The 256,140-nt window shown below is 47.8% G+C and overlaps 5 protein-coding genes and 1 non-coding gene across 16 annotated transcripts; 2 read left to right on the forward strand and 4 right to left on the reverse strand.

Moving 5' to 3' along the window:
• Nucleotides 1-4,503: 4,503 nt before the first annotated feature.
• KIF9 (kinesin family member 9) lies at nt 4,504-55,613 on the reverse strand. Of its 8 annotated transcripts, none has more exons than XM_055134894.1 (22): nt 55,282-55,613; nt 47,676-47,773; nt 46,736-46,790; nt 44,297-44,462; nt 42,541-42,647; nt 39,060-39,284; nt 36,838-36,921; nt 36,659-36,751; nt 35,044-35,191; nt 33,295-33,359; nt 27,605-27,682; nt 22,061-22,129; nt 21,276-21,380; nt 19,055-19,110; nt 18,108-18,198; nt 17,534-17,664; nt 16,028-16,219; nt 14,431-14,645; nt 12,859-13,035; nt 12,445-12,560; nt 12,003-12,107; nt 4,504-4,810 (listed from the first exon to the last, which is right to left on the reverse strand). In XM_055134894.1, the coding sequence occupies exons 2-22, from the start codon at nt 47,690-47,692 to the stop codon at nt 4,760-4,762; spliced, it is 2,346 nt and encodes a 781-aa protein (XP_054990869.1). In that variant the 5' UTR covers nt 47,693-47,773; nt 55,282-55,613; the 3' UTR covers nt 4,504-4,759. The 8 variants fall into 8 exon arrangements, with proteins under 8 accessions (XP_054990869.1, XP_054990866.1, XP_054990863.1 ...); XM_055134891.1 differs by lacking the exon at nt 46,736-46,790 and adding an exon at nt 54,126-54,347 and having other exon boundaries at nt 55,282-55,609; XM_055134888.1 differs by lacking the exon at nt 46,736-46,790 and adding an exon at nt 54,108-54,347 and having other exon boundaries at nt 55,282-55,606.
• Nucleotides 55,614-55,624: 11 nt separating this feature from the next.
• Nucleotides 55,625-105,219, forward strand: KLHL18 (kelch like family member 18). Of its 3 annotated transcripts, none has more exons than XM_055134896.1 (10): nt 55,625-55,888; nt 76,568-76,698; nt 80,296-80,436; nt 86,327-86,525; nt 89,205-89,365; nt 93,451-93,587; nt 94,996-95,233; nt 98,990-99,094; nt 101,159-101,270; nt 101,956-105,219. In XM_055134896.1, exons 1-10 carry the CDS (start codon nt 55,760-55,762, stop codon nt 102,340-102,342), a joined length of 1,740 nt encoding a protein of 579 aa, XP_054990871.1. In that variant the 5' UTR covers nt 55,625-55,759; the 3' UTR covers nt 102,343-105,219. The 3 variants fall into 3 exon arrangements, with proteins under 3 accessions (XP_054990871.1, XP_004614563.1, XP_054990872.1); XM_004614506.2 differs by having other exon boundaries at nt 95,011-95,233; XM_055134897.1 differs by lacking the exon at nt 101,159-101,270 and having other exon boundaries at nt 101,956-102,264.
• Nucleotides 65,171-65,274, reverse strand: LOC129404737 (small nucleolar RNA U13). Its single transcript, XR_008630094.1, has one exon. It is a non-coding gene; the product is annotated as a small nucleolar RNA U13 (small nucleolar RNA).
• Nucleotides 105,220-118,290: 13,071 nt separating the features above from the next.
• LOC101547517 (15 kDa protein B-like) lies at nt 118,291-122,039 on the reverse strand. Its single transcript, XM_055134071.1, has 4 exons — nt 121,863-122,039; nt 120,950-121,051; nt 119,205-119,300; nt 118,291-118,435 (listed from the first exon to the last, which is right to left on the reverse strand). Exons 1-4 carry the CDS (start codon nt 122,037-122,039, stop codon nt 118,307-118,309), a joined length of 504 nt encoding a protein of 167 aa, XP_054990046.1. The 3' UTR covers nt 118,291-118,306.
• An 8,237-nt stretch (nt 122,040-130,276) lies between these two features.
• On the forward strand, nt 130,277-154,884 carry PTPN23 (protein tyrosine phosphatase non-receptor type 23). Its single transcript, XM_004614504.2, has 25 exons — nt 130,277-130,430; nt 140,806-140,880; nt 146,353-146,480; nt 146,697-146,773; nt 147,323-147,372; nt 147,510-147,641; nt 147,814-147,894; nt 148,000-148,131; nt 148,211-148,258; nt 148,631-148,687; nt 148,786-148,844; nt 148,984-149,063; nt 149,341-149,455; nt 149,547-149,612; nt 149,970-150,115; nt 150,307-150,618; nt 150,697-150,851; nt 150,936-151,087; nt 151,174-151,353; nt 151,430-153,191; nt 153,267-153,451; nt 153,548-153,652; nt 153,734-153,872; nt 153,964-154,077; nt 154,157-154,884. Exons 1-25 carry the CDS (start codon nt 130,347-130,349, stop codon nt 154,634-154,636), a joined length of 4,914 nt encoding a protein of 1,637 aa, XP_004614561.2. The 5' UTR covers nt 130,277-130,346; the 3' UTR covers nt 154,637-154,884.
• A 528-nt stretch (nt 154,885-155,412) lies between these two features.
• SCAP (SREBF chaperone) lies at nt 155,413-218,463 on the reverse strand. Of its 2 annotated transcripts, none has more exons than XM_055136029.1 (23): nt 218,302-218,463; nt 191,635-191,854; nt 171,294-171,423; nt 166,317-166,474; nt 165,545-165,765; nt 165,312-165,417; nt 164,129-164,301; nt 163,661-163,787; nt 162,064-162,176; nt 160,956-161,050; nt 160,173-160,271; nt 159,875-160,093; nt 158,787-159,163; nt 158,273-158,461; nt 157,996-158,197; nt 157,799-157,914; nt 157,176-157,701; nt 157,021-157,106; nt 156,630-156,712; nt 156,365-156,522; nt 156,166-156,246; nt 155,865-156,071; nt 155,413-155,784 (listed from the first exon to the last, which is right to left on the reverse strand). In XM_055136029.1, the coding sequence occupies exons 2-23, from the start codon at nt 191,754-191,756 to the stop codon at nt 155,539-155,541; spliced, it is 3,834 nt and encodes a 1,277-aa protein (XP_054992004.1). In that variant the 5' UTR covers nt 191,757-191,854; nt 218,302-218,463; the 3' UTR covers nt 155,413-155,538. The 2 variants fall into 2 exon arrangements, with proteins under 2 accessions (XP_054992004.1, XP_054992005.1); XM_055136030.1 differs by having other exon boundaries at nt 157,176-157,698; nt 218,302-218,461.
• Between the last annotated feature and the right edge of the window lie 37,677 nt (nt 218,464-256,140).

Genomic DNA, 256,140 nt, shown 5'->3' on the forward strand with positions numbered 1-256,140 from the left:
AGCCAGCGCCTTTTCTCTGGGCTTTATTTTAACTTTTAGAACAACAACGTTTCATTTCTAGAAATTCTGCTTTTAAAATAAATCTAGTTTGGGGCCAGAGCAATAGTATGGGAGTAGGGCATTTGCCTTGCACATGGCTGACCCAGGTTCCATCCCCAGTATCCCATATGGTTCCCCGAGCAATGCCAGGAGTAATTCCTGAGTACAGAGCCAGGAGTATCCCTGAGCATTGCCAGATATGACCCAAAAAGAAAAACAAAATCTAGTTTGATAGCTTATTCTACATTTATCTCGAAGGCATACATATTTTGTTGTATAAGCTTTATTCAATATTTGTTATCTGTAGTTCTTAGAAGTTATTCATGCTTTCACTGGGTCTTCAAGCTAGGTATGTGTCTGTACATGTGTGTGTATAATCTTTGGAGTTCATGTTTACTGAGGTTTTGTGAGACTGCTATGTGGGTAAAGGATCTGCATAGTAGTTTTTAAATTTTTCATTTCAGAGATTGGGGTTGTAACTAAGTAACATAGCATAAGACCTGACTGAGTAAGGCCCTCTGTTCAATTTATAGCACTACAATAAATTAAGAGGGGGAAATATAAATTCTAGTGTTTCAGCCTGTACTTTTAAAAATGCTAATTTCTCAGCCTGGTCGTTCCTGAACTACACTTAGTGCAATTTCACTGTATCACTGTCATCCCGTTGTTCATCAATTTACTCGAGCGGGCACCATAATGTCTCTATTACACTCAGCCCTGAGATTTTAGCAGCCTCTCCTTACTCGTCTTTCCCAACGATTGGAGGCTCTTTCAGGATCAGGGGAATGAGACCTATCATTAACTATTTTTGGCATATCGAATATGCCACGGGTAGCTTGCCAGGCTCTGCCGTGAGGGCGGGATACTCTCGGTAGCTGCTGGGCTCTCCGAGAGGTGTGTATATATCTTTTACTGTATTGGGGATATTAATACACCATGGGGAGCTTGCAAGGCTCTCCCGTGCAGGAAATAGACTCTTGGTAACTTGTCAGATTCTCCAAGAGGGAGAACAAGGCTATTAGTGTAATTTAGAAACACAAATATGGGCTGGAGAGATAATACAGCAGTAAGGCACTGCCCTGCATGTTGCTAACCTGGGTTCCATCCCTGAAACTCCATATGACCCCCAAAGCCTGCCAGGAGTGATACCTGAGTACACAGCCCTGAACATAGCTGGATGTGGCCCCCAAACAAAATGATACCAAAAAAATAAGATCATAAATCACAAATTCTCAGAGGACCTATTTCTCTTTAGGGCTGGAGCAATAGAACAGCAGGTAATACACTTGCCTTGCATGCAACTGACCCAAGTTCAATCCCCAGCACCACTTATGGTCCCCTCCTCCCACCCCCCAGCCCTGCCAGGAGTAGTCCCTGATCACAGAGCCAGGAGTAAGCCCTGAGTACAGTAGGTGGGCAGGGTGACCCAAAACCAAACCAAAACAAATAATCTATTTCCCTTTATCCCTGGGCAAAGTTTTTTTCCCCCATTATCATGGGGGAAACATTTATTAGCTCACCTCTTCATCAAGGATGAAACCACTTTACTCAGAAGGTCCAATTTCCAAGTTCTTCTGGGGCATAGTCTAAGATATTCTTTCCCAAGGTGGGCATTTACCACTCCCAGAGGGGTACTAGAATAATGCTGGGGGTGGGGTTGTAGCCATGGCACAATTGGGGCTCACTTTGTTCACTTAAAGGTGGATTTCTAGGAGAGTGCTGAGTATATATTTATGAAAAGGGGATGGTAGGCCAATACATTTTGGAACCTCTACTCTGCTCTTAAACCTTATTTATTTATTTTGGTTTTTGGAGCAACCTGGCAATGCTCAGAGATTACTCCTAGTTCTACATTCAGGAATTACTTCTGGTGGTGCTTGGGAAACCATATGGGATGCTGGGGATTGAATCCCGGTCAACAATGTGCAAGGCAAACTCCCTACCTGCTGTACATCTCTGGCGCTGATCTTATTTCTTGTACTTAAGTAAACACTGACACTCAAGAATAGCAATCCACTCACACACACCCCCCACCCCCTATCAGCCACAGCTTATTAACCTGGTCTCAGCCCCTGGCAGTTCCCTGTCCTTCCTGAGAATTCAAAGTTATCCCTTAGCCAGCATCTGTTTGTCTCAGGAGTGAGTGTCTGCAGGTTTTCTGTCAAAGGAGCTGGAAGTTCCTTCAGGCGATCTTTTTCCCCTTCAGGTGAGGTTGATGGTTAGATGAGTGCCGAGGAAACCCTTCTAGAACAACAGGCCCCGAGTGATCACACTGTCCTCCAACTCCCTGTGGTGTTGGAAACAACTGGTCTGTGTGGATCTGATGTGGAAGGAGACCCTTAAGTCCAATGCTGGCGTATTCTTCTGGCTCTGCCCACCCTGATGATTGATGAATCCTTGTATCAGAGATAACAAAATTGACCAAAGAGGTCTAATGGAATGAAAAATGAGCTAGAGACAAAGGTGACTGACCAGCTGCCATCCCAGCTAGCTAGCTCACTGGCCAGTGAGCTCTTAGGACTAGCTGTCACACCTGAGAGCCATGCCACTCCAGCAAGAGATAGGGAAAGGAAGGGAGAAGGATTTGTATTGTTATGAATGGCTACTTCCTGCAATTCAACAAGGCAGTGCACCCCTGTTTGCTACATCCTGTTTTCTTGCAAAGGTCTCTGAACCCAAAACAAGTCCTGCTAACAGGTGGGGCAGCCAAAATGGGAGAAACCAGACATGTTGCCTAATGCCTCCACTAGTACCAAGACCTGAGAGTTTGGCCACCACCAAAGGAAATATGGAGACACCAGTTCTGGTCAGTAACAGACCCCTGTATGTTCTTTAGGGAAATAAGGTTGGGGCGAGTGGAATTCAAAACTGCTTTGGCGGGGCGGGGTGATAGAACAGCAGGTAAGACACTGTAATTACCTTTTAGCAGACAGGGCGTTTGCCTTGCACGCGGTCAACCTGGGTTGATTCCCAGAATCCCATATGGTCCCCTGAGCACTGTCAGGAGTAATTCCTGAGTACAGAGCCAGGAGTAACCCCTGTGCATCGCTAGGTGTGACCCCAAAAAGCAGAAAAGAAAAACAACAACAAACAAAATCTGCTCTGGCATAGTAAGAATCTCTAAAAGCTCTTTCACTGGGCCAAAGAGATAGCTCAAAGGACTTGAGTGCAGGAAGTCCAGTACCCCATGGTCCCAAGTACCACTGGGTGGGGCCAGCAACTTGTCTAGAGTAGATTCTGAGCCCCACTGAGCCCCAAATCTGCATTTTTTAAAGAAAGTACCATTTCTGGGGCTGGAGCAATAGCACAGAGGGTAGGGCATTTTGCCTTGCACGCGGCCGACCCGGGTTCAATTCCCAGCATTCCATATGGTCCCCTGAGCACCGCCAGGGGTGGTTCCTGAGTGCAGAGCCAGGAGTAACCCCTGTGCATCACCAGTGTGACCCAAAAAGAAAAAAAGAAGAAAAGCACCATTTCTGACCATCATGTATTAAGTCAGTGAAAATGAATGGGGCAAAAGAGGCGAGTGGGCAGAGCCCTGAAGGAAAGTCCTTCCCATGGCGTTCTGAGTAGATGACAACTAGTTCAATCTGACATGCTGTCAAGTAAAGCACTCTCCTTGCCTAATAATATCCTCCAGTGGGGCACTTACTCATAAAACGACACAGGAAGGGCTTGAGTGATAGTACATGGGTAGGGAGCTTGCCTTGCACGCAGCTGACCCCAGTTCAATCCCCGGCACCTCATGTGGTCCCCTGAGCCAGCCAGGAGTGATTCCTAAGTGCAGGCCAATAGTAAGTCCTGAGTACCACCAAGTGTGACTCCAAAACAAAACAAAAACCCTCAAAAAAAAGCTTCATAGGAGGTCTGCTCTCATTTTTTAGTTGCTTCTTTAATTTGAGCTAAAATTCTGCCTGTCAGGGGCTGGGGTTGTAGCTCGTGCAAGAGGCCCGGGGTTTGTATCACCACCTTGTCCAAATTAAATCTACCTCTCAGCTATTTCCATGTAGAATGAATCGTCTCCCGGCTGCTGAAGCAGGAAGACCTCCAGCCTTCATGCACTCAAGAATACAGAGAAGGTGCCACAGGAGAACCAGTGGTCTGAGGGATCTGTGAGAACCGGGGCAGCGCTTGTACCCACTCACGCCAAAGACAGACTCGCTGGGGCGAAGGCCCTGCCCCAAAAAGCTGGAACAAGCTGTTTTTTCCTTTTCTTGTGGAGACTCAGTTCTGACCCAACCTGCACATTAGGAAGACATCCTCTTGGACAGGAAATAACAATAAAGCTCTTGGGTAAGTACTAAAGAGCCCAAACCAGAGGGGCCAGAGCGATAGTACAACAGGTAAGGTGCATGCTTTGTGCCAACCCATGTTCAATCCCCCACATCCCATTGTGGTTCCCAGAGCACCACCAGGAGTGAGCCCTGAGTGCAGAGCCAGAGAACAGCCCAGACCACCTCTGGGTATGGCCCAAAAACCAAAACAATTTTTTTTAAAATAATAAAAGTCCAAACTAGAAAATTGTGTTTATCTTGTCCTTGCATATAAGACAGTGAATTCAAGCAAGAGCGTTCTGTGAAGAGGAAGCAGGATGTTCCGCCTGGTTGGATGGCCACTGTTCTCTCGGCTGGGCTGGGCCTTGGGACAGTTGCCGGAGCGCTGGGCAGGCAGGTGAACGGAGCAGGCAGGACTTGCAGTGGTCTTGTCCTTTGAGGAGTCCCTATTTTCTATGTCCCTGCTGGAAGTTCATAATGGCTTTCAAGTAATTGTGCTGGACAGATGAAAGGGGAGAAAACAGGAATTAATTCAGGGGGACAGACCTAACAGGGATTCAGCAGCCACATCACATATATTCACACTGCGTTGCTTTCTCTCACCAGCCCTAATTCCATGAGAAATATGTTCCATTCAGTCGCTTTCATTCTTTCTAAAGGAGGTGTGAAAAGCTATTTTAAAATGGTGTGGCAGGCATGTTTAAAAGGAAGCATGTATGTTTCAAGGGCTCACTTGAAATTTTTCTCACAAGAATTACATTCAAGAAGAAAACAAGAGGGTTCTGTCTCCAGTGGGGGTGGGGATCCTGGTACTCTGAAGGGCCCACCCTCTGCAAATCAATAAGATATTCACAAATCCTGCCCTTTTCTGTACATCCAGGCTCTCAGCAAGCAAGTAGAAAAAGTGAACTGAAACCAAGAAAATTAACAAGAAAATTCTAAAAACAGATTAGGGTATAAGATAAACCCTCGATTTCCCACACAAAGTGAGAACGGAAACTTCAGCTCCCACATTAAGCTTTAATTCTTTTTTGCCCCACTTCTTTTTAAACATTTTTTTTAAAAATTCCACAGTGCTAAGCATATTTTTAAATTTTTTGACATTTTAAATTAAAAAAATTTTTATAAGGTTGTTCACAATAATTTATTACATTCAATATTCTAACACCAAAGCCACTACATTACACATTACCACTACCATTATTTCAGTTTTTCTCACCACCACCACCCTAGCCTGTCCCAAAGGCAGATCCTAAATAATTTATTTTGTATTGCTTGTTAAGAGTAATCCACTAACGATAAGCATATTTTTAAAATTGAATCATAGTGAGATAGTTACAAAGTTGTTCATGATTGAGTTTCAGTCATATAATGTTCCAACACCCTTGTCTTCACCAGAGTACGTTTCGCACCACCAATATTCCCAGTTTCCCTCCCACCACCACCCCTCGCCCCACTTTAAAAGTGATTAAAATATACATGACAAAATTCGTCATCTAAACTATTTTAAAGCATGAACCTGGGTGGTATTAAAATATATTCACAGGGTGCAGTCCTCACTATCCATAAATCTTTTCATTTTGTGAAGCAAAAACTCTAAGCCCATCAAACAATAATTCTCCATCCCTTCACTCCCAAGCTCCTGACAACCTCCATCCAACTTTGTCACTGATTTTGACTACTCTTAGTAGTGTTCAGGGAATGATAGTCTTTTTGTGACTGGCTTCATTTATTATTTATTTAGGGGGCTACACCTGGCAGTGCTCAAGGCTTTCTCCTGACTCTGGAATCCCTTCTGTTGGGGCTCAAGGGGATTGAACCCAGGCCAGCTGCGTCTAAGGCAGTCACACCCACTGTACTATCTCTCTAGCCCCTGGGCTTCTTTCATTTATTGGATATGCCATTTTACATTACCACCAACAGTTCACAAGGATCAAATTACTCCACATCCTTGTAGCTTTAGGTTTGTTTGTTTTTTGATAGTCAATCATCCTAATGGGTACCTCTCATTGTAGTATTTTGCTTGCTTTTTTTTTAAATGCTGCTAGGACTCAAACCCAGGAATTCATACATACAAGGCAAGCATTCTACCTCTGAGATGCAGGCCCCATCCCTCAGTGTAGTTTATTTTATTTTATTTTTGTTTGGGGGACCACATCTGGCTGTGCTAAGGGGTCACTCCTGGAGAGGCTTAAGAAACTCTGGCGTGTTGAGATTGAACCCAGGGACTGAAAGCCAAGGACTGAATCGAGAATTCCCCAAATGATTAATGATATACAGCATCTTTTCATATGCTTATTATCCATTTGTATATATGGATAATAAGCATATAAAGATGAAAAAAAGACACTGCCATAGCCATGCTGCCGGACCCCGCACCAGGCTGCTTCATTCAGGGTGCCCTGGAGGGCGTTGGGTGCGGCCCCTCTCCACCCCAAGGGACCCAGCTCCAACAGCCGAAAAACTCCAGAACTCAGCCACCATTCTCATGGCTGCTTTCCACATGCCGATATTCATGCACGAGTAAACCTATCCCTGGACCTCGCAGCTGCATTTGAAGCCACGCAATATCTAATACCTCACACCATTCATAGTCCAATAGTAGAGTATCACATTTGATGTAATTCAATGTAGAAGGCAGCCAACCTTAGAGGGAAATATATTTTTACATATATGTATATCTCACATCATCATCATCATCATCATCCCATTGATCGTCGAATTTCTCGAGCGGTCTCAGTAACGTCTCCATTTGTCCTAGCCCTGAGATTTTAGAAGTCTCTCTTTACTCATCCTTCCCAAGGATGCCGCATTGGAGGTTCTTTCAGGGTCAGAGGAATGAGACCCAGCATTGTTACTGGTTTTGGCATATGAATACACCTTGGGGAGTTTGCGAGGCTCTCCCATGTGGGCAGGAAACTCTCGGTAGCTTGCCAGGTTCTCCCAGAGGGAGAAGTAGACTATAAGATATATAAGCACACAAGGCTCAACCCTTAACAACATATTAGCAATCTCTTATAGAAGGGCTTAATGGTCCTAGGGTGAAATACAACAATCTTCACACACTGTCCTCTAAAGAAAGATTTTTGGAGCATTTTCAGCAGTTTATTCATAACAAACAATACAAAATAAATTATTTTGGTTCTGCTTTGGGGCAGGGGCAGGGTTCGGGATGGAAACATCCAAAATATGGTGGTGGGAAGGTATAATGGTGGTGGGATTTGTGTTCAAATATTAAATGTAATCAAATACTGTTAACTACTTTATCACTGTATCATCACTGTCATCCCGTTGCTCATCGATTTGCTTGAGCAGGCACCAGTAACGTCTCCATTGAGAGACTTGTTATTGTTTTTTGGCATACCGAATATGCGGGTAGTTTGCCAGGCTATGCCGTGCAGGTGGGATACTCTTAGTAGCTTATTGGGCTCTCCGAGAGGGATGGAGGAACTGAACCCAGGTCAGCCGCGTGCAAGGCAAATGCCCTACTTTTTATAAAGAACTACTTTATTTATTTATTTATTTATTTATTTATTTATTTATTTATTGCTTTTTGGGTCACACCCGGACACCCGGCGATGCACAGGGGTTACTCCTGGCTCTGCACTCAGGAATCACCCCTGGCGATGCTCAGGGGACCATATGGGATGCTGGGATTCGAACTCGGGTTGGCCGAGTGCAAGGCAAACGCCCTACCCGCTGTGCTATTCCTCCAGCCCCTTAAAGAACTACTTTATAAAAAAAACAAACCTACTTTTTTATAAAGTAGTTCTGCGTGAACTACTTTATAAAAATAAAATTGAATTAAAAAATGAGCATATGAAAAAGAGAAATGCCTCAGTCTTTTTTTTTTTGTTTTTGTTTTTTGGGACACCCTTGGCTATGCACAGGGGTTATTCCTGGCTTTGCACTCAGGAATTGCTCCTGGCGATGCTCGAGGGACCATATGGGATGCTGGGAATTGAACCTAGGTTGGCTGCATGCAAGGCAAATGCCCCACCTGTAGGGAGCCATTTTACAGAGCGTGGCTCTTATCGTCTAGTCAAGCGGAGGCTGCTTGGGATTCCTGTGATCTTATCATTTCGCCATTTGTCTCTCGCTAGCCAACGCCCATGCCTGATCGGCATTCTACTACTGTTCCTATGGGGGTCCAAGCATGCATACTATACCACCCCCTTCCAGCAGAGAGGTATAAGTATTGTAACTGCAGTAGAATAAACTCTCTCTCTCTCCTCCTCCTCCTCCTCCTCCTTCTAGCTCTGCGTCTGTTCATTTGGCTGCGTCCCCTCCTTAGTCCCAGGAAGGGTCCTCCCTGCTGGACAGGACGGGACCCCCACACCCAACCACCGTGCTATCACTCCAGCCCCTCCTCTTAATGTCTTTTGTCCACTTTTGAACTGAGTTGTTTGGTTTTGGTTGTTTAGAAGTTCTCTTTATATTCTATTTGTTTGTTTGGTTGGTTTTTTGGGGGGGCACATTTGTGCTGAGATACTGATAATCCTGAATCTTGTGCTCAAAAATCATTTCTAGGCCACTCAGGGCACCACATGGGATGCTGCAGATCAAACTAGTATTGGCAGAGTGCAAGCCAAGTGCCCTACCTGCTGTACTATTGCTCCAACCCCAAATTCTCTCTATATTCTAGATATTAATTCCAAATCAAATGAATATGGGGGGAGGGGGAAATACACACCCAGCGGCACTCAGGGCTTACTCCTGGCAGTGCTTGGGATACTCATATGTGGTTTGGATGGTTGGTTTGCAATGCCAGGAATGGAACCCAGGTCTTCACACATGCAAACATGCAAGGTAAGTGCTCTACTGCTGAGCTAGGTCCCAGCCTCACACAATGAATTAGGACAATCGGCTAGTCTTGGCTGACAGCAGTTCTATCCTAGCAATGCACAGGAGCTACTAGCATCACACCATCCCCTTCATCATATGAGACTAGAGTAATCCCCAAGCACTGCTGAGTGGGGCTCCAAATTTCAAGATAAAAAAATCACCTGTGAGGGGGCTGGAGTGATAAGCACGGCGGGTAGGACATTTGCCTTGCACATGGCCAACCAGGAGTAATTCCTGAGTTCATGAGACAGGAGTAACTCCTGTGCATCACTGGGTGTGACCCAAAAAGAAAAAAAAAAGCCTGTGAGCACAGAGAGGGGTACAGCGCACAGGTTGTCTGTTTTTCTAGCTCCCTGCAGGCCTCTGAAGAGTGAAGACCTCTGCTCTAGCCCAGACCACTGTCCGGGGGCCGGGAATGTAGCTCAATAGGAGAGCATATGCTGCACATGTATGTGGTCTGGAACTTGGCCCCTGGTACCAAACTAAACCAATAACTAGAAGCATTAAAAATCTGCTGGCTGGGGCTAGAGCGATAGCACAGCAGGTAGGGCATTTGCCTTGCATGCAGCCGACCCGGGTTCAATTCCCAGCATCCCATATGGTCCCCTGAGCACCGCCAGGAGTAATTCCTGAGTGTAGAGCCAGGAGTGATGCCTGTGCAGAGCCAGGTGTGACCCAAAAAGAAAAAAAAATCTGCTGGCTAAGAGATGCTTCCATATCCTGCACCAGGCTGAGTTGTCCGGTGCACCTGGAGTGGAGCAGGTGAGCCAGCACCTGCCCAGAGCCCGAGCAGCCAAAAACCTCCACACTCCGCAACCACTGGCATGCTCACAGCTGGACCCCACTGCTTAGGACGAGCCTCATCCAGAAATTAATCTGATGAAAAACTCAGGTATGCAGGTTTTGTGACTGAAATCTCCAGGCTCTCATGGAGTCAGGATGGACTTCCTCCCCCAATCTCCCTGTTCTTCAAGTAGTCATGCCACAAACTGCCTCTGGCACCAAATAGGCTCATTAACTAGCTATGATCCAGAGACTCATATATAAATCTCAAAAGAGATGAAAAAGTTAGAGATTTTTCCAGACCCCGGGCCAGGATGAGTTTTCTGGGGCACCCAAAGTCACCATCCAGTTAAAAATGTAACTCCTACTGTATTACCCCATTCAAAAAATTTAAATTCCTGGAGTCTGCGGTTGCATTTGCAGCCATGCAACATCTCAAACTACATCACTTATAAACCAGGAGTAGCACATCACAGTTAGGTGGGATGTAAAGTAGAAGGCAAACAATCTCAATGAACAAGATATAAACACACAAGGCTTAATGGGTAACAACATGTTAGTAATCTCTTACAGCCCCCATGGTGAGATGCAATAATCTTCACACACTTTCTTTTTTGTTTGTTTGTTTTGCTTTTTGGGTCACTCCCAGCAATGCTCAGGGGTTACTCCTGGCTCTGCACTCAGGAATTACTCCTGGCAGTGCTTGGGGGACCATATTGCATGCTGGGGATTGAACCCGGGTTGGCCGTGTTTAAGGCAAAGCCCCACCCGCTGTACTATCACTCCAGCCCTACACACTTTCTTCTAAGAAACAGTTTTTGATTGTGTTTAGAAAATTATTTGTGACAAGCAATATAAAATATAATTGGGCCTGCTATAGGGGCGGCTTGAGGGGTGGTTGGGAAAATTGGAACTACTGGTAGTGGGAAGGTGCAATGCTGGTAGAATTTGTGTTGGAATATTGACTGTAACAAATCATCTTAAACAACTTTATTTAAAAATAAAACAAAAACATATAAGAACAAATAAAATAAAATACCTGCTGGTCCATGAGGACCAAGGCGGTCTAGAGTTATTTGGGCTTCTTGTGGGCTTCTCTGTGCCCTGTCACCTATGCAGGCCAGGCTCTGCCCGGAAGGTCCTCCCCAAAGGGCAGTGGCCTTTGGGGAGCATCACTGGCCCCTCCTGGGCTGTGAACTTCACTGGGGCTGGCTTAGCATTGGATTGGGTCCAACCCAGGAGCAGGGTGCTGGCTCATGCAGAAGTTGCCCCTGACTCAGGTGACTGGATAGCTCTGGGCAGGCACTGTGGCCTCTGCCTCTAAAAATATGTGTGGCGGCTGCTGCCGAGATGTGATCTCGGGGGCCGCATGCGTGTGCGGCCCCTCCGCAGCTGCACGAGCGTGAATCCAGACCCAGCTAAACCACTTTCGACATGGGCAGCTACTTGCAGAATGTCTCCAGCCTGAGAACTAAGCCGAGACCCCATGCCCGCCCAGGAGGGGAAAGGTATTTCTCTCTCTCGCCTCTCCCTTCCCGGGGATGAAGGGCGTGGGGACCGCCATATTATGATGACCACAGATGGGGTTTACAAGCTTGCAATGATCCAACATCCGGAAGAAATCTCCCTGGACTTAGTTGTTAAAGTACAGAAATCCAAAACCGTGCGGCCGCGCGACCTCATTTCTCTTCACAACAGGTCTGACTCTAGTGGGGTGCTCCTAACAATAATGGTGAGGTTAGTGTTGAAATATTGAATGTAACCAAAGTAAATAGAAAGTAAAGTGAAAATTATCTATTACAAGGCGGGGTAGGGGGTTTCGGGGCTGGGCGGGATGGGAGGTGTACTGTGGTTTTTTTTTTGGTGGTGGGATATGGGCACTGGTGAAGGGATGGTTGTTTCAGCATTGTATGACTAAGACTTAAGCCTGAAAGCATTGTAATTTTCCACATGGTGATTCAATAAAATAAAATTCTTATTTAAAAAAAAATAATAAAAATGTGTGTGGCAAGTGTGAGGTTGGGGTACAGGAAGGTCTCTGGTCTTCCCCACCCAAGTTACCTTATGTTCTGTCTTGAGTTTGGCATTGTAGAAGGAGGCAGAATCTGGGCCCTCAGGGAGCACTGCCTGCTGAAGCTGGCTGAACCGGTCCTGGTCATCTTCTCCCTGGGGAAGCAAGCTCAGCTCAGTCCTTTGGTCCGGCACTGTCCAGATCTACCCCAGCAGGGCCTGCAGTGGGCATCATGGCAGCCCCTTTGCTGAGTTTCCAAACCAGAAGAGCTCATGTGTGCCCGCCACACTTGCTAGAGTCATCAGACACCCTTTAACTGCCAGCTGGGCAGGGCGAACCACCCCGCAGGGAGGCTGCAGTCAGCAATGGGCCATGTCACGTCCTTGAGACAGAGAGACCTAAACCTGCCTTCCTGTGCCAGCAGTGGGAGAGGCCAGTGCTCACTACTCCATGCTCGGTTATCAGGCCCACCCCTCTCTTTGTGCCACTCACCAGAGACACAACTCTGCTCAGAGGCACCATGCCTGGTCGGATGTTGCCACCGGGCCGAAGGGCCATCTGTATGTCCTCTGGGATGAAGAAGGACTCGTTGTACCAGATGTCAAATTCTGCAAGAGAAGACAGACAGTACTGTGAGGTGTGGGGAAGCAGGTGAAGGTCAGTGCGTGTGGCTGCCTGCTTTAAGCCTGTCACAGGCTCGCCCTCAGCTCCACTTCCAGACCCAGAGTCTCATATGGTTCCCATCTCCATCCCCCATCCAGTCTTCTGGAAACCTCACACTCGGAGGCCCTGCCTGGCCCAGCGTCCACTGGAAAGAAGCAATGAAGCCATGTCTTGAACCCAGGCTCGGCCTTGCCATGTGCCTCCCAAGACCTCAGTGCCAGCCAACCTTCCCCAAGGGTGCACCTGTGAGCAGGCGATGGCGACACTGGTCCACCAGGTGCTGGCAGTACTGGATCTCAGCCCTGAGGTCGCGCAGGTCCTGGTATTCCTCCCGGTACTGCTTCTTCAGATCTTTCAGCTTCAGGATCAGCAGGAACTCCTCCTCATCAATGATCATCACCCCCTTGTTCTCGTACTCACCTGCAGGGGGAATGAAGAGTTTGGGGGAGATGGGCCCCTAAGTCAGAACTCATCCCAGAAAGAGGGGACAGTACAAGCGATGCATGAAGACAGGAGACCAGGGGAAGGGCTGGGCATGTGGGGGCATGAGAGCATAAGGCGGCTTGACTACCAGCAGACACCTCATGAGGACAGGGGACTTGGGTCACATGTGCCACCCCGGCACTTTTAGGCCAAGGTGAGGATAGAGAGGACTCAGGGTCTATGCTTATTTTGATCTCAAACCCCATCAATAACTCTTTTAGGTGAATGTTCCTTGCTTTGGTAAATGATAGAACAAACTTGCATCACTAGCTAGAAGTACAAGACACATGCGCAAGGTCCTTTATTAATAACAGTGGTTAAAAAGGAGAGAGAGAACAAAAGGGAATGGCCTGCCACAGAGGCGGAGTGGGGGGAAGGGGTTGGGGATGGTGGGAAGGATACTGGGATCACTGGTGGTGGAGAATGGGCACTGGTGGAGGGATGGGTACTCGATCAGTGTATGACTGAAACGCAAACACGAAAGTTTGTAGGTATGTAACTCTACCTCACGGAGATTCGCTATTAAAAATTTTTAAAGTAAATAAAAATAAAAAATAATAACAGTGGGTAATCCACCTATCTTTCTTTCATTTTCATGTTTGTTTTATTTAGCTTATGGACCACACCCAGTAATACTCTGAGGCTCTGCGCTCAGGAGTGTCTGGTAGTGCTCTGCTGACCATGCAATGTTGGGTGTCGAATCCAGGCTTCCTGCATGTAAGATGTGTGGTTCAGCCCATCCAGCTATCTCTCCAGCCCACAAACCTGGTCAGGACTTGAGAGATAGTCCAGCGGGCTGGGTACTTGCCTTGTACATGGCTGCTCTGGATCCCTGGTACCCAATATGGTCCCCTGAGCACCGGTAGGAGCAATATGTGAATGCAGGAGTAGGCCTTGAGCACAGCCAAGTGTGAGCCCACAACAAATTAAGGGATAAGAAGAGGCAAGCATCATCCCAATACAGAGCCCCCTGCTCTTGGAGCTGGAGGGTCCACTGAGTCAAGGGTTGCCAGGCCAGCTGGGGGTCAGTTTCAGCCTAATGTATGGCTGGGAGACTAAATTCTTGGTCCTCTGTCCCATAGTCTCATCTCTCACCTGGGTCTCTTGACCCACCAGACTCAGTCTAGACCATGCTAGGACCCTGCTTTTCTATGTCTGAGATCATACAATGTGGTGTCTGACAGGGAAGCCTTCGGCTCCTCAGGGTTGACCAGAGCCAAGTGATGACCCAGAAACAAAGGCTCCAACCCAGTATTCCCTACTGGCCTCTCCCAGCGTGGTCAAGAGGACCCAGATCCCACGGCACCCAGGTCAATCTGTCGTCACGTTTACCTTGCTTCTCCCGTAGTGACTTCTGGAAATTGAGCGCCTCTTTGGTCACGTCAATCTCCCTCTTGATGGCATTGATGCGTTGTGTGGTCTCACTGGCCCTCTTCCTCCGCTCATTCAGGATGGATTTGTTTTCCTTAAAGATTCGGTTGATCTCACTACCTCGTTCATTCTTGAAGTCCTCAAAGGCTGCAGGCTTGGAGGGTGGGGTGCTGGGCCTGCAGATGGGGGAGGGCGAAGGAGAAACGGGGCTGTCTTGGAGCCACAAGGACCTTATTTCTGTTCCTCAGGGCTGCAGGGGGTGGAGACCCAACTACTGAGGTGCCACCCACTCCAGATGAGAGATAAATCATGCAGAAAAGATTCCCTCAGTAACCCAGTGCACAGAACCAATGAGGAATAATGCGGGAAACAGGAAAATTTATGAAAAGCAGAAAACAACACCAGGGATGTAGTTCAGTGCTTGAGTACCTGCCATGCATGCATGGGAGCCTAGGTTAGAATCCTGACACCAAAGCACTGAGTGAAAAAAAACACATCAGAAGCTGCTGAACAACCCCCCCACACACACACCCACACACAAAAAACCTCAAGACTTATTAGCAACTACACTTCAAGAATTTCCTTGACACGTTTTTAAAATGTCTGAAGTCACAAAGCATATATAATTTTATCTCTTTTTACACAGAAGCTTTTTTTTTTTTAAAAAAAAAGCTCTTAAAAATCATTTGGGGTGTTTATTATACACCTGTTTCAACTTCTCTGAATGTTTTGAAATGTTCATAGACTGGAGAAAAAATTCCTCATGCCTAAACTTGAATTACTGGGCAGAGATAATTCACTAAGTCCCTTTTCTTCCTAATGGAGGCTATTGGAGGTACTTTCAAAAAAAAGATGGTTTGGGACTCTTTTTTCTTTTAGGGGGGCACATCCAGTGGTACTCAGAGCTTACTCCTGGATCTGTACTCTGGGATCACTCCTGGTGGTGCTCAGGGACCACGTGGGATGATGGGGATCGAAGCTGGGTTGGCCATGTACAAGGCAAACACCCTAATGTCTAAATGACTATGTATAATGGATCATGCACCATGGCTAGCTCCTAAGGGGGGGAACCTCAAGTAGAGATGTCATCACGTTCCTCCTTTTTGTGTTTTGGGGCTGGGGGCTCAGGGGTTGCCCCAGGCACTGCATGTGGTACCATGTAGCCCAGGATTCCCACACAAAAAGCATGGCCCCCTCCCCAGCCCCCAGCTCCGTGTTCCTTCCCTTATTTTGGACTGTGCTCCTAGCCTCTGCCGGCTATCTGCTAGTGCTCTTCTACCTGCAGCAGCTCTTCACAGGCTGAGGATCATACTCTTGGTTTTTGTTTTGTTTTGGGGGGCCATACCCCACAGTATAAAGGGCTACTCCCAGTTCTATGCTTGGGGGTTGCTCCGAGTGGAGCTGGGGGACCATCGTGTGATCCCAGGGATTAAACTCAGGCTCCAGCATGGAAAACATGCGCTTGAGACCACAGAGCTGTCTCTCGTTAGCTCTCAGCCCCGAAAATCACAGTAAGGTTGGAGTCAGTCTGGTGCAGGAGCTAATGTGAGATGGCCACCTGGGTGGGCGTTGTTCCTCTTTTGGGGAGTCCAAGGGAAGGGGCTCAAAGCTGGAGGTATCCCGGTCCTTCAGGAACATGTCTTTGACATCTGTGTCCTTCGAAGATGGGGTCAGCTGCGTCTTGGAGAGGGAAATATCTAGGTCCTTGCCGCTCACAGGGCTGCTGGCACCATCCTTTCTTGGCAAGGAGCTGGGAGGAGAAACAAAGAGACCTGAGTGCAGGTGGTGGGCAGGGAAATGCCCGAGCCATGGAGAGGCATCTCCTTTCCCACCCTCTGCCCCTGAAGCCCACCCTACTCAGCTCCCACCCTAATCACACGCCCACCTAGGAAGGCCAGGAGCCCCACCCGAAGCTCTGTAGATGGGGCTGGAGAGAACATTCTTGCTTCCTACAGCCTCAGCAGGAGACGCCTGGCAATCTCCAGATGGAGGGAGAGCAGGTGGGCTCTAGGGTGGGTCCCAGGTTGGAAGGAGCACCCCCGTGGATGCTGTCAGTCACACAGGCATCCCTGAGAGGGAGACGCAGGGCATTCCCCAGAAGGGTGTACCCAGCCCAGTGGTAAGGTACGACAGGTCTCTGCTCTCACCCGCACCGGCTCACAGGAGAGACGCTCCTCCCCACTCTGCCCCCTAGACCTACTTGACGGCAGCAGGCTCCCCCATTCTGGGCAGGCTGCACCGCAGCCCTTTCCTCTTCCTAGGGCGGCCTCTATGACCTCGCTGATGGCAGGACAGAGCGGGCTGGGTGGCGTGGCACTTTCTGCTGCCCAACCCTGTGCCAAACACAGCAATTTCCCACAGCCATCTCTGTCCTGTTCCAAGTGAGAATAACCATGCAATAGCAGCAGCATCCCCTTATTAGTGGGGGTTTCCACAGAGAAGGGCTGGAGTCGCTCACAAAGCCCAACAGCTAGGGTGCCGTTACTGTTTCCACATGAGGGGCATAAGGGTGAGGAAACGGGCCCACCAACCATGAAGGGATCCTCTGAGTGAAAGGAGGGCGGAGCGGGAGGGCCTGTGTACTTTGCCCTCTATGACTGACTGACCAGACGAGAGTGGCTCATGAAGGGAAACTTGACCCGTTTCCCACCCTGCTCTGGGGTGAACTGGGGATTCACAGTGACGTGTGACATTCCTTCTGTGGGCTGCAGAGGGAACCTAGTGAGAAGGTGTTTCCACAGAAAGAGCCAGAGGGCAAGGCCCAGCCCTGCTTCTCCCTTGGCGCCAACACTCTACCAACGGGCTGGCCTTGGCAGTGACTGCCCCTCCCCAGGCCTCAGTGTCCTTATCATCAGGTGGATGCATTTACTCTAACCTCCTGGTGTAGGGGAGAATGGGTGGCAGCCTCAGCCTGGACCCCACAGATGTCACAGGCGGTGACCACACAGACACCTGCTGTGACCACTCAACAGCACAGATGTGCGGGGAGTGAGGGACAGAACTCCTGGCCTCCCTTTGGTCAGTCACGCAGGCCAGCACAGGCAGAGCTGGGAAGGTCACTCACGTGAGCTGCTCTTTGACTGACTTCTTCAATTTGGATTTCTTCCCAGGTTTGCTGAAAGGGAGGACCCCGAGTCCAAAGTTCTGCCCGTCAGGCTCTCCCACTAGGTGGCCGTCAGCGTCCACTAGTCCTGCCTAGAAAGAGAGGCCGGCCACAGAATGATGGGTTAGATGAAAGGCTGGGGGCCCACATGTGTATGAGGCAAAGGACTCATTGGGCACGTTCATGCCACATACTGAGATAAGGCTGTTGCCAACTTTAGGCTGTCACTAACAGACACTTTCTGCCCACTTTCTACCTCAACGCCTCTTACCCGCCTAGGGTCTTATTCCATAATCTCAAGATCTTCAAGCCTCTTTCCAACCTAACTACAGGAATTGGTTTTATTATTAGTCACAACTCCAGCTTATGGAAACCTATTTGAATTGACATGGGTCACCCCATGCTCATCCTGGTGTCACTTTTATCTCTTGCCACTTGATCTGCTTGGATACAGAATATTTGCTGCCTCCCAGAAGGGGGTATGCGGGGGAAAGGGAAAAATCTAAAGTGGGTGCTGTCAGCCAGAAGTACTTACCTTCTGGACAGCAGAAATGGTTGCAAAGTCATTCTTGTCTATCAGGGTGTACTTCCTGCGCAGAGCAGCTTCTATTTCTTGTTCCTGTTGGCTTGGGACAGAGAGATTGAGAATAGTTTGCACCTGCAGCCATGCTGAACCCACCAGGGCAAGAATCAAACACTGGAACTGGGAGTCATTCAAGAGTGACCCCTCATAGGAGCCTCACCCTCATCGTGCACCAGACCAGCCAAAACAAGCTCACACACTGGGGCTAGAGTGACAATGTAGTGGGTAGGGTGTTTGCCTTGCACACAGCCCACCTGAGTTTGAACCCTAGTATCCCATATGGCCCCCTGAGAACTACCAGGTTGATTCTTGCATGCAGAGCTAGGAGTAACTCCTGAGCACCGCTGGATGTGGTCACAAAACAAAAACAAGCACACACACACACACACGACATGGACCCACTGTGCAGTCAAAAGTCAAGAAATCTGAAGGGCTGTCGACATTCTTATGTGCTGGCTTCAAAAACAATCTTTATCAAGGGCTGTTGAATTGTCCCAGACCCCTTCTGTGATATCACCCAGGAGTCACTGAAGCCACAAAGATCTCCTAAGTAGAATGGGGGAGAAGCAAGAGGGAAGGGGGAAGGACGGGGCTGGGGGAAGGATGTATGCATGATGGCTTATACTCGCCGCAAGAAGGGCTGGCATGAGGAAACTCCACCAGGGCCCACTTCCTCTCTGAGCCACGGGGGATGGGGCTGTGTGCTTCACTTTCTCAGGGGGCAAAGAAGGGCAGGAGGATCTGAGTGTCAAGGGTAGAGGCAGTCAGGGGCTATAGGGATCTACGGAGGACTCTGGTCAGCTGGTGCCTCTCACACTAGGAGACGGGGCTATGTGCTTGGCATTCAGATTACAGAAAGCACAAATGGATGACTGCCATCACCTCAGAACCTGCCTTACCTCAGAATCACCCGGAACTGGTTAAACACCTCCTGGATCTGTCTGAGGCTGATTACCTAGAGAGGAGAGAGCAAGCAGAGAGAACTCAGGCACCATCAGACTGAAACTGAGTCTAATACTGGGGAACCCCAGAACCCTTGGGTAGCACGTGGACATCTGTCTCAAGAAGGTAACATCTGGGGGCTAGAGCGATAGCATAGCGGGTAGGGCGTTTGCCTTGCACGTGGCTGACCCAGGTTCGATTCCCAGCATCCCATATGGTCCCCTGAGCACTGTCAGGGATAATTCCTGAGTGCAGAGCCAGGAGTAACCCCTGTGCATCGCCGGGTGTGACCCAAAAAGAAAATAAAAAAGAAAAAGGTGAAATCTGCAGACAGCCTCTCAGCAAAGATGCAAGCATGCCCTGCTCAAGAACTGAGAAACACTCCATTAATGGTTTTAAAACTAGTTAATGAGGCTATGGAAATCACCTTTTCAGGTCAGAGTGATAGCATAGCAGATAAGACACTTGCCTTGCATGCAACTGACCCAGGTTCGATCCCTGGCATCTCACATAATATTTTAAGCACTGCTAAGAATGATTCCTGAGTGCAGAGCCAGAAGTAACCCCTGAGCACTGCCAGGTGTGTACCCTCCTACTCCCCAAAAAAGAAAAAATATTACCTTTTCTTATGGGGGGGCCACACCTAAAGACACTTAGGGGCTACTCCTGGCTCTGTGCTTAGGGATCACTCCTAGCAATAAGTAGACAACCATATGGTGCTAGGGATGGGACTGGATCAGCCCTATGTAAGGCACAAACCTGAACCTCTGTGCCTCTTTCCAGCCCCTAAGTCACCTTTTCTATACAATTAAAATGACTGTAGCTCTTGGACTGGAGAGGGAGAGGACAGGGATTCAGGTACTTGCCTTACATGGTTGACACTGGTTTGATCCTTGGCACCACGAACACCATTAGAAATGAAACCTGAGCACAGCCAGGTATGACCCCAAAACAAACTGAGCACAGCAATGTGTGACCCCCAAAACCAACCAAACAAAACAGATTTTAGTTCTTTTTTTTTTCTTTTTGGGTCACACCTGGCAATGCACAGGGGTTACTCCTGGCTCATGCACTCAGGAATTACTCCTAGCGGTGCTCAGGGGATCATATGGGATGCTGGGAATTGAATCCGAGTTGGCCGTGTGCAAGGCAAATGTCCTACTCACTGTGCTATTGCTCCAGCCCCAAGAGTTTAGTTCTTTAAAATACTATGAAAAATAGGGGCCAGAGTGATAGTACAGTGGGTAGTACACTGGTCTTACACGCAGATGACCCAGGTTCCATCCCTGGTATCCAATATGGTCCCCTGAGCACTGCCAGGAGTAATTCCTGAGTGAAAAGCCAAGAGTAACCCCTGAGCATCGCTGAGTGGGGCCCCAAACCAAAAGTAAATAAAAAATACTACGAAAAAATTATAATATATATATTTTTTGGTCCTCGGTTCTCTCCCCAAAGGTTCTGATGTTAGCCTTCCTGAACAGGTACAGATCTGTACATATGTAAGCTAGAGGAAGGCCTCCCACCTGTCTCTGGGTCCTACAGACTACAAGATTTACCCTTGGGAGCCCCATTACAGCAATGGGGCACCGCTACTGGGAAAATCACCTTCAGTTATTCCGGGTCTGCATGGAATGATAGCAACAGGTGGAGAGGAGGAGGAGGGTGGCAGGAGTGAGGCCCCAACCCCTGGATCTCCCAGATTGGTGGGGGGGCCCTGGCAACTCCAGATATGGAGACCACCTCTCCCCATGAAGGCCTCTTCCTGCACGGCTGCTGTCTCCTCCTCCCCGACACGGGCCAGCCACCGTGGCAATCATCCTCCCTCGGCCTGGCCCAGCCAGCACCTGAGCTGATGAGCTCATCTAATGCCAGCCTGGTTTCCGGTCCTCGCCACACAGCTGAGGCCACTGAAATACACGAGGCGGAGCGAGTAGCTCAGGCTTCTGAAGGCGGTCATCCATGCAGAGGGCACCCGCAGCCCTGCAGTCCTGAATGGGGAAGCTGAAGCCTTGGTGGGCTAAAGGGCCCCTGGGGCTAGACGTTCAAGTAACCCCCCGCCCCCGCCGGCCCAACTCCCCACTCCCCGTGCCCACTCGGTCTGAGGTCAGCACAGGAAGAAGAGGATGTGCCCAGGGCAGGGAGACCCAGCTGGTGGGAATCAGAGGAAGGGGTACTTACGTCGATTTCCTCCAGCGTTCCCTCCAGGTATCTCCGCACCTGTGAGTTGATCTCTGCAATCTGGATTTCATCCATGGGGTCGTAGCTCACAAGGGTCCGGTTGGCCTGGGAGGAGGATGAGAATATGCCGACAAGCTCCAGGCACCTAAGCCTGGATGGGCACCGCAGGGCCATTCTGAGGAGTTGGGTGGGGAGACTGTGCACAAGTGCCAGTCACCCCAGGCAGCTGCTCCCTTTGCCATTCAGTCCTGGCAGAGAGGGCCCGCCTTGCGGTCGGGCTCCTGGGGTCCTCGAGGAACCACTGGGTAGGGGAATATGGCAGGTGCTGCCCGATGGGGTCCTGCACCTCTCAGCAGAGGTGCTGCTGGCTGAATCTCCAGACTGTAGGGCGCAGGCCCTGAGCGGGAGGGCCCGTGCACCCGGGACAGTGGCTCAGGCTACCCCCACTCACTGCCCTCATGACTCCCTCTGCCCTCCCACCCCAGCTCAACCTGGCCCTCCCCTCGGCCCATCTGCAGACGACCGCCCACATCCTTCTGCTCCTTCGGTTGCCCTGCCCCCAGGCATGCCCGACCCCCGGCACTCTGCTCCAATCTGCTCTACTCGTGGTCTCTTCTTGGCTCTCTCTTATCTAACTCCACAGTCACCCAGATCCTCTGCTCCCCTGCCCCCACCATCCCACTCCTTGCTCTGACCCCTCTGTCCTCCTTTCCCTGGTCCTTCAGGTTCTTCTGCCCTGTCCCAGTCCCTCGAGCTTCTGGCTCTGCCCCTGCCCCGTGACTTACCAGGCTGTCATGGATGGCTAGTTCCTGCTTGAGCAGTGCCAGCTCCTTCTCCAGATTCTTGACCATCCGCTGCCAGGGAAGCATAGGGGAAGGGGAGCGGAAGACAATCAGAGAGGCCACCCTGCCTCTTCCTCTAGGCCACAGTCGTCCACCCTGTGGCCAGACAGCTGCAAGTCAGGGGGTGTGAGCTCAAGCACAAGGGTGATTCTTTCCCCACTGCTGGCATTTTTGTTACATGGGGTGAATCTAGGTTCTGAGGGAGCCTTCGTACAGCAGAGGAATGGTGAATAGTCAGCACAGGCACCATGGGGTCATCTGCAAACCCCCAGGAGCAGAGGATATTTCCACACCTCCAGGGCAAAGGGCCTCCTAGTTCGGAGCATCCCTCCATGCCTCCAGGATGTGTCCTCTGCCTGGTGCCTGCCACCTCCATCCTTTCCAGTCACCTCATACATACAAGTGTCACCATTTCCCATCAATAACCATATTTGCCACCTTGGGGCTAGAGCAATAGCACAGCGGGTAGGGCGTTTGTCTTGCACGCAGCCGACCCAGGTTCGATTCCCAGCATCCCATATGGTCCCTTGAGCACCACCAGGAGTAATTCCGGAGTGCAAAGCCAAGAGTAACACCTGTGCATTGCCAGGTGTGACCCAAAGAGAAAAAAAAAAATTTGCTACCTCGAATTCTCTGCTGCTGCCCACTGCTGCAGGAATGTCTTACTCTTGACCTGTATCCTTATGGGGACTGGAGGATGGCACAGTGATCTATGAGGCTCTACTAAGCTGCCTGATCCCAAGGACAGTAGCTTCCCTACTGCTCTATTCCAGCTCACTTCCACCAAAAGAGCACATTGCCTGCCTCTACGCTGCCTGTACTTTATCCTGGACATTGCCATGGCTCACTCCTCTAGAACCTTCAAGTCTTTGTTCATAAGTTCCTAAATTTGGGTCACCCCCAATAACCCTGCACAAAATTGCAATCCCCTCCTAGCCCCCCATTTTATTTTGTGTTTTGGGCCATTCCGGTGGTGTTCAGGGCTTACTTCTGGCTCTGTGCTCAGGGGATCACTCTTATCAGTGCTTAAGGGAACCATATGTGATGCCAGTGAGTAATTCCTGAATGCAGAGCCAGGAGTAACCCCTGAGCATCGCTGGGTGTGTGACCCAAAAAGCAAAAAAAAAAAAAAGGAAGGATCTAGAACTTAAGAATGAATTATATTTATGATTTCTTTCATACTCTTCCAGCAGAATGTCAACTCTATAAGGACCGAGATTAGTGTTTCTGTTTGTAACTAAGTCCTTCAAACAATAAATGCTCCCTAAGATTTAGGTGAATGGAAACATGCTGCCTTTATGGGAGCATAATTGACTTTCTTTCTGTTTAGTTTTGGGACATACCAGTGGTACTCAGGACTTATTCCTGGGTCTGAGCTCAGGGATCATTCCCGATGAGGCTCATGGGACTGAACTTAGGTCAGGACTGATGAGGCTCAGGGGACTGAACCTAGGTCAGATGTGTGCAAGGCAAGTACCCTACTCACTGTACCATCTCTCCAGCCCTCGGAAGCAAAATTGTTAAGTCATCGCTGTGGAAGTGCACTGCATCTAAGAGAACAAGAATCATCGTCTTGGAAGGTTTCCTGTTAGTTACCAAAGATAGCCACTGGAGGGAGCTCTTAAGCTGGATTCGGCATTGGTGACCAAAGTTGTGGCCAGTCCATATGAAGGGGTGACAGAGCTGTCAGCCTGGCGTTTCTGGGTGTTTGAGGATACAAAGCCTGAATACAGGAAACGTGCAGGGTTCAAGTCCTTGCTCAACCCCTCTATACTCCACGATGGTTTTCTTTGGTGAACTTCCTTTTTTTTTTTTTTTTTTTCCATTTTTGGGTCACACCAGAGCAATGTTCAGAGATTACTCCTGGCTCTGCACTCAGAGCCCTGGCTGGGCTTCAGGGACCATATGGTGCCAGGGATCAAACTCATGTTGGCCACACACAAGGCAAGCATCTTACCCATTGTGCTAGTGCTCTGGGCCCACACTATCTTCGTTTCTGTGGCTCACAGCTTATACATCATCTCACAGAGTTTGAGTGATGGAGCGGGAGGTCACAAGGGTTTAGTGTCCACCTTTTTAGTTCACAGATGAATAAAAGACCTGAGAGTCTGCATCTGAGCAACTCAGCATGGAGACTGGAGGGCCAGGGGTCGGGAATGTGGTCTCTGGCCTCGCAGTCAGCCCCAACAGCCCAGAAAACCTCTCAAAGTTATCTCATTCAAGCTCACAGTGCTAGCTCTGGATTCCTCTCTCCATAATTCACTTAGCTGTTCTCCTACTAAGGAAGGCTATTTTCTATGTTCCTAACTTTTCAAAATTATAATAAGTACCATGGGCACAACCTTTTTTTTTTTTTTGCTTTTTTGGTCACACTTGGCGATGCACAGGGGTTACTCCTGGCTCATGCACTCAGAAATTACTCCTGGCAGTGCTCAGGGGACCATATGGAATGCTGGGAATCGAACCCAGGTCAGCTGCATGCAAGGCAAATGCCCTACCTGCTGTGCTATCGCTCCAGCCCCGGACACCAACCTTCTTTATTTTGATTTTATTGTTTGTTTAGGGGCCATGTCCAGCAGTGCTCAGGACTTACTCCTGACTCTGAGCTCAGGGGTCACCTTGGTGGGACTCAGGGGACCACATGGGATGCCAAGGGTTGAGCCTGGCTTGACCACAGGAAAGGCAAATGCCCTACCTGTTGTAGTACTGCTCCGGCCACAGGCAACAATCTTCTTTAAGAGTTGTTACACATATACTAGGGAACTCCCCTAGACTGGAGGTATTTACCAACCTGCTGATCTGAACAGCCAGCCATACGAGGTGACATTTACAGAGCATTTATTCCACAACCTCATTGTGCTAAAAGGTTTCTGCCCATCATCCACAAAGCCTCTTTTGAGAGTAGATGCATCTACTCCCCTGACTTACAAATGCAGAAAATGAGGCTTCGACAGGGTAAGGATCTTGCTGAGCCTCTACAACTGATAAGGGAAAAAACCTCATTCTCAACTAATCCAATCCAGACACTGGGGCTCTGAACTATTATGCCAAGTGGTTTCAGAGAGTGGCCCCTGCCAGAGACAGCAGTCTCTGGAGCGTGTCAGAAATGTGAACCCCCAGGCCTCATCCCAGTGGAAACTAGGTCTCTGGAAAAGGGCTCTGTGATCCGCAGCTCCCTACGCCTTGTAGGCAATTTTGCTGCCCAACCAGGAATAAGAAGCGCTGTCTCAGCGGACTCCCTCCTCAGCCTGGAAACCATGGCTCCAGCCCACACCACAACAGGGACCACTGTTTTCCACCTGGATTTGGAATCTGGTTGGTCATTAGTTTAAGGCACATATATGCTCCTGCCTCCAATAACTATGATTCCACATGCATTTTGATTTGTTTCTCCTTTTTTTTTTTTTTTTTTTTAACTCTCAGGGTTTACGTGTAGGGTTCAGTTTAGGTTTAGGATTAGAATTACTGGGCCAGGGGTCTGGAGAGATAGTACGATGTTTAGGACACTTCCCTTGAATATAGTTGATCTTGGTTCAATTCCTGATGCTACTTATGGTCCCTGAGTATCACCAGGAGCACAAAGCCAGGTAGAAGCCCTTAGCATAGCTGGGAGTGTTTCCCATTCGTCCTACCATGTCCTCCACCCCAGCAAAAATAAATGAATTACTGAATTAGTGATATACTTCAGAAACAGAGTACTTGTCCAGCATCTAAAAAAATCCAGGGGCTAGCGAGATAGCACAGCGGATAGGGCATTTGCCTTGCACGCAGCCAACCTAGGTTCAATCCCCAGCATCCCATATGGTCCCCTGAGCACCACCAGGAGTAATTCCTGAATGCAAAGCCAGGAGTAACCCCTGTGCATAGCCAGGTGTGACCCAAAAAGCAAATAAATAAATAAATAAAAATAAAAAAATCCAAATTACTGGATAATGTGTTTGTTGCTTGGTTTTGGATTTTGTTTGCAAGTGGTGGCAGGGACTATTCATGGTTTTGAGTTTTGGGGTCACTCACGGCAATGCTCAGAAGGCTATGAAGTACTAGGAATTAAATCTAGGATGCCTACTTACAAAGCATGAGCTTCAGCCCTGTGAGCTATCTCCTCAGGCCTTGGTGAATGTGTTTTTACTTTCATTTTTATTTTATCATTGTGACAGCCTCCTCCAGCACCACCTGGGGAAGTGGCATGGAGTGCCAGGGCTGGAACCCAGGCCTCATACATGCAAGGCACGTGCTTTGCTCAAGTGGTAGCTTAAACTACATTCCCAGCCCTTAATGAAACGAGTTTTCACTTATTAGATGTTGTCAGAATATTTTCTCCAAAGTGGTTGTGTCAATTACCTACCAGTCAAAAGTAGATAAATGGTCCCATTTCTAAATGTCCACCCCTTTATTTTGCTTTGTCAGAAAATATCTAGATTGTGCCAGTTTGAGTTCTGAAGTCCACTAAGGCTTTTTTTTTTTTTTTTTTTGCTTTTTCGGTCACACCCAGCGATGCACAGGGGTTACTCCTGGAATTACTCAGGAATTACTCAAGGCAAATGCCCTACCTGCTGTGCTATTACTCCAGCCCCAGGATTTTTCGTTTTGTTTTTAAACTTTGCCTCAGTTTTTATAATTATTTCCAAAACTGATTTATATGAAGTTGTCTGTTTCTCCTCTAACCCCCACTTAAATTTTATAAATCATATCTTCTGCAGAGCATTATACAATCAGAAAAGCTGAATTCAAGTTCTCTTTTTTTTTTTCCTTTAAACAAATGAGTCTGGAAAAAATGGGAAGGTGTGGCTTCATGCTAGACTGATCCAGATGCTTTCATTGGCCTCAGCAGAGTAGTACTACCAATTTCTGTGCAAAGAGATTCTGGGAAATTCCTGCATTTTCCTATTTTCAATTTCCTATTTTCTGCGCCCAATAGACATGAAGATATTCTATTGGGCGCAGAAACAGGAAAATGACTCGGGACATGGCAACGTGGTGGGAAAACACGCGAATCCAGCTCTGGTCTGACAGCAGAGAAAGCAGACTGGCCTCAGCAGTTGGCTGTCGGTAGCCAAAGCTTTAATATCCACTTCCCTGAGCATTCCCTCTGACTAGGCAGCTCTGCCCTCTGGGAGGGATCATTCAGCCTGCTGGGGCGGTGGGTGGTGACACATCACCTGAATTCAGAGAGGAAGGAGCTGCACAGGGATCAGTTCTGGAACAGTAAGCTCTGAGGGGCTCTCACGTAGATGTTCAGGGTACTCAGAGGCCCTAAGCCCATGCACGAGCAGGGTGGTGGCCTGACCCAGCCCTTTCACCTCACCTTTGTGTGGCCCCAAAGGATTCACCAGACTGAAGACTCTGGCCTGATTCAGAGTGGAAAAGACCTTTGATTGAGGCAGGAAGAGAAACCTGATGAGTGTGACCCAGCGCGCTCGCGCGCGCGCACACACATACACACACACACACCACACACACATACACACACACCCTGCCCACAAGTACCTCAGCATTATACTTCTCGTTGATGGCCGGCTCAGTGGTGACTAACTTCATTCTGCTGGCGAAGCGTAGTGAAGACAGCTGAAAAAACAGACCAGCCAGACATCAGGCCGCTCTCTACACGAGGAAGACCCCCAAAGAACAGGCTTCTCAGAGTCTCTGACAGTGCAGCAGCCCCCAGGGACACCCATTACGGGCGTTTAGCAGTGAGGCTGTGGGGTGAGAGCAGCAGGGAGCTGACAGAGCAGATCGCAGCCTGCCTATCCCCTGGCCCATTTCTTCATTCAAACCTCACCAACTTTGGGGCCAGAAAGATAGTACGGTGGATACAGCACTCACCCTGCACAAAGCTGACGTGGGTTCAATCCTCAGCACCCCATGTGATGCCCTGAGCTCCGAGAGTGGAGCTGCGTATTGCCAGGCTCTACCTCTAGGTCTTTGGTCAATCAACCTCCCTGCCTCAAGGGCCCTTTCCTCTCCTCCTAAACCCATCCCCAAACCCATCTTCCACTTTCCCTTCAAAGTCCAGCTTCTTCTCTGAGCTGGACCCTGCCTGCGGCCTCAGTTGGGCAGACTGAGGCCACAGGTGCCCTCCCTATTGTGTATGAAGAACCTACACAGGATTTAGGCCAATAAGGCTTCACTGTTCCCTCCAAGCACGGGCCGCTACTGGTCTAGCCCTCAGAATCAGCTGCCTTCAGAATCAGGAACCCACTACCACTCAGCCTTGAGGCTAGATCAGGACAGGATGGGGTGCTGAGCCCCTGCTCTCTCAGCCCTGCTCAGCCGTGCTGATGGCTCTCCTGCCCCACCTTGCGTGTGTGTGGACCAGCTGGGACTGGACTGCCCATCAGTGGAAGGGCCTCGGCTTGCTGGGTGAGATAGTGGCTAGATAGACTAGTGCCCGACCCTGCCTTCCACAGTCCTTGCTACAGGTTAAGCTCTGCTCTAAGCCCTACAGCAAGTACTTATACGTTATTAATGCCATCACAAGCCATTAAGAGGTATTCATGTGGTCAGCCTCACTGGAGATGAGGACGTGGACACAAAGAGGTGAAGAAACACACCCAAGGCCACAGAGAACAGATCAGAGGTAGTGCAGGAATCCAGCCCGGTCATTCCGGTTCCTGGGCTACGCTCATATCTGCCGAAAGAAAAGATGGCCTGTGTGGAGAGAGAGGGAGGGCACGGGCACAGCTGCAGCAGTGGTCTGTCTGGACCCAGGGAGAGAATGGGTATTCCAATGGTGGGAATCATGCCCCCAGTGGGAAGAAAGGTGAGTGGCAGGAAAACGCCTAGTGGGGACTGAGGTACACTAAGTAAATGATAAATAATCAGAGGTGCCACAAGAGGAGAGCCAGTGGATGCTGGTAGTGGAACAGAGAAAAGCTGTGGGGTCCACAGCAATAATACAGTAGGCAGGGGGATCTCCTGGCATGCAACCAACCTGGGTTTGATCTCCAGCATCCTATATGCTTCCCCAAGCATCAATAGGAATAATTCCTAAGTGCAGAGCCAGGAGTAACCCCTGAAAATTGCTGGGTGTGACCCAAAAAGCAAAAAGCAAGAGATGGGCTGTGAATGCCTGAGATCACAGTGCCAGCCAGAGGTGGGTACACAGGAAATGAATGAGGAAGCAGCTAGAGTCCAGTGGGGAACCTTGGCTACTTTGTGGCAAAGGCACAAATCAAACTCAGGAGAGTCTCCTGGTGGGGAAGAGAGAGAATGTGGGACAGAGAAAGACTGTGAGAGTGTGTTTGTCATTCACACACAGACATGCATTCTTGACCTCTACATCAGCATCAGTATGAGTTCATCAGTCAGTTCCTTATGAGTAGAGATATTTGAAACTAGGTTAAAGGCGTCCACAAGGAGAGATGAGTCACCACACAGAGACGGGCTCCAGCGTGGACAGGGTCTCCTGAGTCCATGCAGTGACATCTGGGGTCTTGTCTGAATTCCTCTGAAGGAACAGTTAGCCAGGGAAAGAATAGCTCGAGGGCCATGAGGCAGACACCTGAGTAGTGCCAACATATTCTGCTGCACCCATGTGACAGTGGGGTGTGGGGGTTGAAAGGCAGGGCCCATACCTCACTCACTGGGAGCACTGAAACAGGGAAGGAGACTTGCAGGGGAGGGACAAACAGGGCCCTTCCTTAGGCTTCTGTTCTGGTGACTAAGAGCCACTGACCACCCATGCAGGCTTGGACAGGCCTCAGAACTTCTCTGTAAAGTCAGGGAGCATTGCCTGCAGGGCCACTGGGAGATGTAGCGACACACATCGCATGCCTTCTGCCACCCTTTGAAAGAGGCTCTTTCACTCCAGCTGGGGGTAGCTTTTCCATGGCATGAAAGCAGCCGCGTCTGCTCTAGAAAGAGCCGCAGGTGGGGCTCAGACTCCTCTATGTGGCAACTCCCACGCACACAGGTGGGGCTGCCCCAGGGCAGCGCTGGGCAAGGCAGGCACAGCTTACAAGTTTTAAACCATTTGGAGATGAGCATCATTAGCTTCCACGCTCCCAGTATGCTCTGGTCCCACTAGACCACTCCAGTAGCAACTCTGGGCTCTGCGGGCGCAGGCCTGGGTGGAGACCCCAAGCAGTATGGAGCAGAGACCCCTGGAGATAGCAGGTCCCAGCAGGATTGCTTCCTGCTCAGTGATTCTCTTGGTGGCAGGGATCAGAAGGGACGGAGCTTCCCTGGTCTTAGAGGACATCGTTCTTAACAAGGCAGCCAAGAGACCCAATTTCATATGGTTCCTCTTGGGGTTCACTCATGCCTTGTTATGCTCTGAGACCAATATTTTCCTGCAGCCTTCCTCTGGGAATGCTGTCTGAACGTCAGCTGGCGCTCCTCTCCCTGGCCTCCCCCCTGCCTAGGGCCCTGGGCATGCAGCCAGAGCGCTCCCTCTGGAAGCTGGGACCGTTCCGAGTGTTCGAGGCAGGAGGCCCTGCAGGAGCCTCCGGCCCGCAGTGCCATGGGTTCCTGGAAATGACTGGTTCCACCTGAGAGCTTCTTCAGAAGTTGGAAGCTTGGGGCTGGAGCGATAGCACAGCGGGTAGGGCATTTGCCTTGCACGCGGCCAAACCGGGTTGGATTCCCAGCATCCCATATGGTCCCCTGAGCACCGCCAGGAGTGATTCCTGGGTGCAGAGCCAGAAGTAACCCCTGAGCATCGCCAGGTGTGACCCAAAAAGCAAAAAGAAGTTGGAAGCTTGCTCTGGTCAGAAATCATGAAGACTACATACCTTCGGAGAGGAGACCTTTCCCAGCCCGTGATCTGGGTGGAGGGAGGGAGCCCCAGTCTGGGCTCTTCCGTGTGGGCTCACCTGGTCCCTCCCATGTGAGCTCACCTTGCCCTAAAACAGGACCCTATTCTGGCCTCTGGTTCTCAAGCGTCTGCCCTCCTCGGTCGCCTGTGTTGTTTATTTCCCCAGTTTTGGGGCCACACCTGGTGGTGCTCAGTGGCAGTGCTCAGGGAACCATATGTGGTGCTGGGGATTGAACCTGGGTTGACCACATGTAAGGCAACTGCCTTATCTGTTGCACTATCTCTCCAGCCCTCCACCCCCCCTCGAACCCCCCCAACTTTCGGGTTTTTTTCAGATCACCTGACTCTGCTACTGTGTTCATCTTTCTGACTCACAACTCTGGCCATAGTCCTCCCTGCACAAGTGACAGCTCCAGACCCCTCTGGAATAGTCAAGGTCTCGACCTGGCTGGCACAACGCTACTCTCCCACTGTCACCCAGTGCCAGCCATTCCTTCTTCCTCTCTCCTGCAGCAACCAGAGTTCCTGCCACGGGCTACCTCCAGGCCTACCACTCTGACTGCTGGGGACATCTCCATCCCCCCATTTCATTCTTTTTGTCCCAGCCAGCTCCATGTCTGTAAGATGATATTACTTTGTCCTCTCCCCCCTTGCCACGAGGAGCTTGTCCCGGTTTTTCCCGGAGTTGAGGCTTACCACAGTCTCACCCATCAAGGTGTTCCCGAATCTCTCCCATCCCTTTGTTTAGCTGTAATCACTTCTCTACGCTCTCTTCCCCAAAAATAATTAATCAGCTTCTCCCCCTAATCTGACTCTGCTAATTTGTAAGGTCAGACCTTCCTAGGATACTGAACTTATATTATAAGTTAATATTACCTTTCTCCTCTCCTTATGCCTTTTGAATAATTTACTTTAAAGCAATGTCCTTTTTGTATAGACACAAGAAGACAATATTATGCTTTTGTAACTTGGGACTTAATTGGCTTCAAATATTATTCATTCTGGGCATCTGCTTTCTCCACTTAAGCCTCAGTTGCCCTCAGTTCCTAGCACCCCAAAAGCAGGGTCCCGACGAGGGACAGGACGGATCCAGGGCAAGCGGTGAGTTATGTGCTACCCTGGCATCAAGATGGGCCTGGCCAAAGTGCCTAATTCTTAACTATAAGTTAAGAGCTTGATCATAGACAAATGCTGTCATGATCCAAAAGTAATGACGAGACTAGGACCCTGCTAGGGATAGGAAAGACTGATCTGGCCTGAGCACTGTAGTCTGAGACCGAGATGGCCCCAGGAGAGCAATTCTATAAGCTTTAATGCATTTCTTATTGTGTCCATACAAAATGATTAATATTATGAATGCTTATATGTTTGCTGGATGAGGAGAGGAGAAACACACTCAGGGACTCCGCCCTTGGGTGGATCCTCCTGCTGAAAGAGAATCAGTCCTAGGAGAAGCATCCCCTGAGGGAAAAGAACTTTACTTCTATTGATTGTGACCACACCTATGTGTACACACCAAACCCCTCATGCTGGGGGGATTTAACTAGGCTGTAAGAGTGGGTTGGGGGCCAGATCCACAGATCCAGAGAGGGATCCAGAGCCGGGAGAGAAGCAGAGGGCAAGAATGAAATAAACTGATCAAGCAACCAGTTTGGCCTTCTTCCTTCTGTCGCCTGCCCTTGACCAAAAGCCACACACAGTGGTTCCAGAGCACTGAACTCAGGCAGTGAGACAGAGCTGCCTGGAGAGCCTGAGAGTGCACACGCCCTTCAGCATGCCTTAGTTTTTCACATGTGTCCACCGTCTTCACCCCAGCTTCGGGAAATGTTTCTCCTTTCCCAGATGGAGTGCTCCATCTGGGCCCCTCAGATTACTGAGTGCCATCTTTGAGAACTCTGAGGGTCAAGGCCACATATGACTCATTTCCACCATTCTCACCCTCCCCACCCCCCACTACCCACCTCGACCCAAGCCTTGTCCATGTACATGTATAACATCCCTCTGCTCATTCTGACCTATTACCACAGCCTGGAAACCATGGATGCTTTGAAGGTTTTTGAACGCGGCTGATTATAAAGCAGAAAATCCACTGTCTTCTCAATCCCACGTTCACCAGAGCAGCCTCCAGTGAGTCAGGGATGCTGTCCCCACAGGTTCTCAGTTTCCTCTCTTCCTCCCCACACCATGCCTGCCTCCTGCCCTGCCTCTTCCTTAATACAGCTCTGACTCCCAGGACTTGGTATTTATTTAGTTGCATTCTGGCTGCCCCCTTACACCCCCAACATTTATTTTCTCAGACCCTTCCACTCTTGACAATCTATATGGCTTATGTGCCAGGTTTGCCAACCCAGGACTAGTCGTACTAAAATCCTGGCCCACTACGGGGGACACCAACTTGGTCTTGTTGACAGTCTTGACATACCGTCTCCTCCAACTGGGCAGCTTCTCCATAGATGTTTGTCACCAGGACCATATTGCAATTTCCCCCTGCAGGAAGCACAACACAGAAGTAACCCTGAGCCTGGTGAGTTTCTGCCAAGAGATTCCTTTGATGCTGGTAGGGTTTGCTATGGGTTAAGTATGCATGCTATGCCATCAGATTCATGAGTCCTAAACTCCAGTGGAATGCTACTTGGAGGTAGGGATTATTAGCTTTGAATGATGTCATGAGGATGGACTCCCCTGGATGGGATTAGTTAGCCCTTAAGAAGAAAGGAAAGAAGAAACTTAAGAGATGGCTCTCAAGATGGGAGATGCATGCTGAAAGTAGATAATGGACCAAACATGATGACCTCTCAGTGTCTGTGTTGCAAGCCATAATGCCCAAAAGGACAGAGTATGGGGAATATTATCTGCCAGGGAGCTAGGGGGAGGGTGGGAAAGGGGGGGTATACTGGGGATATTGGTTGTGGGGAGTGTGCACTGGTGGAGGAATGGGTGTTTGATCATTTTGTGATTGTAACCCAAACATGAAAGCTTGTAACTATCTCACAGTGATGCAATAAACTTAAAAAAAAAAAAAAAAAGAGATGGCTCAAAGGACTGAACACAAGCTTTGCATACCAGAGGCCCTGGTTCAAAGCAGGCATCACATGGTGTCCCAAACGCTCCTCAAGCAATGAGCCAAAGGTATGCCCCAAGTATTGCTGAGTAGGACCCAAAACAAAACAAAACAGTAAAAGCTGAAAAAAGATAGAGAGAGAAAGAGTTCTCTCTTCCATGTGATAATGCAATGAAAAGACAGTCACTGGGAGCCCAGCAAGAGAACTCTTTCCCAAAATTGTCCCCACCAACCTTAGTCTAGCACTTCAAACCTCCACAATGGTGAGAAAAGAATGTCTGTTGTTACAGCCACCCAGCCTGGGGTATTTTGTTATAGAAGCCTGAGCTGAATAGGACAGAGTCAAAGCTGACATTCCCAGGTCTGGATGAGGCTGGGAGGAAAGAAGACAAAGGCAAAAGAGAGAGATGTCCCTGAGAGGAGCCTGGGGAACAGGAGAAGAGGGAGGCAGCAAGGCGGGGCAGCTGGCCGAGGGGAGATGTGGGCCAGAGTCTTGCTCACAGTGGAACTCCACCTATGGTCAGACTCAGTGACAACCTCATCAGGCCCAACTTGAAAGCCAAAGAACACATGACAAAAAACCATACCCCCTGTTCCTTTGTTGGGGAGAAAAGACATGGGAGAAAGCCTCCTCTTACCCAGAGGCTCTAAAATCTTTTTTATTTTTATTTTTTGCCTTCCCAGCTATAGTTCTGGGGCCATTCCTGGAGAAACCTGGCCTGGCAGCATTTGAGTGATGGTCAGGGGCTCAGGCCCTGGGAGTCATCAGGGATACAACTGGCAGTGCTCAGGGGCCACAAAGACAATACTTGACTGTACTGGGGAGTGGAACGCAGCGCTGGGGATCAAACTCAAGGTCTCAAATATCCATGGCACATACTCCAGCCTTTTACCTCCTGAAGGCCTGAAGACAAAGGATGAAGCAAAGGCTCTGAGAAGCGAACAGTCCAGCTCATTGTGAAAGAGGAGGGCGCTATGTCGGGTTCAGCCTTTCAGCTGTGAACAGGCTTGGGCAGCCCAGGCCAGCAGGAGGGAGTACCTGCATTCTCACCAGGGGCAGCTGAGCTTGTCCCTCCTCCCTGAGCACCAGCCACACAGCCACACCCTCACCTAATGAGTCCTTCAGGGCGTGGGTGAGCTTGCACTGCCGGAAGGGGATGTGGTCCCGCCTCTGATCCCCGAGGGCAATGATGGCCTGCTCCAGGAATGACAGGGACTTGTTGATGTAGGTGGCTTCCTTCTGGACGCGGCCCTCAGACTGCAAACCAAAGGTCAGTTTCACTTTGGGCAAGGGGAGAGGCGGCTCCACTCAGAATGCTACAGTGCGCTGGGGAACTCCTTCTAAGAACTAGACTCTTCAACTTTACTCCATCTTGGTCTCCGAGTAGGGACATGAAGAGTCCCAGGAATGCTTAGGCAAAAATTCAAGTGAATATGCATATTTAATGCAAATGCTCATAAGAACACTCACTTAAGACTCACTCATAGGAAGGGTCAGACTGACAGCACAATGGGTAGGGTGCTTTCTTTGCATATGACCGACCAGGTTCAATCCCCCCCATCCCATATGGTCCCCCATACACTACCAGGAGTGGTTCCTGAGTGCAGGGCCAGGTGTAACACCTGAGAATTGCCAGGTGTGGACCAAAAAGAAATATGTGTGCACGGGCATGTGTATGTGTGTGTGTGTGTGTAGTATATTCACAGGAAAATGAATACACATAGGAAAATTGTACCAAACACATAGGGAAAAGTATTCATACAAAGATAAACACTCTGGGGCTGCAGCGATAGCACAGCAGGTAGGGCATTTGCCTTGCACGCGGCCGACCCGGGTTCAATCCCCGGCTTCCCATATGGTCCCCCAAGCACTGCCAGGAGCAATTCCTGAGTGCAAAGCCAGGAGTAACCCCTGAGCATCGCTGGGTGTGACCCAAAAAGCAAAAAATAAATAAATAAATAAATAAATAAATAAATAAACACTCAAATAGGAATGCTCATATGAGTATTCTTATAAATAAATATATGTATGTACTCATGAAAATTTATTTGAAATGAACTGTTCATGTAAATACTCATGTGAATATTCAGACTTGCAGGAAAAGTGCCACCACTAGCATGGAACATTTATGGTGCACTTTCTGAGCACCAGGCACCTTGCTAAGAGTATAGCAGCCATCACCCCATTTTATATTCACAGAATACTGTTGAGGATGAGGCTTTCTCTATGCAGCATCTATCCTGCCTTCAGGGCCCAGCTCCCTGCCCCTCTGCAGCTGCCTCATGACTCCACTCATCAACTCCCAGTGAGGGATGAGTTTGTGGACAAAGGCACAGGGAACTATGCCTGAGTCTTTGTCTTTTTGGGGGTCACAGCTAGCTATACTCAGGGGTTACTCCTGGATCTGCACTTAGGAATTACCTTGGCAGTACTCAGGGGACCATATTTGATGTTGGGGATCTAACCTGGGTCGACCGAGTGCAAGGCAAGTGCCCTACCCACTGTACTATACTATCACTCCAGCCCAGGGGAAATCTATGCCTGAAACAAGGGTGATGATTGACTGTTTGAGAAGGCACTTTCCTTTTTTAAATTTCTTTTACTTATTTACTTATTTTTCCCAGTGCCAAGGATCAATTCCCAGGCCTCACACACGCAAGGTAACTGCTCTACTGTCGAGCTGCATCTATGATCGAGAAGGAACCTTCTGCTCCCCTCACTTACCCCAGACTTTCCCAGCCTCTCTGAGCCTGCCAGGTCCACCAAGTTAATTTTGGAGGTGATGTACTTTTCATCCGATAAGGTCCGTGAATGGGCCTGTGAAACATCCAAACAGAGATCCGACTGTCACAGGGAGACGATCCTAAGGACGAAGGCCCCTAGTTCAAAAAGCTTGCAATTACCTCCACATAGATGGTAAAGATGCAGTGTGACCTGGAAGAGTTTTTGTTCATTGTATGGGAGGCGATAATCCTGTTGGTCTCTCCCTGGAGAAGTGGGAAAAATGTAGATAACATTTTGAAAACTTAAATAGCAAGACTTTGGGTGATATTTCAAGTATACCATCAGTTACACAAGTGAGCTCACAGCACTGCAAATCAGCCAGGCTTCTGGGCAAACCTCCTTTATGATCTAGCAGAAAGAAAAAATAACTGGAGTTCAGGCTCATACTTTCAACCTACTACAAAGGGATGTGAGTAGGCATAACTTTCTGAAGCGTAGGGTGACATAAAAAAAATAAGAATCCTGGGGCCAGAGAGATGATAGCACAGCAGGTAGGGCGTTTGCCTTGCATGCAGCCAACCTGGGTTGGATCACTGGCATCCAGCATGGTCCCTTGAGCACCAGCAGGAGAATAATTCTGATTGCAGAGCCAGGAGTAACCTCTGAGCATTTCCGGGTATGACTCAAAAAGAAGAGAAAAAAAGAAAAAGAATCCTGGGCCAGGAGATGGATTGAAGTACTAGTTGCATATGCTTTGCAAGCTGGAGGTCTGGGTCCAATCCCTGGCACTGCATGGCCCCCAAGACCTGTGGGAGGAGGGAATAAGCGTCCTAGGCATGGCCCAAACACCATTTAAAAAGCAACAAAACCAAACAACCAAACAAAAAGAATCTTAAAATTACTGATGAGGGGCCATAGAAAAGTGGGTAAGGAACTTGCTTTGCACACACATGACTTGGGTTTGATCCCCAACACCCCATATGATGCCCTGACACTATTAGGAATAATTCCTAAGGTTTTTTATTTTCTTTTTGGTTCACACGCAGCGATGCACAGGGTTCACTCCTGGCTCATGCACTCAGGAATCACCCCTGGCGGTGCTCAGAGGACCATATGGGATGCTGGGATTCAAACCTGGGTTGGCTGCGTGCAAGGCAAACGCCCTATCCGCTGTGCTATCACTCCAACCCCAAATTCCTAAGTTTTTGGTGTGACCCAATAACTGAAAAAAAAATTCAATATCCATGATATTTTTGTGTGTGTGTTGAAGGGCCCACACCCAGTGATGTTTTGGTGCTTTGGGGCTCCTTCTGGCTCTGTACTGGAGGTCACTCCCTCACATGCTTGGAGGACCATGTGGTGCCAAGGATCAAATCAGTTCAGCTGCATGCAAGGCAGACGCCTTAATCTTTGTACTATCACTCTGGTCTAATCTGCATGATTTTTACTTATTTATTTATCTTTTCCTTTTTGGGTCACACCCAGCTATGCTCAGGGGTTACTCCTGGCTCTGCACTCAGGAATTACTCCTGGCAGTGCTCGGGGGACCATATGGGATGCTGGGAATCGAACCTGGGTTGGCCGTGTGCAAGGCAAACACCCTACCTGCTGTGCTATTGCCTTGGCCCCTGTATGACTTTTAAAAGAATAAGATACATTGGAGATTTTAAAAAATAGATTCATAAGCTCTCTTCTAATATATTAATGCCTAGATTTAATGATAAGTGGGCGGGGGGGAGAGATGTAATTTCAAACATATAAGAAAAAAATGCACAAAAAATAGAAACTTAAAAAATACACTTTTGTTGCAAAAAAAGAATTTTTATTCCAATTTTCTTTCTTGCTGTGAGTTGAGTGTGTGTGTGAGGGGGAGATGGGGGTCACTCCTGGTGGTGCTGAGGTGAAGGCAGGGCCATTCTTTTTTTTTTTCTTCTTGGGTCACACCCGGCGATTCACAGGGGTTATTCCTGGCTCATGCACTCAGGAATTATTCCTGGCAGTGCATGGGGGACCAAATGGGATGCTGGGAATCAAACCTGGGTCAGCTTTGTGCAAGGCAAACACCCTACCCGCTCTGCTATCACTGCAGTCCCAGCAGGGCCATTCTTGGTGGTGCTGTGAGTGGGGAGGGTAGGGGGTCATGCAGTCTGGAGGTCAAACTGAGGCAATGTGCATGTGAGGCATGTATTCTGCTGCTTGATTCACACCCCAACCCCTTATTTCTATAACTCTTTCAGTACTATCTGAAGTTGCTACATGACCATACAGTAATTTTTATTCTGGTTGTCAAAGCAAATAAAAAATGAATAAATAAGAAGGATGGAGAAGAAGGATGGGACAGACAGAGGAACTAGGAATAAGGAAAGGAAGGCAGAAAGGAACACAGACTCAATCATCTCACCTCAAAAAGAAGACTGAATGCATCCTCTTCCTGACTCGTGAGGTGCACGGACAAGCCCTTAATGAAGACCCCTTGTGGGTTTTCAACAATGGTCATTGGTGTGACTGAGGGTCCAACATAGGGCAGAGTGGACAAGAGATCAAACAGGCTCTCATTATAGATTTCCAGGTAGGAAACACGCACAGTGATGGCATGTGTGGGGCGTTCTTCGATCATCCGAAAAACCTGGATGGAAGATAAATAACTTTCACAGAGAGCAAAATGCCACTGATCAGCTAGTGTTCGAGGGGCTCTGGCCTCAGAAAGAGATAGCAAGATGTACATTCTGGCAGGTGTGATGAAGTCATCAATGATTATTTTGTTCATGGTACAATTATTATTTATGGTATGTAGACAGAATGATAATACAGAGGGAAAGGCAATTGCCTTGCACATGGATGACCTAGTTCAATCCCTGGCACCCCATGTTGTCTGAATGATCCTTGAGTACAGAGCCGGGAGTAAGCCCTGAGCACCACCAGGTGTGAATCAAAACCAAAAACCAAAACCCACAAAAAATAATCATGAGCAACTTGTAGTTTTCTGATGCTAGGCTTACAGATCAGCTGTGTGTATGTGTATGTGTGTGTGTGGGGGGTACTCTCAGCAGTGCTCAGGGCTTTCTCCTGGCTCTGCCAGAGCTCGGGGAACCACATGAGATGACAGGGACTGAACCTGGTGTTGGCTGCGTGCAAGGCAAGCACTTCACTCACTCTGCTATGGCTCTGGTCTTGGATCAGCTATTCTTTTTTTTTTTTTTTTTTTTTTTTGCTTTTTGGGTCACACCCAGCCATGCACAGGGGTTACTCCTGGTTCTACACTCAGGAATTACCCCTGGCGGTGCTCAGGGGACCATATGGGATGCTGGGATTCGAACCTGGGTCAGCCTGGGTCAGCCTGGGTCGGCCGCGTGCAAGGCAAGCGCCCTACCCGCTGTGCTATTGCTCCAGCCCCCTGGATCAGCTATTCTTAAACAGTCCCAAGATGCAGAGGCATGGTGAATGAAAAGGACGCTGGAGGGGTCTCTTAGGGGTCTCACCCTAATAAAATTTCTTTCAAACCAATTATTTCATTTTATGGGATTTCATAAGATTACAGCATAACAGGGTCAATACAAAAGTTTTATGCAATAAAATTATGTCTGTAGTCACTCAGACTAAGTAGCTACTAAGGGCAGAAATCAAATCAGAACTCAGTCTTCTGAGTTAGAAGCGGGTAGTTTTAGAACAGTTTCCCCTCCATAATTTCCTTTTCTTGCTTTTGACTGGGGGGAAGGACGCTCTCAAACAGTGGTCATCAGGCTGCGGAGGCCACTCACAGTGGTATCTGACCTACTTGTGTTTGTGCTGCCGAGCCTTGACAGTGCTAGTGCCACACTGCTGTCACTGGCTGGCAGGTCCTATGGTGCTGGGGAATGAATCTGGGACCTTGCTTCAGCTCTACAGCCCTTCATGCTATCTTCTCAGCCTATTTTGTAATGTTCTTATCTGTTACATAGATGGGCTGGATGATCCTTGAGGTAGCACTTAGCTTTAACAGTCTAGCTCAGTTTGTCCTGAAGCAGGAAGCTGGAACAACCCAAGGGGGAACGGTAAGTAATTTCATGCAATCAGTCCCTTTAAAAAGGTAGATTTCCAGGGAGGTATGATTTTTTTTTTTTTCTGGGCAGGAGGTGATAGGCCAAGTAAGTGTGAGGATTCTGGTCTAGATCTGCACTGACATGTCTACTATCCACAGGTGACTGCTAAGCACTTAAATGTGGCTCAGGCAAATGAGGAACTGGATTTTAAGTGTTAATAAGTTTTAATTAGTTTCTGTATAAAATCTGGTACTAAATTCAATTATTGGTAAGCTTATTTATTTTGGCTCTTGGGCAACACCTGGCAGTGCTCAGAGGACTATTTGGAACTGGGGCTAGGTCCCAGATTTCTAGCATACAAAGCACACACTCAGTCCGCTCAGCTCTCTCTTTAGCTCCAGGTAAATTTTTTTGTGAGGGAGAGGCACACCTGGCAGTGTTTGGGGTTTATTCCTGTCTCTGAGGTCAGGGATCACTCCTGGCAGTTCTTGGGGGACTACATGGGGTGCCAGGTTACCTCAAACCCAGCGAGGTAACATGCAAGGCAAATGCCCTCCCCACTGTACTATTTCTCTGGCCCCTTCAGGTAAACTTTTAAGTATCTTTGGAGCAACTGAAATAAATCAATCTACTTTTTTAACTGAAAATTTTAAATTTACTTTAACTTATTTTGGTTTTGGAGTAAGAAACCAACAGCGATGAATGGAGATGACTCCAAGCAGTGCTCAGTGAAGCACATGGTGCCAGGGACCAAACACAGAGCTCTCACATGCGGAGTGTTTGCTCCAGTCTTTTGAGTCATCTCCCCAGACCTCAACTGTAAATTTTATGAAATATAAATAGATAAAATATGGGGGGGGGCTGGAGCAATAGTTCAGTGGGTAGGGCACCTGCCTTGCATACAGTTGACCTGAAATCAATTCCTGATACCCTACATGGTGACCAAGACCTACTGGGAGTGGTTCCTAAGCACAGAACCAGGAGTAAGCACTGAGAACCATCAGGTCTGGCCTAAAAAGAAAAAACTAAATAAAAAATTAAAATATATTTATTTCTCAAGATTGGAAATAGGGTACAGTGGGTAAGGCACTTGAATTGTATGTGGTTTGCCAGGGATTGCCAGGTGAATTCAGGTTTGATCCCTACCACATATGGTCCACAAGCCCACCAGGAGTGATCCCTGAGCACAGAGTCAGGAGTAAGCTCGGAGCAGGGCCGGGTGTGCCCCAAAACAGACAAAAAAGACTTTTAGGGAAAAGCCCTGTGCTTCCTATATCCAAACAAAGGCAGGCCCTTCTGTGTGTCTTCAGTCACACTTCCCTGGGACTTTTCAGTCCTGCCTGTGTCATTCTTGGCTTCTTCCCTCAGCTCCTTGGAGATGACCAGTGAGGAAGTGCTTCACAGGCCCATGTGCTCCTCATTAAATCATCAAATTAGGAAGGAACATGAGTAGGCTCCCCAAATCCTCAATTACAGGGTCAGAGGCCATCGAAGCAGTAGGAAGCCCATTAGCCTGTCTGAGTCCCCTCTCAGAAATGAGGAAACAGGCTCAGCACAGGTGTGGATCCATCTCAATCCTGACCTCCGTTCCTCCGTTTCCTGCGTGCTCTCTCTCTCACACACATACACACGTCCTCTCTCTCTCTCTCTCTCTCTCTCTCTCTCTCTCTCTCTCTCTCTCTCTCTCTCTCTGTAAGTCTGTCTCTCTCTCACACACGCATACACACATGTCCTCTCTCCCCTCCAGAATGCAACTCCTTTGAAGCCAGTATCCCATACTCTCTAGCAGCTTGCCTGGAGAAGGCCACATCAACAGTAGAGAGGAGACCTGTGTGGTAACCCACCCACTAGCCCACTCTCTACCTGCTGTAGAGCACGAGGGAGGATCCCTCGGTGCTTGTAATTCTCAGTAGCTCCCGTCATGGTGTATGTCTTGCCAGCTCCTGTCTGCCCATAACACATGATGGTGCCTGCAAACATTTCAAAACACATCTTGCTGACATTCAGGAAAACAGCTCCAAGGATAGCTCTCCCATCCCCTGGCATGCCCTGTGTGAGCTAGAGTCCTGGCTTGAAGGTGGCTGTTTGGGAACTGCCAAGGACATTAGGAATTCCTGCCATGGAGAGTGCATGGGCAGGGACACAGGGACACAAACAGTGAGATCACAGACTGCTGCTCTGCATCTGTGCTCCTTTATAAACAGAGTATCTGTCCTTCCACCTTCTGAGAAGAACAGGAAATCATAGGGAAGAGACACTGGGAATTTTCCCAGAAAGATTAGGAGGGAGTAGGAACTCTAGCTCCTGTTAAGCAATTACTAAGCTCTCCAAGGAAAGAGGTAAGAAAGGCTTTCACAGTCCCAAGGAATGGATAAGAATGGGAAGGGCATTTCTATTAGTGGTGAAAGTCTTTGTTGACTGCCACGTTCCCATAGGAAAGGATGCTGGTTTGTCCCATGCCCCTTCCAGAAATGAATCATTTTATAATCAGGGCCCTATCAGGTCCCGTTACCTTCTCTGGGAACTTGGACCTGAGCCTCTCACATCTTAAAAGTCTACCATCACTTGTAGGCTCTCGGACCTGAAACACACTGATCTGCAGCTCCAGTTTCCTTCTGCTCATCCTCAGGCCTGGGTTGCCAGAGACAAAATACCTTCAGGTTGCCAGGGAATGCTGGGTCATGGAAAAGTGTTTTCCCTCCAATGATAATGCTCTAGGTCCTGAGATTACTACATTTATACACAAGGGGCCCTAATTTGACTTCTGAGCTAAGAGTCAGAAATAGTATCTCTTAACCCAATATGAGTCATTTCATCTGGGTCTCAGAGACCATTTATAGTTTGATAGTACCAAGGATCCAAGTTCCTTAACCCACTCTGGGACTTAATTATCTTCCAGGTTATAGTTCTTTAGGGTGGACCACTGCTACATATTAGCACAAGAAACTTCACAGCACTTGGGCATCTACACTCAACAAACTTTTAAACACAAGGCCTTAAATTTGCAAACAGGGAACATTCTATCAGCAGTCTCAAGGTGGGCAAAGTCAATAAACTGACATAATCTTTCCAAGATTTAAATCTTTTGAAGACTTTTAAACAGTCTTAGACTGAATTGCTTGCAAACACTTCCCAATTAAGCTGCTTTCAACTGGTTAAATAAAATTCTACTCGCTACATATGTATATAGTTTCTGAATATGTACTCATTCCTCCATATGAAATTATATGGACAGTGCTGATATAATGAAGGGAAATAGCTTTTTGCAGGCAGCCAAGAGAAAAAAATTTCAGACTCCTTCAAGTTCATTTTAAGGATATTATCTTAAAAAATTAGTACTTAGGAGAGCTGAAAAAGGATATTTGGATCTTCATGACCTATCGAGCTCTGGGGTCATTTAATCTTCCTATGAAGCTAGGATCCTAGGACAGGGAACCAAGCTATATTCATCATGTCACCAAGAAAATAGTAACATAAGAACATGGAGACAAATAAGTCAACAAGTATTAGTAAGTGAGGTTATAATTTATTTTATTCACCATAAAATACTTGTGCCTCTTCCTCCAGGAAGGGCTGTGCAGGTTCTTATGTAAGGCAAATGGTTAATGAACTAAATTACCATTATAGCCATTGAGTGCCTGAGAAACCACATCCTTTGCAACCGTCTCATATACCACGTCCTGGGAGGCATCATGGAGCACTCCATCCAGCTTAAACGACCAGTCTGTCTGCTGGTTATTGACAACTCCTCTTCGAGAATCTTTCTTTAAGTGAATATCAATGCTCTTTGGGGGAGGGAAGGTGGGAGGGAGGAGTAGAAGAAAGAAGGAAAAAAATGTTAGGAAATTGGTGTTAGGGGCTGGAATGATAGTATAGTAGGTAGGGCTTTTGCCTTGCATGCGGCCAACCTGGTTTAACCCAACATCCCATATGGTGATCTGAGCACTTCGAGGAATAATTCCTGAGCACAGAGCCAGAAGTAACCCCTGAGCATCACACAGTGTGGCTCAAAAAACAAACAAACAAAAAGGGAATTGGTGTTAAAAAAAATCATGGACACTGAAGGACTGACCTGGATAAAATAGGAGAAAGTGAATTTTAGGAAGAACAGAAAGTCCATGTATAAGCTGAAGTTCTGAAGACTTACTAGGCCAGGAAGTCAAACAACCTTTCCAGCAGAAGGGTCAGTGGGGAGACGGACATACTTACTAGCTTTAGTACATCTCAGCCTAGTTTGCAAGGTTCTGTTTTTTCTCCCAGCTATGATAAAGGTTGAGTAAATTTATATGAAATAAGCTTTAGACATATTCCAGCACTGGGAGGCCTTGAAGCAGGCTAAAGAGAAAGTGAGCTTGGTGATGGATGTCTGAGTCTGAGCCCAGACCTGGGAACTGAAGGTGAGTCTGCCCTCAGTAGTCAAGCACCTGCTTCCAGACACAATGTGCCAATGTGAGGACTAAATTATCACCATGTAAGCAGCTCTGGTCCTCTCTCAGTCATTCAGTGGTATAGAGCAAACCAAAGGGGCCCACTTTTTAAATTTAGTCCAGGGAGAGTATGTGTGGGGTGGGTCCCTATCTCCTGCCAGGGCGTAGGAGACAGAGTAGTAGAGATCAAACCCAGAGCTCTTATATACAAGACTTGTGTTCAAGACCTTTGAGCCATGGTCCCAGCCCCTTTGTTTCTGGGCCACACCTCACAGTGCTCAGAAGCTACATCCAGCTTGGTGCTTAGGGGACCATTAGGTGGCAGGGACTGAATCTCGATCTCCCACATACAGAGCATGTGCTCAGCTCTCTGTCTATGTCTCCAGCCCTCTCCAGCCCTTTTGGGTTTTTTCTTCTTTGGGGGCTGGTGCAAGGGATCAAATCTAGGACCTAAGACATACAAGGCATTATATTCTATGACTGAGTCATATCTCCAGCATAAGATTAAAATATATTAATAATATATTGGAATTATGCACGATTATGTGTAACAGTTAAAATTTTTCCTTGACCTGTTAGGTCAAGTATTCTACCACTGGTCTAGATCCCCAGCCTGTCAGCATATTTGGGGGGTCTGGTGCCACGCCTGGTGGTACTCAGAGTTTACTCCTGGCTCCATGCTCAGAGATCACTCTTGGGACACTGTATGTAGTGCCAGGAGCTAAACCAGGGTTAACTGCATGCCAGGCAATCACTTCAACCTCTGTACCATCTCTCCAGTCCCTTGTCAGAAGATTTTTAGATGCAAAGACTTAAGAAAACTTTTTTAGGGTTTAGATTCCTCCAAGAAAGCACTGTGACAACTGATTTCCACTGGTTTGGAAAGTTGGGGTTAGATAAATAGTATATCCAATCTTCACAATGGAGAATTTGGATATAAACAGACTCCCACTGGAATCTTATGTTGGCTGCCCTTGTCCAAGAGCCAATGCACAGATCTAAGTCCAGAGAGACAGGCTTGTTCATCCACACATCAAATAACTCTGCTTAGTGTTTGTGGATCCTCTGTCCAGAGGAGCATTCGCAGGGTTGCATGTGCTCTTTCTTATGACTGCAAGGATTTTTTTGATCCTTGAGAAGTTTATTCTGGAATTCTTCCTTTATAGCAAACCTTACTGCAGCCTTGCGTAGACCCACATATAAATGTACACTTGCTGAATAAGAACTCAACACAGGAGAGCTGCCCTAAATTTGTCACAGGCTCCAGATGGGTCTTCAGAACAGTGGTAAGAGCAAGGGAATGGACAATCTTCCTAGCTTTCTCAGTGAGAGATTCTCCCTTGGCTTTGGTAAAACTTAACAGTTAAGGGGCCAGGGGCTGGATCAATAGTACAGCGGGTAGTGCATTTGCCTTGCACGAGGCCAACCCAGGTTCAATTCCCAGTATCCTATATGGTCCCCTGAGTACTGCCAGGAGTAATTCCTGAGTGCAAAGTCAGGAGTAACCCCTGTGCATCGCCAGGTGTGACTCAAAAAGAAAAAAAAAAAAAAACAAAGTTTTATTTCCACATAAGTTAAGGGGTCAGAGTGATAGTACAGTGGGGAGGGCATTTGTCTTGTATGTAGCCAACCTGGGTTGATGGTCGGCATCCGACATGGTCCTCTGAGTACTTCCGGGAGTGATTCCTGAGTGAGAGCCAGGAGTAACCCCTGAGCATCACCAGGTACGACCCAAAAAGCAAACAAACAAACAAACAGAAAAACCTAATAGTTAAAAATAGGAGTTTGGGAGCCTCGGGGAGAGCTCTGGAGCTCAGGCCTGGAGCACCAGCCCTGCAGGAGTTAAAGTGGTCCTTGTGCTGCTGCTGCACTGAGCAAGATTCTGGAAGCTCTACTATCTGAGATTCCCAGTGTAGCAAGTGATACTCCAGGGAGCTCAAGAATGGTCCTCAAGAATGGGACTCCTGGAGGGGCCGGAGTGATAGCACAGCGGGTAGGGCGTTTGCCTTGCACGCGGCCGACCCGGGTTCAATCCCCGGCATCCCATATGGTCCCCCAAGCACTGCCAGAAGTAATTCCTGAGTGCAAAGCCAGGAGTAACCCCTGAGCATTGCTGGGTGTGACCCCCCCCAAAAAAAAAGCAAAAAAAGAATGGGACTCCTGGAGAGCAATATAACTAACTAAAGGAACACTATGACCAGGTATATATGGGACTCCTGGTCATTACAACAACGATGAAGGATGTTCATCCAGGAAGGGGATGTTGGGTCTTTGGGGGTCAGGGAAACAGGTCAGAGCATGCAGCAACCCCAAGTTCCAATCTACAGCCTGGCATTGAGCCCCCACTGTCCTACTGGAAGTGGCTCCCAAACGAAAACCAAAATATGGCAAAGGATCTTTCCTTAATAGCACTGTGAAGTAACAGTTTGGACCTGATGGATTTTAGGGTTCATCTAAAATTTTATCAATGTTGTAAAGGTTTGGTCCTTAAAAAGAGTACAAATGGGGATTACACTGTAGTGAGCTGGGACAGAGGGGCTGAGGCAGGGCATGACAAAAAAGTACACTTACTTTGTTATCATCTCCATATCTGATCATTTCATGAGCAAAGTCATCAGTGGGTTTGACACGGACAAAGGCATGAACTTTCTTCCTAGTACCCATCCTACCTGAAAAGCAAAAGACAGTAAAACTTTTCATGGTCATCATCAAATGACAAGAGAGAAGGTGTCACTCATTAAGACTGGAAAAGAGTGTGCCAGAGAGACAGTACAGTAGACCAGGCCTTGCAGGCAGCCAACATGGGCTCCTGATAGCACATGTGGTCCCCTGAGCCCTTCAAGGAGTACACAGTCAGGAGTAAGCCCTGAGCACCACCAAGTATGGCGCAAAAAAAACAGAGCAAAAAAAAAAAAAAGATTATAAAACAGTGAAGTGTGGTCCACTGTGCATTTCAGAGCCTACCCATAAAACCCTGCTTTCAACAAGTACCTAAACATTCTTTCTACACCATTTCCCACCAATAACCCTAACAGACTGAAATACCAACAAAACCAATGCACCTGTTGGGGGGTTCTAGGAATGTTCTATATTAAGTACACTTAGACTTGGCCTCATTCATTATATTTTCCTCCAAACTTCTTACTATAAAATTGTATTTAAATGAATTTTCTTCTCTTCATTTACAAATATTGCTTCAGATGAAGCATCTCTGCTTCTACCTCCATTAGATGCACTTAGATCAGAAATATTCCCTAGCAATATACTTGAACCTCTTTTTTTCTCTCTTGTGGTACTAAGGGTCGAACCCAGGGCCTCACACATACAAGGCAAGTGCTCTACTGCTGAGTTACAGGTCCTGAGCATTATATTTAATCTAGCCCATAATCAAATAGTTTTTCTTCTCTGGCCTTCCACTGGGAGAAAAATCACAAGACAGTTTCCTATATCTTCTTCCTTTACTAAAACCTTTTAGGTTAGACAGACACTTACATCTACTCCTTCACTTGCATTCTCATGATAATTACCATACGTAATTTTGTTTATCTGGGGCCAGACCTGGTGGTTCTCAGGAGATACTTTCTGGCTCAGTGCTCAGGGGACTATGCGGTGCCAGGGACTGAACCTGGGCATCTCTTATGCAAAGCACGTGCTCCCGTCCTTGAGTCATCTCCCCTGCCCTATAATGTTAAAATTAATCTTTGATGTGGCTTCATATTTTATGGTTTTGGGGTTATTTTAGTTTGGAGGTCACACCTGGTGGTGCTCAGGGGTTATTCCTTTTCTTTTCTGGGGGGGGGGGATAGACTCAGCTATTCTCTCAGACTGCTCAGGTGTCAATCCTGAGCTAGTTGCACTTGAGGAACCACACGGAGTGCTGGGGATGATCACAAGGAAAGTGCCCTACCTACTGTACTCTCTCTCTAGCCCTTCAGGAGTTACTTCTAGCTCTGTGCTCACAAGCCACTCCTGGCAATGCTTAGAAAGCAGTATGTGAAGCTAGGGATTAAACTAGAGTCAACTGAATGCAAGGCAAATGCCTTAACCCTTATACTATCTCTCCAACCCCATGATGTGGCTTCATAGTATAGAATGAAAATTCATAGATAAGAAAGGGGGTAGATTTAAGTGAATTGCCTTCCTCTTAGGTAGAGCTATCTAGTAATGGAAAAGATTTTCTCAAACAAGGACAATAAATACTACCAACAGTCAAGCAAAGTCAAGGACAACTAGCAGGGGTTGGAGAGATGGTACAGTTTTTAAGAGATAGAAGGTTCTTGCACTCATGCTTGCAGTTGACCTTGGTTCCATTCAGGGCACTACATATGGTCCCCCGAGCACTACCAGGAGTCTTACCAAGGCACAAAATCAGGAATAGTCCAAAGCACTCCTAAGAGTGGTTCTAATTCCCCTACTCTCAACCTTCCCCTGACTTCAACACCCAAAAGAAACCACAACAAGCAGAGATTTTACAAAACAGACTAGTACATTTTGGGGAGCAGGGAGCTCACTGATTTATAAAATCTTGTCTAAAGTCGCTGTCATCCCCTTGCTCATCGATTTGTTCGAGCAGGCACCAGTAACGTCTTCTCATTGAGAGACTTATTGTTACTGTTTTTGGCATATCCAATATGCACAGGTAGCTTGCCAGGCTCTGCCATGTGGGCTCGATACTCTCGGTAGCTTGCCAGGCTCTCCGAGAGAGGCAGAGGAATCGAACTCGGGTCAGCCACGTGAAATGCGAACATCCAGCTGCTGTGCTATCGCTCCAGCCCCTTGTCTAAAGTATCACATAAAAATCTAAATTTGGAATTATATAACTTTCCAATGGTGACTAAGAAACTTGTTTCATTGAATATTGGCCTCATTGGTCAAATCATAACGCTGTTCATCTGTATAAAAATATTTAATATTGGGGCTGGAGTGACAGCACAGTGGGGAAGGTATTTGCCTTGCACGTGGCCAACCTGGGTTTGATTCCCAGCATCCCATACGGTCCCCAAGCACCGCCAGGAGTAATTCCTGAGTGTATGAGCCAGGAGTAACCACTGTGGATTGCTGGGTGTGACCCAAAAAGCCAAAAAAATATCAATATATATTTAATGTGAACTAGACAGCAAATTTTGACTCTAGCATTGATAGCATGAGATGCAAAGAGGGTTATTAAATAGAATAACCCTCTGCTTTTTTCACTCCTCTTAATTCATTACAATAGATTAAATATTAAGAGAAAATGTCAAGAGCTCTAAAGGAAGCCAAGTAAATTCCATTTGCAATAATCAATTGTGCTAAATCTAGTGAAGCAAGAGAAAAAAATTAAAATCTATAAAAATATACTATGTTGGGGCTGGAGCGATAGCACAGCAGGGAGCGCATTTGCCTTACACGCGGCTGACCTGGGTTCGATCCCCAGCATCCCATATTCCTGATTCCTGATTCCTGAGTGCAGAGCCAGGAATAACCCCTGAGCATCACCGGGTGTGACCCAGAAAAAAAAACTATATATATATGTATATATACTATGTAACTTCTGAGCAAGAGAACTTGATACAATTTAAAATTGTTTAAAGATGAAAACTTCTAATTTTTCATATATATTTTCTAAAATCAATCGTTCATTTCCCCCTCTCTTCCCTCTTATTTTCTTTTGCAATTTGAATATTATCAAGTAGTTTAAGTCCATAAATTTCAGTAATTTCATTTCTACAAAACTATGAAAATAAAGAATGTTAAAAATCCTGGTAAGGACTGGAGTGACAATACAGCAGGCAGGGAGCTTTGCCTTACAAGTGGCCAGCCCACGAAGTTCAATCCCTGGCACTACTTATGGTCCCTGAGCCCCACAAGGAATGATCCCTGAAGGCAGAGTCAAGAGTGCCCCTAAAACTAACAAAACACAAAAACGATGTCTGCATGACACACTCTGAGTATAGGACAAAAGCTGCATTCATATTTTTTTTTCTCTCCTGGTCAGGCCTGAACCAGTGCAATAAGAAAATGAGGCATTTGCCCTAAAATAACCTGTATTCTATTGGAGCAGGAGAGAAAAGTTGAAGCTAAAGGTAACTTCTAGAACTCAAAATAGATAACCACCAAGTGATTTGGTGTTTTGTTTTGTTTTTTTTTAAAGGAATCTAGGGGCCAGAGAGATAGCACAGCAGGTAAGGCTCTAGCCTTGTATGCGGCCAACCAGATTTCAATCCTGAGCATCTCATATGATCCCCTGAGCACCGCCAGGAATGGTTCCTGAGTGCAGAGACAGGAATAACACCCGAGTATTGCCAGGTATGGCCTCAAAATAAAACAAAATACAAAAAGAATTATGGAACTATAAAGCAGAGGAAACTGATTTAATTTCCTCTCCAAATTGGAAAATAGCAATATCGAGTTATTAAGGGAAAAATAGCTTACTCATGCAAATGTCAAGCATTCTAGCAAGTAAACTGATAGAGGGTTTATTATTTGTGTGTTGTGGGGTGGGGGAACAGAGTTGGCAGGGTTCCAACCCAAGGTTTCATACATACAAACCATACACTCTACTACTGAGCAATATCCCAGCCCAAAGTTCAGTTATCAAACAAACAAACAAAAAACAAACCCAAAAAACTAATTTTTAAAACCTATGCATACAAAAGGAGTCATGTACAATAGATTTCTAATTATGGCTAATTATTTCACTTTTTTTTCTTTTTGGGTCATGCCCGGCGATGCTCAGGAGTTATTCCTGGCTCTGCACTCAGGAATCACTCCTGGCGGTGCTCCGGGGGCCATATGGGATGCTGGGGATCGAACCCGGGTTGGCCGCATGCAAGGCAAACGGCTTTCCCCGCTGTGCTATAGCTCTGGCCTCTATTTCACAATTTTTTAGGAGGATCTCTTTGCAGTGCCCAGGGTGGACTGGGGACAATTCCTGGCTATTCTTGGCCAACTGGGCTGGTAGTTCAACAGCCCAGTTGAACTGAGGATGTGATGCTGGGGATTACCTGAACCACCTGGGCAATGCTCGGGGGCTTTGAGGGATGCGGCTGGCAATGCTCCAAAGAATACACGGTGCCAGGGGTCAGCTGCATATAGAGCATATTCCCTAACTGCTGCACAATCTCTCTTTTGTGGGTAGGGAGGTGACTTACCCCACTATTTTATCTTCTGGCTCCCCATTCCACCTTTTAAAAAAGCACACCACGTGCCCATGTCACCTGCCAGAGGCCCTGGGTTTCAGTCCTGGCACACCCAAAAAAATACCACATCTTGGGGGCTGGAGTGATAGCACAGGGGGTAGGGTGTTTGCCTTGCACGAGGCCGACCCGGGTTCAAGTCCCAGCATCCCATATGGTCCCCTGAGCACCGCCAGGGGTAATTCCTGAGGACAGAGCCAGGAGTAACCCCTAAGCATTGCCGGGTGTGACCCAAAAAGCAAAAAAATAAAAAATAAAAAAAAATACCACATCTTTATAGATCAAGTTAAATGGGGTTTAAACAAATAAAACTGTTCTTTCAGTTCACAATTTCAATGAGATGGATAAAATAAAACTATAACTTGTTTATTTAGCAAAATAAAACTAGCCTTCAGCTGTCAAATCTGATAAGCAAACATGTTCCTTTTATATTTTCCCATTGTAGAATGTGAATGTATGCCCACTCCCTACGTCCATAGTTAAGGAAGTCTCTCCAGCTAGAGATTATTCAGACCTTCTAATTTTTAGAGGCTGGGGCCATACAGCAGGAATGATGGTTTACTTGCAAATGTCTGTTTGGCATTCAATCCCCAACACCCTGTATGGTCCCCTATGTACCCCGAGTAATTCCTGGGTACAGAGTCAGGATTAATCCCTGAGCACAACCAGTTGTGGGAGGAAGGAGAAGGAGGAGAAAGAGGAGAAAGAAGATGGAAAAAAAAGAAGAAGAGGAAGAGGTGGAGGAGGAAGAGGAAGGGGAGGGAAGAGAGGGAGGATAGGAAGGAGAAAGGGGGAGGAGGAGGAGAAGAAGAAAGAAGATGAAGGAAGGAGGAGGAAGGAGGATGAGGGGAGGAGGGGGAAGGAAGCAGGGGAGGAAGAGGAAGAAGAAGAGGAGGAGGAGAAGACAAAGATGACAACAACGGAGAAGATGAAGATGAAGAAGCTGTGCTCAGAATTACTCCAGGCTCTGAGCTCTGTGATCATGGTTGAAGGCCTTGGGGGATCATATGCTGTACTCGGGATCAAACCTGTGTTTGATTACAAAGTAAGCAAGTACTCTCACTCTGGCTCCACAGGGCTAAAATTTTTGTCTGCCAAGTGTCCTAGAAATAAAAATGACAAAAATAGCTCAAATCTATAGTTCATTTTCACTCAAGCAACACTTATCCTTAGGCTCCAAAGCTCGGGGAGTCACTCCCCAGCATCAGTCAGAAGCCCTATCTGCCTCCCCAGGTCAGGTAAGATGTTGCTCAGGGGCTGGAGAGATAGGAAGGTACATGGCTTGCATGCACTTGGCCCTGGTTTAATCCCCAGCCCACAGGGTCCCCAGAGCATCTCTGGATATCTCCCTGGAGATCCCTAAGTACCCTGGGGTGGCTTGGGTAATTCCTGGCAATGCAGGGCCTGAGTTGCACTGCATCAAGCCCTTAAATCGAATCACCAGCCTGTTTGGCCATTCAAGAATAGCCTAGAGGTGCCCCCCCCAGTGTGCCTCCCCACACCCTTGAAAAATAAGAAGAAATAAAAGATCCGGTACTGGCTAAATGTTCCTAAGAAGGATCATGAAGTAGGGAAGTTTTGGGGCATGTTCTCAGGCTCCCCTCCACCAGCCGCCACCCACAGACCAGCTGTAAGTTTCTCTTCCCCTCTGAGCCTGCTCCTGTCTCTGATTTCCAGAGGGGCCCACATGCACATGCACATGCAGTTTCTCTCCAAGCGCTTCCCAAACCCCTCCCAAAGTTCACATCCCTGGCTCCATGCATGCCAGGGATCAGATCCATGCCAAGCAAGCCAGACACTTGGGGCCTCCATGCCACTTTGCACTTACTGAAATAATGCTTGTTACCATTCTTACGCCGCATCATTAGAGTGGGTTTCAGCTCCCAAATTAAATTACACGCTGCTTGAGGGACAGGAATGTGGTTTTTATGTCTTTTGAATCCCCCCTCGGTGTGCAGAACAGTGCCCAGCACAGAGCAGATGCTCAGGAAGCGGTTGGTGGTGATGGTCATGGCTGAAAGTCAGAGGGTGGCTGAATGTCCACATGTGGGTCCATCTTCTGTCACTACTGAGAGAGTCCCAAGGAGCATATGATGACTTCCCCTTCACACCTACCTCCAAATCCCTGATCCCACAAGCCCTTCCAGGAGAGTGCTTGGTTTGGTGGCAGTACTGGTAAAAAAGTTAGGTGGTTCACTCACCCCACCTTCCCTTTTAGGACAATATTCCTCTCTCAGGGCCTTTTTATCTTTTGGGTCCCAACCCAGCAATGCACAGGGGTTACTCCTGGCGGTGCTTGGGAGACCATATGGGATACCAAGGATGGAGCCCTGGTCAGCGGCGTGCAAAGCAAACGAAACGCCCTACTCGCTGGAATCTCACTCTGGCCCCCAAAGAGAGAAAGTCTCTGATTTAGCTGCAGGCACAGGTGGGTGCCTAGAGTACTTTCGGGGTTCCAACGCGGAACCCTCAAAGTCAACCAGAGCTGCAGCAGCCTGGCGTGGCTTGGGGCTAAACAAAACTCAGATCAGGCATAACTGCCCTTTTCCCTTTCTCTTGCCAACATGCCAGACCCTTGTCTACAGGGCCCAGGAGGCAATAGGTCTTGAAATCGTTTCTGAATCGTATTCTGAAGTGGTTTACCCCAGTTGCAAAACCGAAGACTCAGATGAGCGATCCTCTCGTTCCTTCAGTTCGAAAGCAGGAGAAAGCAAAAGAATCCAGAAGACCGCTGCCCCCCACCCTCGCGCTCCCCGTGGCTCAAGAGCTACGGAGAACCGTCATGGGACCAGGGATCATTAGGTCCGAAGACTTTAGACGGCTGTCAGGCAGAAAGGGGGCCCCACGATGCTGCGCCCTTCTCCGCCCGGGTTTCACAGACAGAAGGAACCAAGGGACTCTTAATGAATCCGGATTCGGATCCCAGAAGCTGCCGTGCACCGGGCACACCCCCCTCTCCGACCTCTCTTCTCCCAACCCAGCCACGCGAGGCCCTTCCTCACCGCTCCCGAGGCAGCCGCTCTCTCGGAGCTACAACAGCGGCTGCCGCAGCTGCAGAAACCCGGCGCGCTCGGCTGCCAGGCTGTGTACAGAGTCGCCATGGCAACGGGCCGCTTCCGGAGATCCCGGAAGTGCCCAGGTGGTGGCGGAAGGAAACTCCTAGGTCCTCTGTGGAGAGGCGAGGAAGCTCGGGGCGGACTCGCGAAGCCGGGAGATGGGAACGATTCCTTCAGGAGGCCTGTGGAAACTGCAGACACGAGGTGCCCAGAGCGGGCAGTGCGAGGGCGGGAAGACAGCCCCACGGGTGGCCCGCGGGCCGGCCAGGCTTCCGGCGCGGCGGGGCCCGTGACTACGGCGGCCGCGCAGGCCCAAGCGGCTCCGGCCCTGCCCTCCGCGCTGCGGCCGGCGCCCGCCCTCGCCCCGCCCTGCTGAGTTTGGAGCCGGCGGGCGAGGCCTGCGCAGTCGCGGCGGCCGGGGAAGATGGTGGAGGACGGTGCGGAGGAGCTGGAGGACCTGGTGCATTTCTCCGTGTCCGAGTTGCCTAGTCGCGGCTACGGCGTCATGGAAGAGATCCGGCGGCAGGGCAAGCTGTGCGACGTGACCCTCAAGGTGGGGCCGGGCGGGCGGCGCGAGGGTCCGAGGGGGAGCGCCGCCGGATGGAGAGGAAAGAGGGGCGGGTGGGTAGGAGCACGGACGTGCAGCGGGCTGGGGAGAGGAGGCTGGAAGGAGAGCAAGTCGGCAAGACCCCGACGGGGTCGGGGCTGAGTGGGCACCCGGGGGGCAGCCTCTCCGCCCTGAGGTGTGCCCCGCCGCGGCCCTGGGAGTTGGAGGAATCGGGGTGCCCGCCCCCCTCCCCCCCACGTTCTGGACTTATCCGCCTCTGCATGCCGAGGGGCCCCACGGAAGCCTCCCCTCTCGCCCTCATGGACCTGGTCTTTGTGCCGCTGCGAGTTAGCTGTGCGCCCGGAGAGGCGCCGGCTTCCCCAACCTCGGAGTCATTGCTTGCCCTTGATTGTGCGGTGGCTATCTCGCCGCCGAGGCGCGTTTTAAATCGGATCTGGAGCTCTCTTGAGATGGGCAGTTCTTCCGCGGCCAGGCCAGTGCACACCCCCGTCCCCGCACAGTTCAGGTCCCGGCGGCGGGGAGCGAGCTCTCCCTCACCTGTTCTTGCTCCGTGCTAGGCACGCCCAGCCCCGCTGCTGCGTCCCGCATTCTTTCCTGCGCGGCTGAGCTGCTCTGGGGTCGGCTGGGGAGATGCTCCTGCGAGCCCCGCGGCCGCGCAGCCTCTTGAGAGGACCCTCCCCACCCCCCCACACCCTTTAAGACCCGAGCAACAACTAAATCTAAAACGATGTAGTCTTTTAACTTCTGTTCAACAGAGTTATAGAAGCGACTTCTGCATAATTTGAGTCAGACGTCTGCAGACTGTAGTGTAGAACGGTCAAGAGCGCAGCTTTGGAGATAGAAGGATTTTTGAGTCCCTTCCTAGTTGTAGCCTTTAAGTGTCGCTTTTCCAGTATGAAAATGATTGCAAGTGATCCCTTACTCCCCTTATTAGCAGGGTGGAGGATTAAATAAGAAAATCTGCGGTATTCTTTGCATAATGTCTGGCACTCCGGACACCGGAAGGAGTTTTGTTTTCCAGAAGAGAAGTGGCCGAGATGGGGAGGGAAATTTTGAGAAATGAGCTGAATTAAAGAAGGCAGAGAAAGAAAATATAAATGAGAAGTTTTTCTTCATGGTCATTCATGATACCCTGTAGCATAGAAATGTTAAGGATCTCCCCCCCCCCATTAAAATGCGTTTTTTTCACTCTCTCTCTCAAGGATGTATTAGAACTAGTTTCTACCTAGAACATCCATCTAACCCTCTGTATTCATTTCAGAGATCTGGGGTATAAAGACCTTTACACACTGGAGCTGGACTGGTCTCTGGAGCATCTGTGAAATTGTTCCCTAGCTATTCTGTAGAATCTGAGGGGTGGCCCAATGGCATTGTAATGATGGAGAATGGGGAGGGATGGGTGGAAGGGCAGACCCCTCATATCACTGTCCTTCAGTGCTGCTCTGAAAAATGTTTTTTGAGTCTCTTTTCTAAATTTCTGGTGGATTTGGACAGTTTTTCAAATAAGCTCAAAAAGCTGTTTGGAAGCTTTATTGACATGGGTCTGCCTGAAGGGCATTGGTTCTCAAACTTCCGAGTACATTAGCATCACTTGGCAGCCTTGTTCAACTATTGATTGTTGGGCCTCGCTCCAGGATTTCTTACTCAGTAGGTTTGGCCTGGGCCCAAGAATTCTCATTTCTGACAGGTCCCTAATGCTGCTGAACTTGGTTTGGGGCTGCATGCTGAGAGCCACTGTTGAAAGTGGATGGGCCTGGCCTTTTAGTAGGATCTGTTTCGAGTTCCAGGTTCTCCCATCAGACTTCTGAGGGCTGAGGTGGAATAAACCTGGACTTACCTTTCAGAGGCCCCCTGGAAGGAGGGGACTGGGGTTTTTGTTTCCGTGTGCCAACTTTCCTTTCATTCCACTAAATGTTGCCACATTCTTGTCTCTAGTGGTACCCTGATTACCTGAGTGGAGTCTAATCCATCCTCTCCAGTGAATAAACCTTTAGTCTTTTTTGGGGGGCAGTGATAGAAAAGAGGCTTGCCTGAGGGAGGAGACCTGTACTACTTGTTTTTAGCCCTTACACTTTAGAGCAGAGCTCACTTTTTTTTTGCACCTGGAGACAGGCACTGTTCTGCATACTGGTTCATGGAGCAGTGGTTATAACCAAGGAGGTAGACCAGTGGTTTTCAGCTTTTCTATACCTGCAGACCAGCACTGGGTCTTACGGTTCTTGAATAATACTGCCTTGCAGGAAATCTGTCTCTAATAATTGGGCTATAGGGGTGGGGGATTCTGCAGGGCTTGCCAACTCGGTGCTTAGTATTCTTCATCCAAATCAGTTACTTCTCAGTTCAATTACTTTCCTGCTTTCACCTTCCAAATTTGGTAAGATATCTAATCTAATCTCTTTCAACTTCATTTTCCTTGCTATTTCTCAAGTGTCAGTCAGAGAGATAATATAATACAGATGGGGCCAAACTGTCTGGGTTTAAATTCTAGCTCTAGCATCAGTTGTGAAAAGTTGGGCGATGCAGATTGTTACCTGTAAAATGGGGATCATCACCTACATAAAAGGAATGTTGAAGATAACCTTAGGTAATACACTTAATCATGGAATAAATTCTCAATTAGTCAATATATATAGAGATAATCATGAGATGTCTAGAGGTAGTAGAGTAAAAGACTTTATGTTAAACATTCCCTTTTGAATTTGTTGTAGCTTCTGATGAATTCTGGATTGTTTTAAATTTTTTTTTTGGGGGGGAGGGTTATTTTGTTTGTTTTTTGTCTGAGGCTGCACCTTTTGTGCTCAGGGCATGCTCCTGGTTCTCTGCTCAGGGTTTACTCCTGATGTGCTCGGGGACCCTGTGGGTGCCAGGGTTCGAACTCAGATCTGCCATGTGCAAGGCAAGCACTTTACATGCTGTACTGTCTCTCCGCTCCAGTTCTGGATGGTTTTATCTAGACATAATGTTTACTGCCTTAAGGGTTTGCAAGCCATTGCTTTATTTTTCAGTAGTCTTCATTTTATTGGTGAGGACCCAAGACCGGAAAAGGAAGGGATTTGTTCAAGATCAAAATAGAATTTCAGAAAAATTTGCATGCTTACATATGGGTACAAAATTTTGCATTCACTCTTGAGCACAATCTCCATGAAGCCCATCTTTGGCACTTGGGTTGTGAATCCAGCAGAAAAGTGCATTGTCTTTCTTGGACAATTTTTTTTGTTTGCACTATCTCTGGCAATGCTTAGGACTTACTTCCAGCTCTTTGATCAGGGATCATTTCTGGCATCATCAAGCTCTCATTCATCTACTTGGGTCCAAGTTTAACTGCTTTAATTCATAACGTAACTTGAAGAAAAATTGCAAAACCTTATGGGGTGACCTTATGTGGTGCCAGATATTCAACCCAGGATAGCTGCATGCAAGGCAGGTGTTTAACCTGGTACTACCACAGGTAATCGAGCCTAAATTGGCCTAATCATTTTATCTTAAATATTAGCATAGTAGGCAAAATCTCTTGATAACCTATTGTATGAGACATGGTTGACATCCACCAAGTCTTTCCAATAATCAATCTCTTCTTTCATTTGATTTGTCAAAGCCCAGTGATCATGGGGCTGGAGGGATAGTTCAGTGGGTAGGAAACTTGCTTTGCCTGTGATTGACCCAGATTCGATCCTCAGCATCCCAAAGGGTCCTCCAAGCCTGCCAGGAGTGATTCCTGAGTGCAGAGGCAGGAGAAACTCCTGAGCCCTGTTGGTTGTGGCACCAAGACAAAAGAAGCCCAATGCTCAGGCGGCATCTGTCAATCATCTGGGAGGAGCAAGTAGGGCAAAGTTCTTAAAGTCAGTGAGCAATCTTCATGAACAATCTAATTCATGAGATCTGGATTCATCTGATTTACATATTCCTATTCTTCCTTTACCTCAAGTTCTCATTATCTGTTTCTTTCATTTGTAAGAGCTGAATGGGGCTACCAAACCTGCATACTTTGTACTAACTCATCAGTGTAGGAGAGGCACCTTTCCCTTATAGCGCTCTCTCTCTCTCTCTCTCTCTCTCTCTCTCTCTCTCTCTCTCTCTCTCTCTCTCTCTCTCTCTCTCTCTCTCTCTCACACACACACACACACACACACACGGTTTTGTAACCATTAATACATGGTTCTTCAATGATCTCCTGGCATAAATCTTTCCAGAATTTTCCCAAGACCCCTGCTCTTTCGACCCAGATCTCAAGAGTGTAGCCTCCAGAAGGATATGTCTTTTCCCTGTGAAAGGCAGAATACTGTAATATTTTCTTATTTTCCTTTCCCCCTCGTGTTGTCAGAGATTGAACTCAGCCTCAACACATGCAAAGCAAGTGTACTACTACCTCCTCCAGTATTAGAATAATTTGTTTTATTAGAAATATATAAAATTATTAGAATAATTTACACAACTGGAATTAGAATTCATAGGCAATTAGAACTAGAATAATTCACACGCACTGGCTTTCAGAACCAGCTATTGGAATCTGGAATCTTGCTTAATTTTGTTGTCATGCTGATTTTATGATGAAAGAGTAGGCGGGGAAGGACCTACTCAGGAAGTTAAGGACCTGTTGATGCATGCCATTTTTATGTTAGGTGTAGTGACTTATATAGCTCTAATTATAGATCTAGAGAGATCATATTTAAAAGAGCCATTGAGGACATCTGTCAAAGCCATTCATTTTACAGATGAAAAAACCCTGAGGCTTAGAGATATTAAGGGATATGCCCAAGGCACAAAGCTATATTATCTGAGATCCAACACAGCTGTTCTAGAAGCGACGACGCTTTGATATCCTGTGCGATTAACTCCCCTAGCCTGTTGATGGTTTGAAGCACTCAACATCTCCAGAGTCAGATTAGCAAACCAGAGGTGATGCAAACCAGTAGGGATGCAGCACCACTGGGTGGTTTTAGGAGAGAAGACAGAGGTAGCCATTTACTGCTGCTCTTCTGAACATGTGAATTCTTGAGTCTTTTGGATCTTGAAATGTGTGTTGTATGGGAAAATTTGTACTTCTGAATATCCTTTGTTCCTAGTTCCTAGGAGTTTCTTTGTTCCAAGGTACTCCGCTTAAGCGGAGCCCCTGTCCGCTTATGCGCCAACTGCCTGTCTGGCTCCTATGCTTATATACCCGGTGGGGCCTAAAGCATGCAGAGTATGCACTCCGGCCCTTTGAGGATCTCCCTGGCTCCTGAGGTCTTCCTTCCTTCCTTCCTTCCTTCCTTCCTTCCTTCCTTCCTTCCTTCCTTCCTTCCTTCCTTCCTCCCTCCCTTCTTTCCTCCCTCCCTTCTTTCCTTCCTCCCTTCCTCCCTTCCTCCCTTCCTCCCTTCCTCCCTTCCTCCCTTCCTCTCTTTCTCCCTTCCTATTATAGCAGGATTTGATGGAGGCACCTGTCACACAGGTGCAGGAAAATTTTCTGCTGACCTTTTTTCTGGGGAGGTGTGTTCATTTTCATCTTGCCCTCTATAATGAGCAATTAGAACCTCTTCAGAGCACATGTGTATGTATCTCAATATACACTTGTATTATAACTCTATATTCATTAGAAAGTCAGTTTTGCATTCTTTGTTCAAGTTATGTTCTGAGTTAAAGCAGTTAAATTTGGACCAAGTAGATGAATGAGAGAGCTCGATGCTGCCTGGCATGTGGGTGAGGAAAAGAGCATTGGATATAGCTTGGGAAAAATCAGTCGCTAGAAGAACAGCATTCATGGGATTCACCTTAAGGCTTCTGGAGCTTGGCCAGCTGGGTGTATTTTTAAAGCCTGTCTTAGGGTCAGGGAGATAGCACGGAGGGCTGGATCACATGCCTGAGATGAATAGGGCTTCGTGTTTGATCCTTGGGTGTAGCTCTGGTAACCCCAGCACAACTTGAAAGCCTCTTCCCCAACCCCCTGCTCCCCCACCCCCCAAAAAAAGCCTGTGGGGATGCTTCTTACTGAAGGCAGTTCCTTTGCTTGCTTTCTTGCTCCTTCCCTTCCCTTCCCTTTCCCTTTCCCTTTTCTTCCTTTCTTTTTTCTTTTTTAGTTTTTGGTTCAACTTATAGACTGATAGAAAATGATACCACTTTGATTTTCTAAAGAGGCGTTCCTTGCCCCTCCTAAATTGCAAGCATGGTAGTTGCATCCCCATTTGTGATTTATAGAGTGGTGGTTCTCTCTTGCATCTTTGGTGTGGAACCAGCCAGCTTCCCCACAGTTAACTTAGAAAGGCCTTTTCCATCTAAACAGCTCATCGCTTGCTTCCAGCTGGGAAGAAGAGAGGGTGACCCAAAATGTGTGAACCAGTTGGCAAGCATTCCCCCGTAAAGAGCCAGATAGTAAATATTTTAGGATTTGCGGGTCATACAGTTTCAGTTGCAGCTACTCAGCTCTGATGTTGTAGCCCCAAAGCAGCTGTACACAGTACAGTACAAATGGGTATGGCCATGTTCCAGCCAAACTTCATTTACAAAAACAAGTGTGGGCCAAATCTGCTGGTTATGGAAGCGCACTTCTCTGTTGTATCCTGATTACAACCTTTGTGATCCTCAAGGCTTTTGGAGTAGGTTATGATCTCTTTATTGTCCCTCATAGTAATTCACTAGTTTCAGAACTCTAGGAACTGGAAGCATCTCTTGTTAAAGAGAACAGATGAACCAGAAGTGAAGAATTTCATCTTTTGAACTTATTGCAGGTGATCAAGAGACTTGGGTAGTTTGTAACTGATTAGCTCAGGAAGGAAAAAGACTGTCAAATTTTGCATTTCATCTTTAAAGTCTTGCTGGACTGGGAAGTTGATGAATTTCCAAAGCTATGAACAAAAGACACAGTGCTCCTTTCTGTCTTGGTTGGGGCTGAGCTTGCTTAGCTGCTTGAAGAATGGCAGACCAGAAGAGACTGGGACGGCTCTTTGTTCTGGTGCGCCTCACCATGGTTCAGGGCCATGAGCAAAGTAGAGAATTGGCAGCTGAATGATGGCCCAGTTTGTCTGGGGGAATGGGTATGTCAGGTTAGTAATGTTCTAGAGAATTCTCTCTGGGAAGTCAGATAAGTTCTGGAAATGGATGGTACAACTAGCACAACAGTGCGAATGTACCGAGTCGCTCAACTGCACCGAAAAATAGGCAGTTTCATGTTGTGTGTGTTTTACCTCATGCTTCTAGTTGGGCAAGTGAGATTGCCTATAACAATGGCTCTGGGGGCTGGAGTGAGAGTACAGTGGGTAGGGTATTTGCCTTGCACACGACCAATCAGGTTCCATACACAGCATCTCCTAAAATCCCCTGAGCCCTGCCAGGAATGATCCCTGAGCACAGAGCCAGGAGTGAAATGAGCACTACTGGCCCCCAAAACAAACAACAACCACAACAAAACTAGTGGTTTTTAACCTTTTTATGCCTTTGGACTAGTCCGTGAAACATCGGTTCAAACTACTGGCTCATAGCATTTTGTAACTGTAGACACACTAAGAACAGAATTTGTCTCCAAATCTACTGAACAGAAACATTTGCTATTGAAGAGTAATAGTTTCTATCCTTTAACTGTTATAGTTTTCTGCTTCACTGTTATAAGCAAATCATAGGAGCTAGAGAGCTAGTGCAGGAGGTAAGGCAGTTTTCATGGCTGCAGAAACTGATCCTAGTTCAAATCCCGGGCACCACATAGAGTCCTGAGCACCCCCAATTTCACTCCTGAGCAAGAGCCAGGAGTAGCCCCTGTGCCTCAGTACCACCATATGTGTCCCAGCCCTTCACGCCTACCCCATACCCCCACCTCCAAAAGCCAAATTGTATTACCTCAGCACTTTAGATAATCAGTGATCTTAAGGGATGGTGTAGTAGCTCAGTGACAGAATAGATGGTTCACATGTATGATTCTCAACACCAAAACCGTTACCTGCAAGGAGTCATCTCCTCTAAGAGGTACTTACTTAGTTGGTGCACACACTGCATGCTTATTTGTACTGTGCTGATGGGTAAATCTAAGTGTCATGTAATCTTGACTGAGCTATACCAAGAGCCAGCAGAATACATCGTGTCTTCTGAGGAGAGGCATGCTGGCATAGTACACAAACTAAAAATTAGTTTCATAGATTTATTTCCACCCCTCATTTTGCTCAGAAATACTACATCTGTATTTCCATTTGTCCTGGTGATCTTCATATTTGTTATGATCACTAAAATGAATCCACTTTCCTTCCTTTCTTCCTTTTAATTTATTTTAGTTTTGGTTTTTGGGCCATGCCTGGTGGTGTTGAGGGGCTATTCCTAGCTCAGGTGAGGCTCCTGGGCATGGTTGGGGAACCTTCTGTGATGCCAGGGAGTTAGACCAGCGTTGGCTGCATGTATGGCAAGTACCTTCCCTCCTGTCCTGCTCTCGTCCTCTTTTCCTTCTAAACCGGTTCTTCTTTTGTCCCCTTTGTGAAAAGAACACGCTTTCCATCTAGTTTTGGAGGACTGAAACTCTGGAATGGTTTTGGCTTATTTTTCTTTTTTTATGTATCTTGTGCAATTTCTCACAATAATTTTATATTTATAATATAAATTCTATGAAGAAAGGGACTGTGGCTGAAATATTTACTGAGGTGTTTTTAGTAATAAGTATTTAGCCCACTCTTAATCTAGATCTTTTTCAGTTTTTACCTAATTCGGTGTTTCTGTAACTTCAATGGCAAGCTGAGATAGTTTTTTTTGTTTGTTTGTTTTGTTTTTGGGGTGGGGGCTTATTTGGACTATACTTGGCAGTGTTCAGGTACCAAGCGGTGCTGGAGCTTGAACTCCCCTTTGAGGCATCTCCATGGCTCATGAGGTCTTCCTTCCTTCCTTCCTTCCTTCCTTCCTTCCTTCCTTCCTTCCTTCCTTCCTTCCTTCCTTCCTTCCTTCCTTCCTTCCTTCCTTCTTTCCTTCCTTCCTTCCTTCCTTCCTTCCCTCCCTCCCTCCCTCCCTCCCTCCCTCCTTCCTTCCTTCCTTCCTTCCTTCCTTCCTTCCTTCCTTCCTTCATGGGTAGCAGCGTTGCACTGTAGCACTGTTGTCCCATTGTTCATCGATTTGTTCGAGTGGGCACCAGTAACGTCTCCATTGTGAGACTTGTTGTTACTGTTTTTGGCATATTGAATATGCCACAGGTAGCTTGCCAGGCTCTGCCATGCGGGCTGGATACTCTCAGTAGCTTACTGGGCTCTCCGAGAGGGATGGAGGAATCAAACCTGGGTTGGCCGCATGTAAGGCAAACGCCCTACCCACTGTGCTATTGCTCCAGCCCATTAGGTGGGTAATATGCTAATATCATAGCAGGATTTGATGGAGGCACCTGTCACACAGGTGCATGAAAATGATGTCATCTTGCTTATGAATCATAAAAGAGACCCATGAAATAATTTTTTTAATTGAATCACCATGAGAAACACAGTTACAAAGTTGTTCACGGTCAGGTTTCAGTCATACAATGTCCCAACACTTGTCCCTTCACCAGTGTACATTTTCCACCACCAGCGTCCTTGGTTTCCCTCCTGCCTCTGCACCCCACATCCAGCCTGCTTCTGTGACAGGCACTTTTCTTTCTCTTGCTCATTCATTTTCTCTTTTTCCTTTTGGATGTTATGGCTTGCAACACAGGTACTGAAAGGTTATCATGTTTTTCTCTTTATCTACTTTTCGCACTCAATTCTTGTCTAGAGGTTTCATTTCTTGAGACAATAGCCTAAATTTTTGAGGATTTTCTTTTTCCTTTTTGTCACACCCAGTGATGCTCAGGAGTTATTCCTGCTTCTGCACTCAGGACTTACTCCTGGTGGTGCTCAGGGGACCTTATGGGATGTAAGGAATTGAACCCAGGTTGGCCACGTGCAAGGCAAATACCCTATCCACTGGACTATTGCTCTGGCCCCACAGCCTAAATTTTTTTTTTCTTTTTTTCTTTTTGGGTCACACCTGGCGATGCACAAGGGTTACTCCTGGGTCATACACTCAGAAATTACTCCTGGCAGTGCTCAGGGGACCATATGGGATGCTGGGAATCCAACCCGGGTTGCCCGAGTGCAAGGCAAACGCCCTACCCGCTGTGCTATCGCTCCAGCCCCAGCACAGCGTAAATTTTTGGCAGGTTAATTCTCGGTGAACTCAGACCAGAGATGGTGGAGTCTGACTGGAGGCATGACCGTGATTTTGGCATATGGAAGTGAGAGGCTGCCAGGGCTCTGTTCGGGTGGGCACTAGGCTGACCTGCCCCCATCTGGGGTGCCTCAGACATCTCAGCCATAAGGGGGCATCCGAATACTTTTGGTGGCTGGTTAATCTCCATGAAAAATTCTTACAAATCCTTTTGGGAATGAGTGATCTTTGCACTCGTCATGGAATTGTCTTTCTTCAGGCTCAGCTTAGATTATGCTGTTCTCTGGATGAGTGGCTTTCCCTTTCATCCCATTGATGTTGTACTTAGCATGTAGGTCAGGGTCTTCCGTGTGCCAAGCACTGCTGTAAGGGCAGAAGCTGCAGCAGTGAGCAGAGCCGGCCAAACTTCTGTGAGTGTGAGCTGATGTTCTAGTGGCAGAGGACGTGACAGATACTAGACAAATGAATAGATAAGAAATGTCCGGGATAAGGACTATGAAGAAAAATAGGGCAGGGCCAGGGCCCTGAGAGTCCTATTTTTGTTAGAGTGACCAGAGCTAGCTCCTCTAAGTAGCTGATCTGAAGGAAGTCGCCTGTGAGTGTATCTGAGGGAGGAGTGTTTCCGTGGGGGTAGTCTCCGCACACACCACTGAGGCAGGAGCAGATTTGTATATTGGGGAAACAGCAAGAAGCTGTTATGAGAGTGCGAAAGAGAAGAGTGGAAGGGTTTTTATTAAGTTATTTTTGGTTTTTTGGCTTATTCCTGACTTTATGCTCAAGGATCACTTCTGGCAGGCTTGGGGGCCCATATGGGTGCCAGGGACCAAACTTGGGTTGGCTGCAGGCAAGGCAAGTGCCCTACCCTGTACTATCACTTTAACCCCAATAGTTCTTTGACTTGGCTCGATAACATTTCGTAAATGAATGAATGGAAATGGACAGGAAGTACTCATTTATGAGGAAAGAATTGGGAGAGCACAAAAAGAAAGATGGGATTTTCCATAGCTCATGAGGAGAACACTACTTTCCACTTATACTCTGCCCTTCCGCTGAGAAGTTCAAGCTTATAGCCAGGACCAGAGAGAGCAATTATCACTTGTTTTTGAAGGAAATCTATTCTGCAGTAAATCTATTCGCAGTAAAGACAGGAGATTAGAAACTTGCCAGGGGACCAGGAAGTAGAGTGAAGCCACTCAGCTCTTTGTAGTTTTAAAAAGTGTTCCTCCCCACACCCTGTATGAATCAGCATGGTAGCTGGGCAGAGCCAGAGGGCAGTGGGACTGCAGTAGCAGCAGGTGGTAGCTGGTTTTCACTAGGATTAGGAGAAGGACTGCTGACTTAAGGAATCTCTGATTATTCTAAGATGCTCACGGAAATCCGTCCCTGCCATCTGTGAGATGAAGCGGGGGATGCTTAAGGATGTCCCATTGGGTTGACTTTTCGAGGACAGTCAGCTGTGTTCTTCATATTCAAGGTCCTCCAACCTTGGCCCGTCTCTCCCTTTCTCCCCTAGGTTTCTGACTTCTGGCCATCTCTTATGTCCTCTGTTCGCCAGCAGCTGAGTCCTACCTGGGTGTCACAGCTCCCTCTTGTATTTTCTCAAGCAGGGAAGAAGTAACCAAATACTCCCTCCTTTTGCGCCTAACGCACTTGACATTTGTGTCTGTTCGACCTTGTCCTGTGGTCAGTCTCTTTGCCAACCTGTGTGCTTCTATTTGACAGACTCCAGGTGTTTTCAGGCTTCTGCCCTATCTTGTCACAATGTGTATGCAGTTCTGTTTGAGAAAGCCATCTCTCTGAAGACAGTTTGCTCAGATCCCCTCATTGGCATTAAATCTCTCCCTCTTCCATTGTACTTTGACCCTTTTGCACTCACTCTTTCCATTGTAGCAGGACCATCAGCACTGCCAGGAGACTTCTTCCTGCTACTCTTAAAACTGAACAGAGCATAAATGTGTTTGAATGTTTTTCCCTTCCTCTGGATGTTGAACCCCTGAAACATGTGACCCATCTAAGATATAGCACAGTCTTGGCATGTTTCAAGTGCTCCATAGTGCTTGCTTTACAGGGCCCTGAGATTATGTTTGAGATGTTCCTTCAGTCAGCATTTTATTAAAGCACATTTAATTGTGCGTGATGCTCTACTGGCTGCATGAAGGGCGGTGCTCTGAGTGGGAGTGAGCCCCTGTCTTTGGCATTTAACTGTCAGTAAGGAAATGGGTACCTGTCAATTATAAGACAAGGCACAGTGTGATAAATTCTGCAACTGCAAAGGTATCACCAGAGGACTAAAGGAATACCAAAGGGATGACATTTCTAGTTCAGAGTGTTTGCGACAGTTTCATGAGAGTATGTGATTGGTGCTTTACAGGAAGAATAGAACTTGAGCAAGAACTGTGGAAAGAGGCATTCCAGTTCTCCAAGGATTGAACTTGGGTCAGGCATGCACAAGGCAAACACTTTACCCACTCTAGCTCCTAGATAGAATGCGTTAAAATTATGTTATCAGTGTCCCAGATTGAACCCAGTGGGTTTTATTATACTTAACTCTGCTTCCCATCCGTATGAGTTTGTAGGACTCATTTTGATTTATAGTAGGCTGGATGAACATCTTTCCACTCCAGATTCTGGACTGCTGGACTGGAGAACCAGCTTTCAAGAAGAAAACACACCATCTCTCCTTTTCTTTCTGTTATTATGTTGTAAACACTCCAACAAGGCAACTGTAGTGTGACCTGTTTACTTTCCTGTTCAACTGGGAGTCAAGCCCTCTACAAATTGTTACGATAATTTACCATCTTTTTCTTCTACCAGCTGAATCTTCACATTAGAGAGTAAGAGTAACACTCCTAATACTTCCCTGCCTTTAAGTTTTACTTTATTTATTTTTGCTGATTTGTGCTTTTAAGTTCTGGGTCAAGGACCTTACCTTCCTCTAGGTCTCCATGAGTCCTTAGCCACTCTACCTTCACATCTGGGACAACAAGCCTAGTTGCCACTTGCTGCTGCTCAGCCCCTTGTCACTCTGCCCTTGAAGCTTCTAACTCCACTGGCTCTGGCTTCTCTCCACTGGTCTCTGTTGGTCTTTGTTGTCATTTTCTTTTCACAATCACTCAGCTCTGCCTGTCTGCTTATGCACCACCTATCTGTCTGCCTCCTATGCTTATATAAAATACCCATTCTATATAAAATACCCATTCCCATCCTGACTGGCTATAACCCTGTAAGGGATGTTTAAAATGACTGACCATTCAGGAGGCCAGAGCAGTAGTACAGTGGGCTCAGGAGCTTGCCTTATATACAGCCTACCTGGCTTCCATCCCCAGCATCCCATATGGTCCCCTGTGCGAGGCCAGAAGTAATTCCTTAGTCCAGAGCAAGGTATAATCCCTGAGCACAGCCAGGTGTGGCCCCCCAAAAACAAAATAAATAAATTAAAATAAAGTGACCATTCGGTTGTCTTGATTATCCAGCATCCCCTCCATTTAGCCAGTAGCATATTTGTTACCATCAGTGATCCTGCATCAACTCATCATTATCTCCAAAGCCCACAGTTTACTTTTTGTCACTTTTGTTTGGTGCTATGGATTGAATCCAGGGCCTCATCCATGCAGAGCTCGCGCTCTACCTACCACCTAGTCACTTCTGTTGTTTTGGTGCTTATATGTTCTATGTTTTTGTTCTTTTTTTCTTTTTGGGTCACACCTGGCCATGCACAGGAGTTACTCCTGGCTCTGAACTCAGGAATCACTCCTGGTGGTGCTCAGGGGACCATATGGGATGCTGGGAATCGAACCCCGGTCAGCCGCGTGCAAGGCAAATGCCCTCCCCGCTGTGCTGTTGCTTTAACCCCTGTTCTATGGTTTTTGACAAATGACCATTATAGGATCAGAGTAGTTCTACTCCCCTACTCCTGGCTCTGTGCTCAGGAGTCACTCCTGAAGTTGCTCAAGGACCAAATGTGTTGCAGGGGATCAAAATTAACCCCTGGTGGTTAACTGGTGTTGCTCAGGGGACCATATGGAATGCCAAGGATTGAACCTGGGTCGGCTGTGTGCAAGACAAACACCTTACCCATAAGGTGTGATTTATCTTTAATTCCACAAAATGCAAACAGTTGTTAATAATTCAGCAAAGTTTGTGAGAAAAACAGAGAAAGTTAGCTGTGATTGTGGGCCTTGAGAGAAGGGTGTCTTAGCTGCTTAAATATCTCAACATCTTTCTAGAGAATGCATTTACCTCCCTCTTCATAACATTTGTTCCTGTGACTCTAAAGCATGTATTTCCATAACGAGGCAGACAGTCAGTATTTTTGGCTTTGAAGCATTTTGGGCTGTCATAGCTGCTCACTTTAGACATTGTATGGAAGAGCCTGTATTTCAGTAGTATTCATATGGACCCTGAAGCCTGTAGTTAATGCAGTTTCCACATGTCATGAAGTATTATTAGTTGCCTTTGGAGATTTTCTACTATTTGAAAGTATAGAATCTACAGCTTTGCTTTTGGATTGTATATGAAGAAGAGGCAGGTCAAATTTTTCCCCACAAAGCTTATACAAACTATAAGCTTTGCTGACCTCTTTCTGAAGGTCTTAAAAGTGATATCTGTAAGTTACATATTTTATATAAATAAAAATGAGCTAATTTGATAGGATGGAGAAATAGTACAGTGGGAAAGACACTTGCTTTGCACGCAGCCAACTTGGGTTCAATTCCTGACACCCACATGCTTCCCTGAGCCCACAAGGACTAATTTCTGACTGTGGAGCTAGGAGAATCCCGTGAGCACCATCAGGTGTGCTCCAAACCCTGTGCCTCAACCAAAAAAGACCTAATTTGAGACACTTACTTGACAAGCATTTCCATAGCACTTTATATTAGCACACACGTAGCCTTACAGATGTTTGCTAATTTTAATCTGTAGCCTGGCAAGCTACCTGTGGCGTATTTGATATGCCAAAAACAGTAACCAGTCTCACAATAGTGACGTTACTGGTGCCCGCTTGAGCAAATCGATGAGCAACGGGATGACAGTGACAGTGATCCTGGAGATAGTGCTATTTACCCCATTTTGTAGATGCATAAATTGAGAAACAGATTAAGTAACTAGTTCAAGGTCATATAACTAGTAAGCAGCAATTAATTTAGCTCCAGAATACTGGTTCTTATCAACCATAATGTCTATCATATTATTAAAAAATTTGTAATTACTGATTTATAAAGGAGTTTTAGTGCTGAAAATGTGTTAGAGGACTCATCATACCTTGCATGACTCACCCCCACCCTGCTTCTAGCAGCCCCAACAGGTATGGCTCCAACGCAGCAGTCTTTTTTTTTTTTTTTTTTTTTTTTTTTTTTTTTGTGGAGAAGAGCTTGGGCAACATGTGGCTATACTCAGGGGCCACTCCTTTTTTGGGGGGTGGTGGGGAGGAGCTGAGGGAGACTGGAGAACCACACGCATCGATGCTCATGGGTTATTCCTGGCTCTGTGCTCAGGAATTAATCCTGATGGTGCTGGGGCGGGGGCAGGGTGGTTCTTACAGTGTGGAATGCCAGGGCTTGAACTCAGGTCGGCCATGTGCAAGGCAAATGCCCTATCCATTGTACTAACTCTCCTCCATCAGGAGACACAGGTTTGATCCCTAGTACTGCATGGTCTCTTGAGCACCACCTGGAGCATCCCCAAGCACTGAACTGGGAGTAGCTCCCAGCACCATTGCTGTGTCTCAAAAGCAAAGAAAATTATTTTCTTAAACTTTATTTGGGGATAAAAAAAACTTTATTTGGAGTGGGGGTTGGGACACACCTGCTCTGGGCTCAAGGGTCACTCTTCGAATGTTCAGGGAACCCTGTTAAGTCCTGGGGATCGAACCAGGGTGAACACATGGAAGGCAAGTACCCTGTACTACATCTCTGTCCCCTCCAGCACCCATCTTTTTCCCCCCCATAATAATCCATATCTACTTTGACTCTATTTTTGACTTTGACCCTATTTTGACTTTGACTCTATTTTTGATCCTATTCTTGTACACCAGCTTCATAGCCTTTGTGGTACAACTTTATACCTCAGTAAGATTAAGAATTAGTATTGTGGGGCTGGAGCAATAGCACAGCGGGTAGGGTGTTTGCCTTGCACGCGGCCGACCTGGGTTCAATTCCCAGCATCCCATATGGTCCCCTGAGCACTGCCAGGAGTAATTCCTGAGTGCAGAGCCAGGAGTAACCCCTGTGCATCGCCGGGTGTGACCCAAAAGGCCAAAAAAAAAAAAAAAGAATTAGTATTGATCATGTCATATATTTTCAACGTCTCTTTATAAACATTTATAAAGTTAAAAGCTTAACTTTAAACTCACCATCTCAAAGGTATTCTATCAAAGGGATTGGGCACTTTACTGGTCACTTACTGTTCTATTTATGCTCATTGTGAGCTCCTTGGAGGTTAACTATGAAAATGTTTTGACAGTGCCAAGATGTTTTCCATCAGAGAAAAATCTAGTCTGGGTGTGTCTTTTGCTTTCTTTGGAAGCACCCATCTCAGATTACTCCTAGCTCAGATTTTGCCCCTCTGCTTTGCTTGCTTGAGTAAGCAGCTGTTGGAATCTTGAGCCCCACCTGCCTGTGTTAGGGAACAGAATTTGTGTTGCAATGCTTCACTGTCCCTTTTGAGCCAAAGACAACACTAGGGAAGGACCAGGAATGGAAAATTTCCCATTTTCCTAGGAAGCTGTGTATGTATCTGTGCTTCCATGTGTATTCAGGTGAATCAGATCAGGTGGATGATGAGATGCTAAGAACTTCCGGTTCCTTTTGCTTAGTTATAGTCTCCACTAACCAGGAGGAAACTCAGAGTCTCTTGTCTAGGGTTCCACTGTGAATGGATTCCCATACCAGACTGGTGCCTGTGAACAGTCTCAAATGATAGTGTCTTATTGGTGAGAAACATAAGCTGTCTCCCTGTCTCCCTGTGACTTACAGAGTTGCCCCGTCCATATGATAGCTTTCCTAGGATTTGAAGACAATTAGTGTCTCCCTTATTTGATTTTTTTCCCCAAATCAGCTCTGCTTTGTACTCGGAACATGTATCTTCCACATCCTTCGCCATCTTGATCTCTCTCTTCTAGATGAATTTTGTTTGCCCAGTTCACTGAATAGAAAGCTGTAAGTTTGCTCTCATATCCCTGTTTAGCTGAGCGTTGTTTTAGGGTGGGAGTTGGGGGTGAGGGGATGAGAGTGGGGCGCTCTTAAGCACTGCTTGGGGGCTTGAGTGTGTTCTGGCAGTTCAGGACCCAACATTGCTGGGGGCCTCCAGGGCTACACTGGAAGTGTGGGGGCTTAGGGGCATGCAGTAGCCGGGATTGAACTCGGGACTTCATGCATGACAGTCATGTGCCCTGGCCTTTTGTGCTGACTCCCCAGCCCATAACAGAGCTTTACAGAAAATTCAGTTCATGCCCATGAAGTTTGTTCCTTTTCCTTCTGTTTCTTTTCTCAGCGAAAAGTGCATTACAGTTTTACATAGCAAACTGAACTTATCATTAAACCTTTGTTCCCTCCCATTAAGATAATAATAGGAGGGAGAAGAGATATTGGCAAATGAGAGGTCAGTAGAATGTTGGGGTGGGGAAGTATGTGTAATGGGATTATTGGGCTTAAAGGAACTGAAAGCTCCTGCTTGGGGGAGAAACTAAGAAGAAAGAGGATTTGTAATGCAGAACACTGGAGTGCTCCAGAATGAGAGAAACCAAATGCTGAAAACAGGAAGATAATTAAAAGTCTGTGTGAAAGCTATTAGATGCCTTTCCTTATTCTCTCAAGGAGTCTTAGTCTTGGTGAGCTAGATACTGTGAGCTAGATACTGTGAGCTCAGGCATACCAACCCTTGGAGAGGGAATGGACAATGGAGCAAGATTGAAAATAAGGGCTTTAAACAGAATTCAAATTAGTGAATGGTCAGACCACCTTCCACTCACCCAGTTTTCTGGCTGTTTTGATGCAGACATTTCCCTGTGAGATCGTGGAAGATCCTTCTCTGAGAATTAGCTGCAGAGAAAAAGTTCTGTACTTTTTCTAGGTGTACTCCATAAAATGGAAGTTTCTTGCCCAATGTGAAGTCCACAAGTTGGCAAACCTAGCCCTCATATAAAGAATAATTCAAATGGGGCAGAATAAACTTGGGAATAGTAAAAGCAGAGAGAAGGAAAAATTTAACCATTATATCTCGAGACGTGTGTTAGAACATTGCATTCATGGAAGGGGACTGAGAGTTTTGTTGTTGTTTTGACTTTTTGGGTCATACACATGATGCTCAGGGATTATTCCTGGCTCTGCACTCAGGAATTACTACTGGTGGTGCTCAGTTGACCATATGACATGGTCCACCTGGGTCAGTCATGTGCAAGGCAAACGCCTTACCCACTGTACTATCACTATGGCCCCAATTTTTTTTAATTGTTTTGGGGACCACACATGGTGGTGCTTGGAAGTCATATGGTGCTGAGGATGGAACCCAGGGCCTTACATGTGCCAGGTATGTGCTCTACCACTTCAGCCACATCCCTGGCACCCAAGATTTGCTTTCTCTAAAAGAGGAACCTTTAGAGACTCAATGGATTAATGTGGCTCAATCTCTGTGTTTCGTCTCTGGTACCTTTGCTGGGTATAGCCTTGGGAGCCTCCCAAGCATTCCTTAGACACTGGAGACCCACTGGTGATTCTGTCCAGGGACTGTTGCAAGGGCCTGAAGATATGATGCTGTTCGAGCCCTGTGGTGCCCAGATTATCTGAGCCACCTGGGGATGCTCAGGAGCCTCTCAAGCCACAGTCCATGGCACTCAGGGGCTCTAGGACTGCAGCAGGTGACACTTTGGAGGCTGTGTGGTGCTGGGGGCTAAAACCAGGTCTGGGGCATGTGAAGATGTGCCCTAGCTGCTGTCCTATCTGCTGGGATACCCCACGCCCCACCACCAAATTTTTCTAAAGAAAATCTTCAAAAAATAGGAAAGGTTATTTATAGACATTGTGGTGACTATATTGTAATGTATTCTCATATCACATCAATATGTTATATCATTGAGACTAATATAGTATTATCTTTCAGTCAAAAGTAAGAAAGAATTGTGAAGGTGAAGGTTTTTTACATTATTTATTTATTTGCTTTTGTTTTTGTTTTTTGATTCTCACTTTATTTATTCATTTTATTTATTTATTTTGCTTTTGGGTCACACCTGGCAATGCACAGGGATTCCTCCTGGCTTTGCACTCAGGAATTACTCCTGGCGGTGCTCAGGGGACCATATGGGATGCTGGGAATTGAACCCGGGTCAGCCACGTGCAAGGCAAATGCCCTACCCGCTGTACTGCTCTACGATCCTCCAGCCCTGTTTTTGTTTTTTGGTGGCCACACCCGACTGTGCTCAGGGTTTACTCAGGGGACCATGTGGGCTACTGGGGATCAAACCCTGATGGGCCATATACATAACGAGTGCCTTATCCACTATACTATCTCAGGGGCCCCAAAACCTGACTGCTTTTATCACTTGAGCCAGTAACGGGACAGGGAGACAGTTTTCAAAGCTCAGAGTTGAGCATCAGGTCGTGAGATGTTCTGACTTGGCACTGTGTGAGGGAAAGAAACTGTTTTGTGGAAATATTTATATGTCTTGGAGCTATAAATGGCAAAGCTTGTAAAAGAGAATGTCCTTTTGGCAGAGAGTTGGAAAGCACTTTCTAGAGCTCCTCGGGTTACTGCTGTGTCTGTGAGGTTTGATACAAATTGATGAAAGTCTCCTGCAAGCCTGGGGCTGAGCCTGAGGGGCGCACAACACAGACCTCCCACACCCACAGCCTCCCTCTCCCTGTTGGCTGCTTCCAGGACCTTTTCCTAAGGGGGGACTCTGGCCCCTGTTGGCTACCTTAGTCTGATTGGTACCCAGTCATTTCCCAACATTTGGACCTGTTCTGTCCTTGATCCTCACATGAGCCCCCTCTGCAAGTCTAGTCTTGTCTTCATTCCTTCCTGCTACTATATACTTACTCTTCTTGAGGAACCTTCCAGTAGGTGCTCCAGGGCTCTCAGTATTTCTTCCACCTGTCTTCTGATAAAACTGGAGTTGGGATGCCCTTAAAGGAATCAGGTGTTTCTAGAGGGGGTGTAGTGAAAACTGAAAGCTGTAAGTGTAAGTAAAAATGATACTGGGATCATTGGTGGAGGAGAATGGGCACTGGTGGAGGGATGGGTAAACTATCACTGTATGAGTGAAATACAAACACAAAAGTTCATAAGTTTGTAACTCGACATCACAGTGCTTCTCTAATTTTTTTTAAATAATGATGGCTTGGTGCCTCCAGTCGCCAAATATTGTCAGCCATTTCAGTGCTACTGTAACTGAGCTTACTGAAGTTAACTGCTTCAAGGTTTCCTGTGTCTCAGCTGTCCTCTACTAGGATACCTTCCAGATGGTCCAGGGGCTAAGTGGTGGAAGGGAGCAGGTTGGGATTTTATGTTTATATTCTTCAGTATCTTTCCTTTTTTTTCCCACTTTGCCTACAGATCGGGGACCACAAATTCAGTGCTCACCGGATCGTCTTAGCAGCCTCAATCCCATACTTCCATGCTATGTTTACAAATGACATGATGGAGTGCAAGCAGGATGAGATTGTAATGCAAGGAATGGACCCAAGGTACAAAATTCTTTCACTGGGATTTTACCAGCTGCTTTCCAGGTACAGCATCAGCCTGTGCTCGGTGCTGTCTGTCTCTGGGCCTGCGGCAGGACCAGTGTCTCACACAGCTCTTGGACACAGTAGGCAAGTAATAAACAAGTCAAAATTGCAGCTGGACAGACTGGAGAGACTGTCTAGCTGTCTTACTTTGCACATGGCTGACCCAGATTTGATCCCTGCCACCACATACGGTCCTCTGAGATCTGCCAGGAATGATCCCTGAGAACAAAGCCAGGAGTAAGCCCTGAAGCCCTGAGCACAGCCAGACGTGGCTCCCCCAAAAAACAAAACAAAAATGAAAAACCAGGTGCTGGAGCGATAGCACAGCAGGTAAGGCGTTTACCTTGCATGCGGCTGACCCGGGTTTGATTCCCAGCATCCCATATGGTCCCCTGAGCACCACCAGGAGTGATTCCTGAGTGCATGAGCCAGGGGTAACCCCTGTGCATCGCCAGGTGTGACCCAGAAAGCAAAAAAAAAAGAAAAAGAAAAAGAAAAACCAGACCAGATCTGGAGACCTGAGACAGTTAAGGAGTTCCGTGTGGGTTTGCTGTTGTTTTTTTTGTTTGTTTTGTTTGCTTTGTTTTTAGTATTGGGGCCATACCCAGCAGGGCTCAGGGCTTACTTTGGGCCTAAGTACTGTGTTCCGGGATCACGCCTGGCAGGATCAGGGAACTTTATGGGATACTAGGAGTCGAACCTAGGTTATCCATGTGCAAGGCAAACACCCTCATCACTGTATCATCACGTTAGCCCCAAAATGAGAAGTTTTGATGCTATTTTTACTACTGTTAGAGTAATACACTTAATAGGAACTGGAGCCCAACTTGACTTCTTTAAACTAAGAATGGATTTGAAGGTGATGGTGTGTAATTCTGTACAATTTCTGGGCTAGCCATTTTATTTTATTTTTATTTATTTATTTATTTTGCTTTTTGGGTCACACCTGGCGATGCACAGGGGTTACTTCTGGCTCTGCACTCAGGAATTACCCCTGGCCATGCTCAGGGGACCATATGGGATGCTGGGATTTGAACCCGGGTCGGCCGAGTGCAAGGCAAACGCCCTACCCGCTGTGCTATCTCTCCAGCCCCTGGGCTAGCCATTTTAATTGACAAACTTATTTTCAAGTAAGTATCTTAATTTATCACCCTTCTCATTCTAGAATAGTGTTGCCCTTTTGGATCTGCTACAATGATGGAGATATTCTCTCTGTACTGTACAAAATGGTAGGAATTAGCTACATGTAACTATTGAGTACTTGAAATGTAGCTACTAGGACTAAAGTCTAAGGACTATTAATTTTAATTTAATTTAGATAATCTAATGTTACTATGTGGACAAGATAAGTGCCAAATACATTGTTATTTGAATGATGGGAAAATTTGAGTCCAGAGAGATGAAACCCCTGGATATTCCATTTAAGCATCTTTTAGTGTCCAGAAAACCCCTCCAAACAAAGAATCGTTAGCCCAAAATGTCATTAATGACAAGGTTGAAAATTCTACTCTAGTTGGATTTTAGGTCATGATACAGAACAAGATCTCTGAAGTCACATCAGTTAGGCACTGATTTTTAATTATCTTCTCACCTAGAGTCACTACCAGATCCTCTTCATGGAAATGCTTTCCTGATTCTCTATGATGACAATATAACCATACTCCCTAGTATGACATTTTGAATATTGAAAGGAAAAAGACTTGTTTATTTGACTTAAATGTTTTTTGCTACAAGCCTGTGAACTGAGGTTGTGTGTTTATAATCGAAGCTGTAGCCAGGGTGCCACTGCTCACCTCCTTTGTGCCTGGCATTTTTCTGGGTGTGGGAATGCAGTAGTAATCAGGACACACAGGCTGACTCAGGGCAGTGTTATTCTTGGGGGAGGAGAGATAATAAAGAGGCCAGTGACTCTGAAACATCACCCAGTGATCTGTCACGTGTTACTTACCTTCATAATTTCATAATGGTGAAAACTGAGGGGAAGAACTGAAGAGACTGTTGACCGCCCCCCCCCCCCCCGCCATCTGGGCCATTGGAGGTGATCAGCTCACAGAGAGGAGTCTGTGTCCATTGTGATTATGTCCAGTCTTTGTCCACTACAAGGTGGACATTCCAGGTCAGCTCCCTGTGAGGAGAGCCACAGGGGCTGGCTTCCGGGGACAGCTGCACCCTCTCTTCTCTGAAGTTTCAGGAGCCACACTGATCACCATGCACAGTCTGGGTGCTTCACTGAATGGCGACCAGCTGAGCCCCTGAGATGTTTGCTGCAGTGGGCACTGGGTCATGACAAGTGTGAAGACAGAAGGCACCTCTTCTCCTAGGGCCAGCTTTCTAATAGTGGCGATCTGGCAGAGAAGAAACCCACGCATAGTAGAGCGGGGAAGAGAGAGTCCCATGTGGAAACTAGAGCAGAGTAGAGGCGAGTGGCTGATGGTGGAGGGCCCTTCAACTTCAGAGTGATGAGAGAAGGCTGCAGCAAAGAGGTTTCATTTGAGCCAAGACATTAATGAAAGTGAGAGAGTGAGATGTCTTGGAGAGCAGTTCTTCACGCAGAGCGGGCAGCCAGTGCTCAGGCCCTAAGGGGAGAGCGCATTCAGTATTTTGGAATGGAATGAAGTGGCCTAAGAGCAGGAGGTAATGGTATCACTCAGAGTCAGGCTGCTTCCAAGCCCATAGATAGTATATAATCCGCCCCCCACCACCACCCCTGGCCACACCCAGCAATGCTCAGAGGTTGCTCCTGGCTCTGCACTCAGGAATTACTCCTTGTGGTGCCTGATGGACCATATGGGATGCTGGGGATTGAACCCAGATCAGCTGCAAACAAGGCAAGCCCCTACCTGCTACACTGTCTCTGCCCTGATTTTTTTCTTACTGTAAATTGGAAGCCAAGAAAAACAATGGAAATAATGTTCTGGAAATTTATCCCAAGAAAATAATAAAAAATATTACTTATGATGGCAGTTAAACAGTAATAGCTGTTATCGCTCCTCAGATAAAAAACATAGGGGCTAGAGAGAGAGTTTGGCAAGCTGGAGTTCTTGCCTTACATACTGGAGGCCCTAGTTGGATCTCCAGCCCCAAAGCACTGACCTGGGTATGGTCAAAAGAGAAAAAGAAAAAAACTATGGCAAGTTTACAAGTTGAAATGCTACATAGCAGCCACTGAAAGTGATAACTATGAAGACAATAGAGCTATATGGGAAGGGGCATGTTAAGTTTTATGTGATCGTATCTATATAGTTGATGCATTCAGGTTTATAGGGATTAAAAGTTAGCCTAGCAAAATGACCAACATTCACTCATTCAGTGATTGCTTTCTCCTTTTAGAATTTTCTGTAATAAAGTTACTTGGGTATTCAGTTGACCAAATGGAATGAGTCTGTGACTATGGGGAAGTCATTATTCCACCCACATATATTCTCCAAAAAGCATGAATGAGTCTTTAAAGTAGAGCCCACCCATTCCCCAGGCAGTAAAGTCAGCTCACTTAGAGCCTTAGTCTCCTGTGAGTTCAAACCCAACTCTGAAGAGCATCTTTCCTTTTTCTCCTAGTGCCCTGGAGGCTCTGATCAACTTTGCCTACAATGGCCACCTTGCCATTGACCAGCAGAATGTCCAGTCATTGCTGATGGGTGCAAGCTTCCTGCAGCTACAGAGCATCAAAGACGCCTGCTGCACATTCCTCCGAGAACGGTGAGGCGGTGTGGTGTGTGATGAGAGGTCCTGACCAGTGGTGGCAAGGGTGATCTGCTGCTAGCTTGCTACGTCTCTGGACCATTTTGAGTTTTAGAAAGGAAGTGAGCTGGGAAGGATACTCGATGGAAATGACCTTTCTTGAAATCCAGTATTGTGCCCAGTTCTTTGGGATGAACCTTTAAAAAAACATGATTTGCTGGTCTCTGTCTAAACCCTTCCTTGACCTGATATGTATCTTTTGATCTCTTTCCAGTCTGACCAGACCCTAATTTGGCTGACTTCTGAAACAAACCCCTCTGTTGAGTGCTTCCTAACTATTCTGTAGTCATCTTTGTTTAGATCTTAACTCTCTCCTTGAATTTGTTGACCTCCGTTTTTCTTCAGCTCTCTTAGAAGCCACCTAAAACTTACCCTCTGGAATTCTGTGTCTGTTTCAAACGCTTGGTAGAACATTGTATGCTCTGTCAGAGAACCATGGATATGACTTCTACCATTCTAGTATTCACCACTGAACTGTGATGACCGAGCAAATAAGACTCTTTCTCCATCTCAAGTAGCACAACTTGTAGTAATAAGGCAGAAGCCATCTTTTAATCACGTTAGAGGTTCAGGATGAGTAGTAGGTCTAGGCTCCCCGTGAGAGGGAGAAATCAGACTAGCATCCCTCTGTCCATGGTGCCCTCCGATGCTTAGCCTCTCTCTGGTCACAAGACACCTGACCTAAAAACCAGCCAGCATTCTTCCTGCCTCAGATGTGCCCTCCTAAGCCTCATCCCCTCTGAGATCTGACCTCCTTGTCTCCCATTCCTACTCCACCAGTCTCATCCACTCAGCAGCTCTGGAGCCCGCCTGCCACTTCCTGCCTATGTGGTGGTTGTGGACATCTCCGAGTGCTGCTGTGTGTGCACCCAGTTGTAATAGCAGTGGTGGTGGTAGTATCTCCACATGGTTCATCCTCTGCTGAGCACAGTGAGCAGTTCCATGGTGATGTGGGTTTGTGGGTGGAGGCCATGCAGTGAGGGCACATGCATCTGTAGAGCCAGGTTTGACCCTGCCGCTAGAGGGTGCCTGTGGAGTTGAGGCGCAGGACACTCACCATCTCTCCTATTTAGAGTTGAGCTTCTTTGTTTTGTTTTGTTTGGGGGCCATACCTGGTGATGGTCAGGGGCTACTCCTGGCTTTATACTCAATAATTACTCCTATCCGTGCACAGGAGACCAGATCTGGGATACTGGGAATCAAACCTGGGTCGGTCGTGTGCTAGGCAAATATCTTATCCCACTGTACTATCACTCAGGTCTCATATTTGAGCTTCTTAAAGACACAGACTGAACTTCATCTCTGTCTGTGACTGTTACCATAAAACTTGGAGAGAGAAATTTAGCAGGCGTTATGAACTGGATGTAGTTAGCCACTCCTACCACCGGGACAACAGCTCCACCTAGGGGCTTTTAATGTTATCACTGATGACCTGGATCCAGGCTGACCTAAAAGAGATTTTTGGGGGCTGGAGCCTAGTTTAGGGTTTGCCTTGCATGCAGCCGACCCGTGTTTGATTACCAGCATCCCATATGGTATCCTAAGCACCTCCAAGAGTTATTTCTGAGTACAAAGCCAGGAATAACCTCTGAGCATCATCAGGTGTGACCCAAAAAGCAAATAAAAAGGTGATTTTCAGATATAGACAGTTCTTATTTTAGGAAAAGGTACTGAAGCCAAAAGTCTGATTTTTGAGTCAGTCTTTGATGTTTTCTTCATTCAGTTCAGCGGTACTGAAGCCAAAAGTCTGATTTTTGAGTCAGTCTTTGATGTTTTCTTCATTCAGTTCGGCATAACTCCTTCAGAAGCTTAAGTCCATATCCTGTTCCTATCTTTATTCCCTGCCAGAGACTTGTATTATTCGTGTTTCCCTCTTAAAAAGCTATCATAACTGCTTCTGTTCTCCTCCTTGAACCTGGCTACAAAGTACGATGGATTCTCCCACTTCCCATCTTATAGGCCCTTGAAAAGACAAGAACGAGGGCCCTTTCGTCTCAAGGTTCAATTACTGATGTCCCGAGAGAAATCACTGTGACAGATAGTGGAAAAGACTTAGTACCCCGGAGAAGCTGGGGCCCTATTATCACTCTTAGAGTAGTGCTGCTGAGGTAGCTCTGCTAGAGCTCCAACCTGCTGATTTCCCCCCTAGCACCCATGCCTAGAAGGATGCCGAGTGCTGTGAAGATCCCTGCCGAGTGCCAGGGACCCAGCTAAGGGCCTTGCACATCCCAAACTGTGCCACTTGAATTATAAACTCTGGACTTTGTTTTTCTTTGCAGTTGGGGTTGATTTTTTTTTCCAGGACCCTTTTCCCAGCAGTCTTCAGGTATATGAGCCTTTTCGTTTTCAGGTGGATGCTAGAACAGTCTCTCTTCCAGAAAGGCTTCTCTCCCTGGCATGCACTAGACCTGGGTTCAGCCCCTGGCACTGTGGGGAAAACAAATTCTCACAAAGCAATTGTCAAAACTGTTCTCTTCGGTAATAGCAAATGATATCCTAATTTACTTAATTCAAGGAACTGCCTTAATTCAGCTTAATTTAAATTACTTAATTTGAGTAGCAATTCAAATCGCAGTGTACTTCCAGTAACAGCTTCCCACTCCTGATAAAGCACTCTGTATTATATGGCCTCCATGCTCAACAGTTTGCAGGGAAGGAGACTATAGAGTAGTTAATGAAAATTCTGTCTCGCTTTATTATTTGAGTTTATTTCCCTGATGTCCCTTCTACCCCTTTCCTTCTGTTCTCTCTACTCCTCCTGCACCTCCAGATGCCTCACTAACACTCTCTCCCCAGTCCCATCCTACTGGATGTGAAAGCCTTGTTTTGAGCATTCAGGGTGTGTTTTGTTTTGCTTTTTGAGCTACATCTAGAAGTATACAGGAGTTACTCCTGGCTCTGAACTCAGGAATAACTCCTGGTGGTACTCAGGGGACCATGTAAGATGCCAGGTTTGAACTTCGGTTGGCCACATGCAAGGCAAGTCCCCTACATGCTGTACTATGGCTCTGGCCCCAGGGTGTTTTTTTTTTTTTATGTTCAACATTATGCTAAACCAAGTCTAAAGACAGGCAACGATCAGGTACAGAAATGCTGAAGTGAGAGGGATTTCCCCCCTATTTTTCTTCTTTTTTCCCCCATGGTATTTTCATCCCTTTTTTTTTTTTTTTGGTAGTGAGGGGCACACCTGGCAGTCCTCAGGGCATATTCTGGCTCTGCTCTCGGGGATCACTCCTTGTGGGCCTGAACGATATAGGATGCCAGGGATCAAACCCAGGTCAGCCACATGCAAGGCAAATGCCCTACCTGCTATCCTATCACTCTGGCCCCAGAATTTTCTGTCTTTTTCTTGATATCAGAGTAGCAGGGATAAGTGAAACACATGAGGCATTCAGAGAAAGTTTGTCCTGTCTACCACAAAGTATACAATGCTTTTACAAGTCTTGTTCATTCATAGTAAATGCTCCAGGAGGGAGGTGTAATTTGACAAATGACTCAGCTAACCTTCAGACCAATGATTGCTTCTGGCCATGCTGCCACCTTGGTGTTGTTCAGTGTCCACGTTTCCTTGGTCTTTGGAAATCTATGTAGATTTCCACAGCAGTGGGCAGAGCCCGTTGAGGCTGGAATGAAGCAACATCTGTGAAGAATCAAGACCAGTGTAAAACTAGGCTGCAGAAATGCTTTGCTCTTTCAGTCCCTGGGTCTGCTGCCACAGGACAGTGGTGAATCTTGATCACTTAGTACAACTCATGCCCATAACCTTAAATTAACATGGCAGAAAGAGAGAAAGCATTCTAAATGAGAAGTAAACCTGGGCAGCTTTAATATGGTAAATACTACCTCTGTCCACAGATGATCAGTCAGAATGAGAACAGGCTCATCCCTCTCACTCAATTTCCAGAGCCATGTTGGGCTCATTTGGAATTTTCTCAGATGCCATATTAGTAAGAGCCACAAGGAACGTTGAAATAGCACCTTCTTACCAGATGCCACCCTGGGTGCTTTTCCCTCCATTCTTTAATAATGGTCACAGCACTAGTTGGTGGGTAGCTGCTTTCAGCTGTAGGCACATGACCAGGATTTTCACATGGTTTTCCTGATCCTGCTGAGTGCAGGGCAGCCTTGGGCCCGTAGGAGTATCTGCACAAATGACTTGGGTTCAATCTCAGTAGACCACTGAAAGGATGTGAGCATGTTTTCTGGGTTTTTGTTGTTCTTATTGTTAGTTTTTTTGCTTTGTTTCTTGTTTGGGATCCACATTAAGTGTTGCTCAGGGGTTACTCCTAACTCTGCACTCAGGAATTAACTCCTGGTGATACTCTTGGATTGAATCTAGTTTGGCCGCATGCAAGACAAATATCCTACCTGCCGGACTGTTGCTCCAGCCCCACATTTTCCAGTTTTTCTGAGCCTCTGTTTTCCAGCTAAAATAAAAGCAATGACTACTTTATAGCATTGCTAAAAAGAAATCAGTGAATGTGTATAAAAAGTACTTGACTCACTAATAATAGTATTGACGGTTAGGCCCATAGAGCCTCATTCTGATTTAAAAAAAAAAGAAGAAGAAGGGGGCTCTTTGTTTTGTCCTGTTCTGCCTTTTCTCATCTAGTGCCAGCACATCTCTAAAACACAAGTGGTGATGGTCAGAATGAGCAGATTTGACTGCCTTGGGCACCTGGCCACCAGTGTGCCTTGAATGTTGGCAAAGTGGATATTGTTGCCATCAGTGGCATTGCCCTCGGTGATCACTTTATGAATGGTCAGTGGTGCTAAATTTGGTCTCAGCAACAAGGTGGTGCATGTCTAAGAGCAAATGCCACCACGGCCACTGCTGCAGCAACAACACAGGAAAAAGGACCTGCAGCTGCTGGGGCATCCATTCCCCATCACCTAACATGTTGAGAATCCCCTGAGACAGTTTGCATCCAAGACCCCCTGAAGAAGGGGAGGGACTCGGAGAGCCCTGCTTTGTCTTGTACTGTGTGTAATGTATCCTGAGACGCTTGGGGTTGCTGGGGAGTGGGGAGGTTGTTTTAATTTTTAGTTACAGAAATAAGCATTAAGGGTTCTGATGTTGGAGAGCTCCCTGCTCATAGTTTGAGTTCTCACTCTACAACTCAGCACTGCCCGCTCGGTGTCCAGAAGTGACTCTCAAGTGAAATTTCAGCGGCTGGCTATGGCGGTGGCTCAGTGGGCAAGCACTTGCTTTGCATATGTGAGGCCCAAGGTTCGATCCCCACCACCACTCAAAATTATATTTATTTATTTATTTAGTTGTTGTTGTTGTTGTTGTTGTTGTTTTTTGGGTCACACCTGGCGATGCACAGGGGTTACTCCTGGCTCCGCACTCAGGAATTACTCCTGGCGGTGCTCAGGGGACCATATGGGATGCTGGGATTTGAACCTGGGTTGGCCGCGTGCAAGGCAAACGCCCTACCCGCTGTGCTATCACTCCAGCCCCCACCACTCAAAATTTTAAAAGATAAATAATGTTAGAAGCTGAAGGAGAGCAAACGGGTTTTCCTGTTTTCTCTCGATTGCTGCTTCCCAGGACTTGCCAAGTAGCACATTGTACCTTAATGCATGGAGCACTGGGCCCAAGTGACTAGAACCTTTGAGAAGAATCTGCTGTATTTTATACCTTTACAAGTTGAGTTCCAAAGAGTGCACTAATGCCACACAGGTTCATCAAAGCTGAGGACAAAGCTTAGTGTTTTGTTTTGTTTTGTTTTTCCCTCCTTCCAGTTCTCTGTCTACTCAGAATCACCTGATAGTTCAACTATTCAAAATTTCTTTTTTCCCCTAACTTTTCTCTTTTCATCTTTTTTTTTTTAAATGCCAAAAGGCTTCACCCCAAAAACTGCCTAGGTGTTCGCCAGTTTGCGGAGACAATGATGTGTGCTGTGCTGTATGACGCGGCCAACAGCTTCATCCACCAGCACTTTGTGGAGGTGTCCATGTCGGAAGAGTTCCTGGCGCTGCCCTTGGAAGACGTGCTTGAGCTGGTGTCTCGGGATGAGCTGAACGTCAGATCAGAGGAGCAGGTCTGTCGAGCCCAGGGGTGGGCAGCGGGCAACCCAGTGTCAGTTGCTCCTTCCGATCTTCTCTTTCTGTTGTGTTTTCACAAGTAAAGCTCATGACCTGTGTGCCCCTGTTTGTTATGGGTTTGCTTATGAAAAACAATTTTCATGAAAATTTGTTTAACTTGGGAGGGGCTTCCCATGCTCCAGGACTACTCCTGACTCTCTGGGGGACCAGCTGGTGCCGGGATCAAACCCAGGCCTTGTGCATGCAAAGCTCCCACTCCACCCCACTGAGCATGCTCTAAGTCAACTATTCAGTTATTTTTATTCCCTCAGCATCCCTCATAATTGGATGTTAGGATTTTTGCCTTTTACCTATTGGTAGAAACAATGCTGCCATGTTTATTTTTATTTCCAAATAAATACAGAAAACTTTCCTGACAGTCTTATTCTGAGAGCCACCAGAGCACTGGGGCCGTGGGGGTGGGGATGGGCATTTAAAAAGGAAAATCCAGGGGCTGGAGTGATAGCACAGCGGGTAGGGCGTTTGCCTTGCACGCGGCCGACCCGGGTTCGAATCCCAGCATCCCATATGGTCCCCTGAGCACCGCCAGGGGTGATTCCTGAGTGCATGAGCCAGGAATGACCCCTGTGCATCGCCAGGTGTGACCCAAAAAGCAAAAAAAAAAAAAAAAAAAAAGGAAAATCCAGAGAAGATTGACTTTAAGGTGGAGAGAAATGATACGGTGGGAATTGTCTAGAGGAGAGTGGGGAAGAAGTGGCAGTGCAGGAGGAAGGGAAGAGTAGTTGCTGAATGCACAGGGGCACATATTTGACGGGAGCAAAGGCTGTCCAAACCTGCCAGCCTCGAGAGGGAGAGCTTGGTGCAGGGAGGGGCGGGGTGGGAGACCCCACAGGTACTGTTTCCTCAACTTAGAGTGAGGATAAGAAAATGGTGTTGGGAGAACCACAAGAAGAGGTGTGAGCAATTCTTCTCGGAGAGGAGGGAGTGAATGGACAAAGCTAGGGAGAGGAAGGAGCAGGCAGGGATGTAGGTATCAGTGTCAGACTGCTCGCATTTTTCTGCCTCCACACGGTGTGGTGGAGGTGCAGAGTGGAGGTGAGTTGGTTTAAAGAGCTAGGCTTGGGCGGGTTAGAGATGGGATTCAGGGGAGGGGATTAAGGGAGCCAGGAGCATGGCTTGTGGACCCCTCAAGGCACCCATGCAGGAGGAGAGGTGAGGAACCAGGCCTGAGATATGGCGGGGGCCTGGGAGAGGAACTGGGGTAGGGTGTAGGGCAGCTGTCAGAGGTTATTACTATTTAGTTATTACTGTTTAGCTAATGATCTAAAGTACCTCTTTATTTACTTAGGTTTGGCGGCCACACCCAGCCATGCTCTGGCTACTCCCAGGGCTGAGCTGGGGTGGAGTGGGTGGGGATTTTGCTCCTGGCTGGGCTGAGGGGAAGGAACCTTGCAGTGCAGACATTGAGCCTGGGGCCTCCACGCGCACAGGTGGGGGCTCTAGTCCTTTGAGCCTGAATTACCCCATGGCAAAGAAGCTTGTGCAAGGGCCTCTGAGGATAAGGAAGATGACTTCCCGAGGTGTTCAGAAAAGCCTAAATGAGTCTGTAGGGTGTTGGTAGCAGGAGAGAAGGGAAGGATCACCCTTTTTCATTTAGTTTTGGAAAGGGGGTCCCCACAGTGTTTTGGAGTTCAAGGTCACCCAGCAGGACTCCCGCTCAGTGGTGCTGGCCCTCCGGGGCTATACCCAGCTGTGGCCGTGTGGTGCAGACTCAGCAGGCATATGTTCTGCCATTCTAGCAGCATCCCTGGCCCTCAGGGCCATCCATTTTGCTTAACCAAAGTGTGCTTTGAGTTGTTCTGAAGATGGTGAGTCGTGCCACCTGGAGCAGGTGCTGGCAAGGGGCATTGTGAGGGGTCTTGCGAGGGGCGGAGAAAGTTTGGCTCTGGAAACACCACTATCGATAGGCAGCAGCTTCAGGGGGCCGCGAAGTCTAACCAAAGGCCGTGGCCAAGCCGATACTCGAAATTCAGAGTCCTGGTCTATCCTGAAACTGCTTCGGCAGGAAGAGCCCTGAGCTCCAGGAGAAGAATCCTTGAGCCCCAGTAACCCTGGGCGTAGTCGCAGGGGCCCTGTGACATGAGAAAAGGGGCTCATTTTGAGAGCAAAGCCTTGTGCTTTGTTTCTCTACCTGGGGCGTCTCGCATTCACTGCAGTGATAAAGAGAGATGTCCTGTGGCTGGAGCCGTTAGTGAAGGAGCCTTGGTGGACATGGACTGGGAGCCAGGCCTTAAAGGAGTGGGAAGTAGAGAGAGAGAGAGAGTCCGTCGGGGAGGAGGGGAAAGGAGCACCAGGACAGAACTTAAACAGACAGTTGCTGTGCAGAAAGGAAGAAGGAACCACTGGTGAGTTCTCATTAGGAAGCCAGGAGAACTAAGAAGCTGTGAAGAAATGACCTCACCTCTCTCCAGGTGGGTCCGGAGACCTGACTGAATGGAATAGCTGGGGAAATGGAGAGAAGACAGCAAATTCAGGAGACACGGGGGAGGAAAATTCATAAGTCCAAGGAACTCTCTCAGTGTAGGGTGTCAATGTGCTGAGATGGTGGGTTTGGGGATGTGCAGCCTTTGGGTTGCAGGAATTGCTCCCAGAGCTTTTGCTCTTGATCACGGCAGGTCTTTGAAGCTGCTTTGGCCTGGGTTCGATATGACCGGGACCAAAGAGGGCCCTGCCTTCCGGAGCTGCTTTCCAATATCCGCCTGCCCCTCTGCCGGCCGCAGTTCCTGGCTGACCGAGTACAACAGGAGGACTTGGTGCGTTGCTGCCACAAATGCAGGTGAGTGAATGTGAAGTCAATGGGCCCCCTTGGGTGGCTTATGTGAGGCGGGGAGGAGAGAGAGGGCCACTTTCTCCCAATCTGCACCTGGTACCCGAGACCCAGCTGGGAAGACTAGGACTGGTAAAGTCTGAAATTGATGTCTGTGGGCCCCACAGGTGACTTATGTGAAGCGGGGAGGAGAGAGATGTCACTTTCTCCTCATCCGCCTCTGCCATCTGGGACCCAGGGTTACTGGGTTCTTTCTTGTCTTGCCTCGCAGAAAGGAATTTCAGGGGTAGACAAGCAATGAAGTAAATAGATTTTATTTGGAGGGTTTTTGAGGGGGAGAGAGAGTGAGAGAGAGAGGAAGGGAGGGAAAGTGAGAGTGTGTAAGTGAGAAAGAGAACTTCGGCTTCTCAAAAAGGTGGAGGAGCTCCTGCACACACCCCAGCATTGGATATAAAGCATAAAAGTACACATCTCAAGAGGGGAGATTTGGGTACCACATGTGCTCAGCCACATGGGCACAAGCAGCACATGAGCTCAGGTAGAATATGCATTCCCTTCCTTTGCTCAACTGGCTTTTATAGGGTTTTTCCAAACCACCCCCATGCGGGGCTTTCTAGCTAGATAAGAGTCTGTTGCAAGGGTTTTTTCCAAGGAGGTAGAGTTGGGAGTGGTCTTCTTTGAAACTCCTTTTCTTTTTTTTTTTTTTTTTTTTTTTGCTTCTTGGGTCACACCTGGCAATGCACAGGGGTTACTTCTGGCTATGCACTCAGGAATTACTCCTGGTGGTGCTCAGGGGACTATATGGGATTCTGGGAATCCAATTGTGTTGGTCCATGTAAGGCAAACGCCCTACCCGCTGTGCTATCACTCCAGCCCTGAAACTCCTTTTCTTGACCTTTGTTCCTGCTGTCTCTTCCTCTTGAGGGTGGGTCCAGTCTTCTCTGGTTTGGGCTAGCTGAGGGTTAATCAGATTAAAGGGAAGAATTAAAAGAAGGAAACTGAGGGTTCTCCAGTAATTTCCTTCAGGCCCTTTCTGTAGGGAGGGGCTCAGTCTCCTCAGGGTGTGCTGCTGGAGAAAGTCTTAACAGATCTTGCGTTCTGTGTCCATAAGGTGGGTCAGACTTAAGACTGGTGACTTTAAATTTCATTACCACGGTGGGGAGGGGAATGGGGCCCTTCCCTAGTCTACCTGCTAACATCAAATGGGCGTGTACAGAGTGCCGCAGATGACTGGGTAGAGAAGACAACTGGGCCACTTAAGTCATCTGTTCCGATCAGAGGAGAAAGGATCTGGAGCAGTCTGTCCTAATTTATGGCCCGCGTGTTGATCTGCTTCTGTCTAGAACTGGAAGAACCCAATTACTACCCCTTGACAGATGAAAAGTGAGGCATCAAGGCAAAAGTGGCTTCCCCCTCTAAGCTTTTGAGGATTTTTCCCCAGCATCTCCATTCATTGGGCTATTGGGCTAAAAACTTGTGTTATTATAGCACACTCTGACCCTGTCCATACTGATAGCTGCAATAACTTCCTAGGGCTCATTGCCTTCTTGTCATATTTGGGTTTATATTTATGAGTCATATCTGGAGGTTTTGGTTTATGAGCCATATCTGGAGGTCCCAGTGATGTTGGTGGGCCCCACGGGTGACTTTCGTGAAGCGGGGAGGAGAAAGACGGTCACTTTCTCTCCTACCGCCTCAAACACCCGGGACCCACGGTAACTGGGTTCTTGTCTCGCTCGCGGAAAAGAATTTCAGGAGTAGACAAGCAGTGAAGTAAATAGATTTTATTCAGAGGTTTCTGAGGGAGGGAGGAAGGGATAAGTGGAAAAGAAGAACCAGTAGGAGTAACGCGCTCAAGAGAGAACGCGGGCTTCTCCAAGGGTGGAGGAAGCTCTACACACATCCTAGCACTGGACACGAAAGCATGAAAGTACACATCTCAAGGGGGGAGATGCGGGCGACACATGTGCTCGGCCACATGGCACAAGCAGCACATGGGCTCAGGCAGCATATGCGCGCCCTTCCTTTGTTCAAGGTGTCTTTTATAGGGTTTCTGCAACCTGCCCCCACGTGGGGGCTTCTTTCCAGGTAAAAGTCCGTTGCTAAGGTTACCAGGGAGGCTGGGTCTTCCTTAGGCTGGATCACATTATAATCAGATTAAGGGAGAGGTTGACAGAATTGAGGAACTTCATGGGGAGGGGTCCAACCTCCTCAGGGTCTGCTGAAGGTCTTATCAGGTCTGTTTTCTGTATCCACAAGGTGGGTCAGTCTCAGGATTCTCCTTCCTAGAGGCTTTGTTAATCTGTTTCATTGCCAAGGGCCTTTCCCTATCTACCTACCTACATCACCAGGGGTCACTCTCAACCTGTGGTGCTTGGGAGACCATTCATTGTCAGGGATCAAACCCAGGACCCTTACGTGCAAAGTCTACACCCTTTGAACTCTCTCCCTGGCCCTTCTTGCCCTCTTCAATAAGCATTAGTCAGTGTACTGGCCCCGAGTGGGTTTGCCCATTTACAGTGATGGATAAGTGGGGGGCACATTCACCATTCACCAGCCTGTAAACTTGAAAGAAATCAAAGATGACATGGTACAATGGAGCCACCAAAACAGCTCAGAAAAATGACAGCCCTCAGGGCTGAAGCCATAGTACAGCAGACAGGGTGCTCATTTGCTTGCAGCCAACCTGGGTTCGATCCCTGGCACTTTATATGGCCCCCTGAGCCTGCCAGAAGCAGTACTTGAGTGCAAAGCCAGCAGTTAGCTCTGAACACTGCAAGGTGTGACTCAAAAATGAAAATAAACCGGAAAAAAAAAATGACAGCCCTCTGAAAGATTCATTATCAAAGCAGAGCTTGACCTGGGCAACAGAGCAGACATGGCCCACGTGGAAGGACACACACCTAGCACATGTGATGCCCTGAGTTTAATCCCCAGCACTGCCTGGCCCCCTGAGTACCACTGGGGATAGATCTTGTGGCTTTGTGCATTGCAAGTAGATCAGTAAAAGAAGACTATTCACTGCTCTCAAATTTCTTGTCATATTCACACATAGTTTGGCAGGGAGTTGGTGCCTGGGTGCAAACAGTGCAAACTTGTGTGTTAGGAAGGGGTGGAGGTATTATGAGGACCCTGTGATAAACAGTCTCAGGAGTGCTGTTGAAGAATTGTACCTTTTTGCTATCGTCAGTGGGTAGATACTGAAGGTTCTTAAAGAACTTGGACTATTCTAGGGAGGGGGCTGGGCAGGAGGCAGGATCCTCTGTCTGTTGGTTTCTACTGCCACATTCTGGGCATGCGATAGTTAATTGCAGGATATGAGCCATCAGGATGGAAAGGAAGAGCTGGTCGGATGGCGGATGGCGTCAGGATGTAGGCTGTTTGAATCTCCCCTAGGTCAGCTGTTTTAGCCAACTCCCTGTTTTCCTCCCGCCAGGCATCTGTCTTTCAGAAAGTGCTTGATCTCTGGGACTGCAGCGATAGTACTGTGGGTAGGGTGTTTGCCTCGCACACGGCCAGACTGGGCTTAATCCCCGGCATCTCATGTAGTCCCCCGAGTGCTGCCATGAGTGATCCCTGAGCACAGAGCCGATTGTAGGCCCTGAGCATTGCCGGATATGGCCCAAAAAAACAAAGGAAAAGACCTCCCCCCAAAGAGAAATGCATATGGTGGGGAGGTAGAGAGATAGTACAGCGGGTAGGGATCTTGCTGTGTACCTGGCTGACCCAAGTTTGATCTCTGGCTCCCTAGGTAGTCCCCGAGCCCTGTCAGGCATGATCCCTGAGCACAGAGCCAGAAGGAAGCCCTGAGCACTGCTGTGTGTGGCCCAAAAGCCAACAAAAGAAATGCAAATGTGGGGCACAGCGGGTAGGGCATTTGCCTTGCATGCGGCCGGACCCAGGTTCTATTCCCAGCATCCCATATGGTCCCCCAGCACTGCCAGGAGTGATTCCTGAGTGCAGAGCCAGGAAAACCCCTGTGCACTGCTGTGTGTGACCCAAAAAGCAAAAAAAAAAGAAAGAAAGAAATGCAAATGTGTGCCCCTATGGGGGAAGACACCCTCTTTGTCTTAATGTCTTGCATCTTATTCCAGAGACCTGGTGGATGAAGCAAAAGACTATCACCTCATGCCCGAGCGCCGGCCGCACCTGCCAGCTTTCAGAACTCGGCCTCGCTGCTGCACGTCCATCACTGGGCTGATCTATGCTGTGGGGGGCCTCAACTCAGCAGGTACCTTGCAACTCCGCTTTGCAGCACCCTGACTTGACTCTGTGGATCAAGAGCAGCAAGCAACCCAGGCTAGCCCTGCTCCTCTCTCCTTTCCTTCCCTGTCACCACCCTTCCCTCTTCCCGGTATGTCACTGCTCCACAGTGACAGAGTCAGCTCTTCATGTCATTGAATCAGAATATCAATGCCAAGGAGGCCTGGCAGAGTCCCCGAGGCCTCGGCTCCTTACCCTGCAGCGAGGAAATCCCAGAGCACTATGTTCACATGGGTGTTTTGGCAGAACAAGGACTCAGGCCCCAATTCCTGAGCCAGCACTCTCTTCCCTTGTCCCACACCGTCTGGCATTTCCTATGGCCTGGACAGGATGCAGTCAGTGACCTGGTTCTCTTACCAGCTAATCACATTGAGTCATAGGGAACTGTGAGCTTGGCTCTGAGAATACCCCCACTAGGAGGGCTCTCCAGAGATGGAGGGGCCGCTGCTTCTGCACCTTCTTCCTCCTGAGAAGCACACACGTGCTTTACAGTCAGCGTTATGGCAGTTCTTGCATTAGACAGCATCCACCTGGGCACCGCTGCAGGGAAGCAGAGGAGCAGCAGGGAGGGCAGCAGGGACGCCTGCCTACTTGGCACGGGGGAGAGGCCCAAGGTGCCGCCATGGCTGCTGGGAAGGCCAGGCCTTTCCATAGCATTAGTCTAGGTTTGTGGGGGCGAGGAGCTGTTGGAGTGTTGTTCAGTTTTTCATTTGAAAGTTAGTATTAGGGTGGGTCTGAACTTGCTGCCTCTTAACTTCAAGCAACTCAGAAAAGTGAAATCCTCCTTCAACTAATAGTTGTAGGCAGATGGCAAGGACCTTTAGTGCCTTAAAGCAGAGTCAAACAGGCAGGGGGGTTATCTGCAATCATAACTACTGTTTATTGAGCACTTGGTATATTCTCAAGCTGTTAGGTGCTTTGCCTATCATATCGATTTAATCTTCCGGCAGCTTCTCCATAATTCTCCATTTCACATGTGAGAACAGAAGGCGTAGAGAGAAAGCCACTGGCCATCTAGGGAGCGAAAGGTCAGCATTGGGACGTATGTCCTTTCCTCTGGGCAAGCCTCCTTGCCAGAGGAAGGCTTCAGGGAGACTGTGTATGCCCCCTGAAGAAAGACCCTTCATCTCTGGCTTGAAGCACGTGGAGTATCTTGTTAGAACTTGAAATTGGCCTCTGCAGAAATGTCTCCTGTCTGATTCTGATCGTCCTTTAGGAGTAAGGTTTGAGGTTATCTTGGCCGAAATTGCTTAGCGGGCCCTTCTGACGAACAGGGCGGGGAAGAACCACTAGAGTCAGGAGCATCTGGCGTCTTGTTAGTGATGCCCATCAGCTGCGATCTAAACAAGCGGTCTCATTTGTTTTAATTTGAGTAGCAAATTTTTATGCAGGTGATTCCCTGAATGTGGTGGAAGTGTTTGACCCCGTCGCCAATCGCTGGGAGAAGTGCCATCCCATGACGACAGCCCGCAGCCGCGTCGGAGTGGCTGTGGTGGACGGGCTGCTCTATGCCATCGGCGGCTATGACGGCCAACTCCGGCTGAGCACTGTGGAGGTCTACAACCCAGAGACGGACGCATGGACCAGAGTGGGAAGCATGAATAGCAAGAGAAGGTATTCTGGAAGCCATTGGTGCAGCACGAGCACATACATGAGCCTCTGGGGAGCACCATGCTAGACAAGCAGGGGCACACAATAAAGTAAAACAGCTTTGGCCTAGGAATTTCCTGCAAGCCAGGCCAGCCACTGCCGGCACCTCCTGGGAGCAAGCCCCCATCTACTTAAACGTTAAATGCCTGCCTTGTCTTTGAGGAACCTGGGGAGTCAAGACATGGACATGTGGAAGTTGTATTATTATTTTAATTGCCAGATAAGGACTGGAAATGTGTATTATGGAAGATTCAAGGAGGGAAAGAAACTGGATTGGACCATCTGGAAGATTTCAGGGAAGAGGTGGGATTAAAGTTGAAACTTGGGAAATAAGAAAGATTTAACTTGATTAGTGATAAAAGGAAATCCAGGGAATTTTTCCTTGATATTTCCTTTCCCATCCCCCTCCCCCACTCCAGTCCCCAAGAACTGCGCAGGAGTAGATGAATCATAGTGACCAAGTTTTTTACTTGAAGTCATCACACATTCTCCCAGGCGTGAGCACATAGGTCATTGGAAGTAACCAAGTTTGTATGTCACTTGACACAGACTAGGTACTTGTTTCCTCCATCATTTGCCTGCTCCTGTTTCCTGAATAAGAAATGGAATGGGCCTAGGACCTTCAAATTTAGCTTCCGTAATGCTAAAGTGACAGGTGGCAGTTTTGCCTCCGTCAGATATGAGTGGAATTGTGGCACATGGTTGGGTGGTGGGAGCGTGGGGTAGTGGGGCCAACAATTCTCAAGGATGTAACTTGTTAAGTTCTTCCACTCTTCTGCCCTTGGTGCGACCTCATGATATCTTGACTCTGATGTTTATCTTTTCGAGACTGAGAAGAGAAAGAGGGGCTTGGGATAGAAGTCAGTGGTAAAGCATTTGCCTCATATACGTTAGGCCCTGGTTTTCATCCCTGGTACAGGCACATACACACACACACATACACTCTCTCTCTCTCTCTCTCTCTCTCTCTCTCTGTCTCTCTCTCTCTCTCTCTCTCTCTCTCTCTCTCTCTCTCTCACATAAGGTTTTTTTTTGTTTGAAAGGGGCACTAGACCAGTTGTTCTTCAAGGGCTTCCAGCTTTATAATTCTGTGTGGTCTAAGTATTTGCCTCACAGGCCACTTTGTCTGGCCATGCTTAGGTTTCATTACTGATCAGGTGATATGGCAGGAAAAGGAATGAAGTAATTTCACATGTGGTGAGGAAGAAGAGTCTGTGGAAGAACTTTGCTATGTCAAAGTGTCATGATCGCGACAAGGGTGCTCCGCACTCAGCATTCTTAATTAAGCCTGCAGCCTTGAGCTGGGAGGTGTCTGTCTTTGAAACAATAAAACAAGATCCATAAAGGGTCCAAGCAGGTTTTTTTGGGAAGAAAATAATCTGCTTTTGAGATCTGTTCCTCTCATGGATCTTTTTTCCCACCATCTCATCTCCACCTCAGATGCTTCCCTGTCCTGTTGTGTAGAGACTGTGCAGCTTTCTGGGGCCTCGGGTGACTCATTGCTCCACGTCCCCAGCCTCATATGCCTTTGACTGCCATCAGTTGCTTTTCCTTGTATTTGTGCTCTGGGCCGGAGGAAAGTCTTCTGGGCATTCATTTCTTTTCCTTGCTGTGATTAATGCCCTGTTATTACTAGTATAGGCCTGGTTCTGTGCCATCCCTTTTAAATTACAGACTGCTTTAAAATGTTCCTAATCACTTTTCTCCTGACATCCTATGTGATTTTCTGTTCTATTAGTTAGTGACAGCCTCCTTCCTGCCATCATTTTTTCCCTTCTAGTCATCTAGGCTGCTTCCATGGGTCATTCTAGTTCACACTGATCCATAGTTTAAACTCTTCTTTCTTTGCTTTTATCTCTATGACTTATTTGATAGTTAATCTCACTGTTTTGTTTTTTGTTTTTTTTTGTTTTTTTTTTTTGCTTTTTAGGTCACACCTGGCAATGCACAGGGGTTACTCCTGGCTCTGCACTCAGGAATCACCCCTGGCGGTGCTCAGGGGACCATATGGGATGCTGGGAATCGAACCCGAGTCGCCCGCTTGCAAGGCAAACGCCCTACCCGCTGTGCTATTGCTCCAGCCCCTAATCTCACTGTTTTGTGGCAGCTATTATTCTTTCTCCTATCATTGGACCCATTTCTTTTTTGTTTGGGGGCCACACATGCTCAGGGATTACTCTTGGCATTGCACTCAAAGATTACTCCTGGCTGGGGCTGGAGTGATAGCATAGCGGGTAGGGCGTTTGCCTTGCACGCGGCCGACCCGGGTTCGGTTCCCAGCATCACATATGGTCCCCTGAGCACCGCCAGGAGTAATTCCTGAATGTAGAACCAGGAGTAACCCCTGTGCACCGCCAGGTGTGACCCAAAAAGAAAAAAAAAAAAATATTACTCTTGGCTGTGCTTGGGGGACCCTTTTGGGATGCTGGAGATCCAACCCTGGTCAGCTGCATGCAAGGAGAGCGACTGTCACACTATCACTTTGGGCCCCTCTTGTATTATTTCTTGGGTTCACTTCTCAAATAATATGTCTGGTGAAGTCACGATCTTGCCGCAGTCCTTGCCATGGCCAGTCCTTTTTAGGTTCGTTTAGGAAGGGTCAGTTACAGTGTGCCTCCCAGGGTCATTGTGTGATCAGTTTGACTCACTGTGTACATTTGAAGAGTGGTGATGAGGCCAGCATCCTTTATTTTCCTGCTTATTTGACACCCAGATTTGTTTTTAATCTCTAGCATCAAGTTTGAAAACAGCAAATCAGACAACTAGGCACTTGTGTTCGTTTCTCAAGAGGCTTTGTGGAGGATTAGATGATCACACCAGACTCGTGGATCTTGGATATTAGAAGAGCCTGTGAACAGTGGGGGAGTCAGGCTGGGCTTGTCTTATTAAAATTGCAGCATGCTTCTCTTTAGACAGTTTTTGAAAGGTGGACCCAGCTTCCTTGGGCTGCACCTACTTGCCTGTATAGTTGGTTATGGAGATATTTTCATGCGGGGTGTGGTGAGGATAGGAACTGGCTGGAGATCTGACACTTGTAAGAAGTGCACCATGAACAGGAGCTGTTCAGCACCCACTTAAACAGAGTAAGGGCTATGCATAACGAAAAGATTAGTTGCAAGAAAAAATTAACCCAGTAACTGCGTTGGGAGCCTGTTATGTACAGTGTTGAGCTAAAGTGTTGAGCTGGCACTGATGAAGACCAGGAGTTCTCCACTTGCCCAGCAGTACCTCTGGGTATCAGATCATGGCACTGTAGAGTTCTAAGCACTAAACCCGGTGCCCTCGGAGGGCACATGAGGGCACGTGCCATATAAATGTGCTGTGGAAACTTGGTAAATGATGGAGAGAGTGCGTGGATGAATGGGTAGGCCAGGTGCCGTGATAGAGAAGCTGCCCCAGGAGGGGCTCCCAGAGACTCATTCCGCTGAGAGAGTTTTGAGGAGAGAAAAATTTGGCCTGAGCCTTAGCAGTGAGTTAGACCTGAGCATGGGAAGGTGGAGGAACGTTTCTGTTCTCACAGGGATTGAGAAGAGATGACAAGGTACCGCTGGGCAGTGGGTGGGAAGCCAGAACCCCCACAGGGCAGCTTCTTGCCCTGCAAGTTGATACGTTTGCTGAGTCACAGACCCTGGGGCTTAGGTCTGTTCTGAGGAGAGGCCGTTGATTTCTTCGTGAGCATGAGAGGCTGCGCATCTGGACTGACCGCTCTGTCCATTTCAGTGCCATGGGGACAGTCGTGCTGGACGGGCAGATCTATGTCTGTGGGGGCTACGATGGCAACTCGTCTCTCAACTCCGTGGAGACCTACTCACCTGAGACAGACAAGTAAGGATTTGGCTCCCTGGGGCACCCTGAGCTCCCTCAAAAACTCACACTCACCTTCTAGACTCAGAATACCATAATCAGTATTTACTAACCCGGGCTTTGTGAATGATTGAATAATTGAAAAACAACTAATCCACATGGATGCTTAGGAACTTTCATATAATGGTCTGTACTTTCTAACTAATCAACCCAGTTTTGGTAAAGGCAGCGGTGGGGGATTGGGCCATACCTGGTGATGCTCAGGGGTTAATCCTGGCTCTGTACTCAGATATTACTCCTGACAGTGCTCAGGAAACCATATAGGATGCTGGGGATTGAATCCAGGTTAGCAGCCTGCAAGGCAAACAACAAACAGCCTGTACTATCTTTTCAGCCCCAATCATCTCATTTTATTGAAAAAACAAAGGGTGAGGGGGGAGAGAGAGAAGAGAGAGGAAGCAGAGAGAGAGGGAGCAGAGAGAGAGAGGAGAGAGATGGAGCAGAGAGAGAGAGCGAAGGAGCATTTCTTATTTATTTAGCTTTTTTGGGTCACACCCAGCAATGCATAAGGGTTACTCCTGGCTCTGCACTCAGGAATTACTCCTGAGTAATTACTCCTGAGGAATTAATCCTGGCGGTGCTTGGGAAAGCATATGGGATACTGGGAATCGAACCTGGGTCAGCTGTGTACAAGGCAAACTCCCTATCTGCTGTGCTATCACTCCAGCCCCAGAGAGTAAGCATTTCTTATAGTAGATCAGATATGATTTGGAAAAAAGTATAGATCTAGCCATATAAGCTTAGAAAACACTGGTGTATATAATACCACTAGAGTCCTTCTCTTTCCTTAATTCGGGACTGAAAATAAGAGGTGAAGGGACTTGCTGACCTCCTTTCATATGCCATCTGTCTTCATGTTAGAGGATTCGTTTGTGAAACACTCATTGAAAACCACTGGCAGGCTCAACTCAAATTTGTCATTTTGGTATTTGAATCTTTAACAAAATTAAGCCCATTAGTTTAAATAGATTTATTAGAATTCTTCTAAACCAATATTCCCTGCACTCAGCTAACTTCCTGTGTCTCCGGCAGAGTAATCTAAGATCCGTAAATAGCACTCAGCCTCAGGGCTTCCGTGATCATCCTGCCTTGGGGCCTGCTGTCTCAAGCCATTGGGTACTGTGGGGCGCCTTGATTGCCTCACAGTTGTGAAGGATGTCTTCCCAGGCAGGGAGACCCATTATGGAGAGAGAATGAGAGATGTGCAGGAGGAAGATTCGGAGATAAATAAGTGCACCTCATGATGGAGAAACAGCTGAGGGGTGGGACAGGACAGTAAAGGAAGTAGAACCAAGTAGAGAACCATAGTAAAGAACTTGGGACAGTACCTTCAAGGAAATAGGAGCTGGGGGGGTGGGGGATGGGGGTGGTGAGGGTGTACATTCAGGGGAGGGATGGGACCAGTCTAAGCACCAGACCTTGTAAGGAGGCTGCTGCAGCGATACAAGTATGAAGCCATAGTATAGCAGTGGTGTGGGGAGGGGACAAGCAATGACTAGGAGACTGTCTAAAGGGAACTTAGGGCCGAGAAGTAGGACAGGGACCAGGGGTCTTGCCTTGCACAAGGCTGACCCAGGTTCAGTCCACAGCATCCTATATGGTTCCCCCCAAGCATCACCAGGGGTGATCCCAGAACACAGAGCCAGAAGAAACCCCCTAAGCATTGCCGGGCACGGCCCCAAAACCAAATAAATAGAGGGAACTTGGTTACCACAGGCATGTGGAGGATAAGGAAAGCTTAAACATGCCAAGCTTTATAAATAAAGCACAACTACCAGACAACTGGTGATCCCAAGAATGATGCCAGAAGACGGGAGGAACCTATGCGTAAAAGACTGTGCTTGGAACTTGCTGGCTCTGAGTGCCAGCAGACAAGAGCAGTTCTCAAAGGCGGTGGGGAGGGATGCACAGAGATGGGGAGTTGTCCAGGCTCAGCCAACTGCTCAGCCAACCCCTCTGAGCAGCCTTGGGAGGACAGGAACACCGAATCTCACGGTCCCCTCCTACTTTGGCTCTTTCCTGAAGGTGGACAGTGGTGACCCCGATGAGCTCAAATCGCAGTGCTGCTGGGGTTACAGTATTTGAGGGCAGGATATATGTGTCAGGCGGCCACGACGGTTTGCAGATCTTCAACAGTGTAAGTCTGGGCTCTTCCTGGGCTAAGGGCACACACTCCTTCCACCTCTGAGAGTCGCTTTAGAAAGGCAGCTCTTTGAGCAGGTGTCAGCCGTGCCCTCACTGGGTGCGGCAGCATTGAGAGGGGTCATGTCCGAAATGCTCCTGGGCACCGAGGAGGGGCAGAGGATAGTCCTGTCACCCTGCCCAGTTCTCCGAATGCAGCCTGAGACCTGTGTGGTCTCAGCCCCCAATCAGTTACTCAAGGGGTAAATTTGCGCAGTTGCATTCTTCTGGAATGTGGTTTGAAATTGCCTTTCTTATGAATAAGCCCTTAAGGGCCATTAAGTGGCATTTCCTTTGACCCAGGCCATACTTTGCATGGCATTCAGCCCCTCCCCCCCAAACACACACCCCATTCTGGCCCTCCATAATGGCGCTCCTTCAGGCAACTCCTTCGGACGTTGCTTGAGATGGGAACATAAAAAGGTCAGGTTAGCCAGTGGCTTCCGCTGTCCCTTGAACCCTGGAGCAGGTGCACTGTGCAGGAATCTGGGCATCAGAGCTAGAGCCAGAATAGACTCCCGGCAGATCTCGTTCCTTTGGAGTTTCTCACCTCAGACTGCTGGGCCCTGGGAAGTCACCATCACCGTGGACTGAGCCCGGACGCTGACCATCCCGCCCCTCTGCCACTCTCCCCCTTACAGGTGGAGCACTACAACCACCACACGGCCACCTGGCACCCCGCAGCACCCATGCTCAACAAGCGCTGTCGGCACGGGGCCGCCGCCCTGGGAAGCAAGATGTTTGTGTGCGGGGGCTATGACGGCTCCGGCTTCCTCAGCATTGCCGAGATGTACAGCTCCGTGACTGACCAGTGGTGCCTGATCGTCCCCATGCACACGCGCCGGAGCCGGGTCTCCCTGGTGGCCAGCTGTGGGCGCCTCTATGCCGTGGGGGGTTACGATGGACAATCCAACCTCAGCTCCGTGGAGATGTATGACCCAGAGACGGACCGCTGGACATTTATGGCCCCCATGGCATGTCATGAGGGCGGGGTTGGGGTCGGCTGCATCCCTCTCCTCACCATCTAAGGCCAAGAGGGAGGATGCGGTGGGGCAGGGATCTGGTACAAACAGGCACTTTCTCCCAGGCACGGTCCCTCGTCGAGGGGCAATACATGAGGAGAGGGGTGGAAAGGCGAGCTCACCTGAGGTCGAGCTTTCCAGGTGCTCAAGTTTTCCCTCACTGTGCTGCTCTGGTGACCTTCACACCCGAGGTCCTCAAGAAGTACAGCATGGGACAGAAGCCCCTCAGGGTCCCACAGCTGGCAACACAGGACAGCTTTGCTGGTCTACACCTCCACAGGCTCCATCCAAGTCCAGCTCCCACCGTCGCTGCGCAGAGAGCCTTCCATCCACCTGATGCCGCTCCTCGCCTGCTCTCACCAGCCCCGCTGTGCCCAGCGTGTGGGCAGCAGGGTGACTGCAGGGGCCTAGCCCCAGGGGGAGACTGGGGTGTGGCCGGGACAGGCAGGACAGGCCCGGTGCCCCCCTGCCTGTGAGAATGCAGCCACAGCTGTGGGCTGGCTGCCTCCAACTCCTCTTGCCATCTCCTGACTCCCATGGCAGGAAAAACAGGGACAACCTGCTTTTTCTTTGTTTTATTTGGGGGTTTCAGTGAGGTCTGTTTCATTTGATTCAGGAGTAGCAGAAGATGGAATAAGATACTTGAAAGATATAGAAGGGAATTTCCACAAAGAAACACTTGAAAGAAACTGGAAAGAAAGAGATGCTTTTATAAACGAATTTTTTTTTTTTTGGGCAAGAAGAAAACATAAAGGACACTAACAGCAAATAAATACCTGTTCAAATGAAAAGCCACCCCACATGAAAAAGGGCAGATTTTGCCCCTCCATTCGGATCCAAGGGTCCTAAGGCCTTGCGTGGCACTTGGGGTCTCCTCTGAACCCCGGTGTGTCTGGGATCAGTGCCCTTCATTTAGTCCTGCAGCAAGGTGCTCACGGGGTTTGTCTTCACACCCGCCATCAGAGGACTTTTTAATCACAGGCTTCGCCAGTCGACCGAAACTGCCACTCTTCTAGGTGGGAGCTGCCCACCATCCCCACAGGCTCCAGGTATCCCTGTGGCTGCCCCCCACTGCCACCATGACACCCGTTCACACACACACACACACACACCAATACACCCATCCATCCATCCATCCATCCATCCATTCTCATTTCTTACTTGACCAGCAGGAAGTAGCCAGTCTGGCCAGAATGTCACTTGCCTGTCTGCCATTCTTGGATAGCTTTCCTCCTGGTGATACTTCCGGAGCACACTGACCATTTGTACCTCTAGAGCCTAACCAGGGACATGGTCCTTCCGCCGGCCATTGACTGGCTTGGTCCAGTAACCTCGTCTTCCCTGCCAGTCCACTACTCTTCCATCCACTCGCCAATTCCAGGGGTCTGGCCTCCCTCCTCCTGGCCCTTGGCAGACTGACCAGCAAAGGTAGACTTCTACATTCAAGTAAAGCTAACTTTGTGACGTAAAAAAAGAACTAAAGGTTGAATGAATCTCTTGCTGCTGTACAGAACCGATTTTATATTCCTTCCACTGATCTTCGTGAATGACCTCTTGAAGAGATTCCTTGCTCCTCCTCCCACCCTCCTGGATGGGATCTTGATGTAGCAATGTGGGGACCAAATGGGAAGACACTTCCTGTTACCAGTGCACCGGGCAGTGGGACTGTCCTCAAACTGCTGCTGCCAAAATCTGGTTTTCCGAACTTCTTCCAGTAGAGACTGAAAGAGGATACAATTCCTGTAGCACAAGACTGTGTTTTAGGGTGTCGGTCTCCACCTGTTGATCTCCTGTCATTGCTGCCTGCCTGGGATGGCCTGGAAACCTGTTCACAAAGGCACTGTGGTGCCTGGGACAACCGTCCCACCCCAGGCCTGTGAGGTTTACCAGTGAGTGCAATCGCCATGTGTCCAGAAGGAAGGACCTTTGTAGTCTGCCACTTAGGATCTGGGCCTCTACTCCAAGCACTTGAAAATGTTTATTTTAAAAGACTTAACAATTTGATAGTTTAGGCTGGGCTCGTGGTGGAGCCCCGGCATTTCTCACTCCCACTCCATTTGCCCCCAGAGCCAGACTTTGGAAGAACGTTGGAGTCTTCATTTCCTGTTAAAAAGGAGTGTAGCAGTGCTTCTCTTATTATAAGCCCCTTTTTGTGAATTTGAAACAGCACTGATGAGCCTGGATTGTGAAGGTTTCAAGAATCACTTGGGGCTGAGTGAGCCAACCCCTAGACCTTAGGATGCTGGCCCAGCTCTTGCCTTTGGGAATGAATAGATCATTTTTCTCTTGACTTTTGTTGCTCTTGTAGTGGGTCTAAGCCCACTTCTGCTTTCTGGTACAGAAGTTTACATCACTGTACCAGATACCAGTGTTTCCAAGATGGATTCAGTGCTTTGATCTAGGCTCTGAGCACAAGTGAACAAACTACTATTTTCACATTCTGCCATTGGTCCCTTAATCTGATGGGGAAGACTAAATGGTTGATTTGGCCTCTTCCTGTTGGAGCCTTCCCAGTAGCACCATGAGAAAAAGGGACAGAGCCAAGCATATTGTGACAAGGCTATGACATGGAGGCAATAAAGCTGTGCCCAATGGTGCTTGGAAGTCTAACCCAGCTCTGAGCAGGGGATGGTGACATTCACTGTCCTGGGGCATTTTCCTTAGGTATCACACAGAGCCTTCTTTTCTGGGTTTCAGCTGAGATCAAAGCCAAGATAGGAACTAAGGGCCAGCCTTTGACTTGGCCACAAGAGATGTGACTAGATAAAAATTCTCCCTACTACCAATTTATTGTTTTCCAGAGAATCTTATTCCCTTTTATTTATAGAACGCATGTCTTTTGTGTTAATAAACCAAAGATAAATAAAGAGTACACTCCTAATATCTTTTTGCCATTTCTTGATTTATTTTTTTACATCTTAGAAACAAATGATATTTTTGTTGAATTCAGTGGGGGGAAAAATGCACTGGAGAGATAGTGGGCAGATAACTGGACAGTGAGCAGACTTGCGTTCAATCCCTGACACCTGACATAGTCCCCCAAGCCCCACGAGGAATGATCCCTGAATGAAGAGCCAGGAGTAAGGCCAAAACACATATTCAACAAAGTGAAAATGTTCCTATCAAAATAAGGGGAAAACCTGATGTAAAACCAGTCTTTGGAGAGATGTCAATCTCTGGTGAAAAATATAAGGAAAGGCTTCATTAATGTGTTTGCTAGTCTATCTGTTCCTGTCTGTCTGTTTCATTTCCTTTGTCTGATTTCCTCCCACTATAAAAGAATCCCCTATTGGAATGTGGCAGGTCAGGGGCTGGAGAGATAGTATAGGAGCTAAATCCACATATGCCCTTGCGTGTGGCTGCTTCTGATGTAACCCTGATTTAATAAACAGTACCACTAAGTATGACCCCCTGAGCACTGCCCCGGGTGAGTCCCCTCCACTCCCCAAGAAAAAATTGACAGCCTGGAACCAAAACCACCAGCTCCTTTTTATATTCTGTGCCTGAAGTGCTCAGTTCTAATGCACTTAAAAGTCACTGGAAAATTTTAAGCACAGATTTATTTGTAGAGTCCTCCCCAGAGAAGTATTCCCTTGGGCTGAGGTGCAGCTCAGGCACTGCCATGCGGTGGCTCTCCTTGATGGTTCCCATGTTCCTGAAGTGTGAAAACTGAACTGTGTCAGCTTGCACTTCCCCAAATGTAGTCACATTCCAGATCTGCCTTCCTGAGATTACACCCGGAGTGTGGTAATGGTAGATGTTAGGAAACTCCTCAGTCACGTATTCTCAAGTCAGCTAGCTTACAGTCAATATACCATCACTGGTGATTCACGCTCTCGGCTTGATCCCAGAGATTGGACATACACAGGCAAGGCATGTGCCTGACCGCTGGGCCATATCCCTGACCCTGACAGACTTTCTTTTCCAGTTTCGGGAGGGTGTGTTGGCTGGCATACACATTTCCAAGCACATCTCACACCCAAACATTGGTGATGCTCACTGGTCCTCTTGGTGATGCCCAGGGACTAGGTTAGTGCAGCAGCTCATTCTGCTGCATAAAAAAACTGCCTTAGACGGGCTCAGCCACTCGGCCCACTCAGCAGTTAGTTGTCGGTATTGAGAAGAACGAAGGGCAGGTTTTCAGCTCTCCGAGGGGAGCCCTTGAATCTTGACCTACAGCACAGCTGACCAGCCATCTTGATGCAGTGGGGGTAAGGTCCGCTGCCTTGGAGAAGCAGAATGCAACGAGGGAAAGAGAAGCAACGTAGAGATTTATTAAAAACAGACATCTCTGTACTGACAGAGAGGAAGCCAGATTATCTGCAGGCTCTCCTGTAGGAAAAAGACTGGATGCCTATAAAATAGACCTTTTTTACTTGTTTTGTTTTGGTGCCACACCAGACAGTGCTCAGGCTTACTCCTGGCCATGCTCTCAGGAATCACTCCTGATGGGCTTGAGAGACCATATAAGGTGCTGAGGATCAAACCTTGGGTTGGCTGTGTCCCAGGCAAACACCCTACCTGCTGCAATATCACTCTGGCCCATATAAAACTGCCCTTCACATATAATTTACCCTTCCTTGCTTGAGCCCCTGGGTCAAGAGTAGCCCCGTGACTTTTGCTGGAGCTTGTCTTTAGCCCTGCTTATCTTTTTTGGAGTCCTTTGGACTTCTCTCCCCTCCTGAGTCATGCCTGAGTTCATCGAAACTCAGAGAGATTCCAAGACACAGAAGGGGAAGACAAGTTTATTTCATCACAAAGGGTCATAGGATTCTAACCCACTTGACAAAAGTTTCAGATATTAAGGTTGTTTGTATTTATACTCCAACACTACATTCCAAACTACCAGTTAAAATCTTGCAAGATTAATGACATTTGTACTTACATCTATATCAAAAAGCAACTTTTCTACATCCTAGTAAGATGTAAGGAGAACAAGATACATTTCACCCAAGCATCAAAAGGAAGAGCAAGATACAGTTCACACAGGAGCAAATGATCTGTTACAGCCTCAGCGGGGGCTGGAGCTGTAGTACAGCGGGTAGGGCGTTTGCCTTGCACACGGCTGACCTGGGTGTTCGATCCCCAGCATCCCATATGGCCCCTCAAGCATTGCCAGGAGTAATTCCTGAGTGCAGAGCCACGAGTAACCCCTGTGCATCGCCAGGTGTGACCCAAAAAGAAAAAAAAAAAAAAAGACTCCGGGCCAGACATGCTTCCTCCCAATCTTTCTCAGCACAGATGTTGACAGTAAATCCTATAGTCAGTACCACGCTGTGGTTCCTAATTACTCAGAACCTAAATGGGGTGGCGATGGAGGGAAGATGGGAACCCTGGTGAGAGATGCTGATACTGGTGGTGGGATTACCGTTGAAATATTATATTCCTAGGGGCTAGAGCAATAGCACAACGGGTAGAGCGTTTGCCTTGCACGTGGCCGACCTGGGTTTGATTCCCAGCATCCCCTATGGTCCCCTGAGCACCACCAGGGGTAATTCCTGAGTGCAGAACCAGGAGTAACCCCTGTGCATCACCAGGTGTGACCCAAAAAGCAAAAAAAAAAAGAAAGAAAAATATTATATGCTTAAAACTCAATTATCAGTAACTTTGTAAATCTCAGTTCTTTAATTAAAAGTTTATTTATTTCTTTTAAAAAAAATCTAACAGCATATGGATTCTGTCTTCTTAAACTTTAACCTATGAGGATGTTGGTGTCCTTAATTAAGTGATATTTTAGAGGATTGTAACAATGACTTTAGCATAACAATTAAAATAATTTGGGGATATAATAACTCCTAGCAATAGACCCCACTCCTCTTCCACCCAAAGCCAAGCACTAACCAGTTCTTACTGCCGCCCCAGTACTACATTATGTAACCAAACAATTAGAAGGGAATTACATAGTTCTCAGAAAAATTATCCCAGACTTAAGTGTTCTTAATTCCCTCTCTAATGGCATACAGTTGTTTTTGTCTCAAAGGGAGCTGAGTTCTCTACTTAATTCTCTTTTTCTAGGTTTGCAGTTGTGGATAAATTCTTCACAACTGCTGCTTCTTCCCACTTAGCCTCCCTTAGGGGTCTCAGGAGTTCTTCCAACAGGATAGCATCTCCGGTCAGCCCGGTGCCCTCCCTCTGCTTGTCCTTGATTTTCATTCCAGGTCACTGACCTGTTTGTCTCTCACCAGAGAATAGTATAAGTGCCTCTCCTGTACCTTGAATATAGGCACAGCATCATGATATTTTGTTTTGCTTTGTTTTTTGGGGGAGTAGGTTTATTTAATTTGTTTTTTATTTTAGGGGGAGTTGTTTGTTTTGGGTTTGGGGTCACACCCAGCAGTGTTCAGGGTTTCTCTTGCTAGTGCTGGATGGACCATGTTGTGCTCGGGAATCTAACCTGGGACTCTGAGGGGCTGGAGAGATAGTACAGCAGGTAGGGCACTTGCCTTGCGCAGCCAACCTGGGTTTGATCACTGACATCTCACATGGTCCCCCAGCACTGCCAGGAGCAATTCCTAAGTGCAGAGCTGGGAGTAACCCCTGAGCTTCTTTGAGTGATTCCTGAGCATCTCCAGGTGTGGGCCCAAAAGGGGGAGCAGAGATAGAGCAGTGAAAGGACCCCCGACTAGGGCAGCATTAAGCTTCAGACACCTGCAATTCTCCATCGAAAGGTGTTATAAACCTTGTCCTTTTTTTTCTTTTTTTGTTTTGTTCTGGTTTGGGGGCCACACTAGACAGTGCTCAGGGCTTACTCCTGGATCTGCACTGAGGGATCACTCCTGGTGGGACTCTGGGGACCATATGTGGGGATCAAATTGAGATCAGACACATGCAAGGCAAATGTCCTACCCACTGTACTATCACCCTAATCCTACCGTCATGTCCTTTTCTGTCTTAACCCTTAGCACCCAACAATTTGTCTCTCCTAGACATTTAGTATTAAAGAAACATATCCTATGGGGTCTTTGTGTCTGTTTGTTTTATCCATGTTGTAGAATATCAGTGGTTTGTTCCCTTTACTGAACAGTGTTCCACAGTCTGAACAGATCACGTTATTTATTCATTTCCTGCCCTCCCTCAGCAGTTGATAGATATTTAGATTTTTTCCTAGTTTGAAACTATTATGTATAAATCCTTGTGGACATATTGGATATATATTTTCATTCCTTTAGGATAGAGTATTTTTTAAAAAATTTTATTATTGGGGCCAGAGTGATAGCACAGCGGGTAGGGCATTTGCCTTTGCCGGGTTCGGTTCCCAGCATCTCATATGGTCCCCTGAGCACCGCCAGGAGTAATTCCTGAGTGCAAAGCCAGGAGTAACCCCTGTGCATTGCCGGGTGTGACCCAAAAAGAAAAAAAAAGTTATTATTGAATCACTGTGAGATACAGTTACAAAGCTTTCATGTTTGAGTTTCAATCATGCAGTGATCACTCATCCCTCCACCAGTGCACATTCTCCACCACCAAGGTTCCCAGTATATCTCCCTTTCCATCCCTCCCCAACGCTCCATTGCAGACAATTTTCCTCATACTCTCTCTCTCTACTTTTGGGCATTATGGTCTGAAGTATAGATACTGAGATGTTATCACGATTGTTCCTTTATCTATTTTCAGCATACATCTCCCATCCCGAATAATTCCTCCAACCATCATTGACTTAGTGATCCCTTATTTATTCCAGCTGCCTTCTCCCCAGCTCATGAGGCAGGTTTCCAGCTATGGGGCAATATTCCTGGCCCTCGTGTCTACTGTCCTGGGGTGTCCGTCTCTTATGTTATTTTATATTCCACAAATGAATGCAGTTCTTCTATGTCTGTCCCTTTCTTACTTCTTTCTTTCCTTTCTTTCTTTCTTTCTTTCTTTCTTTCTTTCTTTCTTTCTTTCTTTCTTTCTTTCTTTCTTTCTTTCTTTCTTTCTTTCTTTCTTTCTTTCTTTCTTTCTTTCTTTCTTTCTTTCTTTCTTTTTGCTTTATGGGTCACACCTGGCAATGCACAGGGGTTACTCCTGGCTCTGCACTCAGGAATCACCCCTGGCGGTGAGAACCATATGGAATGCTGGGAATCGAACCTGGGTCAGCCGTGTGCAAGGCAAAAACCCTACCCGCTGTACTATTGCTCCAGCCCCTGTCCCTCTCTGACTCATTTCACTGAGGATGATACTCTTCATGTTCATCCACTTATAGGCAAATTTCATTACTTCATCTCTCCTAACAGCTGCATAGTATTCCATTGTGTAGATATACCAAAGTTTCTTTAACCAGTTGTCTGTTCTCCGGCACTAGAGTTGTTTCCAGATTCAGGCTATTGTAAACAGTGCTGCAGTGCACGTACAGGTGCTTTTTTGCACCCTCGGGATATATTCCCAGAAGTGGTATTGTAGGATCATATGAAAGCTCAATTTCTAGTTTTTGAAGGAATGTCCATATTATTTTAGGATAGAGTTTTAGGAGTAGAAAATCTGGGTGATTCCATATGCTAAGTTTATGTTTAACATTTTTTTTTTGCTTTTTGGGTCACACCCAGCAATGCACAGGGGTTACTCCTGGCTCTGCACTCAGGAATTACCCCTGGCGGTGCTCAGGGGACCATATGGGATGCTGGGAATCAAACCCGGGTTGGCCGCGTGCAAGCCCTACCCGCTATGCTATCACTCCAGCCCCAATGTTTAACATTTTTAGAAACTGACCAGCTTTCCCAAAGTAGCTGTACTATTTACATTTCCATCATCCGTGTCTGAATGTTCAGGCTTCTCTATGTCTTAGTCAACTCATGGAATTGTCTTTCATTTTGATTCTATCCATACTGGTGGATTTAAGTAATATCTTGTGCTTTTAGCTTACATTTCTCTAACAACTAATGGTTTTAAGCATCTTTTTGTGTGCTTATTAGACATGCATATTAGATAAAATATCTACTAAAATATTCTCCATTTTAAAATTGGACCACATGTGTTAATGTCATGTGTTTGTAAGAATTCTTGACATATTCTGGATACAAGTTCCTTTTTAGATCTGTGATTCACAAATATCTTCTGCTGCTCCCAGACTATGGCTTGGTTTTTCTTTTTTTTTCCCTTGATGTTTTTATTGGGGGAGTATACCCAGGGTTCTCTGGGGGCACTATTTGGGCTCTTTGCCTGGCGCTCAAGTGACGTCAATCATCTGTGGTGCCAGGATTTGAACCAGGATCATGGAAAACATAGCTGCTTGCAAAGGCAAATGCCTTTACCTCCTTTACTTTCTCTCCAGCCCTTCTTTGTTTTCTTAATAGTTTCTTTGGATTATAAAAGCTTTATATTTTAAAATTTAGACACTCATTTACAAAGCTGTTGATACCAAAGTCTTGGTTCCAGCTCAAAACCCACCACCAGTGTCAGTCTCCCCCCACTCATGAACCAAGGTTCTTCTTCCTTCTACCCACCCCACCTCCTTAGCATTCTCACTTGGGTTTTGTTTCTAGACCCTGTGATTTACATAGTTTTTTACAATACTGTTTCAAGCATACAGTGTTCCCACATGACCCCACCTCTCCATCAGTGGCCCCAGACTTTCTCTCAAGCAAACATTTTTTAAAAAAACCAACTTATTTTCACTTGGGTCACATGCTTAAAATAATATTGACTCATACAGTTTTGTGGTTTTATTTATTTTTGTTTTTTATTTTGGGGCCACATTTGGCAGTGCTCAGGGCTTACTCCTGTGTCTGTGCTCAGGGATTATTCTTGGCAGAGTTCAGGCGACGATATGGGATGTTGGGGACTGAACTCAGGTCAGCCACATTCAAAGCAAGTGCCTTACCCGCTGGTCTTTCTCTTCTGCACCTGACTCATATGGTTTTAATGAACATAGTTGCCTCACCTCTATACCACTGTAATGTTCAAGACCAATGAATACCTTTCCCATCAGTCTGCCTCCTCATCCACCACCAACCCCACAACAAATTTTTAAATGTTGATGTAGTTTATTGAGTATATGTATATGTGGAGGGGGCGTAGGGAGGGGGACAAGGATCAAACTCAGGTCTCATGCAAGTAAAACATGCATTTTGTCACTAAACCACATCTCTGGCCCTAATCAGTTGCTACTTTTATGAATCATGGTTTGGATATTATATCTTTTATATCTTTTTAAATTTATAAAACAAAGCTCCCGGAAGAGAGCGACGCAATTTTTCCTGGAGCACACGACTACATTTGCAGCCACGCGACCTCTTTATTTTTATTTTTATTTTTTATTTCATTATTTTTTTTCCTGCACAGCAGAGCCTTGCAAGCTACCCGTTACGTATTTAATATGCCAAAAACAGTAACAACGTGCTCTTCGTGTTCCTGGAGTGAGCAGACGCCGTTGGGCGACATTAGCACGCAACAGGGACAAATGAGGACATTACTGGCGCCTGTTAGAGCAAATTAATGAACAACAGGATGACAGTGATACAGTGATCTCTTTAAATTGAATCACCATGAGATGCAAAGTTATTCATCATTGAGTTTCAGGCATACAATGTCTGAGCACCCGTTCCGTCACCAGTTGTCCTTCCCTCTACCAATGTCCCCAGTTTCCCTCCCATCCCCACTCTCTGGCAGGCACTTCTTCCTTTTTTCGTTTTTCCTTTTAGGCGCTGTGGTTAGCAATACTATTACCGAGAGGGTATCATGCACATCACTTTATCTCTTGTCATCCACAGTCACCACTTCCCTCATTGTCATAGTGGTCCCTTCCCTGTCCTAATCACTGCTCACCACACTGTGGCAAGCTTCCTACCAAGGACCAGTTGCTTGCCTGATGTTATATCTTTTTAAAAAAATTCTTTTATTTCATAAGGTAGTTCACACTATTTGATTATATTTAATATTCAAATACTAATCCCACCACCATTACACCTTCCCACCATATTTCGGATGTGTCCATCCTGAACCCCAAACCCTGTCCCAAAGCAGAACCTAAATAACATATTTTTTATTGCTTGTTATGAAAAACCGCTGAAAATGCTACAAAAAAAAGTATCCTTAGAGAAAAGAGTGTGAAGATTGTTCTATTTCAACAGGGGCCATTAAGCCCTTCTGTAAGAGATCACTAACATGTTGTTAAAGGTTGAGCCTTGTGTGCTTTTATATATATATCCATAAAAATATGTACATATTTCCCTCTAAGATTGGTTGCCTACTACTTTGAACCCCATCAAATGTGGTGCGGTACTCTTGGGGTATGGGTAGGGTGTGTGGTATGAAGTGTCGCATGGCCGCAGATGCAGCCGCATAGTCCAGGAATAGGTTCACTCGTGGGTGAGGCTCGGCCCCAATGCCTGTGGAGAGCAGCCTTGAGCATGATGGCAGTTGAGTTCTGGAGGTTTCTGGCTTCCAGGGCTGAGTCCCTTGGGGTGGGGAGGGCTCTTTGATGTTATACCTTAATTTTTTGCCCAACCTAAGGTTATAAATTGTTCCAATAGCTCTATAGTTTAAGTTATTTTATGGGTGTGTAGTCCATTTTGAGTTTTTTTTTGTTTTGTTAATCCTTTTTTTTTAAATTATTTTTTGGCTTTTTAGGTCATACCCGGTGATGCTCAGGGTTGACTCCTGGCTCTGCACTCAGGAATCACCCCTGGCGGCGCTTGGGGGACCATATGGGATGCTGGGAATCGAACCTGGGTCGGCCTCATGCAAGGCAAACACCCTACCCGCTGTGCCATCACTCCAGCCCCAATCCTATTTTTTAATCATTCTGAACCAGGGAAATAGCTCAACATACTGAAATACATGCTTTGCAAGTGAGAGGCCCAGGCTTGATCTTTCATGCTGTCTGGCCCTCCCTAGAGCACCACTGGTTGTGCCGCTGGAAAAAAAATTATCTTTTCATGCATAGATATTACCTATTTGTTCTAGCATGCTCTTATAAAAACCGCTCTTTCATTTGTTTTGATAACTGTCTAAATCAGTCTACCATAAATGTAAGGAATTATTTCTAGATTCTTTATTCTGTTCCATTGATCCATATGTTTATCACTGAGCCAATACCACACTGATTATGTGATGTTGATTATTCCACTTACCTCAGAGTAAGTCCTAAAATTAGATTTTAAAATTGGATAATTTAAGTTCTCCATCTAATTCTTTCTCAAAAGTCTCTTGATCTTAGGTAATTTGTATTCCCCCATAACTTTTATACTTAATTTTATGCTCAATTTTTATCATTTTTTATCAATTTCTACAGAAAATGCTGGTGTTCTCACAGCTACTTGTTAAAATATATCAGTCAGGGAGAATGACCTTCCCAATAGTGTAAGGCTTTCTAACCCCTGTATATGGAATGCTTGTGTTTTGTTTAAATCATTCTTGACTTCTACAGCAAGATTTAATAAAATTTTCAGTATAAGGCTTACACTTTGCTAAATTCTCTCTAAACAATTTTATTCTTTTATTTTATACATGGAATTGAGTGCTTAAATTTATTTTCAGATATTTTGTGGTACTGTGTCAGAAACAACATTGATTTTTTGTTGTTGCTGTTTTTGAGCCACACCCAGCTGTGCTGAGGGCCTTACTCCTGGCTCTGCACTCAGGTGCTCAGGGAACCAAGAATTCAACCTGTGTCAGCCACATGCAAAGCAAGTGCCCGACCTGCTGTACTATCACTCCAGCCCTGCACACCATTGATCATTATATATTGACCTTGATTCTGTGACCTTGCTTAACATTATTTATTAGTTTTTGTCTCTTTAAAACCACGTGGAAGGCTGGAGCGATGGCACAGTGGGTAGGGTGTTTGCCTTGCATGTGGCAGACCTGGGTTTGATCCCCGGCATCCCATATTGTTCCCCAAGCACTACCAGGAGTAATTCCTGAATGCAAGGCCAGGGGTAACCCCTGAACATGTCCAGGTCTGACCCAAAAAGCCAAATTTTTTTTTTTAATTAGAAATTAAAAGAAAATGTGCATGTGTATTCCTTGGGATTTTCTATGTATGCATTCATGTCACTTGTGACTAAACAAGTTTACTCTTCCAATTTGGAGGCCTTTCATTCCTTCTGGCAACCATCAGGGATTACCATGACAGCCCAAGCATGCTACGTCGTCACAGGCCCCTGCCCCGCCCGCCCGGCCTGGTGTGCAGAGGCTCCCCTCTCCTTGCCTCAGAGATCCCCTCTGTTCTCCATCCACTCTTAAATGTAGTTTTTGGGGGGGTCACACCCAGCGATGCACAAGGGTTACTCTTGGCTCTGCACTCAGGAATACTCCTGGCAGTGCTCAGGGGACCATAGAGGATGGTGGGAATCGAACCTGAGTCGGCTGCGTGCAAGGCAAACGCCCTACCCACAGTGTTTCAGCCCCTGTTCTCCATCCGCTCTTGCAGTGCCCGTCTCCGCCTCTTTCTAACCTCCAACGATGAGAGACCTTACTCAGAGCTCTGCCCTTTCTGCTATGGGAGGAAGGCATGTGGGGTCTTATCTCTGGGTCGGCACAGAGTCACCTCCTCACCTGAATATACCCCAATGTGACCGAGTCTGAAACGGGTCCTCTAACCTGGTCACCCCTAGATGTCCACACTTTCATAGTACTCATATCTTCCCTTTGCTCACTTAACCTCGGGTAGGCTCGGTAAGGAACAAGAGATGAGTCATCCGACTCTTTCCTCTCCGTCAACCAAACCTGGACCCAGTTCCGTGATCTCTGCTTCTAGTCCTTCTCTGCACCATCCCTCCCGGTGACGGCCTCCTAACTAATCTCGGTGCTGCGCCCTTGCACCCTCTACTGGCCATTGCTAGCACGGTAGGAAGAGTGAAATGAAGATCAATTCCTACCTCCCATACAGATCCCTCCAGCGGCTCCCCAGGGTCTTGGACCCTGGTCTCCTATTGGAATAGTTGGGGAGGCAGGCCAGACAGCTTCCCTAGCAGAAAGGACGTTTAGCCCCAGGGATGGAAGAGCTGGGGCAAACAGCCCCTTCATTGCAAGCAGAGTGCTCTCTTTGGTTCTGTATAGAACATCTGCTTCTGTTAGATCCAACAATTTAGTTGAAGAGACAAAAAGGATACTTTTTTTTTTTTTTTTTGCTTTTCGGGTCACACCCGGCAATGCACAGGGGTCACTCCTGGCTGTACACTCAGGAATTATTCCTGGCGGTGCTCAGGGGACCATATGGGATGCTGGGAATCGAACCCGGGTTGGCCTCATGCAAGGCAAACGCCCTACCTGCTGTGCTATTGCTCCAGCCCCCAAAATGAATAGACTTGTTTTGGTTTTTTGTACCTTTCCTTTCCTTTGTTGTTGCTGTGGCAGTGTGTGGGGGTGCACGTTTGATTGGGATGCAGAATCACTGATGTGTCTAGTGAGAGCCCACTTCCTGGCTCCCAGCAGGCAGTCCACACTGTGTATCCTACATGGCAAAAGCGCAAAGGAAGAGGGAAGGGGGTTAGAGCGGGGGACCTAGGAGGGCCTAGCTCAGTGGGCTAGAGGAAGGACCTAGTACTAGTGGGGTACTAGTACCAGCATTGCCAGCATAAGGCCACAGGTTCAGTGTCTGGTATCACCATACGCACCAAGCACAATCCTGGTAGCTCTATGGTCTGAAATCCAGCACTACAAGCAATTTCTGTCTGCCCCACAGCCAAGGGTTTGTGTGTGTGTGTGTGTGTGTGTGTCTGTGTGTGTGTGCACGTGCGTGTATGCCTGTGTGCTTGCACACCACAACTAAAGAGGTATGATATCTGGTGAGCACTACAATCTGAAGTATGTAAGCCTGCACTTCACAGCATCAAAGTAGAAAACAGAGTTCATTTCATAATCTAGAACCAACAGAGGAAGGGTAGGGAGCTCCCTGGTCTTGTCAGTGAGAACGCTACCCGGGTCCCGAGGACTCAATATACTGGTTCATCCAGTACCATCCCATGGGGTTAAGAGTTCAACACACTGGGGCTGGAGCAATAGCACAGCGGGTAGGGCGTTTGCCTTGTATTCGGCCGACCTGGGTTTGATTCCCAGCATTTCATATGGTCCCCCGAGCACCGCCAGGAGTAATTCCTGAGTGCATGATCCAGGAGTAACCCCTGTGCATTGCCAGGTGGGTGTGACCCCCCAAAAAAAGAGTCCAACACACACATTTAATCTATATAGATTCCATCTATTTAAAGCTCTGGAAAATGCAAATGAACCTGTGTAACCAGAGGTTACCCAAGGACAGCTGGAATGAAAGTGGGAGGAAGGAGGCAGGACTGGGACTATAAAGAAGTGAGAGGAAATTTGGAGACGAGGTCTATGTCTACTATCTTCATTGTGGTGATTTTTTTTTTTTTTGCAAAGCAACATAATTTTTATTGAAATTTATTTAGAAAGATGTGAGGGGAGAGAAAAGGAGGGGCATGTGTTCAAGAGAGAACACAGGTTTCTCCAGAGAAGGAATAAGCAAAGAGATATAGAGACAAGTGAGCGACATGTGTGTTCAAGGGAGAGCACAGACTCAAAGACTCAAGAGCAAGCCTTGGTGATTGTTTTTTTTTTTTTCATAGTACATACTATGTGGAACTTCCCAAAAGGTACATTTTGAATATGTCCAACTGTGTCAACTATAGCCCAATAAAATTTTTATTAAAAAACTGAATGGAGGAGCTGGAGCGATAGCATAATGGATAGGGTGTTTGCCTTGCATGTGGCCGACCCAGGTTCGATTCCCAGCATCCCATATGGTCCCCCAAGCACTGCCAGGAGTAATTCCTGAGTGCAGAGCCACGAGGAACCCCTGTGCATTGCCGGGTATGATCCAAAAAGCTTAATAATAATAATAATAATAATAACTGAATGGATTGTGGTTGGAGAGATAGTACAGTAGGTAAGGCACATGCATACAGTAATCTCAGGTTTGATCCCCAGCATCACCTATGGTCCAGAAGTCCCTCTAGGAGTTATTCCTGAGTGCAGAGCCATGAGCAAGCCCTGAGGGATGGAAGACGGTGGGAACGTAGCTCCACATTCTCTAGCCTTAGAAATTTCTTAGGATATTGGCAAGGATATCGTACTTGGCCTTCTCATACATGTCCCGGATAGCAGGTGGCAAGTCCTTGGTTGTCAGCTCCTCAGAGGCTCCCACAGAACGTCTCACCCGGGAAACCTGTGGGGGTAGTTCTGGAGCATCACTCGTGTCCCCAACTTTCTGTTCTGCCCATACTGACACTCCTGTCAGTGAGGTGGGTGACGGGCCCAGAAGTGGTGCCCATGGCCATTTTCCCTCAGAGCCCAGAGAACTCAGACCCTCGGGCTCCTCTCACCCACCATCACGCTTCACTGGGGGTTCAGTTTTCTCAAATGTGGAATGGGGAATGGGGCCAAGCTCTTGATAACCCTGACTGTCCCTCCCAACCTGGCCCCAGCTCTCATCCCTGGACTCCACTCCCTGCTCTCCTGCTAGTGTCCTAGTGATCCACTAGCTCTGTCGCCCCTACATTCCATAAGTTTTCACACCCGCCACCCTTCAGTTTGCATTGTGAAGGGTTTTTTGGGTCCCATTTTCCAGATGAGTAAACTGAGACCTCACACATCCAAGTCATTGGCCCAGACACGGCACTTCGGTCATCCTATAAAAACCAGGCAGAGGGGCTGGAGCAATAGCACAGCAGGTAGGGCGTTTGTCTTGCACACGGCCGATCCGGGTTCGATTCCCAGCATCCCATATAGCCTCCTGAGCACAGCCAGGAGTAATTCCTGAGTGCAGAGCCAGGAATAACCCCTGTTCATCGCCAGGTGTGACCCCCCCAAAAAAACCCAAAAAAACAAAAACCAGGCAGAGGTGCCAGAAGGAAAACAGACACAGGTAGAGCAGCCAAGGGTAGAGGTTGAGGGAAGCGGGGCAGTGGCTTTATGTCCTGGGGTGCAAGACTCACCTCCGGTTGTGACCTTTGGTCCGGGACACAGTTGACCATCAGGATGCGGATATTGGAGCCCGGTAGCAAGAAGATGCCGGCACATTCTCGCTCCTCCTGTGAGGGAGCGGTCACAGCGCTGGGAGTGTCCCCATGTCCACGTCTCCACCTGGTTCCCTGCAGTCCTGGCTCTGGAGAATGCGCCCTCCCCGACCCACTACTGCCTCTTCCCCATCCCCCTCAGACCAGAGGTGCACAATGACCATCACCCCAGAGCCCTCGGAAAGACGGACTGTGGCTGTAAGGGCCTGGCGGGCTGCAGGCGCAGTTGCAAAGGGCAAGGCCAGATGGAAGCATAGGAACCAACAGGGCTGGGAAAGGGCCTCACAGGTCAGCACGCCCAGAGCAAGTTGGGTTTGTTTAAAACTGAATGCATATAAAAAAAATGACAGATGACAAACCATCAACAGGAATGGTGACTGTCCCTGGGTAGTGGGTCTGGTGGAGATTTTATTCTATTGTATTTTCTTTCTCAATTTTTGGTCTTTTTTTTTTTTTCTTTTTGGGTCACACCAGCAATGTTCAGGGGTTGCTCCTGGCTCTGCACTCAGGAATTACCCTTCGAGTGCTTGGGGAACCATATGGGATTCAATTCAACCAACCTAGGTCGGCCGCATGCAAGGCAAAAGTACCCGCTGTACTATCGCTCTGGCCCCTTTCCATGTTTATTTAGTCTGCTACAATAAAATGGCATTCTTCTCATTTTTATAAAAGCAAAAATCAGATGGGCTGGACATGTAATGTGATTCAGAGACGCCCGCTGGACCAGAGCTGTCACCGACTGGATCCCACGGGATGTCATAAGACCACGTGGCCACCCACCAACGAGATGGTCAGACTTCTTCGTCAAAACCCTGAATGAACGATTTGAGGCTCTTCCTGTTCCTGGAGTAAGCAGATATTATTGGGCTGCACTAGCACTCGACAGGGATAAATGGAGACGATACTGGCACCCGCTGGAGCAAATCGAAGATCAACTGGATGATAAGTGATACAAGTGATACAAGTGATTATAAAAGCATTTTGTGGGGCCAAAGCGACAGTACAGTGGCAAGGGCACTTGCCTTACACGTGGCCTACCTGAGTTCAATCTGTAGCACCTCATATTGTCCCCCGAGCTCACCAGGAATGATCCCTGAGTGCAGAGCCAGTAGTAAGGCCCTCCAAAAGCAGTTACTTTGAGATGGATTAGGCTCCTGACTTGTTCTTTCTCTTTTCATATTTAGTATTTAAAATTAAAAGGCATGTGTTGCTTTTTCTAACAAGGACTTCCAATAATTTATATTAAGAAAAAGCAACAAGGAAAAAAAATAATGTTGCTAGGTGCCACCCCAGCACCAGGATATACCCAGGGTAGCTTGGGACGCCTGGCAGTGCAGGGAATCAGACTCAAGCACCCGAACCATTTTGAACCATCTCTCCAAGTAGGGGGTGAAGGGACTTTTAATAAGGCTTTTGGGGCTGGATCATAGGAACTAACAGGGCTAAGTTTATGCTTTCAATGCAAAGAACTTGAGTTTGATCCCTTGCCCTCAAGGGTGACCTGAAGCATAAAGTTGGGAGACCCCCTCAGCAACACTGGATAGGGGCTCTCAAAGCAAAGCAAACAATGAAATAAGCAAAAAGGTCTTCCCACAGTCAAACCTCACATGGCAATTGGGGTGGAGAGGCACATATTCCCCCGTAGGTGGGATGGCGGTGCTTACCCCATTATCCTGGAAGTCACAGTTCTGGCCCTGTCTCCACTGGTTTGACTGGCACATGGTCGCTTTAGCCCGGAAATGGAACAGGTACTTGTTGGTGGCATTCTAGAGAAGCAAGAGAAAGTTTCTAGTCATCTCTCTCCCATCCTCCATCTTCCAGCACAGAGAGAGGGGACAGTGATAAACTAGAAAGGCCCAAGCAGAGGTCTGTTCTTTCTCCCCAAACCAAAGCCCTCACACAAGCCTGGTGGGATGAGGGGCTTTTGGAAACTAGTCAAAGAATGCCACTTCAGGGCCAGAATGATATTATAGCACGTGGGGCACTTGCCTTGCATGTGGCCAGCTCAGGTTCAGTCCCTGGCACCCCATACTGACCCCCGAGCCCTGCCAGGAGTGATCCCTGTGCACAGAGCCAGGAGTAAGTCCTGAGCACTTCTGGACTTGACACACCCCAAAACAAACACCCCAAAGAACAGCACTTCAGAGCTGTCTGGGGCCCATTCCGTCGAAGAGCAAGAGTCTGCCCTGTATGTCTGCTGCAAGGAGAGAGGTAATGGGTGGACGGGTGGTTGTATCTCTGCTGCAAGGAGAGAGGTAGTGGGTGGACGGTTGGGTAGGGGACACTGGATCCCCCTGGAGAGGAGCAGGTCACACCCCTTAACTCTTGTCTGTCCTCTGAAACTGTTTTTGCATATTCCTCCAGCCCCCCAGACCCACATTTCATCCCTAGGCCAAGCCCTACATATACCTGCCATCTAGCTGCCAGGCCTGAAGGGAGACTTTATGGAACATTATGATTTTAACAACAGCTCCTATTCACCGGACACACACTGCTGCTACCCGCAGCCTCTCCTGCCCACACTCTTGGCTGCTATAAGGCTGGCCTTGCCCCCCTGGCTGGAGTGCTTAGACTCACCAAAGTGGACTCTGGGAAGCTTTGCAGCAGGCCGAAGAGTGGCTGCCCGTGTTGCTCATGGTTGAAGAGCTGTAAGGCCTGGCTGAACAACTCCTCATAGCTGGAATGGCGTTGGGCCACGCAGGCCATGGCTGCCAAGGCCACTATGAGCATGAGCACCCTCCAGCCTCCTGCCATTGTCCCGTCTCCCCTCCACTCCCACTTGCAGCCCCTTTTAAGTCCTACTTAGGCCAGCTTGCCCAAGGGGTGTTGGCAACATGTTGGTCTGTGTGCCGCCCTGGACAGGATTTCTCCTTTCCTGGGCTAGAGGCCCCACACTGACCAATGTTTCAAAAGAACTTTGACTAAGAGGAAAAGACATCTGGGCAATAGGCCAGGTCTAGGAATGGGGTGAGAACGCTGAGCTGGGCATAGTGTAGGCACGACCCTTACTCTGGGCCTCAGCATTCCCACAGGGCCTTGAAGCAGCTACCTCCAGCTCTGACAGTCCAGAACCTCCAGCTGTTTATGCCTGGTTGAACAAATACTCAGCACCAATGGCCTCTGTATATAATAGCTTCTCAGCCAAGTGCACAAGAGTGGTGCCATCTGAGGCTGTCTCAGGTTGCCATCTTCAGTGCTACATATGGTTTGGTTTTTTTGGTAAAATTTGGGCAGGAATGTAAGTCAGTGGTAGAACACATGCTTTGCATATATGAGAATCTGAGTTTGATTCCCAATCTGCAGAGGTGCACGTACACACACACACACACACACACACACACACACACACACACTCACTCATTCACTCACAAATTGGTTACTTACATGTGACCAACTCCAGACTGATCCTTGATCGCTGCCTCCAATCCAGAGTCAGGAGTAGCCTCCAAACACCACTGGGTGTGTCTCGAAACCAAAAACCAAAGTAATCCAGATGCCTAACTCTGAAAACATTGTGACATTTGACCTTTAGTGGCACACAGTGCCACATGGCTGGAGGGTGGCAGCTCCTCCACAGAGTCTCACTGGCCACCTTTCTCTGGAACTCCTTGCAGGCAAGGTAAGCAGGCCACATATGAACCAGGGTAATTATTTTAAAATGTATGTGAAGGCCCAACTCTTTGCCGATTTTTTTAGTTTTACTTTTAAATTGTTTTAAATTTTATTTTATTTTTACAAGATTGCTCACAATAATTTGTTACCTTCAATATTCCAGTACCAATCCCACCACCATTACACCTTACTCACCATATTTATTTTGAATTTTCCCAATTGCCACCCAAGTCTGCCCCAATAGCAGGCCCTAAGCTATTTTGTATTGCTTTTTATGAATAATTCTCTAAAAATGATCAAAAAAGTTTCCTCAGAAGAAAGTGTGTGAAGATTGTTGTATCTCACCGTGCAGCTATCGAGCCCTTCTATAAGAGACTACTAACATGTTGTTACAGGCTGAGTCTTGTGTGCTAACATTATTTTAATTGAGATTCGTTGCCTTCTACCTTACATCCTATCCAATGTGGGCTACTCCTGGTATATCGGCGGTATAGAGTATGAGATGTTGCAGCTGTGTGCTCCAGAAATTCTAAAATTTTCAAATAAAGTGATACAGCTGGAGTTAAATTTTTAACTGGATGGTGACTTTGGGGTCTGAGGCATCTCTGCAACTTTTTTTTTCTTTTTGGGTCACACCAGACAATGCACAGGGGTCACTCCTGGCTCTGCACTCAGGAATTACCCCTGATGGTGCTCAGGGGACTATATGGGATGCTGGAAATCGAACCCGGGTCAGCTGCATGTAAGGCAAATGCCTACCCACTGTGCTATCACTCCAGCCCCTCTCTACAACTTTTTGATCTCTTTCGAGATTTATCTGTGAGTCTCTGCATCATGGCTGGTTATGGGGCTTACATGATATGGTGCTGGAGGCAGTTCTTGGGTGTGACTGCCAGGGTCCTGGATGAACAGGGTGATGGGGAAGGGTTACTCATCCCTAATTTTGTGAGAGCCTGGAGATTTTGGTCACAAAATCTTCATACCTCAGTTTTCAACAGATTCATTCATGGGTGAGGCTCTTCTGAGCCTGTGGAGATCGGCTGTGAGCATGGTGGTGACTGGATTCCAGAGGTTTTCGGCTGCCTGGGCTCTGTTAGAACAGGTGGGGGGACTCACCCATCCCTCTCTGGGGTGCCCGGATATGAGATTCAGCCAAACCAGGGTGATGTCGCAGGAATAGGCACTCCAGGTAGCAGCTCAGAAGAGGACCAGCAATGGCCTCATCTTGACTTGGCTTCATGGGGGATTTGCCTGTTAACCCTGGGCTGCAGGGTCCTACTCTTCTTCTTTTGTGGGGAGAGCCCCACCGAGCAATGCTCAGGAGTTAGTCCTGGCTCTTCACTCAGGAATTATTCCTGGCGGGCTCTGTGGACCTTATGGGATACTGGGGATTAAACTCCAAGTCTGCTGCATACAAGACAAGCCTGACCCACTCCAGCCCTGTCCTGCTTTTCTGAAGGAAACTCAGAATGTGGGAGAACAACCTAACAGTGCTTCCACTGGACCCCTCGGGTGGGAAAACCAAGGCACTGAGCAGCTCAGGATTCTTCCTCTAAAAGCTAAGGGTAGATGTGGAAGGTCAGAGTCAGAAGTAGGAGAAAGGGCCAAAGCAGGGACAGTCCTGCCTAGGCCCAACGGGTCCCTGGAGCCCAAGTTTCATTTTATAATGCACGCAGGCATGGTGAATGGTGGGAAACTAGTCTCAGACTACATATGCTTCACTCTGTGGCACATTCTTCTGTGTCTGTCCCTTTTTGGAAGACAAATCCAGAGAGTGATCAGAGGTCCTGCATACCACAGGTTCTTAGCAGAGGAAGGAGGCTCCACTCTAAGTGGCCTTGTAGGAGCTAGTCTTGTACCCATCACCGGGAAGGAGAGAAAAGAGAAGAGGGCAGCACCCATGGTGGGCTTTTCTGCAGTAGCTAAGCAATGGTTATCAACTGGGAAAATTTTGTTCCTCACCCCCTCCTCAAGACAGTTGTCAAGATCTAGAGCTGTGTTTCTTGGTTTTATTTATTTATTTATTTATTTATTTATTTTTGTGTGTGAGAGGACACACCTGCTGGTGCTCGGGACTTACTTCTGGTTCTGTGCTCAGAGATCACTCCTGGTAGGCTGAGGGGACCATATGTGGTGCCAACAAGAATAGGACTGAACCTGGGTCTGCTGTGGACAAGGCGAGTGCCCTATCCACTGTACTATCACTCTGGCCCTCGAAGGTGATTTTTGTTTTAAATCTCCACAACTGGCGTCCAGTGGCTTTAGGCCATAATGCTGCTAAGCCCTCCTCAATGTACAGGAGAGCCCAAACCCAAAACCCAGTGAAGAATGGTCTTGCCTCAAACGTCAATAAGGCTGAGGTTGGGAAATCCTGAGGCAGAGCAATACATGAGATGAGTACATAACAACTGGATGGATCAATCTTAAGAGCACATGATGTTCGGTAACAAAAGGAAGAAACAGTGGTGGATGTATGTAATTGCACGCCCCTCCCCTTTTAAATAGGTGACACACCAGTGGTTCATCCATGTAGTTCTTGGGATCAAACTTAAGGCCTCCACCTACGAGGCCTGTGCTCTACCATTTGAGACATCCCAAAACTCTCCCGTTCAAAAACTGATATACATTTTATAACTCCCTAAACTGCAGGAAAGACCTATGGTTGAGAGGTCAGGAAATGGAATGTGTGTGTGATGTGGGGGAAAAAAGCTTGCACAGACCAAGCCAGACTATGCCAGTATAACCCCTAATATAAAGTGTCATTCCTTGCATGGAAATCATCTACTATCAATACCCAGCAAGTATTATTAACAAGGTGCCTGTAAGAATGTTCACTAAAATGTGAATCTTTTCTCTTTATGGAGCTGGAAAGAGACTTTTGCATTACTTACCACAAATTATTTTCCCTTTGTTTTCCCTTACTGTAGCAATGACTGGAGGTGACATACTTTATCTGCAGTGCTCAAACACCCTTGGAATCTGGGATGGTGTCAGGGATCTGGTCCTTAAAAAATTTTAGTTGGGGAACAGAATAAATAATACAGAGGTTAGAGTTCTCACCTTGCATGTGACCAGCCATTGTATAAATCTCCAGAACCACATATGGCATCCTGAGCCAGGGCTTGCTGTTAAGCACAGAGCCAGGAATCGCCCCTGAGCACCACCAGCTGTGGCCCCAACCCCCCACCTGCGTTTGATACCTAGCACCCTGAGCCCACCAGGAGTAATCCCTCAGCACAAAGCCAGGAGTAAGCCTTGAAAACAGCCGGCTGTGGCCCCAAAACCCAAACAAATAAAAACAGTGGAGGGGAAGTGCTCCCAAGCAGGGGTCAGGAGACCCGAGGGTCAGTTGGCCAATGGGGGTAGATGTTTAGTGCTCAGGCCTGAAGATGTACCACTTGGGCCCTGTGGTTCTGAGCCCATGGGTTACACCTCACAGTTTGGGGTGGTATGTGGTGGCCATGGAGTGATGGATCAAAACCAAGATCCTGCACATGCAAAGCATGTGACCCCTGTGCAATCTTCCTGGGCCCCCATTCACAACCATTGGTTTTCCTCACAAGCATCTCCAAGCCTTGCACAGAGCTGGCACAGATCTGTGACTCCTTTAGAATGTTGCACAGCTCCTAGGCTTCTCTGAGCAAACAACTGGAGTCAAAGCCTTTCCAAGGCCAGAGAACCATGAAGAAAGGGGCCAGTCCTTTGGGCAAGGCTCTGCACTTCCTGAGCCTCAGCTTCCCCTTGGGTAATGGGGTGATTACCAAAGGGGCAAAGTCCAGGAACCCTTGCCCTTGCCCAAGTAACATTCATAAGTTATTTACATTCATAAGTGGAAATAGGGGTGTGGCCACACTCCTGATGTTTCAGAACCTTCATGTGTTCCACTGTCCACAGACCCAGAGACACTGGCCTGGAAGGTCCTGGCATCTGCACCCTCCAGAAATCACCCCAGCCCGATAGAGCAGGTTGTGTATCCCAGAAGTCCTACCCAGCTTCTCAGCTTTCACTGCCTGGCGCCAGGCAATTCAGAAGAGTGAGTTTGGGTAGCCCCAAAAGCCCTATCTTGGGGTCCAAAAGGCCTTCCTTATCTATACCTAAACTAAGGTCTTGTTCTAGGCAGGAAGGAACAACCTCCTTTGGTTCCTTCCATTCACAGATACCAGCACAAGGGCCCAAATCAAACCTGGTTCTGAGCAAAAGGGAAAAAGGGGAAAGAATAATACGAAAGAAAGAATGGGCCAAAGAAGTAGATCAGCAGGTCAGGTACTTGCATTGCACACGGCTGACCTGCATTTGATCCCTGGCATTCTGTATAGACCCCTGAGCAGGAGTGATTCCTGAGTGCAGAGTCTGGGATTACCCCAGAGCATCACTGGGTTTGGGCCAAAAAACAAAACACACACACACACACACACACACACACACACACACACACACACACACGAAAAGGAAAGAAAGAACAAACTAAATGCCAAAACCCCATTATTTCAAGTCTGCTTTTCTCCCCTTTTTGGGTCGCACCCAGTGATGCTAAGGGGTTACTCCTGGCTCTGCACTCAGGAATTACTCCTGGCAGTGGTCAGGGGACTATATGGCATGCTGGGGATTGAACCCAGGTTGGCCATGTGCAAGGCAAATGCCTTACCCGCTGTGCTATTGCTCTGGCACCCTGCTGGGCTTTTGTGGACCCAGTGCCCAGTATTTTTTTTTTTTTTGCTTTCTGGGTCACACCCGGCGATGCACAGGGGTTACTCCTGACTCTGCACTCAGGAATTACTCCTGGCGGTGCTTGGGGGACCATATGGGATGCTGGGACTCGAACCTGGGTCGGCCACGTGCAAGGCAAACGCCCTACTCGCTGTGTTCCAGCCCCCCCAGTGCCCAGTATTGCTGCCACTCTGTGGCCTGAGTGTTAGCTGCTAGCAGAGCTAGAGAGAGGCTCTGGTTTGAGGCTGGGCCTCAGAAGACCTGATGTCTTGCATATCTGTAAACACTTTTGTGGTGCTTCTTGCAGAGGAAAAGTAGCTTTGGAATCTTCTGGAGGGAGGGATGCTGTTCCAGGAGTTGGGTAAGTGAGGGGAAAGGCTGGAGTATTGCAGGTTCTCTGTTCCATTCTGAGGGCTCTTGCCTTCCATGTAGCCAACCCGGACTCAAATCCCCACTTATGATCACATGAGCACAGCCATGGGTCACTTCTGTGACCCAAAAACCAAAAAAGTAATTTGTCTTGATTACTGTATATTTGTAGTGTGTTGACCACATCCAGCTGTCCTCAGGGTTTATTTCTGGCTCTGTGCTCAGGGATAACTCCTGGTGGTGCTGAGGGTCCAACCTAGGTCAGTGAGTGCCTTGCTGGTCCCTTGATTTATATTTTAACAGGGGAAATATACACACTGACAATGATTCTTATCTGTTATCAACACAGTGAGAAAAACAGTGCGAGACAAACTTTAAGAGCATAGGTCACTCTCTGGGAGGAACTGTTTCCACAAAGAGAGAACCACTTCTCCCAGAGACATCCTTCCTGCCATCTCCTCCCGTTGCCTCAGCATTTGAAGTCCCCTTAGGAGACCTCTGGATCTTTGATGCCTCTCACACTGATTGTGTTCAGGTAACTGCTACCCTATGATATGGACTGACCTGGTCCCCTGAATTTATATGAGTTTTGTTTGTTTGTTTTTGGGTCACACCCAGCGATGCTCAGGGGTTACTCCTGGCTCTGCATTCAGGAATTACTCCTGGTGGTGCTTGGTGGGCCATATAGGATGCCGGGAATTGAGCCCTGGTCAGCCACGTGCAAGGCAAATGCCCTACCCACTGTACTATCACTCTGGCCCCTAAATTAATATGTTTAAATACTATTTTTTTCTTTTTGGGTCACACCCAGAGATGCTCAGGGGTTACTCCTGGCTCTGCACTCAGGAATTACTCCTGGCAGTGCTTGGGGGACCATATGTGATGCTGGGAATTGAACCCAGGTTGGCTACGTGCAAGGCAAACGCCCTACCCGCTGTGCTATCACTTCAGCCCCTACGTACTATTTTTAAGTACTAATAATCCCTGTATTTCATCTGTGACTATATTTAGAGGTAGAATTTTTATTGTATTTTTAGATTTTGAGTTTTTGGGTATTGTTAGGAATCTCCAAAGCCTCACATGTGTGAGGCAGGGAAAATGCTGTAAGACTGAGACCCATCACCTTCCCCTCCCATTTATTTCAGGTTTTGGGGCCTTACCCAGTGGTACTCGAGGATATTCCTGCTCAGTGATGGGGAATCATGCAGATTCTCAGGGATCTAACCAGGGCTCCTGCATGCAAAGTGTGCCCTGCAGTCCACTGAGCCATCTCTCCCGGCCTCTGTGCTCAGGGATTACTTCTGGCACTATTCAGGGGGCCTTACCCGCTATGCTATTTCTCTATCCCCCTCTTTCATTTTTTTTTTTTTGTTTTTTTTTGTTTTTGGGTCACACCTGGCGATGCACAGGCGTTACTCCTGGCTCTTCACTCAGGAATTACTCCTGGCGGTGCTCAGGGGACCATATGGGATGCTGGGATTAGAACCCGGGTCGGCCGCGTGCAAGGCAAACGCCCTACCCGCTGTGCTATCGCTCCAGCCCCATCCCCCCCTCTTTCATTTTTAAAGCTAGGAAAATACGTACACTATTTAAAAACCTGGCTGGTGTACAAGTCACTTGTAGAAGGAACAACTTTTCCTGTTCTGTGATCCACATCCAGATAGTCTGGGCATCCTGAGGCACACATGTGTCTTATATATAGATTCACCCCCATTCCACATTGCTTTGGACCTTCAAATTTTACCTTAGACTCCATCTAGGTATTCACAAGAGGATGCGACCGGCTCTTATGTAATGCCCTACGTTGGCTCAGTCATGCCTCTGTTCCTAAGTCAGAAAGTCTTAAAATACTTGATAGGAAATCTTGCTTACTTCCTGGCTCTTTCTCTCTCCCTTACCAGGATTTTTCAAGTTCCCTCTTTGGGGAAGGACTCCACGTTATCCCTACTAACCACTCAGACTACCAATTGACCGGCGCGTTGGCGAATGCTCATCCTCCCCTGAGGGAGGAGCGCCGCCCTGCGGCCGAAGTCCACGCCGGGAGCTTGCTCGGCTCAGCAGGAGGAAACCAACAGTGGCAGAGCTTTGCAGCTAAATGGAGAAAAGACTACGACTCCCAGAAATCCTTTCGCTGCCGACTAAGACTCCCAGAAGCCCTCTCGCCTCCGGCTCTCGATTCGCCGTACTGAGCATGTGCTTCAGTCGCCGCCAGTGGAGCGGAGACTACATCTCCCAGCAGGCCGCGGGGCATTTTTTGGGTCCTCGCGTGACCAGTGACTTCCGGCGCGGAGGGGCGGGGCGGGGCTCGCGGCTGAGGCAGCACCCGGGGCAGCGAGGGGAGCGGCGGTGGGTGGCCGGTGGGCACTAGCCGCCATGGAGGCCGTTCCCCGCATGCCGATGATCTGGCTGGATCTGAAGGAAGCCGGTGACTTCCTCTTCCAGCCGGCCGTGAAGAAGGTGAGTGGGCGCCTCCCACTTCCTCCTCTCGGCCCGCGAATCTCCGTCGTCTGCCCGCGCGTGACGCCCCCTGAGGCGTCCCTCAACGCCGCGGGCCCCGTCGCAGGGTCGTGTGAGGCCAGGAGGGGCCTCCGCGGGCTCCGGTGGGCTGGGCCCACCCGCTCCCGTCGTGCCCGCCGACGGTCCTCTCCCCTCCTCCTCCCGGGCCAGCCCCCATCCTTTCGGAACCGCTCCCCGACTTGTGGCCCGGGCCGTTTTCAGCTGGCACCGCAGCACCCCTCTTCCTCGGGGCGACGCTGCGGACCCGGCTCTGCCCCGCCCCTGGCGCCGGGACAGCCCCGGGGCGCGGTGGGCGGCCCTGACCGTGGCCTCGGGGGCCGGCGCGACGGGTGGCGCCTTCGCCGCGCTGTGGGGGGCCCGGAGACCCAGAGGGACGGCCGGTCCCCGCGTCTGGGCCCATCTGTGGGGTCCACACTCAGTGCTGTATTCTGGGGCGACGGGACAGCGGGTAGGGCGTTTGCCTTGCACGTCGCCGACCCAGGTTCGGTCCTTGGCCCCCGATGTGGGCCCCCGAGTGAGCACCAACCGCTAAGAGTAACCCTGCGTGCCGAGCCAGGAGGAAGCCCCGAGCACAGTTGGGTGTTGCCCAGAAAACAAAACAGCAGCAGCAACAACAAAACAAGATGAACCTTGTTCTTTGGCCCAAGCCCTAGTTCGTGTTGTCCGGTGGGTTCCCGCGTTTCCTAACTGCTCTGAGGGGATCAACTGCCTGCAGAGGGAGACCCCGCCGGCCAGTGTGTTGACCCGTCTTCACGGAACCAGGCAGGAGGCCCAGAGTTTGATCCCCAGCGCACTCCCCCCCACCCCATGTTGCATATTATAGGCGGCACAACTGAAATGAAAGACCCCTCCTCTCCCCCCATGAGTACCATGGCGAAGTGTGTGCATCTCAGCAATAACGCAGGGAAGGGAGACAAATACGAACAATAATGAAAGCCCACTTAGAATTGACCTAGGTGAGGGATCTGCAAGGCGCTGTATTGGCATCAGCTGCCCATGGAGACATCCGTGGCCTTCGGATGGGTGACTTGGTGACGAGTTGGGTCAAGGGAAAAGTGAAAGGAACAGTGGGGGAAGCTTTTGCACTTTGGCGATCTTTGTAGGTTACCCATAGTGGGTTGCCAAAGTTAAGTCCTAACAGTGGTGCATCACTCAGCAGGATGCTTGAGAAAAGGATGCGAGAAGAAAGAAAACAGGCTTGGAAGTTGGCCAGGAAGCTCTCTCATTTTCTCTCCTTACTCTGCCTCTGCCTTAATTCACACAGTAACAATTTGTATTCCTGTGAGCCCATCGATTAACCTCTTTGCACCTCTTTTTCCACATTTTCCGAAGAAGGAAGTTTGATTAATCTGAAATTCCAGAATGTTGTTCTTTCCTAGACTTGGCCTCTCTTCTCCGTAGACACTCCCATACAATTAGACATTTTTCTGGAATGTAACAATTCCTTTGTTTTCTAGTTCAAGCCTAGCCATTCACAGTTCTCTGACTTAGTCCAGTTCTTTCAGCATTTAAAAGAAAAAGAATAAATAGGGGCCATGCTCAGCAGGGGCATAGAACCACCCTCTGTGATTCTGGGGTTTGAACTCAAGCCTAAAATAGGCTAGACATGTACTGCTTTAGACTCAGGCTTTTTTTTTTTTTCCAGCATTCTTTCGAGTACCTGCTGTCTATGTGATTGATCTGTGTGCTTCTGATGGTTATCCCAGATACTGTTAACAACCGGCCACTTACTGTTCATTTGGGGAAAGTTGGGGGCAGGGAGGGCTCACCTGGTGGTGCTTGACTTTGTGCTTGGGAGTTGGTTGCTCCCATTGGTGCTTGGGGGACTGCAGTCCTGGGGATTGAACAGGGGCCTCTCACATGCAAAGCATGAACTTAACCTACTGAACCCTCTAGCTATCATTTATTGAGTTTCCTTTCTATGCCTTTTTGTGATTCCTTCTGCGTAGAAGAGCTCTCTCTCATGTTTGCCTGGTATGGATGTGGCCTTTCTTTTACTTGTGGGGTGAGGGGGAGACACACCCGGATTCTCAGGGCTTACTCCTGGCTCTGCACTCAGTAATCACTCCAGGCGATGCTTGGAGGACCATAGTGGATGCCGGGGATTGAACCCGGGTCAGCTGCATACAAGGCAAGTACCTTACCAGCTGTACGATCTGTCTGGCCCTAATATGTGACTCTTCTTTAATCCTATATTTTGTTAATATGTTTGTGGTGCTGGGGATTGAAGCCAGAACCTCTTTTAGGTGTAAGGCAAGTTGTCTGTCCACCATTGGTCTCCTTGGTCCTAGTTCTGTATTTTGATTCTTTCAAGGTACAGTTTAAATTGTTTCTCTCTCTCCTCTCTGAAGAGGAACAGCTGTCTGTTGTAGGCTGGTTTCTGAAATGGCCCGCTCTCTCTGGGTACCTTGGGACTCCTTTCAGAGAAGACTGCAAAAAACCACTGCTGCCTGGGCATACTTCCGTGTCTACTGTGCCCAGTCCTAGAGCCCTCATTGTATCTCCTTCCATTGGGATTCTTTTTTTTTTCTTTTTGGGTCACACCTGGCGATGCACAGGGGTTACTCCTGGCTCTGAACTCAGGAATTACTCCTGGCGGTGCTCAGGGGACCATATGGGATGCTGGGAATCGAACCCGGGTCGGCCGCGTGCAAGGCAAACGCCCTACCCGCTGTGCTATTGCTCTAGCCCCCAGGGATTCTTTTTCTTTTTAACCCCTGTTCTGAGCTTTGGGGAACATAAAGAGTAGCTTTGTGCTAAGGGAAATTATTTTAGGACAGCAGGGTTAAAATTGGTCCTATTGAGTAAACCTTTCTAGCACTATGTGGAACCCTGTATTACAAATGATTTAGATTAAGATTCCCCCTGTTCTCCTCCTGCCCCATGGAATTCCTAGACAAGTAGAGGAGATTTTTAAAAACTAGAGGTGACACTAATGTGAAAGTGTGCATTGTACAGAAGTATCAGCCTAAGGCTTGTCAAGGAGCTGGTTTTGAAAATGGAATTGTTTTCCTAGATAAAGGGTTGTGTTCTTTGTGAGGGCTGGACTTCTGAGAAACTTTTAATAATGATTATTTTTTGGAATTCACTCCTAATGGACATACCTTCAATTATGGAATAGCGTCAAAAGAGAGCCAAAACAGCAAGGTACTTTTCTGTGATGCCGAGTTTAAGGTCAGGATACCAAGACACCTAATTTCTTAGTGGGAAAATGCTGCTGGCCCCACACCTTCTTACATGTGCTTTGAAGCCTGAATGCTGACTCACGGAAAAGTGATAAAGATGATTCTTGTCCTCTCTAGTGAGTGATTTGACTATAAGTGTTAATGTTTGAAATTCTTCCCATTCCCTGTCCTAAACAGCTGCGCTAAACCAACTGTATTTGTGCTTAATTATACTCACTTAGCTTGAGGGGTTCATCCATACCTTGGTTAATTCATTGGATACTGACTGCATGTTATGGGTATCAGGGCTGTATGTGAGGACAAAAATCCCTGCCTTTGTGGAGCTTACCTTTTAATGAATGGTCTGCACAATAATTCATCATCAGGGGCAGATGTACCATAAGGAAGCCACTCAGGTGATTTCTTGGCCTCTGCCCTTCCCCAGTCTAGTTGAACTGATTTTTCAAAGCCTGCTTTCTCACCAGCTTCCAGAGACTCTTCCTGCTCTTTGAGACCTGCTTCCATTTCTCATCAAGTCTACCTTTCTAACTTCACCCCCTACTCCCACCCCTAGACCACTCCTGTAGACCATTCATCTTCTGTTTTTTTCCACATCAGGTACTTGTGCTAATTCAGACCTTACTGGAATTTCTTTTTTCCTCTTCATCTCCAGGTTGAACCAGAGCAAGTCTCTCTGTTAGTTGCTGAGTAGTTGTGCCTCCAAATTCAGACAGATTCATTTCTCTTATTACTGATTCATATGTAAGTTGAGCTTAGGTGTTTTTGGTGAGGGGTGGGGAGAATGGGGTGGTGGACCCACTTGCCATGCTCAGGGCTTACTCCTTACTCTATACTTAGGGATCACTCCTGGTAAACTGAGGGCACCATAAAGGGTGTTGGGAATTGAACCCAGGTCGCCCTCATACAAGGCAAGTGCCCTCCTTGCTGTACTATCCAGCCCCTGAATTTGTTTTTTTAAGTTTGTTGACGTTTTACCTCTTTTGAGATATCTCAAGGGACAGCTTTAAAAAACTTGCCCCACACACAAAAAGGGAAACAAGATGACTAGAGGGACTTTGTCTGTTACCTGTTGTCTTGATTTGTTTTGTCTTCTCTGCCTCTGTCTCTCTATCTCTCTCTCTCTCACATCTCTCTCTCTCTCTCTCTGTGTCTCTCTCTCCCTCCTCTCTCTCCTCTCCTCTCTCTCTCTCTCTCTCTCTCTCTCTCTCTCTCTCTCTCTCTCTCTCTCTCTCTCTCTCTCTCTCTCTCTCCAGATGCAAATCACATGCTCTGGCACTTGAACCACATCCCCAGCACTAAGAGTTTCTTTCCTATCCATAGAGGATAGTTTTGTTAATTATCTTTTATATACTAATATAAAAATGCTACCAAAAATTAATAATCTGCATTCAATAAATAATGAGGAACTGCCTAGTAAAGGTCAGGCACTGAGGATATAAGTAGTGATAGGTAGACAAAAATTCTATCAAAAGGCCAAAGAGATAGTACAAAGGATAAGGCACTTTGCCTTGTTACCTGGCCAACCCAGGTTTGATCCATGCATATCATATATGCTCCACTGAACATAGAGCCAGGAATATGTCTTGAGCACTGCCAGAAGTGATCCCTGAACACAATCAGAAATCCTATCATAGATTTAGAGTCACAGAATCAGTGTCCAGGACCTGTCTGTTCACTTGTGTTTTATAGCATAATGAATGGCTCTAGGCGTTGATGACCTTGATTGTCCAGTTCATTCTTCTCTGATTTTAATCTCATATACCGAAGATCCATTTCACATCAGACTCTTCTTTACACAGGAACTAATAAATACTGTGTACAGAGAATACTAAGCAAATATTGGCTGAATAACATAGTCTAGTTCTAGAGACTGTCCACGAGATGTAACTTGAATCTCCCTCAGTGGTGTTCAGAAAGATTGAGGTACTAGCAGAAAAGATACGGGAAGAGATACCTTGAATTGTTGGGCTTAGACTGAGGGTAAACTTCTGTTCTCATCCCAAGTGCTCCTGAGCAATAATTTGGTTTCAGGCTTGTGTTCACTTAAAGAACCAGTGATTTCCCTTGGTGGTAATACTCCTTTCTTTAAGTAAAATGAATCTCATTTGAAATTCTCTAGCAGAGCATATATTATGTTAACTAACAATACCTTGTGTGGGAAGCAAGAAATATTCCATATTTGAGTTGAGTGGAGATAAAAAGAATGTGTATGGTGGACAATGGATAATCTATATTGCTTTTACTTCTTGGGTTATTCCTTAATTAGCATCATAAAATTCTTTTTTTGGTCATTTACTTATTTTTACCAAGCTTTTCGTGATGATTTGTTGCATTCAGTATTCTAACACCAGTTCCACCACCCTTGTACCTTCCCACCATCATTGTTTCCAATTTTCCCAACCACTCCTTAAGCCTGTCTCTATAGCGGGCCCACAACTTATTTTATACTGCTTGCTACAAATAATTTTTTTTTCTTTTTTCTTTTTTGCTTTTTGGGTCACACCTGGCGATGCACAGGGATCACTCCTGGCTCTGCACTCAGGAACCACCCCTGGCGGTACTCACGGGACCATATAGGATGCTGGGAATCGAACTCGGGTCGTCCGCGTGCAAGGCAAACGCCCTACCCGCTGTGCTATCGCTCCAGTCCCCAAATAATTTTCTTAAAGAATGATAAAAAAATGTTTCCTTAGAAGAAAGTTTGTGAAGATTGTTGTATCTTACCATGGAGCCATTAAGCCCTTGTATAAGAGATTACTAAAATGTTGTTACAGGTTAAGCCTTCTATATCAGCCCCTGCTCCCCAACCCCCAGCACACACTTTTTGGGTTGCCCTGGATGACTCAGCCTTGTTTGGGATCCAGAAGAATCTCTGCTGTTTGTTGATCTCTTTCAAGATTTATTTGAGTTTCTGGATCATGGCTGCTGAATCAGTATCATAAAATTTTAAGACGTTACATCAGAGTGAGAGCAAATGCTGGACACTTACACCACTAGGGGGAAAATGATACACCAACAAATTGCTGTTACAAGAGAAAGTGATAAGAATATCCCAGAGTTAGGAGTTAGTCAGTCTGGTTTCAGGGCTCTAAATCTGCTGTTATTCATCTCTGGCCCTAGGACTGATAATTTTTCCAGTGAGCCTATCTACCTATAAAAATGCTGTGCTATTTGTTGCATAGTAAAAGAGCTGGAATAAATGGGCAAGTATCATGGAAATAACATAGACATTGGAGTCAGGGCGTGGTTTAGATCCCACCTACATAAAGGTGTATGCTTAAGCAGATGTAGATGACTTTACAATGAATCTGTTTCTAACTTTTCTCACCTGTAACAGAACTAATTGTCTACCTCATGTAGTATCAAGTTTTAATGCACATGAGTATCTGATACATGCTTTGGCTTATTGGAAACATTATTTCAGCCTGGTAATGCCCTTCTCTGTTTAGGAAAACAAGGGGCTGGAGAGATAGTACAGCAGGTAGGGTGTTTGCCTTGCATGCAGCCACCCAAGTTCAATCCCCAGCATCCCATATGGTCCCCCAAGCACCACCAGAAATAATTCCTGAGTGTAAAGCGAGGAGTAACACCTGAGCATCGCTGGATGCGATCCAAAAAGAAAAACCAAAAGCCAAAAAAACAGCCCAAGTCCATATCCGTATGACAGGCCTGTGAATTCTGTTATGTGCCTATAGAGGATTAACCACATTTTACAGATGAACAAAAAAGCCCAGATCTCATAGCATCCTAGAGGCGTTGCCAGGAATTGGTATCTTGGTATTCTGTCTTAGTTATTCTCTCTGGAAATAGCGAGAATATTTCCAGAGAGAATATTTCCAGTTCTGCTGTCTATGTCTCTTTCTGTCTTTCTTTCTCTGTCTCTGTCCTCTCTCTCTCTCTCCCCTCTCTCCTCTCTTTTTCTCTCCCTCTCCCTCCCTCCCTCTCTCTCTCTCCCATCTTGGTTGTGTGCCACACGGTAGTGCTCAGAGATTAGTTCTAGCTCTAAGCTCAGGGATCAATCCTGACAGTACTTGGAGAACCATATGGGATGCTGGGGATCAAACCTGGTTGGCCACATGCAAGGCCAACCCGACCAGCTTAACCCCATCCCTTTTACTATTTTTTTACTCATAACTACTTCTTTTCCCTATGTGCCAAATTCATCCCACCCCTCCACCCTTCGGTTCTCCTTCCTGGACATTCTCTCAGCATAGAGTTAACTTAGGTCCTATTCCCTCTGAAAAGAATCCTCAACTGCTCCACAGTCTGGCTGGGCTCTGGAGGTTCTTTGGTTCTCCCACCTCTAAGAACCTTTTATACCGGGGACTGTTGATGTTTTTTTACTTACACTTGGTATATGGTGTCAGCGTCCACATTCTTCTGCTTTGCGCCTGGGCTTTCCTTCTCGGGGAGCTTCAGATCCTGGCCACAAGTGTTCTTAACTGCAGCACTCTGGCCACAGAGAAACTGATTTGGTCTCTGTCCCTTACTTGAGAGCCTGAATGCTTAAATTGGATCATGATCCCATATAGGGTTGCCTAACTAAATGTGGGGATTGTGAAAAGTTTGTTTTAAAGTTTGTGGACGGAGAGATGGGACAAAGGGCTGAGCTTATATTTCATGTGTAGGAGACTTGGGTTTGATCCCTGGCACCTCACAATCCCTAACCACTGCCAGAGAATGACTCCTGTGCATTGCTAGGTCTAGCCCCAGACTCTGAAATACTTATTGTCAATAAATGTTTGATTTGTATACCTATTTTATATACTTGAGTTGCATAAAAATTTCTCAGGCAAAAATAGGTCATAGGTGGAAGCCACTTCTCCAGATTGCCTCTTTCCTCAGTTAAGGGCATAAGCAGTTATAGAGGATTCTTCTTATTTTTTTTGCTTTTTGGGTCATACCCGGCGATGCACAGGTGTAACTCCTGGCTCTACTCAGGAATTCCTCCTGGCAGTGCTCAGGGGACCATATGAGATGCTGGGAATTGAAACTGGGTTGGCCGCATGCAAGGCAAACGCCCTACCCGCTGTGCTATTCTCCAGCCCCTGTAGAGGATTCTTATAAGAATTTAGAAAATAGGGGGCTGGAGCTATAGCACAGCGGGTAGGGCGTTTGCCTTGCACGCAGCCAACCCAGGTTTGATTCCCAATGTCCCATATGGTCCCCAGAGCACCGCCAGGAGTAATTCCTGAGTGCAAATCCAGGAGTAGCCCCTGTGCATCACCGGGTGTGACCCCCAAAAAGCAAAAAAAAAAAAATTGAAAATACTGGACTGTAGTGAGCTCAGTGGGCTGAAGATATGCACACATGTCAGAGACCTCGGCTTAATTTCTGGCACCTCATAGTCCTTCCAGCACAAGTTAAATGTCAGTTACTCTGAAAACTGCCAGGTATGACCCAAAATCCCCCAATATTTTCTTTAGAAAATATTCTGACTGCTTCTCTAATTAACTGGGTGTTGGTTGTTGGTTAGGGATTAGTTTTCTAACTATTGTAGAATATTTTTTGGGGGGTACACCCATTTGTGCTCAGGAATTACTCCTGTCTCTGCTCTCGGGTCACTCCTGGTGGGGTTCAGAGAACCATATGGGGTACCAGGGATCGAACCCAGGTCTGCCATGCAGGCAAATGCCTTACTGCTATCACTCCAACCCCTCAGTTGTTTTTGTTTTGTTTGTTTGTTTGTTTGTTTGTAGGGGGGCATACCCTGAAGTGCTCAGGGATTACTCCTGGCTTTGTGCTCAGGGGTCATTTTGAAAGTGCTCTTAGGGATTGAACCTCAAGCATGCAAAGATAACCTGTTGAACTGTCTCTCCAGCCATGAGCCAGGAGTAACCCCTGTGCAACGCTGGGTGTGACCCAAAAAGAAAAAAAAATCAGAATGGAGGTGTGTATGCTGCCCGAGCCCATGTGTTGCTTGTGCCCACATGGCCGAGCACATGTGGCACCTGAACATATGTAGTGCCCATATCTCCCCTCTTTTTTTTTTTTTGCTTCTTTTTATTTGGGGGGGGGGTCCACACCCATCGATGCACAGGGGTTACTCCTGGTTCTGCACTCAGGAATTACTCCTGGCGGTGTTCACGGGACCACATGGGGTGCTGGGAATCGAACCTGGGTCGGCTGTTTGCAAGGCAAACACCCTCCCCACTGTGCTACCGCCCCAGCCCCTCGTCTCCCTTCTTGAAATATGTACTTTTATGCTTTCATGTCTAATGCTGGGATGTGTATAGGGGCTCTTGGGTTCAGTCATTTCATTGGTTACTGGTGCTGTCACCTTGTCAAATGCCTCAGCCTTTCTGTCTCAGTTTCCTCATTTCATCACCTTTAAAATGGCAATGATTTTACCTCTTTGGACTGTGTAAAGATTGAGTGGTTATTTTTTCTTTAGGCACTCAACTTAGTGCCTGGCACATGGCTGGAAAGTAATATTTGCTGCTGCAGATAGAGGTGATTATTTTGTGTGTGTGTGTGAGAAGCGATGTAGTTTTTATTGATACTTACTTAGAACACGTGTAGGGAGAGAGAGAGAGGTACATGTTGACCCAGAGAATACAGGCTTCTGCGAGCAAAGAAACAGAGATAAGCACTGGTAACAGGCATCAAACCTGGGTCGGCCACATGCAAGGCAAGCACCTTAAGGCCCGTACTACCTCAGCTCCAGGGTCCAATTCTTTTTTTTTTTTCTTCTTGGGTCACACCCAGCAATGCACAGGGGTTACTCCTGGCTCTACACTCAGGAATCACACCTGGCAGTGCTCAGGGGACCATATGGGATGCTGGGAATCGAACCCGGGTTGGCCGTGTGCAAGGCAAATGCCCTACCCGCTGTGCTATTGCTCCAGCCCTTTAGGGTCCAATTCTTGATGGCATCTTGAGAATGTAATCCTGTGGGGAATTTTCCTCAGTTTTCTATTTCCGCCTCCTGTAAGTTCCCTGTTGTCTTGAACTAGGAAAGGCCTTGACTTCATAGAGGGCTTCGGCATGAGGAATCAGCTCAGTTTCCCATAGGGTCCATCCAGGAGATGGGTCCTCTTGGTCCTACTCTGACTAGTGATTGTTCAGGATTCAGAGGGTGGCAACAGGGGAATCTCCTCTCTCTGGTTTACGATCTTTTCTCTCTTTAGTTTGTTCTGAAGAATTACGGAGAGAACCCAGAAGCCTACAATGAGGAACTGAAGAAGCTGGAGCTGCTTCGACAGGTAGGACTATGGTTCTTTGTGGTGTGGATCCCACAGCGTCACACATGCAACATAAGTGGCTCACTCAGCAGTAGTGTGCAAGGCTTTTATGTGTGAGGTAATAGCACCTAAGAAACAGCAAAACAAAAATCCTTACAGTGATTTGTGTGTATATTTTTTATTTATATATTTGCTATTTTTTATTTATATTATATGTGTTTCTGTACTACATAATATTCAGCATGATCTATATACTATGTGACATATGTTATATAGCTTTATATACTCTTAAGTTTATGTATTTGTTTTTGGTTTTTGGGCTATAGTTTGTTGTGCTTAGGTGGTACCTTGTCTGTGTTCAGGGATCATTCCTGGTGGGGATTGGGGAGCCATATGTGGTGCCAGAGATTGAACTGCCAACTATGTAAAGTAGGTACCTTAACTCCTGTACTATCTCTCTGGCCCTAATATGTGTCTTATATTTATATATCCTGTAAAGCCACAGAGGATTATATGTCACCTATACTAATTATAGCCTTCATCTTTCACTTAACGTTATAGCTATCCTTTTGTGTCAGTGAACATGTAACAGTAGTATTTTTAGTGGTCTCTGACCATTATATTGCATTGTAATTTAATTAGTCTCTTTTTGGAGAACATACTATCTTTAGGTTTTTACCAATAAATATACTTACATCCATATAGGATTGTTTCTGTGGGAATTAGTGGGAATAGGATGTACTTGCTCCATTGCAGCAGCATGTGTGCACCTGAACTCATTGTTACCTTTTTTGTTTGTTTGCTTTGGGTTTTTCAGTGAAACACTGTGAGGTGAGATACAGTTACAGACTTCAGACTTCCCTGCTTAAATTTCACTCATACAATGATTGTATACCCATCCCTCCATCAGTGCCCATTTTGCCCATTCTTCATTACCAATGTTCCCAGTATCCCTCCCCCACCCCCACCCCCACCCCTCCACCCCCCAGCCTCTGTAGCAGGCATTTTCCCTTTTACTCTCTCTCCTTTTGGGTGCTGTGGTTTGCAATACAGGTATGAAATGGCCATCATTCTCGGTCTATAGTCCACTTTCAGCACAAATCTCGCATCCTGAGCAGGCCCTCCAAGCATCCTTTACTTGGGGTCCCTTCTCTGTCTGAGCTGCCTTTTCCCCCAGCATGTGAGGCCAGCTTCCAGCTTCCAGTCCTCCTGGTCCTTATCTGTACTATCCTTGGGTGTTAGTCTCCCATTCTGTTGCTTTATATTCCACAAATGAGTGCAGTCTTCTATGTCTGTCCCTTTCTTTCTGACTCATTTCACTTATGATACTCTCTGTGTTGATCCACTTATATGCAAATTTCATGACTTCATCTTTTCTAACAGCTGCATAGTATTCCATTGTGTAGATGTATCACTGTTACCTTTTGGACCCTACCATTGGTGCACAGGGACCCTCCTGGAGCTGATGTGGTCCTGGACTTCAACCCACGGTTATGGCTGCAGCCATAGCATACTAGGCAAGCACCTTAACATTTTTTGTTTGTTTTGGGGCCACACCCAGCAGTGCTCGGGACTTCTTCCTAGCTCTACACTCAGGGACTACTGTTGGCAGGGCTAGGGGACCATATGGGGCACCAGGAATCTAGCCCAGGTTGGCTGCATGCAAGGAAAGTGCCTGCCCCATTGTATAATTATTGTTCTGGGCCTCACCCCTAAACTTTTATACTCTCTCCCTTTTTATTTTCTTTTCTGACATTATTAGAAATTAATCTTTAGTTATATGGTAGCAGTAAGATTCATGTGTTACATATTATCTTTCTTTCTTTTTCTTTTTTTGTGTGTATTTGGGCCACATCTGGTGGTATTCAGGGCTTATTCCTTGCTCTTTACTCAGGGATCATTCCCGGTGGTATTGGGAGACCATATGTAGTGCCAGGATCAAACCTAGTTGAGTGTGTGCAAGGCAGGTACCCTACTTACTATACTCTCTCTCTGAATCTCAAATTTTTTTGCATGAGCTTACAATGTTGCGATTCCTGGCAGACATTTCTCTGGACTTAGTTACTAAAATACTAAAATACAGAAATCCAAAACTATGCTGCTGCTAGTGCGGCCTCCTGACCTCATATCTCTTCATTCTCAGCAATGGAAAACAAATTACCAAATGCTTTCTTTTCAGCAGATCGACTTTAGGGGGGAGAAACTCCAAATCAATAATAGTGAATTTTTTTTTGTTTAAATATTGAATGTAATCAAAGTAAAGTGAAAGTAAAGTGAAATTTACCAGTTTCACATGTGGGGTGGAGGGCTGGGGAGGTGGGGGGAAGGGGGAGGTATATCGTGATTCTTGGTGGTGGAATATATGCACTGGTGAAGGGATGGGTGTTTGAGCATTGTATAACTGAGACTTTAACCTGAAGGCTTTGTAACTTTCCACATGGTGAATTAATAAAAGAATTTAAAAAAAAAATTTTTTTGCATGGATTTAAGAATTGCTGATTAATATTTTCTGTTTTTTATTAGGGTATTAATACATTTTTTTTCTTGTGGATTAACAAGATTCATGCATTAATGATACTGCTCTTTAATACAAATATTTTCAAGTTTTTGTTTTGCAAATTAAAATAATTTGTGTGGTGCGGGAAACCAAATATCCAGGGCCTCAGTCTTGTGAGGCATTTTCTTGGCCCTTGTGCTGCGTTTTTGTTTTGGAGCTACACCTAGCAGTGCATGGGAGCTACTCCTGACTCTGCTTAGGTGCTGCTTCTAGTGGTGCCCACGGCAAACCCAGACCTTCAGCATGCGAAGCATGTACTCAGTCTGTTATGTTCTCTGTGGTCCATGTGTTATTATTTAGTTGGTTTGTTTTGGGGCCACATCTGGTAGAGCCCATGCCAGGTGGTGCTTGGGGAACTATATATAGTACCGGGATTCAAACCAGGGTTGTGACCTTAGCTTCATGCTAGGCAAGTGCCTAAACCTTTGTACTAGCTCAGTGATACAAGACCATGTGTTTTTAGTTGTTTGTAACTCACATCCATTTCATCTTTCCTTTTATAGTCATTGTCTGCCTTTGATATGCACATAGAAAACCTTCCTCATCCAAATAACAGGGTGATAGTCACTGATGTGCTTGTTGTACTTGTATGGTCTTGGTTTTTACTAAATCTGTTCATTTTTAGGATTGATTTAACATTGGTTTACTGCTGTTAAGTTTTAGGGGTATACTTTTGCATGTATTCAAATGTGTGATACCACATCACACCTACCACCAAAGTTATAACTTCCCATTTCCATCTAGTTGAGTTTCCGCCACTCACCATGTTCTACTCTTAAATCTCTGTGGTATTTATCTGAGTCTGTGATAAGCGAGGGGAGGCTTGAACATTCTCTTTTTCATGCTTTTTCTGTTTTGAAATGTTCAGTGTGGTACCAGGGATCAGACGGAGCTTGATTGCATTCAAAGCGTGTGCCTTAATCCCTATACTGTTTCTTCAGTTTTTTTTTTCTTTCTGTTTTTAAAATAATTTAGAAATATTTCAACCTCGTCTGTCCTTGCTTTAAGCTAAGGACAGTGCTTAATTTCCAAATGGAAATTTTGCTTTGTTGTGTTCTGGGGCCTTACTCTACAGTGCTTAGAGAGTACATCCTGGTCCTGTGTTTGGGAGTTACTCCTGCAGAGCATATGGTGTTGGGGATCAAACTTGGGCTCCCACAAGCAAAGTATTATGCTTAGCCTATTGAGCTATCTCTCCAGCCCCACTCAAGTATGTACTGGGGTTCCAGCCATGCATTCTTTATCCTGTTAACAAATATATCTCAACCATTTATTTTGGAGTGCTAGGGATTGTACACACATTGTCGCACATGCAAGGCAAGTGCTCTACTGCTGAGCTGCATTCCTTGCTTCAGAATCCTTTCTTAATACGGGTATTCTTGCATGCCCTGTGGACTTAGCAACAAACAAATTTTCTGTGAAGTTAATGTGGTATACTAAATAAGATTCCTTGTACTCAAGGAATTTAGTATACCACATAACTTCAAAAGTCACTATTGTGGCACAAGTTGCATTAAACAAAGTCTCAGGCGACTTTATAGAGGACTGAAGAGCTAGTTCCCCCTTCCCCAATCCCCAATAAGCACAGTGAGTAGTATGAGGGATCCAGAGAGTGTGACATGGCAGAGTGGTTTCAGTTGGCAGTCTAGAATGAGGGCAGGCCCTGTCCCAGCCATCCCGGACAGTAGTGAGTGGTTCATCAGACAGCCATGTTTCCTGGAGTAAGAGTTTGGGCACTGCACCTAGAGAAACTTGCTGTCTGCTACATTGTGAAAGACTTGGAAACAGCAGAACAAAGGACAAGGGGCAGCAGTAAGCAGGGAAAAGCCTTGTTTCGGGGAGTGTTACGACCCATTGTATACTCCTAATGGGTCTGTTACCATATATTTGGGGTTTGCTTGAAGTTACCAGTTCTTTCTAGAACTAATTTCTGAACAATAATAATAATAGTTGGCATTTAAAAAAAAATGTAGGCACCCTAATGAAAGTGTGAGATAACAGCCTTGGGGGTTCAATGGGGGGTGCTTTCTGTTTGTTCACTCACAGAAGGTACATTTCCAAGGGGGCACTGTGTGAGTTTTTTTTTCTTCTTGAAAAGGGGTGATAAGCCAAATAAGATTGGGAACCTCTGGATTAAAGTAATTAAAAAGATTTCTTTGAATTAAGTAACAGAAAGCTTAAATACACGTTTTTCCCTTGCAAGTATTCTGCTTTTGCAATTTTTACAAAAAACAAAACAAGGGGCTGGAGCGATAGCACAGCAGGTAGGGCTTTTGCCTTGCACGCGGCTGACCTGGGTTCGAATCCCAGCATCCCATATGGTCCCCTGAGCACCGCCAGTAGTAATTCCTGAGTGCAGAGCCAGGAGTAACCCCTGTGCATTGCCGGGTGTGACCAAAAAAAATTAAAAAAAAATAAAATTGAAAAAACAAAAACAAAAACTCCATGAATAGAACTGGGCAAAAACTGATAAGAGGTCAGAGCCGAGGCTCTGGCCAGATAGCAGGAGCAGGGGAAAAGCTGTAGCTGGACCACTGGCCTTCAAGATGGAGGTGGAAAGATCAAGACCTTTAGGCATGTTGGGTCTGATTAAAGGAAATTGTTTCTTTTTATCAGAACAGGGATAATTAGTATGTTTGCATATGTTAAAGAGGTAGCCTTAAAAGCTAAAGCATGTAAATTAAATTCTTTTTTTTTTAAAAAAATGAGTCATATGTAGATAAGTGGAGGCAAACCCCACTGGTTTGCAGAGTATCATTTCTGAACACACGTGTCTGCTCTGTTTGATGACAGTGTGGTTCTCGGATGGCAGGTGTAGCTCAGGTGCATCCCGTGGAGGCTGTGGCCTCTCATATTCCAGGCACTTGTGAGTGAATAGGCCTGTCTGTCCAGTACTCCAAGTAATGGCAGCTCTGCTTCTCCCCTTTGCCCTCCAGAATGCTGTCCGTGTTCCACGGGACTTTGAGGGCTGCAGTGTCCTCCGAAAGTACCTGGGCCAGCTCCACTACCTGCAGAGTCGCGTCCCGATGGGTTCAGGCCAGGAGGCTGCTGTCCCTGTGACCTGGTAAGAGCTGAGGAAGGTTGAGGAAGCTGATGGAGGGTGCCTGGGAAACCCGAGTGCAGGGATTCCCTTTCTCTCCTTGCTGCTCAGTGTGGGGAGTGGCTTGGTGTGGTCTCCCCAGGTCTCCTTCCCTCTAGCCCATTCTGGGGCAGCTGACCCCCTCATCTGGCCGCCCTGGCCAGCCCCTTCCCTCAGTGTGACTGGGTGACATGTCTGCAGGACAGAGATCTTCTCAGGCAAGTCTGTGGCCCATGAGGACATCAAATACGAGCAGGCCTGCATTCTCTACAACCTTGGTGAGCAACCTGAGTGCCTTCGTCACCTGCCTCACAGCCAGGGTAGCAGTGGCTGTGGGCTCATAGATAGAAGGCTCCGGGGCGCTGATCCCTCCTGCCTTCCTCACAGCTCTGCCAGTTCCTCTTTTCTAGGCCGGGGCACCTCTATGCTGGGCCACCTGCTGTAGTGCTGCTGCTCGGAGCCCCAGCTGGGAGACATCCCTCACCCCCACATCTAAGCCTGGCCCCCGGAAGCCTGGGGCACCTCAGAGCCCTGTAGTGGTCCCACAAGACCTCCAAATTAGGCTGTGGACAGGGACATCCCCCATACCTCCTCCTGGTGCAGAGCAGGGGCCTGTGGTGCTTGAACTTTCTGAGCTTCCCTACTTGTCCCAGCCTTGACCAATAGTCCCAGTTCTCAGACACGTTTTCCTGATTATGGATGACAACTCTTGTCACTTGCCTTACCCTTGACATAGGCGTAGAACATGTGTATACTGAGCATGTGCTTACTCAGACCCCCTGGGGAGCAGCCTGGTTGGCCCTGACCCAGGTCCTCTCCCTTCCCAGGAGCGCTGCACTCCATGCTGGGGGCCATGGACAAGCGGGTGTCTGAGGAGGTGAGGAGACCTTCAGTGTGGGCCTTCAGATACTGGGAGGTGCTTGATGTTCTCAGCCTGCAGTGCTGGATTGAGCTGACCATGGAATGGACATAGGCAACTATCTGATTCAGCCTCTACCTCCCCTCACCCCCCAGGGCATGAAGGTTTCCTGTACTCACTTCCAGTGTGCTGCAGGAGCATTCGCCTACCTCCGAGAGCACTTCCCTCAGGCCTACAGTGTTGACATGAGCCGCCAGATCCTCACTCTCAATGTCAACCTCATGCTGGTGAGGGGCACCCTTGTTGGAACCATGTTGAACCCAGGGGAGGACGGTCATTGTGGCTGATGGTAGCAGTGCCCTTTGCTGCTTATCGTAAGGGAAACAGGAGCTGTGTAACCTGGCCGCTGGGAAGGTAGGCCTTTGGGTGAATTGGGCAGCAAACTGGTTTTTGTCCTAGGGCCAAGCTCAGGAGTGCCTCCTGGAGAAGTCCATGTTGGACAATAGGAAGAGCTTTCTGGTGGCCCGCATCAGTGCCCAGGTAGGGACGGAGGCAGATAACTATCCTCATGGGACTGAGGACAAGTCTTCTGTTTAGTCCTGGTTTTCCTTTCCCCCTTCCCACTGAGCCCATCCTGACTCCCAGGTGGTAGATTACTACAAGGAGGCTTGCCGGGCCTTGGAGAACCCCGACACAGCCTCACTGCTGGGCCGGATTCAGAAGGACTGGAAGAAGCTCGTGCAGATGAAGATTTACTACTTTGCAGCTGTGGCTCATGTGAGGATGCCGTAGTGCAAGGTCTGGGCAGGGCTGAGTGCCACAGAATGGGGAGTAAATGGTGGCTCTTTTTTCCCAGCTGCACATGGGGAAGCAGGCTGAGGAACAGCAGAAGTTTGGGGAGCGGGTAAGTGAGCTGTGACAAGGAGGGGATGCATGACTGGTTCCAGCTTGATTGGTGGGCTCCTAGTCTGGTCTATCCCTTCCCTACTGTGGACCCAGGCTGCCCCGTGTGGGATTCCACGATGTAGACCTCAACTCCTGGAAGACAGTTCTGAGGCATGGCAGGCCCTCTTCTGAGTGCAGGGCTGGTTAGTGGCGTAAGGTAGAACAGGGTAACACTGACCATGTTTTGAACTGGGCCTGGAGCTAAGCTGCCTCATCAAAATCTTGTCTGCTAAGGGTTTGACAGGTGACCCAGCAGGGCAGTGGTGGGGTGGTAGAAGGAATGGGGCCCAAGGAAGGAAAGTTGAACTCGGTTTCCACTTTGCTTTTGCAGGTTGCATACTTCCAGAGTGCCCTGGATAAGCTCAATGAAGCCATCAAGCTGGCCAAGGTAATGCGGAGGAAGTACGGGGGGAGCACTGCATGGCTGAGAGCTGTCCTGTGCTGCTTTTGGGTGGTGCTGAGGCTTCCCATTTCTGAACCCTACAGGGCCAGCCTGACACTGTGCAGGATGCGCTTCGCTTCACTATGGATGTCATTGGGGGAAAGTGAGTTCATGGGATTGGTCCTGCTTCTTTCTCACTGGAGTCTCAGCCTCTGGGTTTTGGAAGATAGCAGTGCCATGGGTACATGGGAGGCTAGGTCTCAATGACTGATGGGACTCCTCACTTCCCCCTCTAATCCCAGGTACAATTCGGCCAAGAAAGACAATGACTTCATCTACCATGAAGCTGTCCCAGCACTGGACACCCTTCAGCCTGTGAAAGGTCTGAGGCTGAGGATTGGATGGGGGGGGTGAAGCTGAGGGGATAGACGAATGCAGACCAAAGATCTGCATGGGCCTGTCTCCACATTTTTTTTTTTTAATGTCGGAGGCTCTTCCAGCGATGCTCAGGAATCTGGGTCCCTAAGTGAGACTGAGCCCACTGGTACAGCCCTGACTGTATGGTACTTGGGATCACTCAGAGCTTTATGTATGCCAAGCATGTGCTCTACCTCTTTGAGATCTTTCTCTGTCTCCATGGTTTTTTCCCCCACCCCCAGGTGCGCCCCTGGTGAAGCCCTTGCCAGTAAACCCTACAGACCCTGCTGTTACAGGCCCTGATATCTTCGCCAAACTGGTACCCATGGCTGCCCATGAGGCCTCATCACTGTACAGGTGGGTGGGAGAGGTGGGCCAGCCCTGATCATAGCAGGCCTGGGATGTCTTCAGAAGACAGACTCCAGCACCTGCACTGTCATTCCTGCAGTGAGGAGAAAGCCAAGTTACTTCGGGAGATGCTGGCCAAGATTGAGGACAAAAATGAGGTCTTGGAGTAAGTTGAGGGCTGGTGGTGGGAGGTGCACACTAGAACTCTCTGTGCTACCCTTATCAGGAGCAAAATGTCTACTCCCATGTCTTTCTGGATTTGCCCTTCCTGCTGATGTGCAGGCTGTGTGGCAGAACCCCAATCCTCTACAAGTATCTCCTTTCTCTTACCCTGGCGTCAGCAGTGCCCTGGGCATACTCTGTGGGGCCAGGCCACACCTAGTAGCAGAGGTCGGGATGCTGAGTTGCTCTTCTTGCACCTCAAGACCTGGCTTTCCTGGCGAGGCATACACCCTTGAGTTCCTTTTCTATCTGAGGAGCTGGACTAGCACCCAGCACCCCCACGGTTTGTTGCTTCCCACAGCCAGTTCATGGATTCAATGCAGCTGGATCCTGAGACAGTGGACAACCTCGATGCCTACAACCACATCCCCCCGCAGCTCATGGAGAAGTGTGCGGCTCTCAGCGTTCGGCCTGACACTGTCAAGAACCTCGTCCAGTCCATGCAAGGTAAGGACTGGAAGAGCAAGCGGTGGAAGGGAAACATGGATGATCCCTGCCTTCTCGCTCTCCTGTCCAGGGAGACCGAAGGGCACCTGTGTGTCTCATATTGCTCCATGAGGTATGGGCTGCTCATAAGTAGTAGGTGTTTTTGATTCGGGGTGTTGATGGACCTGAGAAACTGTTCCCTTTCCCGACAGTGCTCTCAGGTGTGTTCACGGATGTGGAGGCCTCTCTGAAGGACATCAGGGATCTGATGGAGGAGGATGAGCTGCTAGACCAGAAGTTGCAAGAAGCATTAGGCCAAGCAGGGTCCAGCCCAGCTGTCTCTAAGGCTGAGCTGGCAGAGGTGAGGCGAGAATGGGCCAAGTACATGGAGGTCCACGAGAAGGCCTCCTTCACCAACAGCGAGCTGCACCGCGCCATGAATCTGCACGTCGGCAACCTTCGCCTGCTCAGTGGGCCGCTCGACCAGGTCCGAGCCGCCCTGCCCACCCCTGCCCTCACCCCAGGTGAGCTCTGCCTGTCCAGTCCTCAGGGCACTTGGTGCTAGAGGTTTCTCTAGCCTCACAGACCACTCCTTCCCCCAGAGGACAAGGCTGTGCTACAGAACCTGAAGCGCATCTTGGCCAAGGTGCAGGAGATGCGGGACCAGCGTGTGTCCCTGGAGCAGCAGCTGCGCGAGCTCATCCAGAAAGATGACATCACTGCTTCGCTGGTCACTGCGGACCACTCAGAGATGAAGGTAGGGGGAGCTGAGCAGGGCGCTCTGGTTCTGGGCTCCATGTTTTAGGTGGTGAGGCCTGAGTATCTCCAACACGCCCCTCAGAAACTATTCGAGGAGCAGCTGAAGAAGTATGACCAGCTGAGGGTCTACCTGGAGCAGAACCTGGCTGCCCAGGACAACGTTCTCCGGGCACTGACAGAGGCAAATGTGCAGTACGCGGCCGTGCGGCGGGTGCTCAGCGAGCTGGATCAGAAGTCAGTGTCTGGCCTGGGGTGTGCCGGGAGTCCCGCTGAAGCTGAGCTCAGCTCACCGCCTGCCCGCCCGCCCTTCTGCCTGCCAGGTGGAATTCCACACTGCAGACCCTGGTGGCCTCCTATGAAGCCTATGAGGATCTGATGAAGAAGTCTCAGGAGGGCAAAGACTTCTATGCCGATTTGGAGAGCAAGGTGGCGGCTCTCCTGGAGCGGGCACAGTCCACCTGCCAGGCCCGCGAGGCTGCCCGTCAGCAGATTCTGGACAGGTGGGTGCAGCTGCCTTGGACGGGGCTGGCTGGGGTGGAGTGGGTAGGCTCACTGCCTCCCCTGCTGCTCCCACAGGGAGCTGAAGAAGAAGCCGCCACCCCGACCCACAGCCCCGAAGCCACTGCTGCCCCGCAGGGAGGAGGGGGACGCACTGGAGACAGACCTGCCTGAGGAACTGCGCAGCCTGCCCCCCGACATGGTGGCTGGCCCCCGGCCTCTTGACACCTTCCTGGGAACGACTGGTCCCCTCCACTTTCCTCCTGGTCCCTTCCCCACCTCTGCAGGGCCAGGACCCCACTATCTCCCAGGCCCCTTACCCCCTGGTACCTACCCAGGCCCTGCCCAGATATTGCAGCCCAGGGTCCCTCCAGCTCCGGGGCACCCTGCAATGGCCATGGCACCTAGACCTGCCCTCTACTCGGCCCCTGGCTACACACCAGAACTGGGCCTGGTGCCCCGTTCCTCCCCACAGCACAGTGTGGTGAGCGGCCCCTACGGGCGGGTTGGGCATCCCCAGCCCAGTGCAGGCCTGCCCTCAGCCCCACCCTCCCAGTTCTCGGGCCCTGAATTGGCTATGGGGGTTCGGCCAGCCACCACTACAGTAGATAGCATCCAAGCCCCCATTTCTAGTCACACGGCACCACAAGCAAACCCGATCCCTCCCCCTCCCCCTCAGCCTTGCTTCCCTGTGCCACCACAGCCTCTGCCTGTTCCTTACACCTACCCACTAGGACCCAAGCAGCCCCTCCCGGCACCCGCGACCCAGCACTTTTCTCCTGGAATCCCTACAGGTTTTCCAGCACCAAGGATGGGGCCTCAGCCCCAGCCTCATATCCCACAAGCCACCTTTGGGCCCCAGCCCCACCAGCAGCCTCTGCCACTCCAGCACCCACATCTCTATCCACCCCAAGCCCCAGCACTCACGCCCACGCAATCCCCCTATCCCTTTGCTCCTCAGCCTGGTGTCCTGGGGCAGCCACCACCTACAGTGCACACTCAGATCTATCCCGGCCCCTCTCAGGACCCACTGCCCCCCCATTCAGGAGCACTGCCTTTCCCCAGTCCTGGGCCGCCTCAGCCGCCTCATCACTCTCTGGCATATGGCCCTGCCCCTTCGCCCAGGCCTCTGGGCCCCCAGGCAACCCCTCTCCCCATTCGAGGCCCCCCACCGGCCAGCCAGCCTTCCCCCAGCCCCCACCTAGTGCCTTCACCTGCGCCCTCTCCGGGGCCCAGCCAGGTCCCTCCACGGGCTCCTGCTGCAGAGCCGCCACCTTGCCCGCGCCGGGGCGCAGCCACTGCAGACCTGCTCTCCTCCAGCCCTGAGAGCCAGCATGGTGGCACTCAGCCTCCCGGGGTAGGGCAGCCTCTGCTGCAGCCCACCAAGGTGGATGCCGCAGAAGGTCGGCGGCCTCAGGCCCTGCGGCTCATTGAGCGAGACCCCTATGAGCGCCCTGAGAGGCTGCAGCGGCTGCAGCAGGAGCTGGAGGCCTTCCGGGGCCAGCTGGGTGATGCAGGGGCTCTGGACACTGTCTGGAGGGAGCTGCAGGAGGCCCAGGAGCAGGATGCCCGGGGCCGCTCCATTGCCATTGCTCGCTGCTACTCCCTGAAGAACCGGCACCAGGACGTCATGCCCTATGACAGTAACCGCGTGGTCCTGCGCTCTGGCAAGGACGACTATATCAATGCCAGTATGGTGGAGGGGCTCTCACCGTACTGTCCACCCTTAGTGGCCACTCAGGCCCCCTTGCCTGGTACAGCAGCTGACTTCTGGCTCATGGTACATGAGCAGAAAGTGTCAGTCATTGTCATGCTGGTGTCTGAAGCTGAGATGGAGAAGGTATGAGGGAACTGGGTGCGAGGGAGGGACCCCCAGAAAACTCACCCTAATTCTGCTCCACCTGTGTGCCCCCAGCAAAAGGTGGCCCGCTACTTCCCCACGGAGAGAGGCCAACCCATGGTACACGGCGCCTTGAGCCTCTCACTGAGCAGTGTCCGCACCACCGACACCCACGTGGAGCGGGTGCTGAGCCTGCAGTTCCGGGACCAAAGCCTCAAGCGCTCACTCGTGCATCTTCACTTCTCCACTTGGCCCGAGTTGTGCGTCTGCAGCCTTTAATAATCAAGGGAGCGAGGGGGAGGGAGCCTCAGACTGGGTCTGGCCCCAAGCCCCTGCTGCCTTTTCCCCCCCCGCAGAGGCCTGCCTGACAGCCCCAGCAACCTGCTGCGCTTCATCCAGGAGGTGCACTCACATTACCTGCACCAGCGCCCCCTGCACACCCCTGTCATTGTACACTGCAGGTAGGGGGTGGGGGGGCCCCACCTGAGGAGTGCTCCTGTTGAATGCAGGGACTCCTGACCTGACACCCCTCTCCTCTGCAGTTCTGGGGTGGGCCGCACGGGAGCCTTTGCGCTCCTCTATGCAGCTGTGCAGGAAGTGGAGGCTGGAAATGGGATCCCCGAGCTGCCTCAGCTAGTGCGGCGCATGAGGCAACAGAGGAAGCACATGCTGCAGGAGAAAGTGAGGGGCTGGGCAGCAGGCGGGAGCGGGAGGCCCTCTGCCCACCCCTCAAGGCCACCACTCCCTGACCCTGCCCAATCCACTTTTGCAGCTGCACCTCCGGTTCTGCCATGAGGCGGTAGTGAGACATGTGGAGCAGGTCCTGCAGCGCCATGGTGTTCCCCCTCCATGCAGGCCCGTGGCTGGCACAGGCAATAGCCAGAAGGTGAGGGAGGAGCCACTGGTTGCAGCTGGGATGGCCAGTTTGTGGAACCCCCTCCTCCTCTTCATCTTTTTCTTCTTAGAATCACCTTCCTCAAGACTCGCAGGACCTGGTCCTTGGTGGGGATGTGCCCATCAGCTCCATCCAGGCCACCATCGCCAAACTGAGCATCCGGCCTTCTGGAGGCTTGGATTCCCCAGCTGCCAGCCTGCCAGGGCCAGTAGAGCCACCAGGTCTGCTGCCAGCCAGTGTTCCGGAGTCTACTCAGCTCCCACCCTCCTCCCCTCCCCCGCTCTCTTCACCCCTGCCTGAGACCCCCCAACCTGAGGAGGAACAGCCAGTACCAGAGGCCCCCCATTTGGAGCCGCCGTCCTCATCCTTGGAGCTGCTGGCATCCCTAACTCCTGAGGCCTTCTCTTTGGACAACTCTTTGCGGGGGAAACAGAGGATGAGCAAGCAGAACTTTCTGCAGGCCCATAATGGGCAAGGTCTGCGGGCTGCCCAGCCCACTGATGACCCCCTGAGCCTTCTGGACCCACTCTGGACACTCAATAAGACCTGAACAGGTTCCCTGCCCGGTCCTTACACTACATCTCCCAGCCTGCTCACTCATGCCCAGCTGGGCCTATGCCGTGGGCTTATTCTCTTCCTCCCATTCCTGCTGCCTTCAGCCCTGCCTGGCCCAGCCTGCACCCATGTGGGGTGGAGATGCATCACAGGCCTGGGGTCAGGTTCTGTTCCTTTGTGGGAAATGACATTTTTCAGCTCTTTGCTATTGAAGTAATTAATAAACCAACCTGTTCATGGCCACTGTCTGTCCATTGCTGCCTCCCCTGGTGTACCTTTACTGTAGGTGTCCTAGAGGCCACCGTGTGAAATGGCTGAGGAGGGTTCACTGCTGAGCTTTCCCGCCCCTGTAGCCATCTCATCTCAACCCCTGACTCCCATTGGAGCCAGTAAGTGAAAATAGTCTAGTCTAATTAAAAGCAAGGCTTAGTCTCACTGTCGAAGCCCTTATTTGGATGGTACCACCCCTTTTTAGGGAGGGGGAAAAAGCCTCTCCCCACCCTACTCCAGCCTCCAGACTTTGGAAACACTGTGAAGATGCAAATGGCTCAAAAAGGGCTGGAGCGATAGCACAGCCCCGGTAGGGCATTTGCCTTGCTCGCAGTCGACCCGGGTTCGATTCCCAGCATCCCATAGGGTCCCCCGAGCACCATTAGGAGTAATTCCTGAGTGCATGAGCCAGGAGTAACCGCTGTGCATCGCCGGGTGTGACCCAAAAAGCAAAAAAAAAAAAAGTCCTTAGATAAGATTTTAAAAAATGAGCACATAAGATTTAAAAAAAAAAATTTAATATTACAATCACAAGGCAGCATCCAGAAGCCTCTGCTCCTCCCCAAGTCTAAGTCCAGTGCATGGCCACAGGGCAGCCCTGCAGCCCAGGGGGTGTGGACAGCCCCCTCAGTCCAGCTTCTCCAACACAGAGGGCACGTACACCAGACTGAGCTCACTGCCAAAGTTGCAGACGATAGCCGCATTGTCCAGCACCAGGATCTGGCGGGCAGGCTGGGCCTCGCTGCTCTTCCCCAGGTAGACTGTCTGTAACAGGTCCCCGTAGTTCAGGTCCCAAAAGGAGACACAGCCCTGGCCGCCGGTCACCAGCAAGTTGTCTGAGATGACCCCCAAGCTTGCACCACAGCCCAGGTCCTGGAGGCAAGGAGAGGGTGAGCTCAGTGTCTGAAGTCTACCATAAGTCATGAGAATGCTGGGGGTTGGGGGGCACCTACCTGCTGAATTGAGTAGAGCTTAATGCCTGTACTGCGGTCCCAGATGCTGATGAGGTCATCCAAGCCACTGCTGATGACGCAGGAGGTGGTACAGGTGAGAGAGGTGACATCCCCACGGTGCGCGAACATGTGGCTGACCCGGCTGCCTGTCAGCACGTCCCATAGGCAGATGGCCCCGTCCTGTCCTCCACTGGCCAGCACCATGGTCTGCAGGGACAGGCCCAAGGAAGCTGGGTCACTGATGACAGGATAGTTCTCGTGTCCTGGGCTTGGGAGTCTTCATTCCGCCTGGTCCCCTTACCTGGTCTATGTACACACTCGTGATGGCCCCTGAGTGGCCCTGCAGGGTGAAGAGGCAGCACGAGTCCTCCAGACGGAACACCTAGAACAGGACAGGAGCTAGTTTCTGGAGTTGCCCGAATCACATGGGGGTCACAGAATCCATTTCAGGACACTGCAAGCCTTCCCTGACTGGCCCTCAAACGCTCCCCGACACTCACTCTCAGGGTATGATCTTGGCTTCCAGTCACGAGACGCCCCGCAGCAGCTTTCAGGGCTGTGATGGGCTTCTGGTGTGCACAGGGCACTGTGTGTGTCAGGCGACAGACCACTGTGTCCCCACTGCTGTACATGGGGGATGCAGGAGAATTACCCCGTCCTGGGAACAACAAGCCAAATGAGGAGTCTCTGGAAGCACCTTGCAGGTAGGAAGCCCCTATACTTCACCCGGTGGCTGCAGACCCTTCCCAGCCCAGGCCCTCTGACCTCGGAACTGCAGCGGGCTGAGGGCTGTGTGAGTCTCCAAGGAGAAGAAGTCGAGGGAGCCATTGAGACGGGCAGCCACAATCCTGGAAAAGAACAGCGCTGCCAGGTGGCTCTCTTGTCTCAGGGCCAACCACTGTGCAGACTCTGCTCCAGCAGACACCAGAGATGGGGCTCTAAGAACCACCAGAGAGTGAAGATGGGAACCGCCACAGCCCAGAGACTTGCCCAGGGGAAGGACAGGCTTAATGCAGCCGAGGGCTTGGGACTCATTAGGTGGGAGAGCCTTATGTGTGCTCCCTCACATCACAGCACTGGCTGTGGCCCTATTCTAGGGGCTTCTACCCTCTATGAGAGGAGGGAAGTCAAGTCACACAGCGGAGGTGAGGCTCACCTTCTGTCCAGGAAGACAAGGGCTGTGATGCCCGAGGAGACCTCTTCGCTGCTGCAGCGCATCATGCCCTCGATGGCATCCCACACCTGCAAGTCCAGTGCCCATGAGCCAATGCCAGCTGCCCCCAGCCCCACCCCTCTGGCCCCTCTGCCCACCTCCAGCCGGCCACTGCTCCGTCCCAGCACGATGAGACTGCCCTGAAGCTCCAGGCTCCAGATGGAGCCATCTGCACTGGGGGCCCAGGTAAGGGGAAGGAAGCCCTTCTCAAGAGAAGAGCCCCCCTCGTCCTCAAGGGTTTGGGGTACTGTGAGTCCAGGAGAAGGGGGACGCAGGCTTGGGGTATGGACAGGAGCCAGCCCCTCCTCCTGGTACACCCGCTGCACCAGGCGGCTGAAATCATAGCCTGGGGTGTCACAGGTGCGGCCACAGCCCACCCGGTGCCGGGGCTCGGGCTGGGCAGGGTCAGGGGGTTGTAGCTGCGCAGAGAAGTTGGTATCAATCAAGCAGGTGAGGTCTGGCTGGTCCCCAAAGAGGGAAGGAGGAGCAGCATCCTGGGAGCGGTGCCGCAGCAGAGGGCTATCGCCGGGTTCTTCTGGGCCACCTTTCCCACCATCTGACAGCCGTTCCCAGCTCTCCTGAGCCTCGAACACGCTGCCAACGCCACTGTCCCGCCGCTGCCTGCTGGGGGCCCAAAGAGCATGGGTACTGGGGGCTGGGGGGTGGGGGAAGAGGCACAGGAAGCAGGATGAGCAAGAAGGCAGGTGGCACCTCCACCTACCCTGGGCGTGGGATGCGCGTGAGGCAGTCCCCGGTCTGAGCGTCCCACACGCAGACGTGGCCGGCCAAACAGCAGCTCACCAGCAGCATGCCATCGCTGGCCAGACACTCGATGTCCTGTGGAGGTGGCATGGCTGGTGTGGGTGTGGGTGTGGGCAGGGCACTGCTGGTGGCCAGCCCCTGGGGGCCCCAGCTCACCATAAGATGTCCGCGCAGTACCAGTGGCACGATCTCTGTCTCTGGCGGTGTGTAGCCATAGTCATCGCAGGGCAGTTCTCCGCGCCTCCTCCGGCCAGGCCCAGTCCCGGGCTGCCCATAGTTGCGTGGGCAGAGTACCCGGTAGAGGCAGAGCAGCAGCAGCACGAGCACGATGCCCGCGGCCAGGCCAAGAGCTGCCACCCTGTGCAGGGCGAGGTGGGAGCGTGAGATACACCGAGGCCCTGACCCACCCCCACCCTACCCCCACGGGCCTTACTTGTACAGGGTGATGTCTCTGTGCGCCTGCGCCATGCCTGGACCCTTGGGGCCAGCCTCCCAGAGCCCACCAGGCTGGGATCCCAGAGGGGGCCAGGCACTGCGGCTGTCCTGAGGGTGCCGCCCCTCCAGGGCCTCCCGGGGGTTTAGGCGGAGTGTGACTGGGATGACAGGCAGGATGCTGATGTACCTGGGACCAGATGGGGAACTCTGAGAAGGCCCCTCCCTGCTCCGGCCTCCACATCCCAACCCGCCTCCCACCATCTTCCCAGCATGGTGGGGTGAGGAGACAAGAGTTCACCCCCGCACCCCAACAGGCACCCCAAGAAAAAGGATCCAGGGCCACTATGTGGCAGCTGCTTGGAGCCCTGGTGCCTGCCTCACAAGTGGGTGCTTAATGACATAGAAGGGCCGCAGAACTCAAAGCTGAGTCTCCCATCTGAGGCAGAGGGATGCATGGGTCCAGAGCTGGCATCACCAACGGAACTGGAGGCAGCTGGCACCGCTCAACTCACCTCTTGGCCAGTGTAATGTTGTAGTAACTGAAGAGCGTTGGCCAATGGCGGAAGGACAATTTCCTCCAAAGTTCCTCATCCTCCAGCCCCCAGGTCACCTCCGGAACTGGGCTGTCATGGACACCCTCTGCTGGCCCCCCAGGCTCTGGCAGCTCTCCTGCCAATGTCTGGTTCTCAGGTATCTTAGGGGCCTCAGGTGGGAAGATGGAGAAGGCAGGGGCTGGGGGGCCAGCAGGCAGCACGCCACCGGGCACTGGAACGGGAGCCAGGGCAGCCTCCCCCAGCGGGCTCTGCTCCGTCACCTGGGCAGCGAGGTAAGTGCGCAGCCCTGCTGGGTCTGTGTAAACGAGGATGCCAATCCACACCACGGTGCCGGCCTGCAGGGGGCATCAGGAGCTCAGTAGGATCTCAGAACCCCTCGCCCCAAAAGCTGTGGACCTCAGGCCTGGGACTGGAAAAGGACACAGGCCCCCATCTGTCCTTCCTGTGCATCCTGAAGTCCTCCCCCTTCCATGGGGGCCACTATCAGTGAGGGAGATAACTCCCTCCCTGTGGTCAGGTCTGGGGTATCTGGCCTGGAAATTCAAGGCCATACTGCTGGACTGGCCAGAGCACTTCCCTGCCCTAGCCTTTGTCTCAGCTGGACTGCTCACCCTGTCATGGAGAGCACAGGTCAAAGGTCAGTGCCTAGTTGTTCTGGGAAAGGCTCGGGCTCTCCTAGTTCTGCGGGGGCTCTGTGCTGGGGAGCCAGTCCCTCTCCTGGCATTTTCTGGTGCTAGCATACTGCACAGTGGCCAACCGTGCCTTGGGCTGGGGGTGGGGGGAGGAGGACGCCTGTCCACATCACTTGGGGAGTCTCACTCCTTCACCTGAAAACCTGGGGGAGGTCCATTGTCTCTGAAACCATTAGGGTCTCAGGGCAGAGATTAGGGGAGCTTCTCAAAGCTGGGCTTCAGGACCAACAGAGGACTGTGTCCCCCCTGTTCCCCCCCGCCCCCCGCCATGTGCCCCACCCCAACTCCAAGGCAAAGTGCAGAATTTACAGGGAAATTGAGCACGGTCCCACAGAGGGCCAGGGGGAGAAGTACCATGATGAGACGCTGGGCCAGGCGGGTCCTGGCCAGGAAGTAGACAACACGCAGCCGCTTGGGGAGCCTCAGGTTTCGGAAGGAAGATGGTTGCAGTGTGATGGTGTGGGGCGTGGACGGCCGCACAGCCAGTTGTCTCTCAAAGCGCGCCTGCCGCCCCACTGGCTTAGTTGGGGGCATGCAGGCCTCAGGGGGCAACCGCTTGTTCAGGTCCGCCAGCTGTTGGGAGTGCAGTGATCAGTGCCTTGGCCCAGAGGCTGCCCACACAGGGCCGTGAGCAGGGGCAGCCCCCTCCTACCTCCATGCGGCGGATGTCAATGGACAGGACTGTGGTGAAAAATAGCATCTGGAGGAAGAAGTCCGACACCAGCCCCACAACAGCAAAGAGACAGAACTCCTGGAAGGAGAGCACATGGACTACATGACCTCGCGGCTAGCACCTGGGAGAGCTGCTGGACCCACTGGCATCTGCTTCTGACGGGAGGGCAGGGCAGGGGCGTGGTAAAGGCTGTGCATGTGCCTGCCTCACAAATTGACCTTACAAACCTCACAAACCCAATCAATTTGGGTATCAATTTGTGTGTGTGTGGCTCTGGCAGCAGTACTGCCCCTTCCCTCTCTCCCCACCAGGGGGCAGCAGAGACCACCCCCCCCACCCTTGCTAACGGGTGCGGATGGGTTTCCTCCCCAGTCCCCTGGCCCTCAAGAGAGGAGGCCCTGATCCCTCTGGAGCTCTCAAAAAAAACCCTGATGAGCAACCACAGAAGGGCGGGAGAGGAGGGAATTCTGCCCTTAAAAACTGATGCAGGGTTTTCCTCTGCTCCCTAAGCTCTGGCTCAGATTTCCGTGCTCTCCAGATACGGACTAAGACCTCAGACATACTGAATCTGGGCTAAGACAGCTGGATGGAGCGTGAGCAGCCCAGAGGTGGACAGTTCTCATGTCCCCCAAGGTCTCTGGGAGAAAATCCTGAGGTCAATGCTGAGTTTGGCCCACAACTCCCAGAACGGTCCACACACACTTGCAGCCGGTGCAATGAAGGCATTGCTGGGGGGCTCAGCAGCAGGCCCCAGACCCTTACCTGAATGGCAGGCACCAGAGTAAAGTAACCAATGAGGATGATGCCCAGCTCTGTGGCCATGTTCTTCATGATGGACCAGCTCTCGCTACTGAGACCTACAGAGAACAACAGGGTCAACACCTGGCCTCTGCCTGCTGCAAGTCTGCACATCCCTGTGGTCATAGCTGGCTCCGGGGGAAGACACCCGCCTTCTGAGGCCGCCTTCAGGATATGGCCAATGCTCGGGCTCCACAGAGCTGCCCTGGCAGCCTGCAGGGTACTAGGCAGTCTTCATGAGAAAACAGGGCTGAAATGAACCAAGCCGAGAGAGCCAAGCACAATCCACCAGAGCAGTGAGCCTCTGCATGCTGCACAGCTGCCTTGGAGCAGCACAGTGGCTGAGGGACAAGAGCTGCTGTGCTCTTTCCGACACTCTCCCCAGGCCACACTCTGGGCCCAGGCTGTCACCTGGCTCAACACGGAAGGCCTGAACTGACTGGACTGGAAGAGCCACTTCCTAGCCATTTTCCCTTTTCCTCTGAACATCCTATGAGTGAGATCCATTGTTCGAGAAGCTCACAGAGGCCTGGAATGAATGAGTGGCCCGCCCCAGTCTCAATGTTCACAGGCAAGGCCTAGGACATGGATATGCAAGAGTGTCTTTGAGGCCTAGGCTCGTTTCTTCACATCCTCCAGATCCACAATTACTGCAACTGAGGTTACGGGAGGGCTTTTCTGGCGGCTGAGGAGCCTCTCTGGAGTGGCCAATCCCAGGGGGCTGGGCAAGGGAATGGGGTGAGGTGGAAGAGAAGACAGGTACCAGCCTGGACAATTCTCCTCTGCTTTTTTTCTCTTTTTTTGGATTTGTAGGTCACACCTGGTGATATTCAGAGGTTACTCCTGGCTGTGCACTCAGTAATTACTCCTAGGGATGCTCAAGGGACCATATGGGATGCCGGGGATTGAACCCAGGTCGGCTACATGCAAGGCAAAGGCCCTACCTGCTGTACTCCCCACTCCGACCCTCGTCTGATCCTTCTGACACACAAACCAGGGCCAAGAACAGTCCTCAGCGCACACTCTCCTTTGTTTTAATGAATGCACAAGCGTGCACACACAACACACTTACCTTGGGCAATGCGTAGTTTCACCTCCAGGTCCACTGGGGTCGAGACCACTGACTTGGTGAGCACCAACACGTTCTCTAACCCAATAACTACCACAAGGTAGGGGAAAATCTCGCTGGGGACAGAGAAGGAGAGGGTGAAGACAGTGCTGAAGAGGGTCCTCAACATACATCTGGTACTCAGAGCCTGGGCCCCTGCTGGGCCCCTGCTGAAAGACTCCCCAATGCACAGGGCAGAAACCTGACCTTCTTGCCCAGCACCCAACAGGCCTCCTTCCACAGCTCTCAGCGTTTCAAAGCCTTCCCAAGTAAGCCTGCCCTGTTCCTACCCATCAGCACACTTGGTGTGGGGAGGGTGGAGTCAGGTGAGGAGACCCTCCAGCTGCCCAGCCACTAGGCCACAGCTCCCCTGGCTCGCCAGGCCAGATTGCCAGCATGGCGAGCCATCAAGGCTAACAGGAGGGAGGGAGGCCCAGGAACGGCCTTTTCTAGGGAAACCCTCCTCCTCTCAGGGTCTGCTGGCTCAAGCAAGGACTTGGGGGGGGGGGCGTCCCGGAGGGTGCCAGGCTCCTATGTGGAGAAAGGGAGACTTCAAGGGGCAATGCGGGAAACACGCCAGGGGCAGGAAAGGAGCAGCTGCTGTCGAAGCAAGGGAAGGAAAAGGGCTGGGAGACAGAACAGCCACTAGGTGCATGGCCAGGTCCCTGACACCTTACAGACTCACAAGCACACCTAGGAGCAGTCCTGGAGGCCCCCAGCATTCCTGGCATGGCCTGGGCAATCAGTGCCACAGCTGGGCCCAAGCAGCATCGAACCCTTGGGCCCCTGCGTCGAACCAGGCTGGCCGAGAACCAGTGGGGGCCCTGGACTGAGCACTGCTTGGGAAGCCCTATAATTACCTCAAACCCCCACCCGCCCCAAGAGAAATGTAACAGAAACAAGACACAGAAATCTTAGTCCCTTCCATGAATCTTCCGTGAATGACAGTGACCAGCAAACAGGTAAGCAGGGCTGAGCTGGAGTTGAGGAAAACCAGGGAAGGAATGTTTAGAGAGAAAGAGCCAGGGAAAACAAACTGGAAAGGTGCAATCTTTTAAAAGGCTTATTCCAAAATGATCTGTTTTATGGGGCACTTAAATGTTTTAATAGTAAAAACAATTTTTTTTAACTTCATCATCATCTGTGACTTAAGCCATACAGAAGTAACATTCATGTTTATAATACATACATCCCACATTACACATATACACACATGCACCGCATATCAGTATGTGCATGCAGTGTACCCTATATAAGCAAAACATGACCAGAGGCACATAGTATCATACGTATGTATTATTATATGATATATATTACACATGATATGTATTAATACAAAATAAACACTGTGTATTTTATCTACACGTGCATACCAGGTAACTTAGAAATGCTACCTCTGAAATACTGAAATAACAGTGTGAAGACACAATAACAGCAAATACCAGGGTAGGTCAATACGAAAGTTCAGGGTCTGTTGTCCTGTCCTAATGGCTGAGCCCATGGCCCAGTGAACCTGGGGTGTGTGTGTGTATGTGTGTGTACACACAACAACAACACCTACCCGCCATTGAGGGTGGGCGTCAGGCCGAAGAGAGTGCAGAGCCCCACAGACATGAGCAGCGAGCTGAGCACCGTGACCACAGCGGCCAGAGCCAGCCCCCACTTGGACTTGACCATGTCGATCTTGCCTGGAGGGCAGAGAGGAAACATCAGGTCAGCAGCTCCTCTAAGAAGTCCCTGGCACAAATAGGCCCCCTTAACAGAGGTCCTCTGGGAGCAAAGTACACTCCGACAATGAAGGGGAGCCCCTGGTTTGACCAAAAGTGCAGTCCTGTACACTTCCCAGTAAGGACATGGCACAATTTTGGGGAACCCGAACCCAGGAAAAGAGGAGTTCTAGACCTGCTTAAGTCCAAGACTCAGCCAAGGACTCTGGCTCTTGTACCCAGCGGGTGACTTCTCTACCGGTGCCTGAAGAGGCCCCGGAGGCAGGCGGTGCGAGAGAGGCCCAGCCCCAGCATGGACCTACGTGTAGAGAAGTAGATGTAGGCAAACAGGATGATGTAGGTGGTCACGAGGGGGATGAGCTCGGCGATGCCAATCTCCTCCTTGAAGTGCACGTGAACTAGGCTCTCTGCCCGGAGGCTGCAGTTGGGGCTGGGGTGCAGGAGCATTAGGCGGGCCCGCAGGCTGTCCAGGAACCTGGTCAGGGGTGATGGGGGAAACGGACTGTCCCTCTCGGCCCAGAGACAGATTCTGGAAGGAGGATGCAGCAGGGCTTGGAGGAAGCTTCTCTGGTGTGTCCTGACAAGACCACCCCCCCACACACACACCCAGGGCATTGGGACAGTGACAGAGCGGTCAGGCTAGCTCGGGAGCCCGACTGCACAGCTGGATGGGGAGGCAAGGGTCTGTCTGCAGTGCCACTGAGAACTCCCATGACCCTGGGTGAACCCTTACCCAGCCGTCAGGTCATCTCTGCTAAGACTTGAGCAGCAGTGCCCTTGAGTCTGAGGGATACAATCTCTTCCTCTGAGTGTGTGTGGGGGTGAGGGGTTGTGTGGGGAGGTATGGACCAGTGCCACGCCCAGAGGTGCTCAGGGCTTATTCCTGGCTCTATGCTCAGGAACAATCTCTGGTGAGACTCGAGGGACATGCCGGGCCTGGTGTGTACAAGGCATGCGTCTTAACCCCTGTACTCTCTGGTCCCAAGAATACTAGCTTTTTTTTTTTTTTTTTTGCTTTATGGGTCACACCTGGCAATGCACAGGGGTTACTCCTGGCTCTGCACTCAGGTGCTCAGAGGACCCTGGCGGTGCTCAGAGGACCATATGGGATGCTGGGAATTGAACCCGGGTTGGCCGAGTGCAAGGCAAACACCCTACCCGCTATACTATTGTTCCAGCCCCATGAATACTAGCTTTTTAAATTGCAATTCTGGGCTTGGGAGGGTTGACACTCTGGACACTTTTTTTTTTTTTTTGGGCTCTTTGGGTCACACCTGGTGGTGCTCAGGGGTTACTCCTGGCTCTGTGCTCAGGAATTACTCCTGGCAGTGCTTGGGGGACCATATGTGGTGCCAGGGATTGGACCTGGGTCAGCCACAGGTAAGGCAAGTACCCTACCTGCTGGCTCTGGCCCCAATCTGGACAATCTCCCTAGAGCAGGGCCCACTCAAGGCCATCCAGAGGGCAGAGCACAGTGGCCCTTACTTGGCGTGGTAGCGCTGGAAGACCAGAGTGATAGTGTAGGAGACCATCCTCTTCCGCGTGTACAGGTTCACCCCGCTGTACTTTCCGGGCACGCCGAACAGCAACTCTGCAGGTGGAACACACGGCCTCTGTGGGGGAAGGGCGGCCTACTGCCCCGCTCCACCCACTACCTCCTACCCTGGAAACAAGTCTCAGCCTGCTCGAGAGCACCATCCTGGAGGTTCCTGGGGTACCTTTGAGCGTCGCCGAGGTCTGCAGGGTTTTGGGTTCATGCTGGTGGATGGTCCTGATGATGTCGGGATCAGCATGGAAGCGTTCCCGATCATTCTCCCAGAAGTTCCCAGGGGACAGCAGCAGGCAGCCATGCTCAGGGAGAAGGTTCCGGAACTTCCTGAGGCCTGGCAGCAGGTCTGTCACCTGCAGACACACCTCCTCCAGGCTCCTGCTCCCAGCACTGCACAGGACACAGGACAAGTGCCCTGCTGTATCTGCCAGCACGGGTCAGCCTGGACACTGCTGGAGCCTGGGCAGCAGGAAGACGGCCCCCGGGGTCAAAAAAGCAACCCTCCCCAGCCCCCCCGCATGGCTGGCTGACCTCCAGAGGGCCTCAGGGAGAGTTCTGTGAGCAGCCTATGCCACCCACTCACCCTTTGGCCAAGTCAGTGGGAAGAGGGGGCAGGGTGATAATTAAGGGGATTCATTTCTTTCATAGAAGTACTTGACAAAGCCTTAGCTAACTAAAACCTGGCAGTGAAGCAATGTGCAAAACTAGTGTCCTCCTAGAGTCCCCGGGCTGCGCCTGAGGTCCCCTCACTGCCCTGTGGACATGAACATGGAGCCTTTAGTGAGTGCCTCCTCAGAGCCTGGGGTGGGGCATGGCAGCCAGGTGTACCCACAGGCTGGCCACCACGCCTCCTTCTCTGATGCGCTCGATGAAGCCCCACAGGAGGTTGCTCCTGCCTCAGGTGAGAGGGGGCGGGGAGGCGAGGTCCCTGAGTGGGGTACCTGTCTCGCAGCACGTGGTTGCGGATCTCCTCCACCAGCTGGAAAGCTCGAGACAGAGGTGAGCGGAACACATCAACTGCCAGCAAGTTCTTGTGCCAGGGAGACACTGAGGACTTCACAAATATTTGCTGGATATAGGCCACAGGGGCACCCACGTACTGCCAAACAAAGGGGCGAGAGAGATGTCAGCCTGGCACAGGGGAAACACAAGCCCGGACTCAGAAAAGGTAAAGTGAGCTTTGTCCACACAGAGCGGGGACCAGCTGGCAGACAGGAAGGAGGGTAAAAGCTGCTGCTGGTCCTGAATGACCCCCCTCCTATCCCCCCCATTCCCTCTCCCCCTTTCCCCCAATGGCTCATTTCAGTCACTAACCCACAGGCACCAGCAGCCAGCTACTAAGGAGTGTGACCAGGCCCTTTGCAGGGGCCACTGATGCTCACACATACTGCAGAGCACAACAGAGACCGTGTGATTCACAGAACCTTAAATACTTAACCTTTTACGGAAAGTATCTGCCAACCCCGTAAGAACCTGTTGCCAAGTGATGGTGCCTGGCCCTGAGTGGAGGCAGTGGCAGGGCGAAGGTGCCTGAAGAGCAAAGGATCAGGATTTACTCTATTGATTCTTTTGCTCTGGGGCCACACCAGGCGAGGGGACTCTACAGCGCTGGGACTGAGCCCAGGGCTCCCACAGGCTCTGAGCAACCCCCTGGCCCTTGGAAACCCACAGGCTTCTCTGCATTTCCTTTGCGTCTCGTTAAGGGGAGCAATCCCCCTGAGCACTGGGCATGCACGCTCCACAGCAACATGAGCGCTCGGCGTACGCACGTGCGGATCGAGTGTGAGCAAGAGCGTGGCACCCGGTCTTCACAGAGCCCCGCCGTCCTGGGCAGCAAGGTGCTGCAGTTCCCGGTTCTGCAGGGCACGGTGAGGACTCACCACACACTCTCCTGGCTGGAGCCTGCCTGTATCCTCAAGGAGAGACTGGCGGGTGCGTGAGGGACCACAGTGCTTCACACAGGACAGCTGAAGGGTCACTCTAGGCCTGGGGTACCCAGTGCCGTGCACTCCCCCAAACTCGGGTTAGAATGGCTGTAGCAGAGTGAGAGCCAGGGCGGAGAGGCTGGGTGGGGGTCCTGTTGGTAGCACTGAGAGCTGAGCAGGAGGCGGGGAGAGTGGCTCTGACAGCTGCGTGGGGCGTGACGGTAGACAAGGACACCCTGAGCCTCCCTGACTTGGGACAGGCCACCCCAAGCTGCAGAGGGAAAGCAGGCCACGGATCCCCTTGGGACACTGCGGCCCAGAGGCGGGAGCCAGGACACTGAGCATGAAGGACCGCCTGAAGCAACCCTCTCCCTGGGAGGACTCCAAGCACACGAGACCTCCCTGCCTTGGCCTCCTGCCCCATTCAGGCCGCCTGAGATCACCACGCTGGCTGAGTCCTCCAGCCCCGAACAGTCCAGGGACAGCAGGGGGGCGAGAAGCCCCCACCCGGCACACCTACGACTTTCATCTCCCCTCCACCCTCAACGTTCCTGACCCCCAACTCCCTCCTTGGGCTCCCAGAGCCTGTGCAGTGGAACCTCGAGCAGTCCTGGAGGTGACAGTGTCTCGGGCCTCTAGTCTACCCCCAAGGCTATTCAGACCATTTCAACAAGGCACCAACATACTTCAGAACCAAAGAGCTTACTCTTTTGTTTGCTTGCTTAGTGTGGTTTGGCTGGGCCACTCCTCTGATGCTCAGGGGACCATGCCGTGCCAGAGCATGGCTAGGAGCTCTTTCTCTGACCCCACTGCACTTATTCGACTCTATTTTGGAGCCCCACTCAGGTGTGGGGAAACGCTTGTGGCACTGGAGCACTAACCTGGGTTGGCTACCTGCAAGGCAAGCCCCCTCCCTGCTGTACTATTCCTCTGGTCCTGCTAGTTTATTTATCTTTTTTTTCTGCTTTTTGGGTCACACTTGGCAATGCACAGGGGTTACTCCTGGCCCTGCACTCAGGAATTACTCTTGGTGGTGCTCAGGGGACCTGGGATGCTGGGAATCGAAACTGGGTCGGCCGCATGCAAGGCAAACGCCCTACCCGCTGTGCTATTGCTCCTGCCCCAATATAGTTATTTTTACAGTTAAAATAATTTTTAAAGTTTGGGGCCACACTTGGCAATTTCCAGGACTAAGTCTTGGCTCAGCACTCAGGGATCACTCCTGATGGCACTTGAGGGATCATATAGGGTCACTGAACCCAGGCTGGGTACATGCAAGATGAACATCCTACATGCCTATACTATCGCTCCAGAGCCGCTGTACTTTTAAACTGACCTTTCTGTCTTTGCTTCGTGGCCAGACTTGGTGATACAGCTTCATCTGTCCCCCAGGTCACTGCTTCCCAACCTGTGTCTGACTGTGACCCCCTTCCAACCTTATTTTCTTCCTGTCACTTCCCTGTCCTATTGTTTGGCTCCCTAATGTTGTGTCATGGTTCCCTATTTATGTGATTGTCACCTGTGGCCCCCTTGGAAAATCCTAGGGGCTGCACAGGGACCAGATGGCTTGGCTGAGGAAAGCTGTTAAGTCTTCCTGCATCCTGTGTACATGCTCCCCGGGGCGGGGAGATGGGGGGGGGGGGGAGATTGAGAGAGAAACTGAGAGAGATGCCTGAGCCTCCTACTTTTCCATCCTTTTTCACTCTCAGCCTAGCAGTGAAGCCATGCAGAAAGCACCTGTTGGACTTCGATGAATATAGGTAAATATTTCTGCTCAGTCTCATCCTCCACTTGGCTGAATGAAGCAAGAACATAGAGCTGGTGAGATGGTGGCAAGAGTTCCCATACTAAGGGTTCAGTCCGTGGCACAGCATGGTCCTGCGCTGAGCACTGCCATAGTGGCCCAAACACCAAAACCAAATAAAAATAATATAACTAATAATTATTAGCGACATGGCTATAGCTAATATAGCCACTATTAGGAAATCGAGTGGCAAAGCAATGCCTTGTCTGTGTGAGATCTTGGATTCAACTGCTGGTCCACGTGAATCCCCGAGCGCGGCCAGGTGTGGACGTGACCCCTCGGACACTGCGTGCTCCACATGACTGAGTCTTCTTTCCCTCGCCTCTGCGGTGATCATAGTCCATGAATGGCAGTGAGACAGGTGACCTGCTGGGCTGCACAGTACCTGGTGACGACAGCAAGGCCTCTCTTTCCTGCGCTATACTACAGGGGATGAGGCTACACCAGACAGGGGGAGAAAACGGAAAATCCCCAGCCCTCAGTTATTTTGTACACCTACTGACTACCATTACCCCAGCAAATAGGGTAGTAGAGAAGCTTAAGAGAACTCAGCAACAAATAAGACAACAGCCAGGCACTACACATCAGGTTCGCTGTACTCCACATGGCACGAAACATCTTCCAACGGGTTTCCTTAACAGAATTGGGAACATTAGTTCCATTAAGTAGTACAACCACATAGAGAGGTTTGCAAAGGTAAAAAGTCTGAGCCAAGAAGGTCCCAGAGGGAGCTAATGCTCAAGTTGGGACAAGAACTTACTGAACTTTCTGCCAGCACCAGGCTATGTTCCCCTGACTTCCTGGACAGAACCCTATGAAGTCTGGGTGTACTTCCCACTGACTTCAAATGGATGTCTAGATCAGTAACTGCACAGCCAAGTTTACCTGCAGTCTACAATGCCCCACAAGGAAACAGGAAGCAGTGTTAATGACTGTCAGAGAAACACTATGCCCTAGGCTTGGCTTTCGCTCCTTCAGTAAGAGACTTGGCAAGTCCAGCAGCAAAGCATAACCAAAGCACAACATGGGAAGGGAATCTCCACCATCCACCAGAAGGCAGGTCAAAGGCTTGGAGACAGGTTAGCCCATGCTGAGACTCCACCCAGGGTCCAGTTACAGCGAGCGAGAGCCTACTCCTGAGTCCTGCAACTGGAGACAGTTTCTTCCTCATTTACACCTGTGCTCTGAGACAGCTGGCAAGAACAGTGCTTCTCAACCAGGAAATCCATATGGCCCCCTGGACACCCCCAGGATAACCCAAGGAAGTCACAGGTGAAAACTCACATTACATGTGGTGGGGAGGGCATGGCATCAAACTGAGGGGCATGAAACTGAAGCAATAGTACAGTGGATAAGGCACTTGCCTCGCATGCACCTGACCGGGATTTGATCCCCAGCATCCTGTGTGGTCTCTCTGAGCACTGCCAGGAGTAATTCCTGAGCCAGAGCCAGGACTGACCCCTAGGCATTGCCAGGTATGGCCCAAAAACTAATAAAAAACAAACAAACAAACAAACAAACAACACCTAGAACCCCAGATTCCATCCCTGGCATTGCACCAACTTGGAATAGCCCCTAAGCACTTCTGAGTGTGGCGCTCAACTCCCACTCTCCCAAAACCAAATCAGAACTATTTTTTTTTTTTTTTCTTTTTGGGTCACACCCGGCAATGCACAGGGGTCATTCCTGGCTCATGCACTCAGGAATTACCCCTGGCGGTGCTCAGGGGGACCATATGGGATGCTGGGATTCGAACCCGGGTCGGCCGCGTGCAAGGCAAACGCCCTACCCGCTGTGCTATCTCTCCAGCCCCCAGAACTATTATTTTAGATGCCTGCACTGTAAGGATAAAATAGGACTTAAGGAATATGAGAAACTTAGTTGCCCCTACAAATATCAAATGGTGCAGCAACTGTGATGAGAGAGCTTTCACTAGGGATGCTCAGAGGTTGTCCTGGCCCCCCAGGGCAGAGGGAGATGGTCAGCCAGGGCACTGCCTGGCACTTATGCATGGTGTGTTAAAAGCCCAAGGTCTGAAGCCAGACCAGCTGGTCACAGCTCTGGTGACCACATCCTTCAGTGATGCTTTTCCAAAAGCACTCCTCAACGTGTAACTAAGTATTCTAGCATCACCACTCTGTCTCAGAGTCCTTGCAGCACTGGGCTCTGTGCAGTGACGGCTCACTCACCCACTCAGGCTGCTCTTTAGGCTCCCCTGGCCTGTGGTCAGGGGCCGCTGGCGGGGGCGAGTAATCCTTCACAGGGGTGGTGAATTCCACGGGGCCTGTTCCGGGCAAGGGGAGTTTCAGCAGGGGGTAACTGGAATAAATAAAAAAAGAGCGAAGAGTTAGGCTCTGCAGGGGGGAAGTCTGTGCTGAGGTACAGTGGCTCCAGAACCACAGTTACCCCACTCACTTCACACTGCCTGGAGGATGCAGAAGTGGACAAATGACTCAAAGCATAAACCAGAAGCACACACAGAGGCCATCTAGGTCAGAATTTCAAACTCATTATTGGTCATGAAGTTTACAAGTCTTCAACTTGCAATTCAGCCAGCTAAATTATTTCTAGAAATGTAATAGGCAAGATGCAAAAACAAAAATAAAGACCCCAGAAAAAAAGCAAATGTCTCAAATTAACTGTAAGATGGCACAGCAGCAAAGTTCGTGCCTTGTACCTGGAGTCGTGGGTTCGATCTCTGGCACCAACAAAAAACAAAATAAATAAACACAAAAACCCAGAAGGATCTCAATTCAGTTTGTTCTGAATTGTTCCTACCTATTCATCCTCTGATTTGTTACATAAACTAACCTACTAGAGATTAGCAATGTTTTAAACAGTGCAGATTCTACTGGTCTTTTATTTTCATGCAGAAAATTCAGGATCCATTATACCAGCTTCTCACAGCTCATCGCACGGCTTGCTTTCATCTGTGTTTTTGTTTGATTCTATAGTCGCAAAAAATCAACCCGAGGTCTCCCACCTGCAAGTCAAGAGCTTTACCACTGAGCCATGGTACTGGTCTCACTGTAATGGTTTTGCCACAGAGGGTAACTGTTCCGATTTAAAGGGGCACCATGAAAACTAAGTACAACACACTGAGAACGTGGTTCATACCCCAGCTTCTTAAACTGTGAGCTGTGACGTCATGGGGTCACAAAACTGAATGTGGGAACTGCAAGAAATCTGGCAAGAGTGAAATGTTTCTGAGTACACAATGATCAAAACTAATTCAGGAGCCAGAAAGATAGTACAGAGGTTAAGGCGCTTGCCTTCAACATGGCCAAACTCAGTTCAACCCCACATATGGTCCCCCTGAGCACAGAGCCAGGAGTCCATGAGCAGAAAGCTAGGAGTAATCACTGAGAACTAACAGGTGTGGCCCACACTGCCCCACCCACAATTTTTTTTCCCCTTTGAAACTCAAACATAAGGGGCTAGAGAAATAGTACAGCAGGTAAGGCACTTGCCTTGCATGCAGCCAACCTGGGTTAGATTCCCAGCATTCCATACGGTCCCCTGAGCACCACCACAAATAATTCCTGAATGCAGAGCCAGGAGTTACCCCTGAGCATTGCTGGGTGTGGCCCAAAATAAAAACAAAAATAAATAAAATTCAAACATGCCATGCACCCCAGCTGTTTCTGGCAGTGCTCACCAGTGTAGCGCTTCTTGAGCAAAAGGGGCTGCAAGTGGAAAAGTTTAAGAAGCTCTGATTTCCATTACAATGCTCAACAGCGGTCAATGGACACGCCATCTGCCAAGGAAAACCTTGGCCTTATAAAAAGCCGGCGTATCAATGTGCATTTTGTTTCACAGAAAGCTGCTTTTAGAACCTTAAAAATCGAGAACTTTTAGGGCTAAGGAAATGAGTCAATGAGCTGAGTGCATGTTTTGCAGGCAGGAGACCTGGGTTTGATCCCCAGCACCGCACGGTCTCCCCAGCACCAGAGCACTGCCAGGAGTGACCCCCCAGAGAGCACCGAGCCAGGAACAATCTCTGGAAACTATTAATCATTGCCCCAAAATACAGAACAAAATAATTAACTTTTATGTAGAACAAGACACATACAGAGCAAAGAACTTTAAGTAGGATAAACCTGTGGAAGCACTATTTCAAGCTAGAAAACATAGCGAAGACCTCAGACAGTGATCTCAGCTTCCCCTCCTGCCTCCAACTGAATGCGCGATTAGAATGTCTATCACTGCGATTCATTTTGCCTGTTTCTGAGTGGCATATAAAGGAGATCAGCCAATTCCACTAATACACAGCCCTTCTGACTGGCTGTCTTTTTTTTTTTTTTTTTTTTTTTGCTTTTTGGGTCACACCCGGCGATGCACAGGGGTTACTCCTGCCTCTGCACTCAGGAATCACCCCTGGTGGTACTCAGGGGACCATATGGGATGCTGGGAATCGAACCCGGGTCAGCCACGTGCAAGGCAAATGCCCTACCCACTGTGCTATCGCTCCAGCCCCTGATTGGCTGTCTCTTACAAATTATCTTGGCTAGATTAATCTGCACCAGGGCATGCAGTCACAAGTCATTCGTCTCCATCCACTGACGCACGAAGAGGTCACACTTATCTATCCCAATGTGGAAGAACACTGTCTGTTTCCAGCTTGAAGTGATAAGAACAGATGGTGATCATTCTGAGATTTGGCTTCTGGTGGCCACAGCAGAAGCATTTCTGTAGCGTATACCGTGAGAAGGAGTTAGGCTCCCAAGGTAGTTAGAATTCATAGTCCTACCAGCAATTTCACCTGTTCCAAATACCCTCTCTAGAGAAAACAAACCAACCAATTTAAAACATTTGGAAGACTGAGTGTCTCTCTGTGGTTCTAATTATTTTTTGTTTTGGGGGCATACTTGGGCTACTCAGGATTTACTCACAGGCTCTGTGCTCAGGGATCATTCCCGTTGGGCTTGGGGTACCATATGTGGTTCTGGAAATCAAACCCGGTCAGTGACGTGCAAGTCAAGTGCCCTGCCCACTGTACTTGCTCTGGCCCCTCTCTGTTTCTCTGCAATGGCCACCCGGATATGTCCTTTTTTGTGAAGCACACTTCATTCTTCCTTTTTTTTTTTTTTAAAGTGAACTCCTTATGGATTTATAGTTCTTGGTGATATCCAAGTACTTTTTACAGCTACAAATTTCCCCCTTGTACTATTTTTACTGCATGACATCAGCTTTGGTATACTCTGTTTTAGTGTTCATCATCTCAAGTTTTCTATTTTCTTTTTTGACCCACTGGTGTGTTTAATTTACACATATTCATGAATTTCCCAGTTTTCACATAGTAAACATTACTGATCGTTAGATCCATTCTAGTTTGATTTTTTAAAATGTCATATTATTTTAACCTTAAAAAAAAATCAAAATGGGGCTGGAGCGATAGCACAGCAGGTGGGGCATTTGCCTTGCATGCAGTCAACCCGGGTCCGGTTCCCAGCATCCCATATGGTCCCCTGAGTACTGCCAGGGGTAATTCCTGAGTGCAGAACCAGGAGTAACCCCTGTGCATCGCCAGGTGTGACCCAAAAAAGCAAAAAAAAAAAAAAAAAATCAAGCCATGGGCTAGAGACAGAGCACAAATGTTAAAACTCCTGCCTTGTACACAGATAACCCCAGTTTGATCCCCAACACCACATAGTCCCAAGTACTGCCAAGAGTGATCCATTTTAACCCCCCAAATTATGAAGTCTTGTCTGTGGCCTAACACAAAGTCCATCCTGGAGTGTCCTGTGTTAACCTGAGAAGGAAATGTATCATGTTCTTAGTTGCAGTGTTCTGAATATACTGTAATTGGCAGAGAATGTTGCCCAAGTCCCAGTATTTCCTTACTGATCTGGTTTGGTTCTTCTACCCATTACTGACAGTGGGATACTGAAGTCTCCAGCTATTACTGCATACTGTCTGTTTCTTACTTCAACCCTACCCAATTTTTTTTTGGGGGGGGGGTTTTGGGTCACACCCGGCGATGCACAGGGGTTACTCCTCGCTCATGCACTCAGGAATTACTCCTGGCGGTGCTCGGGGGACCATATGAAATGCTGGGAATCAAACCCAGGTCGGCCGCATGCAAGGCAAATGCCCTACCCACTGTGCTATTGCTCCAGCCCTGCCCCTACCCAATTTTTGCTTCAGATTGTCTGGGGCTTCTTGTGTGTACAAGTTTATAGTTGTTATCTCTTCTTTTTTAAAAATTTTTATACAGTTAGTTCACAGACTGGAGTGATAGCACAGAGGGTAGGGCGTTTGCCTTGCATGTAGCTGACATGGGTTTGATTCCTCCATCCCTCTCAGAGACGGAGGCAAGCTACCGAGAGTATCCCGCCCACATGGCAGAGCCTGGCAAGCTACCCGTGGTATATTTGATATGCCAAAAACAGTAACAACAAGTCACAATGAAGACGTTATTGGTGCCTGCTCGAGCAAATCAATGAACAATGGGACGACAGTGCTACAGTTAGTTAACAATATTTGATTACGTTTAATATTCAAACACCAATCCCACCACCATTACACCCTTCCACCACCATATTTTGGATGTTTCCATACTGAGCCCCAACCCCTACCACAAAGCAGAACCGAAATAATTTAGTTTGCATTGTTTGTTATGAATAAACTATAAATGCTCCAAAAAACTTTTTCTAGGGGAGAGTGTGTGATAATTGTTGTATTTCCACCCAGGGGCCATTAAGCCCTTCTATAAGATTACTATTATGTTGTTAAAGGTTGAGCCTTATGTGCATATATACACATATATATACACATATATATGTGTGTGTCTGTAAAAATAGACTTCCTTCTAAGACTGTTTACCTTCTACCTTAAAACCCCGTTTAATGTGGTAAGCTACTCCTGGAATATGAGTGGTGGGAGCTATGAGATGTCCAGGAATGGGTTTACTTGTGGGTGAGGCTCGGTCCGAGCGTGTGGAGAGTGGCTATGAGCATGGTGGTGGTGAAGTTCTGGAGGGTTTCGGCTGCAGGGTTTGGGTCCCTTGGGGCAGGAAGGGAAATCCACTCCCGCTCCAGGGTGCCCAGAATGAAACAGCCTGGCACAGGGTCCAGCAGTATGGCTATGGTGTGTTGTTTTATGCTCTCTTCTGAGAGAGAAGGACAATGAGTCTCTGAATCATGGCCATTGATGAAATTATCTGGCCTTGTTATCTCTTCTTGCTATACCAATGCACTATCAATTAATGTTCTTTGTGGCTTCTGATGGCCATGTACTCATAACCTTCAAGTTATCTGCTGGGGGGGCTGGAGTGATAGCACAGCGGGTAGGGCGTTTGCCTTGCTCGAGGCCGACCCAGGTTCGATTCCCAGGATCCCATGTGGTCCCCAGAGCACCACCAGGGTAATTCCTGAGTGCAGAGCCAAGAGTAACCCTTGTGCATTGCCAGGTGTGACCCAAAAAAAGAAAAAAGAAAAAGTTATCTGCTGGGTTGGAGTGATAGTACAGTGGGTAGGGCATCGGCCGACCCAGGTTCAATCCCCGGCATCCCTTATGGTCCCTCAAGCACCACCAGGAGTAATCCCTGAGCATTGCTGAGTGTGGCCCAAAAAGGAAAAATAAATAAAGTTATCTGCTAATAAATATCCCAGCACTCTTTTGTTATTTGGCACATAGCATTCTTTTCTTTTTTTTATATTCAACTGCTTTGTACTCCAATCTTTTTTAGGGGGATCCCAAACAGTGAACAGGAGGCCTGGGGCCCCCCATTTTCAACTGTAAATCTGGCTGTGAGTTGGAGGCAAAGGCCCAAGGACACTATACTGCCCAGGCTCTGCAGTGCCAAGGGTAGCCAGGTCACACCTGTCAGTGCTAAGGGACCTCCAAAGCCATACCTGGCAATATTCGAGGGCACCATGGTGCGGAGTTTCGAATCTTGGGGTGCATGCTAGGCATGTCCCTAAATTCTACACTTTCTTCCAGTCCTGTGCTCCAACCTTCAGAGCTGTGTGTATACTTTGTAACTGTGTATCTCATGATGATCCAATAAAAATAAGTAAAATTTTTTAAAAATGTAAATGTCTGTTTAGGTGGCTGGAGAGATAGTATAAGGGTAGGGTGTTTGCTTTGAATACAGCCAACCCAGGTTCGTTCCTCGGCATCCCATACAGTTTCCAAAGTTTGCCAAAAGTGATCCTTGCAATCAGAGCCAGAAATAAGCCCGGAGCAGTGCCAGCAATGGCCCAAAATACAAAAAAAAAAAACAATAAATAAAGTGCCCCTTGTAGCTGGAGCATTAGTTCAGCAGCCAGGGTGTAGCTAGGGTGCTTGCACATGACCAACCGGTGTTAGATCCCTGTAGCCCACATATATGGTCCCACCAGGAGTGTGATCCCTGAGCACAGATCCAGGAGTAAGTCCTGACACATCTGGGTGTAGCTCCAAACCCCCAAAACCAAAATAAAATTAGTATCCTGCAGACCACATACAGGTGGATTGTCTTCTTCAAATATAAGCACTCTCTTTCAATTGAGCAATTTTATGCACTTACCTTTTACATGTTTACTGGTAAGGAACAATTTACCTATGTCATTAGTTGTTTTCTATATGCTTTACATGATTTTTATTTCTCAGTTCTTCCATCACTTTTTTTTTTTTTTTTTTTTGCTTTTTGGGTCACACCTGGCGATGCACAGGGGTTGCTCCTGACTCTGCACTCAGGAACCACTCCCAGCGGTGCTCAGGGGACCATATGGGATGCTGGGAATCGAACCTGGATCAGCCACGTGCAAGGCAAATGCCCTACCTGCTGTGCTATTGCTCCAGCCCCTCTTCCATCACTTTTTAAAAAAAATTTGGTTCCTTGTTTTTGTAGTATGCTATCTGGATTTTCTTCCTGACTGCATTTTACTTAGTTATTTTGTAGTGCTGGGAACAAGCCAAGGTTTCATATATGCCAGGCCTGCCACCAAGTCACAGCCTGGACCAACCGTAAATTAGAGTTATGTAGACCAACCAACCTTTCTCTACATATTCTAATTTACCTTTTTAGTGGTTACCTTGAAGATTACAATGATTTACAACTTGTAACCACCTGGACTGAATAGTAGTGCTTTAGAGCTCAAGAGATTTGAACAGGCAGAAAAAAGGACCATTAGGGGACAAGAGCAACAGCACAGTTAGGTAGGGCACTTGCCTCGGTCACAACTGACCCAGGCACCCCACAGATCCCCTGAATCCACCAGGAGTGATTCCTGAGCACAGAGCCAGGAGTACGTCCTTGAGTATCACCATGTGTGACCCCCCCCCCAAAAAAAAAGAAAACAAAACTAAGAACCATTAACTTTAAAATCAGACACCTAAAATTATCCTAATAGCATACAACTATTGCTTTAGATGTTTGCCTTTCCCTTTTTAATTTCTATTAAATAAAACATACTATATATTGTATGTTCAATAACATTAAAATCATTTTAATACATTTCCCTTTTGAATCAGAGAAGAGTAAGTTGCAAATCAGATACTGGTTTGTACATGTGGTTGGTGTGGCTGCCTTTGTTGCTATGTTGCTATGTTTGCCTTTACTAGTGTTCCTTTCCCTTACTCCCCACTCCCCTCCTTTTATTGGGTTTTTGGGCCACACCTGTGGCACTCAGGCGCTATTCCTGACTCAGTGCTCAGACTCCTCGCTAGGCAGTGCTTGAGGGACTATATGTGCTGCTTCTGGTGGACAACAATGTAAGGCAAGCACATTAACCTCTATACAAATTTTCCAGCCCTTACTATGTTCCCTTACCCTTTCTATTCCCTATTCAGTGTCCTTTCATTTCAGCCTGAAGAACTTCCTTTACTGCTTCCTGTAGGCAGGTCCACTGGAAACAAACTCCCTCAGCTTTTGTCTATCCAGAATTTCTTTTTTTTTTTTTTTGCTTTTTGGGTCACACCTGGCAATGCACAGGGGTTACTCCTGGCTCTGCACCCAGGAACCACCCCCGGCGGTGCCCAGGGGACCATATGGGATGCTAGGATTCGAACCCGGGTTGGCCGCGTGCAAGGCAAACGCCCTACCCGCTGTGCTATCGCTCCAGCCCTATCCAGAATTTCTTAATATCTCCTTTATTATTAAAAGATTGTTTTGTAAAATAATGAAAAAATAACATAACTCTGATATTTTTTTCTTTTTTTGCCCTGATTTTTTTTTTCTTTCAAGAATTTAAATATATAGCCAGAGCAATAGCACAGTGGGTAGGGTGTTTGCCTTGCAAGCAGCCAACCCCAGTTAGATCCCCAGCATCCCATAGGGTAGCCCAAGCACCACCAGGAGTAATTCCTGAGTGCAGAGCCAGGAGTAACCCCTGAACATCGCTGAGTGTGACCCCCTCAAAAACGAAACAAAATAAAACGAAATTTAAATATATATTATTTTGGTCTCCATTTTGTGAGGAGAAATCAAACATTTTGTGAAGAGAGAATACTAGGGCTTTAACACAGACTCGTATGTTTGAGACAAGGACAGTAACATTAAGCTATAATCCAGTCCTCAAGAAATCAACCATTACTCATTCTAAAACTGTTTTGTATGTGAAGAGTTGCTTCTTCTTGCTTCTTTCATGAGCTCTCCCTGAATCTGGTTGAGGTTCTTTGGGGGAAAAGTGCAATACAGCAAACCCAAGGCTAAGACTGCTGGAACTTTAGTGTCAATACAGCGGAATATTTTCTTTTCTTTTTTTTTAAATTTATTTTATTGAATTACCATGTGGAAAGTTACAAAGTTCTCAGGCTTATGTCTCAGTTATACAATGCTCAAACACCCGTCCCTTCACCAGTGCCCATATTCCACCAATAATAATAATAAAAAAAAACCCCAGTATACATCCCACCCCTCACCCCCTAACCCCCCGCCCCCGTGTAACTGATAAATTTCACTTCCTTTTCTCTTTACCTTGATTTCAATCCATATTTCAACACAAAACTCACTATTGTTGTTGGAGTTTCAACACAGACTCACTATTTTTGTTGGAATTTATCCCCCAAGAATACAGCCCTATTGACAAGGAAATATTTGATAATTAGTTTTCCACTGATGAGAATGAAGAGATAAAAAGTCGCACAGCAGCGGGTGTGCGGTTTACAATTTCTGTATTTTGGTAATTAAATCCAGGGAGATTTAAGTTGGAAATTGAATCATTTCCCTTCCTGGAGCAGCATGGAGCAAATGCTTAGTTCACAGTCTGGATACATGGTTGCAAGCACTCACTGGAACCCCAAGTCATATAGCTGGCTCTGGCTCCTGCTTGTTCGGCAGCCACTCAGCTGTGCAAAGGCATGGCCACCCGGGTCGAATCTCGGCCGGAGCCCGAGCTCCGGCCCCGGCCTGAGACTGCCCAGGCATCCAACAGCGGAATATTTTCTTCACCATTTTCTTTTCATGCAGAAAGTGATCAAAACACACCTGCTAAATGGAAGGCAGGCCATTTCTCAAAATCTGAAATATTAAAAACACCCCTGGGTTCTAACAGTCTAGGCTCAGTGGCAGAAAGGGAAAGAACAGCATCCCCCAGAATCGCTTTCATGAGGATAAAATCTCTTAGGAAATCTCCCTGAGGATAAAATCTCTTGGGAAATCTTCCTTCGAATAAAAGCTCTTGGGAAATCTCCCACAGGATAAAATCTTTTAGGAAAAAGTCCATAGTCCTTGAGCTGCCGATCACCAGGGTCATTCTCCAGCTTCGCCCAGCACACAGCTCCCTTGCTTCCACAGCTCTGTGCTGCTAGAACACTTTGCCTGGGTAATTTTTCCTTTCCTTCCCTTCCCTTTTTCTTTTCCTGTGCTAGAATAAGAAACAGAAAAAAAGAACCCAGGACCATTTAGAGCTTAGAGGGGCCATCTATAGAATCACTTGCACAGAAGTCTTTCTCCTATGGCCAACTCGAAGTCTGGGTGGGAGCACTCCTGCTGTGAGTTGCCAAAGTGCTCCATCCGGGGGGCCAGGGCTACAGGAGGTTAGGGCGCTTACCTTGCACATGACCCAGGGTTCAATCCTGGGTACCTCATATGGTCTCCTGAGCCCTGTCAGGAGTGATTCCCTGACCACAGAGGCAAGAGTAAGCCCTGAGCACTGCCAGGTATGACCCCAGAAAAAAAAAAAGTGAAACAAAAAAAAGTGGCTCATTTGCAACCATATGGCTCCTATCACGGACAATGGCCCTGTCTATGTCTGTGCCTCTAGCAACAGTTTCTAATCCCCACTGAGAACCTACTGAGAAGTATTGGTGCCAAGCACCAACAGTTGGTTCCTTCCACCTTTGCTCACTCAAGCCCCACACAACTGAACACAGCACCCAGAAGTAATAGCACCAGTGAGCAAATAGACAGAATCAGTGTGTAACCACAGGCAGTCTGGTACCAGAGTATGAGTTCTTCCTATCAGTCTATCATCTCATATTTCTCTTTGGGGAGGCCGGAGGGGTGGTTTTTGGGCCACCCAGTGGTGCTCAGGGCTTACTCCTGGCCCTGGTTCAAGAATAACTCCTGGCAGGGCTCAGGGGACCATATGGATCCTGGGGATTGAACCCAGGTCACCTGTGAGCAAGGCAAGTGCCGTACCCACTGTACTATCACTCTGGCCCCATACAATTACATTCCTATTTTGTTTGAAAGTTATGGGCTGAGCTGGAACATGTGCTTTGTATGCAGGTGGCCTGGGTATCTGACCATGAATGACCACTGCCAGGAGCAGTCCCCTACACCATACCAGGAGTAGCTCCCAAGTACCACCTGGGTGACCCAAAACCAAACTGATCACATCTCTCTTTTAATATGGGAAAAAGAAAAACAGACAAGAGTCCACACAAACACAAAATGCCATCATCATCATCATCATCATCTCATTGATTGTTAAATTTCTCGAGCCGTCTCAGGAACATATCCATTTGTCCTAGCCCTGAGATTTTAGAAGCCTCTCTTTACTCATCCTTCCCAACAATGCCGCATTGGAGGCTCTTTAAAGGTCAGGGGAATGAGACCCAGCATTGTTACTGGTTTTGGCATATGAATACACCGTGGGGAGTTTGCCAGGCTCTCCCATGTGGGCAGGAAACTCTCTGTAGCTTGCCAGGTTCTCCCAGAGGGAGAACTAGGCTATAAGATGTCCAGGAGCTTGGTTTTAAGTCTCTGGATGGTGGCCCCTGGTGGGATTACACGGTGCCTGGGGGCAGTCCCTGGGTGTGACCACTTAGCTACTGGAAAATGGGAAATATGGGCGGAAGAGACCCAGTCCCGATCCAAGCAGGCTTGGAGGTCTCAGCCCCGGGTCCCACACTCCTGGGTTCCTCTGCCGGTACCTTCATGCATGAGGCTTGTCCGAACATGAGGAGAGGGGCCTTAAGCATGGCTGTGGCTAGGCTCCAGAGGTCTTCGGCTGTGGGAGCTCTGTTCAGGGTGGGGAGGGAAGCTGGAGCCCACCCCCTCCTCCGAGGGACCCCAGGGAAGACAGCCAGGTGTGTGGGCAAGAGACTCTCAAAATATAAAGGAATAAATACCTCCTATGGCTACCAAATTCTAGACCAAAAGGAAAGCTAAAAAGAAATGCTAGGGCAACATTCACTTTTCCAAGGTCAGAAGCAAAGGCTATTGGGGCTAGGGAGACGGCACAGCTATTAAGACACTTGCTTTGCACCTTGCGGACACAGGTTCAATCCCTGGCTACAGAACCAGGAGTAAGCCAGAGCTCTGCCAGGTGTGGCACAGGTGGGAAAGGACTACAAAAATTAAAAGAAAAAAGCAGTTTGTGGGTTCTACATCCCCATATTGCTGCTGCACACTTTGTTTCTGGGACAGATTTTCTCTTGGCCTGCCCAGATCTTACAGCAGCGGAGGGAAAGGAACCAGGTTCCGCCCCACCCTGCCAGCCTCTCGGGCTGTTTATCTGCTCCACAGAAATGCCAAGGGGCTCCATATTCAAAATATACCCAACCTCACCCCACACCTCCTCACCCCCAGCACTATCCACTTAACCAAAGCGACCCTCAACTCTCACATGGAGACAGGTCTAGCAAATTACTCCAGGGCTAGATTTAGTTTCTAGCCTGAAATTACTTCCTAATTAGTTAGGAAAATGCAACTCAAATCTCCTCCTGACTGCACCCCAGCCCCAGGCCAACACACCTTTCTGCTGTCACACCCTGCAGAGCCTGCTCCAGCTCCCCACACAGAGCCAACCAACACATCCCCAGAGACTGCGGGTGCCTCCCCAGAGCCCTTCTGACCTTATTTCCAGGTGTGCCAGCTCAAATTCCAAGTACAAGTACTTGCATTCTTGGCCTGAGAGTGTTCCTGGGGCTACCGGAGTGAGACAAGTCACAGGTGCTGGGACCTAAAGGCAGACCTTGCCCTTGATGCTGTGACTTGGACAGAGAAGGGCTTGGCAAACCAAAGCCCATGGACCATTTTTGTGTGCTCTGGGAGCTAAGAATAGTTTCTATACCAAAACACTGCTTTTCATTACCCCACAACTTCCCTTGTGATGACCCAGGGTAGGACACTTTTGGGGGGAAGGGGACCACACCTAGCTGTGCTCAGGGTTTACTCCAGGCTCTGTGCTCAGGGATCACACCAATCTGGGCAGGATTCAGGTGCCCAGATGTGGTGCTGGAGATAGAACTCGGGTCAGTCATGTGCAAGACCAAAGCACTACCCACTGTAGCACACTTTTTGGTTGCAGTGCTCTTCAGGGGCAGCACATCTGGCTGTGGTATTCACACACACTTGGTGCCCTGGGGAACGCACACCTTTTGATTGAGGTGCATGGGATCCCAAGTGGCAGTGTTCCCTGGATTACACTCGGCACGTGGGGCAAGCTGGGGATTCACTCGTTGCCCCCTGCCTGCAAGGCCTGAGGTATGTTTTCCTGTGCGGTATGTTTTCCTTCAGTAGTGGGAAAGCAAACCTAATACAAGGCATGTGCTGAGCCATATCCCAGGTTCTGGTTTTCACATTTTTAAAGAATCATGTAAACAAGGGGGAAAAAGCATCTATATAATAGAAATTCAAGGTCTGAAATATGCATCTTTCGTCTAGGGGAGAAAGCTCAAGTGGTAGAGTACAAGCTTAGCATTGCAAGGCCTCGCTTTCAACAAACACAGCAGGCCACCTCATCCACTTCATAAAACAACACCATCTGGGCTTGCTCCCTATTTGAAAAAAAACTAACGCAGGGCTGGAGATTGTAAGGAAGTTAAGGCATATGTCTTGCATGTGGCTGACCCCTGATCAATCCCCGGTATCACAAAGTCCCTTGAGCATCACTGGGTACAGCCCTGGGAGACCCCCAACTACCTGTAGGGTGGCACTTTGGGGCCCAAGCAGCACTGCAACTTCCCGTCCTTGATTACCTTGATCACCAGACCAGTTGGCCAAGAATTATTCCGAGGGGTCCATGGAGCACCAGGTGGGAAGTCCAAAAACCCCCAAACAATCCAAAAAACAGTGAAGATATGCAGTACCGAGCAACTCTGCATTCAGGTGGGAGTGCTGAAGTGGATGTCGGTGCTGTGGAGGCTCACTCTCAATGCCCATGGCACAACGCCCCGCACCACACACTGTCCCTTCCCTTGCACTTCACACCTCCTGGAGGGCTTCATAGTACTCCCACCGAAGTCAGAAGTACTCCTTGTCCAAGAGCACCCACACAAAACACTCCCCCGCCCTCCCAACTCTAGGCAACTCCTTTCTAGTCCACAGCGCCTCCACCCCTAGCCCAAGGCAGCTAGGGCCTTCTCACCGCTCCCAAGGCAGCTTCTGGGATCCTGGAGACTTGGACCCGTCTGCTTGACAGAAGGAACCCATGGAGAGGGGGGCATGCCCTTTCATACCTGCACATGGAAAAGGGCTGAGAATCGTGTGCTGATCATGTACCCACCAGATGCTCTATCTGGGGTGGGTTTCACAGGAGCCCCAGATCAGAAGGGCCCAGGGCCGGGGTTTAGGCTCCTCAGCACCTTACAGAGAGCCCAAGTCAATGTCTCGTTAAACTGGACTTGTGCACGTGAAGTCCAGTGCAACAACGTGCAGAGGGCTCAGAGTGGAGCCTCCCACATGGTTCCCTTCCCTAGGACAGGGTCTTGCTGACAGGCTCTCCTATGCCCATATCCCCAGAGCCTGGCCTGCCCCTCCCTGTTCCAGTGTCGATCGGCAGCTGCCCTAGTAGGGCCTGAATGCAGAAAGGAAGCTGGGCTCAGAAGGGCATTTGGAGATGGCAGAGAAGGTGCTATGCATTTTTGCGGGGCAAGCCCCTGACCATGCAAACATATGAACTAGAAGGGTCCTTGTACCTGCTCTTTCTGTACATGTTCCTGTATTTTCATGGTGTAGATGTCTCTGTGGCTCTACATTTCACCCCCATTATCTACAATAGGGAGCTTGAGGGTTATGGCAGACAGAAAGCACAGGCCAGATACGACACTCAGAGAAGATATTGCATGAGGCACCTCCCTGGAGGTGGATGGAGGTGGGAAATGATCAAGCACAAGACCAAGAACAGAATCATGAAAAAAACATCAGTGGTTTTCTTTTCCTTTCTCTTTTTAAGGAAAACTTCTCTCTACACCACTGAGAACCACTGACTTATTTATTTTGGATTTTGGGTGATAGCCAGTGGTTCTCAGGGCTTACTCCTGGTTCTGCACTCAGGGATCATTCGTGGTGGGGCTTGGGTACCATATGGGGTACCAGGGATAGAACCTGGATTGGTCACATGTAAGGTAAATGCCTTATCCAATATGCTATTAATCCAGTCATAGACATGTATATGTGTGTGTGTATACATATATGTATATAATTTATTTTAATGTCTTTATTGCCGTACGAGGGAACAAACCCAGGAACTCATGTACAAAGCATGTTCTCTATCTACCACTGAGCCACATCCCCAGAGGAAAGGAGCTGTTTCTGAGATTTTCTATTCTACATTTGAGGAAACTGAGGGTGATCAAGCAGTCTTTGATTCACAGGCCTTGCAGAGCTTTCTGTGAGACCAGGGGCAACTCCTGCCTGCAGGGAGGCCTGGCTGCCAGGAGCTGACTGCTGACGTTCAGGTCTCAGCTCCGCAACTGTGGACACACAGGGCCTAAGTTACTCAGACTGCTTTCTCACACATGGAAAGAGAACATCAATGTGTTGAGAGCAGACACACAGGCACAGAAAGAAAACCACATGTAAAGAGTCTCTTCCACAGCTTACTTGACGCACACAACCCAAATGTGCCATGTGATCCCCTGGACACCTGAGATGTGGGTGGATGAGGGGAGAGCTTGAAGCTTCAGGCTGGAGGTACCTCTGTTCTCCAGAGAAAAAGGGGACAGGGACAGCTCTGCTTTCCAGTACCTAGGGAGCCAGCTGCACGGCTATCATCCTTCAAGAGGTTCAGAATGGCAACTCGTTATCTGAATTGAAATCTATCCTCTTTAACCATAAGTAAGCATCAGGCTGTTGAATCACAAAGATTCAATCACCAACCACGCAAATAACCAGGCACCCTTCCTTTACCCCTCCAGCACCCACTTCCCAGGGCAGCTCCATGGCCACAGCACCCGTTGGCCTCCTGACTGGGCTTTGGCCCTGCAGCAAACCTACTGGGCTTCCTAGCCTTTAGGAAACAGAAAGAGGCAGCTTTTGTTACAGAGCCAACTTGCTATGAGTTTCATCAGGTTTCCCAGGGGAAAGAGCAGTCAGTTCCTCTCTCAGGGAGGCAGGAGTGATGAGCGGGGTCTACAGCTCAGGTGGCTATTAGATGGGAGACAGAGAGTAAGAGCAGGAGTCCTTGGGGTTCGGGCTAAATGACTCTCAGTCCCATAACAGTCACAGGTGAGCAATTACCTGGAACACAAGCATTACTAAAATTGCCTTCTAAAAGCTGCCCATTACTCTGTTTTCTTGTTTTTCACTTTGGGGGACACACCCTGTGGTGCTCAGGGCTTACTCCTAGCTCTGTGTCCAGGGAACTATACGGGATACTGGGGAACTGAACCTGGGTAAACCACGTGCAAGGCAAGCGCCCTACCTGCTATGCTCTGGTTCCAACCCCCATTTTTTTTTCTGTTGGTACTTTGAGGTTCTGACAAAGCAGGGAACAGCTTGGGGCAAACAAGCTTTTGGGATGAAAACAATAACAAGGCCCATGCCCTAGCTCTACCCACCTCTAGTCCCCCCCTGTAAAACCCCAGAATCTGCAGATTTTCAGAGTACTTCTATCATCTTTGGAGGCTGAGACATTTCATCTACCTGAAAGTCTGTCCTAGATTCAGACAATTCAAAGAGCTGGAGCTTTTGCAAACGTGTGTGCCTTGGGATTAATTGCAGGTACTGCAAGGTGCCCTGAGCACTGCCTAGTGTGGCCCCTACCCCCATTCCACAAAAGTCCTTTAAGATCACATAATAAGATCAGGATGTAGTTTAGCAGAATACTTTCCAAGCATGAGTGAGCCTGGGGCTAATTGTGAACATCACACCACACACACACACACACACACACACACACACACACACACACACACACTCCAGGGAGATGGCACAAGATCTATAGAGAGCCTGGGGCTAATTGTGAACATCACAACACACACACACACACTCACTCCAGGGAGATGGCACAAGGTCTATAGAGAGCCTGGGGCTAATTGTGAACATCACAACACACACACACACTCACTCACTCCAGGGAGATGGCACAAGGTCTATAGAGTGCAGGCCACATGTGCTGGAACCCTGACACCATGGGGCTTATCCCTGGCACAACAGAGTCACAACAGGGTGTGACCCCTTTCCCCAAGTTTTAAAAAATTCTACAACATGTTTGTTTTAGGACTTTACGCAGCAGAATACAGGGGCTACTTCTTGGAACAGTGCTCAGGATCACGTTCAGCCCTGCTAGTGGTAGTGCGATGGGGGGGACCATGAGCTTCTCAAGATGGATCCCAAGCCTCCTGTAGCAAAGCATACACTCCAACCCTTTAAAAGAAAAATGGGCCTGCCGCCAAGATGTGATCCCGGGGGCCGCACGTGTGTGCGGCGTCTCCGCAGCTGCACAAGCATGACTCCAGACGCCAGCTAAATTTTTCGGCATGGGCAGCTCCTCGCAGAATGTCCCCAGACTGAGAACTAAGCCTCGGCCCCATGCCCGCCTAGGAGGAGAAAGGTATTTCTTTCTCTCGCCTCTTCCTTGCCGGGGGTGAAGGGCGTGGTGACCGCCATATTATGACGACCACAGACAGGGTTTACAAGCTTGCAGTGATCCAATATCTGGAAGAAATCTCCCTGGACTTAGTTGCTAAAGTACAGAAATCCAAAGACCTCATATCTCTTCACAACAGGTCTGACTCTAGTGGGGTACTCCTAACAATAATAGTGAGGTTTGTGTTGAAATATTGAATGTAACCAAAGTAAATAGAAAGTAAAGTGAAATTTATCAGTTACAAGGGAGGAGGGACTTGCGGGGGGGACGGGAGGTGTAATGTTTTTTGGTTTTTTTTTCGGTGGTGGGATATGGGCACTGGTGAAGGGATGGTTGTTTCAGCATTGTATAACTGAGACTTAAGCCTGAAAGCATTGTAATTTTCCACATGGTGATTCAATAAAATAAAATTCTTAAAAATAAATAAATAAATAAATAAAAGAAAAATGAAGAAGAACATTTTTAGAGGCCAGAGAGATAGTACAGAGGTCAAGGCATTTGCCATGCACATGGCTGACCTTGGTTTTGATGCCCAGGACAGCAAGTGGTCACCAGAGGACTGACAAGAGTGATCCCTGACCACAGAGATAGGAATAAGCCCTGAGCACCACTAGAAATGGCCCAAAAAAACCTGACCAAAAATTTTTTCTCTTTTAAAATATTTTTTTGAAAGAAAAGATAATTTGGGAAAATAAGTATGCAGCACCAAGTCTGTGATAGTACAGAATGGCTTTTCTCTTCAAAGAATAACAGGGTAACTGCAAAGCCAAGAAAAAATGACTGCAACTGGGTGGGACTAGGGGATGAGACCCACGGAAACAGCAGGTTCTTGAGGAGCTGCCCTGTCTTGGCTGGGGAGAGCTGTGCTGCCTGGCCACAACCAGCAGCTGAGCCAGAGGTGGGGCAGCCATCACCGCTGCGCTTCCTGCAGGGTGTGGCTCAGGTGCCTGACTCACAGGAAGCCTCTCCGGTACTTCCTGATGGGTCATCTCCACTGTGCACACTGTCTGTCCCCATCAAGATTGGCGTTTTCAAAGGGAGACATTACTCTGATACAATGTCTGGCATGTGGAACAGCCACCTTTGTTATAATGGAAATAAGATCAAATTTTCATGCTTTCCCCTCTTGTCACAAAGGTCAGGTCATTGCTTTTCAAAAGGTTGCTCTGTTTTGTCTCTCTGGCGCTGTTTCAGGCCCAGCTGTAGCGGGTCCCTCTATTTCAGGCTTTCAGTTTAAAGAAGCAAACTTGCTGTAAAAGGTATCAGTAACAAACAGTGCGCTTCAAAGAAGCTGAAGCAGAAGAAGGACAAATGTTTATCGGCCACTTACAGCACTTGCCACTTATTAGCTCTGCTAATATACTCACTCCTAATGTCTTTCAAGGAACTAGGGGTTGGAAGTACAGTTCAAGTGGCAGGATGTGCAAGGCCCTGAGTTTGACTCTGGCTCTATTGGCCCCTCCTCCAAGAACTGCTGGGTATGGCCCTTAATGGCCCCTGGCACCACTATCTTAAAAATGATAAGACTACCTTTAAGAGGGCACCATCCTCTGAAAAATGAACAGCAAACTAGGGAGTAACGACCACCTCCAAGGATGTTAGGTGACCAGGTTAAATGTAAGAAAGCACCTGAGGGCCTATAAAGTTGGGGTGACCAATGAAGACTAGTTATCCTTTCCTTTCTACCTCCAATTCTACCCTGAGTATCGCCACCCCTTTCTCAAATGATGTTAAGGGGAAGTATCGGTGGGATGTAAGGCAGCACCTGGCCTGTTTTGAGTCTTAAACACTCTGTTACAATCATTTGGGGAAGGGGCAGTGTTTGGGTCACAATCTGCAGTGCTCAGGGGTTACTACTGACTGCACTCAGGGATCACTCCTGGCAGGGCTTGGAGAACCATATAGGTTGTCAGGGATCAAACTTAGAACCTGGGTTGGCCATATGCAAGGGAAACACCCTACCTGCTATACTATCTCTCTGGTCCGTGTTACTAACACTTCTACTCTTCCCTAACCTTCCTTCCCATAATTCACCCTGAGTCAAGGAAGTCTCCTCCTTGAGACTTCAGTCATTTCATAAAGTTTTTCTTTCATTTCTGGACCACAACCAGAGATGCACGTGGTCTACTCCTGACTCTCTGTTAACATGGGTCACTCCAGGCAGTGCTCAGGGAACCATATGTGTTGCTGAGCTTTAAACCAGGTTTGGCTGCATGCAAGGATGCATGTTAAATGCCCTAATCACTGGACTATGTCTCCAATTCCCCATGAAGTTTTTCATATCACAAGAACACCATCCCTCACCACCCTCCACCCCCACACATATACCATAAATCCAAGAAGTCTTTCTCAAACACTTGAATAGCTATTATTTACTCAAAGATAAGGCAACTCTACCCAGGCAGCAGCTACACATATCCCACATTCCCAAACATATCCTACATTCCCTTCAGGAAGCTGCCTGGTTGCAGCTGGCTATCCCAACCAGAAAGCAAGTGACAAAAATGACAAAAATGACAGCTAGAGCAGCCTTTGTGGAAGGAAGTCATTACCTGTGCAACTTACTTTGCCACACAGAATATGCTTATTTCAATGCAGTCATCCACCTCACATTTGCTTTCCACATACATTCCCATGGGCAAATGCATACCCAAAAGGAGTCCAAGAAACAGAATTTACTGGAGGGAAGGGCTGGGTACCAACCCAAAGTGAAGGCAACTGAGTGATCAAAACCCCAAGTGACCTCTAACATCTGCTCCAGAAATAAGAATGAAAGAGAACGCTTTCAGCTGAGACAAGGTTTTGAGACAAGCTGATTTCTTCCGAGAAATCTTTAGAAAGACACATGACAAGGTCCTGGACGGAAGCTGCTATAACTCTCATCAGAGACCCTGGTAAGCACAGCAGATCAAGGCACCAGCAAGACATTAGAAAGTGGTCAGTCCCAAGAGAATAAGAGAGAAGAGAGCCAACCCCCTGGGGCCAGCCTGGAGGACTATTCATATACTCTCCTGCTCTTAACCAGATCCAGGAGGAAACCCACACGGTTCTGGAGGAACATTTGAGGAACATGCCGTTCCATTTTCTCACGTTTCACTTTTAAGTGTCTACATCTTATTCTGAGATAGATTACCAGTGACATGAATAAATGTGCTCCATCATTGAGAGTCAGTCTGGACCATTTCAGGGTCTGTGGCTAAACAGCTCAGGTTTAGAGCTCTCCACTCAGCAGCTCCAATGAGCCTCCCATTCATCATGTAAACAGCACACACAGACTAAAGGCTTCAGCCACTGGAAGACCTACTGTCCCATGGCACTGGCCCACCAGCTCCAAGACACATACCAGCAGGCTAAGATGCAAAGCCCCGTGAAGAGGATAATGGGGATGGGGTAGGAGGCACAGAGCAGCCCATGGTTATAGAAGGCCTGAGATATCTTCTCCCGCAGCCTTTCAGTCAGGGTCATCCTCAGCTGAAGTCACCTTGCTGCCATCCCGGAAAGTGACCATGGATCAGCCTGGCAAACGTTGGACAGCACTGACAATGGACACCATCTGCAGGTACCTGGCAAGAAGGAAGAAAAGCCAATTAACAAGAGTACTGGGCTCTGCACACCGGGGGGGTTGTGGAGGAGGTGACAGTGTGTGGGCTGGGAAGTGTTGCAGGAGGCTCACAGGCAAGGTCTGGAGCCATCAATAGCAACGTGCGCCCACAGACCTCAGTCTGCTCCTAGGACTGGGCAGCCTGGAATCAGTCACATCAAATATGCTGATGGTTCTGTAACAAACACTTAACCCTCTTCTGTAGGAACTATTTCTAAAGGGAAAACAGCCCTGTGTAACACATCACCTTCAGCTGTTCTCTGCCAAATGTGTTTTCTCTTTCTAAACCTCAACCTAAATATACAAAAAAGTGTAGTCCCCTGAGGTAAAATTCAAGTCAAAATATACACTGGCAGCTGTATTAAGTGGACTGTTAGGTCCTGGCCCTGCAGTTGTTCCTGGACATGTGAAGACAAAGAACCCCATACACGCACACTTCAGCAGCTGCCCCCGTTGTTAATAACAACAGCCTGGTTTGGTCTAGGGAAAATACCTCTCCCTACAGCACTTAGCTTGAAATGTGACTGTCAAAGTGCCTCCCACACGCCCCATGCTACGCCTGTTGGGCCTCTCCATGGACTCTGACTTCTGAGCACAAGAAGCAGGGACTGGATATAGTGGTACACTCCCCATCCCTAGGAAGTTCCTGGCCCAAGATTACAAGCTGCTCTGATTCAGCCCTTTTATTTACTTAATTAATTTAGGGATTGTTCGTTTGTTTGTTTTGCCACACCAGCTATGCTCAGGGTTACTCCTGGCTCTGAACTCAGGAGTTACTCCTAGTGGTGCTCAGGGTACCATATGGGATGCTGGGAATCGAACCCAGATAGATCAGTTGCACACAAAGCAAGTACCTTAACCTCTGTTCTATCACTCTGTCCCCCAATCCAGCCTTTAGAAGACAAAATCATAAGCCATCCTATATTTCTCAATAAATCCTCTTTTGTATGTGTTAGCTAAAGTAAATTTCTATTGCTTGCAAGCAAAAAAACCTTAAACCAACAAATTTATCATGAAAACTTGTACCAAAGGTCCAGGAATCCAGAAATCTTTTCCTGAGACTGTCAATGGAATCCAAGTTTAAATCCATTTCTGTTCCAAACTGTTGTTTTCCTTGGTCTGTGCTACAGGGAGCCTATATGCTCTTGGCTTGGTTAGACTTAGTGATGAAAACTTAGGCCAAAAGGAGGACTCCTTCAAAGTGTCTAGACCAGAAATAAGAAGCAAAAGGAGTCTACCCACAATCAATGCACAGTAAGGAATGGCAGCCACCTTCCACCTTGCTCAAAGCATAAATCTCAAGGAACCGTGCACCTTTCTATCTCAACCTTTGGCCAAACTTGCCCTAGCATAACAGATCAAAGCAGGCCCAGCAACTCTGCAACCCCACAAACTGCCCCCAGGGAGAAGTAAACAGCAATGAGGCACACACCTTCAGAGATCACTTAACAGGATCCTAGAAGACTGATGGCTATCAACTTACCACCCAGGTCCTCTGATAAGCCATGCAACTCTGCCCTAAAGTGTCCCCAAGACTAAGACCACCAAGAAATTCTGACCCTACTAGTCCCAACTCCTCTGGTCTTTGCACACAAATCCACAAATCAGCAATGCTTGAGTGTATGTGCATCTGGGCGGTGGGGAGGAGAGGGGACAAGGTACACAATGACATGGATCTCTACAGCCCAGACTTAAATATGGACTTCTGATGAGAAAAAAATCTTATTCTCTTCCATTTGCAATAAACATGTTTCTATTTTTCTGACATGAATTTTGCTATTTTATCTTTCATCAATCTTTATTAACTGAAAATTTTTGCAGCACCTGAAAAACAGAGGTAAAAAAAAAAAAATTCTAGAGGCCAAAGAGTCTCTTGCCCTGGTACCTGGCTGTCTTCCCCGGGGCCCCTCGCAGGGGTGGGCTTTAGTTTCCCTCCCTGCCCTGAGCAGAGCTCCTGCGGCGAAAGACCTCCGGAGCCTAGTCACAGCCATGCTCAAGACCCCTCTCCACATGTTCGGACGAGCCTCACGCATGAAGGAACTACTGGCAGAGGAACCCAGGTATGTGGGATCCGGGGCTGAGACCGCCAAGCCTGCTTGGATCGGGACTGGGCCTCTTCCGCCCAGATTCCTCATTTTCCAGTAGCTAGGTGGTCATACCCAGGGACTGCCCCCAGCGCTATGTAATCCCACCAGGGGCCAACATCCAGAGACTATAAAACCAAGCTCCCAGAAGCATACAGCCATGATCTTATAGCCTAATTCGGAGAACCTGGCAAGCTACGGAGAGTTTCCTGCCCACATGGGATAGCCTCACAAACTCCCCACGGCGATGCCAAAACCAGTAACAATCATGGGTCTCATTCCCTGACCCTAAAAGAGCCTCCAATGTGGCACCATTGGAAAGGATGAGAGAGGCTTCTAAAATCTCAGGGCTAGGACGAATGGAGCTGTTACTGAGACCGCTCAAGAAATTCGATGATCAATGGGACGGTGATGATGATGATGACAATGATGATGATGATGATGATGATGAGGGGCCAGAATGGGAGTGCATGTTTTGTATACAGGAGGCTTTGGCATTATTTCCAATACTGCACAGTCCTTGAGCACCATCAGGAACAAATTCTAAGCATGAATCTGTGAGTAGCCACTGAGCACCACTGGGTGTGCTCTAAAAACAAACCAAAAAACAAAACAAAACAAAAAATTTCTTTCAAATTTTTATAAAACCAAGAGGGCCAGGGGCTGGAGAGATGGCACAGCGGGTAGGGCGTTTGCCTTGCATGCGGCTGACCCGGGTTCAAATCCCAGCATCCCATATGGTCCCCTGAGCATGGCCAGGGGAAATTCCTGAGTGCACAGCTAGGAGTAACCCCTGTGCATTGCCAGGTGTGACCCAAAAAGCAAAAAAAAAAAAAAAACCAAGAGGGCCAGAGATAAGGTGCTATACATGCAGCCAAGCCCATCAGTTATACCGCCAACAATGCCCATGGTCCAACAGGTATGACCCCTGAGCACAAAGTCAGAAGCAAGCCCTGAGTACTGGGTGTGATCCAGAACCCTAATAAGTAAAAAAACTACTTATTTGGGCTGGAGCAATAGCACAGCGGTAAGGAGTTTGCCTTGCACGCGGCCGACCCGGGTTCGATTCCCAGCATCCCATATGGTCCCCCGAGCACCGCCAGGGATAATTCCTGAGTGCAGAACCAGGAGTAACCCCTGTGCATCGCCGGGTGTGACCCAAAAAGAAAAAAAAAACTACTTATTACAAAAATTTCTACTACATTTACCTACCCCACCTACCTACCTGAACCTGCAAGAAAACAGGTTTCCATCTCTACTTCTGCAAATATTTCAGTGCAGTTACTCCAAAGCAAGATTTACCCAACATGAAACAAAAACCAATTTTTCTCACACAGCCAATACTTCTAGGTTGCCTCAGATGCAAATCTCCTTCACTGTTTCAGGAACTTAAACAGACACAAAATGTGGAAATAATGGAGGTCCTGGAGGCTAAGGGACTGCACTATTGCTCCAGCCCCACGATGATGGTCCATTTTGTGTCTGTACTTGCCAAACTTTCGCCACTTTCAAGTCTCTTCAGGAACAAGGGAGATAGTTCAAAGGGTTCTGAAGCCATGCACAAGGACAGAAGTTCAATTCCTAGCAAAACATTCCCCTTTAATGTTGCTGAACCCAAGATGTGCTATATTACCAGGAAATACCAAACCACTAGGACTGTACCAGGAGTAGTAATCCCTGAGCATTGCTGGGTGTGACACCCCCCCCTGCAAAAAAAATAAATAAATAAAGCAGAAGCGGTCTACAGAAGGCTCCTGTTAGATTAAAAAAAAAATTCTCTACCTCCAACTCACACTATTAAGAAACAATCAAGAGGGGCCGGAGCGATAGCACAGCGGGTAGGGCGTTTGCCTTGCACGTGGCCGACCCGGGTTCGATCCCCGGCATCCCATATGGTCCCCCAAGCACCGCCAGGAGTAATTCCTGAGTGCAAAGCCAGGAGTAACCCCTGAGCATCGCTGGGTGTGACCCAAAAAGCAAAAAAAAAAAAAAGAAACAATCAAGAGGGTTTCTTGCCTTGCATGAGACCATGGTGGCTTGTGATCCTGATTCAAATCCTTGGCACCACATCTGGACCCACAAAGATGTAGCTCCTGAGCACTGCCAAATGTGCCCCCCCCCAAATAATAATAAAGAAAAGAAATAAATGTGCCAATAGCAGTGGAGAGAGCAAGGTGAGAGATAATAGAAACAGAGTCCAGTCTCGGGCCGGGGCTGATACCAACTCGCGCTCCGCCGAGATTCGACCCGGGTGGCCATGCTTTTGCACAGCCACTTTGCTGCTGAACGACCAAGATCCAGAGGCCAGCTACACTACTTCTGGTCCCAGCAAGTGCTTGCAGCCATGTCTCTAGACTATGAACTGAGGCTCAGCCCCATGCTGCCCCAGGAAGGGAAATGATGCAATTTCCAACATAAATCTCCCTGAACTTAATTACTAAAATACAGAAATCCTAAACCTGTATTTAGGATTTAACCTGTATTACGGCGCGGTAATGGCCGCGCGACTTTATATCTCTTCATTCTCATCAATGGAAAACTAATTATCAAATGCTTCCTTGTCAGTAGGGCCGTATTTTTGGGGGGTAAACTCCAACAACAATAGTGAGTTATGTGTTGAAACTCCAACAACAATAGTGAGTTTTGTGTTGAAATATGGAATGTAATCAAGGTAAAGAGAAAATGAAGTGAAATTTATCAGTTATGCGGGGGTGGAGGGGTGAGGGTTGGGAGGTATACTGGGGTTTTTTGGTGGTGGAATATGGGCACTGGTGAAAGGACAGGTGTTTGAGCATTGTTTAACTGAGACATAAGCCTGAGAACTTTGTAACTTTCCACATGGTGATTCAATAAAATAAATTAAGAAAAAAAGAAAAAGAAACAGAGTTCAGGTTCTGCTCAAAGCTTCCCAGGTTCATCTGCTGAAACTTCTCCCCTACGCTTCAGCCATATTAGAACTGATCTGCAGATATTTAATGGCCATACCATGGCTCTGAAGAAATGCCTAGAAGTAAAACTTCTCGATAGGGAGCAGGAGCAAATAGTACAGCGAGTACGGTACTTGCTTTGCAATTTGGGTTCAATTCCCAGATTCACATACAGTGCCCTGAGCCTGCTAGAAGTGATTCCTGAGCATGGCCAGGTGTGGCCCAAAAGCCGAAAACCAAAAAACAAAAACCCCACAAACCCACCAACCAAAAAACCCTGCTGAGTACTGTAGTATGTCAAGTTTTCAAAGAAGCTGTCAAAGCACTTTCCAGAGACTGCCTATGCTGTCATACATTTCCACCACATGGCACAGGTCTTCTTTGTGTTCTTGCCAGCATCTGTTTATCACTACATTTTTTTTAGGTGTTCCAATAGTTATATTCTGATACTGAGCTCTTAATTTAGTTCTGATTGACTAGTGACCCTGAATAGGTAGTGCCTGTGTGCCTCTCTGTGTGTGTGTGTGTGTGTGTGTGTGTGTGTGTGTGTGTGTGTTCCTTAGGCTACATGCATGAGATGATGGCCTACTTTCCACTGCTTTTTTTTTAATCTGGACACCTCTTCATGTTCTTATATCACCGTCCTGGCTAGGAGTGCTAGGACATGTCGACCTGCTGTGGTAAGAATGCTCCTATTCTTCTTCCTGACCCTGTAAAGGGAGTGTTCATTCTGTCCTCAGCTGAAGCAGCCAGGGGGAGTTTTTCATAGATGCCCTGATGAGGTTGAGGCCACTCCCAGTCCCTACTTTATGAAATGTGGGGATTTTTGGTTATTATAATATAAAGGAGCTGTGTGTGTTTTCATGTGGCTTTTTAATTTGACTAATAAGGCATATTAAATGGTTCACTGATTTTTTCCCCTTACATTTCACCAATTTTGCATTTCTAGAAATAATCCTACTAAATTGCTGGATTTAATTTGCAAATATTCTGTCAAGAACTTCTGTGTCTCGGCTGGAGTGATAGTACAGCAGGTAGGGCATTTGCCTTGCACGTGGCCGACCAGGGTTCGATTCCCAGTATGCCATATGGTCCGGGAGCACTGCCAGGAATGATTCCTGAGTGCAGAGCCAGGAGTAACCCCTGAGCATCTCTGGGTGTGACCCCCCCCCCAAAAAAAAAAGAACTTCTGGGTCTATATTCATAAGGAATATGCTGTTATGCAGTACTCTTTTTTTTTTTTTAGCTTTTTGGCTTTTTGGGTCACACCGGGTGATGCTAAGGGGTTACTGCTGGCTCCACACTCAGGAGTTACTCCTGGAGGTGCAAGGCAAATACCTGACACTGTACTATGGCTCCAACCCCATGCAGTTCTCTTTTTCATGCTATCTTTGACATTTACAACGTCAGAGAAATGCTGATTTCATGGTCATAGAATGACTTGGAAAGTGCTCACTCCTAAAAAAAAAAAAGTTTCAGAATAAATCATCTTTAAATGTTTGCAGAGGGTTTAGGGAGATAGATTTATGGAGCCGGAGCAAATACTTCACACACTGGAATGTACTGGTCCAAACACCAGCACTGGTCCAAACACCGGCACCACCCAGGGGGTAATCTCCAAGCACCTCTGCACGTGCCAGATTTTAATGTTTGTCAGAATGTATGATAAAACTATCTGATTTGGGGCTAGAGCAATAGTACAGCAGGTAGGGCATTTGCCTTGCACGCAGCTGACCCGGGTTTGATTCCCAGCATCCCATATGGTCCTCTAAGCACCGCCAGGGGTGATTCCTGAGTGCAGAGCCAAAAGTAAGCCCTGTGCATAGCCAGGTGTGGCCAAAAAAAAAAGAAAAAAATCTCATTTGGGGCCTTTACTATGAGAAAAATTTTAATTACTAAGTGAATCTCTTTACTTAATAAAAGACTTCAGGTTTTCTATTTCTAAGTCAGTCTTGTTTCTATGTGAGGAATTTGTCTATTTTATCTAGACTACCTAACTCAACATAGGGTTAAGGCTCTTGCCTCGTAAAGTACTCACCCCTGGTTTGATCGTGGCACCAAATATGGTCCCTAGGGCACCTCTAGGAGTTACCCCTGAACACAAAGCCAGAAGCAAGCCCTGAACACTCCCAGGTGTGTCCCTCCCAGCAGGGCAGGGGGTGCGGGGTGCACAAAGAGATAGTATAGTGGGTAGGGTGCTTGCCTTGCAGGCAGCTGATGCTGGTTTGATCCCCAACACCATACATGGTCCCCTGAGCCCTGTCAGGGCTGATTCTGAGCACAGACCCCAGACCGGAGCACTGCTCAGTGTGGCCCAAAACCACCTTTTGAAAAAGGGTCATAGCAGCTCTCCACAGATCTTCCTTATGAAGCAGGATGAGCCCTACCCTATTCTGAAAAGTCGCCTAAAAGGACTTTCATCCTGCAGACCACCCACTCAATGCCAGGTTTCCGGGCTCTCTTTCCTTTTTAAAAATTATATATCTTTAATAATGCAGTCCCCTTGAATTCCAGAGATAGTTATTCATCTCTGGACATGCTTGCTAGGAGGCAAAGCTGCAGATAACAAACAAAAATTCAATCTGGCTCACTGCTAACTCCAAGGCGCTCAGGCGTATTAGCAAGCACTCGCTGCAACTGAAGAGGTAGTGTGAAAGCCCCAGTTAGGATGCCCTCGGCACTGTTAGGGTGGCTGCTGACCACCACAGGACGAAAGTGGCAAGCAGTTCTCTCGGGCCTCAACTGGCAGAGAATCCAGAAGTCTTGCAGGCCTCCTGAGCACTGATGGAGGTTGGGGGGAAGGGGATGGAGGAGCAGGGTTGAGCTTCTCTTCCAGGACATCACCTGGAACTGTTATCACAGCAAAATGGAAAAGTATCATTTGGAGTAACATACCTTTCAGGATTTTGCTTATTATTGGTAATGCTCCTTCACTGGTGATCTTCATCCCATTGTCAAGTGGTGTTTCTCTCTCCAAATGCTACCTTTTTGATCTAACCACTGACTAAGGTATTACAGTGACTTTAAGGCTTACTACCTGAGGGGGCCAGAGCGATAGCACAGCGGGTAGGGCGTTTGCCTTGCATGCGGCCGACCCGGGTTTGATCCCCAGCATCCCATATGGTCCCCCAAGCACTGCCAGGAGTAATTCCTGAGTGCAAAGCCAGGAGTAACCCCTGAGCATTGCTGGGTGTGACCCAAAAAGCAAAAAAAAAAAGGCTTACTACCTGAGGAAGGACCTTTGCCCAGGCTTTGCAACCGATGAAGACACTAAGCAGACAATGATGCAATTCTTGAAGGATTACAACATCTATGACTGCACCAACCTTGCTTGGGCCATCCACTGCCATATGCAGAGCTAAACCAAGATAGTGCAGGCAGTGGAGAGAGGGCATGGGAGAAAGCACGGGGGTATTTGCCAAGCGTGTGGCCAACCCTGGTTTAATCCCAAAGATTTTATGTGGTCTCCTTAGCATCACTGCCTGGAGTGACTTCTGAGTGCCTCTGGGTGTAGTCCCAAACCCTGTGTCCCATGACCGAAAAAAAAAAGCACACAGAGATAGAGCCTTAACCCCAGCACCATCTAACCCCAGTTAACTTTAGAATAAGGTTTTTTTTTTTAAAGCATGAAAACAGAAAAATTGACAAAGGATAACAGCTTTTTCCACAGGAAATAAAATAAAAATGTTTTTTCACCCTTGTAGCAACAGGCAGTAAACAGTAAAACTATCCCTGATATCATGAGTGCTAATTATATTTACTTTCTATCTGCTTTTCTGCAAAAGTAACTAAAGTTTTTTTTGCGGGGGAGGGGAGAAAAAGCCTACACTGAGAAATTTCTTTTCAGTTATCAAATTGGCACAGCTGAAGTATGGCACGATGCTGATGAGGCTGCTTGGGGCAGTGCCACCTCTAGCTGAGGTGGGGATGTGGATGAAAACCCGATGGGCAGTCTGGAGGGCTCTGTGGAAAACAGCCCCCCAACTTTCAAGATATGAAGCGTGTGTTCAACCTCCAATATCACCCATAACCACTGGCCAGTCCCTGCAGCATCACAGTCTAGAAGCCCCAAAACAGAAACGAGGAACAATCTCCAGAGCACAGCCAGGCAAGTGTGAGCACTATAACCATAGTGTGTGAGCACTGAGGCCAGGAGAACTACACAGAGAACACACACGAGCACAACTAAGAGAGCATCCCTCAGCAAGCATGAGTGCAGGCACCACATCTTAAGGGCTGTGGCCCGGCTGTACCGGTGCAGCACAGGGAGCTCTACACACAGCTCTGGCAGGACCAGGTGAGCACCGAAACCAAGAGTGTGTGAAATTCCTCGTCCCCAAAACAAAAGGAAACATATGGGGGAAAATTAAAAAAATAAATAAATAAACTCATGGAGAACTCAAGGAAGGCTCAGTGGTAGAACCCCTGCAAATTCAATCCCCAGCACTACCCCACACACCAAGTTTAATCCAAACTGCACTGACATTTGTAACTCCTGGCACCAAACACAATGTGCAATCCCCATAACCAAGTGTGTGATTCTGCCACCCCCTCATTGCAATAGCCGCAATGAAGAGAATGGCATAAAGGATGGAGGTTTACCTGGTAAGAACATAAACATCAACCCAGCACTCCTGCCTTTAGCAGGTGACCAAGGTATGTGATCATGTGGTCATTAACACTACTATTGTCTGCACAAGCAAAATTCAAAGCACTCCAGGGACTGGGAAGTGGGCTCAAGGGCTCAAGGGCTAGAAGTCCTGTGCATGCAGAGACCCTCCATGGCAGCTCCCAGCTCCCTGAATAGCATCAGATGTGGCCCCAGCACCACAGCTCAGGTCCAGGAACTAAACTAGTCTCTCAAAGTGGGAGATACCACCCCCAGGGGGACACTGGCTTGAGACAGGAAGGGTGGTTTATAGCATGAGGTACAACTGAGGGTTTGGAGGAGAGACACATTGGTGAGTAAATTTCTCTTTCCCTAGAAAGAAAGCAGAAGGCCAGTCAGAACCACAAGCTGTGCAAAGTACATATTGGAATGGCCCCTGAGAAGGTCCCTCAAAACAGCTCTGATTAAATAAGGTACATACTAACTGTGGAATAGTATCTTGATGAAAACAAGGAAGTTGTGATTACTGACAATGAACTATCACAAATGATATAGTGTCTACTTTAACATCAGAGAAAAGAGCTCTCTGTACCTGTGTGAATTCAGCACAAAACCCCCTAAACTGACACTTGAGAACTGGTAACACCGCCTGCCTCTGGGGAAAGGATCTGGTAGCAGGACCGAGATGGAAGGGAAATTGTCCCCAATTATACTCTGTGGTACCTTTTGAATTTTGTGCCTGGTGAATGCATTCTTACCAAAATTTTAATGAACAAAGTTTTCTTGTGGAAGTAGCAGCCCTCTTTTCGGAGCTTCAGTTGCCGTGTAGTTTCACTGCCTGGTGTTCTATCTCTCTCATCCTTCCCTCACTTATTTCTCTCAGGAGATGGTCAGAATTGAAACACACTTGGATTCCCAACAATTCCCAGCACCTCACCTGGTGCTGAGCAGAAAGTCACTGCACTCAACTAGTATGCTAGCGCAAACCATTCATCATTAGGAAACAAGAGGTATTCTGTGGGACTAGAGCAATAGCACAGCAGATAGAGCGTTTGCCTTGCACGCAGCCGACCCAGGTTTGATTCCCAGCATCCCATATGGTCCCCTGAGCACCGCCAGGAGTAATTCCTCAGTGCAAAGCCAGGAGTGACCCCTGTGCATCGCTGGGTGTGACCAACAAGGAAAAAAAAAAAAGATTTCTGAAAAGCTAATATGCAAGTGCACTGGTGATCAAGACTATAGACAATGCTTCTGTAAGGATCAAAATTAAACTGAAACAGTAAAAAATATTAACTATACTTTCACAAGGACAGAATTTGAGTTAAAGAACTAAAGCTGATTTTAGAGAATGTGCTGTCTGCAAATAAAGGATCTGGAGGAGGGTTTTTTACTGACAAATTTAAAGTAACAGTTGAGATTGCATAGCAACAACCCAGATTAAAGGAAGACCAAATTAATCCGTTGTGACAGTCATCAGAAGTAACCATGCATATGATGTCAATCCTCTTCACAATTCAATATCCACAAACACATTAAGGATTTTCTCCCATAATACCAATTACCTACATTGTTAGTCTCTCCAGACCTGGTCAGAGATGACAAAGTACTGAAACAACCACAGCTAGGAATGTGAGCAAAGAATCTCTCAAAGATATAAGTGACCCATGTCCCAAGGAGGCAGTCTTGTCATTTCAAAGATAAGAACTTTGGTCCAGAGAAACAGCATCCTCAGACTCATGCCAGCACGAACTGGCAGGAGCATATCAACGGGTGTGTAATGAATGGATCTCTACTTATCACTATCTCAACTCCTTTTAATACAAGCACTGCAGAAGACATAATCCCCAAACACAACTGTGTACAAAAAGGTTACTGATCAGCGAAAAGAAACAGAGAAGAGAGCTAAGAGGTAAGACATTCTTTCCAGGGAAACTCAGGCAGTCTTTCCCAGCAGGCTGGCTGCAAACTTCACCTGTCACTGCCAATCACACCTTTCCCAAGAAGCCCTCTCTCCCTCAGCCCTTTTATGCCCCACCTGCCATCTAAGTTGCTCATCCTATTCACCTGCAGTCATACACTTCTTCCATACCAGGTAATGTGCTGGGCTTGAAAATTTTCTAAATGCTGTAAGTCCCTGTCAAATCACAAAGTGTGTGGTCTTACAGATGAAAGGAAATCATATCTACATAATGCCTATTCCCCGTGTTTTGTCAAAGTTAAAAAAAGGAGTGGGGGTGGGTACTTGCCTTAAGATAAGAGTTACTACAAATTTTACTTGCTCATTTTTGGAATGGTCATCTGGTCCTAAGTAATATCCAAGTAAGAGGGCAGTAATGGACTGCGACAAACTGTAGGACCACAATTCTTGCAAATCTTCTAAGACTGGATTGTTCATGTCTTTAAGACCCTTAGTATGCAAATAGAGAGAAAGTTTTGGAACTGGAGAAAAAGGCTCACCCAACACAACACCCTAATTTTACAGATAAATAAAGAAAATTTAAGGCAATCATGTCATACGACCCAGGTCACAGGAGTTATCATCAGGTTTCAATTCCTAGACCAGGAATACTCCCAAAATAAAGACTATTCTCAAGCAACTCATAACAAAATACTTTGTTTTCACCTATTTAAGAGTCTTTCAAACATTAAGATCAAAATGTTTACAATAAACAATAGAAAGCACAGTTGTTTTTATAGTAAACCACAAATTGAAAAACTGACATTTAGCTATCATCTCACACCACTGAGATTGGCACACATCACAAAGAACAGAAACAACCAGTGTTGGTGCGGATAGACAAAAGAGGACCCCCATTCACTGCTGGTGGGAATGTCAATTGGGAATGTCCACCGCTGGTGGAAAAACAACATGGTCACTCCTCAAAAAACTAGGAATTGAACATATGGATAACCCAGGAATTCTACTTCTTGGCATCCAGCCCCGGGCCCAACAACCCTCTTTTAAAATGACATTTGTACTCCTATGTTCACTGCAGCACTAATCAACAACAGGCAAAATCTAGAATCAACCCAGGTGTCCAAAAACAGATCAGCAGATAAAGAAACTGGTACATACACACAATGGAATACTACTCAGCTTTAAGGAAAAGTGAAATCATGCAATTTGCTGTTACGTGGATGGACCTAGAGAGTATCATGCTGAGTGAAGTTAGAAGGAGAGGGGCAAGCACAGAGTGATTTCTCACATGCAGGATACAGCATGGCAGGGACTGAGAACAAGCCTTCTGCTGGAAGCTTACTACAGGGAAGGGAAAGGGAGAGACACTGGGTCAATGCCAGAGAACATGGGAACTCTGCGGGGAGGGTGTAGTGTTGGAATGTTTCAAGCATGAAACCCTATGAATAACAGTTTAGTAAGCTATGCTGCCTAAAATGAAATTTTAAAAAATAACATTTGGGGGCAGGATAGTAGAGGAGCTTGCTTTGCACGTGGCCATCTCCTGTTTGATGTCCTTTACTGTATATAAGTCCCCAAGCATAGAGTCAGTAGTAAGCCCTGAGCACCCTGAGATGTGGCCCCCAAACTAAACAAAACGTCATTTTAGGGATGGTGAGGCACATACCCTGCTTGTATGAGGCTTTTGGTTTGGTCCCAAGCATTGCATGACACTGCCAGGGTATCCCAGTTGGCCCTTTAAGTACTGCTGGGTCTGGGTTCCACAACAATAAAAATGAAATAGTATTTGTCATGCCAACCATTTTAAGTGGTTTTCAGTTCATTAAATACATTCATAGAGCTGTATAGCCATCATCCATTATCAGATGGATAACAAAAGATACATTAAAACAATCTTTTGTTTTAACCAGAAGTTCACTACATCATCATCATCATCATCATCATCATCACATCTGTTTTTTTGGTTTTTATTTTTTTTGGTGGGGGGGCCCACCCAGCAGTGCTCAGGAGTTTCTCCTGGATCTGCGCTCAAGAATTATGGGGCTGGAGCTATAGCAGAGCAGGTAGGGCATTTGCCTTGCACACAGCCAACCTGGATTCAATTCCCAGAATCCCAGATGGTCCCCCAACCACTGCCAGGAGTAATTCCTGAGTGCATGAGCCAGAAGTAACCCCTGTGCATCGCCAGGTATGGCCCAAAAAGCAAAAAAAGAGAGAGAGAGAGAGAGAGAGAGAGAGAGAGAGAGAGAGAGAGAGAAAGAATTACTCCTGACAGTGCACGGGGGCCACACGCGCTGCCGGGATTGAACCTGGGCTGGCCTCAAACAATGCCCTACCCGCTGTACTATCGTTCTGGTTTTTTCAGTTCACTACATAATCTACAAAGACTTTTTATTAAAGATAATCCTAGGGGGCTAGAGAGACAGTACAGTGGTTATGGTGCTTGTCTTGTACATGATTGACCTCTGTTCAATCCAAGGCACTCCACAAGTTCCCTTAGTACTGACTGCCGAGAATGATCCCTGAGCTCAGAGCCAGGAGTAAGCCATGAGTACCAGTGGGTATGAACCCAAGTAGTAAGATAACAAAAATGTTGATCCTACAGCACCCAGTCCTCTGGGCTATCTGTGTAGGAATGACTCTTTCAATCCTCTAATCTCTCTAAGGAAGACCTGCTTAGTGCTTAAAGAAAGATCATTAACTTCACAAAGGAGCTCCACAAAAGAGCTCAAACCTTATTAAAAGAAGTCACTGAGGGGCTGGAGCAATAGCACAGCGGGTAGGGCATTTGCCTTGCACCAGCCAACCCAGTTCGATTCCCAGCATCCCATATGGTCCCCTGAGCAGCGCCAGGGGTAATTCCTGAGTGCAGAGCCAGGAGTGACCCCTGTGCATCAAAGAGTTAACTATGAAGACACTATCACCAAATGGAAAAATATCAAATGTACCATTTCCCGGTCTCCAATGACTTCTTGTCCCCATGGCGGTCCAACCTTACAGAAACTTTTGCTTCTGGGCTCCATCCCTGGGCAGCTTCCTCATTTACCCAGGGTTACTCAGACTCCGTGGTCCCTGGCTCACTCATCTATCTGCTGATGACTTTCATATGCTTATTTAAAACCTCTTCCCCACATTCTTTATCCATATTCTTATTCCCACTTAATAGACATATCTGTTCAGATGTCTATTAAGCACCACAATTCAGGCCAAAGTGACAGTACAGTAGGTAAAGCGCTTTCACTGCACTTGGGGATCGATTTTCAGAATCCTAAGTGGCCCCACTATCCCCTCAAGGAGTGATTCTGAGCACAATCAAGAGTAGTCGTGAGCACCACCAGGTATGATCCAGGAACAAAAACAAAAATCTAAACAAAAATCCCTAGAATTTTCATATATAAAAATACTACAACTGGGGGCTGGAGCGATAGCACAGCGGGTAGGGCATTTGCCTTGCACACAGCCGACCCGAGTTCGAATCCCAGCACCCCATATGATCCCCTGAGCACCGCCAGGGGTAATTCCTGAGTGCAGAGCCAGGAGTAACCCCTGTGCATCGCCAGGTGTGACCCAAAAAGAAAAAAAAAAATACTACAACTAATAAATCAATTCAACAAAAATCAAGATGCAAAAATCTGTTGCATTTCCACATATTAACAACTGAGGAAGCCAAAAATGAACCGAAACAATCCTGTATCTAGCAGCATCAGAATTATTTAAATAGTCAGGAATACAAGTAACAGTAACAATAAGTCTCACAATAAGAGACGTTACTGGTGCCCGCTGAACAATCGATGAGCAATGGGATGACTGTGACAGTGACAAGTAACAGGGTTAGGAAGATGGGTCCAAGTGTTGGGAGTGCATGCTTTGCATGTATGAGGCCAGTTTTGATTCAAGCTACCTAGTCCTGTGAGCATTTCAAGGAGTGACCTCCCACCACACCTTCCCCAGGGAGTAGCCCCCTAGCACTGTCACATGTCATCCAAAACAAACAAAAAAACAGAATGAATTTAACCAAAAGAATGGGGAAGGTGAGGCAAAGCATATTCTACAAAACACTGCTGGATAATAAAAAATGATAAACAACAAAGGGGAAAATATTCTCTACTTATGAATCAGAAAATACCATTGGGGGAGGGAAGTTACTGGAGAACAAACCCAGGGTCTCATATATGCAAGCTTTATCCCTTCCCCTAAAAGACGCTGTTCTTAAGATAAAAATAGTATCCAAAGCAATTTACAGTTTAATAATGCATTCCTTGTCAAATTCCAACAGCAATTTTCACAGAAACAAAAAAGCACACACTAAAATTATTATGAATTTCAAGGGATCCTAAACTGCCAACACAACCTTGAAAAAGAATTTAAAAATTAGAGGATTCACATTTTCTGATTTATAAACTTCTGACAAAACTACAGACATTTAAAATGTGTCATCAGCTTAAGAAAAGATATGTAGAATAAAGGACAAGAAATAAACCTTCCCATATTATTACTAATTTGTTTTCAACAAATGATTCAAGATCATTAGAGAAAAAGGACTGCTGTTTCCACAAACGGTGCTGAGGAAAAGAGGTAGCAACATGAGAAAGAACTGGATGGACCCTTACCTTACATCAAACACAAAAGTAACTGAAAATGAATCAAAGATCTAAACAAAAAGTTAAAAACATGAAAGTCTTGAAAGAAAATTTGGAGTAAAGCTTCATCATTTTGGATTTTGATACGAGATTTCTTGGACATGACATTAAAAGCATATGTGATAAGAGAAAATAAAGAGACAAAAATGGTTAATTTGGAGGCATCAAAGGACACAAATAACAGTGAAATACAATCCACAACATAATGGGAGAGTGTATACATATTTATCAAATAAAGAATTAATATCCAGAATATAGAAAACTCCTACAACTCAACATCAAAAACAAAAAGCACCCTTCAAAAATATGCAAAGGACTTGAATGGACATTTCTCCAAAGATGTTTTGTGATGTTTAAAAAAAATGTGCAAATGACCAATAAAAACATGAAAAGATGCTCAACAATTCCTAATCATGAGGAAATACAAACCCAAACTTTGATGAGGTAACACTTCACATCAATTATGATGGCTCACAACCAGCAGTGTTTATGGTGTATGGCACAGGGGACGATATTGAGTACTGGAGATCAAACATGGATTGGATACATATACTTTCGCATTATACTATCTCTCTTGCTATCGACGGTTTTATTTTGCAGCGGTGACATACTAGGCAGTGCTCAGGTAATATAGTCCCAGCTTACTTGGGGGAGGGGGGGCGTCACTCCTAGTACTTCTGAGGGGCCACTTGGTGCCAGGGACTGAACCTGGGTCTTCTGCAAACAATGCAAACAGACCATGAAGTTATTTCTCTATAGTAGGATAACATAGCCTCAGGTAGTTTAGGCTTATTGGGTTACTCCCATCACAGTGCTCCCATTCCTCTGTTTATCTGTAACTTCTTTCTTTGTGTTCTGTTGACTTGTAAATATTGTTTTTCTCTTCTCCTTGAGTCCTCTGCATAGTTTATTCAGAGCCATGTCCTTTTGCATGGACACAGGAAGACTGTAGCGAATGCTATGCTTTTGTAACCTGGGAGTCATTTGACTCTACATGATATTTTCCTCCTGGGTATCTGTTCTCTTGACCTAAGCCTCAGTTGCCCTTATTTCCTAGCACCCCAAAAGCAGGGTTCCGATGAGGGATGAGACGGACCCAGGGCAATCGGTGAGCTATGTGCTACCCTGGCATCGAGATGGGCCTGGCCAAAGCGCCTAATGCTAACTATAAGTTAAGAGCTTGGTCATGGACAAATGCTGTCATGATCCAAAAAGTAATAACTAGATTCGGACCCTGCTAGGGTGAGGAATGATTATTCTGGCCTGAGTGCTGTAGTCTGAGTCTGTGGCAAGATGTTGCCAGGAGAGCTGCCTTGCAAGCCTCAATATATCTCTTGCTATGTCCATACAAAAATAACTAGCATTAAGATGTGTAGAGATAGAAGAGGACGGCACAAGAGAGGACACAGAGGACACACAAGACATACAGGAAGACGGCAGAGGCGAGGAGACAGTGCAGACAGAGGAGGAACCAGAGGCAGAGACAGAGAGGTCGGAGGAGACCAAAGGAGAGACTGCAGAGACGGAGACAGAGGGACAGAGAAGAGCGTGGCAGCACGCACAGAAGCAGAGCACAGGGAGGAGCTGTCCCAGTCTGGTCCATGCACAGCGGCTTGAAAATGCCAAATGCGAGCAGCACGTGCGGGAGAGAGCTGTCCCGAGAGCCCTCGAACGGCAGAACAACACGGCACATCATTGCGTCTCTCCCTCCCGTGAGCACGCCGCCTTTGTGATTTTTTTGCAGCTGGCGTGCCTGGGTGGGCACGAGCTACCAGCTAAAGGTAGGAATAGTGTTCAGTGTACCCCTGCTCTAGAGAGTGAGTGAGAGAATGGATTTTATTTTTTTGGGGTGTTAGGAGTTGGAGTCCTGGCAGCTGTCCCCCACTGGGGTGGGACAGATTCTGGGTCTTCCCAGGATCTTTCATGGTTTCTCAAGCCAGAATGAACGTGCCAAGTCATGTACGGATTTGATTCAGCATCTCTCCCGCAGAGCAGGGGACCTGGAGCTCTGCATTTCCGGAGACCAACTCCAGTACTGCTTTAAAGTAGTTTATGAGGTAAACCCATGGTTTCCAAATGAAGGAACTCTTGAAACCAAGATTGGGAAAAAAGTTAAGAAAAATGTTTATAAGGAGTGATAGCACAGCGGTTGGGCATTCGCCTTTCACGCGGCCAACCCGAGTTCGGCCCCTCTTGGAGAGCCTGGCAAGCTACGGAGAGTACCGAGCCCGTGCGGATTAGATATGCCAAAAACAGTAACAATAAGTCTCTCAATGAGAGACGTTACTGGTGCCCCCTTGAACAAATCCATGAGCAATGGGATGACAGTGACAAGTGATTAAGATGTGAATAAGTTCTAGGACTAAGGAAAGGAGAAAAACCTTGAGGTATTTTGCCTGCTGGCAGTCAGGAAGGGCTTTGGAATGCCCGGGCCCTCAGGAAGGGCTTTCTTATGTTGATTTTGCTACCTAACTGTTTGTAGCCTATAGGGCAAGGTGAAGAGAGACAAGTAGCTGGAGAGACTAGTGAAGAAGAAGAATCCAGAGTGAAGGAGGATCCAGAGAGCAGGATGGAGGAGTGAGGAGCTAGGAAGGAAGAGGCGCGTGGAGAGAATGGAATAAACAGCAACTGATCAATCAACCGGCTTGGTCCTCGTTTCCTCCTCCATCTGCCCCATGGCACAGGCCGCTCCTGCAGGGCAGAAGTTTTTTACACTCTGTCGTGGCTTTCTTGTTTGGTTTGGTTTTGAGGCAAAACCCAGTAGTGCTCAGGGCTTACTCCCGGTTCTGCATGCCAAATTACTCCTGGCAGTGCTCAGGAGACCATGTGGGATGCCGGGATCAAATCTGGGTCAGCTGCAAGCAAGGCTAACGCCCTATCCACTATACTATCACTCCAGCCCTATCCCTTATTTTTAGAGATTTGAAATAAATGTTGGTAAGGATGTGGATGAATCTGGAACGCTCACCCATTACTAATGGGAATGTAAAATTGCACATCACTGTGGAAAATAGTTTGATGGTTCCTCATAAAAGAAAACAGATTCGCTAAATGATCCAGTAATTCCTCTCCTAGGAATATACCTGAAGAAATGAAAGTAGAGATATAAACAAGTGTTTGTACACCCATGCTCACAACAGTATTTTATTCATAATAGCCCAAATGTTCATTGGGAGATGAAATGATAGTGTTATTTGGCTTGAAAGAGAAACAAATTTCTGGTACATGCTACAACATGATTAAACACTGAAAACATAAAGTGAAGTAAGTCAGACACAAAAGATGAAAGACAGCATACCTCTACTTATAAAAGGGAGCTAGAATAGGCCACTTCAGGAAAAGTAGGACAGCTGCCAGGAACTGGGGGTGGGGGGAGGGAGAAAGTAGTTCTTTAATGGATACAGAGTACAGAGTTTCTGTCTGAAAAGAAGACAAAGTTCTGCAAAGGGTACCTAACACTCAATCATGAATAACTTTGTAATTCAAGGTAATGCAAGTCAACAAAAAAAGATAGTGGTGATGTTTATACATTATGAACATATTTGATTGATGACAATGAATGACACACATATAAATGGTAAATACTGTTATCTATTTTACCATTAAAAAATCACCAAATATTGAAAAGGAAAATTAAGTAACGAGAAGAGGATCATGCATGAGGACCTTTTTGAGACAAAAGGTCTCAAAACAAAAAACAAACAACAACCAAAAAAACAGGGTCTCTGAGTTCATGATTAACTGCAGACAACTGATCACACACACACACACACACACGTACAAATTCACTGCTCTCTGCTTTTGTGTATATTTGAATGTCATCATCCACTTCATTATTCTTTTTCTAACTTGATTTAAACCCGTAGTTTATGAAACTGTTTTATAAGATAGTTGTTTTGGACATTCACTGTTCCAATACCAATCTTACCACCAATGTGCCCTTCCCTCCACCATTGTCCGGGGTTTCCCATCCAACCCACCCGGCCAAGTCTGCCCCCGAGTGGGAAGCACAAAATAATTTAGTTTATGTTGCTTGTTACAATGAGATGGTAAGTGAAATTATCAAAAAATAGTTCAGTAAATGAAAATTGTTCTCACAATGGTGTTATTAAAGTCATTGAGGACTTACTGAGCTGTGTGTTGTTAGCTGATATAATTAACTTTAATTTTTTAGAAAGAAACCTTTTGGGGCTGGAGCAATAGCACAGCAGGTAGGGCGTTTGCCTTGCACGAGGCTGACCCAGGTTCAATTCCCAGCATCCCATATGGTCCCCCAAGCACCGCCAGGAGTAATTCCTGACTGCAGAGCATCCCTGTCCATCTTCAGGTGTGACCCTCCCGCCCCCCCCCCGCCCAAAAAAAAAAGCAAAAGAAAAAAAGAAACCTTTTCAAAATTTAACTTTTTCCAGAATTTAGCAAAAGTGAATACAGATGGATCAAAGAACAAAAACACTTCAAACTCATAGAAAATACAAGGCAAAGCTTCACCGTACTGAACATACCAATAATTTCTTGGATATGACACAAAAAAGTTAAGGCCACAAAGGAAAAACAGACAACTGTATTTAAAAAAAAAAAAGTACTGTGTCCATCAAAATATGCTAATAACTGTGTAAAAAAAGACACAGAATGGGAGAAAATATTTGCAAGTAATATATTTGACAAAGGATTAATATCCAGAGTACCCAGAATATTAACATCCAGAAAACTTAAAACTCAGCAATAAAAACCTATTTGATTTCAAAGAGGCAGGGGAATAAAGGGGTGGCAGAGACTTAAATAGACATTTCTCCAGGGGCCAGAGTAATAGTACAATGGGTATGGCATTTGCTATGCATGGGGTCAACCTAGGTTCAATAACTGGAACCCCTTACAGTTCCCAAGCTTTGCCAGGAGTGACTCCTGAGTGCAGGGCGAGGAGTAACCACTGAGCACAATCAATTGTGGCCCCCAAAAAAATTATTGACAAAGAATTGTCAGTGCCAAGGATGGAATCCAGGGTCTCACACAAAGCAGGTGCTCTTACCAGTGAAGCTACATCACCAACCCTAGATTATATTTAAAAACTACAATGAGGAGCCAGAACAATAGTGGAGCCTTCAAACCAGCCCCCCTACATACACACACATGCACACACACACACAGCAAGCATGATTTTAAGTGCATGGAGCCAGTGCTCTCAAAGTATGGTACCCAAGGCCAGCAGTACCTGGTAACTGTTGGATAACACTGGGTTGTCCTTGCTCCTCCCACAAGGAGCTTAGGTTTATTAACTTACTCCCACAATCCCTGAAGCACACCCAATTCCATCAGGCATTAATAATCCTACACGGCTTTTCTCTTTCCTTTATGTCATTTGCATGGTTTATTTAGCAATGCCTTTTTGTATAGACAAAGGAAGAGAGTTGATGTTATGCTTTTGTAACATGGGAGTTAACTGACTCCAAATAATATTTACTCCTGGGCATCCATCATATTTACATGACTTAAGCCTCAGTTGCCCTTATTTCCTAACACCTCCAAAGCAGGGGCCTGACGAAGGGACTGAATAGACCCAGGGCAAGCTGTAAGCTACCCTGGCATCGAAAGGAGACAAGCTAAGAGCCCTAAGTACAATAAAAGCATGGTCATGGAACAAACTCTCTCATGACCAAAAATGAAGGAACTGAATAAGGACCCTGCTGGGGTTAGGAAAGACTAACCTGGCCTGAGGACTGTAGCCAGGATAGATAGTGAGATGTCCCCAGGAAGAGGCACCCTTTAAGCTTAATATATGTGTTCATACAAAATGACTAGAAATATTAGTAAGAAATAAATTTACTGATTGCTTAAATGGATTACCAGCTGAGGAAAGGAGGAAGCAATATACCCTAGATGGAATCCTGCCCTTGTCACTGTCATCCCACTGCTCATCGATTTGCTCGAGCGGGCACCAGTAACGTCTCCAGTGTGAGACTTGTTGTTACTGCTTTTGGCATAGCAAATACACCACGGAGAGCTTGCCAGGCTCTGCCGTGTGGGTGAGATACTCTCAGTAGCTTGCCGGGCTCTCTGAGAGGGGCGGAAGAATTGAACCTGGGACACCGAGTGCAAGGCGAACACCCTACCTGCTGGGCTATCGCTCCAGCCCCCCTTGAGCATATCTCCTAGTAACCTAGAGTGCCGAACCCTCAAATGAGATCTTGTCCTTGAGCTAATCTAGAATTTCCCCTGAAGGAGTGGCTTTACATATGTTTGTTGTTATGATGATGTTCAATTCCACCTATGTGTATTCCCACACTTCATGACTTCCTTATAACTATGCTATAAGGGGAAGAGAGAGAACGAGGCTAAGAACACAGGGAAGAGAAGGAGGCAAAGGAAAAGGGAGACTACAACTGTGGCTATGACTACGATGGGGAAAGGGAGAGAATCATTGTGCTGTAAGAGGAGACATCGACCTACATAGGGGAGGAGAGAAATAAACTGTCCACCAACCAGCCTGGGGCTCTGTTTCTCCGTTCCCCTGGTCCCTCATCCATCTGTCACTGTGGGCCAGCAAGAGGAATGGTTCTTGACCACAGAATGCTCATGACCCCCCTTGTGCGCCCACGCTTTTTTGAAATTCAGTAACCTGTTTCAAGTTCAAATTGCAGGGTCTACTTCTAACCTAGAGAACCTCCTACTCTGTAAGTGGGGTTAAAACTCTTCCCCCAAGGTCAGGGAAACAGCTCAGAAGGCTAGAGTGCATGCTCTGCATGGGGAACATCCCCCAATTAGTAGTAGCCCCAGCACTGCAGGTGTGACCCCAAAGCAGAAACAAAGTAGCCCTCCAGGTGATTCAATGGTTCTGAGGATCACTGGTATGAAGCAATGTCTATCTAGATGTCTAGTTAGTTAGGAAAACATTTCTTGCTTTGGCTTTGGCTTTTCGGGTCACACCCAGGATACTCAGGGGTTTCTCCTAGCTCTACACTCAGGAATCACTCCTGGCAGTGCTCAGGGGACCATATGGGATGCCAGGGATCAAACCCTGGTCTGCTGCGTGCAAGGCCCTACCCACTGCACTATATTGCTCCAATCCCAGGAAAACATTTCTCGCTTGAAACCCATTCAATTGCTTTAATGCAAATTCATGACAAGATACTAATCTCTGTTCAATTGTGAAATGATAAGCAGAAAGATGAGAAATACTTTTCGTAATCTGGCAGAATTCTGGAATTGCTCACTGAGATGAGTCCAGTGTCACGAAGTATATCAAACACAGCTTGTAAAGGTGACAGCAATTTGCCTCTGGAATTTCAATATTTAAATCACATGAAAATACTTTAACATTGGAAAACACCTACAACTGCCATCCTGGGATAACTAATGGTTTTGCTGTTCTGGCTTCCACAATTTAATTTGTTTAAAACACAAGAAGATAAACAAAGTTTTAATTTTAGAAGGGCTACAGAAATTATGATAGCTTCAAATTTGAAAGTAGAGCTCTATTTAGGACATACAGACTATTAAAATGCCAGATCCTTTATCATATTAACTTCCAACTCAGGAACAAATGGCAGGCCAGAGATACAGTCCCCGGGTTAGGGCACATGCCTTGTATGTGCCAGATCCAGTTCAGACTCTGGTACCCATGGCTTCCTGAGCATCATGGAGATAGCCCTGGTGATGCTGGTGCCATAGTGCCTCAGCAGCACAGTCTCAGGTCTGAGCACTGAACCTCCAGTCCAGACTGCCAGGAGTGGATCCTGGGCCCCCTGAGCATTACTTGGGAGGCCCAAAATAAAACAAACAGCTGGCATATTATCTTAGATATTTCATGCTCCCATTTTCAAACGTTTTTGGCTCATGATCCCTATACAAAAATCTGAACACCTATCTCCAACAAAGGTATATTTTTTGTCTAAATTATAAATGCTACTATAATACACAGTATAAATTATAAATCAATGAAAATGAGAATTGAGGTAAACCTGATAATTAAGTTTTGTTTGTTGAGATTCATGTCCAATCCTGATGAGTGCACACCCCATCTTTGGACTACAACACAAGCTTATGAATGGGTCACAGAGGACCCCTTAAGCACTCTTGGCTAGAGGCAGGACACAAAGAAAAGGAAAATGCCAAGTACTATAGACAAGCTGCTGTCTCTGTCCTGCTGAGTTTCACCTTCTAACTCAAGTCTGATGTTTGCTTCCTCTCTTGTCCCCTACTAACTCTTTCTGCTACCTCTCATCTGCCAACAGAATGGAAAAAATGGTGAAGCCAGAAGGTGCAAGGAGAGCATCAAGCAGGCACTCAGTTGTCAGCTAAACAGGGGTAAGCACTGAGCTCTCCCTCTAACTCAGGAGGTTATCCAGGGGCAGGCAGATAACATCCCGAAAACTCATCAGTGAAAGGGGTGATAACAAGTCACCTTCCCTGATTATTATGACAAATGAGATAAGCTATTATTAGTGCACCATTAGAGCAGAGTACCTAGACAGCACAAATTCTCAATAAATATTTTATTTTGAATGATTACTTCAGGTGGTAAAAGAAGCCACCTGGACTTTGTTTCACTGGTCAGCTCAGGAAGGGAGCAAGTTACAAAGGAAGCAGTAGGTGGCTGAGTCTAACAGAGAGGCGAGCTGGATCCAACACTTACAAGCTGAATAAACCGAGGAGCCCTGTTCTCTTTGGGGGCAGGCAGTCTTCCCATCAGCAGGAGAGAGGATACAATCCACAGATGCATTTCTCAGAGTCGCTAAAATTAAGGCAGGAGACCAGCAAATGAAGGTAAACAAACACCCATGAATTTAAGTGTCTTTGAGACACACTCCTATGCATGGCTGGAGTGGGCACCCCTAACACCTATCGCACCTGCAGGGAACCTCACAGATAGGAGTGTGCTCACCAGCTGGGCCAGTGCATGGCTCACAGATGAACCGTGCACCTCAATTGTTATATTTCCATTTTCTAATCATAAACTAGGAGTATGCTTTGTACCCAACTCTTCATGATAAATGAATTTAGATTATGGAAATGAGGGTGTCCAATCTCACCGATAAACTGAGGATGACTGGAGATGTTTTTTGTACTTTGTTTTCTTTTGTTTTGGAAGTCAGGCCACACCCAGCAGTGCTCAGGGGCTATTCCCAGCTTTGTGCTCTGGAGACCACACGCAGCACCAGGAATCAAAGAGGGCTTGGCCTGTGCAAGGCAAGCGCCACTCTTCGACAGCTGAGGTGCTGTTCTTGCCACAAACACCAAGGAACAACAGACCGCATAAATGAAATCAGTTCGAAATAAACGAGAAACGATTCTTTCCATTTCTACGTAAGAGACTATAGAAAGATATTTTAAATGTATTTGGATTTTTTTTTTAACACCAACGTGACCAATGGGAATGCTGCAAAATTAATAAAACGCCTAGAACCTAAACTGTATTAATACACTGGAGCGGGAGGAAGGCGGGTTGGAGTTCATCAGCGAGGCATCTCTCAGAAACACCTAAAATCTCTTCTTTCCAGGGTAACCAGACACGCTCAGCGCTAACCTGCTCTCCAGAAGCTTCGTTCCTCACTCGAGTCGCCGGTCAGTACGCGACCAAACTCCATCAACGCGTGGTCAGATCAAAGGGTCACGCCATGAAAGATCCCACGGTCCCGGGCACAAGGATCATTCTAAGACGTCGGGAGAGCCCGTACCCCCAGCTCGCAAGTGTCACCACCCACCAGCGCGGCGCGAATGCGGGGGAGCTCCTGCCAGGGCCCCCCAGTGCCTGCAGCCAACAGCCACCTCCGCCTGGCCCGACCAACTTTCCGCAACTCCAACCGCGCGAGCGCCCACGTGACTCCAGAACCACCCCACCCCACCCCCCAGCCGCGAGTCCGGACCCCCAGAGGGCGAGCAAAGCCCTGTGAGCCGAGTCTGAGCTGGGGCAGACCAGCACCCTGGAAGCCACGGAGGACCCCCTCGGAGGAGCGAGTGTCGCCGCCACCGCTCGGCTCTCGGGGAAACCCAGGCCGCCGCTGCCGAGACCGCCGGGCCACGCCGCGACCCCCACAGCCGCAGGGCTCTCACGCGGGGCGCGGCCCGGGTGGGGGTGGCGACGCCGCGGCCCGGCCCCCTTTCCGGCCCGCGCTGCTGCTGGACAGCGCCCACGCCCGCGCGGCCCTGCCCCCGCGGCCCCATCGCGGACTCCCCCGGCCTCCACGCCAGAGGCCCCGGCTGGCCGCGCCGACTGGCGCCCTGGGGACGCGCGTACCTGTGGCCGCAGCAGTTCCCCGGGCGGCGGCGGTGGCGGCGACGGCGGCGGCGGCGGCGGCAGCGGCGGGGACGGGCCGCGGCGTGCGCGCTCCCGGCCGCGGTACGGTGCGTGGCGCCCGCCCTCTCCTTCTCGACGGCCCGGCGCCCGCGCAACTCCCCGCCCCTTCACCTTTCACCTTCTACCTTTCCCCTCCCGTCCCGGCCGCCCTCCGCACGTGCTCCCAGGGCAGTGCGCATGCGTTGTGAAGCCCCGCCTCGCGGCTCCCTCTCGTCCCCTGGCGGACGCTCGCCACACTACCCCGAGGGAGGGAAGGAGGCGCGGTCCCGCGACGCGGGGGCGAGCCGGGATCGGGGGAGGGGCGGGGAGCCGGAGTCTGAGTTCGGGGTCCTTATAATCGCACCGGAGCTTTTGACGGTGCGTTCCCGGGAATTAGCTAGAGCTTGCGCAAGATATTCGCGCTTCCTGTTGCGTAACAGCTGAAAATGAAAAACAGCTGAGATGTACAGCAAATGCAGATGAGGTGAATAAAGTATAGTCATACAATTAGTTAATGAATTTTATAATTTCTGATGCGAGAGGTGCTCTGGAAGAAAACATCCAAATGACGCATAGGAGGCCATGGATATGGTTCAGTGCTAAAGTGCATGCCTGGCATGAGTAAAGCCCTGGGTGCATCCCGTACGCTGGAGCGGGAGCAAAGGTATATAGACTATGCTCACATTGATGTTAAAAAAAAAAAAAGGATTTGAAGTGATAGTGATGTGTGGCTAAAATTCTCCCAAATAAAATAAAGAACAAAACTGAGATCAAACTCCTCTGGGCCTGGGCTGTTGAGCTAGCACAGAGAGAACCTGCTAAAATGTGAAGAACATTTATTTTTCCCTTGTCCTTACTTCCAAAATCCTCAAGAAGGAAAACATCATGTAGAAAAAAAAATTTTTTTTTTTTGCTTTTCAGGTCACACCTGGCGATGCACAGGGGTTACTCTGGCTCTGCACTCAGGAATTACTCCTGGCGGTGCTCAGGAGACCATATGGGATGCTGAGAATTGAACCCGGGTTGACTCTGTGCAAGGCAAATGCCCTGCCCGCTGTGCTATTGCTCCAGCCCCTGTAGAAAATTTTTAAATATGTTTATATGACCCCTTAATCGGAAAGCTTTAGAATTGCAAAACAGAAACACCACTAGAAGTCACCTGGAACCCATTGGATGACAGTAGAGCAATATCCAGGACCAGGCCACAGTGGCACTATAGACTGCCCTGGTAGGCCGGCAACTGGTGCTGCCCAAATATATGCTCCTTCCTGTTTTGTTTTGTTTTTTTTCCTTAAAAACTGCATCCCTGGGGCCGGAGCGATAGCACAGCGGGTAGGGCGTTTGCCTTGCATGCTGCTGACCTGGGTTCGATCCCAGGCATCCTATAGGGTCCCCAAAGCACTGCCAGGAGTAATTCCTGAGTGGAAAGCCAGGAGTAACCCCTGAGCATCACTGGGTGTGGCCCAAAAAGCAAAAAAAAAAACAAAAAAAACCTGCATCTCTGGCAAAGCAGACAAGACAGTTTTCCAGGATGTAAATTCACCATCATTCAACTTGGTGCCAGTTGCTTCCTCTGCCCCTGATGGTGTCTCTCAGTTACCCCATCAAGCAAGAGAACCTAACCTGCACGGTTACGAATGTTGAGGAGCCAGCCTAGGAGTAATTTCTGCTGTGGTAAACTGACCTCAGATCCAGAATTTAAAAAATTATTATTCCCTCCCCACCTCCCCCATTCTTTTGTTATAGTTTCAGCAATGACAGGGGATTGTACACACACACACACCCCACTGTGGTGTTCCCACACTTTTTAACTGTGGTGCTGGCCAGGTTGCACATGGGGTTGTGGAGCTTGTGCAATAGGCCACGCAGCTCACTGAGGTTTGCACTCCTTTAGCTACAGTGTTTGTACACTTGCTCACCAGGACCCACACTCTCAGCTGAAGCATACAAGTTAAGAATGTGGTGGTGAGGGGCTGGAGTGATAGCATAGCGAGTAGCATATTTACCTTGCATGAGGCCGACCCGGGTTCGATTCCCAGAATCCCATAGGGTCCCCTGAGCACCACCAGAAGTGATTCCTGAGTACAAAGCCAGGAGTAACCCCTGAGCAGCATCAGGTATGACCCTCCCCCCCATAAAAAAGAATAAAGAATGTGGTGGTGAGAGAGAGAGAGAGAGAGACTGACTGGTAAGGGAGGGGCAGGGGAGGCCAGGAGGGGAAGTTGGTGGTGGAAATGTACACTGGTGAAGGGAAGGGTTTTGGAACCTTGTATAACTGAAACCCAATCATAAACAACTTAGTAACTGTGTATTTAATGGTTATTAAATTAAAAAAAGAGAAAGAAATATGTTGGTTGATGGGGGCTGGAGTGATAGCACAGCAGGTAGGGCATTTGCCTTGCACGCTGCCGATCCAGGTTCGATTCCCAGCATCCCATATGGTCCCCTGAGCACGGCCAGGGGTAATTCCTGAGTGCAGAGCCAGGAGTGACCCCTGAGCATCGCTGGGTTTGACCCAAAAAGCAAAAAAAATAAATAAATAAATAAAAGGAATCCTTCCTTTCAAAAAAAAAATATGTTGGTTGCAAGTAAATACTTGTTCTACGAACCAATTATTTTTTAATGCTCCCAGCACATTTAAATTGATACCTTGTATTTTAATTAATTTCAATTAGTAAGTGTGCAATAAAATCTTAAAATAAAATTAGGGGATTAAAAAAGAATGTGGTGCTTTCCAGAGACCCTGGATGTGCTCATACACTTACTTGCCAGAGGTCATGTACTTCCCGTGACCACAATACTCACACATCTTTTAGCTGCGTTGCTCACCAGCTTTTTGTGGTGCTTACTCACACATGACTGTGGTACAGGTGGAAATCACTGATGGTCCTGGGAATCAGAGATAGCAGTGCTGTCGGCCACAAATGGAACTGCCTGGATCATGCTTATCACACATGGGACACCAGGGACTAGAACTTAGAACCATATGCTTGCAAGGCAGGCACTCTCCGCCACTCTGCTCTCATTCCAAGCCCCACGTCCAGAATTGTTCTGGTATCTCCTGTGCAGATGCCATGACTCTTTGCCTTAGAAACTTGTTCCTCTCTTTCCTGTCCCATTGCTGGTTGCCTCCAATGCAATTCCAGACAAGAGAAAGATGCCTTGGCTAAATTGATCAACTTTGACTATGTAAACACAATTACATATTTATTTTTCCTTGGAAAATAAGTGAAGAAACAGTCACCTTGGGATGCACGCTTCCAAACTCTCTTCCCCTCCACCGAGGCCCTCCCTCACCAGCAGGATGCTCAGCAATCTTAGTAAGGGCTTTTTTGGAGCGGGAAGACAGATAGGACTCCTACCCGTAATCTAGGACCCCATTCATTGAAATTTGTTTTCATCTGTGTGGACACATAGATGTCTATTGTTATGGAAGCTACTGGAAATATGCTATCAGCCTCTCCCCAACCCCAGCCCTCCATTCAATAACCTTATCTGATTCTGTTTCGATGAACTGATGAACTGATTACAGCTATAATCTGGTGACGAAGAAGAAAACAGTTTTCTACTGCCCTGAAAAATAGTGAAGGGAGGGAGTAAAAATAATTGATTAACATATACTGTGGGGGCTGGGAAGTAACTGTTGTCAGGGATGCATGTTTCGAATGCACAGGGACCTGATTTTGATCCCTGGCTCCATATGCCCTCCCAGGCACTACTGGGGTTTCCTTGGTGACCCCTAGTACCATAGGTGAGCACTACTATATCCAGAGCACTGCTCAGGAGCATTACTTTATTACTTCTATCTGAGCTTCACATATAAAATGCTGTATTCTTATATGACTGAATACACAAAGGCCTCTATAAAATTTTAAAATCTAGTGCTAAATGATATTTAAAATTACTATTCTTGGCTAGGGTGATAGCTCAAAACTGGGTGGGCCATAAGCAGAGTATCTTATCTGCTTGTACTATCTTTCTAATTGCAAATTCCAGAAAAATTTAAAAATAAAACAAATACACATGAAAAATAAAAGACTTTTAAAAACAAAAATAATTCCCCCAGGGAACCTCAAATGGAGCAGGTGTGCCGTCTCCGCCTGCTCCAGATGAGACCTGGCGGCCACGAGCTTCCAAAAGCAAAACCCAGGCATGGGGTTGGAGCAATAGTACAGTGGGTAGGGCTTCTGCCTTGCACGTGACTGACCTGGGTTCAATCCCCGGCATCCCATATAGTCCCCCATAGCATCACCAGGAGTAATTTCTGCTTTTTGGGTCACACCCAGCGATGCTCAGGGGTTACTCCTGGCTTTGCACTCAGGAATTACTCCTGACGGTGCTTGGGGGACCATATGGGATGCTGGGGATCGAACCCGGGTCGGCCGAGTGCAAGGCAAACGCCCTACCCGCTGTGCTATCGCTCCAGCCCCAGGAGTAATTTCTGAGTGAAGAGCCAGGAGTAGCCCCTGAGCATTGCTGGGTGTGACCCAAAAAGCCGAACAAACAAACAAAAAACAAACACAGGTATGCGGGTTCAAGGACTAAGATTCCAGGCCACATGGCAGCAGCAGAGACAGGCTGTCCCTTCCTATCTCCCCACACACTTGGGGTCCTGGTTGTCATGCCCACGATCTGCCTCCAGGCGCCATCTCAGCACATCAACGGCCTTGATCCAGAGACTCCCAGATGAATCTCAAAATAGATGAGCTCCCTACAGAGATGTTTCTGGCCATCCCAACCATTTACAATTTTAAAATTCTATGATATTCATAAGAAGCAACAGAAAATAAATTATCTAGCATCTGCCCTGGCTTGAATGGCAGGAGGAAAATTCAAAATGGTGGTGGGAAGGTGTAATGGTGTTGGGATTGGTGTTAAAATATTGAATGTAGTCAATTAATGTGAACAACCTTATGAAAATTCAGTTTTAAAAGTTAAAAATGAAATAAATGAGAAGAGGAACCAGAAAGATAGGAGAGCCAGTAAAGTGCTTGCCTTGCACATAACAGACCCAGGTTCAATCCCTGGCCCTGCATATGGTCCCCGGAACTCCACCAGAAGTGATCTCTGAGTGCTGACCCAGAAGTAAGGCCTGACACAGTCAATAGTGGCCCAAAAGCAAGATAAATAAATAATGAAAAACAAATAGAATAGAGCCTGGAGCAATAGCACAGCGGGTAGGGCATTTGCCTTGCACGCAGCCGACCTGGGTGGGCTCAATTCCCAGCATCCCATATGGTTCCCTGAGCACCACCAGGGATAATTCCTGAGTGCAGAGCCAGGAGTAACCCCTGTGCATCTCTGGGTGTGACCCAAAAAGGAAAAAAAAGAAAAAGGAGAATAAAAGGAGAAAGGAATGTATTTCCAGAAAAGGAAGGATAAAGGACATTGGATTTCTTTTAAATAAAAGAAAAATAAAATGATTTTCCAAAAGAGAGAATCAAAATGAATGAGCCTAGTAAGCAAAAGATTTGAGTATATAGAAGAAGGGTTATTTTAAGTTATTTTTTTTAAGTGCCAGAGATTGTGGGCCAGAAAGATAGCATAGTAGGAGCACTTCACACACAACTGACCCAGGTTTGATCTCCAACATCCCATATGAACCCCCAAGCCCACCAGGAGTGGTCCCTGATGGCAGAGCCAGGAATAAGGCCTGAGCACCGTGGAGTGTGGCCCAAGAATAAAAACCGAAAAATAAATAGAGTGCCAGAGATCAAACCCTAGAGTTCTCAATTGTGATGTTAAATGCTCTATCACCGAGTCACATCCCTGCCTGGAATAATGATTATGAGAGGGGGCGGAGCAATAGTAGGACATTTGCCTTACACACAGCTGACCTGGGTTCAATCCCCAACATTCCATATGGTTCCCTGAGCACCACCAGGAGTAATTCCTGAGTGCAGAGCCAGGAGTAACGCTTGAGCATTGCTGGGTGTGATCCAGAAATCGAAAAAAAGAAAGAAAAAGTTTATGAAGGGCTTGAGCGATAGCTCGGCGGGGAGGGCGTTTGCCTTGCACGCGGCCGACCCAGGTTTGATTCCCAGCATCCCATATGGTCCCCTGAGCACCGCCAGGGGTGATTCCTGAGTGCAGAGCCAGGAATCACCCCTGTGCATCACTGGGTGTGACCCAAACAGAAAAAAAATGTTTATGAAAAAGGAATCTTAGGGAAAAGAATTATATGTGTCAAACTACATCAGAGCAAATAAATCTATATAATAATTATTTTAACTGGGAGACTGGGAGATAGTACAACTATTGGGGCGGATGTCTAACATGTACCAGACACAGGTTCAATCTATCACTGGGTGTATCCCTGCAAACTCCTGAGCATCACCACTGGCCCCAGAAGCATGGCATCCGCAGGCTCTTGGATGGACCCAATAGCTCAGCTGCCTGAGAATCCCCAACAGGAGTCCCCAGGCCTCCTGAACACTATCTGGGAGATATAAAAAAAAAAAAATTTACGTTAAAGGTATGTGTATGTATAAAACCAACCTTTGTTTTCTCGCATCTACTAATAGGGGAAAATATTCTTTTTCTTATTGTTATGGGAACTATACCTAGTGATGCTCAGGGTACGGCAGGGCAAAGGACACACAGTACCAAATATTAAGCCCAGAGCTTAAACTTGCAAGGCATATCCTCTACCACTTGAACCACATCCCCAACCCCAAAATAGTATTAAACCATGATCATCTTGTACATTGTAAATTGTTAGTCTACCCAGAAAATGAAGACATCATACGTTATTAGAACAATCTTAATCTTGATTTTGAAAGAAGTAAGTTTTATTTACAAAAGGAAGTTCTGTTTTGTTTATCTGTTTCATTTGGGGGCCATCACCAGTGTTAGTGAGGGACTATTCGTAGCACAGAGGTCACTCTCCGGGATGCCTGGGGGACTACACGGTACCAGGGATCAAACTGGGGCCTCCATGGGATTAAGGATTTGCCTTGCATATGGTGGTCCTGACGACTATGGCCTTGGCTCAAATCCTCAAAATCACACATAAGTCTCCCAAGAATCAACAAGGGTCATTGAAGCACAGAATCAGGAATAAACCCTGAGTACTGCTGAGTATGGCCCAAAAACCCCCCCAAAAAAAGAAAACCGGAGCCTCCTGCATATAAAGCGTGAACTCAACCCATTGAGCTCTCTCTCTGGCCCTTCAGGAGTTTCTTAATTGCTTTTGAAATCTTTGCCATGTTGGTTAATTGGGTAATTAAATATTATATGCCATAAAATTGAGTAAACTGCCTTGTCAATTACATTATAAGAAGAACTTTAAGGAGCTGGAGATTAATGTACTTGCTTTGCACATGGCAGGACAGGAGTAAGCCCTGAGCACCTCTGAGTGTGTCACATTTCCCCTCCCCCGGCAAAAGAAAACTAAAGAACTTTAATAATAGTTATTTAAAGTCTTGGCAGAATTTACTCAATTTCTTTGTGTTCAAAAGGATACACAATTAAAGACGTTGACAAATATGCCAGAGTAAAGATTTATCATGGAACTGAGAGTTTTTAAAATGTAGTTTATTAGGGGGCTGGAGTGATAGCACAGCGGGTAGGGCATTTGCCTCGCACTCGGCGGACCCGGGTTCAATTCCCAGCATCCCATATGGTCCCCTGAGCACCGCCAGGAGTAATTCCTGAGTGCATGAGCCAGGAGTAACCTCTGTGCATTTCCAGGTGTGACCCCAAAAGCACAAAAATAAATAAATAAAATGTAGTTTATGAAAAAAAAACAACGGGCTTTTAAAAATTATGAAATTTCTACTTGGGACTAAATTATTGAGGATGAATAATTTTAATAAGCTTCAATTACAAAATAATACATCCTGTTCATCCAGATTTAAGAATTTTTCTCTCTGTTTTTTTTTTGTTTGTTTGTTTTGGCAAGGATGTGGTTCAGTGGTATACCATATGCCTTGTATATGTGAGGTCTTAAGTCTGATCCTTAGAACCACAAAAAAAATTTTTTTTGCCGTTTTTGGACTAATGTTAACCTACAACAACTGGATAAATTGCATTTTTGTGATTAAAACTGAAATGCTTGTTTTTCTTCCCTCCCTGACATCATCAGAAGTTGAAGTTTTTATTAAGTGTTCTGTTTTATGCTGGGGGCGAGTACTACCTGAAACCCCACATTGTTTGATCACCACTCCCAATGGTGCTTATAAAGCATGTACTCCAGCCACTGGCCAGCTGCCTCGGTCTATACCCATCTTAGAAAAAGAAAGTGTCTTGGGGCTGAAGCAATAGCACAGCAGGTAGGGCATTTGCCTTGCACGCGGCTGACCGAGGTTCAATCCCAGCATCCCATATGCTCCCCCAAGCACCGCCAGGAGTAATTCCTGAGTGCATAAGCCAGGAGTAACCCCTGAGTGTGCATGTGACCCAAAAAGCCAAAAAAAAAAGGAAAAGAAATGAAAATGTTGTGCTCGGAGGGCCTGCTTGTGATGGGAGATGCGTTCTGAAAATAGACTATAGACCGAACACGATGGCCACTCAATACCTCTATTGCAAACCACAACACCCAAAATGAGAGAGAGAGAGAGAGCCAAAAGGTATGCCCTGCCACAGAATCGGGTTAGAGGGGATGAGGTGGGGTGGGGGGAGGCACACTAGGATCATTGGTGGTGGAGCATGGGCACTGGTGGAAGGATGGGTACTGAGCATTGTATGACTGAAATGTAACCACGAAAGTTTGTAAGTCTGTAACTGCACTTCACAGGGATCCATTACAAAAAGTAAATTAAAAGAAGAAAAAGAAAGTTTTGCATAATGATGCAGTTCACCTTTGCAGTCCCTTGGACTATCAGGATCCTCAAGAGTCAGCATTCATGACAGCAGCTGGCAGAATGATACAGTGGAGGGGGCTGGAGTGATAGCACAGAGGTAGGGCGTTTGCCTTGCATTTGGCTGACCCGGGTTTGATTTCCAGCATCCCATATAGTCCCCTGAGCACCGCCAGGGGTAATTCCTGAGTGCAGAGTCAGGAGTGGCCCCTGTACATCTCCGGGTGTGACCCAAAAAGGAAAAAAAAAAAATTATCCAGTGGAAAGGCCTGCTTTAGGGTAGATTCCTGGTTGAACCTTGGTCCTGCAGCCTGGAACAGGAACTCACCTCAGGAAGCCTTGACCTTTAATTCAAGATACAACCAAAGAACACCAACCTCTGCGGTCTTTTTAAAAATAAAAATGGTGTGAAAGCATATATAATTCCTACCTTCCAATAAACGGTAATCACTCTTATAACCACAATTGAGGCATCAAAATATATTTTTTCTTTTTTTTTTCTTTTTTTTTTTGGGTCACACCCGGCGATGCACGGGGGTCACTCCTGGCTCTCCACTCAGGAATTACCCCTGGCGCTGCTCAGGGGACCATATGGGATGCTGGGAATTGAACCCAGGTCGGCTGCGTGCAAGGCAAATGCCCTACCCGCTGTGCTATCACTCCAGCCCCCAAGGCATTAAAATAATTTTTTATTAAAAAAGTAACACTCATGACCATCCATTAGACCCTTTTTATTCTGTTTTGGACTCCCCCACTATCTAGTGTCCCCAGTTTTTTTGTCAATGTCCATTGGGGTTTTTTGTTTATTTTTGTAGTGCTAAGAATCAAAGTCAGGGTGTCACACATGCAAGGCAAGGGCTCTACCAATGAATTATATCCCCTGCCCTGGTATTTTTAGGGGTTTTTGTTTTGTTTTGTCTTGTATGCTTATCAGCTTTATTTCCTTATATCATACATGTAGAGGAACACTTTCAGTATTTATTTTTCTGACTTCTTTTTTTTTTGTTTTTGTTCTTATTTTTGTTTTTGAGCAACACCCAGCAATGTTTATAGGTTATTCCTGGCTCTGTAGACAGAGATCACTCCTGGCAGTGCTAAATACCAGGGATCAAGCCCAGGTCAGCCACATTCAAGGTAATGTGCCCTACCCACCGTACTATCTCTCCGGCTCCTCATTTTGCATTTTTCTTTTTAATGTTCCCTCCATGTCCCTTTGTTGTTAAATGACTGGGATTATAAATTTCATTGTGGTGCTTGCAGGGGTCACACACATTTAGTTCTGGTGCTCACACATGATTTGTAAAGATGTGCCAGAGACTATACACTTTATTGTGATACATGAGATTACAATGATAGCACCATCTTGTTGAGATCACACATGGCATGTGGGGCGGTGCTAGGGACTGAACTCACAGACTCATGCCTGCAAGTCAGGTGCCCTACTAACTGGTCTATACCCATTAAAAACTCATTTGCTTCATAGAATCCCTTCCAGTTTCATATTTGTTGAAAATAGTAAATTTTCATTTTTTCAGAAATAGGATTCCATTATGTGTGTATATGTCATATGTTCTTTATCCAATTATCTAACAAGGGACACTTAGTTATTTTCAAATCTTAGCTACTTTGAGCAAATCAATAAACAATGGGACAACAGTGCTACAGTGCAGTGCAGCTACTTTATAGTAGCTGCAATGAACTTATAGGCAAATACAATATTTTGAGTTAATGATTTCATATTTTTTTCAGTGAATCACTGTGAGATAGCCCATTGCAAAGTTATTCGTGATTGTGTTCCAAAACCCATCCCTCCATCAGTGTACATTATCTCATATAAACCTCACAATAACTTTGAGAGACAGGAAGATAACCCCTTGTTAAGGAAGCAAAAACTCAAGCACCCAGAACTTTCTCTATTCACCTGAGGTCTCATTGTTGCTAAGGTCAAAGGCAGCATCAAGAGTTGATATAATCAACCTTAGCGCCCTTGAATTTCTGCTTCTACACTTGTAAGTGCTATGGATGTTATTCAGCAGGAAACAAAAGAGCAGGAAAGATAAAGATGATGTTGTATGAGTCAACTGTGTGAGGTGAGAACAGTTTTTATTAGATCATGTGCCAGGTCTATTCCACATGTCACCACTTACTTGATTCTGATAACACCATGAACCTCACATATAGAAATCATTATCTTCCACTTTATAGATGGTAAAACTGAGGCCTAAGTTAAGTAACTTAAGTCACATAGTAACTTATGCAATTTGAGAGATCAAGTAACTTGGGGAAGGTCATCATGGTGGCTGATTTCAATGCTTGCCTCTCCAAAACCAGATGAGAAATGCAGCCCATTGTAAAGTGAGTGTGATGACTCCCAGAAGGGCGAGTGCATGGGCCTCCTCCAGTTGCCTGGAATATTGAATGCAATAAATCATCATGAACAATTTTATAAAAAAATTAATTAATTAAAAATGATTAATTAGTTAGTTAAAATATTTCTCAAAAATGTCAGGGATATTTTTATAGGGATTGCACTGATATGAGTAGTGCTTTGAGCAAGCTTGCCATTTTCACAAAATTGATCCTTCCCTTCTGTGAAGAGTGGATGTGTTTTCATTTCCTTGTGTCCTCTTTTGTTTCTTTTAGGTAGTGATTTATAGTTTGTTCTGCATAAGTCCTTCATCTCTTTTGTTAAATTGATTCCCAAGTATTTGATTTTCTTTCTTTTTTTTTTGGGCTACACCTGGCAGTGCTCAAGGGACCATGTGGGGTGCTGAGAATTGAACTCTAGTTGGCCATGTGCAAGGCAAGCAAGAACCTTACTCAGGGCCAAGTACTTGATTTTCTAAGGCACAACCGTGAATGAGGTTGTTTTGTTTTGTCTTGTTGCTTTTTGGGTCACACCCAACGATGCACAGGGGTTACTCCTGGCTCATGCACTCAGGAATATACTTCTGGTGGTGTTTGGAGGACCATATGGGATGCCGGGGATTGAACCCGGGTCAGCTGCATGCAAGGCTGTGCTATTACTCCAGCCCCATGAGGTTGTTTTTAAAAATGATTCTCTCATGCATTTCATTATTTGCATATGCAAAGCCATGGATTTCTTTTTGTTCATTGATTTTGTAGCCTGCCACTTTGTATTATAAATCTACTGTTTCTCTTTCTCTTTCTTTTCTTTAATTTTATTTATTTATTTATTTATTTACTTACTTACTTACTTATTTTTAATGAATCACTGTGAGATACCGTTACAGACTTACAAACTTTCATAATTACATTTCAGTCATACACTGATCAAGTACCCATCCCTCCACCAGTGCCCATTCTGGGCCATATCTGATAGCACTTATTTCTGGCTCTATATTTGTCAATGAAGTTGAGCGGTCATGACCTACATGGGTCTGGCAGAAGGTTTCAGAGCCATTGTTTATAGTGAATGAGGCTCTTATCTTCCCCAGGACAGCAATCCAACCCTGGGACACCTCCCTCCATCTGGATTTCATAATGGAGACCATGGAACAGAACCAGAGAAACCACCCAAGCCCCTGACATGTCCTATGAGGGATGCATTCATTTAAGTCTCTGGGATTTGGAAGGCTATTTGTTACTCTAGTAAGAAACTTAAGTAATGTTCATATTCCATCCTGGGCAAGTACTCCTTAAATACCAGAAAATTACCTGTTAAGTGTACAAGGTGTGGCACAAAAAAGCAAACAAAAAAATAAATAAAAGGATCTTAGAATTTTAAAACATGCCATGTGAAATTTAAAGTTCTCTAAGCATAATAGAGATGAATAATTATTGAATTATGATTATAATTATTGAATTATCATTATAATTAAATTAAGATTAGAATTAATTGTTGAGTTATAATTAGTGGGATCACTCCACTAGCAGTGTTTAGGGGCTGGAATGATAGAGTGGGCAGGGTGTTTGCCTTGCATGCAGCCAACCCGGGTAAGCTCTGAACACTACCATGTGGCCTAACAACAAAACAAAACCTCCCCAAATCAAAAAGCTCAACAAAACCAAGAGTTGCTTTTAATAAAAAGATTAACAAGACTCACAAAGAAAGAAAACCTTAGAGTAAATAGAATTAGAAATGAAAGGAGAGACATAAAAATAGATACCACAGAAACTCTAAGGGTCATCAGGGATTATTTCGATAATCTTTATGCCAGGCCAGAGTGATAGTACAGCAGGTAGGGAGCTTGCTTTATTTGTGGCCGACATGGGTGTACCCACATATGGTCCTCCAAGCCCACTGGGAGTAATCCCTGAGAGTAGAGCCAGGAATAAGCCCTGAACACTTCCAGGCATGGCACAAAAAGAAAAAGAAAAAGATCTTTATGATATGAAACAGAAAAAACTAGATTAAATCAATAAATTTTTGGACTCCAAAACACCTCCAAAGGCTGAACCAAGAAGAAACAGAACACCTGAACAGACTAACTACTATCAAGGTAATCAAAAAGGTAACAAAAAATATTCCCAAAATAAAAGCCTAGGCCCTCTAATCTTAAAAAAGACCTACTCAGGGCTGGAGCAATAGCACAGCAGGTAGGGCGTTTGCCTTGCATACAGCTGACCCGGGTTCAATTCCCAGCATCCCATATGGTACCCTAAGCAACTGCCAAGGGTAATTCCTGAGTGCAGAGCCAGGAGTGACCCCTGTACATCGCCGGGTGTGACCACCCCCCACAAAAAAAAAAAAAAAGACCTACTCACAATCCTTTTCAGGTTCTTTCAGAAAGCTGAAGAAATAGCAATCTTTCCAAATAGTTTCTATGAGGCAAACCTAACTCTGACACCACAAGCAGACAGAAACATCTTTTTTTTTTTTTTTTTTTTTGCTTTTTGGGTCACACCTGGCTATGCACAGGGGTTACTCCTGGCTCTGCACTCAGGAATTACTCCTGGCGGTGCTCAGGGAACCATATGGGATGCTGGGTATCAAACCTGGGTCGGCCGCGTGCAAGGCAAACACCCTACCCGCTGTGCTATTGCTCCAGCCCCCAAAACATCATTTTTTGAAAAAGGAAAACTATAGACCATATCCCTGATGAACATAGATAGATGCAAAAATCCTCCACAAAATATTAGTCACCAAGATTCTACAATGTATCAAAAACATCATTTACCACACCAAGAGGAAGTCATCCTGGACATGCAAGAATGGTATAAAATGTGCAGTCAATGTATACAACACTTCAATACAAGGTAAAACAAACATTATATGATCATTAACAACAGACACAGAGAAAACATTTAAGAAGGCCCAACACCCATTCATAATAAAAACTCTCAATAAGATGGGCACTGAAGGAACTTTCTTCAACATAATTAAAGCCATTACCACAAGCTCACAATAGACATTGTACTCAATGGTGAAAAACTTGAAAGCTTTCCCTCTCATATTTGGCACAAAAGAAGTTTACCCACTCTCACCATTACTATCCAATACAGTACTGGAAGTCCTTGCCATAGCTATAAGGCAAGAGAGGTACGGATCAAAAGAGAAGTCAAACTTATTAGGGCATTTGTGTCGAAAAAGAAGTCAAACTCACCATTTGCAGATGACATGATACTACTTAGAAAACCAAAAGACTCTACAAGGAAACTCTTAGAAATAGTGGAGAGGCAGAGCAATGGTAGTACAGAGAACAGAGCACTTATCTTAATCAGTAGCACCCCATGTGGTTCCCCAAGTTTGCCAGGAGTGATCCTGGAGCACAAAGCCAGGAGTAAGTGCTACCAGATATGGCCCAGGATCAAAAAAAAAAAAGAAAGAAAGAAAAAGAAATAAAAGAAAGAAAGAAAGAAAGAGAGAAAAGAAAGAAAGAAAGAAGAGAAAGAAAGAAAGAAAGAAAGAAGAGAAAGAAAGAAAGAAAGAAAGAAAGAAAGAAAGAAAGAAAGAAAGAAGAAAGAAAGAAAGAAAGAGAAAGACAAGAAAGAAAGAAAGAAAGAAAAGAAAGAAAGAAAGAGAAAAAAGAAGAAACAGTAAACTTACCACAAAGTGACAGGCTACAAAATCAATGAACAAAAACCTATGGCTTTTTATATGCAAATAATGAGATGGAAGAGATAATCTTTTTTTTTTTTTTTGCTTTTTGGGTCACAGCCGGTTGATGTACAGCAGTCACTCCTGGCTCTGCACTCAGGAATTACCCCTGGCGGTGCTCAGGGGACCATATGGGATGCTGGGTGTCGAACCCGGTTGGCTCTGTGCAAGGCAAACGCCCTACCTGCTGTGCTATAGCTCCAGCCCTGAGATAATCTTTTTACAAACAACCTCATTCATTCACAGCTGTGCCTTAGAAAATCAAGTAGAGCCCGGAGCAATAGACCAGTGGGTAGGCTGTTTGCCTTGCACACAGCCCACCCGAGCACCCGAGATCAATCCCTGGCATCCCATATGGTCCCCCAAGCACCGCCAGGAGTAATTCCTGAGTGCAGAAGCAGGAGGAACCTCTGAGCGTCACTGGGTGTGACCCTAAAAGCAAAAAAAAAAAAAAAAATCAAGTATTTAGCAATGAATAAGGTGCTTGCCTTGCACAAGGCCAACTAGAGTTCAGTCCCCAATACCCCACATGGTCCCCTGAGCACTGCCAGGTGTAGCCCAAAAACAAAAAGAAAAAAAGGAAAATTAAGTACTTGGGAATCAATTTAACAGAAGAGGTGAAGGACTTATACAGAGCAAACTACAAATCACTACCTATAAGGAACAAAAGAGGACACAAGGAAATGAAAACATATCCACTCTTCACAGATGGAATGTATCAATTTTGTGAAAATGGCAATCTTGCTCAGAGCACTACTCATATTCAGTGCAATCCCTATAAAAATACTCATGACACTTTTGGGAAATATTTTATTTATTTATTTATATAAAGTTGTTCATGATGATTTATTACATTCTATATTACAACACCAATCCCATCACCACTGCACCTTCCCACCACCATTATTTTCAATTTTCCTAACTGTGATGGGCTGAAGCGACAGCACAACAGGTAGGGCCTTTGCCTTGCATGCAGCCAATCTGGGTTCGATTCCTCTGCCCCTCTCGGAGAGCCTGGTGAGTTACCAAGAGTATCCTGCCTGCACGGCAGAGACTGGCAAGCTACCCATGGTATCTTCGATATGCCAAAAACAGTAACAACAAGTCTCACAATGGAGATGTTACTGGTGCCCGCTTGAGCAAATCGATGAACAATGGGATGATAGTGCTACTTGTATAAGGTATTCATGATTGGGTTTTAATTGTCATCCAGAATCTTCTCATTTCCTGAGTTTTCTCACTAAAGAATCTGCACTTATCAGCAATGGGAACCAAAGGGGAGATGGATGGCTTCATCCAGCGGCCCAAGGCCCTGGTCTCAAGAACCATATACAGTTCACATCTATTTTCCCGTGGCAGTATTGTTAACCACCCTAACTACCCCTCACACGCTCATAGAATTCCTAACTTGGTTGATAACATGTAGGGAGGGTTCAAGGTGATCCCTAAGAATATGCTGGTACAGTCTGACTTAGAGAAAGCAGCTTGGTTGGAGAGTTTCATTAGACATTTCACTCCCTCTCAGTTATCCAGGTGGGCTGCTCCAGGCTTTAGAATTGGGTGAATAAAGGGGACCAGAGAGGCAGGCCATGGCAGGATAAAGGTGCTTCCACCTCAAACACAGTGACCTTACATGTCTCAGGACCTGACTCCCCAGGCCACCCCCACCTAACAGAGCTACAGGGGACATGCAGGGACTGGATATGCAGGGAACACCCCAGGACACCCCAGCACTGTCCACAGCAGGGCATCCCCTAGGCTGCCACCAGGTCCTCACAGCTTAGAGTCCTTCTTGGGGTCTCCTGCGGGTAGCCAGCTTGAGAGCCTCACAGTGCAGGGTCCCTGCCCTTCCTGCCGACATCTCCGCACCTGCTCCCCTCGCCCCCACCAGGGGCCTCTCATCTCTGTCCCTCACCTGTGCGGAGCTGACTTTCAGACCCCACCTGTCACCCCACAGTGGGAAAGGTGGTCAGGGGGACCCCCCGCCAGGTCCTGCCAGGGGGAGTGGAGGCTGCCTGCTGAGCCCGGGAGGGATGACTTTTGTGGATTTGACTTTTTGGGGGGCTCATTGAGGTGAAACACAGAACACACAGAACTGCAGTCACGCTGCTCTGCAACCATGTGCGCCCCCCCCGCCCCCGCCCCGTCTAGTTCCCAAACTTCTCACCACCCTAAGGACACCAGGTTCCGAGGGGCAGTCACCCTTGCCCTCCTGCCCCCCTGGCCTACCCTCAGCCCCAGCAGCCTCCAGCTGCTTTCAGTTTCCATGGTTTTGTGTTGTTGTGGGGTGGGGGTTGATGGGGCTTCATATGGAGGGACTCAGGCCCTGGAGCTCCGGTCCAGTCTTCTTGTCAGTGGGTGTCACATTTCTGGGGATCTGCTCTGGGGCCACCAGGCCATACTGGGTTGCTTTTCTGGCAGTTCTCACACTATTGGACACAGAGGAGGCTTTGTTTGGCAAAACACAGTTTAAGCAATTTTCCCACCGATCACCCCTGAGTTTCTCTAGAGGTCCAGCAACTCTTTAAAAATCCAAGCTTGGTTGCTAGAGGGCTCCACAGGCAAGGATGCCGGCCTTGCAAGCACAGGGACCAGAGTTCCAGCCCACAGAACCCGGCACCCCACTTCCTGGATCAGAAATGCCCAACACCTTGTGGGTGACAGAGCAACACAGTGGGGGCCAGGCATCAGCAAGAACCGGTGACACTCCCCGAGCACCCTGCTGGGTGGAAGCAGCTGTGGAACACTGGCTAGCTTTAGAGCCTGACCCCACAGTAGGAAACAGCATTTCTCCTTCACTTGGGGGCTTGCTCCAAACAAGGAAACTGCAGCAGGGGCGACAATGGGTGGAGCCCAAGATCAGGGCACAGAAGGCCTCCTGGATCCCTCCCTGCTTTTTCTTTTGAACTCTCACCCCCCAGCGCTGGCTGAGAGCACAGGGCCTCCTCCAACCAGGGCCCCGTGTAAGTTGAGAGGCATTGGGCCCTAGCAGCATCAGTGGGTGTGCTGGGGATGGGTCCTCTGCCCAGGAAATCCTGGCACTCCACCATTCTCATCCCCAGTCCTCCTCTGGAAGGACTCTCTCCCAGAGGGGCCCGGGATGGAACGCCATGGTGCTACTTCACCACATGGGCCTTTCCCTGGGCTGAGCCCCTGCTCTTCGGTGCCCTGTGCACGTGCTCCCTCCTAAGCTGGATGGGGGCTCTGAGGAGGGCACTGTGGCATCATGGACAAGGGCTGGGCTCAGGCTTGGAAATCTCTGTCCAGGGCCGCAGTCAGAGCTGTGAAACAGTGTGTGGATAGGGCAAGGTGCTCCGTGCCACACTACTCTCAGGCCAGGTACTGTTGCAGGGTGATGAAGGGTCCATCGGGTCGGGGGACCCAGAGAGATTGCCTAGTGTCCACTGGAACTGGTGTGCAGTGTCTGGCTATACTCATAGAGAGGTTTAACGTGTGGTTGGCTAGAGGGAGACTGAGTAGGAGGAAAAGGACTCAGCCAATCGCCAGCTAAGAGCCTCTGTTGCAGAGAGCACTTCCAGTTCCGTTCCACCGTTCCCAGTGAGGGACTTGGCCACAGGTTCTCGGAAAATTGTGAGTGCAAGGAAAATTACATCTAGCAAACCCCTGTCCTCCAAGAACATTGTTTATGGGCTGGAGCACATGCTTTGCACATCTCACATTCAGTTTAGATTCATGGCACCGCATGGTCCTCCAAGCACTCTGGGAGCAACCCCAAGCATAGAGCCAGCACCGTGGTGGGGTGCAAAACAAACAAGAAAACAAAACCAAGACTATTTCCATTGTTCAGTGTCAGGAAGAATTCTTTCTTTTTTCACCAACATTTAATAAAAAAAAAATGCTGAATAAGATTGAGGATCTGCTATACTCCCAAGGGTATTGGAAAGAGGCCAATAAAGTCTCATAGAGAGGGAAGCTCCTTGTGATAAGGGGTGGGACAAGGGTGATTCTTGGTCATGAAAAAGAGGCAAAGTTATGGCATTTTGTTTTGTTTTATTCTTTGGGGACAGGGCACACTTTACTTTTATTTTATTTTATTTTTTGCACTTAGTCAACCAAGATCTGTCCTGCCCAGGTATGGCTTTCTAATACTAACATTTCCAGCATATGAGACCAAAAGTGGAGCTGCATTTAAAAGTACATAGCCTCCCAGTCTCCTGGAAAACCATGTCTGAGAGCCAGAACATGTCAGTCTTATGGAAGTTGGGTGTTTGTAGTGAAAGTGAAGTTTTTCATGAAAAAAATTTGTGTTTAGGAAAAACTACAGAACTATGTGAGGAACATAAATGTTTTGGAGTTACTCACTGCATTTGTAGAATTCCTTATGCCCACTTTATAGATGGAGAGATTAAAACATAACATACTAACAGCAGTGCCAGGATTCCAACCCAAATGACTTTTTTTTTTTTTTTTTGCTTTTTGGGTCACACCTGGCGATGCACAGGGGTCACTCCTGGTTCTGCACTCAGGAATTACCCCTGGCAGTGCTCAGGGGACCATATGGGGTTCTGGGAATCGAACCTGGTTCGGCTGCTTGCAAGGCAAACGCCCTACCCACTGTGCTATTGCTCCAGCCCCCCAAATGACTTCTTACACCTGTATAGTGTGTGTTAGAGCTCTCACTTTCCTACATTGCCTTCTTGCCTTTAACATCAACCGCTGAGGTAACAGGTGCATATCTGGCCCCATCTAGCTCACAGGAGATCTGCATGGTGCATTCATGTAGCTGGTGTTCACTTTCCAGGACCTGTTCTTCAGCAGAGCCTTCCCCCCACCACCTCACCTCTCTCCATTCTCCCACATCACCCACTGATCCCTTTACTGGTCTTTGTCTCACCTTCCCTGCTCAGTTGCTATCTCCTACCACAGCGTTTTGGGAAAAGTTCCTCACTTCCCCGATTCCTAGTGTCCCTTTCCCCACCAAACCCCCTTGTCTTGCCGCCTCTACCACCACGTGAGGCTCTGAGAACAGATCCTCTCTTCCATCTCAAGGATCCTTTGTCCCTAATAACCTTTATTCCACTGACTGCACTTTTTGGCTTTGTTTCCTATTTTGTTTCGGGGCTGCACCTGGCTATGCTCAGGGCTCAGGAGGCTTTGTACGCAGGGGTTAGGGATCAGTCCTGGCACTGTCGAGGGACCATACGGGGTGCTGGGGATTGGACCTGGATCAGTGCAAAGCGAGTGTCCTACCTGCAGTGTTGGATATTAACCCTAAGTCCTTTAGGCTTCATCGGTGAATTGCCCCTTTTCCTCCCTGCCTCCCAGAGAAATTTACAGTGCTCTTGCAAACACCCCTAACCCCCCAAGTTTATCGTTAACCTTTCCTTTGTGTTAGTCACTAGAGTCCTCAAGTGAGTCTTGGTTAGTTATAAGTCAAAAGTTCTGGTGATTCTGGGCTTTGTACTACGCTTAATCTTAGCCAAAAGGCCGAGAAGCAATCTGGGCTTTGGATTTGTAGTGAATTATTAGCTTTTTATTTCCCTATAGCCTTTTCCTATTTTACTGTAGAGCAATGTTCTTTGCTTAAACACGGAATGAGCGTTAATGATGTGCTCCTAACATTTGGAAGTTGATTGACTCTGAAATATATCTACTCCTGGGCATCCATCATAATTACTTGACTCAGGCTTCAGTTGCCATAGTTCCCAAAAACCCAAAAGGGGGGGTCCCAGCATGGGACCTGGATGGACTCAGGGCGAGCAGCAAAGCTACCCCAGCATCAAAACGGGACAGTGTAGAAAGCATTAAAGCATGGTCTTGATGCCATTTGTTATGACTTAAGAGACAAGATCCCCATGGGGAAGGACAAGCTGAGCCAGTCTCAGGACTTAGGCTGGGATTTACGGTAAAAGCCTTGCTTGCCCTCAGAGCCCAGAGAACTAAGTTTTGGAATCTAGATCTCTTACTGTGTTTATCCAAATAACAGCAAGTATTAATAAGAAGTAAATTTGTTTATTTAGTATTTACTAGTAGATAGGGAAAGAAAAAAGCGATATAATGCTTGCCTCCCCTGAGCAAACCTCTCTGTGTAGCCTGTGGGAGGCAGAGTGTCTCCTTGAGTGAATCCTCCCAAGAGAATTGCCTCCATCAAAATGCCTTGTCTCTGTAAATGACCAATCACACCTATGTGTAGCCCTGTACCTTGAAAACCTTTCAGATGTTCTGTAAGTATGTTAAAAGCTCTGCACTAAATGGGCCATTTTGGCCATCAGTCTGTGGTCCCCTGTCTCTTTGATTCTCTGCTTTCTCTGCTTAGAAGGCCTGGGGAGGGGCCGGAGCAATAGCACAGCGGGTAGGGCGTTTGCCTTGCACACGGCCGACCCAAGTTCGATCCCCGGCATCCCATATGGTCCCCCAAGCACTGCCAGGAGTAATTCTTGAATGCAAAGCCAGGAGTAACCCCTGAGCATCGCCGGGTGTGACCCAAAAAGCAAAAAAAAAAAAAAAAAAGAAGGCCTGGGGAGGCAGCTCTGAGCCACCAAATGCGTCATGCACCCACATCGTGAACTCACACAGCTGTACTATTGCTCCAGCCCTGATGGCACTTTTTCAAGAACAGTGACTCCTTAGGAAACTCGCCACTTTCAACCATGACTTTCAACTTTAACCACCAATGATGACACTTTGATCGCAAACAGACTGTAATTTAACATTGACTCATTTCAGTCCTCTGCTCCGATGAATTCTTCTCCAGACAGGCCTACTCAAATTGACCAACTCTGTGACAGCTCAAGCTTCTCAGTATCACAACTCATCTGGCAGGCTCAGGCCAATCCTCTCATCCTCCCTACCATCATGTACTTACGGTGGGGTATTTTTTACCCTCCAGTCCTCAGAGCCTTCTTTTGGGGAATACTTCCTTGTATAGACAACCTCATAGAGTCTGGGTTTTTTTTTTTCCCCTCTACCCTAGGATTCAGACACTCCTATCCACCACAGTCCAGAGGAGGAACCAATTCATCTAACCCTGTAAGAATCCTAACCCCTATCTCTCACTGGGGCTCCATCTCAAGTCCCAGATCCATTTTCACTTCAATCTGTCCCTCTGGTTCTCCAGTTTTCATGAGGGGTCTGGGTCTCAACTGGTGCCCAGGAGGCAAGTCAGAGGCAAGGAGAGGAGGCAAAGGGTAGAGTGAGATCCTGTCTGAAGACCTGCTACACAATGCAGGGACAGAGGTATATACACCACCTTTTCCCAAGTCCAAAAAATCCGGGGACATACACAGGCTGGGGGGCTTGATGCTCCTTGATCTAGCGTTAGTGACAACAAGCAGAGAACCTCCCAAATGATCAGTGTGACTACAGACAGTTCCCCTCCAAAAGTTTCTGTTCCCTAAGACCTTCAATCAGAGAGAAGAGATCAGCTCTTTGATGGGCTGAGGGTGAGGTGAAGAATAGAGAACAAAGCCAGGTCAGTGGCCAGCCCCTTCCTCACAGATACTTGAAGAGGCCACACTGAGTGAAACACAAGTGCTCATCCGCAACTGCCCGTCTATATCTACATCCTCAATCTGGAGGTCAGTGTCGTCAGAAGCCAGAGCACTCCCTCAGGGGTCAGGATAAGAATCTCCCACAATCTCCCACAAGCTGCTATAAAGAAAGTTACTTGGGTGCAAAGCTACAGGGCCTTAGAGGGGGGAGAGGGGTGCACTTTGGGGGACCTTGTGATTCATAGGTAAATTATTTCTGTCTCCGGACAGGCACTATCTGATTTAAACTGCAGAAGGTAGCACCGCCTAAGGGCATTTTCAGGAGAGGCCTGCAGCATTTCCCACTGATTTATACCAGTTCCCAGGAGGATGGGTTCAGCTGCCTAGCAATAGAAAGTAGATGTGCCAGTGTCACCAAGGAGAGGCAAGGGCAGGTGCGAGCAATCCACATCAGAGACACTCAGTGGTTCACTTACTCCAAATGCCCTTCAAGAAGACTCAGTGCAAGGTACAATGAAAAGCAGAGAGAAGAGATATCCAGGTGAATTCATGGAACACCAAGTGAAATCTTCTGATTTGAGTGATACCAGTTCCCATCTCACGGAAGCTCTCCTTACTCACCAGATTTATCCTGCCAAGAGGAGAGAGATGGATGGAAGCCCAGGAAAATCAGCCCTAGAAAGTCTTACCCTCTCTGGATCAACACTCTCCATCCACACCTCAAATGGAGCCCGTGCCCCTTCAAGCACCAGCTATGGGCAGCAAGATGGGCAGAGAAGCTACCAACCTCTGACTACTATACCCAGGGACCTGTCCAAGCAATAAAACATACCCAGAACAATTAATCACTTAACTCTTCCCAACCAATAGTGCTTAATCACTGATATTTTTGTCTGCTATGTTAAGGGTATGGGGCTTGAGTTACTAGGAGCTTAAGCTTAGGAAAAGGAAAGAGTTTATTTAGCTATTAGAAAGACAATGAGTTCTCTGGAGCTTATTTGATGTTGTTTTTGTTTGGGGGCCATACCTGGTGATGTTCAGGGCCTCGTCCAGGCTCTGCACTCAGAGATCACACCTGGCGTGCTCGGGAGATCATATGGGATGGCAGCAATGGAACCCAGGTCGGCTAACCCAAGGCTAATGCCCTACCCACTGTACTGTCTCTCTGGCTCCCTCTGGAGCTCATTTGAAAAAGGAAAACCCTGTGGCACCCCATTCCTCTGTGAGGAGTTGCAGATCTTAGTGTACATAAAAATGTAGAGCAGGCCGCTGCTGAGATGTGACCCCGGGGGCCGCATGTGCGTGCGGCTCATCCACAGCTGCACAAGCGTGAATCCAGACCCAGCTGAACCAACTTCAACATGGACTGCTCCTTGCAGATTGTCTCCAGCCAGAGAACTAAGCCGCGACCCCATGCCCGCCCAGGAGGGGAAAGGTATTTCTCTCTCTCACCTGTCCCTTCCCGGAGATGAAGGGCATGGGAACCGCCATATTATGATGACCACAGATGGGGTTTACAAGCTTGCAATGATCCAATATCTGGAAGAAATCTCCCTGGACTTAGTTGTTAAAGTACAGAAATCCAAAACCGCGCGGCCTCATTTCTCTTCACAATAGGTCTGACTCTAGTAGGGTGCTCCTAACAATAATGGTGAGGTTTGTGTTGAAATATTGAATGTAACCAAAGTAAATAGAAAGTAAAGTGAAATTTATCAGTTACAAGGCGGGGTGGGGGGGTGCGGGGGTGGGCGGGATGGGAGGTGTACTGTGGTTTTTTTTTTTCGGTGGTGGGATATGGGCACTGGTAAAGGGATGGTTGTTTCAGCATTGTATGACTAAGACTTAAGGCTGAAAGCATTGTAATTTTCCACATGGTGATTCAATAAAATAAAATTCTTATTTAAAAAAAAAATGCAGAGCAGTCCAACCTTTCTCTCAGTGAATGTTTCACAGCCTTTAGAGACTCAAGGCTTCTGTGAAGAGAATCAAGAGCCCGGATGATTCTCAACACAATAGTTGTGAAAAGAGTGGTCTCTTTCTCAATATTTAGAGGCCAGTGATCAGAAGATTCCATGAGGAGTAAAGACTGAATGTGGAGCCATTTGGAGGAGACCCCTCCAAAAGTGGGTTCCTGATCTGGATGGGGGAGAGACTGGGGTAGGAAACCTGGTGGATGGGCAGGGGACTCTGACGGGGGGAACCCTGATTGACTTGGAGCCTGGGACCCTCACCCAGTAGGAGCAAGGCCAGCATCAGCAGAGATGCTGCCTTTTGTGCTGGGAAACATCCTTTAAACTTGACACTGATCGCCCCATGGCAAAAGCTCCTTAGCAAGTGATTTTCTTCCCTAGGTGGCTTCTCAGGCTGCCCGAGAGATGACCTATTTTCAGAACAGAAGCACTTAGCTGAGCAGTAGGAGAGCTGACCAGACAGCCACCTCGCCCCGGGGTGGAATCAAGCTGGGAGGAAGTTCAAGGGTCCTAGTAGTGAGTGGGACAGCGAAAACACCAGGACCAAAGACCAAAAACAAGAGGACCAAGGTTTATGCCCCAGCCCCCATACTGTCCCCATTCCTCAGGCCCACAGTCCCTCTGGCACTGCTACGCTGATGCTCCGGGAGATCTGCACAGCATCTGGTTGTCCTTTGTCCATGATGTACAGATCAAGTGAGCACCAAATTAGGTCTGTGGGAATGTCTCAGGCTTGGCCTCTGCCTCTTTCAGGTAATTAATCTTGTCACCTCTATGCACATTTGATAGCAATATAAAAGACCTGGCCCTAAGTGTGTCCTGTTTACCTGTTAGTGGGGAGGTGCCACCTATGATAATCACAGCTGTGGGAGTGCCAGAGTGAATTTCTCCAGAACACCTGCAATCCCTGGCCAGAAATTAGGTTTCAGATATTTGGTGACCCAAAACAGACACCCATGCAATGTTTTTGGCTAATGTAACACAAATGCACACTTTAATTTTATGATGAGAATTATTCTTATGGGTCCTACAAGAGTCTTATTTATGTCAGACTCATGCCAAAACATCTTCATACAAATAACTACAATTAAAAGAGAAGGCTGGGGGTTGGAGAAATAGTAGAGCAGGAAGGGTGCTTGCTTGCGCCCAGCTGCCCCAGGTTTGATCCCTGGAATTCCATATGGTCCCCTGAGCAACACCAGAAGTGACTCCTGAGCGCAGAGCCAGGAGTAAGCCCTGAACACAGCCATATGTGGCCCCAAAACAAGAGAGAGAGAGAAATCTGAAGGGAAGACATCTCAATGGAACTTAAAAATGGATAAATGTTGGGGCTGGAGTGATAGCGCAGCGGGTAGGGCGTTTGCCTTGCACGTGGCCGACCCGGGTTCTAATCCCAGCATCCCATATGGTCCCCTGAGCACCGCCAGGGGTGATTCCTGAGTGAAGAGCCAGGAGTAACCCCTGTGCATGGCCGGGTGTGACCCAAAAACCAAAAACCAAAAAAAAAATGGGTAAATGTTCTAGAGAGTGCTTGAAGCTACTTTATTCAGAGATACTTTCTGAATACTTGTTGCTGAAACAAGAAAGCAGCAGAGAGCTAGAATAGTATTATAGCGGGTTGGGTGCTTGCCTTGCAAAAGACCAACTCAGGTTTGATCTCCTCGCCACAAATTGTCCCTCAAGCCTTACAAGGATTGATACCTGAACACAGAGTCAAGGGTAAGCTCTGAGCATTGCCAGGTGTGGCCCCCAAACAAAACAAAATGAAACAAAAAGAAAGCAAATCTTGGGCCAGAGCAATAGTCAAGCAAGTAGGGCATTTGCCTTTCACAAGGCCAACCTTGTGCTTAATCCCTAGCATCCCATATGGTCCCCTGGACCCACCAGGAGTAATGCCTGAATGCAGAGCCAGGAGGAACCCCTGAGCATTGCCGGGTGTGACCCCAAAGCAAAACACAAAAACAGAAAATAAAAGAGTGTGTAATCACAAAAAAGAAAAGATGATGATCCTCTGGTGGCTGCTGCTGCTGCTGGACACCTGTGTGCGTTTGGTAGCCCTGAGCCACCTCCCCGCCTCCCCAGGGCCCCCCAATAGAGACACAGAGAGACGAGGAGGCTGGGGACCATAGTCAGATAGTGAAAATGGCCCGCTTAATGCAGGGTTGCTAGCATACTTATAGAACATCTGAAGGGGGGTTGAGGTAAGGACCAGTATGATAGTCATTTACATAGATAAACATTTGGCAGAGGAAATTTTTTAGGGAGATCAACTCAAGGAGACACACTGTCTCCCAGGGGCAACTGTATTTCTTTTATGTTTCCTTCTAATTGTATAAGTTATCGATACTAGCAGTTGTTTGGATAAACACAGCAAGAGACAAAGATTCCAACACTTAGTTCTCTGGGCTGAGAGCAAACAAGGCTTTAAACACTTGGTTGTCTGGGCTCTGAGTGCAAACAAGGCTTTTACCATAAATCCCAGACTAAGTCCTCAGACCAGTTCATCTAATCCTTCCCCAGGGGGGTCCTGTCTCTAAAGTTGTAACAGTTTGCATGAAAACCATGCGTTTATGCTTTCTAGAATGTCCCATTTTGCTGCCAGGTAGTTTTTCCACTAACCCCGGGTCCATCTCAGTCCCACGGCGGGACCTTGCCTTTGGGGTGTCAGGAACTATAGAAACTGAAGCTTGAGTCAAGTAGTTATGATCAAGTAATTATGGCCAGAGGCAGATATATTTCAGAGTCAATCAACTCCCAAATATTAGGAGCACAACATTAACGGTCTTTCTGTGTTTAACCAAAGAACATTGCTCTATGGTAACGTATAAAAAGGCTATAGGGGAAACAGAAAAGCAAGTACAAATATACAGCACTTCAAATACAAAGCAGTATCAATACAAGTTCAGAATTACCAGAAATTTTTGTTTTACAAGCAATCGAGATTAACATGGGGGACTGTGACAATGTGAGGTAAAATACAAGGGAAAGATTACAAATAAACTTTAACTAAGTTAGGGATGCTAGCAAGGGTAATATAAATTCCTCTAGGAGGAAGAAAGGAGACAATACACTGATTAAGCCTAAAGCACTTAGGTTAATATCCAACACAAAGGGGAGGTTGAAGATAGACTTTGGCTATATTAAGGATGTTAGCAAGGGTATGGTAAGCTTCTCAGGGAGGAGGAAAGGGGCAATACACTGATAAAGCCTAAAGCACTTAGGGTTGATATCCAACAAAAGAGAAAGCAAATCCAAAGAATAAGTTTACTTCAGTGTTCTCTTACAGCCAAACTCTTATCTCCATGGACAGAAGTCTCCCACAATATCTGAAGTTTAGGGTTGCGATAGATTATTATGTTGAGGAAAACATAGGTGGAACAATTCATGACATTGAATCTAGATATATCTTCAATGATTTTATGCAATTTGCCAAGAAAATTGGTGTGAAGATAAGCAAATGGGGCTATATCAAATTAAAGAGCTTCTTCACTGCAAATAAAGGGTTGATATCAAAGATATATATATATATATATATAAATATCACTGTATCACTATCATCCCATTGCTCATCGATTTGCTCAAGTGGGCACCAGTAACATCTCCATTGTGAGACTTGTTACTGTTTTTTGTTTTTTTTTGGGGTTTTTGGGTCACAACCCAGCGATGCTCAGGGGTTACTCCTGGCTTTGCATTCAGGAATTACTCCTGGCAGTGCTTGGGGGACCACATGGGATGCCGGGGATCGAACCCGGGTCGGCCCGGTGCAAGGCAAACGCCCTACCCGCTGTGCTATTGCTCCAGCCCCTTGTTACTGTTTTTGGCATATCAAATACACCATGGGTAGCTTGCTAGGCTCTGCCATGCAGGCGAGATACTCTCAGTAGCTTGCTGCGCTCTCTGAGAGGGGCGAAGGAATCGAACCGGGGTCGGCTGCGTGCAAGGCAAATACCCTCCATGCTGTGCTATAGCTCCAGCCCATATATATATATATATATATATATATACACACACACACATATATATGTATATATATACATAAATATAAAGTACTGGTAGAACCTTATGAGAAAACAAACCATCCCCTTAAAAAAATAGGAGGAAGATATGAACAGAACCCTTCTCAAAGAAGTCATAGAGATGGTCAAAAGATCATCATCACTGTCATCACTGTCATCCCATTGATCATCAATTTGCTCGAGCAGGTGCCAGTAACATTTCCATTTGTCCTAGCCCAGAGATTTTAGCAGCCTCTCTTTACTTGCTCTTCGCAGTAGTGCCACATTGGAGGCTCTTTCAGGGTAAGGGGAATGAGACCCATCGTTGTTACTGTATTTGGCATATCAAATACGCCACAGAGAACTTGCCAGGCTCTGCTGTGTGGGCAGGATGCTCTTGGTACCATGCCAGGTTCTTCGAGAGGGAGAACTAGGCTATAAGAGGTTCCAGGAGCTTTGTTTTATAGTCTCTGAATCTTGGCTGTTGATGGGATTTCACGGCCCTGGGGGCAGTTTGTGGGTGTGGCTGCCAACCTACTGGAAAATGAGAGATCTGGGTGGAGGAGGCCCAGTCCCAATGCGAGCAGGCTTGGAGATCTCAGCCTCGGGTCCCGCACACCTGACTGGGTTCCTCTACCGGTTCCTTCATGCATGAGGCTCTTCTGAACGTGTGGAGAGTGGCCTTGAGCATGGCTGTGGCTGGGTTCTGGAGGTCTTCAGCTGTAGGGGCTCGTTTCAGAGTGGGGAAGGAATCTCAACCTGTCCCCCTCTGAGGGGCCCCATTGAAGACAGCAAGGCGCGGGGGCAAGAGACTTCTGCAGGTCATAAGATATATGAGAAAAAATACTCTGTGTCACTAATTATCAGGGAAATAAATCAAAACCCAAATGGAGATGTCAATGACTAATTACCTGAGTTTTTCCTCTAGGCCTGTAGGATAACATGGGGTTTGTCCTTTTACCCTTGCCTTAGGGAACATAGTTTACCTTAAAGCAATGTCCTTTCTTCTGTATGGACACAGGAAGACAATATTGTGCTTGTAACTTGGGAGTTGATTGACTCCAATAATATTTACTCCTGGGCATCTGCTTTCCTAGCACCCCAAAAGCAGGATCCCGACGAGGGACAGGACGGATCCAGGGCAAGTGGTGAGTTATGTGCTACTCTGGCATCGAAATGGGCCAGGCCAAAGCAGCGCCACAATACTCAACTGTAAGTTGAGGGCATGATCATGGACAATGCTGTCATGATCCAAAAGTAACGAGATGAGATTAGGATCCTGTTGGGGTTAGGAAGATTAACCTAGCCTGAGGACTGTGGTCTGGAGATGCCCTCAGGAAAAACCAAACTTTATATCTCTTACTGTGCTCATACAGAATGACATTGCTAGAAATATTAGAAGTAGATTTACTATAACTATTTAAGTAGATTACTAGCTCACACCCTGATACACCCTTGGACCCCCACCCTTGAGTGGATCTCCTTAGATGAGATTTCCTTAGATGAGATTTTGTTAATCTCCTCAAGATATGGTCTTACCCTTCTTTGTTGATTTGTTGATGTTAAACTCACCTTTGTGTCACCACCCTATGTAATTTGCTATGTAAACTAAGACCATGGGGCACTGAGGGGAGATAGAAGAGACGGGGATAGGAGAAAGAAGACAAGGAAGACAGAGGAAGAAGGAGACAGAAGAAGACAGAGGAAGAAGACAGAAGACACAGAGAGACAGACGCAGAGAGACAGACTAAGAGAGACAGACGCAGAGAGACAGACACAGAGAGACAGACACAGAGAGCACAGTGGCACACACATAAGCAGAGTACAAAGTGAAAGAAGTGAGAGCAAGCAGGACAGAAAGGGGAATATTAGAAGATCCAGAGAGAGATCGAGAACGGGGAGGAAGCAACGAGAGAGACGGGAGTGTATAGAGAGGAGATTGGAATAAGCTGTGATTGAGACCAACCAGCTTGGCTCCGTTCCTTCCTTTGCCTGCCTCATCATCGCCATCAACTTCCCCCGGGGTGGGGAAGCGGCTGGAGACTACCGAACGCAGGCAGTGTGAGAGATAGAGCCCCATCGGGCCCCCTCTTCTCTTTTTGTGTTTTTACACAAGGCCAGAGTTTCCAGGAGGCCCACAGGGCAGCTTTGATCTAAGTCAGTTCATCAAACATTGGCGATGGTGATTCCTCCACAGGGTTCAAGCTCCTACATTAAAGATTAGAAAAATGATATGCTGAGACATGAGGTCCCTTCCCCAAGTCATAAAACTGATGACAAGAAAGGAAGTTAGAACCAGGTGTCTCAGCTGCTCAGCACTGTGCTCACTAATTTTGTCCTCACCATCAACCTTAATGCTCCACAGTCGTCCAGCGTTGGCCTCTCTGTATGCAGAGTCACTCCACTGGTTGTATAGGGTCATCTCTCCCAAAACTGTCGACTACACCAAGTGTAGGGATCATGGTCCCGGGACTATGGGGCCCGAGCAGTGAATTTGCAGGTCGTGCCTTCTCCACCATTTGTGAAGCAGTCAGACCTGCCAGGGAGTCTCTGGCGTCAGAAGGGGAAGTAGCCTGGGGAGGAGACAGCCCTGAGGGAGGAATCTAACGTTTGGTACTGGAGTCACACGCATGCTGGCTGACATACAGTTCCCATTTGCTCTCTCCTAGGCTCATTGCTCCGTGGGGTCTCTTGAGGGCAGGGACAGCTTAAGCAATTAGGGTCTCCGCAAGGCTGTCAGGCACGCAAGAGAGCAGTTGCCTTAGCTACCTGTAACAGGGGCAGTTCTGCCCTCCCTGTTCTCTCTGAGCTAGTGGACAGAGATCTCTGCTGGCCTCTCTGGTGGAAGTGGCAGGGGTGACTAGCTGCTCGATCTCTCAGTCGTGCTGCTCTTTCTCTCCTGAACGTTTTATCTGTCCATCCAACAGAGAGAAAAAACTCTCCTGTTCTTTTTGAGATAAATTTTAAGGGTATTTAAATTTTTTGATTTTTTGATTTTGGGTTTTAGGGCCGCACCCAAATGTGCTCAGGGCAGACTCCTAGTGCTCTGCACTCAGAGATCACTCCTGGCTGGTTTGGGAAACGATATGGATCTCGAGATTGAACCTGGGTTGGCTGCATGCGAGGCAAATGTCCTACTCACTGTACTATCAGTTCAGCCCCCTCTCTCTTGTTCTTCATAGTTGCTGTCCTGCTGCTTTATTATTAAAATTTTTAAAAACAATTTTTATGGGGCTGGAGCGATAGCACAGTGGGTAAGGCATTTGCCTTGCAGGTGGCCGACCCAGGTTCGATTCTCAGCATCCCATATGATCCCCCAGCACTTCCAGGAGTAATTCCTGAGTGCAGAGACAGGAGTAACCCCTATGCACTGCTGGGTGTGACTCAAAAAGCTAAAAAAAAGAAAACAGTTTTTATTTACTTTTAAAATTGAATCACAGTGAGATACACAGTTGCAAGGTTGTTCATGATTGGGTTTCAATCATATAATGTTTCAACACCTGTCCCTTCAGCAGTGTCCATTTCCCACCACCTGCTTTATTGTCTCTGCTCTCACCCTTTTCCAGGGCCCAGGGGCAGCCTAACGCCCTTAAGGTTCCCCCAAGGCTCTAAAGGGTCCAAGAATCTTAGCTAACAGCTAACAATAATGGCAGAAGTTCTTCCTCCCTAGATTCTCAGGGGTCCCTCTACAGTCTTTGGGGAGCTCTCTTTAATGGTCTAGCAGACAAAGCTGGCTCTGCCCCAAACCTTTTCCCTACACAATTCTCAAATATCACTATTTAAGTGCTCAAGGCCTTACTGATTTGCTTGAGTCCCATTCCTGGGGTCCCTATCTTCAAGGTCCTGCTGTTTTTTTCCCAAACCGAGGACTTACACATCTTTAGCTCCCAAACATACAACCAGGCATGTAGCCCCTTTCAGGACAAAAGTCTAACTGTGCTTGGTGTGGAGAAAAGCCTGTTCCTTTTACCAAAAGATGTACCACAGTACTAAGTGTTGGTCAGTTTCTTGTGAATGACAATGTCTGGAGCGCACACAAGGTATCAAAGTGAAGCAGCAAGCACTGTTGATGAAGTAGTTTGACTAGGTTTCCATGGAGAAACCTCAGGCTGTTTGCTCTCATTTGTGTATAGAGATCTAATGGAAACAGTCTGACATGCCCAGAAATGCTCTGTACTCCCTGTACTGTTACCTCAGTACAGAGAGTAGAGATCTGGGTTCTTGTAGATGTCATGTGGGATTAGCATGCCAACCAGCACAGGTCTCTTTTGTTTGTTTGCTTGTTTGTTTGTTTTGCTTTTTGGGTCACACCCAGCAATGCACAGTGGTCACTCCTGGCCTGCACTGAGGAATTATCCCTGGCGGTGCTCAGGGGACCATATGGGATGCTGGGAATCGAACCAGATCAGCCCCGAGCAAGGCAAATGCCCTTGTGCTATTTGTACCACGTGGCCCAGCACATGTGTCCCCCGCTCTTCCATCTGGAGATGTGCACTTTCATGCTTTCCTTTCTAATGCTGGGATGTGTGTAGAGCCCTTGGAGAAGCCCGGGTTCTCTCTTGAGCATGTTACTCTCCACTCTCTCCCACTTTCTCTTCCTCCTACCCTTCAAAACCTCCAAATAAAATCTGTTTTCCTTCACTGCTGTCTATTCCTGAAATTATTTTCTTTGAGGTGAGACAAGAACCCAGTAACTCTGGGTCCCGGGTGCAGAGGTGGATGGGGGAAAAAGTGACTGTCTTTCTTGTCCTCGCTTCACCTAAGTTACCTGTGGGCCCACCGACATCACTGCTAACAGAAGCAACAGGAATGAAAGAGGAGTAAGTCTGTCCAAAAGCACAGCTCCCATTACCCAGGAGACCATGGCCACTGCTTTTCTCCCCTGTCAGATGACGTCACCCTGAGGGGTGCTGGGTCTCCAGGGCAGCACTCTTTCTGGGTAAGTCGGTCTTGCTATGTTTTCCTTTGCATGACTCATGTCCCTCTGACCAAGTAGTACTGTCTGCGATGACCTCCTAATTAGACCATGAATCTCAGTGTTCAGCTTCCGCTTCGGGGAAACTCACCTCAGATACTGTCTCATCTACTAGGCTCTGGACACAGACCCTAAGGAGGCAGGCCTACTGACAGAGAAGAAACCGAGTCACCTGGGCATTGAGTAACCTGCCTAAAGTCCCATGTGTTGAAACTGGAACTTGAATTCTAGATCTGTTCTAATCCCATACCCAAGCTCTCAGTCAATGTCAGCCAGCCAGTGTGTCCATAGCAACAGCTCCTTGAGAGTACTGGCCCCGCTTTATAAGGTCGCAGAGAACATTGAAGAGGGTAAGGGATCATGGAGGTGGAGAGCAGACCACATGATGAGGGCATGCCCACATCCCTCCCCCACCTCCTGGCCCCTCAGTTCTCCTGCCCTCTGCACCCTTCAAGGACTGTTGTGTGAATATTCATGCAGTTGGGGATGCAGAGACAAGGAACGCGAAAGAAATTTATGTCATGGAGGGTCCAGGTGCTCTCTGACTCTGTGACCAAAGTAGAGAGCCCTGAAATCTTTTATTACCATCCTACAGTTCATAGGGCTCAATACAGTGAGGTCATCAACAAAGGAGTTACAGGAAGATCATGCAAAGTTCTTCTGCATACTGAAAACAAACAATGTAGGATCTGCATACCCACAAAAAACAGGCTAAGTACCTAGGATCTGCATACTGACAACAAACAGGTTAAATAGAACCAGGGGTCTGTGAGGAAACGAAGACTGACAATTTCGGAATAATTTTGGAAGTTATATACTAAGGCAGCCAAAAGAAGAAGATGTTCAGCCTCATCCCAACCAGGCAGGACACACGAGAAATCTCACCCATTTTCATGGGTCCCTATGTTCCTGCCCTTGTGTGGAGCAGTTTAGATGGGCTCATCCTGGTGGCTCAGTCCAGCCCCAACAATGTACTCTTCATGCCATGCATTTATGCCATGAACAAGCATGAAATGTCCTGCTTGTTCTGTGTCTAACCCAAATCTTGCCTGAGCTTCAGTTCACCCTGAAGCCTTGGCTGGAGACCACCATTTACTGCCTAGTCTGAAAACCCACCTGGAATTTGGACAAATATTAACTTAGATATTCTCCTCCCTCCAACCCCCGTGCCTGGGGCTGGAGTGATAGCACAACGGGTGGGGCATTTGCCTTGCACATGGCTGACCCGGGTTCAATTCCCAGCCTCCATTATGGTCCCCCAAGCACCACCAGGAGTAATTCCTGAGTGCAGGGTTAGTGTGACCCTGCATTGCCAGTGTGACCCAAAAAAAAGACTCCAGTGCCTGACCGTTGGGTCCATGGAGATACGCCAGAGACACCATGCATCAGTTCCTAGGTGCTTGCTGTGCCTCCATCTTGAACTGCTATGAATAACGAACAATGAATATTTCTGAACGTGTTCTCATGTGGACATAGATTTTCATTTCTCTGAGTAAAGGGAACTTGGGGATGTAATTCTTTATTTGTTGGGAGGTGGGGGCTCACTCAGTATTCCTTGTAGGCTATTGCCACCTGGGTGCTCACCAGGGGTCAGTCCTGGTGCTACAGGAAATCAGACCCGATCCTCCAGCACAAAAAGTGTGAGCTCCAGCTCCTGGAGCTAGTTCTCCTTTCCACTAGCAGTGTATGAGGGTTCCTATGGCTCCATCTACTGCCCAGGTTTGATTCGGAGGTTGTATCCTTGTATCCCAGCCCTCCTGTGTAGCTAAAGTGCTAGACCACGGTTTGATTTGCATTTCCCAAGACTCAGGATGTGGCACATCCCTCCTGGAACATTTGACTTTTTGGAGCATCTGGGGACAGAGAGTGGAACAAACAAGTGTGCTACATATAATGTTACATCTGGCAGGGCAGTAGGGCAGCTCCGTACTCTCCTGGAGGCCAGTCTCGAGGAGTCACCAGTTACCACATTCATCAATTATCCTTCATTCAAAAACCAACTGTCATTGAAAAACCAACTTGTCAGAGCGACAAAATAGGGCTAAGGCACTTAGCTTGCATGCGGCAACCCCATGCACTCGTCAGTTTAAGCCCTGAGCACAGAGCTAGAAGTAGCCCCTAAGTATGGCTAGTCGTGGCCTAACCGAAAAATGATGAACTCATTCACTTTTGAAAATGAGTAATACTGAGCCTAAGTGATAGCACACCAGGAAGGGTACTTGCCTTGCACACTGCCGATCCAGGTTCGACCTCTGGCATCCTGGATGGTCCCCTGGGTCTGCCAGGAGTGATCCCTGAGTGCAGCACCAGGAGTAAACCAAGAGCACAGCTGTGCATGGCCCCAAAACAAAACAAAAAAAAATTTTTTTTAATCTTCAGTAAAATAAAGTGAGTGATAGTACAGCGAGGAGAGTGCTGGCTTTGTACATAGCCAACCTGGGTTGGATCCCTGATATTTCATTGTCCTGTGAGCCTCCTAGGAATGATCCTTGAGTGCAAACCAGAAGTAGCTTTGAGCATCACTGGCTTGAACCAAAAACAATACACACACATATATAAACACATTATATACATTTATACCATGACGTGTATATAATAAATGTTTTCTCAGCATTTTATTTTATTTTTCTCAGTATTTTAAAATCAAGTCTATCACAAGGATAATCTCCCACTTCTATGCTTATTGTATGTCACAGTGACTCTGTTGAAGGGAGAACAATCTTGGGTACTGATCTTCGCTGTAAGATGAGTTCTTGTGTGGGGTTGAGGCAGGCATTATTTCAGTGACCCCTCAAGATTGGCCCAAATGCAGAGCTGAAATGTCAACATGAAAAACTCATGTTATGGGGCTGGAGCAATAGCACAGCGGGTAGGGCATTTGCCTTGCACGTGGCCGACCCGAGTTCAATTCCCAGCATCCCATATGGTCCCCTGAGCACCGCCAGGAGTAATTCCTGAGTGCATGAACCAGGAGTAACACCTGTGCATCGCCAGGTGTGACCCAAAAAGAAAAAAAAAGAAGCTCATGTTATTTTGACCCCAATGTTGTATGCAAATAAATGTTTTGGAGAGAAGTCAAACTGCACCTAGGACAAGATACTATGTCTGAGAGACAGATGGTACCGAGTGAACGGGCCAGAAATAACCCCTGAGTATCAACAGATATGGCCCATTAACAATACAAAACAAAACAAAACAAAAAGAAATTGTGGCAGTGATAAGAGTGTTGAACTGAACTTGTAATTTGATTGTGCTTTGATTATTTTTTGGGCCTCACCCAGTGGTGCTCAAGACTTACTCCTGGCTCTACTCGAGGATCACTCCAGAAACCATATTGTCACTGATCTACTACCTGCCAAGCTAGCAAGCAAAGCGCCTGGCACTCGGCATAGTCTCTTTAGCCCCTGGCAGTGTTTTCTTATGAATCAATCAAAAGGTATTATAAGGTATACCAAACTGTATTCAAAAAGTATAACGAAAGTTTTATCAAAGTGTATTCCTAAAGTTTTTCCTGAAAAATAGCTCAAGCATGATCAGAAAAGTCCCTCATTTTGGAGTCCCTGTGAGTCACCGTCCCTCCTGCTCCTCCGAGATTGAGCGTTTGTCAGATGGTGTCTCTGGGGCAGGAGAGCGCTGTCCCCAACCTGCAGGTGTATTGTTCAGAGGCTCTTTCCTGCCTGGTGAAAATATCATCATGTAGTGAAAGTGGGTATTTGTGCCATCTTATCCTAAAACATATGCATCCATGGTGGGCCCCAGACATCTATAAATCAGCCTTGGGTCGAGGGGCTGTGGGTGCTCTGAGGAAATCTGCCCAGCAGAACACCACCGCCGTGATTCTTGAGGGTCACCTCTTTGATGACAGGAGAATGGGACACACTTCGGGCAGGATGTGATCTCTAAGGAAGGAAGGGACCAGGATAACTTTGCCCGGTGAGGCGAAGGCCAAGCTGACAGAGCCCCGCAGGTCAAGTCTGGCGCTCTTACCAGAGGACCAAGACAGAGGACAGCGGGACGAAGAGCAGAGCTCCCAGAGCATCAGCGCAGCGGTGCCCGAGGGACTGTGGGCATGAGGGGTGGGACAGGGTGGGGACGAGGCATAAACCTCAGTCCAGCCACAAGGCCCATCTTTCCTCCTCCCTGGTTTTCTCACCTTCCCGCACACCCCGGAATCTTGCCTTTTCCTCTGCATGAACTCACCCTGGGGCCGGGTGACTGTCTGCTCCCCTCTCCTCCTGCTCACTCATCAGCTAAGCGCTGCTGTCCTGAAGTGAGGTCACCCCCACCCGCCACGGGCAGCCTGAGGACCGACCTGGGGAAGAAACTCACTTGCTGAGGAGCCTTTACCATGAGCCGTGAGCCCATCATTGTCCAGTTGAAAGGATGTTTCCCAGCACAGAAGGTGGCTTCCCTGCTGACAATGGGCCCTGCCCCTACCGGGTGAGGGTCCCGACTCCAGGCCAACCGGTGTCCCCTCCCCACCCAATTCAGATTCCACTAAGACCCCCAGTCAGGGTTGTTCCCCTCACCCGGGCTCAAAGGCCCCC

The sequence above is a fragment of the Sorex araneus genome, chromosome 4, assembly GCF_027595985.1.
Source record: "Sorex araneus isolate mSorAra2 chromosome 4, mSorAra2.pri, whole genome shotgun sequence".
NCBI lineage: Eukaryota > Metazoa > Chordata > Mammalia > Eulipotyphla > Soricidae > Sorex > Sorex araneus.

Coding starts and splice junctions, on each gene's coding strand:
- KIF9 (XM_055134888.1), bottom strand. CDS start 54,291: ATGACCATCACCACCAACCGCTTCCTGAGCATCTGCTCTGTGCTGGGC. Junction 36,922..39,059: donor CATTCAGTCTTCTTTTTGAG/GTGAGATGATTG, acceptor CCACTTCTCCAG/GGAGAGACCAACAGGATTAT. Junction 36,752..36,837: donor TCTTTACCATCTATGTGGAG/GTAATTGCAAGC, acceptor GATGTTTCACAG/GCCCATTCACGGACCTTATC.
- KLHL18 (XM_055134896.1), top strand. CDS start 55,760: ATGGTGGAGGACGGTGCGGAGGAGCTGGAGGACCTGGTGCATTTCTCC. Junction 89,366..93,450: donor CGTTGCTGCCACAAATGCAG/GTGAGTGAATGT, acceptor ATCTTATTCCAG/AGACCTGGTGGATGAAGCAA. Junction 99,095..101,158: donor TACTCACCTGAGACAGACAA/GTAAGGATTTGG, acceptor TCTTTCCTGAAG/GTGGACAGTGGTGACCCCGA.
- LOC101547517 (XM_055134071.1), bottom strand. CDS start 122,039: ATGGCAGGAGGCTGGAGGGTGCTCATGCTCATAGTGGCCTTGGCAGCC. Junction 121,052..121,862: donor GCTTCCCAGAGTCCACTTTG/GTGAGTCTAAGC, acceptor TTGCTTCTCTAG/AATGCCACCAACAAGTACCT. Junction 119,301..120,949: donor GTGACTTCCAGGATAATGGG/GTAAGCACCGCC, acceptor GCTCCCTCACAG/GAGGAGCGAGAATGTGCCGG.
- PTPN23 (XM_004614504.2), top strand. CDS start 130,347: ATGGAGGCCGTTCCCCGCATGCCGATGATCTGGCTGGATCTGAAGGAA. Junction 148,259..148,630: donor AGCAGAAGTTTGGGGAGCGG/GTAAGTGAGCTG, acceptor TTGCTTTTGCAG/GTTGCATACTTCCAGAGTGC. Junction 148,688..148,785: donor AAGCCATCAAGCTGGCCAAG/GTAATGCGGAGG, acceptor TGAACCCTACAG/GGCCAGCCTGACACTGTGCA.
- SCAP (XM_055136029.1), bottom strand. CDS start 191,756: ATGACCCTGACTGAAAGGCTGCGGGAGAAGATATCTCAGGCCTTCTAT. Junction 165,766..166,316: donor AACCACGTGCTGCGAGACAG/GTACCCCACTCA, acceptor TGTCCTGTGCAG/TGCTGGGAGCAGGAGCCTGG. Junction 161,051..162,063: donor GAAACTACGCATTGCCCAAG/GTAAGTGTGTTG, acceptor TGTTCTCTGTAG/GTCTCAGTAGCGAGAGCTGG.